This window comes from Leuciscus leuciscus (genome assembly GCF_965113295.1).
Source record: "Leuciscus leuciscus genome assembly, chromosome: 1".
In the NCBI taxonomy this organism is placed as follows: domain Eukaryota; kingdom Metazoa; phylum Chordata; class Actinopteri; order Cypriniformes; family Leuciscidae; genus Leuciscus; species Leuciscus leuciscus.
The window spans coordinates 51,586,172-51,863,880 of record NC_138725.1 but is presented as its reverse complement, the minus strand read 5'-3'; the positions used below and the strand labels follow the sequence as shown (position 1 = coordinate 51,863,880).

Sequence of the window (277,709 nt, the reverse complement as noted above, 5' to 3'; positions counted from 1 at the left end):
ATGAAGCTTCTGCCATGGCCATCCCAGTTCACTGACCTGAACCCTATAGAAAATGAGTGTGAACTGAAGAGGAGAGGCACCAACATGGACCTGGGAATCTGAAGGATCTGGAGAGATTCTGTATGGAGGAATGGTCTCTGATCTCTTGTCAGGTGTTCTCCAAACTCATCAGGCATTATAGGAGAAGACTCAGAGCGGTTATCTTGGCAAAAGGAGGTAGCAAAAAATATTTAAAAAAAGTGTGCCAATAATTATGACCAACATGTTTTGCAGAAAAGCATTCATTTCATAATGTGATTTACCCCCCACTTTCAACTATTTTTCTTCAATGAAAGGTTGGATTTTTGTGAAATTTTTGCATATCCTTTTTCCAAAATATCAAAAGGATAAACAATGCAGATTTATTTTTACAGCAGTCTTTGATTATATTTACCAGGGGTGCAAATAATTCTGACCACAACTGTATAAATGCCCTTATCATACTGCAGCCAGCAAAGATACATGCTGTGAATTGAAAGCTCACAGCGCTGCTCCATAATGAACCTTCCTCAAGTGTCTTCTGAGATTCTCTGTTCGGTTGAATCGCCGTCCACAGAGAGAACAGTTAAACGGCCTTTCTCCTGTATGAATGCGCTCATGCTTTTTCAGATCGGCTAATCGACTGAACCTGAACTTACAGCACTTGCAAACAAAAGGTCTCTCATTTGAATGGCATACAAAGTGAGCTCCGAGGCTGGAGGGCGTCGCGAACGTCTTACCGCACACGTGGCAGCTGTGCAGAATCTCCCTGCTCTCACTCATGCAGGGGGCACTGTGAACATCCCCCGTGTGGACCGTATTCTCTACCCGTGACCTAAGAATGTGTTTAGACGTAGAATTTAGTAATTTACAAGGTTGGTTATAATCGACAATGCTGTCGGAAAAGGTGGAGACAGGCTGCTGGTTGTGTTCATTTGCTAGAGGAGCATCCTGCATGGGAACAACAGGAGCTTGTGTTGTCGCATTGTCTGTCTCCTCCATGACAGAATATTCCGGAAGCTCTGATTTAGATTCCACCTTGATTTTGTTGGAGCCCAATGGGGTCTCAGTGTTGCTGGTTGCTGGAGTCTCTCTGCTGCCAGATGAAGGGTTGGGAATTCTTCTCGGAGGGCTACTCTTAACCCTGGAGAGGGGTCTTTGAGTCGTCAAAGAATAGTCACAGGTCCCTTGCAGAAAATGATGTTGGCTGTCAACAGTAATATCATCTAAAACTAGCTTTATATGAACAGGATTGTCACTCAGAATCTCCTCACTCACTACTGAATCTCCATGATGAACGAGATCTTCCTGCACATGATCCTCCCCTAAATGAGGCTCATATGTGGGAAAAGAGACTTTCAGGACTTTATCTAAAATATAAAAGAGATGGACTGAGAATTTTTATATGACAGTAAATAGACAAGTTAATTCAAGAACTATAAGCTCTTCATAACCTCACCTGAAGCCCCAGCCGTCCTCTCCTGGAGTTCTTTTAACTTCTGCTGGAGGTTCTGGTTCTCCAGGCGTGTTCTGGCAGACTCCCTCTGATACTCTAACATAGCCTGACCCATGAGCTGCAACACCTCCTGTACAGCAGCAGTGAGGAGCTCAGCTACATTTGTGACGAGGAGATCCATCTGTGACATTTTGTTAGGACCTGCTCAGAGAGAAAACAAGCTAAAGGGATAGTTCTCCCAAAAACGAAAATTCTGTCATCGCTTAAGTTACTCACCCTCATGTCATTCCAAACATGTATGAATTTCTTTTGTGGAACATAAAAGAAGATTATGCTGACAAGTGTCTCTGTTTTTTTGTCCATGATTGTCCAAAACTGTTTGGTGACCAACATTGTTCAAAATATAACCTATTTTATGTTCAGCAGAAGGCAGAAAGTCATACATGATTGGAACGACTTGAGGGTGAGGAAATTACGACAGAATTTTCATTTTTGGGTGAACTATCCCTTTAATGAATCACGTTTGTTTACAGGTCTGCCTCTAAACCATAACAATGAATATAATAGAATGACAACTATGTTACATAAAAATTTGGTACTGTATATAATTAATACATCAAAATTAAAATGACACAATATAACACCTACCTTTCTGTTCTCAAGAGCAATGACAGACTAACGTTATACCTGCAGCTTCGAGCTAAACCGTGAACTAACGTCCGAAAACAAGAGGTCTTTCATGATATTTATATCTTCATACTATGTAGTTTTTATTCTACAGCATAACGTCGAGACTGACTGCGATAACAATGAGGTTTCTAGTTTCCGTGTTGTGAAAACGCTGGTTGGTGGCGTACTACTTCCTTTACTACGAGCGCGCACTGTTTCCTGTGTGTGTTGCCAAATATTTGATATCGCGTTAACTTACCCGTTTACTGTTTCTATGGCTACAACCAATGAACTGTTTGAACATGTTTCTCTGGCAAATGAAGAGACCAAACAAATGGGTGAACTGTCATCATTTACTCGTTTCATACCTTTCTTCTGTGGAACATAAATAACAATAATAATAAAAATAATAATAATAAAAAAATATATATATATGTTTCATTTTTTGTTGTTTTTGGTCCAGACAATGGCAGTCAATGGTAACTAAAAATGTTTGGTTAGGCAAGGCAAGACAATTTTATTTATATAGCACATTTCATACACAATGGTAATTCAAAGTGCTTTACATAGAAGTAATTAAAATAATCAAAAGAAATAAGAACAGTTTATAATAAAAAGGAAATGAAATACAGTACAGTACAGTCGGACGAACAGTGGCACAGTGCTCATTCATTAAATGCATAGCTAAACAGATGTATTTTGAGTCTGGGTTTGAAGGTGACCACTGTAGGAGCACATCTGATCTCTTCTGGAAGGCAGCTCCAGCTGTGGCTGGCATAATAGCTAAAAGCAGACTCACCATGCTTAGAGTGAACCCTTGGTATTTCTAGCTGATGTTGTCCTAATGATCTGAGTGATCTGTTAGGTTTATATTCAGTGAGCATATCTGCAATGTATTGAGGTCCTAGGCCATTGAGTGATTTATATAAAATACTTTAAAATCAACCCTAAATGTAACTGGGAGCCAGTGTAAAGACCTGAGGACTGGTGTGATATGTTCATATTTTCTGGCAGCAGCGTTCTGTATGAGCTGCAACTGTCTTCTGGTCTTTTTGGGAAGGCCAGTGAGGAGTCCATTACAATAATCCACCCTGCTGGTGATGAACGCATGCACAAGTTTCTCTAAGTCTTGACTGGAAACAAAGCATCTAATTCTTGCAATATTTTTCAGATGATAGTATGCTGATTTAGTAATTGCTTTGACATGACTACTGAAACTAAGGTCTGACTCTAGTGTCACACCACGATTCCTGACTTGATTTTTAGTTGTTTGACCCCTAGCATCAAGGAAGGGGAACCTTGAGAACTTCAACTTTGTTTCCAAACGCAATGACTTCAGTTTTGTCTTTGTTTAGCTGAAGAAAGTTTTGGCACATCCAACTGTTGACTTCATCAATGCATCGGCACATGGAGTCAATGGGGCTGTAGTTGTTAGGTGATAGGGCTAAGTAGATCTGTGTGTCGTCTGCATAGCTGTGGTAAGCAATTTGGTTCTTTTTCATTATTTGGCTCAGTGGCAGCATATACAGGTTGAACAGGAGTGGCACAAGATTGAGCCTTGAGGGACTCCGCATGTCATGGACGTACTCGGATAATAACCTCTCTCTCCTAAGTATGACCTGAACCATTTTAGGACTATCCCTGAAAGCCAGACCCAGTTTTCCAGCCTGTCCAGAAGTATGTTGTGATCGACAGTGTCAAATGCAGCACTGAGGTCGAGTAGTACCAGCACTGATAATTTGCCTGTATCAGTATTTAAGCGAATATCGTTTATTATCTTTATGAGTGCTGTCTCTGTGCTGTGGTGCGGTCGGAAACCAGATTGAAAATTGTCAAAGTATCCATTCGAGCTTAAGAATTTGTTCAGCTGATTGAAGACAACTTTTTCAAAGATCTTGCCTATGAAAGGAAGATTTGAGATCGGTCTATAGTTGCTTAATATGGTCTTATCCAGATTGTTCTTTTTCAGGAGGGGCTTGACAACTGCAGTTTTCAGGGAGTTTGAAAAACTCCCAAAGAGAAGTGAGGCATTTACCACTTCTAGAAGATCTGCTTCTAAACTGTTTAACACACTTTTGAAAAAAGATGTGGGAAGTGTGTCAAGAGCACAGGTTGATGTTTTAAGGTGCTGTACGGTTTCTTCCAAAATTTTGCCATCAATTTCTTCGAAATCAGACATACTGTAGTAACTACTTTCTGAGGTTGTGGTCTGATCTGTCTGACCCCAGCGCAACTCAAGGATGTGCTGATCACCTTTCTGATATTATTGATTTTCTTAAGTTACCAACATACTTCAAAATATCTTCTTTTGTGATTCGTGTGGGTGAGTAAATGAGAGAATTTTCTCCATTGTTTATTACTGTAATATTTATATCCAATGAACTCACAGAGCTTCATCGATTTAAACAGTGACAAAATTTATTTTGGAGGAGAGACATAGAAAAGCAAGTGCAACACATGCTACTGACATATCATAGTATAGTCTGTGTTAAATCCATGTGGAGTTTACAAGTGCATCACGGTAATTCTATGAGCTAAATTAAGCTATTCTGGCTGCTCACAAATTACACACTTGCTGTAATATATAGCCAAAACATGCTATAAACTAAGCTTCCACTTAATAGTTTTTGTTGTATACTTTTGAAAAAATAATACGACAATGAAGGGTAAATATATCATATTTACTACAATATGTCTGTTCCAAAATACAAGTTAGTCTTACTTGAAATAATAAAATATTATTTTTTACTTGCAGTGACTTTGGCTAATGTCAAACAGGATTGGAAATACATATCTGGTTAAGAGGAATTTAAAAAGAAACAAGAACCCAATTAGAAAAGTCAAGCTCTTCATCTCACAAAACAGTTAGTGGCAGAAACACATAAATATATAACAGTCAAATAGTCAATTCTCTAAAATAAAGAGATGCAATTTTTTTTAACTGTGACTAAAAACAACAGTAAAAACAATTGCCATTTGAGTATCAAACACTGGTACTCAACTCAAAATAAGTTAGATGAAAGGATCTCATATGCAGCAGTTCTACAATGCATGTTGAAATGTGTTAACATGTTTCAAAAACCTAGAATAGGACAGTTAAGGTAACTCTAAATGCTAGCTGCATCATGTGACAAACACGATTCAGTTAAGATTGCAGCTTTACTTGTAACTTACTGTAACAAGAAAATGCTTTCCTATTTGTTAAGCTTTTCCTATAGTGAGCAAGACCTGCTAAACTACAGCAAACAGGGAAGAGCATGCAGATTATTGTCTTATGTTCCTTTGGGTGGGCTCCACTTCAAGGCCGTAGGGTCAATAGTCTTGCTGCTTCCACGTTTTGCCTCTTTGGTTTTCCAGTCATCAATCAGATCCTAAAGATCATTCAATCATTTAGATGCATTAGAAACCACGAAATAAGATTAAAATAATAAATCTATAATTCATGTAAACAGTCTGGTACTAAAATCACCACATACATTACATTACTATTACCTGTCTTTTTAAGATCAGGTGCTTCCCTTTCCAGTACTTCAGCATCTGGAGTGACTGTAAAGTGCTGACAATGTCTACAGGATTGACAGCTGTTTCTTGACTGATTTCTGCTCCCAAGAGTTAATATTTGAGAAAGAAAGAAAAAAATCACTATTCAGTATTAAATCTTTATGATAAGCATAAAAGAAAATACATTACCGTTCAAAAGTCTGGGGTCGCCAAGATTTTTTAAAATGTTTTTGAAAGTCTCTTATGCTCATCAAGGCTTTATTTATTTGATCAAAAATACAGTAAATGTAATTTATTCCTGTGATGTCAAAGCTGAATTTTCAGCATCATTACTCCAGTCTTTAGTGTCACGTGATCCTTCAGAAATCATTCTAATATGATGATTTGATGCTCAATATTTTTTATTATTATCAATGTTGAAAACAGTTGTGCTGCTTAATATTTTTGTGGAAACCAGAAATGCTTTTTTCCCAATCATTATTGTAACATCATTAATGTCTTTACTGTCACTTTTGATCAATTTAATGCATGCTTATAATGTCTTTCTTTCTGACCCCCAATTTTTTAACAGTAGTGCGTGTAACACTAAGTACCTTTAATGGAGATTTCTTTGCCCTGGAAGTTGTGCAGGTAGCGCAGGAGCACTTCTTTCCAGTAGCTCCTGTAACTGATGAGGCCGAGATCAGAGAGAGGCCGCTCAGGAGAGCCAACCTTCTCCTCTACTTTGGACAGCAGGTAACCTGTGCAGATACCAGCCATTCACACACTAACATGCTCATCTCTTCCATTAATTACAGAGTGCACATGACCACACAGTAATAAAGGAGCTATTTTAACACATTCTTTGTCTTTTAAAAAATAACATAACATAAATGATGTAATCTGTGGTTGCAATTGTACGTTTAAAACCACCTATTTGCAAGACCGATCTTTTGTTTAAGCTTAAACACAGGAATAACAAAACGTAGATATAAAAGGTCTAGATCTACTGCACTCACTGAAATCAATCAGCATCTTGCCATAACCCTGCCTCATATACTGTGGCATGGTCAGGATGCAGGAGACATTGTAGTTCAGGAATGAATTCTTTTCCTAAATCCAAATACGTATTTTGATTACCACAAAACCATCACTTGCAAGGTAACTGAAGTTTGTGGTGCACTGGATTCACTAACAGAGTACCTTGGAGAAGTATCCTACAAGATGGCAGCCGGTATTGTCAGCTTCAGTCATCACATAGAAGAGGAACGGCTCCACATCATAGTACAGTGTTTTGTGGTCCAGGAAGAGTTTGGCAAGCAGACACAGGTTTTGGCAATAAATCTAAAAAAAATCAAAATAAAAAAAAAGGCAGTGTCAGTGAGGCAGAATCACAAATTAATATGTGGACTGACTGATATTTGATAATCAAGAGTCCTGGTGGAAGGTCTACCTTGTTCTTCTTGCCATCCACTTCAAAAACAGATATAGCCCCCTTTCTGTAAATCTCATCACCTGGTGGATGTTTCCACACACATTTGGCCTGATCGCAAGTGAAATAAGAGAGAGGTCTACGTGTGAATGCAAAAACACACACTTATCAACGTAATGATTTACAGCTGGGGAAAATTTATGAATCATAAATGAAGTTGTTGTCTCCTCCTTAAGTTGAAATTTAAACCGTTATTAACTCAACATGTGAAAAAGTTACCATGTGACGTCGCAAAATAGTCTGACTCTTCATGTATTTTAGGCAGAACTCGCACATGTAGAGACGGCCAAGGCGTGCGTACTCTTCGGGGTACGGCGAGTGGTACCAAGTGTCCAACTCGTAGCGGCCGAACACGATGGCCTTTATCATGTTGCCGCCCTCTGTGACCTGTCCCTCGAGCCGGAGTTTTTCCTGCAAGGACCAATGAAGGGTGGGAGAAACACAGGTCTGACTAGAGGAAATGACCACACTCAGTTAGAAGGAAAAAAAACCTGAGGCCTACCACAGAAGATTCACATGTGAGTGAGGAGGTTGAGATATACACTACCCGTTCAAAAGCTTTGGGTCAGTATGAATTTTTTTTATATAGAAATTAATGCTTTTATCCAGTAAGGATGCATTAAATCAATCAGAAGTGACAGTAAAGACATTTACATTGTTAAAATATTTATATTTCAACTAAATGGTTTCCACAAAAATATTAAGCAGCACGACTGTTTTCAACATTGATAATAATCATAAATGTTTCTTGAGCATCAAATCATCATATTAGAATGAATATTCTGAATACTCATGATGACACTGACGACTGGAGTAATGATGCTGAACATTCAGCTATGACATCACAGGAATAAATTACATTTCAAAATACATTCAAATAAAAAAACAGTTATTTTAAATTGCAATAATATATGACTGTTTTTTATGGCTGTTTAAAAAAAAAAATCTGATAAATGCAGCCTTGGTGAGCATAACATATTTCTTCAATAACATTTAATTTTTTTTACCAACCCTCAAACTTTTCAGCGGAAGTGTACATTTTCAGAGAATGTCCTAATTAATAAACAGATGGCAATGTATAAATTAAAGTTAAGATAGAAATCAGCTGGAGAAAATAAGAAGGTGCATTGTAATGTCCACTCAAGTAAATATGATTATTTTCTCTTAAAGGAACAGCTCAACTAAAAATAACAATTCTGTCATTACTTACACACCTTCTTGTTGTTCCAAATGATTTTTTCCCCAGTCAAGCTCTAAAAGATAACGAAATACAGGTTTGAAATGTGATGGTGGTTAGTAAATGACAGAATTTCTGTCCCTTTAAGGAAAGGTGGTCTTGGCAGAACAGATAAAGTATTGTGCTTCTATGCTACAGATGAGAGAATGGCAGCAGTGTGGAGGCTACAGTGGAAGAGAGTCCAGCGTGGGCCCATTGCATATCCCAGAAATCAGTGGTACGAAGGCTCATCCCACCTGCGATCTTTACAGATTCATGAAAATGAGAGGGGAAAGGAGAAAACAAGAGGGGCGAAAATGTGATGGGTCTTCTCTCTTACAAGATCATCCGAAGCACGTGCCTGGGCTTTTCTAAACAGCTCCAGGTCATAGTCACTTGTGATGTTCTCCAGCAGAGGCTCACGACTGCTGCCATGGGACGGTCTGTGCTCCTGGAGGGAGTCAAACAAGAGTTAAGCGATTGATACATGAATCTGCTGAGGGATCTTCATATATGGAGCATGAGACACCCACCATGTACTTGTCTTTTTGTGGAACAGAGTTTCTCTTCCTCCTCATCTCTGTCACCTTCTCCTTATATCGCAGCTGTCTCTCTGCCTGGGCCTGGAGGGAAGAGGTAACTCAAAGAATGTGAGTGCTAGACACTATTTAATTGACACGTAAAGTTCACTGCACATAGAACCTGAAAGTAGCTCTTAAAGAATGTCATACAACAGGGATCATTACTAGGGCACATACCGGTTCACGAGTGAGGACGTTAAATACTTGGTGTGCTGCTTTACCTGTTGCCGGGCGGAATGACGGTTCTCATCCTGCCGCTGTGACAGCGTCCTCTCCTCCACATGTTTGTCTCGGGAGCTTGCCTTCACCTGAGTAAAATGTTAGATTTTTAGGCAAACCTTAATGTTTCAGGAAAATATAATCTGGTTAAAGGTTTCATCGGTAACACAACCCTTACCTTACACTCGTCTGCTGAGAGGTTATGGTACAGTGGACATCCAGATATTGAAAAGTGCCTTTCATGTTTCCCTGTCAAATGTCCTAAAAGAGGAATGAAGGTGGAATTTCAATATGTCAGTGTTTTAATACTGCATTTAAAAAGTCTGAAAACATAACAAATCCTAAAAAATAAAACCACTATTAATATATAAATGAATAACAGAAATACACTACCGGTCAAAAGTTTGGAGTCAGTGAAATTTTTTTTTTTATCTTTTATTCAGAAAGGACACATTAAATTGATCAAAATGGACAGTAAATACATTTATGATTAAAGAATCCTGAATTTTTTTTTATTATGGTTTCCACAAAAATATCAAGCAGCTCAACCATTTTCAACTGATAATAATAATAATAAAAGTTTCCTGGGCAGGTTTCCACAAAAATATTAAGTAGTGCAAATGTTTTGATATAATTTGATAATTGATCATATCAACAATGATAATACTAATAAATGTTTCCAAATCAGTATATTATGATTTCTGAAGGATCATGTGACACTGAAGACTGGAGTAATGATGCTTGATAATCAGCTTTGTCATCACAGGAATAAATCGCATTTTAAAATATATTAAAATAGAAAACAGTTATTTCAAATTGTAATAATATTTCACAATACTCCTGTTTTTACTGTATTTTGGATCAAATAAATGCAGCCTTGGTGAGCATTACAGATTTATTTAAAAAACATTTGTAAAAACATTGTTTGGACCCAAACTTTTGAACGGTATTGTAAATATTCTTATAAATTAAAATAGAGGACCTGAAATCCAATTACCAAGTGAATTACAACCAGGTGTGGGGCACTTCATGTTAAAGTTGTAGCTCTCATGAAAGCGCCGTCTTTTGGGCCGGTGAGCAAGGCCGGATTCTTTCAGTGATAGTTCCTTTGCCAGGCTCTCATCATGAGACACATTTGGGCTGGACATGTCAATGTCAGACTCAGAGGAAGGAGCATTGCCTGTGGGCGTTCTGGGTGGGGACTCATCATGGTCTGCGCTTTGCTTAATGTCTGGATGACCAAAACAACAGAAAACCGGACCGTATAAAGTCTAGGAATGTGATAAGGTATATTCTAATCATTACATGAAGACTAAATATAAATGAAAACTGTATTAAATGTGTAACCAACTACAGAGGAAAGGGAGGATGAAACGATATCATAACAAGAGGGGGTAAAAGTGAAAGTATAGCTAACTACATACAGTCCAAACCACATCTCTTGAAAGTTGGGATTATAATATTGAACATATTTATCAGTAATCTACAGTATAAAAATGATTCAATATGTGATGATCAATCTTGTTAAAAAAACTGGTTTTTAAAAATTATAAAATGTTGATTGTCGTTGTCCTATAATTTCATGACAATATTAGCAAAAAGACAAGTCTACAGTTTTTTATTTTCTCCAGACAAATTTAATACATTTTTCAACTTTTAAAATTAAGTCAAATTGAACTAATTTCAAAAGACAGGATGCCTTTGAAATGCAACATATGGTAATTTTATTAAGGCTTGAGACAAAATATATATATTTTTAAACAAAGTGAGTTAACTATTTTAGGGTGTTTGTTTGTTTGAGTGGTGAATATGAATTCAAATGATAGCGAATGACAATGGAAAAAGTAGGCAAAAGCCACAGAATAACATGAAATGAGATATGCATTACTCAAAATAATAATTTCTTTGCAACTTAACAAAGAATTATGAAAATGATATAAACTGCCGTTCAAAAGTCTGGGGTCGCTGAGTTTTTTAATGTTTTTGAAAGAAGTCTCTCATGCTCACCAAGGATTCATTTATTTTATTAAAAATACAGTAAAAACAGAAATATTGTTACAATTTGAAATAACTGTTTTCTATTTTTATATATTTTAAAAATTAATTTATTCCTGTGATGACAAAGCTGATTATCAAGCGTCATTACTCCAGTCTTCAGTGTCACATGATCCTTCAGAAATCATAATATACTGATTTGGAAACATTTATTAGTATTATCATTGTTGATATGATATGATTATATCAAAATATTTGCACTACTTAATATTTTTCTGGAAACCGTGATACATTTTTTTTTTTTCAGGATTCTTTGATGAACAGAAAGTATTTATTTTTAACAGCATTTATTTAAAATATAAATCTTTTGTAACATTATAAATGTAACTTCTGATTAATTTCATGTATCCTTGCCAATACAAGTATTCATTTCTTTCAAAAATGTCATCTAACTGACCCCCAACTTTTGAATCTTAAGAGAAAACCTGTGAGAAAACTCATGTTGTGTGAAGTTAACATGTTGTATGAACTCTGACTTGTCATTAATAAAAAAATAAAAAAAGAGCAAATGAAGAGAAGCACATGTGAGCAGAGCGAAGCATGGAGATACTCAAATGAGGGAAGGCATGAGTGAAGAACCATGCGGTTTTCTCCTCCTACCCCTCTCTGAGATTTCCCCATGCTGCTCCGTGTCTGAGCCAGAAGAGCGACTCTGCCGCAAGGGGTATTTCTTGGGCGAGACTGTCACCCCCTGCTGTTGACTACGAGTCACACGGCGGGTGGAATAGTTCACCACCTCCTCTGAAACCGGGGCAGAAGGGTTCCCCACAGGACTGGAATCTAGAAACAAAGCTCTCAGGTTTGTTCGTTCATTCCTTTTTTTCCCTTTTTTTTTTAACCTCCACCAATCACGCTTTCTACCAATCAAACCATCACCTATTGGTGCAAGATTACAATTATATTTGTATGTTGGGGCAAGTAAAAATCACATGATAATTTCATAATTCCTACAGCCCAATGAAAAAGTAAATCATACTTTTACAGAAGAGCTCTTAGTAAGTCATATAGCAACGGCTGCTCTCTCGTGTCCTACCTTGCGAGTTGCGGCTGAGTCTCAGAGAGGATCGAGTTAGTCGGGTGTTTCTAACCGTGTGGGTGTCACTCTCTGAGCTGTCTGTGTGCTCAGCGGAGAAATCTGAATCTTCAGTACCTTCAGAGCTACTGCCCGCATTTTTCTAAGAGTCAGAAACATCAAAAACCTTTTGGTCACTGAATACAAAATGTATCTTTTTATTGTTATACAGACACTGATTCATATGAAATAAAATGACCTTTAAAAGGATGGAAGGATGAAAAGAAGTTTTTCATGAAAATGATGAATACTTAATTCAGTTAATTAGGGTAACTTCACTGTAACAAAAAAAAAATCTAATAGTTCCACTTGACCTGTGACAATGACCCAGGTGAGTTTCTACCCACAGACCCAGGGGTTTCCACCAGGGGTCCCAGTAGGTGCTCCATGGGGTCAATTCATTCTTACCTATTTTTAACTAATTCATGTAATGTAGTAATATAGGTTCATATTCTTAATAAAACTTTAGAATATTAAATGTATTATATTATCTTCAATAACAGAAAACTATATTAATAAAGTGTTACTGAGCTTTTTTTTACACTTGGGTCCCTGGCTTGAAGGAATCAAAATATTTTAACTAGATTAATATTGGCTAAAAAGTGGTGTACACAATGAACCAAAATCTAATAAATATGCCATGGGCTCTGATGCTTCAAGTCAGGTCAAGTCACCTTTATTTATAAAGCACTTTATACAATACAGAGTGTTTACAGTGATAACAGGAAATGATGCATTTCGGCTGTTGTTCAGTTTCATTGTAAAGATCATCAGTTATTAAAATAGTTCATTTTATCTATAAAGCAGCTCTGTAGAAAACAGTGATGTCATCATCCAGCTCAGTTCAGCCCTCATACAACAGCGTCAGTACAGTCAGATCAATCATATTGCTGAATATGAAGTGTCCCCAACTAAGTAAGCCAGAGGTGACAGTGGCAAGAAACCCAAACTCAGAGGTGACAGAATGGAGAAAAAACCCTTGTGAGAAACCAGGCTCAGTCTCTTCTGGCCAACAAACGAACAGTGTGATTGATTATGATTCAGGCTGCATCACAAGTCAGAATCATTATTTTGGGTGAGCTGCAATGCATCATGAATCCTAATACCACAGCAAGAATATTCACAAGAATATATTATCCTGATAGTAAATATTGGATTATCAGCACGAATATGTTATCCTGATAGTAAATATTGCATTATCAGCACAAATAAAACCATAAGATATTAGGTAATTACAATGACTGTGAGAAAAATTACCATATTTTAGCCATTTTCCTTGTTGTATCACAAAAATACAACTCTGTCTGAACTGATGTGTGTGATATAGGCTAAGTATGTGACTATTTTATATATAAGCTTAAAATATATAAACATTTATTTTGTATTTTAAGTGTTTGTGCTTATTAAAGGCTGGAAATATCGTATTATGTAATTACACAGAAATGTTCAAATAAACTGGTACATTTCGAGCCTAAACGTTATAGTTTTGAATACCAGCTACACATTCCCCGCACAAACAAATTAACTTGAAAAAACATGACACAGTCATTTGCTAAGGATGACTGCGACGGTGCCCATGCAAACAGCTGGATCTCGTGATGAACACACACACACACACACACACACACACACACACACACACACACACACAGAGACAGAGAGAGGTGAGTGATGCGAGCGCTATATGAGCATGTACGCAGCGCAGCTGGCCTTCTTCATACCTTCCGCCGCGGCATCGCGCTTCTCCGCGACTCTCCCTCACTGCAGCCGATACACACGGGTTAATTTTGTGCTTTGTTTCTTCATGCAGTCGAATAAACTTGTCGAGGGCGGCATATGTGATGCATTCCAGTGAAAGTGAGGGAAACATTAATCAGGTGTAAGGAAACTGTTTCATCACAGACAGTCACGGGTCATGACTGCGCGCGTCTGTTGTTTACATTCTCCACTTCCGGTAGAAACATTTTACGTAAAGGTCTCACGAGCACGAGGAAGTAACTATTGTGTTAAATATATATGGGCGACTTGTTTATAGTTATTCTATTTTTTTTATATTTTACAAACGTCTATCAAGTAAAAAAAAAAAAAAAAAATATATATATATATATATATATATATTTTTTTTTTTTACTGTTGTGCAGTTCCTCTTTTAATACTTCTGTCACTAGATGGCAATACTAAGTCGTAATGTCACTGATGAAGACATGTTGTCTATTTATGTTTTTGGAGTTTAATTTTCTAAAGGGTCCTGGAACTAGATATCAATTTTAATACATTTAAAACGTTTGCTTTTCCACAGTCGATGACACTATAAAATTGTTCATTTACTATGCCAAACTTTGTTGTGTAACGTCCCCCAGTTGTTATTATGTGCAACATAAAATGGTAAGTTTATTGTTCAAGCTCAATTTAAAAAAGTGTTTGATTCATAATAGGGGTTAACTTACCAGGACTAGTGTAACCACTGATTGTCATTATTAGATCAGTGGTTGTAACCACTGATCTGTATAATGACTGATAGCTCATGACGTTCTAAATTTTATTTATTAAATAAATAAAATCGATAAAACAGTCAACAGTAGCCTATAAGAAACCTCAGAGCAGCAATAATCACAATGAAGTGTCCAATAGCGACACCATTTGACAGCTTCAAAAGAGCTTCTTGCAGAGTCCTTTTACCGTTACTTAGGCTACATTAACCCATACAATTTGTATAATGCATATCCTGAACATGTACTTGCTAACTAATCAAACAATTTATTTGAACAAACTACTGATCTATAAAACACAATCAGTCTTCCGACCTTTTACTATCGTGTCAATTGATTTTGATATGCGCGAGGCCGGGAGAGAGAGCAATGCAGCGCTCGTGTCGTGTTGTTTGAAGACTCTCTCTCAAATAGCCTAATCATTTAAATGTGAACCAAATTAAATTAAAAACCAAATGGGGTAAGTTGTCACAACTGAACCTGCCATTGAACAGCCTATTTTAAGCTCAAATTAAACAGTAAAACAATTACGAAACACAAACTATGGGAGCAAAATATAAAAAGTAACAAACATATCAAACGAGTATGTTGAGTAATATACTGTATAATAAATGTGCATACATTTTGACTGAAAACTTTATTGTTACTCAGATTTAGCCCTTTGATCTCTTTCTTTCACGGCTCTTTCAGTATATTCATGATATCTCTGCTCTAATTTGTATACATTAAAATCAAAGCATAAAGTAAAAACAATATTTTTCCTAGAATAATGCAAAACAGGCAAAGTGATAAATGGTAACAGACTTAATTGGCAAAAAATAAAAAGTTTAATGTGCTTTCATTCTGTGGTATACATTTGCTAATGTGCTTATGCAGTAAGGTACAAAACGTATTGTGGTTAGAGGCACAGTGGCGCTCTTACAAAAGGAAAGCGCATAGAAGAGAGCATGAGTGCTAGTCGGTGGTCTGAATGAGTCTAAGAGGCTCAGGAGTGGCAGTGTTGCTGCTGTACAGGTCAGTCTGTAAACGGCGCTGTTTCCACAACTCTTGTATTTTTCCAGATCACCACGAATAGGCAAATGGAGGCTCAGCCCTAGGCCGAACAGGGCCCCGGTGTTGCGGAGGAGGCCAGCGAAGGGTGTGGTGTCCAGATGGACCCATTCAGACTGAATGCACCACTTCTGTGCCTTCATTAGGCTCCAGTAGGGGTCTATTGAAGCAGCATCCAACAGAGCATAAAGCCCCAGCGCAACAAACATGAGACAGAGGATGGTGTGCACATAACCCTTCAAGCTTGCTGAATAGATCCAGGACACTCTATTAAAAGCCTTGGCCACTGCAATTCCTGTATAGTGAAAGTAAACAATCACTTAAGAAACTGTATACTGAAACCAAGAGAAGTAAGAGATCTTGTATTAGGCAGACTAATGAAAAATATGAAACATATTTTTTGCAACTGACCCGAAACAACTCCAGCAAAGACCTGATGTGGGAAATGAGCTGCAATGAAAACTCGAGAAAGACTGACACACACCTGCACAGCCCAGTAAAGAGTCCAAAGAAGACCCTGCAAGCACCTAGTATATAGCACAAATGCAAAGGAAGTGTATTATTAATATTAAACAGCAAAACATTGACATGAAGAACCTGTTATTCTTTAAAATGGCCCTGAATATCTTTGTGTAAGTGAACTTGATTTGGTGAAAAAACAAAGCTGCTAAGATAATTGAGTTTACAGGCGAATGTGGAATTTCCATTGGACTGGAAGCCAGGGAAGATACTTTAGATTGTGATATGTTGTGCTATACCCCAGATTTACTTTCCTTCCTCTTTATCTCGATTGATTAAAGAACATGCAGAGTACTGTATCAAAAGGGGGAAGGAAGGTTAACACGACTGACTCTCTTACCATCTTTTTAGGGGGTCACATCCCTGCAAAATCGGCAGCAGTGATGTGATCATGGCGTAGTAAACCCCTGCAGCTCCCATCGCATGACCCGAGGGACTTCCTTGAAGAGGGGACACAATCCGTGAAACATGTGAAATCTGCTTTTGATTAGTGTGTTGGTTTGTCTATAATGAGAACCATCAGGAGACACTCACCAGGGCCAGTCTCGCAGGTCATGGGGAACTGTTTGATTTGTGGTAGAGTCAAGTTGCCATAATAAACAGTTTCTTTAACCCACCAATAAGGACGCTCGCCAAACATGAGCCTATTTAATGATTTAATAAATAGATCAGATTAGAGGACATTTCATGAAGATAAATTATTTACATTACAACGAAAGATGTTCAATGTTGAGAGATTGCTTTATCAGTGATAATTCTATTATTTTGCTTTTTAATTTTTTTTTTCTTCTTTTAGCATCTTCTAAAAGGGTATTCCTGAATATTTACTGAAACAACAACATTTACCACTTACCACTTGAGGACTAAGTTGAGGCAGTCTCCCACAACAGCAACCCAGACCAGCTTCACTCCCACTGCTGATTGCAGGTGGAAGAAGATGGGAAAAAAGAATAAAAAGGTTGTACGCAGGTCTGCCACAGTAGACACAAACATAAACCAGCCTTGGGCATGCCCATAGTGGGTCTGCAGGTATAACGTACTGCTTATCCCATACCCATACAAGACTTCCATTACTACTGTCGGTCTGCTATAAAACAACAGTATTATGGATCTTCATTCTCAGTCTATGGATACTGTTGTCAGTCTCGGCGAACACAATACACTATTTGTAAAATCTCATCATCTTGTTTCCAGTGACTTGAATCCAGACTGTCATCGCAACGACGACCTGCATGAATTCAGTCTGCTCCTTTTATCCATCCTCTCAGTTGCCTGGTCACTGGGCACCGCCTGAGCTTTGGACTCTGGAGTAAATAGAGGGAAAATTGTCTCTAAACATTAAACGCTGGTTGGGGCCTGTTTTGTGCATGTCTGTAAAGTGGCAGGTTTTGTGCGCTAAATTTAGCTCTCGATTACGAGAAAGACACTCGCTAATTGAATGAGGTGATAACATGGACACGTAGGGCTCCTGTCTCTTTGTCCACACACACACACACACACACACACACACACACACACACACACACACACACACACACACACACACACACACACACACACACACACACACACACACACACACACACACACACACACACACACACACACACACACACACACACACACACACACACACACACACACACACACACACACACACACACACACGCATGTTTTTAAAAGAAGTCTCTTCTGCTCACCAATGCTGCATTTATTTGATTAAAAATACAAAAAAACAGTAATATTGTGAAATATTATTACAATTTAAATTAGTTTTCTATGTGAAAGTGTAATTTATTCCTGTGATCAAAGCTTAATTTTCAGCATCATTACTCCAGTCTTCAGTGTCACATGATCCTTCAGAAATCATTCTAATATCATGATTTGATGTTCAAGAAAACATGTTGAAAACAGTTATTAACATTTTTATTTCAGGATTCTTTGATGAATACAAAAGATTCTATTTCAGATAAATGCTGTTCTTTGAACTTTCTATTCATCAAAAAAAATCCTAAGAAAAATTGTACACAACTGTTTTCAACATGAAAACATTTGATCATCAAATCATCATATTAGATGATTTCTGAATTAGGGTCATGTGACACTGAAGACTGGAGTAATTAAGCTGAAAATACTGCTTTGATCACAGGAATAAATTACATTTTAAAATATATTAAAATAGAAAACAGTTAATTTAAATTGTCATAAACAATATTTCGTTTTTTTTTTTTTTTTTGGTAATTTTAATCAAATAAATGCAGCCTTGGTGAGCAGAAGAGACTTCTTTTAAAAACATAAAAAATCTTACCGATCCAAAACTTTTGAACAGCAGTGTATAAAGGCAAGGCAAGGCAAGTTTATTTATATAGCACATTTCATACACAATGGCAATTCAAAGTGCTTTACATAGAAGAAATTAAAATAATAAAAAGAAATAAGAATAATTAAAACAGTTTAGAAAAATAAAAAATAAAATACAGTACAAACAGTCGGACGAACATTGGCACAGTGCTCATTCAGTAAATGCATAGTTAAACAGATTTTGTTTATAAAGGTTGGGATCTGTACGATTGTTGGGTTTTTGAAAAGTATCTTATGCTCACCAAAACAGCATTTACAGATTTGATAAAAAATACAGTAAAATTAGATGCTAGATGCTGAAATCTAGTCTTCAGCATCACATGATCCATCAGAAATAAGCCTAACATGCTGATTTGCTGCTCAATAAACATTTATTATTATTACCAATGTAATACACAGTTGGGTTCGGTCACTGCTGCTTCCAAAGGATTCATTTACTGACTACGTTTCGACCCGAATGTCTGTTTATTCTTTTTTCTTTAACTCTGATTTTTATTTACTCTGAAATGCTTGATTTGATCGCGCTCCTAAAGGTTTCTGGATGTGCGCATACTACTACTTAGAAAATTTGAAAGAACATTTATTTGCAATAGAAATCGTTTTTAACATTATAAACGTCTTCACTGTCTTTCATGAGCAATTTAATGCATCCTTAATAATGAATAATTATTTTTCTTCAAAAAAACATAACAAAACAAACAACAACAGAAAAACGTACTTACCCCAAACTTTGAACGGTGGTCTATGTAATATGTAATGTGTATTGTATTGAAATTTAGGGCAAAATGATGTGCTGTGACAAGAAATTGTGTACTGTAGCTCAGTTCTGGTTCACTAGTGTGGCCATCATGAAGAAGAACCAGGAGTTTGACCGAGACTTTCACGTGACATTGTTTACCTTGACTTGGAATTATGGCTAATTTCCAGCAACCTCTGGAGGCCTGTTCGTGCAAAGACTCACGACTTTGTGAGATGGCAAATTTTCCATTGGCTTCCAGAACTTCTGAGAGCAGTCGCTAGAACTACTCAACCATGTGGAAAAACAAAGATGGAACATGTCCACAGCAGACTGTAAACAAGAACACTACCTGCAGGTTGTTAAGAGCTCCACAATGTTTACAGATGCCATCTCTACGGAGACATGTTAGCCTATAGTCAATGTACAACATGCGGCATTGATAGATTGTACTACCATAATAAAATGTCTCATTTGTGATGCATTCTTGCATTTTAGCATGTTTTGCATTTTGATTTCTGTTGTTAAACATGCATTTTAGGCCTACTGCAGTCAACAGTTTTGTTCAAATGAGCCAAATGTAGCTCGCACTCACAGGAAGACATACAGGAAGTGTTCAGTTCAACAAAGGGCAGTTCAATCTCACGCTATCTGGTAAAGTCAAGACTCTGAAGAATTTTCCCCACGAAACAGCTGATATCCAAAAAAAAACAAACAAAAACAAAAACAAAATACAATGGCCAGTTCCTGTGGGCATTCAGCTTTGAAAATAAATACTGTATACTGTCCACCACATGTTCTCCTGAAATGTGTGAATTTATATTTCGCTATATATATGCTGGTCTGAAAAAGGAGATGTTCCAGTGAGAAAGAAGATCATCATAAATGTAAAATGGAGTAGAGTGTATGTAACATCTGTCTCTGAGCGTGTTGGATAAGGAGACATGTTACAGAACAGCAATTTTCTTAACATTAGTTAGAAGCACTTGCTTTGCTTTCCCTCTTTATGGTAATATTTTGCATGGTAATATACGTGTTTGTTTGCTTATGTGTTAGTTTTGCATGTTATCATCGATCATGAAATGATTAAAATAACTTACTATGCTCACTATGCAGTCAGCCTTAGCCTTTGATTGACCGCTGAATTGAACTGTAACTGTGCAGCCCACAGTTGGACATCGTGATCTGTATTCCCAGTGGGAGTGCTGAGAAAGTTAAAAGCAGCAGATGTAGAGCTTGTGCAACCCTTGGAACCTATGGAATTCTAAGAACGAGCCAGAAGACATTACTCTTTCTGGGATTTCTCAGAATTCTTGCAGTGATACACAACCACTTATCATCCCCCTCCATGTGAAACTATGGGAAACACAGCAGAGCTTGGATAAGTTGAGTCTGTACTCTGTTGAAACAGGTCTTAATGCAATATTATTGCAGTAATATTTATAAGCTACAGTACAAGTAAATTTAGCATATTATGCTGGATCAAATCTTCAAATAAAAGTATTCCCACCCTATCCATTTTCAACCCTTAACTGAATTACAAATCCTACATTGTTTTTCTAAGCACGGAATATAAACCAGTCTCCCAGTCTCAACCAATCTTTTTTTTTTTTTTGGACATTGTTTATAGTTTGAAAACAGATTGATGGGGCTGCAGAGTTCATTGGCTGGGAATGATGTAAAGATATACTTTAAGGAGTGTTCAAGGAATTCAATTACTCAAAGAAAAACATGTAAAAGCACGGAAACAAGTAAAAGCTACGGTGGCCGAGAGAGGTCAACGCGCTGCAACTGAAGAAAACACATGCAAATAGAAAAACACCTGCAAATTAAGAAAACATCTTCATCAGTTTCACAACACATGTGTGCTCCAAATACTCACAACACAACCAAATACAGAAACGCGCTGCAAAAGTTCACAACACAACCAAATACAGAAACGCGCTGCAAATAGAACAGAACACAACGGAAATGTTTCCGGGGAACCCAATAAGTGACGGACCCGGCTGGGACGTGCTGCTGTCTACTTTTATTATTATAATTTTTTTTTGCAAAACATACAGAGATGACACGTTTATGACATACAACTTTGTATACAATAGGCTATACAAAATGTATTTACAATATGTTCAATGTCATAAGAATACTAAAAAGAACAATGAGCTGAAGACTAAAATAAATAAATAAATAAATAAATAAAGATAGAGAAAAAGAGGGAAAGACATTAATCTATACATCAGTTACATTGTACACATTTTGTCATGTTATGTTAAAATAAGTTTCATAAGAAATGTTAGAATGCAGCTAGGTCCAAATATGAGACGGCAAGTTTTAAAGTTGAGACAGATATAACGCATATTTTAAAAACTTTGTTGTATAAAAATTTATATTTATTTGCAACAGTTATGTTAACAGCAATAATACTATATTTCTGGTAAGAACAGCTATTCAGCTGATGGACACGCGCTGCATTGTCATGGGAACATCCCAGGTGAAAAGAATGAGGAAATTACGTTGTCTTTCGTTGCTCCCTTCATCAACATAACATATGTGCCCCGCTCCCTCCAAAGTGCCCAATTCAAGGGCTCTGCCGTCTGCCCTTTTAAGAGAGTAGGGCATAGGTAAAGCTCACGAGCAATAAGCACGTCCCAGCCGCCCGTCCGTCACTTATTGGGTTCCCCGGAAACATTTCCGTTGTGTTCTGTCCTATTTGCAGCGCGTTTCTGTATTTCAGGGATGGGCAACTTCGGTCCTGGAGGGCCACTGTCCTACAGAGTTTAGCTTCAACCCTAATCAAACACACCTGAACAAGCTAATCAAGGTCTTCATGATTACTAGAAAATTACAGGCAGGTGATTTTTTTCAGGGTTGGAGCTAAACTCTGTAGGACAGTGGCCCTCCAGGACCGAAGTTGCCCATATTTGTTTGTGTTGTGAACTTTTGCAGCGCGTTTCTGTATTTGGTTGTGTTGTGAGTATTTGGAGCAAACATGTGTTGTGAAACTGATGAAGATGTTTTCTTAATTTGCGGGTGTTTTTTCTATTTGCATGTGTTTTCTTCAGTTGCAGCGCGTTGAGCTTTCTCGGCCACCGTAATACGCTCATCTGAAGTTAAACTGTTGGGTGCAATACGCTGATTTCACGCAGCCGTTATTTTGAAATCGAAAGCGATTTTTTATATATATTTATATATAATTCAGAATGTAAAAAAAGAAGCAGGAATGAACTATATACATATCCTATATTGAATATTAACATCCAATAGTGTAAATCGCGGCAGCAGCTTCAGGTTGGTAATCCAAGGCATTGTTGTTTATCTTTACTTCCGGGGTTCTTCCCACCGGAGCCTCACTTTCGATTTCAAAATGGCGGCTGCGTGAAATCAGCGTATTGGTCGTCGTCTTAAGAGAAGAAAGTACAAATATATCTAGCAAATTACAAAGAAATGCTGCAAGAGAACTAGTCTTAGAGTGATTAAAAGCTGAAATCCTAATCATACCAAAATGAAAGAAAGAAGTAAAGCTACTATTGTTTCAAAATAAAAAAAAGTTCTACAAAATATCAAAGCTTGAATATGAATCCAGCAGTAGGCTATATTTAATGCTATACTTTTTAAGTATACTTATTCTTATATATGTTTTTAAATAAAAATCACATACAAAATGCGACCATAACAGAAGCATGATATTTGTTTGTTTTTCTTCAGGTCTCTCTGGATATTGACAGAACCCAGCAAACATTGGTCCGACGGCAACGTCGTGTCCCTGGCCAAAAATAGTCGCGGTATGACCGCATAAATCGGTAAAAATATGTAACACAGAACATTTCCTAAAAATGCATTCAGATACATTTGTGCATGTCTAAAGTTATCTGGGGTTGCATGTATAATTGTTATTTTGACTTTTAGCTACGTGTAGTTCAATGTGTTTCGGGTGAGAGAGGACGTCACCATGGCGACGTCTTTTACACGTGCATTTATAGTCCATCAAGACCCTCTATGAAATCAATTGTGATAAAGCTGTGCTTAATCCTTTCATGGTTAATACTGCAATAATTAATTAAATTCGCCAAGTTTTAAGAAGTTGTGTGAATACGTCCACTGACGTCCTTTACACGTCTATAGTCAAGGCTGTGAATAGTCGTCCACTGACGTCCTTTACACGTCTATAGTCAAGGCTGTGAATAGTCGTCCACTGACATCCTTTACACGTCTAGTCAAGGAAAACATAAAAAACATGAATTATCTTTATGAAATACACAATTTTACACACATATATTTACTTTATCTTGTTTAAATAAATTATAAGTACAAAGTGCCCAGTCAGTGTGGTTAATTGATTTCAAAGCCACTGCATTGTCATTATTTCAACCTGTTGTACCTGTATTCGTTGTTGTTTTTTTATGGAATGCATATACATGTAAAACATAAATATATCCGGTCACCATTATGTCTGAGTTGGAACACTTTTTTTATTTATTTTTTATTGAACAACTACAAGAACATAAAAAAAACAGAAAATACATCTATAATGGCATTGGTACAGATAACTGCGCAAGGCACATCAGTTAAATTAATAAATAATGATGAAAGAAAAACATTAGGTATAGGCTATAGAAAAAATATATAATAAATAAGAGATTTATCACTCTTCTAAGAGATAAAAATCTCTTACTATTTGAAACAATTTATGTGCCTTACTTTTCATACATTCCAACAATGGAAATAAATTACAAATAAAATCTCTTTAAAAAAAGGAAAAACAAGGTTTCATCTTCATATATCTACATTTATGAATAAAAAAATGCCCCAAATCAACATTACATAATTACAAATTAATTTCATTTCTCATCTAATAATATTCCAAACATAATGTTTCCTATTAAAAGTGGGCAGTGAATGAATCTTTGACTCCAACCCCCAAGAGCGAATAAGTTTTTTTTGTCTGAGTTTGAAACTGCTGCCAAGATGTAGTAACAAAAGATCTCGCGATAGGATATATTATCTCACGAGATGTTAACGCCTTCTGGTTCTGGCGGAGGACCGGAACCCGGAACTTTATCATTGACCAACCACGAGGAGAGGAGTTTGCGTCGTATTGCGATTCGAGATTATTAAAAATCTACTGTTGGGTAAGCACATTTTGTATTATCAGATTAACGTGCTTGTTTTTTACTTGTTTGTCATGAATGAACCGAAAGAAATTATGCTCACATTGTCAACTGAAAAGTATTGTGTTTGTCTAAAAAAGATTATCTCACGAGAATGTTAACGCGTTCTCCCCATAGACTCTGGAACCCGGAACTTTAGCACTTAGAATAACCACGAGGAGAGGAGGAATTGAGTTGTATCGAGATTATTAAAATCTACTGTTGGGTAAGTACATTTTGTATTAATAGATTAACGTGCTTGGGTTTTACTTGTTTGACATGAATGAACCAAAATAAAATGATGCCCACAGTGTCAACAAATGTACTGAATGTGGCTAAAATTAGCTAACGTTAGTAGGCTAAAAGTTACTTTGAACTTATACAACAGTATAATGTAGTATAAAGTATGTTAAATGATACAGTCAAAGTTATTACTTTAACTTATTAATGTAGTCTTTGAAAAGTTTATTTCAGAAAGTAAATTATCTGAATTTGAATTGTATCTTAAATTGTTTTCCTATGTGCTCTGTAGCACTTTGAGATTGCTAATGTAAAGTGCGTTACAAATAAAATGTATTCATATTTTAATTAAAATCAAATGTTTAGCTGGATTTGGACATGTATGTTGTCAGTAAATGCGTTAAAAATATTTTGTAATTTTAGAATTGCTAAACATGTCCTCCGAATACAAAAAGAAGTGGAGACGACGAAGGGCAAGGGTTGATGCCTTACTGGAAGGTGGTAGCAGCTCGGAATCCGAGGGGGCAGTGGAGCCAGCCTTGGCGGGGGAGGGCAGTACACTGGCTGAGGGATCAACATATGACGTTTTACCTACTATGGAGGGCTGTAGTTCTTCCAAAAGCACAGTAGCAGTGCCCATTAGGGGTGATACTGATGAAGAACATAATTATGAGACAGAATCTACAGAAACAGATTCTGAGCCGTTGGATGAGACTTCACATTCAACTGATGAAACTCCTTCTCTCCACGTAGACTTGGCTAATTGGGCTACTGCTACAAATCAAACCCACAAGGCACTAAATGAGCTTCTTTGTGTGCTCAGGCGCCATGGGCATAGACTTCCCAAAGATGCTAGAAGCCTTCTTGATACTCCACAAGGAGTGCCAGTTCAAAATAAATGTAATGGACAGTATATTTATTATGGTATTGAGCGTTACCTTCTTGAACACATTTCAAAAAAGACACAGCCAGGGCAAGTTGAACTGTCCTTTAACGTGGATGGCGTGCCATTGTTTAAATCTAGCAAAATGTGTTTCTGGCCCATTCTTGGTCAAATTCTGAACTTTCAGCCATTTGTTGTAGCTCTGTATTATGGATCCAGCAAGCCTGACCCTGTTGAGGAGTTTTTACACGATTTCTTGGAGGAGTTGCAACCGCTCATCCAAAATGGAGTTTCATTCCAGAATTCGGTTCACACAGTTACAGTGAAGGCAATCATCTGTGATGCACAAGCCCGGTCATTTCTAAAAAGTATAAAAAGTCACAATAGTCTGCATGGATGTGAGCGATGTGTTGCAGTAGCTCAAATGATTGAAAATAGGGTAGTTTACTTGACAAAGGGTCCTTCTGAAGGAAGAACAGATGAGGTATTCAACCGAGTTGGATACTCTGAGCATCAAAAACAAATGTCACCTCTTGTCAGAGCTGGTATTTTGTGTGTAAAACAGTTCCCACTTGACTACATGCACCTAGTATGTCTTGGAGCCACAAAAAGGCTGCTGACATACTTGTGGCGTGGGCCAGTTATCTGTCGGCTGAGTAAAGCTCAGAGAGGGCAAGTACAAATGAACATTACTCAGTTGAAACGAGCTTTGCCTGCAGAGTTTGCAAGGCAGCCAAGAAGCATGGAAGAATTGGATAGGTGGAAAGCTACTGAGCTACGTCAGTTCATGCTCTACACAGGACCATTAATCTTGAAGGATGTGCTTCCTAATGACCAGTATCACCACTTTCTTTGTCTGAGTGTTGGTATGAGCATTCTTTTGGATGAAGCAGATGAGAAGAGAGAGTCTTATCTAGGATACGCGCACAACATTCTGGAGCACTTTGTGGATAGTTCTGTGGATTTTTATGGACCCACCTTTCCAACATACAACATTCATTCCATCAAACACTTATCAGATGATGCTGCAAACTTCCACAGCTCTTTGAACAATATTTCATGTTTTCCGTTTGAGAACCACTTACAGGTTATCAAAAAAATGGTGAGAAGTGGCAAACAACCGCTAGTGCAAGTCACAAAAAGACTTGCTGAAAGACAAAATACTGAAAGACCTGCCAGACAATCCCGAAGTACAAGCAAGCTAACAGCAAAGATGCCGGACAACTGTGTGTTCCTGATGGATAATACAGTGGGATTTATCCAGGAGAAACGAAGCGATGGAACACTAAGGATGGATGTGTTTAGGGAAACTGACTGTGACAGTGTCTTTGAAAAGCCATGCAATTCAAAGCTCTTCAACATAATGTTTGTCAGCAGTGACTTGTCAATGGCAAAGCGAATACTGACAAACAGAGAAAGCGTCTACAAAAAGGCTGTGTGTCTTCCTTACAAACAAGGTTATGCTATATTCCCTCTGCTGCACCAACAAGAATAACAAGACTTGGTAATAATTCATGTATTTTTATATATTTATATATATATAATATTTACACTGTTACTTCAATAAGGTTTGAAAAAGTACCTAACACACTAACTAGCAATAACATTAAATCCACCTGATGGTTTTAATCTTGTGGTTAACGGTGGTCAGCATGATTTGACTTGGGTGTAGTTTAATCAACATTCTTTTGTATATACAATTACTTGCATGTTATATTCAAAATTCTCCAATTGCTTTCCAACTGTTGGAATAAATGGACAGGTTTTAGTGTCCTGAAAGTTAAACTCTGTCCTGTTGTTTTATCTTTTAGGTAATGGACAATCGGGGGAAAGAAAAAAGAACTAGAAAGAGGAAAGTCTTCCGTGACTTTGTTAATGGTACATTATTATTTGGTGCTTTAAAACGGATTTAAATTACAATTTGTTAATGCAGTCTTGACTGATTTTCATATGTGAACCTGAAACTGTTACAAATTTATTTCTGTTTTATTTATTTTAGATTTTGACCTTGACAATGACAATGACAGTGATGTGACTGACATTGAGACAACACAGCTCAGTCAAAGTCTCCTGGCAGTCAAAAAACGTGAGTTACCAACTTTTATTATGTTATTGTGCGTCTTTAGCCTAATCACAAATATTCTCTTTGTAGAATTTTAATTGTAGCCCTTAAAAATGAAGGCTTTCAGAGGAAGAAGTTTTTTGGCATGTAATTACAATGATTTGATTGACTAATCATTGCATATCTAAAATGTTACATACTGAAATACTGTTCTGTACTAAAAGCTCAATATAAGTGTTGGATTAACTTACTTTGCTTTTGTTTTGTACAAAGGAAAAGTAGAACCTAATCCAAATAAAAATAAGCAAACTGATAAAAGGACTGTGTCCTACCCAGTTCCTCCTCCAAAATATAAAAATCCAAAACCCAAGCCAGGTAAATGCCCATGTTTGTAAATACACTTAAACAATTTGAATTTGTTATTTGTAATTAATTATCATTAATTACAATTTCATTTTATTTACAGTTGAAGGTCAACACAAAACTAATGAAGATAAAGCACATTCTTCAAGCAATAAAAAAAAAGGTATGGTAAACTGTAGATATGAATTGTGTAGATATGGCTTAAACAGTCTACACATTTGTTAATTACCTAATTTGTCAAATGTCCTTGTTTGTGCTAAAGATCAAGTTTTGTGTCCAACACACTTGGATGAGACATGCCCGACCCCTGACTTTGAGTACCCTACATTAAGTTGTAAGTTTTTGGTTTTTTTTACCTTTTTTTGCCTAATACTACGACAAAGAATCATGCTTTCAAAAAGGACTTTTATATATATGACTGTAAACATCGGTATCAAGATAGTGTGATTGATCCATACGATAGATTAAGCAACGACACTGAGACGTATGTGCTATTGATGCTTTGTTATTTTTTTGGTGCATCCCACACTATACAAAGACATTACTTGCCTCGAAAGTGCATACACTTTTGCCTTTGTTGTTCTCATTTAGAGGAAAAAATGTATTCCATGAGTCAAAGGTGTTTTGCCTGAATGTCAACTTCATATCCCATAACTTTGATTTGTTACTATAAAATTCACTCGTAAACATATTTATTGTGCGTGTTTTTATGTTTATTGTACCTAATGAAATTACATGCTAGGTGCAATTTGTCTAAAGAGGTCACATAACAGCCATCTTTCAGAAAGGGAATTGATGAATCGTCCACCAGGCCGTCTGGGAGAGCTGAAAGTTATGGTTTGTTCATTCTTTAATGTGTCCTTTCTTACCTTAAATAACTTATTATTTTTCACATCTTTTGTTTTAATATCTATATAGTATTGTCTCAAGTCCCAAATTCGGGATTGATGCCCCAGCACCCTAGGACGGCCCTGCACCGAAGGACGGCCAAGCACCTTAGCACGCCCCAGCACCCTAGGACGGCCCTGCACCCTAGGACGCCCCAGCACCTTAGCACGCCCCAGCACCCTAGCACGCCCCTGCACCGTAGGACGCCCCAGCACCCTAGCACGCCCCTGCACCGTAGGACGCCCCAGCACCCTAACACGCCCCTGCACCGTAGGACGCCCCAGCACCCTAGCACGCCCCTGCACCATAGGACGCCCCAGCACCCTAGCACGCCCCTGCACCGTAGGACGCCCCAGCACCTTAGCACGCCCCAGCACCCTAGGACGGCCCTGCACCGTAGGACGGCCGAGCACCTTAGCACGCCCCAGCACCTTAGCACGCCCCAGCACCCTAGGACGGCTCTGCACCGTAGGACGGCCGAGCACCTTAGCACGCCCCAGCACCCTAGGGCGCCCCTGCACCGTAGGACGCCCCAGCACCTTAGCACGCCCCAGCACCTTAGCACGCCCCAGCACCCTAGGACGGCTCTGCACCGTAGGACGGCCGAGCACCTTAGCACGCCCCAGCACCCTAGGACGGCCATGCACCGTAGGACGGCCCTGCACCTTAGCACGCCCCAGCACACGAGGACGCCCCGGCACCCCAGCACGCCCGAGCACCCCAGCACGCCCGAGCACCCCAGGACGGCCATGCACCGTCGGACGCCCGAGCACCGTCGGACGCCCGAGCACCGTCGGACGCCCGAGCACCGTCGGACGCCCGAGCACCGTCGGACGCCCGAGCACCGTCGGACGCCCGAGCACCGTCGGACGCCCGAGCACCGTCGGACGCCCGAGCACCGTCGGACGCCCGAGCACCGTCGGACGCCCGAGCACCGTCGGACGCCCGAGCACCGTCGGACGCCCGAGCACCGTCGGACGCCCGAGCACCGTCGGACGGCCCACTGTATGTGAGAACTTTTGTCGCATCTTATTTTAAACACATTCTACCTTAGTGACAACAGCCTAATATACACTATTAGTCTGAAGTTTGGAAAATTTACTAATTTGATTGTTTTTGAAAGAAGTTTCTTCTGATCACAAAGACTACTTTTTTTATTCAAATACAAAGCTGTAATATTTAGAAATATTATTTTACATGTTAATAACTGTTTTCTAATTTAACATATTTCAAAATGTAATTTATTACAGTGAACAAAGTTGAATTTATTAACATTACACCAGTCTTCAGTTTCACAAATCATTCTGATATGATGGTTTGATGCTCAACAAATTATTTATTTTTTTAATAGGATTCTTTGATTAATAAGTTCAAAAGAGAAGTATTTATCTGAAATGTATAGTGTTTGTAACATTAGAAACATTAAGTTTTGGGTTGGTAAGAATCTTTTTGAGGAAAAAGATTAAAAGAAATGTTGACTAATATGTATTAGCAAGGATGCATTAAATTGATCAATTGACAATATAGAGATTTTAAATGTTGCAAAAGCTTTATATTTCAGATAAATGATGTTCTTTTAAACTTTCTATTCATTAAATAATCCTGAAAAATAAATTGTACAAAACTATTTTCAACATTGATAATGATGATGTGTTTCTTGAGTATTAAATCAGCATGTACATTTAGTAACAGGAGTTCATAATGTTGTTTTGCCTCTTGACAGCTGCATCGAGGAGTGGGCACAGAAGTTAGATATGTTAATGGACTGTTTCAGCCATGGGGTTGTCCTATCACAATTGAATTAACTTTTTTTTTTTTTTTAAATAGGTGACACCAGACCCTCAAAGAGTGCCTACCCCATGTCAACCACAAGTAAGAAATATATGTGGTGGTTTTAAAACACTGGCCAGCTACATAAAATGCATTAAGCTCCCATGAATTTTTGTTTTTTGTTTTTTTTACATCATAAAATGTGTCTAGATGTATGTACGTATTAATCTAATACAATTTTCTTTCAGAATTTCAAAGGAAGGTGTTTTCTATGTTGTTTGATTTAAAAGATCAACTTCAGCAAGTAGTCGGCATTCTTGACCCTGGCAGGTCTACAGCAACTATAAAAAAAATGGAATCTGAGAGTGACCTAAAAATCTTTGAAGATAAAATTCAAGATGTTGATAATCGGTTGATCTGCGTAAGTTATGACATAAATATGTATATATGTATTTGTGTGTGTGTGTGTGTGTGTGTGTGTATATCCATCTATCTTTTTCTAGCGTTATTTCAATCATCACATTTAGGTCCAGCAACTGTCCAGAATCGGTGGGTCTACAATAAGAGACTGTGTGAACAAAGTAATGAACAGGTATTTTTCTTGAATTGTTGACTTTTGTATTGCGGCATAACCATAATGATAACCAACCATAATTAACCTGTCCATTTATATTACTTGAATTTAATCTGTCACGCATCCCTTTTTCTGAAGTTTTAATAAGTCCGTACTGGCTCAGACAGTCAGCCAGACTGAAAACAAGAAATCAAAACATGATTTCAGTGTAAACCATGAATGACATTCATTACTTGTCACCAAAGCACTTGTTACACGATCGATGAGTAGTTTTGAAAGTTTGTTTTAACATTGCATGCAACTGCTATGCTGCACTATACTGTTAATTGTGATTTATTGACCTTATTTGGATATTTTTTCTAAGGTTAAGTAATCTTTTTTTTTTTTTTTCACAGAGTAATGTCCAATGCTTTAATGGCCAAGTTCAACATGAGGGGTGGTGGCCAGCTTGAAAAAAAGCCATTTAAAGCCTCACCTTTGTATCATTTAATTCAAGGTAATTTGGGGCATATGCTTTTTTGTTTGTTTGTTTTTTTTTACTAATCTAGCACACTTTTAATTTTTTTTTTTTTTTTTTTTACTTTTCATTCATGAAATGGGTGCAAATTCTTGTTCGTTTTATTTTTTTAATTTAGTTATAGGACCATAAAAACCTCTTTAAAATAATTGAATGTCATTTTTTCCTACTTTTTATTTTGTTTATTACTATTAATGTAATATTCTCTTTCCTTAGATGCTGTGAAGAGGTGGAACCCCAATTCAACGGAATCGGAAATTGATGGCGCCATGGCTGAACATCTAAAACATGCTCCAGGAAGAGCGGGGGGTGGGGGTTTTAAAAAATAAGTTTTCGGGTGAAAAAGATGTGGGAGATATTTGTGACAGCTCAATTCCTTAAATTTAGTTATGAAACTGAATTTGTTTCGTGATGAACATGTTCATTTTTCCTGTTTCCCAGGTGAATTTGTATTAAAACCATAAAATAAATGTGATAAATAAATTGTGACCTTAGTTCATCCCGTTATCTTTGATCATTTGTAATGAACTACTAAAATGTTAATAATATAACACTTTATTTTACAGTGACCTTGTTACATGTAGTTACTGTAATAACTATAAATTATGCATAATTGCATGTATCAAACCTTAACCTTATAGTCAGATTCAGTTAATTATATTAAGTACTTAAATGTATTAAAGTAATGTGGTGTTTGATCTACACGTGATTATAACGTGTTCTATCTAGACGTTTAGGTATGACTGGGCCGATTTTGGCCCTTTTTAGAACCTTTGTCAAGTTTAGATGTGTAAACGTCAAAATCGCCTGTTTACGATTTAACACAATTAGTGTATGATTATTTTATATGCAGGCTTATATGCCTACACTTATGCATAAACACACCATATAAACATCCAGAAGAAGACTAATTCTGACGTCCAGGGACGCGCTGAAGAGACGTGGAATTCACGGCCAGAAGAGACGTGGAATTCACGGCCAGAAGAGACGTGGAATTCACGGCCAGAAGAGACGTGGAATTCACGGCCAGAAGAGACGTGGAATTCACGGCCAGAAGAGACGTGGAATTCACGGCCAGAAAAGACGTCGGTTCAATTTCCATTTTGGAACTATTTTTCAACCATGACGGGACGTGTCGGACGGACGTCTTTTCAACGGTCATTACACGTCCAAATGTTTGCTGGGAACTGTCTGTTCTTTGTCAGCAACAGCTTATTCATCACTCTGACAGTCTACTTTGAGTTCATCCCAGCATGTCACAAACACAGTACATACTCTAATTAATATAGTCTCACTGTGTTTGTTCAGAACACCAGTTTGTCTGTTTGTAGATATGAAATGTTGTTTTATTGTTTGTAACTGTTTGAAATGACACATGAGACACATTGTTTAAATCTGAGAGATTGCAGCACAGTGATAAATTCTTTTACCTTATAGGGGAGAATGGGCCTGTTGTTACACAGGTTGTTACAAGCGCTGCAGGTCTATAATCTCACTATAACTATAAAGAATTGAGTCAAATGACTAATTACACAAATGTATTGGACAGTTTAGAGCAAACTGTACCTTTTTATAGGGCAGTATATCATGTTTTTATAAATGTATGCAATTAATAAATTACAATATTTCATAGCCAAGCCCTGCGATGGACTGTCCCCCGATCCAGAGTGTTCTAGGGTCCTCCCGTGACCTAACAGAGGATAAGAGGTATGGAGAATGGATGGATGGATTTCTTAGCCAGAACAATTTTTGCATGTGACCTACTATATTTTTGCTGTTGCATTTTTTTTCTCCATGGGTTTTGTTTCATAATTGTATTACTGCTTACATTTTGACGTGTTCACTTGTGACAATATGCCCTACTAAGACAACAGTACATTGAAAATGGTTGAAATGTTCAATGCATTTTTGTAGTAAGAACTGTGACAATTAGCCCATGCTTCTCCCCTATATATATATATATATATATATATATAGAGACACATTGTTTAAATCTGAGAGATTGCAGCACAGTGATAAATTCTAATGTAATTCAGTAAATGTAATTCTTTTACCTTATAGGGGAGAATGGAATATATATATATATTCCATTCTATATGTGTGATGGCTTCATAGAGTTCACATACAGCCACTCATAGGACGTAACACATTGCAAATGTTTAAAGGAGGAGAGTGAAGTATGTGTAAACTAAGATTACATGGACGTAACTGTCACGGCTTCTGCTCTCCAAATGTACCATCTGGAATTCATTGACTGCTGAGATCTATATGTGGGGGAAGGGTGTCTGTTTGAGACACAGAAAGAGAGAAAAACAGATTTGGAATTTGTTTAACATACTGTACATTAGTCTTTACTTGCATGTATACCTTGAAATAAGAGGCAGCTGGGAGCAAAATAAGCATTAATCCTGAAAGAAGTTTCTCGTACAATGTCAGTTCCCATAATTTATAGCCCTCTGACAGGTCATGCTCTTAATGTGTTTGGATTCTTTATCTGTTCAACTGTAAAACCAGGCCTGTTTTGTATGCATGATGACTAATAAGGAATCTGAGGCTTTAATTCAACAGTCTCCTACAAGGAAAGAGGACGTGTGTATATGAAACAGGCCAAAAAAAAAAAAAAAAAAAAAAAACCTCAATGGAGACAGAATGTGCTATTAAATGATTGGACCTGAACTGGTAGAGCATGGCAATAGCAATGCTAAGGTCACAGGTTAAATTCCCAGGGTATAAATGAACTGAAAAATGTATCCTGAACACATTGTCATGAACACAAACCTGCGCCATGTGTAATTTGAATTTTTGAGGGTTTTCAGTGACTAACAACAAATATTAGTATGTTCTTCAAAGCTATCATATTCAAAAGATTTTGAATATAGTGCACGAGTCTGTCGAATGGACTAGTTTAATTGAGTTTTTATGTTGCTTTTTTGTTCTTGTTGGAACTATTGAATGGAAAACACCTGCAAGAAGATTTTTCAAAACTCTCTCTTTGTATTCCACAGATTTTTCTTTTTTTCTGAATATGAGTGTGACTATGGTCTCTGCAAGTTGCTTTGGTGCAAACGATTCATTTAAAGTCCCCCGTAATCAAAACCCCTTGTTTTATCCCTTAAAAGTCAAAGGAATGTCACACCAAAATGACATTTTTCCTGTAAAAAAAGAAGAAGCTTAAAATAGCTTTAAAAATAACTCTACACCCTTGCTTCATTTAGAATACATGGATCCATGAATATGGATAATATTAATATTATGGTAATATTACATAAAGGTAATTAATATGATCAGACTTTTGCTTGACTATGTTATCAAACAGCTAATAATGTGTTGCTAATGTAATGTTACACAAACCATGTTCCTGTTCACCATCTCAGAGTCAGACAGTTACCTTAAAAAATCAGCATCCTTACAAACGCTTCGAACAACTCAGAACATCAGTGAAGAAAGGAATATAGTTCATCATAACATCGTAATAAACATCATAGGTAATTCATCCGCTATATTACTAAATGTACCCAATTTTACATATCAACAGAAAAATACACCAGGATAACCTGGCTTCTTTTGAGATCCCTCTGCTTCGCAGCATGGTGATATGCTAAAGCCCTGTACAAGGTAGTTTGTGACATAAGAAACTCCTCTGATTTGGAGAGTCATGTTTTTGAGACTGTCTTTGGTTCACTGGAGTTTTAAGGCGAAAATACTCAGCAATGGTGTTGACTGATGGCTTTGCACATGGTTTGTCTTAAAGCATATTAAAAACACCATATAGACATATAAACAACATTAAATACTTGATTTTAACCACAAGGGGTCTTTAAAAACGAAAGTATGTGAATGTCATTTCTGTGCTTGAAATGTGGACATACTCATATTGTTATAGTTAAAAGGTCTTAACACTTGAAATTACAGCCTTGGTATACTATTATTTTATTTAGAAATGAAAGCATGATGATTGTGAGAAAAAAGTATGACCAAAATAACCAATATTTAGTCACCCTTTACATTTTATTGCATGGATGAACATTTTTATAAAACAAAAGTGAGCTTAGTGAGGTGTTTTATCAGTCGATCTAATATAAATCTCTCTTTTTTATAAATCTCTTTTTCTAATTTTAGAAATAGTTTACACTGTTAGAAAATGACCCTTCACGTGACCTTTAAAATAGTTTTTGCAAAAAATAGATAGGATACAGGAAATAGAAAGGATATGCTAATTTACTAGTCTAATTAAAACAAGAAAACACCAGAAATGCTCATCACAAATGACAACAATAATTTTGCTACAGACAAATGGAGAGAACATCCATAATATTTACAAAAACAGCAACAAAAGCAGGAAACAACTTAACAAAACAACTAGAGAGTGTAAAGTGAATATACTACTGCAAATATTTAAGCAAGACTGTAAAAGCATACATATCTGGATTAAGATCCTTACTCAAACTTCATAACACCTTCAAAGCCGTGGTAAGTGAACGGCTCCAGTGTGGAACTGCATTGATCCTTTTCCAGACACGCCATTTTGTTGTACTCACAGTCACTCTCAGAGCCCTGATCAAAATACACTCCATCAGGTGAGTTGATGGATGGATCTTCATCAAAATAGTTGTGCGGTCTAAGGATGACGCCACCACCATTGCCCACTGTAACTGTGTTAGGGATGTCTTCGGCATGCGGAATGTGCAGGAAACCAGCAGTCACCCAGGCAACCAAATCCTTAAGAAGACATAATAAAGATCATTATTTGAATGAATGAAACATATCTGCTAAATAAAAATATTCTGATGAAGCTGTCCATCAATACCTCATTGTCGATCACCTCGTCATCTTCAATATATTTGCTGAAGTCAACAAATGGGGACCACATGTAATTCTGACTGTAGAGACTGCTACTAGTCTGCTCTTCATCTTTATGCTTGGTTATAGCAACTTTATACCTAGAAGAAAGAAAGTGAATGAGAGAGAAGCTAAAGCTAGAAACAACACTTCTAAAACATGCATGTGTCTCAGTATTGTGTGCATGACTCAAGACACTGAGGCCTTACCGTGCCCAGGACATGGACTTCTCTACAGACTCACTTTCAGGGAGGTGATCGCCAGCAAAGCTCACCACCTGAAGCCTGTAAGAGCGCTGATGGCCCCAGCGATTGGTCTGATTACTGGCTATATGAAGGTAACGGGGGGTTTTGGCGCTATGAAGCATCGCTGCTTTTTTCTCTGTCCTGATTTGCTGCTCCACCAGTTGTGGTATCTTTGCTTTCTCTGAGGGCATCCATGGCAATGGCACCTCCTCATATATCATGTCTTTAGTCTGAAATATATTCTTCACACCTTCAAAAAAGAAAGAAAATGTTTTAAAACTGTTTTGTGACTTTCAACAGTAGATATTCATGTGGTATTCTCTGCAAAAAGATGGTCTTAATTAACATTTCTATATTTCTTTGTGAGATTATTTTTAGTATGACCAATATGCAGGAAGCTACAGCAGCCAGACACCTGTAGAAAAAAAACAAAAAACATTCTAACATTTACTCACCCAAATGTTGTTCCAGCCCTGTATGAAATTCTTTCATAAAATATAAATTGAAAAATAACTATAATTTTTGACCATAAATTGACTCATTATTTTATATATATATTTGGGGCAAACTATACTTTTGAAAATATGATAGTTCTGTTTATTAATATATATATATATATATATATATATATATATATATATATATATATATAATGTATATGAAGACTTCAGATGCAAAAGCCTCTAAGTCCGTCTAAAGTTTTTGTTAAATATTGACATTTTTATCAGGCTTTTATCATCCTATGTGTAGGTTTCTACCCAAGTACCGGCATTTCTGAATGGGCTGAGGGAGGGTTTTAGTGAGTTTGAAGAGAAAGTATTTGATGAACGTATACTATGTGCGGAGAGCATTCACTCAATATTATTATCTCATTTTTGACGAGGTGGCTTTAGGAGGCTTTTGCATCAGAGGTCTTCATATATATATATATATGAAGAGTTCAGATGCAAAAGCCTCTAAATGCCATCTGAAATTTTCTTATAGAATGATCATTTTTATCAAGCTTGTATATTTAAGTTCAGTAATTTCACTTAAATGACAATTAATAGGTAATCTTCATTGCCATTTAAGTGAAATTATTGAATTTAAATATACGAGCTTGATAAAAATGATCATTCTATAAGAAAATTTCAGATGGCATTTAGAGGCTTTTGCATCTGAACTCTTCATATATATATATATATATATATATATAAATGTTTTGAATGTATAAAGGCTATGTCATATATATATATAAACCAGCAAGACGGGCAAGTTGTCACATGTAGTTAACTATTAATGATTTTATATTTTTGTACATTACATTTAGATATTTTTTAATGAACTGTGTTAGTGCCTAAAGCTTCAATTGCTATAATGTGACAATATATCCCGCTATTGGGGCATGTTGTCAAACAATTTCAACATGTATTAAACAATATTTCTTCTTTTTTCCTCTCAATGTTCAATAGCTTTTTGTAGTAGGCCTATCCACTTTTAAACGTAATCAATGTGTGTAATTAAATATGAGGTTACACTTTATTTTAAGGTGTCATTGTTACAGAGTTATTATATATTTAAATACTGAGTAATATTAAGTATTCATGTACTAGGGTTAGGGAAGGATTTGGTTGAGGGTTGGGTTAGTTGTATGTAATAATGAATAATTTACTGTTATTACTATGGTAAGTAGCCTACATGTAACATGAAACAAGGACATTGTAAAATAAAGTGTTACCAAATATGATTCTGACTAAGTTATTTCAAGTCTATTAGGTTAAATGTGCTTTATCATTATGGCACTTACCTAAGATATCCAGGTCGACTTTAAAGCTAATAAAATGTGTATGGATATTTCCAAGGACATTCTCTGCAACCTGGTGCCCGTACTTCAGATTTCCATCAACCTTATAGGAGGATGATATGTAGCCCGTGGCGTGAACTTTCGCCTCCACGGAGCCGCTTTGATAGAAAATGAAGTCCCATATGTAGTCGTAGTTCCCTATAGCAGTAATTGTGCGGATCACCAGAGCGCTGTTTGCCATCCCACCGTAACCAGTATGAAAGAAATCTGAGAAGTGTCGTCGCAGAGGTCGCCCAATGTCATGCTCAAAAACACAGATGGAGTTTCTGAAACGCTGCGTGGCGTTTGTGTCAATATAGCGGTACGTGTCTACATAGGTGGCAGCGTACGGACAGTCGATCCCACGCACGAGCTCGTGAGCGAAGCGACCGATCCCGATACTTGAGTCGAGGAACTTCGTGAGCATCATCCCAGGCGTTACAGAACCGTAGACAGACATCGCCTCCTGCACGCTGAGTTCGTACGCAATCCTGTCTCCTTTAAAACGAATATCAAACACCCTCATCCCAGTCAGAGAGCTCAAACCAAACGCAAAGCTCCAGTCCAGATAAATCACCTGGTTGTTTTTAACGCTGTAACGTTTACCTTGAAGATAATACTGTTGTGGTCCTAAACCAGTAGGTTTTTCCCTTGGCTTCAGCGAGGCGTAGTTTGGGAGATCTTTGTTGACTATCTTTTTTATACTACCCGCTTCGTAATCTACAATAAATGTGTCAATGCTTTCGAAATATTGGCCGTTGTACATCAACCTGTCAATCGTCCAGTGTGATGTGTTCACGCTTTCGTGATTGATCAGCATCTCGAAGCCCACAGGATGAATGTACATGCCATTGAAATCGCGGAAAAAAGAGATCCAGGTCCTGCGGTCACCACTTTTAATGCCCCTCGGCATACACTCAAACGGCAGCAGTTCACGTTTTTTGCGGATATAACCAAAACTTTCACTTAAAGGTTTTTCAAGTTTTTGGAAAACTTTATCAAGCAGTTTGAAGAGCTCCACATACTCCCCAATTGTCACTGTTCGGGCTGTGAAGGGCAACGTCGCCGTATTGTATTTTTTCTGAGTAACATCTCGATGCTGCAGTGGACCAGATAACGGTCCCACCAAATATTCCTTTAGGTAACCTCTTTCGCCATTAAACACCACCACGGTCGCTTCGCGTGCGGGCTTCTGTCCGTTGGCATCCAAGAAGCGCAGCACATCAGCCTTCCTTGGGAGCGAGAGGTCAATTAAAAACAGAAAATTTTCCGAGGGCTTTGCTGTGAACGAACGGGAGATCTTTAAATCTTTTTGAGCCCACATGTAGTCGCGAACAGAGTTGTACTCCTTTGCTGTCAGGTCCGCAAAAACCAGACTTTTATCTGAATGCTTGACTTGAAGGGATTCTTGCGGCCAGGACATAGAACATTTTGGAAGCCTATTCGAATTTAAGCAAATCAACACAATGTTGATGATCACTGAGATAAGTCCCACAAGTATCAATAAATATTTCAACAGAGAATTCATTATTGTAGCGACCAGTGTCTCTCTAGCGTTTGAGGGCAACGCTCGTGTCTCGAAAGTGAGAGTACGGAATGGATCTCATACTATACTGGTAGCCTAGTAAGTGTTATAACCACACCCCCCTGAGTGCTCCCCTAAAGTTCACACACGAGCCTGTGTTAAAATGCTCATAGCCTATGTTCATTCATTCAACAGTTGCCAATCAAATCCTGTAAATTTACTTTACAGCAGTTTTTGTTGTTGTTGTAATTTCACTAAAGTAGCCTACAGTATTTACCTGGCAACTAAAGTTGCCGAATAAAATCCTGTAAATACCCCAAAATCCAAGATTATGTTGTTAAAGTTTAAGAATGCTGCAAAGAATCATTTTAACAGTAAACTGTTATACACTGACTAGGGTGAACACTATCTGAATATATATTTAAAAATGAATAAAACCATAGTCAATGGTGTTGTAAGTAAATATTTATTAAAACTGTCAGCAATATATATATATATATATGTGTGTGTGTGTGTGTGTGTGTGTGTGTGTGTGTATCCAAGTAATACACGTGTCCACTTTGAAACACAATGTTAATCTGAAGTTAAACCTGCCTCCTTGTAGGTTTAATTTAAGCCTCGATTTAGTCCTGGAGTAACTCTAGTCTTCCTCCAGGAAATTATCTTATTAAACTCTGGACTAAACTAAATCTAGGACTATTTAAAGCCTTGACCGAGAAAGCAGATTTCTGTTAATCTGGTTTAAAGGGCAATTTTAGTCTAGGATTAGGCTTAATCTCTGTTCGGGAAACCACCCCTTACTGCTTAAAATATTTGTGGAGCCTGTATAGCATTCCAGATATCAGTAATAAGTGAGAGGAGGGGAGGACAAATTGTTGCACAACAGTTCTGAGGTTTATTTGGACATAGGCGACTGCATTTGTACTTCAGGAAAATAACTACGTGATAAGGTGTGCAAGTAATGATTTTAAGCAGGCTCGGGTAAACCCACTGCTTAAGAAACCCACCCTAAATTCAGCACATCAAGAAAATTACAGACCGCCGGTATCCCTTCTTCCATTCATTGCTAAAACACTTGAATGAGACATCTTCAACCAAATCTCTACCTTTCTTACACAGAACCAGGGGCGTAGCCATCATTTCAAAAGTGAGGGGGACAGAATGCCAAGCGTTACCAGTTTTTTTTTTTTTTTTTTTGCAGACCTTAGTTGACAGGTTTTTGCTTAATATGGCTTAATATGCTATTTTTGTTTAAAGCAATAAAACAGAAAGAAAGAAAGAAAGAAAGAAAGAAAAAGAAAGAAAGAAAAAGAAATGCAGATGTTCTGTACTTTATATTGCACATAGCCTAGTATTGTACTATATTGTTTACATATTTCAAATGGTTTTTTGTTTAGGCTACGTCAAACTTCAAGCTTTTAAAACTAGCCTATACTTCAAACTCTCTGGTTAGGCTTTTTCAAGACAACTTAAAGTTTGTCTACAAACTTTTTTTTATCTAATTGTAAAGTGTTACCGAATTATATATGGTAAACATCATGTAGGCTACACGTTACAACGCTGCATGATTCAAGCAGATATAGTGGCTGTTAATGCATGAAAATCCAAATTCTGCAGTAACAATCACCATCTTTATTCTAATTTGAAGGGCTTTGATTACATATCTGTGAAAATAAAAGACATTACGAATAAAAAAAGACTGAAAATAAGCGCACGTTTGTGCGGATAGTTAATATTTTCAATTTCCAACAATAATTATTCAACTCGAGAAATAAGCAGTGTTATTCATCATTGTGCAACACAATTCGGATACCATATGACAACTTACAGTGCTTGACTTTCTCGGGAAAAAGGAGTGAAGTTTGCCGGAAAAGGAGTTTTTTGCCGTTTTGAACTCATTGCGACCTCTATGAAAATGATGGATACAGCGCGGGTGCGACTCAACCTCCTGGACAACAACCAGTCTGGTTTCAAAAGCGGACAATCAACGGAGACTGCCCTGCTCTCGGTTATTGAAGCTCTGAAACTGGCAAGAGCAGCTTCCAAATCCTCAGTTCTCATTCTGCTGGATCTGTCTGTTGCTTTTGACACAGTTAACCACCAGATCCTCCTGTCAACCCTCAAGACAAAGGGCATCTCAGGACCGCACTCCAATGGTCCAAGTCTTACCTCTCAGGTAGGTCCTTCAGGGTGCCATCACAACTTCTCCATTCAGCAAGGTTCGTCAACCACAACTCCATCCAGGTCAGCCAGGAACCTTGGAGTTGTGATTGTCAGTTGAACTTCACAGACCACATTGCTAGAACTGCCCGGTCATGCAGATTTGCTCTACAACACTAGGAGGATCAGGCCCTTCCTATCGGAGCATGCTACACAACTCCTTGTCCAAGCTCTTGTTCTATACAGACTGGACTATCGTAATGCTCTCTTGGCAGGCCTTCCAGCATATACTGTCAAACCTCTGCAACTGATCCAGAATGCTGCAGCAAGAGTGGTCTTTAACGAGCCGAAAAGAGCGCACGTCACACCTCTCCTCATAAACTTGCACTGGTTGCCAATCGCTGCTGGCATCAAATTAAAGGCACTGATGTTTGCCTACAAAACAACGACTGGCTCTGCAACCTTATACCTAAACTCACTACTTCAGACCTGTGCTCTTCAGAAGCTTGCATTCTGCCATTGAACGGCGCCTTGTGGTGCCATCTCAAAGATGTACAAAAACCCTTTCACAGACCTTCACTTGGACGGTTCCCTGCTGGTGGAACTCAGCTCGAGCTGCTGAATCTTTAGCCATTTTCAAGAAACCGCTGAAGGCGCATCTCTTTTGTCAACACTTGATACATTAATACTAACAGTTCATTTTCTATATATATTTTTTTTAAGACAACCTTGCTACGTGTACTGTGCTATAACTGGGACTGGTCACAGCACTTGTATATTGCTGCCCTATTTTTAGTTTGATTGCTTCTATTGCTCTCCTCATTTAGCTTTGGATAAAAGCATCTGCTATGTAAATGCTGAAGCCAGAAGCCCCCCTCCCCCCTCCCTTTTTTTATACAGTAATTGCTGTGATTTGGCTTAGTTCTTAGAAACACATTTGAACTGATGGAAAACAGGATACAGGAAATGCCTTTGTGTAGATCATTCCATAGTTTGCCTTATTCACTTGAAGGTCATAATATAGTATACATAACATACAGCACAATACAATACAACACTCTCTTTTATGCAGACAATATTCTGAAAAAAGTATAGTCAGTTACTATAGTATTTTGGATTTATGATATCTGAGTTCTTACACCTTCTCAAAATATTTCTAAAACAAGAAATTGAATAAACTTTTAAGATAAAATACTCTGAAAGTCTGAATAAAGTTTATCTTTACCCCAATTAACAATTTTCTGTGAGTAAACCTCATTAAATTATTATGTTTTAGAACAGTGCTAACAACCCCAGCAAGGTCATGAGTTTGATTCCCAGGTATAGGAGATCCTCATAAGACAAAAATGTAGTAGTAATATATGCACACAATGATCAGATGCTCCCCATAAACAGACTTTTGTCAGTTTAAATTTCAAATATTATAGGCTATCACAAATGTGGTAGAAAATAATTATATTTCTTGATAATCTTGATAGATTTCTAATAGATTTATACAAATTTCTTATTTATAAAGATTATAAATAATTATAAATAAATCATTATTAAATGATTAGTGGTCAACACTGACCTTAAAATTCCTTGTTTATTGCCAGCAAGAAAAAGTTCCTCTTCCTGAATCTGCCTTTTGTTTGCATATTAAACTACTCCATGCTCTAATGCCTCAGGACTTTCTACAAAAATGCTTTTTTATGAAGGCCTATTACTGCCCACTTGCAGAGCAGACTTAAGGTTAAAGTTACAAGCCCTCCCAAGTCTGTGCTGCAGTTTTGAACTGCAGATGTCCTGTGTGCCAACCGCAGAGTGACCTGTCCTGAGAAGCACTAGGTCTTGTCTGTCGGATTGCATCACAATCTTTTCATATTTATTTTTAAACTTCTCTCGTGTGAACTCTATTTGTCAATGGGCTGTGTTGTTTCCCCCATCACAGGGTCTTGTTATGTAAAAAAATCATATTCCTTGATGTCCTAAGTGTATAAAAAAAAACAGCTCAAGATAAAAAAGTACAGAAAAATATCAGTGCAAAATGGTGACCCCTGCAGGTCAGATAATTTTCTAGTATGGAATTGACTTTTTCAGATTCAGATAAAAAAAAATTCAGATTTTTTTCTCAGGAAAGTCTAAAATGGGAACAAATGGAAAATAAGCATACAGACACACAGAGATATACTACATTTACTTAAATTGATTAGATGAATGAATCACTGAATTGATGAGTGATCAACAAAGTAAAAAAAAAAAAAAACAGACAGATGTTTTACTAAGGCGTAGAGAAACTGGATGGATCACATATTAACCTCTTGCATAATATTCTTGCTAACAAAGAGCGACGGAAAAACGTTGGTATAGCCTACTACAAAAAAAGAAAAGAAAAAGAGAGCAAGCCATTTTCCATTTGCCACATTTGTACATTTCTTTCAAAAGTAAAAACACCTATCCAAATGAAGAAGGCATAAGAAAAGCCATGCTTCGATAAGAGCAATGTACGTGAATAAAATAAGCTAAAAACAACTAGATCAACTCTTTGAATTTTTTTGTAAGCAAATTTGACAATTATTTGGTACTTCAGTTTAAATAGTGTTGCGCTAATACAGGACAGCAGCACCTATAATATGTTGACAATACGAATAGAATTTTATTATATAGCCTATACAACAATATAAAATAATATGAAGAACATATATTTTAAATCAAAATTGTACTGAGCAAATCTTTTTTTTTGCCTTTTTCATTATATAAAAAAAGCGTATTTCAACGTTTCAACAGGCCTACAAGAAAATATTACTTCAAAAGGAGAAACATTACCATACAAGACAGCATGTCCTACTAAGCAAATCCATTAAAAGGCATTCTATTCCCTGACGTAACAGAACGTACGTTGCTATGCAACAAAAACAAAAAATTTTATATGTTCACGTCACAGCTGTTACTATCACTTTGTATTGGCCAATCAGAAGTCAGAACCGAACTATCCGTTTTAAAATAAATAACTCCGTTCAGACCTTACAGATCAATTGCTGGGTGAATTGACTATATACAATTGAATAGGCTATTTATCATCGTACCACACACTAGCCAATTACCCTCTTTCTTATTATTTACGGATCAAATTATTTACAATAACAATATGCGAAGACATTTTTTTTGTTTAAATATTAACACAAGTTCACCCTTTGAACTGCACATTAAACGTCTTGCCCAGTTTCGCTTTGAATGACGTCAGCTTTGATTTTCCTGTCAGCTGATGCAGTGGGCGTGTCTACGTCGCTGATGTAAACAGAAAGGACCATTTTGATCAGAGAAATCTAGAAGCCAGGGCACAGTAACTCATCAAAGCTTTTCTGATTTCACCTATGCAACGCCTTAAATAGCACTTGCGCCATGGACTTCTATATCAATCTGAAGGTGAATTTCCGAGGGAATGCGAAGAGTTTTTTGCTGTCTGGCTCAGAGACGAAGAGTTGGGAGTCTATGGAGGCCATGGTAAGCAGAGGAGGATGATGTGATGTCAGTCTGATCACTCACCTTGATGCCGCAAAGCCTCTCACCCCGACGTCATCCGATGCCTGGCTCATGCGATTAGAGTTGACATCTGTCGTGACATTCGTTACTCCGTTTACTGCTTCGACTAGCGCTTAATCATCTAGAAAGAATGGGCCAAGCGACCATTTTGCCGAAAGCCCACGAATTACAGCAACCATATTTATATGTAATAAAGTACATTATATCTGACGTGCGCAGATCTTACATCAGTTAGACCATAATTACAAAAGGGGTTTACCACACCGTGAGGAAATGTAACACATGTCACGTCTGTATATCCCATCACTAATCTCTTGGGTAATGTTGTTGACTCACTGACTGTCTCAAAACCTACTAAGCTCCCTTAACGTTACTAGACAGCATGATAGCCGCTTACACACCCAGAATGCTGTCCAGATATTTTGCTCAGTAGGTTTTGAAACAGATATTTACTACTGTCTGTTTCAAGCTAATTTTATTTGCTTGTCTATTTGAAAGCACTGTGTAATCCTGTCAGTCTCGAGTGATGTATCTATGGTCAGCCCTTCGCCTCGACAGGGCATTCGGGGTGTATGCATATCACCCTGAACGGGGTTTCAATACGACTGTGCGTTACCCCTTATTACAAGGCTACTAAGTACATTGGTATGATTAAATACTGATTTGAGTTTAAATTGAATAATTAGCTTACTTGTGTTGAGATCGCGAAGAGACAGGAAAACTAGCTTGCTATGTGGGGAAAAAAAGCCAGGGTTCCCGGATGAGAGTTCGGTTATGTAGCCTTGTCGTGGGTAACGGTCGGTGTTCAAAAATATTTCCCTGCAGAATGTTAGGATTGGCCAGTCAGAATCCTATAGCTTAAATAAATCTAATCAAACACGACCTATACTATATTTGCAATTATTTGACTTGATATCTTTCCCTTTTCAGGTGAAGAGGTCCTTTGGCCTGTGTAATTTACAACTGACTTATTTCGATGAGGAAAATGAAGAGGTGAGAGTGAAGAAGTACATACATATTTGGGATATTGCATGCATGTCAATGTTAATAACTTTACTTTTGTCAAAGAAAATATCTGACACACATCATAATGATTTGATAATAGTGAATATTTCTATCATAATTGTGTATGTGACTGTTTATTTCAGGTATCAATCAACAGCCAATGTAAGTAAATGGTCTTAATCTGTGTATAATTATACATTTAATTTTTATAATTAAATAGAAGAGGTACATACACAGACACTGACTGGAACTATTTTTCTCTTTTCAGTGGAATATGAAGAAGCCCTGAAGGTAAATAAATGATGATTCTTCAAGTTATTTCTTTTTGTGTGTGTGTGTGTGTGTGTGTGTGTGTGTGCATATAACCTATTTAGAGCAGCGGTCTTCGACCAGGAGGGACCTTCCAGCAACCTTCCAGAGGGACCCCAATAAGATTTGAAATTATAAAAATTTTGATGAAAATAAACCTAATTAAAATGCTTAAATACACTAAAATAAATAAGATGTATAGTACAACATTAAACTGACATAACATTTTGAGTTTAGTTTGATTACAATAGAAGTACCAGAGGTACCATAGGGTGTTTAAAGTGTTATTGTAGAGTGTATTAAACTCATTGTTTTGAAGTCAACAAATGTCCAAAGGGAAATGCACCACATTGTTACACTGTGTTGTTGTTGTTTGCAATTGTAGAGTGCAGCACGACAGGGGAACAGATTACAAATGAATGTGTATGAGACGAGGGGCAGTAGAGCCACAGTTCCAGGGCCGGGCCCCCCACCAGGGTCAGGGGTGGGCTTGGGCCAGGTGAAACCTGGTACTGTTGGAGAACCCAAGAAGGGATTCAGGCCTCCTCAGCACTGCCCTACTTTGGCACAAGTGGTGAGTCGCAAAGTTCAGGCAGCAGTCCCAGAGGAAGGATTGGTAAGATTTTATAACCCAATGGTTTTGCACAATCACAGACATAGCCACTGTTGTATAATCAAATTCTACACTGCAGTTTATTAAGAATGGTGCGTAATAATATTATAAATAATCTATATTATAGAAAAATCATGTTCTAATGCTAAAACCAAATAATGTAACTTAATTCTATTGTATTGATTTTTTTTGTGTGGTTTGCATGAAATGTGATATGCATCTGTTAACGGTGTCCAGACTGATGATGGCCACAATTTCCACTATTGTAAGTTAATTACTTGTATGCCACATATTCTATTTTAATATCCTGCTGTTGTTTTAAAGGTAATTGTAAATGAACTCAAAGGTGGGAAAGCAGAGGATAAGACACCTCCAGCTTGGTTCACTTCATACATGGAAAAGGTATGAGAAAAAAGACTTTGAAATAGGCATGAAATGAAAATTCAGCTGTTGTCTATTGGTGTTATTGTTAATGATTCATCAATGCATCTTATAATTTGTTTCAATTTTCAATTGACATAACTCTTCATCTTCTGTTGAAAGTCATACTTCTGTCTAGTGACGTATGCTGGACTTCTCCAGTCATTTTGTCCACATAAATGCAGCCCCTTTTCTTACAATCAACTGTAAACTCATATTTAGATCTGCCTCCCTCCAATCAACAGCCAATAGACAGAACCAAGTCCCCACCATACTTTTTTTTATTTCTCAATAATATGTTTCACTCAGATTTACATCGCAATACAGAAGAAAAGATTGCTACTTTCATTTCATTGTAACTTTCAGAACTGACAAATGTTGTCCTGTGCCATAGTATTTAAGTTTCATTCTGATCGTTTTAGCAGTGGAGGCAAACCCTAATATTGCTAAGGAAACTTTTGTCTCTCTATTTTTCTTTCTACAAAAATACAATAACTGCCACAGTTCAAGGACCAGGTGGTTAGGGAGGCGGTAGAGAAGATTTGTAGGGAGTTCTCTGGACAATGCTGCATCCATAAGCCAGTGGGACCAGAAGCTCAGGTTCCTGAGGTCACCTCATCCACTCTGCCTGGGGCCCCAAGTTCAGCTCCAGCCTGCAGCAGCTGCCGGGGCCAGACCACAGGCGGCGGATACCAATGCAGGTTAGAGAGATCTCTGTGAGGTGGATGTCTGGATAAATATTTGCTCCTGTGGTGCATTTCAAAGGCAAACACACATATTATGATTGTATGAGAGTTATTATTTATAACTGGATGCCTGGTTTAATGGGTGCCTTTCATTTTGTTGTTTCCCCTTGTATGTTTCATTGTGTTTGGTTTCTTTCTGCACAGTGTGTGTACCTCCTGCACTCTGTGTGAGCCTTGTAGCTTCTCACATGATCCAAGCCACAACCTTGTGAGAGCCAGAACTCCCCTGTCTATTCCTGAGCACGGCTCCCCAGCACCAGACCACAGCAGGTGGGCCTTTGTCCATCCCTGTTTGGGATGTCTTGCTGTTAAAGTTCAGAAAAAGGCTAAGTTGAACATATGTTGCTCTGTCTCGGAAGGTTCTACAGAAGGGGTGACCGGAGCTTTCGCAAGGCCGAGAAGCAGCGTCTTAAAGCGGAGAAGCGTCAGCTCAAGGCGGAGGTGAAGGAGATCAGGAAGCAGCTGAGGATGGAGAGGAGAGGGCTGCAGTGGAGCACTGCTGGAGAAGGGAGCTCTTCACCCGTCCTGTTGCAGCCACGTGCCGCACAGGCAAACAGCCCAGAGTAAGAGCTTGCGCCCCATTACCACCTGAGGAAGAGCATATTGAAGAACTAGTTCACCTAGAGATCCTATGCTGTTATTGTTTTCTGTGGAACACAATTTTTAATACTTTTAATATTTTTAATATAAACATTTAAAACTATTTTTATTTTATTTGTTTGGGGTCAGTACTTTGGAAAGAAAATAGTACTTTTATTTAGCAAGAATACATTGAATTGATCAAAAGTGACAGTAAAGGTATTTACAATATAAAAATTTCAAGTAAATGTTCTTTTGAAATGTCTGTTCCACTATGTCAGTCCCACAAAGAAATAACAGCGCACCATATTAATTGGCTGAACTGATCAGATCAGTTTAAAATGCAGTTAGTGATGATAAGATGGCATTTAATTTATACTGTCTTGGTTGCAGTCGTCCTAAACGTCCATGCCCGCTGGCGGTGCCAGCTATGACAGCTCTGCTCCTGGATGAAAACCTGCCTGATGGATCACGTCTGCGTCCTGGGACCAAGTTCATTAAATACTGGAAAATGAAGAACAGTGGCAGAGTGTGCTGGGACTCTGAGACCAAGGTACATTCTGACTCCTAAATTCCTAAACACACACAATAGAAAATATGAACATAAAAAAATAAACATATATTGTGTCCCATTTCGACCTTAGTTGAAGTTCATGTGGGGAAACCTGGCAGTGGGCTCGGGCGAAAGATGGCGGGAGGTCGCAGTACCCACTCTACAGCCAGGTCAGGTGGGTGTGGTCAACGTGGCTCTTTGTGCTCCGACATTGGAGGGCACCTACACGTCCCATTGGCGCCTGGCACACAGAGGAGAGCAGTTTGGGCCGCGTGTTTGGTGCAGCATCGTTGTGGATCCACATGCACCTACAGCCATCTGTGCTGACGGGCTGCTGGTGTCTCCCTGTGTCACCCCTCAGGTAAGACAATGGTTCGAAGACACCCCCAGCCACCCCAGAAATCTTTAAATGTGCAGTAGGGATGTGGCGATGAGGATATTTTACCACCAGTTAATCGACGTGTGACAACACCGGCAATACCGGTATCACCGGTGGGGGGCTTTTAAATCACTAATTTGAAGGCTAAAGTAAAATGCACACGTCTGCTTGGGCATTCATAATGGTGCGGAGCAGAGAGAGCGTTTTTCCATATAGTAATGATCTGAAAACGCTTGCTCTATTATGCTCACTCTGCGCCCGTGGGGACGTGCGGCGGTGAGCATTTTAGTTTATTTTTCAAATTAGCGCCAATTGGGGGGCAGATTGCCTGAATGGGGAGTTCATTAGCCTATTATTCTAAATGAAAAACACAACAACAAAACAGGACAATGACAAATTCGCTTAAATAGGCGCTTCTACATTTCGATTTGACACCAAATATTGCTCCATCCTCTTGTCAGTCAGCACCTCGCTCTCATGATAAATGAAATCTGACTCCTGCTGCTGATCTGTGCTGCGACTCCCGTTCACCTCATGATTTATTAAGCAGAAATGTTCAGTTTTGAACTGTAGTGTCGGTTCTCTAACTGAACTAAATGATTTTAAGAAAAACAAACAAATCGACGGTGGGGGCGGTGCCGCGGTGGGCAAGTGATGTAACCGGTGTTGCTTCTGAACACCGGTAACACCGTCAACACCGACTATTGTAGCAAGCCTAATGTGCAGCTATTCTAATGTACAAAGGAGTATGTAAATTGGTCATATCAGTGTTATTATTGTTTGCAAAAACTAAATGAAAACATTTTTGTTTACTGAAATTAAAAACAAACTAAAAAGAAGAAACACAAAAACTGCACTAAAATGCATTTTCATGACTCCAAAACTAGCTAAAATATAAAATGGGGAAAAATTAATTTTAGGTTTTTTTTTTAAACATGATATGTTATACCACTACATAAAACTTGAAACCTTTGGCAGCCCTGAAATTATTAAATTACTAAAACTAAAATAACAACTAAAAAACTGAACCTAGAACTAGCCATTTTCACCCGCTTTGGTCCTTTCAGGAGAAGTCTTCCCGCACTCTTGAGAGGGAGGAGAAATGCCGGGCCTCAAGGGACCAACTAGTTTTGTCCGTGAACCAGGACTGTGATCAGGAATTCTACATTCCATCTGTGGATTTACTCACAGCTCAGGTATGAGCAATCGGCATGATTCAGTAATTCCATCACATTTGTTGTGCTTCTCATTCTCTCATTATGTTTCATGAAGAAACTTTTGACTCCATTGCCAATTTCACATACTCTCTTTTGCCTTTTACTTAGGACTTACTGTCTTTTGAACTGCTGGACATCAACATCGTGCAGGAGCTGGAGAGCGTGCCCAACAACACTCCTGCAGGTCACTTTAAAACTGGAATAAGTATCTAATATGTTCCTTGAATTGCTTTTAATGGTTATGCTTATTTATGTTGAACAGTAAAGATTAAATAAAAACTTTTCTTATTTTCTCTCTCTCTCTTTTTGTCTGTAAATGTATAAAGACATCACTCCATGCATATCGCCTTTGCCCCATGATGGACCTCTTCAGGAGAAGCCAACATTGGGGCTGATCCAAGAAGAAACAGAAGCCCAAGGAGTCAGCAGCATCCTGGGTAAATTTTACTGCAGAACATTTCTTCACTTTTGTCTGTATATTACTGTCGATGTCGATGATTACGTAGCTGTTTATATTTCTGTACTTTCTCTGATGTCTTATGCACAGATGTGGCTCAGGGGACAGAGTTAGAGGGAGTCCCAGCACAAGAAAAAGGACAGGAGAGCATCATTGGGCCTCAGTTTGTCAGTCCATCTGTTATCCGCTCTCTCACCCTTGAAGTGGCAGAGCATGGGACCCTGTGTGGGAGATTCCCAGCTAAAGGTTTGTGGTGGGAATATTTAAGGTACTTTTCATAAAAGGTGCAAACCAGTCAGTTTCTGCGTGGCTCACTTGAAGTCAGACTGTGATTACATCACATTTACTTGTTACTCTGTACAACCAATAATGTAGAAAATATTAATTGTTACTTTTTTATTTTAGCTTTTATTTTATCTTTGACCTGGCTAAGTACTTTTAATATGTCTAGTAGGCATTTTCTATTACATTTACTATTATACCAAATTAGCATATTACAATTATTTCTTAAAGATCATGCGACACTTAAGACTGGAGTAATGATGCTGAAAATTCAGCTTTGCCATCAAAGGAATAAATAACATTTTAAAATATATTAATATAGAAAACAGTTATTTTTAAATAGTAATAATATTTCACAATATTACTGATTTTACTGTATTTTTGATCAAATATATGAAGCTTTGGTGAGCACAAGACATTTGTTTAATAGGTTTTGTAAGATTATTTACCTTTCCATTTTTTAATGATTTATTTACATTTAATTTTTGCCATTTTAAGTGGTGCGCCCAGCCCCCCAAGGTTCAATGTCACTTTGTGAGAGGAAATCAGAAAAAGTTCCAGAAACAGGAAACCTGTTAATATCTGCTCCAGCCCCACTGAAAGTAGAGACGACACGAATCTCCAGCTCTGCTTCGCCACAGACAGAGACCGCTGAGATGGCTGCTCCCCTGCTGACGCTTCCAACAGAACTCATTAGCACAGGTAACAGGGCATTGAGAATACTTATTTCCCTCCACTTTATAGTCAGATATTGTATTTGTAATCATCAGATGATTCAAGTAGTCAACTTCTTACCAATCACAGTAGTCATTAAAGTGATTTTTCTTATGTTCAGATGAGGGTCACGAGTCTGACATCGAGCAGATCCTGGTGGAACCTGCAGGTGGAGATCTGGTAGAGGAGGGAGAGGAGGAAGTGGATAAGAAAGAGCAAGTTAAGGTGACAGAAGCAGCTAAGGAAACGCGCAGCAGAACATCATCTGCATCTTCAGAAGACTACATCATCATCCTCCCTGATTGCTTTGACACCAGCCGTCCACTAGGAGAGTCCATGTACAGCTCAGCCCTGTCGCAGCCTGGAGAAGAGCCTGCAGAGGGAGACAAACTAGAATCAGTTGAGACCGCAGAGCTTCAGAGGTCCATTGCTGCTGCTGTTAGCGTGGATGCTAATGACATGCTCTGTGCCTCCCAGACTCTGGATGCTGTGCCACTCACCCCTGTGATTGTAGTGGCACCCCGGCCCTCAGTCAAATCCTGGTGAGTTTACACAGTGTGTGCAGTCAGAGGTCATTTAAAGTAAACTAGTGATGCACTGAAATTTGGCAAATATATGGCAAATATTTGACAGAAACAGCAAAAAATTGGTAAATAGGTCTGAAGGGTTGTAAACATTGCCTGCAACACTGATGTTCAATTAGCAGTTCTCCGATTATGCATTTTGACCATGTCAGCTTCTATTTTGTGCTCACAACGTGAATAAGCTACAACGGGTATACACAAGCAAGCAGTGTGGACACACATCACTGTGTCCAAAAAGCATGTTAACGTAGCAATATGTACAATTTGTTCGGCTGAAACATAGAGGGCAGCTCATTGCGAAGAACTTTACTTTGACTTGTTTAATTTAACCTGAGAATGACACTATGAAAACGTGTTTAGTTACTGAAAACTTTATTTTAAGTTCCGTTTTTCGGCAAGATGTAAATTTTAATTTCGGTTTTGGTGTTTCTATAAAACATTAATTTCTGTGCTTCACTAATTAAACCAGGAAATAATTTTTTTGGGATTTTCAACAAAGAAATGTTATGACGTGAAATTAACACTATTAAGATTCTGCACTATTTCTTCTATTACATTTGTGACATTGTATATGTGATCATGTTTTTGTTTCCATTTGAAGCACACAGATGTTGCTCATTCCCTCACAATATCCTGCCCTTGAACTCTATATGCACAAATTCCTTCTCTTATTTATTTCTGTCCAGATTTCTTACACCACATTTGATAGTACATAGCTTAATGTCATTGATGTGTAAAACTTAGCTTTATTATTTTGAAATGACTTCAGCACAGAGACACAGGAGCAGACAGATAATGGAGCAGAGGAGCAGGAGGGGAGTGATCCTACGGAGCCAGGAGAAAAGGAGAAAGGTGAGTGAAACATCTTGGGATATTAAAGTAATAATCCACCACAGGCCATGAATTAGTGCATTTTTCTATGATTATATATGTGCATATTTTTATATATCTATATATATATAGATTCTGAGCCTAATCAACCTGACCATGAGAACTTATTAGCATCTGCCAAGTCTGAAACAGAAGAGCTCAGGTGAGTTACACAGCACACACTCGTTCGGTCTCGCAAGACCACGGAAGTGCACCCAGGTCAATCATTGCTTTGTGTGTCTATCACTCGCATTCTCACTATCTCATTCATGTCTTTCCTCAGGGCCAATAGCATCACAGGTGGATTGGTGAAGGGTGCCCTGTCCGTGGCAGCATCTGCCTATAAAGCTCTTTTCACTGGTCAGACTGGGTCTGAGAAGGTGAGTTTGATGGGCCTTTCAACAAGTTGAACTTCTTTTAAAGGAGAACTTGGTAACTTTTTTAACTTAATAAAACTGTCTAGAAATCATTTGGATGGTTAAACAACCTGTTCTGGTGATATTGGTGACTTTCCCCGCTCCCCCCAGCGTTCCCAGGCAGAAAACCAACCTTGCAACTTGCAACACTACCGTCCCGGCAAGTTAGAAATTGGAAGTCTCGTGAGAAGCGAGAACTAGAACTAGAACTAGAACGAGAACGAGCGCGAAACACAAATTGCTTTACGGCAATTCGACATAAACACACATGCATGTATGATGTATTACCAGATTACCCACCTCGGTAGACATAGCTCCACGCGATACAGTTGGCTTGCTCCAATCAAAACAAACGCACATGAGCAGCGGTAGAGAGGGGGAGGAGGCCGCCGCAAGTGAGTTTTTTACGACTGTGTTGTGAAATATACACCCCCCCACAGCTGTAGGGGGAGCTCGTGGGGAAAACATGCGACAACAAAAGGGAAAATCAGCGAAGAAGTGACTAGAGTTCGCTAGAGTTACCGAGTTCTCCTTTAACATCACAAAGCATTCTTATGATAACAGATGCTGAAAAATCTCTTCTGTCCTCAATTAAAAGGAAATCAAAATATTACGATTGTATATTTCATTACTTTCATATTTAAAATTGTTTTGGTTTTACTTTATCTAAAGATAAAGTTATGAATAAGCATGTTCTGCAGGACTGATTTTGAGCAAACTATGATAAACAAAATAAATGAAGCACAAAGAAAGCAGCACATTTTATTTCACATAAAAGTGAAAATTCAAAAACACCATTTATCAGTGATAATTCAAAGTCAGACTCACATTTGGGACACAAGTCATGTGTCACTCTAGTAAAACGTTATTTATTTTTGTCTGTGCAGCTTCCAGAAGATGCAGCTTCTCATGACGCCATGATGGCTGTGCTGGTAGAGATGGGCTTTGGTGACCGACCACTAAATCAACGTCTGCTGCAGAAACACAACCGAAACCTGCTGGATGTGGTAAACGAACTGGTGCAGATGACCGACAATGACTGGTACACGACACGCTACTAAGATGCTGGTCGACTATTTTATTTCTCTTATATCTGGTTTTTTTTTGGTTTCTCTTTCTCTGTGCAATCAGCAGCTCATTCCATGATACAGACTCTTACGTTCCATTTGGGTTGTAAAGATAGTGTGTGTGTGAATCTGTCTGCTCCTAAGTGTAATGGATAATCATTAGAGAAGCAGTTCATCACCATAATAACTGTGCTTGTTAAACTTTGTTGTTAGTGGGCATTAATGTTTTCACAGAGATGATCATGGGTAGCTAATGAACACTAATAGGTAATTATTATTCCAAAACTATCCAAGAAATATGTCACGCTTTTAATGAAAAGTTGATTTGAAAGAACAGTGTATTTAACCACAAATTATTCTAATAGGTAAAAATGAAAATTTCTGCAGTGTGACTGGATATTTTCCATATTTAAAGAGTTTTGTGTTCCCAGGTTTTGGAAAAAAGTGCAATAGATCTGGCTTTGTGTGGACTGTCTTAATCATCAGCCAAGACCAAATAGAGAAACTCTGAGGCTTCTTTAGAGTTTAAAGTAATTAATCATCTTAGCATAGACACAAGATGACAAATTATTCCTTACTGGAGAAGTCAAGGTTAAGTTTAGTATGTAAATGTGTTTTTGTTTTTTTCTCAGTAATTTTAAGCTGTTATTGCTTGTAATACATGTGAAAATTATTATTATTATTTTGAAGACCATTGATTCATTTCTAAAAGGTCCACAAAATAGGGCACATACTGCACTTTGTGAATGCATTGCCATTTAAATATCTGATAAACGTCATGGCTTGAAGTAGCAATGCATTTGAATAGTTAAATGGATTGAAATGGGCAGTGTAGAGTGTTTTAATTTATGCTTTAAATGGTTAAAGACCGCAAAGGCAATCATGACATATTTAACTCCAGACCCACTATAGTGTGAGACAAAAAAACAGCTTACTGTTCATTCCAAAACAAAATCGAATCATGCAAATGATATATTTTGATAATTAAAAGCTCTTGTATTTAGTGATGAAGAATGTATCTCGGCACTTTTCTTCAATGGGAGATTTTGAAGCTACCTACTGTCGAGAGTGGAAAGCATTCCCTATAAATCATTGAGCATCTCCTGATTTGCTCTCACAAGTAGTACATCCATAATTGAACTGAACAATCACCTACTTGTTTTTCTAGAGCTTGGGTTTATTTATATTTTTTAGCACATTCCTTAGGAAAGCTGTAGTTGGTCTTGGTGCTTGCAGCGATCAGTGGAAGCTCTGGGTGAAATGGTTTGGATCATGTCATTGTTAAGCATAATCAGTGGAGACAGATGCGCTTCACTCTGTGTTTGATGCCTGAATGGAGTAATCATAGTGTCTCTGCATCTAATGTACACATCTGTCTGTAATAAATATCCTAATAAGTCTTACTTTTGCTCACTGTCTTCCATAACAGTGCACCACAAATGCCATGGTATCACTTGTTTTATCTGGGTAAAACTATATAAACACACCACACCTAATGTAAATATAGACACTGACATGTGTCTTTTTCTTACCAGGGTGGAAAGTTAGACATAAAAAAGTGCAGAAAGTAAAATGTCACAGGTTTTGTGTGCTGGAAGTTAAGCACGCCACACTAAAATCAGCTGCATTTTTTTGGATGATTTTCTAGCAATCCAGTGCAGTTTACAAAAAGTGGGGGATCTTTTTTTTCATCCATTGCCACAAATGAAGTAAAAATAAGTATTTAGTTTAATAACAGACAGAAAAACAGTAAAAGTTCGTTTTTAGGTTAATCTGTGCATCTTTTTATTTTGATAGGAATGCATGGAAAAAGATTCAGCAAAAACTGTTTTTTGTCAGTTTAACCCCCATAAGAATATGCAGTACATTATAACACCCCCTTGGTCTTAAATTATTTCTTTAAAATAAAAACATCTAGTAATTACTGGAAAACAGTTCTAAGTCCTTCCCTGTTTGAAACCCTGTTTGAAATAGTGAGGTTTATGCTCAAAACAACAACTAAAACATTACATATTATACATACACACACACACACATATCTCTCTCTCTCTCTCTCTCTCTCTCTCTCTCTATATATATACTTCAAAAGTTTTGGGAAAACCTGCACTATGGATACTTGCTGGCCATATGTGTTCTTGAATGCAGATGTATGTTGTTTCAATATATTGGCAAGCCTATTCATGCAGACATTTGGAGCAAATTAATCATACGCGTTAAGATTGCTCACATACTCAAAATTATTATTCATTTGTGTTATAGAACACTTTAGTTGCTAATAATACATGTGCCAACAGCTCAGAAAAGTCACTTGGAAAATTGATCATACCAAACAAATGTCTTTCTTTACAAAGAGGACATGATTCACAATGAAAAGCTTGTTCAGACATTAAAAGTATAAATTCCATCCCATGTTTACATAACTAAGATGATTTTTTTTTTCAGCTGTCTAACTGGAGTGTCTTGTTTTGTTCCCCCTTTCAGACTAACATAACAGATGGAAGAGATCACGCTTTAGTTATATTAATGACAGATCATGATTGAATGTAGTGAACAGGTTTGAAACATTACATTTTTCATAGGCCTCTTCTAAATGATATTATTTTTGCGAGAGCACAGAGCTTTCTTTACCACAAATAACTGGGAATGGCCTCACTAAAGCCTGCAGGCAATTCAAAAAAAGCTTTGCATTGCTACTGATACATTCTGGTACTAATGAGTAAAAATGAAACTAAATCTAAAACCTAATACTGTATTTGCACTTTGTACGACCAACTGTCAAACCTCAAGGCTAAAATATGCAAACCTGCTTAAATTCACATTTTGAAAATGATGCACACCTGAGGCGTAACAGCCAGAGTCAATTATTATGCTTAAACTTTGCTTACCAAACCTCAAGACATTGTTTTATTTCAAGACATTTGTCAGGTTTTTTACCTTAAAACACTGTTGTTTGTAGTACTACATTCATACGCCTCTCATCCCAAGCCTCTGTTGCTAATTTCAAAATGTCATTTTAATAACAGAGACCCAGGGGCTATTCACACAAACACTTTTTTGATTCCTCTGCACTACTTTTCCATTGTTTTTCTATGTAAACATGCGCTTTGAAAAAACTGAAATCATTTGGCGTAGTGATATGGAAATGTAATGCGGTCAAGACCTGCCTGGAACTACTTTAGAAGTGCTTGAAAATAATTGCACACCTTAGTTAGAAGAACGTTTCTCATCCAATCAGAATCAAGATTTCAACAGTCTCGTAGAATAATTACTTTTATACAAAAGACTGTAACCAAAATATTTGATACATTAAAGAAGTGTAGTGTATCTTTGTGGCAGGATCTCAAAAAGTCAATCTTTTCAACATTTCAGCCAAAGCATGTAAGAATCACAGAGAGAAAAAAAAGAAAAAAATATATAATCCCCATGTAATTCTATATTCCAATTTATTTTAATAGAACTGCATGCAGTCAACGATATGGTAAAAAATTTAAAATAAAATCAATTTACATTCAACAACATAATCAAGACAATGATAATTAGCAAAGGATAAAAATGTACTAAGACTCGAGTTCCTACATTTTTAATCAGTTGAACCCTAGAATATACAGTACATTATTTATTAAATCATTTCTTGAAAAAATAATTCATTTATTACTGGAAAACATTTTAAGTCCCAATCCCCATTTCATGCAAATGCTTAAAGCAATGTTCAATTCAACAGTTGGGGGAAAACCTGCACCTGAACATCCAGCAGAATCATCTGCAGTTAAGATTGCTCACATACTCAAAATTATTATACATTATGTTGCAGAACACCCAACGTCCCACAAATGCATGTGTCATCAGCTCAGAAAACAGTCACATTACTAGGAAATTGAAGACCTCATACCAAACAAATGTCTTTACAAAGAGGACATCATTCACAATAAAAAGCTTGTTCAGACATTAAAAGTATAAATTCAATCCCATGTTTATAGAACTGAGCAAAGAATGAATAAAGACATTCAGTTCATGTCATTATGACGATCCTACTAGAATTGCTCCTCTTATATATTTTGCTTTAATTCTTTACGAAACAAGTGCCATATGTGACACAACTCAACATGTTATAAGACAGACACATAAAATAGTGTAGTGTATCTTTGTGGCCGACCTCTAAAAGTCACTCTTTTCAAAATTTAAGACACAACAGTGTTAACAACAAAACACAATCCCCCATTGAAATGGTTGGTAAGTAGGAATGTGTTCTAAGATGATTTTCAAGTTTTTTTTTAGCTGTGTAACTGGAGTGTCTTGTTCTGTTCCCCCTTTCAGACTTAAATAACAGATGGAAGAGATTATCATGTTGTAGTTGTAGTTGAATGTTCTATTAATGACAGATCATGATTGAATGTAGTGAACAGGTTTGATACAAATATGTGTAAAACATTTCATTTAAATTTAAATTATTATTATTTTATTTTTTTGCGAGAGCACAGAGCTTTCTTTACCACAAATAACTGGGAATGGCCTCACTAAACCCTGCAGGCAATTAAAAAAAAGCTTTGCATTGCTACTGATACATTCTGGTACTAATGAGAAAGCTAATATTTGCACTTTGTATGACCAACTGTCAAACTTCAAGGCTAAAATATGCAAACCTGCTTAAATTCCCATTTTGAAAATGATGTATATAGGAGCACAAATTAAAGCCAATTAAAATAATGTAATCCCTGATTTTGTAACTGCAATAGGCCCAATCACTAATACTCCTTCTTAGGCCTGAAAAACAGCTTCTTAGTGAGCATGGACGCAAAACAAGGCACCTGTTTTTTCCCTATAGCCAAGCGATCTCTGCAGTTTTCAACACTGCGCAAGGAAACTTTCCTGTTGACAAGCGTCAGGATCTCAGTGAACTCCAGTGTGGAACCATAACGCCTCAGGATTTCACACAGATCCTGGATGTACCACGAGCCATTTACAGTCTCACGGTGAGAGTAATATCCTTTAAAAGAAGAAGGAAACAATGTCAATGACTGTTTAAAGTGTCACTACTGTGAAAACAAGGATGTGAATTGCATCAAAGCCAGTACATAAAAGAACACATTTAGCAAATCTTCACACTGACCCTCAGCCACTGAGTAGCACATAAGGAAGTCTGCTCCTGCTGGAAGGGTGTAGAGCACCCCCGCATCTACCACCACTTCATTGACCGCTTGACTGTCCACCACATCCATTGGTGTCACAGGATCATCATGCTTGTCACCACGACATGCCTTGTGTTTAAAGAAGTTTACATGAGGCATTACATCTGGATTAATACTGCATTACTGTAAGTACATTGCAAAATACATTTTGTGTATAAAGGCTAAATTACCTGCAAGATGAAGATCTTGGGTTTCCCTACAAGGCTACGGCACCTATCCCCCTTGAACAAATCAGTGACTTCTTCAATTTCAATCTTCCCATCATTGGCAAAGATGTGGCCATTTTCCCCGTGACTTAAAAAGACGCAAACGAAACAGTCTGCATCCGCATGGTTAGCAGCAGCAGCTGAAATCAAAGGAAAATAAACAGAACCTGAACTCCATTCGGAGCATGCTGTGACACACTGCCGACTTTCCCTCGGCACGGGTTATAAAAACAAATTTGATGAACTTACATGAATGACCAGGCAGAGCGATTATAGCAACTAGTCAGCAATAACTATGGCTAGTGAAAGAGTAGAGCTCGACCAGTATTGATTTTTTCTTTTGACTACTGATATGCAGAACTGATATTTGTTTTATTTTTGCACATTTTTAACTTAAATAGATTATGAATTAGATTATACTACTACAATAATTATAAATATATATTTAAAAAGTGAATTTAAGTAGTAAAGTGTAAATATGATCAACCATCTTTAATCATCGGAATGCCAAAGATGCTGCTGATTAACCTCTGTATCGAACCTGGAATATTTAAGTTTGGCTCGCATTTCTAAAATCATGTTTGAAAGATAAAATAATGTGTTACCTTCTTTGATTTTGTCTAAAACTTCATCCCGTTTATAATCATTATAAGCCTTCACTTCAAAATCCAGCTCTTGAAATCTGGCAGATATGAAAGAAAATGGACTAAGAATCCAAGACAAGAAAATTACTTTCTTCATCAATCAACATAATATCTTGTTTTGCCAAATACCTTCTAACAAGGTTCTGCCTGTCTGCTTCTGTGCCAGAACGGTTACCCAACATGAGCTGCCAGTAGAAACGTTCGTGGTTAAAGATCAGAGCCATTCCTCGCTTCTTGTGATTCATCTTATACGCCTCGTTAGGATCCAGACTATATACACTGACAAATGATATACAAAATGATATACATTTAAAATGAAATATATAAATAAATGAGAGTTGCTTCAACTGTACAATTTCTACATGGTTACAATGTATCTTTATTAAGGTGTTACCTTTGATTAAAGGCATCGGTCTCATCTATGTTCTCTCTGACTGAAATAAAAGACATAATCAAAATCAACACTAAGAACTAATTTGGTTTGCAAAGTAAGCATATGCAAATGTTCAGAGGATGTATTCATGCCACAAAGATTTAAACCACTCAGACAAAGATATTGGACTAACTGTGGTCTAATGGTTGTATTCTAGAATGAAGATCTAAAGTTCAGTGAACATACACTGAGGTCATGCCTCCTGTATTGTGAATTTAGCACCTGGTCAGGCTAGATTTCAATGGCTTTACAAACAGGTTGTCTAGCATAGCAAAGTTAACATAAGCAAATGCGATATTTACTCTATACAGATTCTTCTCTTTTCCCCATTCTACTACTGGTCATATACGAGTTATAAACTAGTTTCAGTTCTACCTGTGAGTCCTGCCGAAGCGCTGTCCTTCTCCACAGCTCCTAACAACAGCAACAAAGAAACTTTTGTAAGCACTGGGGCTTAAACAGTATAAGTATGAATTCAGGGTGGCTATTCAGCGATAGTAGTCCGGTTGAAAATCACATTTTATGTGAATGATCGTGAAACCTTGTGATGCATGTTTAGACAAATACTACCTAGTTCAGGTGTTAGAATAAGGAAATGAAACCTTCTCATAAACAACATTCAAGTAAGTTACAAATATTTAAGTTATTTTTTTATCCAGAGTAACCAGACAGAAACCTTACCGGATTCAACGCTCTTGACTTGACTTGCCATCGTTGATTCTGCGGAGCGAATTTGTGTGAAATTGAGGAGAGTTTTAACTTGAAACTAACGACAGCAAGAGCAGACCTGAGTGACTGACTAGTGAGTCACCAAACACAACAGTTAACCTATCACTGGGGGCACTAAAATGTTAACCAATCACAGGCGATTACAATGTTAACCAATCATATGTCGCTAAAATGTTAACCAATCACAGGCGGTCTGCCGTGGTCGAACCTTTGGTCGGACTGGTTGAACTCGGTTACAACTTCCGCTTTTCTTTCTTTCTTTCTTTCTTTCTTTCTTTCTTTCTTTCTTTCTTTCTTTCTTTCTTTCTTTCTTTCTTTCTTTCTTTCTTTCTTTCTTTCTTTCTTTCTTTCTTTCTTTCTTTCTTTCTTTCTTTCTTTCTTTCTTTGCAATGTAATGTAATAGTTATGTATAGTGAGTTTATCAACACTGACAAGTTCATCAAGAGAGTATTTCAGAGAGCTGTATAATAAAGTATAGGCTAGTAAAAATAATACAAAATTTTTTTATTAATTATTTATTATCATATTATTACTAAAACTCCTACGAGTCCCTCTAGTAATACAACACCCTGTTGAGTTTGTTCCTTTTTTTTTTAACATTCGACTCATTACTCATATGTATCATAAAATAGTGTATCTCTTTATTGTATTATCTGAAAACAATCCTCACTAGTAAAAAGTCAGTGGGACCAAACAAAAAAATAAAGATTTGTTTGTAGTCTCTGTTTATATCATTCACTGTCAACTGGACTTGGCTGCCAAATTTCATCTGTTTGGAGCCTCATTAATTAGCTTTTTAGGTTCACTCAGAAGTTCTATTCATAGATTTCATAAATGTTATCATTAGATTTGTCTAGCACACTTTTATTCTCTATAACATTCATATTGACATAGTCCTCCTCGGAGTCATCCGTGTCCACATTGACATAGTCCTCTTCAGAGTCGTCATGATCCATGTTTTTATCATTAAGTTGAACATTTTCATAATCATTCTCATCATCATCTTCATTTTTTTGGTCATAGGATGTACCTGCATACATATTAACTGGACCTAGAAACATTGCATAGAGATGAAGAGACATCATTATTAAATGAATTGATAATAAAAGCAGTGTCAATGGAAACAGCAAGATATTTTTTATGAAATGCTACCTCTTTTAAAAGAGCACTTAAAATTTGTTTCCTTTTTCCTTTGCATTTGTCTTCTCTTGACCAGGAGGATGATTGCGAGGACAGACAGTAAGAGCAGCACAGCTGACACCGCAGCACCAATGACAGGAAGCAGGGAGGCTGAGACAGACACGGTTTAGTGTTAAACTTTCAGTACCAGCAGTCCAGACTGTTTTTAGGCTCTTACACATTAATACCTTTGATAGTGATGACCAGCAGTTCAGAGGCAGACGAACGGAAGGTGCGTGAGGACAAACTGACTTCATAAACACAGCTGTAGTTTCCTTCATGGGAATAATCTGCCTCAGGAAAGGAGAAGGAGGCAGAGAGATTGACAGCTGACTGACTCCTGGTCATATTTGATTCCCTAAACAGGTCGAAGGAGCCTCTAGGATGCTGAGATTCAGTGGAACAGATGATAGTGAAACTGTGGCCCCAGGTGATCACTGGCCCCTGAGGCCCCACATCAAACTGCCCATCAGGAGCAATGCGGGGCAAGCTGGGCTGCTGCAAGTGCACTAGGAAACAAAAATATTGTATTTATATAGTTACAGAGGGAGGCTGAGACAGACACACAGTTTTGAGTTAAACTTTCAGTACCAGCAGTCCAGATTGTTTTTAGGCTCTTACACATTAATACCTTTGATAGTGATGACCAGCAGTTCAGAGGCAGACGAACGGAAGGTGCGTGAGGACAAACGGACTTCATAAACACAGCTGTAGTTTCCTTCATGGGAATAATCTGCCTCAGGAAATGAGAAGGAGGCAGAGAGATTGACAGCTGACTGACTCCTGGTGATACTTGATTCCCTAAACAGGTAGAAGGAGCCTCCAGGATACAGAGATTCAGTGGAACAGATGATAGTGAAACTGTGGCCCCAGGTGATCACTGGCCCCTGAGGCCCCACATCAAACTGCCCATCAGGAACAATACGGGGCAAGCTGGGCTGCTGCAAGTGCACTAGAAAACAAAAAGAATACAGTTAAATGGTTACAGAGCCTCAAGCATTAAATTCAAATGGATTTAAATAAATAAAAAATGGCTTCAATAATTGAATTCAATCTTGTCGGGATCAAAATGTAATTCACACACATTTTACAAATAAGCAGAATAAAGTAAAAAAAATAAAAGACATCAAAACAGAATTAATTCACTTTCATGCAGCTAATGCATTTATATACAGTAATAGGCAATGAGACAAGATTAAACACTCACCTACAGTGATTTGAACAGTGTTACTCCAAGGCGACTTTATAATGGTGTTTTGGTAGGAGTAATTACAGCTGTAGATGCCCTGATGTGAGACGCCTACATTAACAAGGTTGAAAGTCGCACTAGAGACATGTTTCTCAGAGGACACAGATGATCCATTTCTGAAGAGGCGGAATTCAGCATTAGCATTGCATCTTGATTTAGGTGTTGTGCATCTGAACTGAATGTTTTCTCCAGGAGAAACAACTGCATGTGTGGAGATCAGGGAAAGAGTGGGCTTCTCCAAGTCACCTGCAAAAGAAATATACATCCATTTAAAATTACTTGTAAAGATGTGATGAAATACATTAAGCTTAAGGTGATTTCTATTGCTCATTTCTCCCATAAAAATAAGTCAAGAGGCATGTTTCGTCAAGAAAACAGTTTTCACTTCAAGTTCCTCCATGTAAAGAAATTCCTGAAGAGGGCAGTGCAGTGTGGTGGCTGAGCTGGGACCTGATAAGTTGTGTTTCCAGGGGGGAACAATATAGTGGTGCACCTCTGAGAGCAAACGCAGGTGAAAAAGTTTGGAGAAGATCTCTTAATTGACTAACAAGGACTTTCACACATTCAGCTGAATTCAAACTTGAAGACGCAACTGGTCAACCTACTGAAGCTACTGCTTCTACTATTGCTTCTACCAATACCTCTGCAAATAGAAGTAAATAAAAAAAACAGTAAAGCTGAATGAAAACTTGACACTGACACTGCAAAAGATTTGACTTACCTCCTGAACAAACAACACCAGCATCTTCACCATGATTACAGTCGTTAACTCCTAGTCCTCTGTGTGAACATTGTATGAGGTTTCCTTCACCTCCCGAACATCCAACATTATCCAGCCAGATCGTTCCTTGGCCTTGACCAAAGGCGGCACTTAGAGGTGCGCTGATGGCTGAGCCACACTGTAACTGTCTGCACACCACAGCAGCATCATTCATGTCCCAGCCATCATCACACACGGTTCCCCACTGGCCCTTATTCTGCATCTCCACTCTTCCACAGCATGAATCAGACCCACTGACCAATCTTATGTCTTAAAAATGTAAGAACAATGTGATTAAAAACTATGTTGTAAGTATTTGTATACTGTATGTATTTCACATTGTTTTGAGCCAAGGACCAAACGTGCATAGCCTCTTTGCCTTCTCTCATTTTTATTATTTGGGGCCAAACACTATAAGCTTATGTTGTTTTTAATCTCTTTGAAGCTTTTTTCATCCAAAGCAAAACAGCAAATATACAATGCCATTTTAGATCTGGGGAAAACATATATACTTTTACCTAAGCAGACGACACCTGCATCTTCTTGATGACCGCAGTTATGTTTTCCAAAGCCATTGTGTGAGCACTGTGTGAGGGATGATTCACTTCCTGAACATTTCACTTCATCCAACCAGATCGGATCACTTCCCTGGCCAAAATAAGCGTCGGAGTGTGCACTAACAGCTCCTCCACATCCCAACTGTCTGCACACCACAGCAGCATCTTTAATGTCCCAGGAATCATCGCACACTGTTCCCCACCGGCCATCATGAAGGATCTCAACTCTCCCAGAGCAGTCATTATTACCATTCACAAGCCTGATACTAAGTCCACCTAAAAAAATCCATTATGATACAAACATCTTTTAACATGCTAGACTTGCAGACTAGCCAAAACAGCATGTATCAAGTGATGTAACTGAGATCTGAATTTTAAAAAAGTGACTAACAGTTTGTTACTTACCAGCTACAGAAATTATAGCACTGGCTGTTGAGATGAAAAACAGCAACATTTAAAAACATTGTAGACTTGCAACAAAATTGTATGATTGATAGGCAAATTTAGGTTAATTAGGACACCTTTTCCAAGTCATCTCAATTGCTAAAAGTGTCCCAATTAACCTGAATTCACCCCTATATAATGAAAGATAATAATTTAAATAAAACATTTTAAAAAAAATATATATATTTTTTGCATATCAACTGATAAATTAGAATGCTGTCTATGTAAATATACAGTAAACACTGAATTAGTTTCATGTGTGCCATAGCAGAACTGCTGTGACTGGCAGGAAAGGGCCATTATGACTCTGTGGCCAGATGTAGTTCTTCCTCTTAATGATCCCTTTAAGGGATCCTTAAAAAAAAGCTCTGGTGTGTTAAAATAATAGCTGCATTCACATACAAATGAAAGAAACATATATTTCTGTCTGAGCCCTGTTATATCATTTTAGGTCATTAATCAGGTTATTTTCATGAGCAGGCAGAGAAGGTGAATTTTAAAATCAATCAATCAAATGTCTAATCAAAAAACTAATCACAAAGAAACGGCAAGTTAAATCAAACATGAAAATTTAAAGTACAAAGTCTGAAATAGTTTTTTTTTTTTGTAAGACATACTCCAATAATTTTATTTACAACTTCAAAAAAAAATTTTTTTTGAAGCGCATAAGCCACTAGTTTCAGTTCAGTTTCAGAAAGAACAAGTGGTAAAGGCACTGATAAACATACTTCATTCAAATGTAGGAAAGATACAACATCTTACAAAGTTAATAAACTACAACTAAACTTGAACTAAACTGTTTAATTTGAATAATAATCTTAATTTGAATATTTTTATATTAATATTGTAACATACATGAATGTTCCATCATGAAATTGCAATCTCCTTCTTTAATAAAAAATGGGAAATGCAAAGACTGAAAATTGAATTTACCCAATATCAAAGTGAGAAGAGGTCTTGTCATCCTTGTGCTGTTTCAAAAAGCACTTAAGATGTGTATGTCTCTGTTTCTTTCAGACAAACAAAACCAAAACTGTAGTCACTTCTCCTTTTAACCATAAAGCAAAAAAAAGAAGAAAAAAAGGCATAAGATTCCTTTTTTTAAAACTCAGCCTTTTCTGAAAATGTCTATTCACCAATTTTTCTTTTAAGACAAGAATTGCATTCCAAACAGATATTCACAATGACATGACAAGCTGAGCAGTACCTTTTTTTTAACCTAAAATGACCTTGAACTCATTCATCACTCACAATTATAAAGCTGTTAATCAGATTATTATCTGTTTTTAAAGCCAAGGATGTCAAAGCATTCCTATATGCATTTAAGAGGCAACTTCCTGGCTCATGAGATCTCAAGTTATTATTATTATGAGTTATATAGCTATTATGAGCCTCATCAATCTCTGTTAAGATCTGTCCATCTGTTTTTCACTGAACTGAAGATTGTACCCCTAAAATAAGCAAATTGTTGAGTGTCAATAAAACAGTGTTTATGACTTTTTTTAACTGATAATATTTTTGTGGGCACAATTGTGTTGATATAGCTGTCAATAGAAATTACATGATCATATATATCACATGGGTGCTTTTATACAGACTGTTTAATGGATATTGTTCCACAGTTAATATTATTATTTAACAGTTAATAAGTCTGGAATACTAAACAGTCTGTTTAAAAGCACATTTTGTGATATATATGATCAGAACACAAAATTGTGAGTAATATTTGTTTTTTTTAACGATCGTCTGACTCTCGCTGATTTCATCTGAGGGTCAGGAATTGGTTGGTTGGCATGAAGCCCCTTCTGGTAGATGATGATGGTAGTGAAATGCATGTTTTTTTCATTGACAGCAAATGCAATAAAGCCAAAGTTTTATGCAAAATGTTAGTGTTTATGTTTCTTTAAAATGTATAAGATGAAGAGAAATGGCATGACTGCATTTCAAATGTCAGATATGCAATAGCATTCGGTAGGATATCCAAATCCCTATGATTTTGCAGGATCCAGAGAAGAGCTCTGTTCTCAGAAAAACGATTTAACACTGATAAATCTGTGAAGCGAATTAGAGGAAGTGTCCTTTTGGACACAGAGCACAGTCAGCGAGTGTGAAACATGGTGTCAGTTCAGCATTTCCTTGGAACTAAAAACTGAACTTCAGAGGAAACCTAAACGGTCATTGTGCAGAGTACAAGCATTAGACAATTGAAACTTTTTTTTTTATTCAAATGGATTATTTATTTAACCAGTGGGCATCATGATAGAAGGCAGACAGTAACAGTAACTCATTAGTGGGTGTCTGACACACAAGCAACAGCTGAGGGAGGAAGACACACAGCAGAGCGGAAGTGGGTAAATGTGTTCACGAAATGGATACAGCTATACAGCTCTCTCTCTCTGAGGTTCCTTATCGGTTGCTTCTTAAGAGAACACATCATGAGAAGCTGTCAAAAAGCTTTAAATAATTTATTAACACATTTCTTAGACTTGTTGTTTGCTCCATTCACAATTGCTAAATTGCTAGATGCACCATTTTCAGTAAAGCAGACAAACAGATGCTTTGCTAGGAATAGCTCACTCTGCGGAATCTGCACTACACAATTCCAGAGATTTGTAATTCTCTGTAAATCACAAATAACAAATATGGCTAAAGACAAGTCTGCAGTATTTTAATATTTAGGTTACAATTTAAATCTTAAATATTAGTGGTTAATAATGTCCACTGAGGAGTTGTTCTCTTAATTCATTTACAAAGAATAATTTATACTGGGACACTGTTTGTAAGATATAATAAATTATTTCACTGATAACTGTGTTTGTTTCTTGTGTGGCGACTTCTGGCTCCATTTTTCATCGGGCATGTTGTAAGGTGTTCAGTGCTGTTGTCATTCAGAAGTGTAAATAAGTGTAGGTCCTGTGTCCTTTTTTTGTAGAAAATGTACAATCAGCAATACCTTTCAACAAATAACTTTTATAAGTCTTCATAGTTATTGTCCAGCATACTTCCCTGTTCTGTAATATTGACATAGTCCTGTTCTGAATCGTCTTTTTCTACATTGACATAGTCTTGTTCTGAATCGTCTGTTTCTACATTGACATAGTCCTGTTCAGAGTCATCCTGATCTACATTTACATAGTCTTGATCAGAGTCGGAGTTGACATCTTCATGATCTCCATCATCCATATCTACAATCTCATAGTCGTCAACATCAGCATTCTCTTCATGTTGGTCTCTATGGAGCATATCTTGCATATCAACTGCATCTTGGGATACAAAGAACATTATATTCAGGTATTAGGTATTATATTATAATTTTTGCAGGACATCATGTAAATCGTTCTCACCTTTTGAACAGGAGCATATTTGGATTTTCTTTTGTCTTTTTCTCCTCTTTACCAGGAAGATAATCAGCAGTGCAGACAAAATGAGCAGTACAGCTGTTACCACAGCACCAATGATAACAACCGAAGAAGCTGGAAGAGAGATTTTAGTACTTTAACAGCTTACTATTATACGTTTCTGCTGAACGATCAGTGTTTTTGAACAAATTTGTTGAATGAATGATTCAACTCTCTCATAAATCAAGGTGTGGTCATATTTATCATTGATCGGAAATTGTGACTGTGAAATCAGACATTTCAATAATAATAGGAGTTTAGTGTGATGGCACAAAAATTGCAGTTGATTTCCGATCACACAAGTCGATCACACAAGTTGAAATGTGCAATCACAGACAAGCAGAGTGATACAAACAGTGAAAAATCCCAGTGAAATTCTCATACCTGAACACACGACTCCAGCATCTTTACTATGATCACAATCACGTCCAATCCCATGAGAGCAATTGAAGATGACTGACTCGTTGCCAGAACAATTGACAGATTTCATGCAGAATTGGCCACTTCCTTTCCCCCAAAAAGCCTGCCTGTGTGCACTAATAGCTCTTCCACATCCCAGTTGTCTGCACACCACAACAGCATCAGTAATGTCCCAGGAGTCATCACCCACTGTTCCCCACGTGTCATTAGTATTATTAAAGACCACAACTGTCCCAAAACAGCCGTCTAAACCATTGAGTTTGATGACTTGACCTCCTGAAAATCAAAGGAAAATTTCAACTCGCGTGTAAATACACAAACACAAAACACAAAAATAAAAATCTCCCTGCAATTGTGAAAAATTAAGAAGTAAATGAAGACAGGCTGTCAAGCACCAAAGGTATTATAAAAGCCAATATGTCTTGCGCGCCATATTCCAAGTCTTCTGAAGTCATTAAAAAAGGTTTCATGAGAGTTCATGATGATATGTCTTTTAAGTCTGATCTTTTCAATAAATCGATTGATTCACAAAACCAGTTTGAATGATTCATTCATGAATCTGACTGACTCAGTTCTCAAGTTCTGACAGCAGTTAACAGCGGAGGTCAATGTTATCAGTGGATAATGACTGAAATTTCAGTATGTTCCACACACAAAGGTGTCGTTCAGACTTGGACTACAGCACACAAGTTGTATGGTTTTCTATTAAGATATTTTTGCATTTTTAAGCTTGAAAACTTCAGTCCCCTTCCATTGCAATTGCATGTAAAAAAGCAACCAGCACAGACTTCAAAATTTCTTCTTTTGTACTTCACAGAAGAAATAATTTAGGTTTGGAACATGTTTAATTACTACGAGTGAACTATTCCTTTAACAACAAAAGAGTAGAAATAGTCATGTTTATCAAAGCTTTTGCAATGCCGAGAGGATCACTTACCAGTAACCAGGTAATCGTTTAAAACCACAGCTGTCAAAGAGAAAACATAGGGAGTTGTTTTATTAGAATTTATCACAACGATTTTATGTAAATAATAAAACAAGTGGTTTGGTGTGGATTTTGGAATAAACTTATGCTTCAATGTATATGTAATAAGTTATTATAATCAAGGTATTCATCAATATTTTTTCTCTAAATATCACATGAGTTGAATGACTTCTCTAGGCTTGTGAGATTTTGCTTTGTTATAGAAGTTACAGTGTGATTACTGAAATGTTCTTTTCATGTATTCTCTAATGTCTGTATTTGATATGAATGCAGTAACAGTGCTTGCTCATTTAGCCCAGCTTCCAGAAATGAAATATGGAAAGATGTTTTGTTTGAGAAAGGTCTTCAACATGTGTCAATTCATACATCTGTTTTTCTAGGGTACTCTGACAACTATGGTCACAGGGGTCATTGAAGTTTATAGTTTAAGGGACCATCTCTTTGTTAAAGCCTTACTTTCCAGTTAGACTAAAGTGTAGCTCTCCTTGAGAGAAAGAACGCATTATCTTGATGTTTTGAGAATACTCTCCATTTTATAGTTAGAGCCTGGCCAAATCCAACCTAGGAAAAGCTGTGTGTCGGTGTGTGTGTGTTAGTCTTCTTAGTTACAGGTTAAGGAACCACTGGCATTATTGGAGATTGACTGAGTTGTTCGAGACAGGCTGGCGCCCAGTAACCCAAATCTGCGACCAGGAAGGTCACGACGTGCCTAACTTCAGGGTCCGAGTGTCAGCTGCATAATCGATGCTTCAATCTATCTGTATATGTGTGGAAAATGACTATGTTTATCTATTCTTAGCCAATGAGAATCATTCAACCTGAAGCAAGGACGTATCTTAGACCTCGGTGAAGGGTATAACTGCTGTGATCTGTGTAACTGTAAGCGGGGCGGCCTACGAACTCCTGTGTGAGTCTTGAAGCTGACTTCTGCTAATGAAACTGGAACTATCTTCAGTAAAACTTTTCTTCAATTTATTATAATTTTGACTCCGGGTCTTCATTCATCATATTATCTGGTTCTGGGTCTTTGACTGTAAAACCCCTAACAGTGGCATCTTACATTTTCCTTGGTAACCTAATTAAAAATTGCTTTTCATGTCTGACCACACTCCTACCAATGTCCAAGATATAGAGTTCACGTATTGTGAAAAGTCAAAACTGGAACACATCTAACTATTATTAATGATAAATTAATCATTTTCAACATCACAAATATTTTATATCATAATGGTAACACCTTACTATAAGGTTTCATTAGTTAACTACATTGGTTAACATGAACTAATAATGAACTGCACTTTTACAGCATTTATTAAGCTTTGTTAAAGTTAATTTCAGCATTTACCGTACTAATACATTATTAAAATCAAAAGTTGTATTTGTTAACATTAGTTAATGCACTGTGAACTAACATGAACAAATAATGAACAGTTGCATTTTTATTCACTAACATTAACAAAGATGAACAAATACTGTAACAAATGTATTGCTCATGGTTAGTTCCCGTTAGGTAATACATTTACTCATGCTAACAAATGAAACCTTATTGTAAAGTGAGGCCATTACAATGAATAAATTGATGGTATAAATTTGAAAAGTGTTTACCTAGTGTGAAATCAAGAAGTGGTCTCAGCATTTCGGTTCTTTCATCGATTGAAGTGTGTGATGTGTATGTCTGCTGCTCTTCACGTCTAAATAAAACCCTATGAGTCACACAGACACTAGTTCCGTTTTTACAGTTACAACACTTCAGCTTCTGAGAAAGTAAATCAGAAGAGATAGCTTAGTATAATTGTTTATTCAGAAATGACCCTCAGTAACCACTGAGAGCTGAAATACATGATACTCTCCTGCACTAAATGTGCAACACTTGTTTTCACTTCAACTTTTCAGCATTCTGCCCGTGCCCACTGACGTGAACATTAACATGCTAGTCAGTGTGCACTTGCATTTTTTTTTTTGTGCAAATAATTGTTATTTATAACGAGAACAACTTTTCTTCAAATATGCGAATGTCTCTTTTAGGGCTTGAGCTCTTAATGTGCTGCAGCACTTTGACATCAGCACATTTTTCACACATTTAGGGTTCCTAATACTTGTGGTTAAATGTGTGTCGTCCTATTTAAAGACAGACCACAATGGCCACTGAATACAGCCTATTCTACCCTTTATGTTCAGCAGAACTGTATTATCAGTTCAATTCAGCCTACTTGTAAGAAACCATTAAGCCACACCAACATGGAGGAGCTATCAAAAAAACTGTTGTATTGAAAGCCTTTCATATGAAAACCTGATATGAGAGAGAGGCAGGGCAAATGCCCTGATGTTACCACTATTTGCCACTATGGTATCCACTTGCATCGCCGTGAACTTCTTCCAGCAGAGCAGATGTTGAAGGGTAGGAGAGTGACCCAATAGAGTGTTAAACAGCCCTAAACCTATTTCGTCAACCTTAACCATTATCTGAGGTCACTGATAAGAATGCTGTATGGGCACATGCTGTTTTTAGGATATAGGCCTCATTACTGTTGTACCACCACTGGATGTCTTACAGCAGAACACATAACATTATTTGCATAGAAAAATGTACTTGTATTAAATTTAAAATGTATGGGGAAATTATATACAGTATTGTTGAATATATATTAATGTATGTGTATTCGAAATTTAGGATTTTTCTTTAAACAAGCTGACAGGAATCAAAGCTTTTCAGCGGAACCAAATGAAATGGACAGCACTGTGCAACTGGAGGAGGCTTGTGAATAGACTCGAGCTCTGTGCATGTCGTGTGCGTAGTTGCAGTGAAACAGTTCACACCCCACTCTCAGAGGAACATGTTAAGGAGGAAATCGTTTCAGACCACTACACTGGCCAAAGGTTCATGTGACAGGTTTAATAGACGTGATGCAAAGCTGTTGCAAACTAGTGTGATAAATCGAATGATTTTTGTCTCAAACACACCTTTAAAGAACTACACAACACTATTTTGTACAATATAAGTTTATTCATTGATGTTTTTCCATGGATCGGGGTCACATGGAAGGTGCACATTCCAGTCTGACTAATGTTTGTTATTGTCTGTAGCCTATCTGTGTTTTTGTAAACAAGAAATCAGGAAATGGAAGATGCTTTGTTTAATAATAATGATTTTCTTCGTCTTACCTTCTCATTTGAGCTTTCTAGGGGCCTGCAAACAGGAAGCCAGATATATACCGTCCTTTGGGGGAGGAGTTGAATTGAGAATGTGTTTGCATTGAATGCATGTGTTTTTAAATGCTTGTGGGTTTTTTTTTTTGTAGTTGAAATAGAGCATGTTAAAGAAGATGCTATGACTGATGTTTGTATAATAAAGTGGAAATGTTAGAATATCCCATTTGTAATTGACTGATGGTTGTCATTGGACTGTTTGAATGTGGGGGAGGAGCCTCATCCATAAAGAGAGTCCAGGGCTGCGTCCGAAATCGCATAGCCTACTCTCTTGAGTAGATACTGTAAGAAATTTTAGTCTGCCTCGACCCAGATTCCACTCCAAAATATATTTTAGAATGAGCTCATCCCCAAAATGGCTTAATTATCATAGAGATGAAAGAAAGTCAAGTTATATTGTTTCTTCACCATTTGGGTTGATCACATCCTGAACAAATGGAAGTCATTTGTAGAATGGGAATGGGTGTGGGACACGTAGGCTACTTTCTCAGACAATGGGGTGTCTCAACCTCATTAACATACAGACTACAGCTGTTGCAACAAGAGAAACTTCATTTACATTAAGAACAGGATAGAAGGTTTAAGATTTGGATGTTCTGGGTTCATTCTGACGCCGGTGAACCCAAGCTACTTCGTGTACCTTGCCACTGCTATGCTGTAATAAACTTCATTTTTGAGATCTTCAACGTCCACAACATTTTTTTCTTACAATACGTAGCCTATATTAAATAATTACTTTGGTCCTTAAATAAAAAGGTATGTTTTACGTAATATTTATGTTTGTAGTATGAAAGTAATCTGGACATACTACATCCACCATATCGTCATATGACCTGTACCAGCGTCAGTTTATCGCTTCACCTCCATTCATTAATCCTTTCCTGTGGCCTCATGGGATAGTAAAGTGTTCATCTAGATTCTAATGCACACTTCAGAATCTCGCCTGAAGTATTAGGTCATCCGGGTACTTTTTTCCTACTGTTTTATGAGTAGGCCTACTGTGAATTCGGACATAATTCTTTTGTCACATACTGTTTTTCGTCTACTAGGACAGTATGCGATTTCTGATGCAACCCAGATGTTTAGTAAAAGAAGGAGGGTGTTGGGCCTGTGGCTAACGGTTTGCTTTTCTTTAAGTCTTTAAGCTTTTCTTTAAGTGTCATCTTTACTGTTTTTTCCCCCATTTGTTATATTTTTTTCCCTCATTTTTTTATCCTATGTTGGATGACCAATGGTCTCTGTGACTAGGGATAGAGAAATTAAGCCTCTTAAATCTTTGAACCTCCACTGGTTTTCTCTGATTGTTTCGGGAAAAGATTCAAAGCATCAAGAGTGGAAAACAGTGCCATCTTGTGGCAGGTAAAATTTATAGCAGCCATAAGCTGAGCAGCCGAGAGCACGGCTCCATTGTTTTATTCTATAAGCACACATAAAAGCCTGAGAACGCTAAATGTTCAGTTTTCTGATAATATAATTCACTTATTGAAGTGTGGCAATAAATTAAATGTAACAATACAATTATAATAATACCAACAGAGTTGTTTGATGCAAGTAAATGGTGCTCTATTTTCTGTTTTTTATTGCCTGCTGTTTATATATGATATATGATATAGTATATATGATACAGAATATATGATAATATAATGTAATATAGGCTATAGGCTTATACATGTATATATTTTCTACATGGTTAGGGTTTTTCTTGTAGATCATATTCTTCTATGATGGAAAAAAGATTGATTGCGTTTTTCTTTTTTATAACTTTGAGGGCTTTTGTATATGAAACAAATTCACCATGAAATGCACAGAACATTGGCTTCACCTTCAGGTACTTAGATTTGTCATCACAAAATAAACATTTATTGGAGTCAAATCCAAAGTGGTAAATATTCACTCGATGGATATATCCCATTTAAACTTTGGGAGGTAGAGGGAATTTCAAATATTTTGTTCTAAGTATGTGAATGGTATCTTTTGATAAATTATGTGAAATTGAATTTCTATAAGATACTAGGATAAGAAATGTTGTTGAATCTGTTTCTAACAGTTTTATTAGAAAGTTGGCTTCCTTTAAAATCACCCATATAACACCTAATGCCTATATAAAATCTTCCAGTATAACAAGACCTGTTGATGAAATTGGGATAATTTAATTGGCAGACGTTGAACGGTTGAACTTAGAAAAAATTCTATTCCTCCTAATTTCTTAAACAATTCTCTGGGAATATGAAACCAAAAAAAAGGATTTCATCCAATACATTTTCAGGGTTCCATTTATAGAATCAAAATCAATGGCTTGTAGGCCTACCCTCCGTCTTTAAAATATTTTGTCATCTCTACTCTTCTAATGTAATGTGTCACAGAAAGCCACAAAATCACTTTCCAGAACATTCTCATTCACAGTTCCATGCTGGTGGAACGCTCTCCCCACCCTCATCCGGAATGCAGAATCCCTGACAACATTCAAAAGACAGCTGAAAACCCATCTCTTCCGTGAGCACTTAACCTTAAAAAAATAAAAATAAAAATAAATTCCTTTCCCTTTGAAACATCACTTATCAGGCTTATGCTACTCTGAATAATACCTGAACTTCGTATTTTGAGCACTTCTTGCGTTGTTGTTGTTTTTGCCTCTTCACGATGACTCGCTTAATTTAGTCCTAATTTGTAAGTCGCTTTGGATAAACTAACAGCTAAGACAGGATCAAACTTTTCACAAGACTTTCAACAGGTAGGGATGGCTGACGCGAAACAGTCGTTCCGAAGCTTTGCGAGATCCCGAAACGCAGATGTTTCGAAACACTGATCCGAAGCGTGATTCAAAACACCCATGTCACGTGACTATGGCCAAACGAAGCCTCGAAGTGTTTCACTAAGTGTTTCATCCATAGACAGTATAAGAAATGGACAGAGTCATCTCATTGGAACTCAATTGAGGCAAGTGAAGCCCATTTTCAGCGATTTTTTAGGACTTCCGTTCCTGATGCGCAGACTCAAACTGAGCTTGACGACGTAGATGTGACGTGAGCAACCCGTCTGTCTTCTAGTGGCTGTGGCATGAGAAATCTGAATCATTCCCTTCCGAATCTTGCAGAGACGGAGAGTGTGAGTAGGAGGTGTTCATGAGCTAGGAGCAGGAGAAACTTTTGCTAGGTATTCTGATTAATTATTTTGTCATTTTGCCTCCACGTCCCCCCGATTGCCCGCGAGCTTCTCCTCCCGTCAATACGGTAATCTCTCTACTGTGCGACAGAGAGTCGTGTGGTTATGACGCAATCGTTAGCCTACTTTTACAAAAACTGTTTTTACGGGGCCATAACGTAAGCTACAAGGTAATGGAGCATTTTGTACATTGTCGTGTTTCTTTAGAAATAAATAATGGACAAATGGAGTCTTCAAACGCCTCAGATGTAAAGTTATTCGCTGTCAAAGTGACGCCAAAATGAATGGGAGTCAATGGGATGCTAACAGCAGGTGAAGTTCTGCTACAAGATGGTGGCACGCGGCCGGCTTCAACTTCCGGTCGACTTCCTTCCCGCTTGGTTTCATCAGGTGTGGTCCGCCGAATCAGCGTTTGATTGACAGGGTCGGGAACAGACCACACAATCGCACATCTGTTAAAAGTGAAATCAACGCATATTGACCTCGTGGGTTTTTGTGAGAGAAGTTTGATTTTGAGATAGCGGATTTTTGATGATATAGTGACATAGTGCGATTTGATTAGTTATAGGCTATTTAGGCTTACATTTAAATTTACACAACACATTGACTGATAGGCTAGAGCAGACAGAGTATACATATAGTGACACATTAATAGATACATAGATATAAATATAGCAAGCTAGATTAATAGATAGATACATATATATATATATAGATTATAGATACATATACTGTATAAATACATAGATAGATTATAGATAGATACATAGATAGATTATATCTAGATACATAGATAGATTATATATATATATATATATATATATATATATATATATATATATATATATATATATATATATATATATATATATACATAGATAGATTCATATAGATAGATACATAGATAGATAGATTTGGATAGATAGATAAAATGGAGGCTCCCCAGAAGAGATGCCGTACATCTGTGGTGTGGGAGCATTTCCTATTAGAAACCCCAAATAAAGTGAGATGTTTGTATTGTGATCGGCTGCTAGCCTACTGCAACAATACATCATCCATGATGCGCCATTTGAGGAGAATTTGAAATTTGCGTATTTGCCCAGAACTCATGATCCACTAACTTACTGGTTCACGAGTTCACATATTAATGAAATCTGATGTAATATTATAATGCGTATTTGGCTTGCTGTCCGGGGGGAGGGCTCCGAGCTCGGAATTCGGCCCGACCCCAGAGTAGCCTACTCCCCCCATGAATGTATAGCTCGTAGGTATCTATGAGTAGACCCAGCCGAAAGTGAGGTGATGGGGAGGCGGCGGGATGCTGAGAAATGAGATCACGAGACGGGAGGTAAGGGAAGGCTTTATTTATACTGGCTTCTTCTTGTGCTGATTGGATGATTACCTGAACATGCTCCTCCCGAACTTTGTTACATAAAACTTCATAAAGAGAGAGCAGTAATCTTTCCTCATTTGTATGTCCTAGCTAAAAAATATCTTTGCATGCCAGCAACAAGTGTCCCTTGTGAGAGGATTTTTTTCAAAGGCTGGAGAAATTATCTGTAAAAAAAGAAGTAGGCTAAGTCCTTCCACAGCAGAGAAATTAATATGTTTTAATAGAAATCTCTAAAAAAGTGAGACATTGTGGCTTGATTTCTTTTATTAATATTCATTTTGCAGGACCAAAATAACATTATGCACAGTGAGGAGCCTATAGGTTACAAGCTTCACATATTAGAAAAATACAATAATAAAAAAACAACACATTTTTTTAATGGCTCGTCAAGGTTGTTTCAGATCAACACCTGCAAGTGACCACTAGGTGTCACCGTTGAGAGGGGTGTCGGATTGATTCGAAGCCTCGAAACAATATGGACCATTTGGTTCAACTGTTTCATTGCTTCACGAAGCCTCGATCTGCCCACCACTATCAACAGGTTACTCACAGTTGGTTTCACATAATGAATGACAATGAACTGGCACAGGACAGCAAACACAAGGGGATTAAGTAGGGAACAAATGATGAGGGCAACAGGTGATAATGAGGAAACAATAATAGGTGTGTTCGACATCGGCTGCGGCTGGATGTAACCGATCGGCGAGAGTAGCCGCGTGCAGGCGGGGAGGAGCTGCAAACGGAGACGTGAAGTCGGACACTTTCTGGTTCCCGTAGTGACCGCTCACGTGGTGTTTGCATACTTTACCACAGCTGCAGTGAAATAAATGCAATATTTGCCAAATAATACACAGATGTTTCATTTCATGAGACATGTTCATTCAATACTTTATGTACTGCTTCATACAGCGTCTGTTTGAACAAGAATAAAGTTCAACATAAGCAACTATCAATGAAGTGGAGTCTACGTTTTTTAAGCAGTTTTAATTTGATAAACATGACACAATATAACATGACAACGACATGAAAAGAGTGTTCACTGTTATAATAAACTGATTTGAGAGCATTAGAGGAACTAAAGGTGTTCGAATAAACACGAAACACACGTGATCGTTGTCATGCGGTGAATCCGGCCAATCGTGGAACAGCTGTGTCGTCATCAGCCCTCCTGCAGCCCAGTGCAGCCGCTCTTGAGAAGCTGCGCTGGCTGAGTTCTCCGGCTACTCTCGAAACGCTCTCGCGGTACTTTGATGCCATACGTCACAGTCACGTGGCGTCGGCGCTGTATCAAGTCGGACAAAATTTCTAACCGGCATGCACTGCTTCAAGTCAGCCGCCGATCGTTCTGCGCAGAGCTGCATGAAGTCGAACAAGCCCATTGACTAAACAAGGATAACAAGGAGGGCGGGGCTAGATGACGAGACAACACAAGCACATGGCCCAACAAAATGCCATGTGTTTGCACATAAAACATGGGTCTGTCATGATCCTGCCTCAAGACCAGAGAAAATCAAAGACTAGATGGCAGAATCATGACAGAGAGTAGCCTATTTCTTTTGGTTTTGAATATTTTTGTTCAAAAGGAGACATTTCAAGCTTTCTATAATAGATAGCCTATATTTCTCAAATCTGTGAGGTACGAGCTGAGTTTCGGCGCCCTTCAGTTCATGTGCAATGCAAGTGATCATGCTGGCGCCTTATTACATTGTCTGCTATATGTTTGCTTCTTATTTATTAAATACAGGCAATTGGTTGATTGCCAATCATGAATGTGGTTCATTGATCAAAATTAAGATACAATTTATACAAGCCTGTGTACGGATCTAATTCCATCGTCAAGTTTGCGGACGACACTACGGTGATTGGTCTCATCAGCAACAACGATGAGACTGCCTATAGGGAGGAGATCAAGCACCTGGCCACATGGTGCACTGAAAATAACCAGCTCCTCAACACCACCAAAACGAAGGAGCTCATCGTGGACTTCAGGAAAGTGTCAAGAGGCACACACGACACCATCCACATCAATGGAATGGCTGTTGAGCGTGTCTCCAGTTTCAAGTTCCTGGGGACCCACATCTCGGCGGACATGACCTGGACAACCAACACCTCCAGCCTGGTCAAGAAGGCTCACCAGCGCCTTTTCTTCCTGAGGACACTGGGGAAGAATCAGCTTTCCTCCACTATCCTGGTGAACTTCTATCGCTGTGCAATAGAAAGCATCCTGACCAACTGTGCTACAGTGTGGTATGGGAGCTGTTCTGTTGCAGAGCGCAAGGCACTGCAGCGGGTGGTGAAAACCGCCCAGCGCATCACTGGGACTCCACTACCTGCCATCGAGCACATCCAGAGGAAACGCTGTCTGCATCGAGCTCGCAGCATCCTTAAGGACTCCTCTCACCCAGCCCACAGACTGTTTTCTCTCCTGCCCTCCGGCAGACGTTTCAGGTGCCTACGGACCAGGACCAGCAGACTAAAGAACAGTTTTTTCCCCAGAGCTGTCTCTTTATTAAACTCTAACCCTCATTGATCCCACTCCCCTCATATACTGATTGACTCTCCTCTCCCTCCTCACACCTGCCTCCATTTTGTTATTTGCAATACTATAATGTTCATTTGCACTGCTGACTGTTATTATAGTAACAACTGTTTACATATGCATCTTGCACTACTACCTTGACTGGAATATGCTCAATTTGCACTGCCGACTGTTTATTTACAGTACCGACTGTTTACATATACATTTGCAATACCGTACTTTAACTGTAATATGCAATTACTTTCCACTGCACTTTCACTCGGATAGCTTCTGTCCAAACTTTATTTGCACTACTTTAAATCCATTGTTATACTGCTCATTTTAGCCTAACTTATACATATATCTATTTGTAAAATTCTGTTTATAGTAATAGCCATCTGTATATTATGCTCACATTCTGTTTATAGTAACAGCCATCTGTATATATATTCATAGTACATATCTATCTGTAAAATTCTGTTTATAGTAACAGTCATCTGTATATTATATTCAGTACATATCTATCTGTAAAAATTCTGTTTATAGTAATAGCCATCTGTATATTATATTCAGTACATATCTAGCTGTAAATTCTGTTCACAGTAATAGTTATCTGTATATTATATTCATAGGACAAATCTATCTGTAAATTTTTGTTTATAATAGTATTCAACTCTATATTTATTCAGTACATATCCATGTTCTGCACTTATGGAACCACTGTATATCCTGCACTTGCTGCTATTGCACTTCTGGTTAGACCTAAACTGCATTTCGTTGCCTTGTACCCGTACTTGTGTAATGACAATAAAGTTGAATCTAATCTAATCTAATCTAATACAAAACGAAAATCTTTTAAAAAGAGACTTTCTACAAAAGAAAACTCAATGAAGTGGTCAAAATCATGTTTTACCCACTCCATGTCTCCAGACATATTGCGCTTCTCAAAATGTATCATATCTTTCTCATGCTGCATGCTCACTTTCGTAATCAACATTGATTAAATAAAAAAACAATGACGTCACATATTTTCCAACCCAGCCCTCAGCCCTGTTGCAACAGTCGTTGTTTAGGTACCTTAAACGCGAACGTACAGTCCTGGAGTCATCGCTGCAACCAGGAGATGAAGAGAGCTGAGATCCACATCACCTAGCACATCTTTGTCTCTAGGTGATGTGCAGCTAGGAGGGCGCCAGTGCCTCTGCCTCTCAGCGCCTCTGCCTCGCAAGTGGATGATAGCCCTGAAGACGCCTAGCAATGGTATACCTTTAATGGTAGTATACCTTTAGTTAAGTTATACCTTAAGAGTCTTCGTAGCGCGCTAAGAGACAACGTTATCGGGAAACGCAGCCCAGGTATGATGCATAATGGAGATTTTCCAAAGCTCTCTTCTTTGGTAAGAACCATGGAGAGCGATCGCGGAGAGGTCCGTCCTATGCACCGAAACTTTTTACAATGCAACAAAATATTTAAAGAGCATCAAGCTATTAAAATCTGTATTATGTATAGGCACAGATAATATAACAGTATATTAGTCAGTCATTTTTATTGGGTTAAACAGTGATTGGATAACGTTTTTAATTTAGCGTTTTTAATTTAAGGCCCACCCACAATTGGTCTGGCCCATCCAAAACTGGAAACCTGGCGCCGTGCCTGGTTCGCGCTTAAGTAAATAAAAAATAATAAAAAATAATGTCTGGCCAATCCGAGGCTCCTGCACACGTGGGGCCCCTAGGCTGCAACCTACGCAAGCGGAGCTGATCCGCAGCCGTTCTGCAGTTGGTGGAAATTAGGGGTCAGAAGCTGCGCTGGCTGAGTTCTCCGGCTAGTCTCGAATCGCTCTTGCGGTACTTTGATGGCATACATACATCACAGTCATTTGCCGTTGGCGCTGTATCAAGTCAGGCAACATTTCTAACTGGCATGCACTGGATCAAGACAGCCGCCGATCGGTCTGCGCAGAGCTGCATGAAGTCGAACAAGGCTTTGTTTTTCATTTAACAAGACAGGAATCATGACAATTGAAATGCTTTGATTGATTAAAAATGACTAATAAACACACGACTACGACAAAATATGCTTTATCTGAGTTCCTCAAGCCTTCTCGGGTTCAACACATAGAACAGCGGTGATCAGATTTGGGAATCACCCTTGTGCATGTTCGCAGCCATTCACTCTCTCGGCTGGCACCAATTTAAATGAACTCTCGTTTACATAAACAGTTATAAATCAACACATTTCAAACACATGGTCTGTACCTGTTGAAAACACAGAACAGCGGTGATCAGATTTGGGAATCATCCTCGTGCATGGTTCTATAATGGAGGTGAACATCAAACCTGATATTACAATACAGTGGCATGAACACAAATCATATAATATACTTCTAAACACGCATATAAGTCAGTACTAACCCATAAAATGGTTATACAATTAATACAATATATATTTCTCATGAAGCACTGATTCACCGCAGCCATTTACTCTCTTGGCCGGTGCGAATCTACCCTACCGGAACCAGTTCATTATACGACCACGACCAGATCTGGGCAGAGGGTGCAGGTAGAGTGTGATTAAAGGGGCCATACATGTCAATAAATGTAGCAAGTGGAAGCACATATTTGACCCATTACAGTAGCATCATGGACTGCTCTGGGACCAGCCCATGCCTCTGCTAACCCTCGCTGACCCAGGAAGGAGTGTGCAAAAACTGGCAATCCTTTAATTCCGTTACACACAGATCTTACAGGCAACACTTTGGCTATCCTCTTAGCAGCCCTATGGGAAACAGTAAGTGCTAAGAACCCTGTTGATTCTGCTTTGGCAGCCCACTGACAATTGACACACGATGTGGGGGAGGCTATGTCTCCTGCTGTTTTATGTCATTGTTACGGAAGCAGACTCAGACAAGGTGGATGAAAGTGAACAGGCTGTTTATTGATAACAGATGAACTAGCAGTTAAGTGAATAGTGCAATGGATAATCTGGAGAGCGGGATACTGGCGGTGAATGGAATACCTCTTCTTACAGGAGTGATGAATGGTGGATGGAGAGATGGATGATGGGCTGAATGCACACACCTCAATGGAAATACAGGTGGGAATGGAGAATCGCTGGAGTAAACAAGGAAGGTGTCCACTCCATGCAGGAATGAGATCAGACAATGAACTGGGGTGAAGTGTGTGCTTATATAGCTGAGGTGATGAGGGTCCAGATGAGGTGCAGGTGAGTGTGATTGGTATTCAGGAGAGGGAGTGCGCTGTGATTGGCTGGTGCAGAAACCCGGCAGATCTGACAGTCATAGAGAAAGGCCACATTTACACATAGGCGGGTAGTTAAAGAATCAAATCAATTTCGTTTATAATTTTCATTATTTTAATTCTTTCTACACTGACCTCAGTATACTGTTATGTGAAGGGGCTATGTCCAAGAGTGTGTGGTCTTACCTTCATATATGTCTTTATCCATGAATGTCTTACTGTTTTTAGTTAACTGTGAAGCATTGCTATTAAATGTGCTATATGAATAAATAAAAGTTGAAGTTGAAGAAGTTGAAGTTATGGTTACACTGAAAATAGTTACAAAATAGACGAATGAGATGATAAAAACTTTTACCATTAATTGTACCCAGCATATATGTAAAATGTTACCTGAGAGATAAAAAGAGAGGGAGAGAGAGAGTGTAGAGAATAAGAGAGAAAGTAAAAAGTCAAAGAAAGAGCCAGCGCAAAGAAGAGCCAGAGAATAAAAAGAGAGCAACCGTCACAATCTTCTTTTATCCCTTCCTTGACCATGTGACCGAAACCTATATGTGAGACTTTCAAACTGACCAATCAGATAATTACAACTTCCCCCACCGTACTAAAGGTGTGACAATTAGAAGACACCCGACGTCCACATATCTTGGCCTACAGGCCTTGAGCACTATCAGCACCTCTTTGTCTTTAGGAATTCCAAAGGGTCCTTGAGGTAAGAAAGAGGGGGTTGAAACCAGTAAAGCAAATGTCTTTGTTCATTTTCAAATATCTTGGATTATTTTCAATCCTACTGTACTGTTCACATTTTAACTGGTACCGATACCCAACGATACCTTTTTTGGTTCTTTAGGCATGTTTACCTCAATAACTATAAAGAAACTGTAAGTCATTCATAGTAGTGTTATTGACATTATGCCTCACACCTCACAAAACAGATTTCAGACAGGCTTCTGAGGCAGCATAATAGTTTAATGATCTACAACAAAATAGAGAGAGCTTTGGTGATAACTAATCAAATATTTAAAACTTTCTCGCTAGAAATTACATCAAAAGTGGAAAACATTGGTCATGCTGCATTCACGTGCTATTGGAAATTTCCTACTTCCCACTTCTGAAGTTGTGATTATGAGTGTCGATGGAGCTCGTCTCAATCAAGTGCTTATTGTCGGAAGGAACAGGAATGATGGAGGATACCAGGTTTATTCTTGCCCATTTATTGGGAAAATCTTATTAAAGCCAAAATTATATTTCACGTCCAATTAATTGACAACCATATAAACATTCACAGCAGTAGATAGTCAGTATGTTGACAATTCTGGAATCGCAGTCAAATACTTGCGTGTTTCTTACAATACTACATTCCTGCAATACCAGAGGATGCAGTTTCAGGACCGCAGTTCTAGTAGTAAGACCTCATTTCTATGAGCCTATTTTTTGTGACAGCATCACTTAGCCAATTCTTCTCCAACAGAGGAGTCCTGATTAAACCTAAAACAAACAGATGCAAAGACTAGACCCAATGATATTATTCGATTTTTCTTCTCTTTCCACTCACTTTTGAACGTAAGAACGGGCGTGGCCATTTTAAATTTAAATAATCAGCAGGAGTAGCCTTCTTCATTTTGTAAACCATATTCAAGTGTATAATCATGAATACAGTGTTTTTCATGTTTAGAAAAATACCACCAACTTAATGTGCTGAAATAAGGAAATTAAACCTGTGGTCTCTCATGAACATCATTCACTTTTTCTTATAATCAAATAAATTCTTACCAGTTTTGTCGATTATGACGCGCTTGCCATCGCTGATTCTGAAAAAATATATTTTTACAACATCACACACTGAACAGTTGTTAACAGGTGTAAATTCAGTTCCCTATCAGTCAGTCATGTTCGACATTACGTCAGTTACTGATTAATTGGGATCGCGCCTGAGAGCTCAATCACTTTGTGTGAGATTTGCATCACAAACCACTCCCGGTGCCACGGGTATATAATGAATCATGCAGGATTCACTAATCAAGCTTTCGCTTCGGAGTCAAGCGTTTCTGGAGAATATTCTGCTCTGCTTTCATCTTTCGTGGTGGTATAGATAACCAGGAAGAAGTTCTGCACATATTAGTGTGGCGGTGCGTCAGCGGTGGTCTCCTTCCTGGAGAACTCTGCATGCTGTAGATTTCTCTGAGAGAGCATTTTGCACACCGAGCAGGAGACCTTTTCCCCTGTGCACTTCAGCACAAAAGAGCTTTTTTCCCTGAAAAAGTAAACATGGGTGTGACGTTTAATATTTTTCAAGATGTCATTCCACCCTTGTGTTTCTGGATGGGGTCGTTACCTGGCTCCGGCTGATAGTCACGATCACTGTCTCACGTGTCCGGGCTGTAAGCACGCTGAGACAGCATTCGTGGATGAGTTATGTAACCACTGCAGGAAGATGACCATCGTGATGCAAGACTCCAGTACCTTAAAAGAGGTGGGGTCCCCTCTGCTATCCCCCAGTCTAGTTCCTCTGCTCAGCGGAGGGCAACTTTGGTTGATACACAGGTGATCTGAGGGTTACAGTGGGGGCTCTACTGCTGGGTCAGTTGTGGAGGGCACCTGAAGCCGCTCTTGCACCTCCTCCACCCTCACTACCCTCGATGGTGGGCCTGCCAAGGGGTACATGGAAATTCCCCAGGTGGAACGTGCAGTTGTGATTAGAGTCCTGTACGGGTTTGGGTACCCGACGGGTGACCCGCAAATTTTGCTCAAACGGGTGAAAAATATCCAACTGTGTCGGATACGGATACGGGTACGGGTCGGGTCGGACACGGGGGAAACACGGGTTTAAAACAATCACATGCAAACGTAAAAATATATGCATATTTTTAGGAACATATTTACAAAAATATTCCTGTATTTCAAGTTGATAAAATAATTTAAAATCCACATCAGTTTATTTGTGCCCACGCGCCACGCCCTCCCAGGATCTATAACGTTACCTAGGCTACTTTCACTTTTAAAAATTCATCATAACCACGCGCGCGCGATCTGCTTGCAGTCGTCGAAGAAAAGAATAGCTAGTGGAGATTGTAAAGTTGTCAACAACACGTCATCAAAAATCAAGTCCAGTGTGTGGGAGAAATTTGGAGTTATCTGAAGAAAATATTGTGAAAGGCTTTGCTGCATGCATTTTCGTGTTGGATAGCCGCACATGTGGAACTTCATCGCTGAGGAAGCACGCAGATAACTGTGGTAACAAACCAAGCAGTTCTATAGAACAGTATTTTTCAAATGTAACACTGTTCAGTATGTGGTGTGCAGGGCGTGTTTGAACCCAAAATTGTTAGATGTAGGCTAGACGAAATTGCGTGGCAGATATAGTGTTGTAGCCGCGTCTGTTAGGCTACTCAGTTTTGTGGTAACGTTAGCCATCATGTGCCGGCCTTTTGACAGCTTCGGCTGAAGTTGTCCTTGTGTTAATTGTCGTTATAACTTCTGTATGACCTGGCAATAAACATTTTTGTAATTGTGTCTATAATGTGATTGGCTAAACTGATTTTATTTCGGGTGCGGGTCGGGTGTCGGTTCTATTTTAAGCGGGTCGGGTCGGGTGCGGATTTTAATTAGTGCTGTTGACGGATAACGGGTCGGATGCGGTTTGAAGCACTGCGGGTACGGGCGGGTGCGGGTTTACAAAATGGTTGCGATGCAGCTTTGCCTGCAAAGTGCTGCCAGCTGGCGGGGTCGCCTACGTCTCCCATTCAGGGCCTGTAAGTTGTTGGCCGCTCTCGCTGCCAAGCCTTACAGCACCACTGGACAGGCCGCCTCTGCCCTGCATGGCCCTCCTGGAAGTCTACCAGGTCAAGTCACTCAAAGATCTGCACGAGGGTAATTCTGACCCAGGGTTGATGCATGGCTGCGGGCCAGCGACGGACCTCACCCTCTGGGCAACGAAAATCACTGTGCTGTCCCTTGGGCAAACAATGTCCACACTTCCATCTCTGGCTGAACCTGGCACTGGAAGGCGCAGCCATTGTGGTGTTGTTCTTAGGGATCCCAATTCATCAGTCACTGACGTAACGTTGAATGTGACTTACTGATAGGGAACATCTAGGTTACTAATGTAACCCCCATTTCCTGAAGGAGGGAACGGAGCTTCGCCACAATCCCTGTGTGCACCACTAAGCGACCAAGCACTGGCTTGAGTGAGTCCTGCACGCCTCCTTATATAGCCGTGGCAAGGGGAGTGGTTCAAGATGCAAATCTCACTCACCAATGTCCATTGGCTTGTTCTGTACCACTCGAAGGTGATTGGGCTCTCAGGCACGATCATAATTCGTCAGTCACTGACGAAACATCCCCATTCCCTCCTTCAGGGAACGGGGTTTACATTAGTAACCAAGACGTTTTCTGAGAGATATCTTTACTGGTTGGTGCATGCATGAATTTCATTATTCCTGTGTTTGGGCGTGTCCATGAGACGAATGGAACTGGATTTTATTATTATTATTTTTAAAATATGTATTATGCTATTATTATTATTATAAGTTTTCCACAAATTAGTTATCCAAATTTACTTTCTATCAGTTTAAAAAATGTGTCCATAATCTAAATTGTTTCTTTAGTTTGAAACAATCTGTATTGTAAAAAGCGCTAAATAAATAAATGTGACTTGACTTGACTAGTGTAGGTTTACAACCTAAACTAGGCCTTACTTTCACGACACACAACAAGATTTTAAAAAGGCAGTTTTATTCACTTTTTTTAACAGTAGCCATATCATGATCTTTATATTTCAACATTAAACTTTTAGCCTGTACAATCATTTTAAATCATTATTTACACTCCTCCTGCAGTACCTCCTAGACCCACTGGGGGGTTTTGAGTACAGGTTGAAAACTGAAGACTTGAAGAGCACTTAATATTCCTAGTACTAGTAGTATTAAACGACACCCTGTTGAGTTTGACTCATATATGAATATTTGACTCATATATGCCATACAATTATTTGCCTATACCCACAATACAGTACTCCTTACATATTCTAATTGTAAATGTTAAACTTATTTTAAGCTTACAATTAAAAGGGTTGTAAGTTTTTGCTAATATTTTAATTTCAAAACAATCCTTATTCATTAAGCTCCCTTTCACCTGTTACTAGATGTGATCAAGAGACAGTTTGATATTACTTGGGTATCACTTGCATCACTGGATACAATAAACAAAAGCAGGCTGTGATGAACACTGAAGCCCCAAAATAAATGCACTCTATTAGCATCACTCATATTTAGCACAAAAGCTTTGCAAGATTGTAGTCATCTGTTGTTACTCGGTTCATCGCATTCTAAAGCTCTTTTTTAAAATTAAAATCATCTGTTTGGAGCCTCAATAATAATAGTATTTTGGGTTTACTCAATATTCATCACAACAGCTTTCATAAATGTTATCATCAGATTTGTCTACTACACTTTTATTCTCTGTTATATTCATGTTGACATAGTCTTCTTCAGAGTCATCCGTGTCCACATTGACATGGTCCTCTTCAGAATGATAAGAGTCTATATTAATATAGTCCTGATCAGAATCATCATGATCCATGTTTTCATCAAGTTGAACATTTTCATAATCAGCCTCATCATCATCTTCATTTTTGTTGCCATGGGATCCACCTGCATACATATTAGCTGGACCTAGAGACATTGCAGAGATGAAGGGACATAATTATTAAATGAATTGATAAAAAAGACATCTAATAGTTTTTATGAAATTGTACGCTACCTTTTTTAAAAGAGCACTTAAAATGAGTTTCCTTTTTCCTTTGCTTTTTTCTTCTCTTGACCAGGAGGATGATTGCGAGGACAGACAGTAAGAGCAGCACAGCTGACACCGCAGCACCAATGACAGGAAGCAGGGAGGCTGAGACAGACACGGTTTAGTGTTAAACTTTAGTACCAGCAGTCCAGACTGTTTTTAGGCTCTTACACATTAATACCTTTGATAGTGATGACCAGCAGTTCAGAGGCAGACGAACGGAAGGTGCGTGAGGACAAACTGACTTCATAAACACAGCTGTAGTTTCCTTCATGGGAATAATCTGCCTCAGGAAATGAGAAGGAGGCAGAGAGACTGACAGCTGACTGACTCCTGGTCATATTTGATTCCCTAAACAGGTAGAAGGAGCCTCCAGGATGCTGAGATTCAGTGGAACAGATGATAGTGAAACTGTGGCCCCAGGTGATCACTGGCCCCTGAGGCCCCACATCAAACTGCCCATCAGGAGCAATGCGGGGCAAGCTGGGCTGCTGCAAGTGCACTAGGAAACAAAAATATTGTATTTATATAGTTACAGAGGGAGGCTGAGACAGACACACAGTTTTGAGTTAAACTTTCAGTACCAGCAGTCCAGATTGTTTTTAGGCTCTTACACATTAATACCTTTGATAGTGATAACCAGCAGTTCAGAGGCAGACGAACGGAAGGTGCGTGAGGACAAACTGACTTCATGAACACAGCTGTAGTTTCCTTCATGAGAATAATCTGCCTCAGGAAATGAGAAGGAGGCAGAGAGACTGACAGCTGACTGGCTCCTGGTTATATTTGATTCCCTAAACAGGTAGAAGGAGCCTCCAGGATGCTGAGATTCAGTGGAACAGATGATAGTGAAACTGTGGCCCCAGGTGATCACTGGCCCCTGAGGCCCCACGTCAAACTGCCCATCAGGAGCAATGCGGGGCAAGCTGGGCTGCTGCAAGTGCACTAGAAAACAAAAAGAATACAGTTAAATGGTTACAGAGCCTCAAGCATTAAATTCAAATGGATTTAATTTTTTTTTTAAATGGCTTCAATAATTGAATTCAATCTTGTCGGGATCAAAATGTAATTCACACACATTTTACAAATAAGCAGAATAAAGTAAAAAAATAAAAATAAATAGACATCAAAACAGAATTAATTCACTTTCATGCAGCTAATGCATTTATACAGTATACAGTAATAGGCAATGAGACAAGATTAAACACTCACCTACAGTGATTTGAACAGTGTTACTCCAAGGCGACTTTATAATGGTGTTTTGGTAGGAGTAATTACAGCTGTAGATACCATGATGTGAGACGCTTACATTAACAAGGTTGAAAGTTGCACTAGAGACATGTTTCTCAGAGGACACAGATGATCCATTTCTGAAGAGGCGGAATTCAGCATTAGCATTGCATCTTGATTTAGGTGTTGTGCATCTGAACTGAATGTTTTCTCCAGGAGAAACAACTGCATGTGTGGAGATCAGGGAAAGAGTGGGCTTCTCCAGGTCACCTGCAAAAGAAATATACATCCATTTAAAATTACTTGTTAAGATGTGATAAAAATCGTGAAATACATGAAGCTTAATGTAATTTCTATTGCTCATTTCTCTCATAACAATAAGTTAAGATGCAAAAGATTTGACTTACCTCTTAAACAAACAACACCAGCATCTTCACCATGATTACAGTTGTTAACTCCTAGTCCTCTGTGTGAACATTGTATGAGGTTTCCTTCACCTCCCGAACATCCAACATCATCCAGCCAGATCGATCCTTGGCCTTGACCAAAGGTGGCACTTTGAGGTGCGCTGATGGCTGAGCCACACTGTAACTGTCTGCACACCACAGCAGCATCATTCATGTCCCAGTCATCATCACACACGGTTCCCCACTGGCCCTTATTCTGCATCTCCACTCTTCCACAGCATGAATCAGACCCACTGACCAATCTTATGTCTGGTAGCTTGTCTTAAAAATATACGAACAATGTGATTAAAAACTATGTTGTAAGTATTTGTATACTGTATGCGTTTCACATTGTTTTGAGTCAAGCACCAAACGTGCATAGCCTTTCTCTCATTTTTTTTATACAATTATCATTTGGGGCCAAACACTATAAGCTTATGTTGTTTTTAATCTCTTTAGTACTTTTTTTCATCTGAAGCAAAACAGCAAATATACAATGCCATTTTAGATCTGGGTAAAACATATATACTTTTACCCAGTAAGCAGACGACACCTGCATCTTCTTGATGACCGCAGTCATGTTTTCCAAAGCCATTGTGTGAGCACTGTGTGAGGGATGATTCACTTCCTGAACATTTCACTTCATCCAACCAGATCGGATCACTTCCCTGGCCAAAATAAGCGTCGGAGTGTGCACTAACAGCTCCTCCACATCCCAACTGTCTGCACACCACAGCAGCATCTTTAATGCCCCAGGAATCATCGCACACTGTTCCCCACCGGCCATCATGAAGGATCTCAACTCTCCCAGAGCAGTCATTATTACCATTCACAAGCCTGATACTAAATCCACCTAAAAAATAAAACAACTATATTATGAATCAATTCACATCTTACAACATGCTAAACTTGCAAACTAGCAAAAACCGTCAGTCATCCAATGTAACTAGAATAAGATCTGAGTTTTAAAAGAGTGACTAACAGTTTGTTACTTACCAGTTCTAGAAGTTAGAGCACTGGCTGTTGAGATGAAAAACAGTGATATTTAAAAACACTGTACTTACAATTAGATATTATAATTTACTTTACTGTCACCATCACTAAGTTTCCGACAATACTTTCAGTCTTTGAATGACTTCGAAATTTCAAATTAAAATAGTTTACAAGAGCATGATTATAAACACAACAAGACTGTGAAAGTAAACTAATGACATGAAGTTTTTCTGATTGTCTGATGACACTTAGTGTACCAAACAACCTATGTAGTCCCATTTAGCCACTTCTTAGCAACTGATTTTTCCCCAAAAAAAAACAAAAAAAAACAAACAAAAAAACCCAAGAGGGTATTACTGATGTATTTATGTCATACAGTACAACGTGAAAATATTTTTTTATTGTTTTAACCACAGGCCTTATTTCAGGCATATTCAAAAAATCTATTGATTTCAGAACGATCGATGGAACCGAAAGAGCTAAAACTCAATTTCCGAAATTTGGCCTACAAAAATACATCATCCTTTCAATAGATACTGTATGTATATGTAGATTCTATATTCGACTACTCCAGATATGTCGATGCATCCACCATCTTGGAACTGTCAAGATTTAATTTAATTTGCTGTAGTCATCTCACAGTAAAAACCAATGAGTTTTCTCTAAGTATTGCGCAGCCTCTGGTTGTAAAACCACAGATATTTAAATTCCCGAAGAAATGGGATAACCTTTCACAGGTGAGAATGTGTTGCTTTGTTTACAGTAGGAGTAGGCTATATGTGTATTAACTCAATATTACAGGTTTTTAAACTTCTATAGCGGTGAATGGGAGATGACAGCAAATTGTTACTGCATAATTTTTGAATTTGCATTTGCTCTAAAAGCAAAAGCAAAAAAAAAAATCTGCGATAACATTCCCACGACTCTCAAAAAGAGTGAAAAATATAGAGATTGATTACAGCAGTCATAAGAGAGAGAGAGAGAGATGTCTCATTTCCCGTCACTCCCTCAGCTGTTGTATTAGAAACAGCCTCTCTGCAGCATTAATTGATTTTTCGTCATTAAGGATACGTTTAGGCTACACGACAATTGATGTACTTAAAAATAGAAATGTTTTTCCTTTCCATTTTTTAAGTTTAGCATACAGATGACATTTCGTGGTAACGAATGAACGACGACAAAAACGATTCATGGATCCAGGAAAATGACCAAAAACAAAACAGCAGCAACAACAACAAAGCAAACACTGAATGCCAGGCCAGTGGTTGGCAAGGTCAGAATTATTAGTTGGCAATGTTAGAATTAGGCGTATGTAAATAATTATGTCTCCGCTGGTCATAGTCGTGCAGTAGGCTAAATCTACACTTTGCTGGAAAAGCATTAATAAACTGGCATAATAAACCGCATAATAAAAATGCGCAACGCATATGCACTGCAAACGAAGCATAGGCTATGTGTGAAACGGGCGTAACTCCACAATTCAGTACTTCACAGTCTTTGTTATGTGTTTTAGCAATAGGGTAGACTGAGTACAGTTGAGACACTTTTTGCGTTTAGATTTTTCACACAAAAATAGATACTGAAAAGAAGTGAATTTCCACATGACATTTCATTAGCTTGTAGACTAAGATATTATCAATCAATAATACCCACAAGTAATTAGTTAATAAAAATAAGGTGCTTTTTGTCTCAACTGTACCCATATGTGGTATAGTTTTTAATTTTTAATGATGTAAAGGTAACTAACCATTCATTGAAAATAAGAAAAATAAAGAAAATAACAGTTGGGCAACATTTTTGTTTATTCATCCATTTATATTCATTAATTTTATTAAAATTTGCACTGGTTAAAATGTATAAAGCAGGAACAAGATATGAAACAATATTAATTAATAATACACAATTTAAATATCACAAATATCATTTGCGTCCTAGGCTGGCTAATTACGACGTTTAACCTGTTATCATAACACTGAACAACTAAACAGTGTGTTTACTAATAGAACTCTATTGGGGCTAGGCTACAGTTGATACACGTGTGTCTCAAATATCCTCCGCTGGCCACCTCGCACATTTCTCTAGATTTTGCAATTACCTTGCATGACACAATACCATGAACTATGTGAGTTTTTATATAACGTTTGTGGTGATACCAGTTACGTTTAAGAGTCACGTAAGGATAATAAGCTATTCATTGTGGAGAGTACATGGTGAAGTGAACGTCATACCTTAGAATAAAAACTTTTCCCGATTTCTTCGGATCGGAGATGCGTCGATTGTTCAAATTTCCCACGATCAAAGAGGACACTAATACGCATATGCACAGCAAAAAACACAACTTGTGCTTGCTGCGAACGCAAGTTATTTAAGGTGTCTCAACTGTACACAGTCTACCCTACATTTCTAACATTTCTAATGAGTTTAGATTTTTTTTTGATATTTTTTTTTAATTGCCTTTACAGGGACTTTAAGGGCTGTCTCTATCGCAAAATCCTACCAGTGCACTGAAACATTTGCTCCCTCAAAGGTCCCATAATGCACTGTGAAAACCAGGAAGTATATGCTCAGTGCTCATGTTCTCTTAACAGAAGTTCTGAAGCACGAAATGTGAGTCAACTCACACGTGATAGATGTTTTTTTTTTGTTTTGTTTTTTTTACAATACAAACATTTAAATACAATTATATTTCAGCATAATACATGGCTAGACGTGTAATAAACAATTTAGCAATATAGCCGAATTTATTTACGGCTGAAACGTTGCACGGATGTAACAGGAAAAATATTTAGGCCTATCATATTTAAACATTAAAAATTATGTCAGAAAGATATCAGCTCTGCTGTTGTCCATAAATACCAGTATAGTGATGTTGCACAATGAGGACGGAGGCTGCTGAAACTCCTTTCTGACTCTGCTGATGACAGAGGCACAACTAGGAGAATAGAATAGAATGAGGCATTTATATAGCGCTTTCATATGTACTACTGTACACCCAAAGCGCTTTACAATCATATCAGGGGATCTCTCCTCAACCACCACCAGTGTGCAGCATCCACTTGGATGATGCGACGGCAGCCACAGTACAACGGCGCCAGTGCGCTCACCACACACCAGCTATAGGTGGAGAGAGGAGAGAGAGTGATGGAGCCAATTCAATGTAAGGGGATTGGTAAGGGCCAATGGGTGGAATGTGGCCAGGACACCGGGGTTACACCCCTACTCTTTACGAGAAATGCCATGGGATTTTTAATGACCACAGAGTCAGGACCTCGGTTTTACGTCTCATCCGAAGGACGGAGGAGTCGGGCAACGGGCAACTGTTTCGACTTGGTCAAAGAGACCACGAACATCTGGGGTCATCCCTTGAACAACAGCCACAACAATTTCAGTACTAGACTGGAAGCTGTATGCCTAACTTACTTCATTCTGAACAATGCAAGCTGAACTAATAAGCATTAGTCTAAAAGATGAAATATAATACCGAAATTCTTGATGTCAACAAAACATTAACAGAATATCTTCCCAAACACATATCAAGCTTATTTAAAAACCTCGAAAGCATAAACACTAATTCAAAGTACCTGGAAAAGGGAGATGTAAATAACCATAACCATAAGTTCCCGCCTCCTCAGCACGAGCTGACCGATAAATCTAACACACCAAGAGAGGCGGGACTTAAGGCAGAACAGCCAATCATCAGCCGGTCACACTCAAAGCCGGTGTCATGTTTGAGAGGGATGGGGAAAACTGCGGAAAAACTGCAGAAAAAATGCGGGTGTTGAACCCTCTCACCGGGAAAAGTGTGGGTGTTAAAACACCCACGTCCCCCATGGGTGCGACGCCCCTGTAAGTGAGCCCAGAGTCCTTACTACTGTCCTTCGCTTAGCAGTGCCCGAATTCAAGAACACGATACACTGATTCACAACGTAGAAAGCTTGGGAGCTGACTGAAACACACCTAGATGAATTTGTTAGAATGCCGTCTATGTCTATTGACATACCTTTGTAAACCTGGCAGGGCTGTGTCCCAAAAGCTTCTTAAGCCCAAGTAGAAGAAAAAAAAAGAGAGAAAGAAATAAAAAAATTAAGCTTAAGCCTATGCTTTTGGGAAACGCAGCCATGGGAAGCAATGTTGTAAAATATGGAAGCTTATGGGTAGCAATATTCAATTTGACCGTGGCCACCCTTGGTCTAAGCTTGGCCACCCCTTTGGCCACCCCTCTCACAACTGCTGTTTCTGTCTCTTTTTTTTTTTTTTTTTTGACAAAAATTACGTTTTTTCAAACGCTGAACCGTCTCTTTAAGACCACAAAAAACATGAGACTTTTCAGACGCACATTCCAACTTCACCTCAGCGCCAGGCGAAAAGTCAAACGAGTGCGGAAATGTGCAAGTGCCGAATGAGCTTCAGCAGAACATCAGACAGTGATATGCACATAGTAAATATAGAGTCAACCCTAACCCTTTCTCAACTGGTGGGTTGCAAGACCGTTTTGAGTAGGCCTAAGTCGAATAGTGTGCAGTCAACAACAAACGTAATTCTCCTTTTTTCTGATGCTACTTTTATTTTAGAAGATGTGTGTGAAAGCTTGTGACACTTATGTCAGATGCTGAGAAAAGGGCGTTGTCCTTATTCAGTTGGCTATCTTCGGTAAGATGAGATGTTGTCAGGCCAAATGTCAGTAAAACTAACTAACTTTCCTGTCATACCTGTGCTTGCGTTACGCACATCACGCGCAAATGCGGCGTGCTGTAGCCGTAGTTGTCGTCAATTAACTCATGTAAGAATCAAAAAGGCGATTAAAGCTGTCAAAACTGCATGCATGTATTTGTTATATAGCCTATGCATCACATGTGTCTGGATTAAAATATTCTGCTATGTGAGATCACAATATAAGGCACAAACTGATATGTACTGTTTTAATGTCCAAATAAATGTGAGCACTGTGCATTTGTACTAGACGATAGGCATTCATTTTGCGTTAATTTGTAAAGGACAAACAAAAATGGATAATTTTTAAATCCATAAAATAACTAATTTTACATTCTGGCAACATTACATTATGAAAAACATAACATTTTACATTATGTGCTGTTGACTTCCGCCTTGTTCACATTCTTGCACATGGGGATTCAAAAGAGAACTTTTGTTTTCCTTTTTAATTTAGGTATGATAGAACTGTTGCAATTATTTATTTTGACAACTAATATAGAAAGTTAAACTTTTTTTGACAAACTCAGAATTGGTTGAAGAGTTGATTGATTATATAAAACGCATTGAAGGTTGAATAATCTTTGGACTACAGTAGTTATCTGCATGTTATCTCATCCATGAAGATGCAACAATGTAGAACAAGCTATTGGAGATTTTGAGAACCAGAACCAAGCTTACTGAGCAAGTTGACCTTTAGCTATATTGTGTGCCCTTTTATTACTATTTAATAAATTTTAATATGAGGTGGTGGGTAATAATAAAAAAATATACAATTCACTCAGTATTCCATGATTCCTAATTCACTACTATCTCAATTACAATTAAGTACAAATTAACTTTATTCAGTTGTGTAGGCACTAAAACAGTCCAATACATTATCAAATAATTTTTTATGATAAAATAATTAAGATTTCTGTGCCACCCCAGACTGGTTGCTGGCCCTTGCCTGGCCACCCCTATGAAAAAATTCTGGCTCCGCCACTGCATTTCTCTCTGCCGTTCCTGGCGAGTCCGCATCGTCAACTTCATCTTTGCAGCGACAGAGAAAACACCAGTTTATTAATAAACAATTAAATGTCTCCTTGCTAATTTAGACACATTCATAATCATTACTTTTACCGGTTCTTTGTGGCAAGCTTTATGCGTGCGGTCATAACGCTCATTATCCTGTAGGCTATATAGCCTATTTAAGTAATTAAGTTAATATAAATGGGCGATTTGTCAACGAATGGCTTAAATGAACAACTATTCGACTAGAAAATAAAATAAAAATTCTAACAAACGAGACTATTTTGGGTGAATGTGGAGCAGTTAGGGGGTCTGAGTGACCTCAGAATGACAAATAAATGTTATTTTAATATTTAAGAAACCGAAGCAGCACAAAATAAACGTTTATCGCCGCAAATTAGAACAAACATATGAGTCTATTTTGGGTTAATGTGGACTATTTTGCCGACGTTTTGCATCGGATTGGGGGCGGGGCCAACTTCACGCAGTGACTGGGGGCGGGCATGTGATCGGCTCAGAATGCATTTTCAAATTGCACATTGAATTTTGCTACATTCATTGCGGGACACTTAATGGAAATGCAATCACAAGTGTCTTAACTGTGAGTGTAAATGCAATTAAGAAAAAATAACATTTAAATTACAATTTTGCCACAGTTTTTGCTTGATCATGTTAAACATATCTAATGATTTCTGTAATACATTTTAATTTTAATTTTGCAACTTATAAAGCGTTAAATTATGTATTCAATTTACATATTAAAACTAGTGTATGAAATGGCAAATGTAAATTTTATAATGGAATTTTCATTTTCGATTTGCACCAAACGTTGCACAAATGTAGGCTATGGGAAAATAAAAATTGAAATACAGAAATGCATTGCCATTTTACATATTGCATTGTCATTTTGCATATTACATTTCAAATTGAAATTTGCTACCCATAAGCTTCCATAGTAAAAGGCCAGCGCTGTGACAGGAATGAGCGCTGGTTTTGCGGTCAGGCGTATAGATCTGTGTCACAGTTCTGTCTTCAAACTCTTCATGATCCCTTTTAGTGTAAATCCTGGTGTCTAGATGAGTATGGCTATGTAGGCTAAGTGTTGCTACAGGCACTGAGCCGTGTCGAAACATTATGACTGTAAATATCTGCATTCATGTGCGAGAGAAATATATTTCTATTAGTGCCCCTTTAGTTTATTGAACAGGTAATTTTCATGAAGCATTTAAAAGTTATTTAGAGCAGTTAAGTTGTTGGTGAATGTCTTTTCAAAATCAATCATGTCAACGCAAACATAATGATAATCAATGTTTTCAGTTTAAGGTAACTTTCTGGTATTAGCCACGAGTTTCAGATCAGTTAAAAAATAAGTGAAAAGCACAGAGAGGATGATGGAACAACTATAAAAAGATGTAATCTATTGCTAGACTTTTAAAGTTCACAATCTTTCAGTAGACTGTTTTATTAAGGATGAAATATTACATTGTGACATATACAGTAGCCTACTATACAATTATCATTTTGATCTGTAATAAAAAAAGTGCGAGAATTAAAAATTGTATTACCCAATATCAAAATGAGAAGACAAGGTCTTGGCATTGCAGTCCTTGCGTTGTTTCAAAGTGCCTATGAATAAAATAGGGTTCTTCCTGCTCACGAGAAGAGCTGATGGTGCTTTGAGAACTGAAACTAGAACCTAACATACACTGAGTTAAGTGTAACTGTGTATAACATCACTGTGTTTGTGTATGTTGGGAACTGATCTGTCCATCAGGAACTCATCTGTCGATTGTGCCCCTAAATGAGCCCCTAAAAAAAAAAAGAAAAAAAAAGAGAGAATGTTTATTTAAAGGTGCTCTAAGCGATGTCACACGTTTTTAGGCCAACACATTTTTTGTCACATATAGCAAACATCTCCTCACTATCCGTTAGTTGCCTGTCACACTGTAAAAAACGCGGTCTCTGTAGACAGCCCAGGCTCCACAAACGGCAAGAAAAACAACTGGGCTAACCCGCACCACGAAACATAACAAACTGTTCCAGCCAATAACCGACAAGCAGGATTTGGGGGGTTAGTGCGCGGCTGAGGAGGAGGGAGGGTCGAGCTAACCTCTGTTTTGTTTGACAATACTTTAAACGTCAACAAGAAGTGACGTCACCCAATATCACTTAGAGCACCTTTAAAGAAAAATGCTAACTATACAATTATGGTTTGCAAAAAGTATTTAATAAAAGGGGGCAAACAATTGTTCCCAACGTGTTTTGGAGAAAAACATTTATTTCATAATGTGATTTTCCCCCACTTTCAATTATTTTACTTCAATGAAAAGTTAGATTTTTGAAATAAAATAAAATATCAAAAGGATTAAAAATGCAGATTTATTTTTTACAGCCATATTTGATCATATTTACCAAGGGGGCAAACACTTTTTCACACCACTGTATAAATGGAATGAAGCTTATCTCCCACACAATGTGTTCCTGTTTATGTTTCTTTAAAATCTGTAACTTAAAGGGAAATGGCACTACATATGAAAACCCTTGAATGATCTCTGCAACAGAAGTGAAACGTTTAACTTAAAGCCATAAATATACTCCAATATACAGAACTTGGAAATGGAGTTGAAGTTTAGCATTGTGTGTGAACAAATTAGACTGACTTCTCAGTGTGGATTCTGAGAATATAGCTCTGTTCTCAGATAAGCAAGTTAACACACTGGTAAAGCTGTGAAGCAGAGTTGAGAAGATATGCTTTTGGACAAGGACAGAATAAACCTAAATCATCATTATGGAGAGTACAAGAAAATGTTAAGCTTTTTGTTTATATTTTATTTGAAAAAAAGTCAAGAGTCAGAGTTGACATCTTCATGCTCTCCATCATCCATATCTACAATCTCATAGTCATTATCAGGATTTTTTTACTTTGGTCTCTATATGGAGCGCATCTGCATAATTAACTGCAGGATACAAAGTACATAAAAAAAAGGAGTTTTACTATGGTGGTACAATGTTTTAGAACTGTAAAAATGAATACGCTATATCTAATCAATAAAATTGTGGCAACAGATTACAAGCAATATTATTAATTAAATTTAACAAATTAGAATTGAGTAATAATTAATCAAATTAATTCCTTAAAAGGTAACCATTTAAAATGAGTAAAATTTACAACAAATTTTTTTTTAAACAATTTTTTTTTATTTCCAACATTGAAGACACCTGATGTTAACAAGCAGAATCACTGAAGGAGAAAAAACGTAATTTTAAATCACCATTATGGTGATCGGTATTTGTTTTAGTTGGGCTATTGACCCTTAAATCATTGACTTTAGATTTTGTTTGGCTGTTGTACCTGAGTTATAACAGCCAGATGAACAATGAGAAAAGGTGATCTGATGGTGTTGGTTGTGTTTTAACATAATCATTATTTCACAATCATTTGACCTGAATCACTGAACTCATATAGAGTTAGGTTTACTTTATTAATTATAGCAGCTCTGTCCTTGTACAGCATAATATTTTTAGCCTTTTCAATGAAATCCATATGATAAAGTCAATTGAAAAAAAAAGAAAGTTTTTATGTAGGCACACACAGACATCAAGAATTCGCGTATGAATCTCAGCAATGGTGACAAACAGATCACCTCTGATCATAAGCTCATTATTTATTCATGCAGCAATGTATGATGGGAGCCATGAATGAGTTTTGATTGGTGGCACCCAGAATACACTGCAACATGCTTTATAATTGTCACCATTGTTGAGATTCACAGGCTGATTATTAATTCTGTGTGTCTAAAAACTAAATAAAAAAATAATAAAAAATATACATATACATACATTTTTGTATATAAGACACGTTTAAGAAATCTTTGGATTACATTGTAAAAGTTCAAAATATTATGCTGTGCAAGAAAAGGGCTGCTATAATTAATAAAGTAAACCTAAATTGGTAAATTAGGTTCCCAAGTAAATTGGGATCTATATGAGTTCAGAGATTCAGGTCAAATGATTTTGAAATAATGATTATGTTAAAACATAACCAACACCATCAGATCACCTTTTCTCTTTGTTCATCTGGCTGTTATAACTCAGGTACAACAGCCAAACAAAATCTGAAGTCAATGATTTAAGGTCAAGAGCCCAACTAAAACAAACAATGACCACCATAATGATGACTTACAATTACGGTTTTCTCCTTCATTGATTCTGCTTGTTAACACCAGGTGTCTTTGATGTTGGCAATAAAAAAAAATTGTTGTAAATTTTACTCATTTTAAATGGTTAACTTTTAAGGAATTAATTTAATTAATTATTACTCAATTCTAATTTGTTCAATTTAATTAATAATATTGCTTGTAATCTGTTGCCACAATTTTATTGATTAGATATAGCGTATTCATTTTTACAGTGTAGGAAGACATGATGTAAATACTTACCTTTTGAACAGAAACGTAATTATATATAAATATATAATTAGCAGTGCAGAAATATGAGCAGTATAGCTGTTACCACAGAACCAATGATAACGAAGAAGCTTCCAAAGGGGTAGTTCATCCAAAAATGAAAGTTCTGTCACCCTTTTCTCACCCTCAAGTTGTTCCTGTATGAATAAAAAGACCCGCTTCCTTCCCGTGCTAAACAAGCAGCATTTTTGTTCAGTTTAACTTTTCAACATTCTGCCCATTGATGTGAACTGTAACATGCAAGTCAGTTTGCACTAGACTTGCATTTTTTTGTGCAAAAATCATTCATTTCCAGCTTTAGTTCTTCTCTATAAAGAACACACATCTTGTTTCTTCAAATGAGTGTTAGGAATCTCCTCAAAAGCTTGTGCTCTAAATGTGTCGCTGCAGATTTGTGTTCATCTGATTGCAATTTGCAGTTTATTTTTCTCAAATTCATCGAGACACACACTTCAAGCAGTTACCTGCTGTGCTGTAGTCACATTTACCAAAGAAGTGGTGGTCTACCAATGACATCAGTGCTAAACAACATATGGACTACTATAGCAACCTTGGATGTCAGAAAAGGAGGGGTTGTTGAACAGAAATATGCAGTTTTTTGGTGAGCCAAGATAATATATGGCCAGTTTTTCCCAATTTTTTTTAATCTGCCTGCTAAGCCATCTGAACATATCCCTCTTACTTTCCTATGGCTATTGAAGGGGTGGATTGGAATAAACTGCTGCTTCAATATTTACATTTGGCAGACGCTTTTATCCAAAGCGACTTACAGTGCACTTATTACAGGGACAATCCCCTGGAGCAACGTGGAGTAAAGTGTCTTGCTCAAGGACACACTGGTGGTGACTGCTGGGATCGAACCAGCAACCTTCGATTTACCAGTTCAGTGGTTTAACCCACTAGACCACCATCTCCAATATATGTAATGAGTGATTATAATCAAGGTATTAATCAATATTTTTCAAAAATATCAAATGAGTTGAATGACGATTTTGCTTTGTTATAGAAGTAACCAGTGTGATTACTGAAATGTTCTTTTCATGTATTCTCTAATGTCTGTATTTGATATGAATGCAGTAACAGTGCTTGCTCATTTAGCCCAGCTTCCAGAAATGAAATAGGGACTTGTTTTGTGTTTGAGAAAGGCCTTCAACATGTTAAAACATATAGGGGTCATTGAAGCCAATAGTTTAAGGGACCATCTCTTTGTTAAAGCCTTACTTTCCAGTTAGACTAAAGTGTAGCTCTCCTTGAGAGAAAGAACGCATTATCTTGATGTTTTGAGAATACTCTCCTTTTTATAGCTAGAGCCTGGCCAAATCCAACCTTGAGGAAGCTGTGTGTCGGTGTGTGTGTGTTAGTCTTCTTGGTTACAGGTTAAGGAACCACTGGCGTTATTGGAGATTGACTGAGTTGTTCGAGACCGGCTGGCGCCCAGTAACCCAAATCTGCGACCAGGAAGGTCACGATGTGCCTAACTTCGGGCAGAGTGCGAATTAGCCCACCATAATTGGGGGGTACTGCTCCTTCACTTCTTCTATGACCATCATGGTCCACTACCATATCAATCCCCACCGTGATTGCCAAGTGCAACATGTGTTGTGCAACACACATACAAGGTCTAAACATGCGACAAACTGATAATCAGTAGACTACAGAATATCTCATTGTTATCATATATCCAAAATAGAACAGTTTTGATCAACTCCCAAAAGTTAGATGTTAAGTGCACTGAAACACCATTCTAATTACTAGTAAAAGTAATACCTTTACAAGAAGCCTATTGCCTATTTCAGGGTTCTTCCTGGCTCAAAATGAGGCGGAGGTGGTAAATCATAATAATGTATTTTAATAATAAGATAATTAAATGTGTATTTTTTTGTAGATCATCATATAGCCTAATGTGTTACCCACATTTTTTCGTTGGTGGAGCTTAGTATCTCTAGGGGGGTCCGGGGGCATGCCCCTCCGTAAGAAAATTTTGTACATTTTAAAGATAAATTCATTAATCTGGTGCACTTTGAGTCACCCGAATCCACTATTAAAAATAAATAATCCACCCGCAAACTGCCTATATTTAGATATCTGCATCTGATCATCACATTACAATTATTCAAATTCTTAGTGTTAAGCATGATAATATGGTAACATATCACACTGAAGTAGGGTGATTTAAAATGAACATTTATTTAAAATAAAAGTTCTTCTTTTGGCAAAATTACATTTCCTTAATAGCCTAAACAGAGGCTTTACTCCCTTCAAGCTTAAATTGTCAATGTTTCATTACATCACTGTTTGAAAACACTCAGAATAATTTTTTGTACCTTTATAAAGGGCATTTTCCCCTTATTTTATTAAATGTATGCTCCATCTTTCATTTCAAATTCTTAAATTTGATAAATATATTCAATTAAAATAATTAGACACTAGGCTGTTACCAATACAATTAAATAATTTACATTGACATATTATAACTGTATTAAATTAGATCATTTTAAATATTTTTGAATATACAAATAAGGAATGTTGAAAAGAATGATACTTTATGAAACTAGCGTTTTGTCATTCAACGTTGACACTTGCTTGAGAAGTTGAAGTCATTCTCTATCTTCGTTGCTTAGACACGGTGGTTAAAAATGGAACGGTCCACAATAGGGGTGTCTGAAATCGCATTACATTAAAATGTTCCTACAGTGAAAATAGGAGTTGACTTGTATTGTAACTGTGATTATATTTTTTCACAATATCAGAAAAATTATCTGACCCCCCCAAAACTGATTTTTTGTCCCTTTGGGGGGTACTGGGTCTTCATTGGGGGGTATAGTACCCCCCACTACCCCCTGTAATTCGAACTATGACTTCAGGGTCCAAGTGTCAGCTGCATAATCGATGGATATATGCTTCAGTCTATCTGTAAATGTGTGGAAAATTACTATGTTGATCTATTCTTAGCCAATGAGAATCATTCAACCTGAAGCATGGACGCAGCTTAGACCTCGGTGAAGGGTATAACTGCTGTGATCTGTGTAACTGTAAGCGGGGCGGCCTACGAACTCCTGTGTAAGTCTTGAAGCTGACTTCTGCTAATGAAACTGCAAACTATCTCCAGTAAAACTTTCATCATATCTGGTTCTGGGTCCTTAAGCTGTTACCCCCTAACACTATTAAGTTGTCTGCAACAATCATGCCTCAAATTTGTTTGAAAAATTGCATTCATTTTGAGTATTTATTTAAATAAAATATTAGTTTGTGTATCAATATTAGTCATAAATGTACCAAATTTAGCTATAATTTTTTAGGAAGATGCAGCACAATACACTCTTAAAAGTAAAGGGTACAAAAATGGTTTTGGCAGCGATGCCATAGAACCACCTTTCAGTGAATATTTGTAAAAAGAACTGTTTTTAAGAGTGAAGAACATTTTTCCACTATAAAGAACCTTTCCTGCATTGAAAAGGTTCCACAGATGTTAAAGGTTTTTCATGGAACCGTTAATGCCAATAAAGAACCTTTATTTTTAAGTGTAATAGTGTAATAATAATGTAATAAGAAAAAAAACTCCCGTTTTAGAGTGAGACATCTGAACACACAAACGATGTTGATGTGGTCACACCCTGAGATTGTTATTAATATTTCAAGTAACAAAAAAAATGGCCACTTTGTAATTCAGCACTAAAAAATGAAATCACAAATAAAAACCCACCATGGTCAGAAACACACACAAAACAGAAGTCTTTATTAAACATTACTCTTATCATCCAGGGACCTGACACAACAGAAACATTTTTGTGCGTTTGACTGTATAACAACTGTTAAAGCAGAACAGGGTTTGTGCTGTACGTCATGTAGATCTCTGTTTGTCATCCTTTGAGTGAGAAAAGAGGCCCGTCGCGCTCTGTAACGCAGTATGGCTCGATAGTGATGAACTTTGGGCAGCGACTAAATGCAGAATCAAATGAAACGGACAGTACCGAGCAACTGGAAGAGGCTTGTGATTTTCACAACAGGTAGATAGAAGTGAATAGACTCGAGCTCTGTGCATGTCGTGTGCATAGTTGCAGTGAAACGGTTCACACCCCACTCTCAAATGAACATGTTAAGGAGGAAATCATTTCAGCCCACAGCACTGGCCAAAAGTACACGCGACGGGTTTAGCAGAAGTGATGCAGAGGCAGAGCTGTTGTAAACTGGTACAATAATGATATGCTGACACTGATCCGCCATAACTGGATCACATGGAGAGACGCCGTTTCATTTTATTGGTCCATTTCATCGATTGTTTTTATTCAGAGACTGTTCATCCAAAATTGAGTCATTGACTCGCTCTCATGTTGTCCCAAACCTGTGAATTTCTTTGTGTAGAACTCAAAGATATTTTGAAGAATGAATCGTCTTTATTTATATGATAGTCAAATGGGGATCAAAACCACATTGGACCCCATTGACTTTCATAGTATGGAAAAACAAAACAAGTAGTAGTTTCAAACATATAAGTTTGGAACAAAATGAGGTTGAGTAAAATAAATGTTATTTTAATTTGGACGGTGTCTAAAAACCAAATAGTTTTCACTTTTGGAAATAAAAACAACTAAAACATCTTTTAGAAATGACTATGCCAATACAAGAATGTCTTATTTTAATATAGAATTTCTAAACAACTAAACTCATAATTGATACGGGGACAGATGTGAACACGCATCAGTGAATGCTAGCGGTCTCATGAATCCAGATGTCTGGCAGGGATCAGTGCGTTACAGAGGCAGAGTTGTTTGTGAGCTTTAATTAAAGTGATTGTCACACAGAGGCAGTGTTGTTGTTGACAAGTGTTCAATGATTGTTGCAGGAGAGCAGAGGCAGTGATGTTGTAAGGTACAGAGGAGGAGGATGCGGAGGTGCAAGCATCTCAGCACATGTGACGGATGATTAGAAACACAAACCTACCACTAACAGGGCTTCAAAATTGAGATGCAGAAAAAAAAGGCGTGAACTTCCGCGTGAAATGCTCAGTTACAACATTCTCAGTACTTGTGAAATGATGTGGTGGTTTTCACATGAGCTTATAGCTAAAATACATCTCGTGTTCTTTGTGAGTCTTCGTGTTTGGAAATCTCCTTTTTTATTTTATAATCTGCTAATACTGTGTAGAAGGGAGTATCTGTGTCTTTCCACAGTTGACAATTACAAAATTAAAAGTAAATTAAGAAACAATATTAAAAAGCTACAGGAAGGCATTTACCGCTCCTTTAAAACAGATCTCATACACATCTTTCAATCACAAGCTGCTTGTTTACATACTTCATTTAATTGCCAAAAACTGCCAAGTTGATCATTCTGATGAAGTCTAATATAGCTCCAAATCATCTGGACAAAATTGCATTTTAACCCCATCGTACTTCACGTCTTGAAGTACACGCATCATTTTCAGTGCTAGTGCGACGTGCCCTTGAGCATGATGTGAATCTTGGAGTGAGCGCAACAGTGGGTCGACCATAATCGTGTTCAACTCTTGAGAAAAGTGAGAGAAAAGATAATTGTTCTGCATTCCACCTAAGACAAAAAAAATTCAAATCTCATATTTCTGTCAATATAGATTTCATATATTCATATATCTTTTGTAAGAAAACAAAGAAACAGAATCAAAACAGCTGGAAAGTTCAAAATGTCCCTGACTTGTGGACATTTGACGTCCTAATGTCCTTTAGCTTGCTTTAAGGGATTGAAGTTTATAAAATAACGTCACAGGCCGAGAGAGCGCATCCCTCAGACGAGTCCTTCACAGTCTGTGTGATGGGAGCAGAGCCGGGAAGACACAGTAAAGAGCTGCTTCTGCACACACAGGGCATTTGTTCTGCTGTCTTCTTGAACCACCGCCACATAAAAAAGCTCGTCACTGAATCACGGGTGGGTTTAAATGACGGTGTGAGTTTTGATCAGGCTCGGCCTGTGTGTAACTCGATTGGTCTTCAGCTAATAAAAGCCAGCCAGATTTACTGTTCAATTCGGGTCCGGTCACCCCGGATCAAAGTCTACCGGAATTCTGGTCTCTGGCGCTGGTCTGCTGCGGCTTATTTCTGGTTCCGTACGGAGCCCTGTCTGGAGGTGAGAGTCAGGGGGAGTGAGCCGAGGGGCTGCTGTGTGCCGAGCTGGGAGACAGACTGGGGCTGCAGCTTCCTGGAGGTGCTCCTCCTCCTCCTCCTCTCGCCCCACTGCCTCCTTCCAGGCCCTCCGAATTCTCCAGCATCTCCTGAATGAGTGGAGGCATGGAGCCGGGGATCTCCATTTTCAGCGTTATTACCCGTTCCGCTCCTGATTGAGAAAGAAGACGTAAGATTGGATTCTTGTTGATCACGCTTGATCTTCAAAGAGTGACAGTGAATCTAACCTTTAGCGCTGATGCTCCTGAGGTCTGTGATCTTCTTCAGCATCTTGGGGAACATGTGTGGTTTGTGAGGTCTCCTCTTTCTCACGTAGATCTTTAGGGCCTCCAGCAGTGGCTCCTGCAGCACATCTACCTTATCCGACTGTTCCAGATCCTGCCGATCTGAGCGCAAGTGCACGTCAGTTTTAAACAGCTAACCAAGAATCACACAAGCAGGAAATATAAAAATGTTTTTGTAGACACCAATATTAAAAAATCTAAATAAACTAATTTGAGGAGATGGCACAGAAAAAACTATTTCATGAGTTTTAGAGACTCAATGTTGAAATTATATTATTCAAACAGTCATGTCTAAATGAAAAAAAAAATATTTGTATTAGATAATTACAGCTGCTAACTAATAAAATGGCAGATAAATCTATAAAACAAACTTAAAATAAAAAAAGGTTAATACACAGTCCAATATTAAATAAAAACAACAACGAAAAAAGCCAATATTGGCCGACAACAGTTATGGGGGTAATTAATATTTTTTATTATATATATATATTATATATAATAAATAGAAATTGCAGATAAATCTAGAATAACCAAAATGTAATTTTTTGTAAATAAAGAGTCCAATATTAGATCAAAACAGTTATGAGGCAAATATACTGTGCATCCATAGCTGTAAGTTCCTCTTATTTACTGTAGTTTCATTTTTTAGGCTTTACGCTTTGTATACAAGTAAAGCAGAAACACCAGAGAATGGCTAAATACAACCACAATACACAATAAAAATACAGCTAATAAGCAAAAGTACATTTTATGTGATTACTGACTGCATGGAAAACTCAAGACAACATTCACAAACCAAAATATGTTAAAAAGTGTATCTAATCTGGTTGAAAAATATCTGCAGTACCTCCACACAGCAGACAGATGGCACTGAGAAGCCCAGTCTCTGCATCATCCATCTCCAGAGGCAGGAGCTGGTTGGCGAAAGCGAATACCAGATCTGTCAGTGGACCGAAGCCGGCGTTGTGCATCTGCGTGCGATTCAGTGTCAGACCATCTGAAAACGGCATGGTGTCCTGATCCGGTGTGTAGCGTGTACATATTCGCAGAATCTGAGGAAGCAATTCAAGACACACAGATGAGCGCTCAACCTACACACCACTGCAAATGTGCAGAACTATTCAAGCACTTTACATAAGGTGTGTGAGATCTGGACACAAAAACACATGTGAAAGTTTGCCGTGCACTCACCAGGATGTCAAGACAGGCGGCCTTTAAGAGAGTGATCTGATCTGCGATAGTGAGCGTGGTGAAGCCGGGAAGCTGCTTGGCGAACTCGACGGTTTTAATGATGCATTTGGTAGACAGTTCGCTGAACTTGTCCCACAGGTCAACGTCCAGAGCGACCCTCTGGTCTGAACTGTTGTTCTGTTCAAGAACAAGACAGAGACCATGTTTGGTTGGTTTAATAACTGAGATCGTGATTTGGTTGGGGACGTCACCATTAAGAGCTGCTCTGCCTCAGACTTACCGTGGTGTATTTGCCAAGCTGACAGAGGGAGGGGAAGGTTTCCTGATGGGCCTTCCTCACCCGCTCGATCATCTGCTCTGTATCAGGACTTAACACGTAACTCTCTGAACACTCCTACTATGGCAAGCCGTTTTAACTTTTATTTATTTCCAGGATATGAATCCTTGATATCAACAATTCAATTTTCACTAGTTAAAATGATAATTCTTGATATCAACAATTGAATTTCTACTAGTAAAAACTATAATTCTTGATATTAACAATTTATATCCTGGGAATGGCAATAGGCAAGCCGTTTTGACTTTTAATCATTCGCAGGATATGAATCCTTGATATCAACAACAAAATTTTCACTAGTTAAAATGATAGTTATTGATATCATGAATTAGATTTCTACTAGTAACAATGGCAATTTTTGATATCAGAAATTACATTTCCACTAGTAACAATGCTAATTCTTGATATCAGCATTTACATTGTCACTAGTTAAAATGATAATTCTTGATATCAACAATTGAATTTCTACTAGTAAAAACTATCATTGTTGATATCTGTAATTGTATTTTCACTAGTGAAATGTCACCATAGGCTGCCATTCAAAATCAATTGTTGATATCAAGAATTGATTTCTTACTTGTTGAAATTCCAGTTTCACATATCAGAAATACAATTCTTACTAGTAAAAACCTTTATTTTTGATATCAAGAATTCAGTTGTCACTAGTTGAAATGTCTATTATTGATATCAACATATGAATTGCTACTAGTAACAATGTTCATTTTTGATATCAAGAATTCCATTTTTACTAGTGACAATGTTCATTTCTGATATCATGAATGTGATTGTTACTAGTAAGAAAGCCATTTTAGATATCTGAAATTTTATTGATATCAGAAATACATTTTCAGATATCAAAAATTAAAATTTTTACTAGTAGCAATTCAATTGTTGATATCAAGAATAGACATTTCAACTAGTGACAATTGAATTCTTGATATCAGGAATTTGCATTTTTACTAGTAACAATGTAATTCTTGATATCAACAATTCAATTCTTGATATCAACAATTAAATTCTTGATATCAACAATTGATTTTGAATATGGCAAGCCGTTTTAACTTTTATTTATTTCCAGGATATGAATCCTTGATATCAACAATTCAATTTTCACTAGTTAAAATGATAATTCTTGATATCAGGAATTAGATTTCTACTAGTAAAAAAAAAAAAATTTGATATCAGGAATTACATTTCAACTAGTAAAAATGTTCATTCTTGATATCAACAATTGAATTTTAACTAGTAAAAACTATAATTCTTGATATTAACAAATGAATTTCAACTAGTAAAAACTATAATTCTTGATATTAACAATTTATATCCTGGGAATGGCAATAGGCAAGCCGTTTTGACTTTTAATCATTCGCAGGATATGAATCCTTGATATCAACAACAAAATTTTCACTAGTTAAAATGATAGTTATTGATATCATGAATTAGATTTCTACTAGTAACAATGGCAATTTTTGATATCAGAAATTACATTTCCACTAGTAACAATGCTAATTCTTGATATCAGCATTTACATTGTCACTAGTTAAAATGATAATTCTTGATATCAACAATTGAATTTCTACTAGTAAAAACTATCATTGTTGATATCTGTAATTGTATTTTCACTAGTGAAATGTCACCATAGGCTGCCATTCAAAATCAATTGTTGATATCAAGAATTGATTTCTTACTTGTTGAAATTCCAGTTTCACATATCAGAAATACAATTCTTACTAGTAAAAACCTTTATTTTTGATATCAAGAATTCAGTTGTCACTAGTTGAAATGTCTATTATTGATATCAACATATGAATTGCTACTAGTAACAATGTTCATTTTTGATATCAAGAATTCCATTTTTACTAGTGACAATGTTAATTTCTGATATCATGAATGTGATTGTTACTAGTAAGAAAGCCATTTTAGATATCTGAAATTTGATTGATATCAGAAATACATTTTCAGATATCAAAAATTAAAATTTTTACTAGTAGCAATTCAATTGTTGATATCAACAATAGACATTTCAACTAGTGACAATTGAATTCTTGATATCAGGAATTTGCATTTTTACTAGTAACAATGTAATTCTTGATATCAACAATTCAATTCTTGATATCAACAATTCAATTCTTGATATCAACAATTGATTTTGAATGGCAGCCTATGGTGACATTTCACTAGTGAAAATATAATTGTTGATATCAACAATTAAATTGTTGATATCAACAATTACATTTTTGATATCAACAATTACATTTTTGATATCAAGAATTACATTTTTGATATCAAGAATTAAATTGTTGATATCAAGAATTAAATTGTTGATATCAAGAATTTAATTGTTGATATCAACAATTCATATCCTACATGTGTTTTAAATGTTAAAAGGGCGACAAAACTATTACAGATATCAAAAATGGATTTCTTACTAGTTAAAATTCTGAATACACATATCAGAAATACAATTCTTACTAGTAAAAACCTTTATTTTTGATATCAAGAATTAAACTGTCACTAGTTGAAATATCTATTCTTGATATCAACAATTGAATTCCTACTAGTAACAATGTTCATTTTTGATATCAATAATTCCATTTTCACTAGTGACAATGTTAATTTCTGATATCATGAATGTGATCGTTACTAGTAAAGAAAGCCATTTTAGATATCTGAAATAATATTGATATCAGAAATACATTTTCAGATATCAAAAATGAAAATTTTTACTAGTAGCAATTCAATTGTTGATATCAAGAATAGACATTTCAACTAGTGACAATTTAATTATTGATATCAGTAATTGCCATTTTTACTAGTAACAATGTAATTCTTGATATCAACAATTATATTTCTACTAGTAAGAAATCAATTCTTGATATCAACAATTGATTTTGAATGGCAGCCTATGGTGAGATTTCACTAGTGAAAATATAATTACAGATATCAGGAATTCAATTGTTGATATCAAGAATTACATTTTTGATATCAAGAATTACATTTTTGATATCAAGAATTCAATTGTTGATATCAAGAATTACATTTTTGATATCAAGAATTACATTTTTGATATCAAAAAATGCAATTGTTGATATCAAAAATGTAATTCTTGATATCAACAATTCATATCCTGGAAATGAATAAAAGTTAAAACGGCTTGCCATATTTCACTAGTGAAAATATAATTGTTGATATCAACAATTAAATTGTTGATATCAACAATTACATTTTTGATATCAACAATTACATTTTTGATATCAAGAATTACATTTTTGATATCAAGAATTAAATTGTTGATATCAAGAATTAAATTGTTGATATCAAGAATTTAATTGTTGATATCAACAATTCATATCCTACATGTGTTTTAAATGTTAAAAGGGCGACAAAACTATTACAGATATCAAAAATGGATTTCTTACTAGTTAAAATTCTGAATACACATATCAGAAATACAATTCTTACTAGTAAAAACCTTTATTTTTGATATCAAGAATTAAACTGTCACTAGTTGAAATATCTATTCTTGATATCAACAATTGAATTCCTACTAGTAACAATGTTCATTTTTGATATCAATAATTCCATTTTCACTAGTGACAATGTTAATTTCTGATATCATGAATGTGATCGTTACTAGTAAAGAAAGCCATTTTAGATATCTGAAATAATATTGATATCAGAAATACATTTTCAGATATCAAAAATGAAAATTTTTACTAGTAGCAATTCAATTGTTGATATCAAGAATAGACATTTCAACTAGTGACAATTTAATTATTGATATCAGTAATTGCCATTTTTACTAGTAACAATGTAATTCTTGATATCAACAATTATATTTCTACTAGTAAGAAATCAATTCTTGATATCAACAATTGATTTTGAATGGCAGCCTATGGTGAGATTTCACTAGTGAAAATATAATTACAGATATCAGGAATTCAATTGTTGATATCAAGAATTACATTTTTGATATCAAGAATTACATTTTTGATATCAAGAATTCAATTGTTGATATCAAAAATGAAATTGTTGATATCAAGAATTACATTTTTGATATCAAAAAATGCAATTGTTGATATCAAAAATGTAATTCTTGATATCAACAATTCATATCCTGGAAATGAATAAAAGTTAAAACGGCTTGCCATACTCCTGCTTCTTCTCGTCCTTCTTCCTCTTGTTCCGGTCGTTTCGAACCGCTGCATAGACAAATGAAAACAGTATTCAAACCACCTGGTATACCACTCCAATATCATACATAAACATATGTGGATGTGGATTAATATGCTTTAAAGTGGCAATTGATGATAATAAAAAATACAATAATAAACATATGACAACATCTGTGCAATCACATCTTATTGTGTTTGAACATCACAATAAGATTGTGAACTTAACTGAACATCTTATGTTCATCTAATGCACACTTCAGAATCTCACCTTAAGTATTAGTCATCCGGGTACTTTTTTCCTACTGTTTTATGATTAGGCCTACTGTGAATTCGGACATAATTCTTTTGTCACATACTGTTTTTCGTCTACTAGGACAGTATGCGATTTCTGATGCAACCCAGATGTTTAGAAAAAGAATGAGGGTGTTGGGCCTGTGGCCAACGGTTTGCTTTTCTTTAAGTCTTTAAGCTTTTCTTTAAGTGTTATCTTTACTGTTTTTTCCCCCATTTGTTATCATTTTTCCCCTCATTTTTTTATCCTATGTTGGATGACCAATGGTCCCTGTGACTAGGGATAGAGAAATTAAGCCTCTTAAATCTTTGAACCTCCACTGGTTTTCTCTGATTGTTTCGGGAAAAGATTCAAAGCATCAAGAGTGGAAAACAGTGCCATCTTGTGGCAGGTAAAATTTATAGCAGCCATAAGCTGAGCAGCCGAGAGCACAGCTCCATTGTTTTATTCTATAAGCACACATAAAAGCCTGACAACGCTAAATGTTCAGTTTTCTGATAATATAATTCACTTATTGAAGTGTGGCAATAAATTAAATGTAACAATAAAATTATAATAATACCAACAGAGTTGTTTGATGCAAGTAAATGGTGCTCTATTTTCTGTTTTTTATTGCCTGCTGTTTATATATGATAGATGATATAGTATATACACTGTTAGACTTTTCAAGGGTTTTTTACAGTAACTTACTGGCAACACTGTTGCCAGTAAGTTACTGTAATTAAGAGTTACAGTACCAAACCGTATTTCAGTTTTGTGTAATACAGTGCATTACTGTAAAAACTAAGCTAATCAGTACAGTGCATTACTGTAAAAACTAAGCTAATCAGTACAGTGCATTACTGTAAAAACTAAGCTAATCAGTACAGTGCATTACTGTAAAAACTAAGCTAATCAGTACACTACTGTAATTATTTTTATTTGTACTAAATATAAATTAGATTTGATAATTTTGATATATGATTAATTTTATTTTTATCCTACATAAGTACTACTTTCATACAAACCAATTAGACAAAGTTATCACAAAATACCATTTTTTTTATTTAAAACATTTCATATATATCACAAAATAAACATGCCAATGCTGGAAATGATGTGTGAAATTTTTACACATTAATGGGTAAGTTTAGAGACAACATTTTTTGTGTTAATTTTAACTCATTCATTGTGTTAATGATTTTAACAAAGTAAATATGTCAGAGAGGTTAGCACAAAGATGTGTAAACGTGTTAAATTAACACATTATGTGCTGTCCTTCACTGCAAACATTTTTGAAAACATACATAAAATCATAAACAAAACATTAGCATTTGACTAAATGAATGTAGAGTCATTGGTTGTTTAGCTTATACAAGTATTATAATGAAATATCAACCATTACATTCATAAAACTGCAGAATATAAATACATTTTTAAGCATTCAAAAAGGAAATGTCCAAAACAGGACAAAACACAGTTCTTTTCACAATACAAGACACATAACCCCACCTTAAAAATAATTTCACTTATTTCCAAAAATGTGTTGGATTCATGTACACTGGTGGCCAAAAGAAGTATTTAAGTGGCGTAATGTTTTTGAAAGAAGTCTCTTTGACGCTCAAGAAACATTTATTATTATTATCAATGTCTGACTGTCTACTCCATCTTTTCTACAGCATAGGAGTAAAAGTCATCATCAAAATAATCTTTAAAAAGCCAACACAATGTTTTTGTCCACCTTTGTGAATAAATGAACTTTTCCAAAGATTGGTTCCTGTTCAGAACTTGATTGACAACATCAGAGTGTTCCCTGGTCTGCATGCGTGTCCACAAACACAAATGTACTCAGTCCTTCAGAGGAGATCCCGGTTCCAAAACTATATGAGAGAGAGAGAGAGAGAGAGAGAGAGAGAGAATATTAGTGTCACATTATTTTTAACCTCCTTTTTTGTTCATTTTTATTATTATTTTCACAAAAACTTAAGAATATATATTTGTAAACAGCTTTTGTCAATAAATAGCATACAAAAGAACTAAATTAAATTATGCCAGATTAAATTTTAATACTTACAAATCCTAAATTCTGTCCAAAAATGCTGAGATGCATAGAAAGAAGTTGAACGACTGAAATAGATGATTTTAGCCCATTTCAGCTTGTCTGCAGTGAAGGAGTACCTGTTTGAGACAAATACACAGTAAGACACATGCAAGAAATCACTGTGTGATGATCGTTCTCCTTCCTACAGTAGTTAACCCACCTGTGCGCTGATATTAGGACCTTCCTAGTCAGGTGGAACTGCAATGGTAGAGTCGCTGGCTAATAAAATATAAAAATAATGCAAAAATATAAACTTAAGTTGTTTAGAATGCTAGATTTGGTCTTAGTGAGAGTTTTACTGCAGTGCTTACCTGGATACATTTAATCTGGTGAGACTGAACAAAGACAATGGTCCATCTTCTGATTGGTTCATTTGCTGTGTAATAAAGTTAGACATAATGCAAAGGTCACTTATTTGATATAAAGTTAGCCAATTTTATAGAGATTTTATAAGATATTGTTAGCTACCTAGTCTGCACCAGTGGCTCAAAAGCAATTTTCACATAGTGTATGCTAATCATTTCAGCAAACTTCTCAAAATATATCACAAATGGGCTGGCCTACCTCTGGAATCTTGCTAAGTCACTGGCGCGAATTGGCGCTTTGTTGCAGTTGCCTTTAAACACAAAAATGGAAGTAAATATTAAATTCCATAAAAAAAAAAAAACTATAATATGGTATAGTTTGCAAACTAATGCTAAAACTATAAAGGTTCTCATCAGTAGGCCAACATTAAGATATAAACAGAATTTCACATTAGTTTATTCACATTTATTGTTAATGTAAACGCGTTGCTCGTTGGCATATTTTAACTCTACAATTCAATAATCTAACAAAGTGTGTAAAATGAAACGTTAGCTCAGTTTACCATGGTAAAGTTCGTTACCGCCATGTTGACGACGAGTAACGTTAGGCTAACGTTAACGTTATAACATACGTTAAACTGGGCACAATCCTGTCAACATACACAGAATGTTTTTTTGTTTTTGTTTTTTTTACCTTGCTTGCTGATCTCTCTCTCTCGGTGAAGTGAATTCCGTCTCTTCCCCGGGCCAGACACGAACGTCGCGATCCAACAAAAGACAGACCCCATTACCTACACTGGATGTCTGTCTGACGCGACACGACAAATCCCAGACAGTGTAGTGATGCGCCGCGGCCGTTATATTTCAGACGTAGTCCGATACGAGTCCAAGCGCTCGCACTAGTTCTTACAAGGGATAAACAGGTTTGCATTTAAAGGTCCGGTCGCTTCAATGTGTCCAATATAGACAGCCTCTGGCTATTATAGCGTTGTAGACACGCGGTGTAAGGCAAAAATTAGGAAATAAAAAGCACGGTGGAATGGTGCCAGCCAGAGAGGCAGTTACGTCAAATACAGTAGTATACAGCAAATTTAAAAAATACAGTAAGTCTCTGTATGTGGTGTTAGACGTCACAGAAAATTCCCATGATGCAATTGGAATCACAGTTATTTACTGTAAAGAGAAATAGCAGTATAATACTGGGGGATTTAAAGTAAATAACTGTAGAAATTACAGAAAAGTCTAACAGTGTATGATACAGGATATGATAATATAATGTAATATAGGCTTAGTAAAATATACTAAAATATTATGGGGCGCTGTTTGTAAAGCGGCTCACGCTGAAAATAACAGCAACATTTTGTCACATTTAGCTTCAAACAATGTTTAAAAAACTGGTATGAATTTTTGATGGTCACTTTTTACCACATTTACAACAATATTTGTCAACTTAGAGATATTTTAAATAGTTAAATCTAAATATTAAATGTTAAATCTAAATGTTAAATATAAATGTTAAATCTAAATATAAATCTAAATGTTAAATCTAAATGTTAAATCTAAACGTTAAATCTAAATGTTAAATCTAAATGTTAAATCTAAATCTAAATGTTAAATCTAAATGTTAAATCTAAATCTAAATGTTAAATCTAAATCTAAATGTTGAATCTAAATGTTTCGGGTGAAACCAGAGCCATAGAGAGAGAGAGTTGCGACACTCCCATAGACCTCCGTTGTAAATAATGGCGGCGCTTTTAACCGCCTACTTCCGGGATATGAAGGTCGGAATAGTTCCAAACATTGTCATTTGGGCGTTGGACACCATTCACTTACATTGCTGCGCGTCGAGTTGTTCCAGAGTTAAGTTGCCGAAATATCGACCTCTTTTGAATTGTCAACTGTCTATATTGTATCAGAGGCCCTTTGCGATGCTTATACTGGTCTTCATTTGTACATGCACAGCGTAATTATTTATATTTTATGTTGGTTGTTTGCAGTGGTGTAGTCTAGTTTTTTGTAGTGAGTATACTCTAATATAACACCCCCAGCCCCCCCCCCACCCCACCCCACCCCACCCCACCGCATACTCACCCAGCCCACCGCATACTCACCCAGCCCAGAGCGTCACCCCATAAGCACCACCACACTCACTAATGCATACAGTATGGATCGACATGTAATTGAGAGCATTATGAAATACTAAGTGTTATCAACTTATTTATTTGTTATATGAATATGGTCCCTGAAGCACAGGTTTTATCAGTTGACAATTATCAACAATTTAAAAAAACAAAACATTATAGGCACAAATACAAATTTACTTTTAGAAATGGTGTTTTTGAAAAAAATGTTATTTTAAAATACATTTTACTGTGCAATTCCTTTCTAATTAATTTGAGTTAGACCGAACTTTTATTTTGGTGGGTTGTAGACATTTGAGTTTCTGTGTGTTTTAATAAACTATTATTATTATTATTATTATTAGGCCTGAAGTATACTCTGTGCAATAGTAATATATTTCTGTTATAATTTCTTCAAGTTATACAGAACTTTTATTTTGACAGGTTGTCGTAAAGACATTACAGTTTCTGTGTGTATATGAAACGAATGAATGACGATAGTTTTATCAAATGAAATGGTGAAATTCTCATCAAGTGACTTTCATAGCAGCTCTGCGATGAAATGCACATGTGTAGCCTACATCATGTCTCAATACAGTGAAACGCTGAAAACACCACGAGCGTGAGTCACGCGTGCTTCTGTGTGTGTGTGTGTGTGTGTGTGTGTGTGTGTGTGTGTGTGTGTGTGTGTGTGTGTGTAGTGGAGCATACACTGAGCGCTCCATCCCAGAGACGCGTAGAACAATTGCAGTCTCTTTTAGCTTTAATATTCATAGACACTAGTCCATATCGAGATTTGATTCATTGTACAGCAGCTACTTTTGATTTATTCATTCAAAAATAGCCTAATTCCGTGACGTTCTGCTTTATATAGCAAGTTCCATTTGTGACTGGATTCCGCGATTCGATCCGTCGCTTCGCAAACACAGACGGGGTGAATTTATGAATGAAAGTGTGAAAGTTCTGACACAAAACGAAGTTGATACGTATCCTCACGCTTTTTTTAAGTGGGTATACGCAAATCCTTGGCCTTTTCTAGTGGGTATACGGCGTATACCTGCGTATCACGTAGACTACACCACTGGTTGTTTCAACCAATTTTCAAGCACTGCCTGCTAGCTAACGTTAGTTAGCTAGCGCGACTTCGTCAGCTAAGAGTTCGGTAATGAATCGCTACCACCTTTATAGCAACTTTTATTTAATTTAATTTTTTGGGATATACTAACTTTTCATTATGTTATTATTGTCTTGAGTGAAGCGGCTTGTGAGAACAATGCTGGACCTTTAGGATTGTTATGGCCATCACCAGTCCTGTCTGTTTCATGGATCACCTGCCCCTGGTTTTTGTTTTTCTTGTTCACACACACAAGCACACATTTTTGTTGTCTGTCATTGTTTAATAAAAAATATTTTATTTGAAAACCTTCATTTGTATCAGCCATGCTTAAATTCGTTTTTAATCTGTTATAGTTTTGATAATGTGTATGGCCTTAATCTTAAAATAATATTCTTAGTCTTAACATGATCATGTTTCACGTTGTGGTCCTGGGGGTGGCCACTTTCATCAGAAGAAGTGAGCTAGCTTCTAAGCGAATTCTGAACGGACCGCCACGGCAGACCTCTTTGCGTGATCACGAAGGTAGGCTAATGGCTGAATCAAAATTTATAAGCAAAATCACGGGAATCAATAGCCTAATACAGCCCAGTTGTGCTAAAATAAATATCATGAGACGTCCATCATCAGATGAATGATATGGAAAAGTTAAGTTAGAGCAGCTAAAGCCAGTGCTACTACCCATGCGAACATGAACACTAAGCTTTTCCCTCCAAAAATATAGCCTAAAACTTATCTCCAAATGCAAAACTGACATTAACAAAATGCAATAATGCAATAACAGCTGAAAAAGTACTTGGGTGTGTGTTTTATTTTATATTTACCGTTCAATAATGCAATCGCTGCTGTCTGTCCCATAGAAGAACATGACAGCCAGCGTACGTTTTGGAACTATTGGGGCTTACATGAACCACGTGACAGCCATAGCGGCGACATCAAAGAGTGTCGCAACTCTCTCTCTCTATGGCTCTGGGTGAAACTAAATATTTAACTAATATGCAAATTCAAAATGCCGGTAACCGGAAGTGCCAAAATAAAAGCTCGAGTGTGTGTTTATAGCATGGTTTATAGTGTCAAATAACGAATAAAAACCATCTCATAATAATAACTATAATATAACGATAATAACTACCTAAAATAATAAACAAGTTTGGAGAAACTGTAGAGTTTCGTGATGAGAGTGATGACATGACATTCAGTCAAAGTGAGCCCCCTCGTGGCTGGCTATTATGGCTGCAGGTCATAAGTCCCGCACTTTTCATAAAAGTGACGCTAGCCTACTCTTCAAATACAGTTTCTCCAAATGTGTTTATTATTTTAGGTAGTTATTATCACGATAATCCATGTCCAAGAGTCCATTTCCTCGGATGAGATGGTTTTTATTCGTTATTTGACACTATAAACCATGCTATAAACACACACTGACCTCCTCGAGCTTTTATTTTGGCACTTCCGGTTACCGGCATTTTGCATATTAGTTAAATATTTAGTTTCACCCTAAACATTTAGATTCAATATTTAGATTTAGATTTAACATTTAGATTTAGATTCAACATTTAGATTTAGATTTAACATTTAGATTTAACATCTAGATTTAGATTTAACATTTAGATTTAACATTTAGATTTAGATTTAATATTTAGATTTAACATTTAGATTTAGATTTAACATTTAGATTTAACATTTAGATTTAGATTTAGATTTAACATTTAGATTTAGATTTAGCATTTAGATTTAACATTTAACATTTAGGTGTAACATTTAATATTTAGATTTAACTATTTAAAATATCTCTAAGTTGACAAATATTGTTGTAAATGTGGTAAAAAGTGACCGTCAAAAATTCATACCAGTTAAATACAACATTGTTTGAAGCTAAATGTGACAAAATGTTGCTGTTATTTTAGTAAATGGACTTGAACCATAAATCCTTTTAGAGTAGGCTAGTCTGTTAAAAAAAAAAAAAAATCTGACACTCAGAGTGAAGCATTCAGGTGACTGGAAAGAAAGTGAAGGTGTGTTCGACATCGGCTGCGGCTGGATAGGCTATAGCCGATCGGCGAGAGTTGCGCGAGCAGGCGGGGATGAGCTGAAAACGGAGACGTGAAGTCGGACACTGTAGTGACGCTCGCGCTGTGTTTGCATACTTTACCACAGCTGAAGTGAAATAAATGCAATATTTGCCAAATGCACATGTAGCTGGTTCAAAAAAGTATAAAATGTAATGAACTCCATCAAAACGTATTATTTTTTATTTGTGTTCTGAGTTATAAGGTACAATGTACATAATTCTATTGGGAGATATTCTACATAACATCATGCAGAATGTTTTATAAGGGGCACATATTGGTGACGCACATGATAACTCCAATGTTTTATTTTCATTTTCATTTTTTATTGAAGAATTATTCATGTACAAATAATATGGCAATTTAGTAAATCTTTAGGCTAAATTAGAACATACAGAACAGGTGCATGAAAGAAATACAACAGGAAATCATAAAAGTTTTTTTATAATCAAAGGTTTTTTTTAAAGGGGCTAGGGTTTTTCTTGTAGATCATATTCTTCTATGATGGAAAAAAGATTGATTGCGTTTTTCTTTTTTATAACTTTGAGGGCTTTTGTATATGAAACAAATTCACCATGAAATGCACAGAACATTGGCTTCACCTTCAGGTACTTAGATTTGTCATCACAAAATAAACATTTATTGGAGTCAAATCCAAAGTGGTAAATATTCACTCGATGGATATATCCCATTTAAACTTTGGGAGGTAGAGGGAATTTCAAATATTTTGTTCTAAGTATGTGAATGGTATCTTTTGATAAATTATGTGAAAATGAATTTCTATAAGATACTAGGATAAGAAATGTTGTTGAATCTGTTTCTAACAGTTTTATTAGAAAGTTGGCTTCCTTTAAAATCACCCATATAACACCTAATGCCTATATAAAATCTTCCAGTATAACAAGACCTGTTGATGAAATTGGGATAATTTAATTGGCAGACGTTGAACGGTTGAACTTAGAAAAATTTCTATTCCTCCTAATTTCTTAAACAATTCTCTGGGAATATGAAACCAAAAAAAGGATTTCATCCAATTAATTTTCAGGGTTCCATTTATAGAATCAAAATCAATGGCTTGTAGGCCTACCCTCCGTCTTTAAAATATTTTGTCATCTCTACTCTTCTAATGTAATGTGTCACAGAAAGCCACAAAATCACTTTCCAGAACATTCTCATTCACAGTTCCTATACCAACTAAACTACTGAAAGAAGTGTTATCTGTAGTGGAAGAGCCTCTCCTCAATATTATTAACTCGTCTTTATCTTTAGGTCATGTTCCAAGAACATTTAAACTGGCAGTTATAAAACCTCTCATTAAGAAACCACAATTAGATCATAATAATCTAGCAAATTATAGACCCATTTCAAATCTTCCATTTATGTCTAAAATATTAGAAAAAGTGGTGTCCACTCAACTGGGCTCTTTCTTGCAACAAAATGATATCTATGAAAAGTTTCAGTCTGGATTCAGACCGCATCATAGCACTGAAACTGCGCTCGTTAAAATCACAAATGATTTACTTTTAGCTTCTGACCAAGGCTGTATCTCAATACTAGTTTTACTTGATCTTAGTGCTGCGTTCGATACTATAGATCACACAATACTCTTAGATCGACTACAAAATTATACTGGTGTTCAAGGACAAGCACTAAGCTGGTTCAAATCATACCTATCTGACCGCTACCATTTTGTCTATTTAAATGGAGAAAAATCGATCATAACTCCAGTAAACTATGGAGTGCCGCAGGGATCTGTATTAGGCCCCCTGTTATTTTCAATATATATGATGCCACTTGGAAATATTATAAGGAAACATGGAATTAGTTTCCATTGTTATGCTGATGACACTCAAATATATATTTCATCACGGCCGGATGAAAACGCTACATTTTCCAAATTGACAGAGTGTGTTAAAGATATAAAAGATTGGATGACGCGTAATTTTCTTTTATTAAATCCAGACAAGACAGAGGTAATACTTATCGGTTCAAAAAACCGCCCACAAAACCTCGCACAATACAACTTTAACATCATAGGATGTCCTGTTACTTTATCCTCTACAGTAAAAGACCTGGGTGTTATACTCGATTGCAACCTGTCTTTTGAAAATCATATTTCTTATGTTACAAAAACAGCCTTTTTTCACCTTAGAAACATTGCTAAGCTACGTAATATGCTATCAGTTTCTGATGCAGAAAAGTTAGTTCATGCATTCATGACCTCGAGACTGGATTACTGTAATGCTTTATTAGCTGGTTGTCCTGCATCCTCAATAAACAAGCTACAGTTAGTCCAAAATGCCGCCGCTAGAGTTCTTACGAGATCAAGAAAATATGATCATATAACACCGATTTTATCATCACTGCATTGGTTACCTATAAAGTTCCGTATTAATTACAAGGTATTGCTACTGACTTATAAAGCCCTAAACGGCTTAGCTCCAGTCTATTTAACGGATCTTCTATCGCCCTATAATCCATCGCGCTCTTTGAGATCACTAAATTCAAGGCTTTTGGTCATACCTAGGATATCCAGAACCACCAAAGGAGGGAGAGCATTTTCACATTTGGCTCCAAAACTCTGGAATAGTCTTCCTGATACTGTTCGTTGCTCAGACTCGCTCTCCCAGTTTAAAACTAGATTAAAGTCGCATCTCTTCAGCCAGGCATTCATATAATCCTACAGTTCAAACTACAATCCGGCCTCTATCCAATGCCAGAGGAGAACTGGCCCCCGACTGAGCCTGGGTTCTCCCAAGGTTTTTTTTTTCTCCATTAAGGCACCTGATGGAGTTTTAGGACACCATTAGGTCACTTGATGGAGTTTTTCGGTTCCTTGCCACTGTTGCCTTTGGCTTGCTCAGTTGGGGATATTTTGGGGATATTTAATTTAATTTTATCAATCAATAAATTCCTCTTGAAACAAACTTTGTTGTATTATTTTAATTTAATACTGTGAAGCTGCTTTGATGCAATCTGTATTGTGAAAAGCGCTATACAAATAAACTTGACTTGACTTGACTTGACAGTTCCATGCTGGTGGAACGCTCTCCCCACCCTCATCCGGAATGCAGAATCCCTGACAACATTCAAAAGACAGCTGAAAACCCATCTCTTCCGTGAGCACTTAACCTTAAAAAAATAAAAATAAAAATAAATTCCTTTCCCTTTGAAACATCACTTATCAGGCTTATGCTACTCTGAATAATACCTGAACTTCGTATTTTGAGCACTTCTTGCGTTGTTGTTGTTTTTGCCTCTTCACGATGACTCGCTTAATTTAGTCCTAATTTGTAAGTCGCTTTGGATAAACTAACAGCTAAGACAGGATCAAACTTTTCACAAGACTTTAAACAGGTAGGGATGGCTGACGCGAAACAGTCGTTCCGAAGCTTTGCGAGATCCCGAAACGCAGATGTTTCGAAACACTTATCCGAAGCGTGATTCAAAACACCCATGTCACGTGACTATGGCCAAACGAAGCCTCGAAGTGTTTCACTAAGTGTTTCATCAGGTGTGGTCCGCCGAATCAGCGTTTGATTGACAGGGTCGGGAACAGACCACACAATCGCACATCTGTTAAAAGTGAAATCAACGCATATTGACCTCGTGGGTTTTTGTGAGAGAAGTTTGATTTTGAGATAGCGGATTTTTGATGATATAGTGACATAGTGCGATTTGATTAGTTATAGGCTATTTAGGCTTACATTTAAATTTACACAACACATTGACTGATAGGCTAGAGCAGACAGAGTATACATATAGTGACACATTAATAGATACATAGATATAAATATAGCAAGCTAGATTAATAGATAGATACATATATATATATATATATATATATATATATATAGAGAGAGAGAGAGAGAGAGAGAGATTATAGATACATATACTGTATAAATACATAGATAGATTATAGATAGATACATATATAGATACATAGATAGATTATATATAGATACATAGATAGATTATATATATATATATATATATATATATATATATAGATACATAGATAGATTCATATAGATAGATACATAGATAGATAGATTTGGATAGATAGATAGATAAAATGGAGGCTCCCCAGAAGAGATGCCGTACATCTGTGGTGTGGGCGCATTTCCTATTAGAAACCCCAAATAAAGTGAGATGTTTGTATTGTGATCGGCTGCTAGCCTACTGCAACAATACATCATCCATGATGCGCCATTTGAGGAGAATTTGAAATTTGCGTATTTGCCCAGAACTCATTATCCACTAACTTACTGGTTCACGAGTTCACATATTAATGAAATCTGATGTAATATTATAATGCGTATTTGGCTTGCTGTCCGGGGGGAGGGCTCCGAGCTCGGAATTCGGCCCGACCCCAGAGTACTCCCCCCATGAATGTATAGCTCGTAGGTATCTATGAGTAGACCCAGCCCAAAGTGAGGTGATGGGGAGGCGGCGGGATGCTGAGAAATGAGATCACGAGACGGGAGGTAAGGGAAGGCTTTATTTATACTGGCTTCTTCTTGTGCTGATTGGATGATTACCTGAACATGCTCCTCCCGAACTTTGTTACATAAAACTTCATAAAGAGAGAGCAGTAATCTTTCCTCATTTGTATGTCCTAGCTAAAAAATATCTTTGCATGCCAGCAACAAGTGTCCCTTGTGAGAGGATTTTTTTCAAAGGCTGGAGAAATTATCTGTAAAAAAAGAAGTAGGCTAAGTCCTTCCACAGCAGAGAAATTAATATTTTTTAATAGAAATCTCTAAAAAAGTGAGACATTGTGGCTTGATTTCTTTTATTAATATTCATTTTGCAGGACCAAAATAACATTATGCACAGTGAGGAGCCTATAGGTTACAAGCTTCACATATTAGAAAAATACAATAATAAAAAAACAACACATTTTTTTAATGGCTCGTCAAGGTTGTTTCAGATCAACACCTGCAAGTGACCACTAGGTGTCACCGTTGAGACGGGTGTCGGATTGATTCGAAGCCTCGAAACAATATGGACCATTTGGTTCAACTGTTTCATTGCTTCACGAAGCCTCGATCTGCCCACCACTATCAACAGGTTACTCACAGTTGGTTTCACATAATGAATGACAATGAACTGGCACAGGACAGCAAACACAAGGGGATTAAGTAGGGAACAAATGATGAGGGCAACAGGTGATAATGAGGAAACAATAATGACTAAACAAGGATAACAAGGAGGGCGGGGCTAGATGACGAGACAACACAAGCACATGGCCCAACAAAATGCCATGTGTTTGCACATAAAACATGGGTCTGTCATGATCCTGCCTCAAGACCAGAGAAAATCAAAGACTAGATGGCAGAATCATGACAGAGAGTATAGCCTATTTCTTTTGGTTTTGAATATTTTTGTTTAAAAGGAGACATTTCAAGCTTTCTATAATAGATAGCCTATATTTCTCAAATCTGTGAGGTACGAGCTGAGTTTCGGCGCCCTTCAGTTCATGTGCAATGCAAGTGATCATGCTGGCGCCTTATTACATTGTCTGCTATATGTTTGCTTCTTATTTATTAAATACAGGCAATTGGTTGATTGCCAATCATGAATGTGGTTCATTGATCAAAATTAAGATACAATTTATACAAGCCTGTGTACGGATCTAATTCCATCATCAAGTTTGCGGACGACACTACGGTGATTGGTCTCATCAGCAACAACGATGAGACTGCCTATAGGGAGGAGATCAAGCACCTGGCCACATGATGCACTGAAAATAACCAGCTCCTCAACACCACCAAAACGAAGGAGCTCATCGTGGACTTCAGGAAAGTGTCAAGAGGCACACACGACACCATCCACATCAATGGAATGGCTGTTGAGCGTGTCTCCAGTTTCAAGTTCCTGGGGACCCACATCTCGGCGGACATGACCTGGACAACCAACACCTCCAGCCTGGTCCAGAAGGCTCACCAGCGCCTTTTCTTCCTGAGGACACTGGGGAAGAATCAGCTTTCCTCCACTATCCTGGTGAACTTCTATCGCTGTGCAATAGAAAGCATCCTGACCAACTGTGCTACAGTGTGGTATGGGAGCTGTTCTGTTGCAGAGCGCAAGGCACTGCAGCGGGTGGTGAAAACCGCCCAGCGCATCACTGGGACTCCACTACCTGCCATCGAGCACATCCAGAGGAAACGCTGTCTGCATCGAGCTCGCAGCATCCTTAAGGACTCCTCTCACCCAGCCCACAGACTGTTTTCTCTCCTGCCCTCCGGCCGACGTTTCAGGTGCCTCCGGACCAGGACCAGCAGACTAAAGAACAGTTTTTTCCCCAGAGCTGTCTCTTTATTAAACTCTAACCCTCATTGATCCCACTCCCCTCATATACTGATTGACTCTCCTCTCCCTCCTCACACCTGCCTCCATTTTGTTATTTGCAATACTATAATGTTCATTTGCACTGCTGACTGTTATTATAGTAACAACTGTTTACATATGCATCTTGCACTACTACCTTGACTGGAATATGCTCAATTTGCACTGCCGACTGTTTATTTACAGTACCGACTGTTTACATATACATTTGCAATACCGTACTTTAACTGTAATATGCAATTACTTTCCACTGCACTTTCACTCGGATAGCTTCTGTCCAAACTTTATTTGCACTACTTTAAATCCATTGTTATACTGCTCATTTTAGCCTAACTTATACATATATCTATTTGTAAAATTCTGTTTATAGTAATAGCCATCGTATATTATGCTCACATTCTGTTTATAGTAACAGCCATCTGTATATATATTCATAGTACATATCTATCTGTAAAATTCTGTTTATAGTAACAGTCATCTGTATATTATATTCAGTACATATCTATCTGTAAAAATTCTGTTTATAGTAATAGCCATCTGTATATTATATTCAGTACATATCTAGCTGTAAATTCTGTTCACAGTAATAGTTATCTGTATATTATATTCATAGGACAAATCTATCTGTAAATTTTTGTTTATAATAGTATTCAACTCTATATTTATTCAGTACATATCCATGTTCTGCACTTATGGAACCACTGTATATCCTGCACTTGCTGCTATTGCACTTCTGGTTAGACCTAAACTGCATTTCGTTGCCTTGTACCCGTACTTGTGTAATGACAATAAAGTTGAATCTAATCTAATCTAATCTAATACAAAACGAAAATCTTTTAAAAAGAGACTTTCTACAAAAGAAAACTCAATGAAGTGGTCAAAATCATGTTTTACCCACTCCATGTCTCCAGACATATTGCGCTTCTCAAAATGTATCATATCTTTCTCATGCTGCATGCTCACTTTCGTAATCAACATTGATTAAATAAAAAAACAATGACGTCACATATTTTCCAACCCAGCCCTCAGCCCTGTTGCAACAGTCGTTGTTTAGGTACCTTAAACGCGAACGTACAGTCCTGGAGTCATCGCTGCAACCAGGAGATGAAGAGAGCTGAGATCCACATCACCTAGCACATCTTTGTCTCTAGGTGATGTGCAGCTAGGAGGGCGCCAGTGCCTCTGCCTCTCAGCGCCTCTGCCTCGCAAGTGGATGATAGCCCTGAAGACGCCTAGCAATGGTATACCTTTAATGGTAGTATACCTTTAGTTAAGTTATACCTTAAGAGTCTTCGTAGCGCGCTAAGAGACAACGTTATCGGGAAACGCAGCCCAGGTATGATGCGTAATGGAGATTTTCCAAAGCTCTCTTCTTTGGTAAGAACCATGGAGAGCGATCGCGGAGAGGTCCGTCCTATGCACCGAAACTTTTTACAATGCAACAAAATATTTAAAGAGCATCAAGCTATTAAAATCTGTATTATGTATAGGCACAGATAATATAACAGTATATTAGTCAGTCATTTTTATTGGGTTAAACAGTGATTGGATAACGTTTTTAATTTAGCGTTTTTAATTTAAGGCCCACCCACAATTGGTCTGGCCCATCCAAAACTGGAAACCTGGCGCCGTGCCTGGTTCGCGCTTAAGTAAATAAAAAATAATAAAAAATAATGTCTGGCCAATCCGAGGCTCCTGCACACGTGGGGCCCCTAAGCTGCAACCTACGCAAGCGGAGCTGATCCGCAGCCGTTCTGCAGTTGGTGGAAATTAGGGGTCAGAAGCTGCGCTGGCTGAGTTCTCCGGCTAGTCTCGAATCGCTCTTGCGGTACTTTGATGGCATACATACATCACAGTCATTTGCCGTTGGCGCTGTATCAAGTCAGGCAACATTTCTAACTGGCATGCACTGGATCAAGACAGCCGCCGATCGGTCTGCGCAGAGCTGCATGAAGTTGAACAAGGCTTTGTTTTTCATTTAACAAGACAGGAATCATGACAATTGAAATGCTTTGATTGATTAAAAATGACTAATAAACACACGACTACGACAAAATATGCTTTATCTGAGTTCCTCAAGCCTTCTCGGGTTCAACACATAGAACAGCGGTGCTCAGATTTGGGAATCACCCTTGTGCTTGTTCGCAGCCATTCACTCTCTCGGCTGGCACCAATTTAAATGAACTCTCGTTTACATAAACAGTTATAAATCAACACATTTCAAACACATGGTCTGTACCTGTTGAAAACACAGAACAGCGGTGATCAGATTTGGGAATCATCCTCGTGCATGGTTCTATAATGGAGGTGAACATCAAACCTGATATTACAATACAGTGGCATGAACACAAATCATATAATATACTTCTAAACACGCATATAAGTCAGTACTAACCCATAAAATGGTTATACAATTAATACAATATATATTTCTCATGAAGCACTGATTCACCGCAGCCATTTACTCTCTTGGCCGGTGCGAATCTACCCTACCGGAACCAGTTCATTATACGACCACGACCAGATCTGGGCAGAGGGTGCAGGTAGAGTGTGATTAAAGGGGCCATACATGTCAATAAATGTAGCAAGTGGAAGCACATATTTGACCCATTACAGTAGCATCATGGACTGCTCTGGGACCAGCCCATGCCTCTGCTAACCCTCGCTGACCCAGGAAGGAGTGTGCAAAAACTGGCAATCCTTTAATTCCGTTACACACAGATCTTACAGGCAACACTTTGGCTATCCTCTTAGCAGCCCTATGGGAAACAGTAAGTGCTAAGAACCCTGTTGATTCTGCTTTGGCAGCCCACTGACAATTGACACACGATGTGGGGGAGGCTATGTCTCCTGCTGTTTTATGTCATTGTTACGGAAGCAGACTCAGACAAGGTGGATGAAAGTGAACAGGCTGTTTATTGATAACAGATGAACTAGCAGTTAAGTGAATAGTGCAATGGATAATCTGGAGAGCGGGATACTGGCGGTGAATGGAATACCTCTTCTTACAGGAGTGATGAATGGTGGATGGAGAGATGGATGATGGGCTGAATGCACACACCTCAATGGAAATACAGGTGGGAATGGAGAATCGCTGGAGTAAACAAGGAAGGTGTCCACTCCATGCAGGAATGAGATCAGACAATGAACTGGGGTGAAGTGTGTGCTTATATAGCTGAGGTGATGAGGGTCCAGATGAGGTGCAGGTGAGTGTGATTGGTATTCAGGAGAGGGAGTGCGCTGTGATTGGCTGGTGCAGAAACCCGGCAGATCTGACAGTCATAGACAAAGGCCACATTTACACATAGCCGGGTAGTTAAAGAAACGAATAAATTTCGTTTATAATTTTCATTATTTTAATTCTTTCTATACTGACCTCAGTATACTGTTATGTGAAGGGGCTATGTCCAAGAGTGTGTGGTCTTACCTTCATATATGTCTTTATCCATGAATGTCTTACTGTTTTTAGTTAACTGTGAAGCATTGCTATAAATGTGCTATATGAATAAATAAAAGTTGAAGTTGAAGAAGTTGAAGTTATGGTTACACTGAAAATAGTTACAAAATAGACGAATGAGATGATAAAAACTTATACCATTAATTGTACCCAGCATATATGTAAGATGTTACCTGAGAGAAACAAAGAGAGGGAGAGAGAGAGTGTAGAGAATAAGAGAGAAAGTAAAAAGTCAAAGAAAGAGCCAGCGCAAAGAAGAGCCACAGAATAAAAAGAGAGCAACCGTTACAATCTTCTTTTATCCCTTCCTTGACCATGTGACCGAAACCCATATGTGAGACTTTCAAACTGACCAATCAGATAATTACAACTTCCCCCATCGTAATAAAGGTGTGACAATTAGAAGACACCCGACGTTCACATATCTTGGCCTACAGGCCTTGAGCATTATCCAAGGACTACCCAAAGGGTCCTTGAGGTAAGAAAGAGGGGGTTGAAAACAGTAAAGCAAATGTCTTTGTTCATTTTCAAATATCTTGGATTATTTTCAATCCTACTGTACTGTTCACATTTTAACTGGTACCGATACCCAACGATACCTTTTTTGGTACTTTAGGCATGTTTACCTCAATAACTATAAAGAAACTGTAAGTCATTTATAGTAGTGTTATTGACATTATGCCTCACACCTCACAAAACAGATTTCAGACAGGCTTCTGAGGCAGCATAATAGTTTAATGATCTACAACAAAATAGAGAGAGCTTTGGTGATAACTAATCAAATATTTAAAACTTTCTCGCTAGAAATTACATCAAAAGTGGAAAACATTGGTCATGCTGCATTCACGTGCTATTGGAAATTTCCTACTTCCCACTTCTGAAGTTGTGATTATGAGTGTCGATGGAGCTCGTCTCAATCAAGTGCTTGTTGTCGGAAGGAACAGGAATGATGGAGGATACCAGGTTTATTCTTGCCCATTTATTGGGAAAATCTTATTAAAGCCAAAATTATATTTCACGTCCAATTAATTGACAACCATATAAACATTCACAGCACTAGATAGTCAGTATGTTGACAATTCTGGAATCGCAGTCAAATACTTGCGTGTTTCTTACAATACTACATTCCTGCAATACCAGAGGATGCAGTTTCAGGACCGCAGTTCTAGTAGTAAGACCTCATTTCTATGAGCCTATTTTTTGTGACAGCATCACTTAGCCAATTCTTCTCCAACAGAGGAGTCCTGATTAAACCTGAAACAAACAGATGCAAAGACTAGACCCAATGATATTATTCGATTTTTCTTCTCTTTCCACTCACTTTTGAACGTAAGAACGGGCGTGGCCATTTTAAATTTAAATAATCAGCAGGAGTAGCCTTCTTCATTTTGTAAACCATATTCACGTGTATAATCATGAATACAGTGTTTTTCATGTTTAGAAAAATACCACCTACTTAATGTGCTGAAATAAGGAAATTAAACCTGTGGTCTCTCATGAACATCATTCACTTTTTCTTATAATCAAATAAATTCTTACCAGTTTTGTCGATTATGACGCGACTTGCCATCGCTGATTCTGGAAAACGAATTTCTGAGATTTTTTTTACAACATCACACACTGAACAGTTGTTAACAGGTGTAAATTCAGTTCCCTATCAGTCAGTCATGTTCGACATTACGTCAGTTACTGATTAATTGGGATCGTGCCTGAGAGCTCAATCACTTTGTGTGAGATTTGCATCACGAACCACTCCCGGTGCCACGGGTATATAATGAATCATGCAGGATTCACTAATCAAGCTTTCGCTTCGGCGTCAAGCGTTTCTGGAGAATATTCTGCTCTGCTTTCATCTTTCGTGGTGGTATAGATAACCAGGAAGAAGTTCTGCACATATTAGTGTGGCGGTGCGTCAGCGGTGGTCTCCTTCCTGGAGAACCCCACCCTCACCCTCACAATTCTCATCTCTGGATGTGAATACCGCAACGGACACCTTATGCTCCACTCTAATCTCTTCTCTAGACATTATCTGCCCTCTCTCCTCCAGGCCAGCACGCACTACTCCCTCTAACCCCTGGTTATCTGAGGTTCTTCGGGAACACCGGACCAAACTCAGGGCAGCGGAGAGGAAATGGCACAAATCAAAAGACGCATCTGACCTGAGTATGTATCAATCCCTCCTCTCCTCCTTTTCTGTTGATGTTCATGCTGCAAAATCTTCATACTTCCACAACAAGATCAACAGCTCCTCCAACACACGATTACTCTTCAAGACATTCAACTCTCTCCTCTGTCCACCTCCACCACCTCCCGCCTCCTCCTTAACTGCTGACGATTTTGCGACCTTCTTCACCAACAAAACAACAGCTATCAGCAGTCAGTTCTCAGCTCCACACACACAGGAACCCAGACCGACCCCTTCCACAGCCAATATCCCTCTGTCCTCCTTTTCTTCGCTAACCGAGGAAGAAGTATCTACACTTCTCCTCTCCAGTCACCCTACCACCTGCCCGCTTGACCCCATCCCCTCACACCTTCTACAAGCCATCTCTCCCACACTTCTACCATCACTCACACACATCATCAACTCATCCCTCCATACTGGCACCTTCCCTACAGCATTCAAGCAGGCTCGGGTTACTCCACTGCTCAAAAAACCAACGCTAAACACATCATTTGTAGACAATTACAGACCTATCTCTCTCCTACCATTCATTGCGAAGACACTTGAAAGAGCTGTCTTCAACCAACTAACATCCTTCTTGTCTCTAAACAACCAGCTGGATGTCAACCAATCTGGCTTCAAGAAAGGACACTCAACTGAGACTGCATTACTGTCAGTCACAGAAGCCCTACGGATCGCAAAAGCTGCTTCCAAATCTTCAGTCCTCATTCTCCTGGATCTGTCTGCTGCCTTCGACACGGTGAATCATCAGATCCTTATGTCCACCCTCTCATCACTGGGCATCACAGGAACTTCACTCCACTGGTTTGAGTCCTATCTCACAGGTAGGTCCTTCAAGGTCGCATGGAGAGGTGAGGTATCCAGAGCACATCAGCTGACCACAGGGGTTCCCCAGGGTTCAGTTCTTGGTCCCCTCCTCTTCTCCATCTACACCACATCACTGGGACACATCATACAGGCACACGGTTTTTCCTACCACTGCTATGCTGATGACACGCAGCTCTTCCTCTCCTTTCAACCAGATGATCCCACAGTAGCTGCACGGGTCTCAAGCTGTCTGGCGGACATCTCCACATGGATGAAGGAACATCACCTGCAGCTCAACCTGGCAAAGACTGAGCTTCTCGTCCTCCCTGCCAATCCGTCTCTACAGCACGACTTCACCATCCAGCTAGAGTCATCATTAATCACCCCATCAAGATCGGTCAGAAATCTTGGAGTAACGTTTGATGACCAGCTGACCTTCACAGATCACATTTCAAAGACAGCTCGATCATGCAGGTTTGCACTGCACAACATCAGGAAAATCAGGCCTTTCCTAACTGAGCATGCAACACAACTCATCGTCCAGGCCCTGGTCATCTCTAGGCTTGACTACTGCAATGCTCTTCTGGCTGGACTTCCAGCATGTGCAACCAAAACCCTACAGATGATTCAGAATGCTGCAGCTCGTCTTATCTTCAACGAGCCCAAGAGGGCCCACGTCACTCCTCTGTTCATCTCTCTGCACTGGCTACCTCTCGCTGCTCGCATCAAGTTCAAGGCACTGACGCTTGCTTACAGAACTATCACAGGCTCAGCTCCCTCCTACTTTCACTCACTCCTACGAGTCTACATCCCTACCAGACACCTACGATCGGTCAACGAGCGACGTCTCGTGGTTCCATCACAGAAAGCCACAAAATCACTTTCCAGAACATTCTCATTCACAGTTCCATGCTGGTGGAACGCTCTCCCCACCCTCATCCGGAATGCAGAATCCCTGACAACATTCAAAAGACAGCTGAAAACCAATCTCTTCCGTGAGCACTTAACCTTATAGAAAAAAAAAAAAAAAAAGTTTTCCTTTCCCTTTGTAACATCACTTATCAGGCTTATGCTACTCTGAATAATACCTGAACTTCGTACTTTGAGCACTTCTTGCGTTGTTGTTGCTTTTGCCTCTTTATGATGACTCGCTGAATTTTGTCCTAATCTGTAAGTCGCTTTGGAGAAAGGCGTCTGCTAAATGACTAAATGTAAATGTAAATGTAAACTCTGCATGCTGTAGATTTCTCTGAGAGAGCATTTTGCACACCGAGCAGGAGACCTTTTCCCCTGTGCACTTCAGCACAAAAGAGCTTTTTTCCCTGGAAAAGTAAACATGGGTGTGACGTTGCATCTTTTTCAAGATGTTATTCCACCCTTGTGTTTCTGGATGGGGTCGTTACCTGGCTCCGGCTGATAGTCACAATCTCTGTCTCACGTGTCCGGGCTGTAAGCACGCTGAGACAGCATTCGTGGATGAGTTATGTAACCACTGCAGGAAGATGACCATCGTGATGCAAGACTCCAGTACCTTAAAAGAGGTGGGGTCCCCTCTGCTATCCCCCAGTCTAGTTCCTCTGCTCAGCGGGGGGCAACTTTGGTTGATACACAGGTGATCTGAGGGTTACAGTGGGGGCTCTACTGCTGGGTCAGTTGTGGAGGGCACCCGAAGCCGCTCTTGCACCTCCTCCACCCTCACTACCCTTGATGGTGGGGCTGCCAAGGGGTACATGGAAATTCCCCAGGTGGAACGTGCAGTTGCGATGCAGCTTTGCCTGCAAAGTGCTGCCAGCTGGCGGGGTCGCCTACGTCTCCCATTCAGGGCCTGTAAGTTGTTGGCCGCTCTCGCTGCCAAGGCTTACAGCACCACTGGACAGGCCGCCATCCGCCCTGCATGGCCCTCCTGCAAGTCTACCAGGTCAAGTCACTGAAGGATCTGCACGAGGGTAATTCTGACCCAGGGTTGATGCATGGCTGCGGGCCAGCGACGGACCTCACCCTCTGGGCAACGAAAATCACTGTGCTGTCCCTTGGGCAAACAATGTCCACACTTCCATCTCTGGCTGAACCTGGCTGTACACGAGGCACTGGAAGGCGCAGCCATTGTGGTGTTGTTCTTAGGGATCCCAATTCATCAGTCACTGACGTAACGTTGAATGTGACTTACTGATAGGGAACATCTAGGTTACTAATGTAACCCCCATTTCCTGAAGGAGGGAACGGAGCTTCGCCACAATCCCTGTGTGCACCACTAATGGCGCTTTTCCATTACCAGTACCAGCTCAACTCGACTCGACTCGGCTCGGCTCGGCTCGGCTCGCTTTTCGTTCCGTTTTCCATTGCAGATAGTACCTCCACAATAGTACCTGGTCGTCATAGCGACGCCGCAGGAAACTGCCGTGACTTAATCTTATGCGCGAGACACACCCGCTACCCACACACACAGGACTATGGAGGAAATCGAGTGTATGCTGTTTTTGGATGTTTTTGTTTTTGTTTTTGCTGTTTTTTATTCAGGATACTCTGTCTGGCGTGTGCAATGATGACGCAGTGAATAGTGACAATTCTCTCTGACCAATCAGCAGTCTGTCGTGTTTTCACGTCACATTTTAGTATCGCCTCAGCTCGCTTAGAACCTCGCCGGAGGTGGTACGAAAAAAAGTGCCTGGAAGCGGGTACAGGTACAACTTTTACACAGTGGAAAACCAAACAAAGCTGAGCCGAGCCGAGCTGGTACTGTGTAGTGGAAAAGCGCCATAAGCGACCAAGCACTGGCTTGAGTGAGTCCTGCATGCCTCGTTATATAGCCGTGGCAAGGGGAGTGGTTCAAGATGCAAATCTCCCTCACCAATGTCCATTGGCTTGTTCTGTACCACTCGAAGGTGATTGGGCTCTCAGGCACGATCCCAATTCATCAGTCACTGACGAAACATCCCCATTTCCTCCTTCAGGGAACGGGGTTTACATTAGTAACCAAGACGTTTCTGAGAGATATCTTTACTGGTTGGTGCATGCATGAATTTCATTATTCCTGTGTTTGGGCGTGTCCATGAGACGAATGGAACTGGATTTTATTATTATTATTTTTAAAATATGTATTATGCTATTATTATTATTATAAGTTTTCCACAAATTAGTTATCCAAATTTACTTTCTATCAGTTTCAAAAATGTGTCCATAATCTAAATTGTTTCTTTAGTTTGAAACAATCTGTATTGTAAAAAGCGCTAAATAAATAAATGTGACTTGACTTGACTAGTGTAGGTTTACAACCTAAACTAGGCCTTACTTTCACGACACACAACAAGATTTTAAAAAGGCAGTTTTATTCACTTTTTTTAACAGTAGCCATATCATGATCTTTATATTTCAACATTAAACTTTTAGCCTGTACAATCATTTTAAATCATTATTTACACTCCTCCTGCAGTACCTCCTAGACCCACTGGAGGGTTTTGAGTACAGGTTGAAAACTGAAAACTTGAAGAGCACTTAATATTCCTACTACTAGTAGTATTAAACGACACCCTGTCTGTTGAGTTTGACTCATATATGAATATTTGACTCATATATGCCATACAATTGTTTGCCTATACCCACAATACAGTACTCCTTACATATTCTAATTGTAAATGTTAAACTTATTTTAAGCTTACAATTAAAAGGGTTGTAAGTTTTTGCTAATATTTTAATTTCAAAACAATCCTTATTCATTAAGCTCCCTTTCACCTGTTACTAGATGTGATCAAGAGACAGTTTGATATTACTTGGGTATCACTTGCATCACTGGATACAATAAACAAAAGCAGGCTGTGATGAACACTGAAGCCCCAAAATAAATGCACTCTATTAGCATCACTCATATTTAGCACAAAAGCTTTGCAAGATTGTAGTCATCTGTTGTTACTCGGTTCATCGCATTCTAAAGCTCTTTTTTAAAATTAAAATCATCTGTTTGGAGCCTCAATAATAATAGTATTTTGGGTTTACTCAATATTCATCACAACAGCTTTCATAAATGTTATCATCAGATTTGTCTACCACACTTTTATTCTCTGTTATATTCATGTTGACATAGTCTTCTTCAGAGTCATCCGTGTCCACATTGACATGGTCCTCTTCAGAATGATAAGAGTCTATATTAATATAGTCCTGATCAGAATCATCATGATCCATGTTTTCATCAAGTTGTACATTTTCATAATCAGCCTCATCATCATCTTCATTTTTGTTGCCATGGGATCCACCTGCATACATATTAGCTGGACCTAGAGACATTGCAGAGATGAAGGGACATAATTATTAAATGAATTGATAAAAAAAACATCTAATAGTTTTTATGAAATGCTACGCTACCTTTTTTAAAAGAGCACTTAAAATGAGTTTCCTTTTTCCTTTGCTTTTTTCTTCTCTTGACCAGGAGGATGATTGCGAGGACAGACAGTAAGAGCAGAACAGCTGACACCGCAGCACCAATGACAGGAAGCAGGGAGGCTGACACAGACACAGTTTAGAGTTAAACTTTCAGTACCAGCAGTCCAGACTGTTTTTAGGCTCTTACACATTAATACCTTTGATAGTGATGACCAGCAGTTCAGAGGCAGACGAACGGAAGGTGCGTGAGGACAAACTGACTTCATAAACACAGCTGTAGTTTCCTTCATGAGAATAATCTGCCTCAGGAAAGGAGAAGGAGGCAGAGAGATTGACAGCTGACTGACTCCTGGTCATATTTGATTCCCTAAACAGGTCGAAGGAGCCTCCAGGATACAGAGATTCAGTGGAACAGATGATAGTGAAACTGTGGCCCCAGGTGATCACTGGCCCCTGAGGCCCCACATCAAACTGCCCATCAGGAGCAATGCGGGGCAAGCTGGGCTTCTGCAAGTGCACTAGGAAACAAAAAGAATATATTTATATAGTTACAGAGGGAGGCTGAGACAGACACACAGTTTAGAGTTAAACTTTCAGTACCAGCAGTCCAGATTGTTTTTAGGCTCTTACACATTAATACCTTTAATAGTGATGACTAGCAGTTCAGAGGCAGACAAACGGAAGGTGCGTGAGGACAAACTGACTTCATAAACACAGCTGTAGTTTCCTTCATGAGAATAATCTGCCTCAGGAAAGGAGAAGGAGGCAGAGAGATTGACAGCTGACTGACTCCTGGTCATATTTGATTCCCTAAACAGGTAGAAGGAGCCTCTAGGATACAGAGATTCAGTGGAACAGATGATAGTGAAACTGTGGCCCCAGGTGATCACTGGCCCCTGAGGCCCCACATCAAACCGCCCATCAGGAGCAATACGGGGCAAGCTGGGCTGCTGCAAGTGCACTAGGAAACAAAAATAATACAGTTATATGGTTACAGAGCCTCAAGCATTAAATTCAAATGGATTTAAACATTTTTTTAAATGGCTTCAATAATTGAATTCAATCTTGTCGGGATCAAAATGTAATTCACACACATTTTACAAATCAGCAGAATAAAGTTAAAAAAAATAGACATCAAAACAGAATTAATTCACTTTCATGCAGCTAATGCATTTATATACAGTAATAGGCAATGAGACAAGATTAAACACTCACCTACAGTGATTTGAACAGTGTTACTCCAAGGCGACTTTATAATGGTGTTTTGGTAGGAGTAATTACAGCTGTAGATACCCTGATGTGAGACGCTTACATTAACAAGGCTGAAAGTTGCACTAGAGACATGTTTCTCAGAGGACACAGATGATCCATTTCTGAAGAGGCGGAATTCAGCATTAGCATTGCATCTTGATTTAGGTGTTGTGCAACTGAACTGAATGTTTTCTCCAGGAGAAACAACTGCATGTGTGGAGATCAGGGAAAGAGTGGGCTTCTCCAGGTCACCTGCAAAAGAAATATACATCCATTTAAAATTACTTTTTAAGATGTGATGAAATACATGAAGTTTAATGTGATTTCTATTGCTCATTTCTTCCATAAAAATAAGTAAAGATGCAAAAGATTTGACTTACCCCCTGAACAAACAACACCAGCATCTTCACCATGATTACAGTCGTGAACTCCTAGTCCTCTGTGTGAACACTGTATGAGGTTTCCTTCACCTCCCGAACATCCAACATTATCCAGCCAGATCGTTCCTTGGCCTTGACCAAAGGCGGCTCTTGAAGATGCGCTGATGGCTGAGCCACACTGTAACTGTCTGCACACCACAGCAGCATCATTCATGTCCCAGCCATCATCGCACACTGTTCCCCACCGGCCATCATGAAGAATCTCAACTCTCCCAGAGCGTTCATTATTACCATTCACAAGCCTGATACTAAATCCACCTAAAAAATAAAACAACTATATTATGAATCAATTCACATCTTACAACATGCTAAACTTGCAAACTAGCAAAAACCGTCAGTCATCCAATGTAACTAGAATAAGATCTGAGTTTTAAAAGAGTGACTAACAGTTTGTTACTTACCAGTTCTAGAAGTTAGAGCACTGGCTGTTGAGATGAAAAACAGTGATATTTAAAAACACAGTACTTACAATTATATATTATAATTTACTTTACTGTCACCATCACTAAGTTTCCGACAATACTCGAAATTTCAAATTAAAATAGTTTACAAGAGCATGATTATAAACACAACAAGACTGTGAAAGTAAACTAATAACATGAAGTTTTTCTGATTGTCTGATGACACTTAGTGTACCAAACAACCTATAGTCCCATTTAGCCACTTGTTAGCAACTGATTTTTCCAAGGAAAAAAAAAAAAGGAAAAAAAAAAATCACAAGAGGGTATTATGATGAATTTATGTCATACAGTACAACGTGAAAATATTTTTTTATTGTTTTAACCACAGGCCTTATTTCAGGCATATTCAAAAAATCTATTGATTTCAGAACGATCGATGGAACCGAAAGAGCTAAAACTCCATTTCCGAAATTTGGCCTACAAAAATACATCATCCTTGCAATAGATATGTATATGTAGATTCTATATTCGACTACTCCAGATATGTCGATGCATCCACCATCTTGGAACTGTCAAGATTTAATTTCATTTGCTGTAGTCATCTCACAGTAAAAACCAATGAGTTTTCTCCAAGTATTGCGCAGCCTCTGGTTGTAAAACCACAGATATTTAAATTCCCGAAGAAATGGGATAACCTTTCACAGGTGAGAATGTGTTGCTTTGTTTACAGTAGGAGTAGGCTATATGTGTATTAACTCAATATTACAGGTTTTTAAACTTCTATAGCGGTGAATGGGAGATGACAGCAAATTGTTACTGCATAATTTTTGAATTTGCATTTGCTCTAAAAGCAAAAGCAAAAAAAAATCTGCGATAACATTCCCACGACTCTCAAAAAGAGTGAAAAATATAGAGATTGATTACAGCAGTCAGAAGAGAGAGAGAGAGAGAGAGAGAGAGAGAGAGAGAGATGTCTCATTTCCCGTCACTCCCTCAGCTGTTGTATTAGAAACAGCCTCTCTGCAGCATTAATTGATTTTTCGTCATTAAGGATACGTTTAGGCTACACGACAATTGATGTACTTAAAAATAGAAATGTTTTTCCTTTCCATTTTTTAAGTTTAGCATACAGATGACATTTCGTGGTAACGAATGAACGACAACAAAAACGATTCATGGATCCAGGAAAATGACCAAAAACAAAACAGCAACAACAACAAAGCAAACTAACACTGAATGCAAGGCCAGTGGTTGGCAAGGTCAGAATTATAATTAGTTGGCAATGTTAGAATTAGGCGTATGTAAATAATTATGTCTCTGCTGGTCATAGTCGTGCAGTATAGGCTAAATCTAGACTTTGATGGAAAAGCATTAATAAACTCCAACTGAGCAGCACAAACATTCCTGTAGTCCGATTGTCCGAATGTTTAGTTTTGTCTATTGAGTGCATGCCTATAAACTGAACATGTAATACACATGCGCATGATGTCACCGTTTTCACAAATTCACATTTTTATTTACAATGATTCAATTTGGTAGCCTATTGTTTTCAAAAACTTCTAGCCTACTTTAAAAAGTACTTTTTCAAAAGTTTGCATTTTCAGGCCCCAAAACTCAATGTTCACGTGTAAATGAACGGCCAAAATACATTAAAAGTTTTCGGTTTTTATTTGTTAATGGTGTTGTGTAAACGGCCCCTAAGTTCAATTAGTGGGTGTGTCTCAGTCAGCTCCCTAGTTCCAAAAATAGACTCGGTGCGGACACGATCTCTGCACTGCTGTATAGCCTATACGCACCAACTGGAACGGATCGACGGACTGCAACCGCGTGCAGTGTGAAAGCTCTAACCTGTTAACATGGGTACGGAAAAAAAATGCGCAACGCATATGCACTGCAAACGAAGCATAGGCTATGTGTGAAACGGGCGTAACTCCACAATTCAGTACTTCACAGTCTTTGTTATGTGTTTTAGCAATAGGGTAGACTGAGTACAGTTGAGACACTCTTTGCGTTTAGATTTTTCACACAAAAATAGATACTGAAAAGAAGTGAATTTCCACATGACATTTCATTAGCTTGTAGACTAAGATATTATCAATCAATAATACCCACAAGTAGTTTATATTTTCCACAATTAGTTCATAAAAATAAGGTGCTTTTTGTCTCAACTGTACCCATATGTGGTACAGTTGAGACACCCATTTTTAATGATGTAGGCCTAAAGGTAACTAACCATTCATTGAAAATAAGAAAAATAAAGAAAATAACAATTGGGCAACATTTTTGTTTATTAATCCATTTATATTCATTAATTTTATTTAAATTTGCACTGGTTAAAATGTATAAAGCAGGAACAAGATATGAAACAATATTAATTAATAATACACAATTTAAATATCACAAATATCATTTGCGTCCTAGGCTGGCTAATTACGACGTTTAACCTGTTATCATAACACTGAACAACTAAACAGTGTGTTTACTAATAGAACTCTATTGGGGCTAGGCTACAGTTGATACACGTGTGTCTCAACTATCCTCCGCTGGCCACCTCGCACATTTCTCTAGATTTTGCAATTACCTTGCATGACACAATACCATGAACTATGTGAGTTTTTATATAACGTTTGTGGTGATACCAGTTACGTTTAAGAGTCACGTAAGGATAATAAGCTATTCATTGTGGAGAGTACATGGTGAAGTGAACGTCATACCTTAGAATAAAAACTTTTCCCGATTTCTTCGGATCGGAGATGCGTCGATTGTTCAAATTTCCCACGATCAAAGAGGACACTAATACGCATATGCACAGCAAAAAACACAACTTGTGCTTGCTGCGAACGCAAGTTATTTAAGGTGTCTCAACTGTACACATGTGACATGTCTCAACTGTACACAGTCTACCCTACATTTCTAACATTTATAATGAGTTTAGATTTTTTTTAGATTTTTTTTTTTTAATTGCCTTTACAGGGACTTTAAGGCTGTCTCTATCGCAAAATCCTACCAGTGCACTGAAACATTTGCTCCCTCAAAGGTCCCATAATGCACTGTGAAAACCAGGAAGTATATGCTCAGTGCTCATGTTCTCTTAACAGAAGTTCTGAAGCACGAAATGTGAGTCAACTCACACGTGATTTTTTTATTTTTATTTTATTTTATTTTTTACAATACAAACATTTAAATACAATTATATTTCAGCATAATACATGGCTAGACGTGTAATAAACAATTTAGCAAACATATATAGCCGAATTTATTTACGGCTGAAACGTTGCACGGATGTAACAGGAAAAATATTTAGGCCTATCATATTTAAACATTAAAAATTATGTCAGAAAGATATCAGCTCTGCTGTTGTCCATAAATACCAGTATAGTGATGTTGCACAATGAGGACGGAGGCTGCTGAAACTCCTTTCTGACTCTGCTGATGACACAGGCACAACTAGGAGAATAGAATAGAATGAGGCATTTATATAGCGCTTTCATATGTAGGCCTACTGTACACCCAAAGCGCTTTACAATCATATCAGGGGATCTCTGCTCAACCACCACCAGTGTGCAGCATCCACTTGGATGATGGCATGTGGCATGTGGCATGTGGCAACATCCACATGGCAGCCACAGTACAACTGCCCACCACACACCAGCTATAGGTGGAGAGAGGAGAGAGAGTGATGGAGCCAATTCAATGTAAGGGGATTATTAGGAGGCCATGATTGGTAAGGGCCAATGGGTGGAATGTGGCCAGGACACCGGGGTTACACCCCTACTCTTTACGAGAAATGCCATGGGATTTTTAATGACCACAGAGTCAGGACCTCGGTTTTACGTCTCATCCGAAGGACGGAGGAGTCGGGCAATGGGCAACTGTTTCGACTTGGTCAAAGAGACCACGAACATCTGGGGTCATCCCTTGAACAACAGCCACAACAATTTCAGTTCTAGACTGGAAGCTGTATGCCTACTTCATTCTGAACAATGCAAGCTGAACTAATTAGCATTAGTCTAAAAGATGAAATATAATACCGTAATTCTTGATGTCAACAAAACATTAACAGAATATCTTCCCAAACACATATCAAGCTTATTTAAAAACCTCGAAAGCAGGGGCGTTTCTAGGTTTTAAAAACACCAGGGGCTGAGCCCAAAACATCAGGGGCTGGGTAACAAGATAACATGATTCGATACAGAGAATAATGTATATTTTAGGCCTAAAAAAAATAGTCTGCAGGGGGGCAGACTGGTTAAAAAATGCAGTCCTGCCACTGTAGCCACACCATGCCATACTACCACACAGACACACACATTAAAATGTGAGGTAGTTAGGGGGGTTCGGGGGCATGCTCCCCCGAGAAAATTTGGATTTCTCAGACTATGTGCATTTTAAGGTGTTTGAAGGCCAACATTTTTTGATAACAATAGCTTTAAAAGCATGTCATTGGGCAGTAGCATAAATTATTTGTCAAGCAGATAACAGATTCTTAAACATGAGAATGAGGATAAATGTTGAAATTAATGATCCACACTATAAAATGGAAATGCAAAATGTTTCTGCTTATTGTTGACAATACACAACCACATATTCCAAACAGGAATGGCCTTAAATGAGAAATCTTTCAAGGATTATTTTGCATAGATGTAAACTTTTTAGCATTAAAGATTGGTTTCAGCAACTTGTTTCTTTCTTGAGTTAATCAATGTTTTTGGCACTATTAAATCAGTTCAATTAAATTTCAATTGTTCACTCATAAAGACAGTCACTTGTCACCATTACTGGCCTAATGATGTAAGTTGTGCAAACACAGACAAGCGGAGTGATAGAAACTGTGAAAAGGCTGATGCTGGTGAAATATTCGAACACATTCGAGGACCTTATATAGGCTGTCAGAGTTAAATAGGAATACATTGTAATAATGTTAATCAAGCAGACTAAATCACACGACTGCGCAGCAATATTTAAGCACATTATACAAAGGAAATAATACAGATCTAGACAAATTGGGTTGCTTATAGTTAAAAGAATGTCATGAACGATCATTTAGGCGGTAACGCTTTAGATTACAGCCCGGAAAGTACTACGTAATTAAATTGAAAGTACAGTGTAACTTTCGGTAATTACAGTGTACCTATAAAGTACTTACGTGTAAGTATAGGGGAACAATACGTAAAGTCTTGGGAATAAAGGTGTAACAACCAGGAAAATACTGCGTAATTAAAACGAAATTACAGTGTAACTTTTGGTAATTACAGTGTACCTATAAAGTACATAAGTGTAAGTATAGGGGAATAATATGTAAAGTTTTGGGAATAAAGGGGTAACAACCAGGAAAATAACAAATTATTTAGGCAAATTATTTAGACTGTAAGTATTCCATGTAGTTACAGGGTAAGTATGACATTGCGGGCTGTAAATTAAAGTGGTGCTTCTTACCCTCTTGTTTCATGTAGTTACAGGGTAAGTATGACATTGCGGGCTGTAAATTAAAGTGGTGCTTCTTACCCTCTTGTTTCATGTAGTTACAGGGTAAGTATGACATTGCGGGCTGTAAATTAAAGTGGTGCTTCTTACCCTCTTGTTCCATGTAGTTACAGGGTAAGTATGACATTGCGGGCTGTAAATTAAAGTGGTGCTTCTTACCCTCTTGTTTCATGTAGTTACAGGGTAAGTACAATAAAAACACATGTAGGCCTACACACACAATCTGACATCACTTGGAAAACCTTTATTTGAAAAACAACTTATTTCAAAACAGATTTACAACATATTACACTTCTTATTCTTTTTTCTTTTTTTTAAATCAACTTTTCATTTCAAATACTAAAGTCCTGATAGAAAGTAGCATGTTTTGTCCTGTTTTGTTTCTCTTGCATGGCTTCCTCCTCCTCTTGGTCCTCCTCTTCTTTTTCTATCGTTCCACTGATTTGCCTAATCATAAGAAGGAGTATTTTTCTATTCTGTATTATGTATTAAAAGAAAATACAGTACACCCAGAAATTTTCTCATAATTTACTCATCTTTTCGCTACCGACCAACTGTCACCAGCGAGTGCATGAGAGTCGGCTTGAATGGCTTCGCGTTTGCTGAAGCTTTAAGCGTCCATTGCATCCTCGCGGGAGTTTGATGTGAAACTCACGCGAGATCTGGTGTCTCTGTTCTTCTGCATGGTTTGTTTTTCATTAGTATTATCTGTTATTGTTTGTATTTTGTTGTGAGCAATAATAAAAACATTAAAAAAATTATAATAATTCGACATTCGGTTTTTCGGTGCGCTTACGTCAAGCTTTAAATTTTCAAGCGTAAACTTACTCAACCCTCTCATGAACGCGCAGGTGACAGTTGGTCGGAAGCGATAGTCTACAGTTTAAAATTTTTTTATATTTGGTATTTTTCTTAAAAACGTTTATCGTTTCACTTCAGAAGACATTGATTCATCCATTGGGGTCGTATGGATTACTGTAGTTATTGTTGTATGTGCTGTTGTCAACTTTTAGGAACACATGAGCTTGCATTATATGCATTTACAGAGATTATTTATTTGTCTAAAAACTTTTGTTTGTGTTAATCTGAAGAAGGAAATTTGTATACATCTCGGATGACATCAGGGTAAAAGATGAGTAAATGGTGAGGACATTTCTGTAGCCTACTGTAGGCTATTTTCTTTTAACACATAATACAGAATAGCAAGAGACATGTCATGGGATTCCTTCTTAAGATTCATCAGTGGAAAGAAAGAAAAAGAAGAGGAACAAGAGGAGGAGGAAACCAAGCAAGCGAAAGTGCTGTAAATCCGTTTTTAAATAAGTTGTTGTTTTTTTAAATAAAGTTTTCCGAGTGATATCAGATTGTGTGTGTGTACATGTGTTTTTATTGTACTTACCCTGTAACTACATGAAACAAGAGGGTAAGAAGCACCACTTTAATTTACAGCCCGCAATGTCATACTTACCCTGTAACTACATGGAACAAGAGGGTAAGAAACACCACTTTAATTTACAGCCCGCAATGTCATACTTACCCTGTAACTACATGAAACAAGAGGGTAAGAAACACCACTTTAATTTACAGCCCGCAATGTCATACTTACCCTGTAACTACATGAAACAAGAGGGTAAGAAACACCACTTTAATTTACAGCCCGCAATGTCATACTTACCCTGTAACTACATGAAACAAGAGGGTAAGAAGCACCACTTTAATTTACAGCCCGCAATGTCATACTTACCCTGTAACTACATGGAATACTTACAGTCTAAATCATTTGCCTAAATAATTTGTTATTTTCCTGGTTGTTACCCCTTTATTCCCAAAACTTTACATATTATTCCCCTATACTTACACTTATGTACTTTATAGGTACACTGTAATTACCGAAAGTTACACTGTAATTTCGTTTTAATTACGCAGTACTTTCCGGGCTGTAATCTAAAGCGTTACCATTTAGGCTAGATGTAGGCCTATTTTTCACATTTTTGGTCACAAAATATTTAGTCAGTTTTGATGACTTTGCAATAGCCTATTGATAAAATATTAGAATATTAATAATGAAAATTGAGTAGGGCTACGCCAAAATGTGTATGTAGCCTACAAAGGAATACAAAAGCCCCGACATAGAGTTTTGACGCAGCTTTAATCTCCCTTTTGGTTATTTCAATACTTAATTGACGACAGAACACGACGTTACATGCTAGTTTATTTTGCATGATACAGGGCACGCCGCATTTGCGCGTGATTGAAGAGTGCGCGCCGCGAGCAAACGGCTGGCACGACGTAAGTAAGTTTTCTGAGTTTTACTGACATATAGCCTGACAACATCTGGTGTGACTGAAGACTGTGCGGCGGTGCTGACTGCGTTATTTTTTTTTAAACCGGTGCGGCGCGCGCGCCCCCGAAGTTCATCCGTGAGAAACTTGAAACCGGTGCTTGAACTTGAATTCAGGTGACTCATTAACCCTCGTGCTACTGTCCACGCCCTGCTCTCACGGCTCGTGGACTCGTGCTGCTTGCCACTTTGCCTAATAATAATTATCAATAAATTAATTTTTTGGAGATCCGGCGCTCGAAAGCATAAACACTAATTCAAAGTACCTGGAAAAGGGAGATGTAAATAACCATAACCATAAGTTCCCGCCTCCTCAGCACGAGCTGACCGATAAATCTAACACACCAAGAGAGGCGGAACCTAAGGCAGAACAGCCAATCATCAGCCGGTCACACTCAAAGCCGGTGTCATGTTTGAGAGGGATGTAGCCTGGTTAAAACCAGACCCTTCTCTGTTGAAACTGAGTATTCAATAGATGCCACCTACGTCACTACAAATAGAACGCCGCCATATTTGCGACCGACTCGCCCGGTATGGCCGCCCAAACTGCCCATTTGAATGAGAGAGAGAGACAGAGATACCTGGAGAAAAATTATATTTTAGGCTCCGATCCTTATTTGTTACCCCCAGTTTTCTTTAGTCCATTATTATCTGCCCCAATTGACCTTTCGCCGAGCCCCGCCCCCCTTAGTTACTGTTGCTACGTCCGACAAACAAATGGTCAAACACGACCAGCGCGCGACAGATTGCCATGACGGGAAGAGGTATACCCGTGCGTGTCAGTGACCTTTTTTGGAGCAATACCTCCGCGATATCCTCCAGATCGAGGCAAAAGGGGTTACAGAGTGCAGTGGAGGGATATATTCAAAATATAAAAATACGCAATGAAGGAGACACGACTACTATCTACAGCCGCGTTTCCACCGCAATTACCAGGAACTATTTGTCCCAGGAACTTTTTTCATAGGAACTTTTTTTGCCCCAGACCGGTTGCTTACTGCGTTTACACCGCGGTCTAAAGTACAGGGAAGATTATGTAAATTAGTCTGGTGACGTTGAACTGCGTGCGACTGCTCCTCCCAGTCTGCGACGGACAGGAAGCGCGTTTGTTTTGAGTGCGTTTTGAGTTTTAAGTATGGAGGAGATTCAAGCTGTGCTGCTTTTGTGTGTGATCTATTGGTTTACTAACGAGGTAATTAACAAAACGGCAGAAAAGAGACGAGCACTAATACTAAAGCGTATTCAGAAAGCTCGTAATGCTAGATATAAAAGTAGACAACGTTTGTTATCAGCTATAGCGGACATTGACCGTGAGATGGATGGGACGAACGCGCGCCATCGGGCAGAAAGAACAAGATTGGTAAGAAATTAATCCATCAAAATGAACAAGAGTTGTGAATAATGTTATTATCGATTACATCAACTTATTTTTTGCAACTTTTGTGTGTTTTAGATATGGGAGTATTATCGAATGCGTCGTGTTTCGCGATCGGTTTGGATACACACTAGAACAACAGAATGGTGGGACAGCGTGGTTCCAACTTTCACCGAAGCACAGTGGATAAAGAATTTCCGGATGTCTAAGGATACTTTTCTGTACCTCTGTCGTCGATTGCAACCCCAACTGGAGAGACATGACACAAACTACCGACATTGTGTACCCATTCAAAAAAGAATCGCCATTGCACTGTGGAAACTTGCGACCAACTCAGAGTATAGAAGCATCTCTCATTTATTTGGAGTCGGAGTTGCTACTGTGTGTCACTGTGTTCACGATTTCTGCTCATCTGTTGAGAAGGTACTCATGCAAGAAGTTATCCAGTTACCAAACAGTGAAAAGTTAAAAGAAATGGCGACGTATTTTGAGTGCAGATGGGGTTTGCCTCAGTGTGTACGTGCAATTGATGGATCACACATCCCCATTCTTGGACCAGAGGAGTACCACACAGAGTACTTCAACCGAAAGGGCTGGCATTCGATCATCCTACAGGCTGTTGTGGACGGAAGAGGTCTCTTTTGGAATGTTTTTTTAGGAGCGCCAGGTAGCCTGCATGATGCCAGAGTGCTGCGTTTGTCAGGATTGTGGGACCTAGTGGATCGGGGTTTGTTACTACCTGATGTAACCAAGAACATTTGTGGACATGATGTGGGGTACTATGTCCTTGGTGATGCAGCCTATCCTTTGAAGAGCTGGCTGATGAAACCTTTCACAGACAACGGACGACTGACACCCCAACAACTTGTGTACAACCATAAAACAAGCAGAGCCAGGGTGGTGGTTGAGAATGCTTTTGGCAGACTAAAGGGCAGATGGAGGTGTTTGCTAAAACGAAATGACTGCAATACACACAAGGTCAAATCCCTGGTGATAGCATGTTGTGTTCTTCATAACCTCTGTGAAATGAATGGTGATGAGTTCAGAGAAGAATGGGTTACGGGTACATTCAACCAGCCTGATGGGGCACTGTCATCCACTGTAGAGGCTTAATGCTTAACGTTACCGGTGTTCACACATCATTTGTGATATGACAAAGAACGAGGAATCAAGTGTTTAAAAGCATTGAAAGACACTTACTGTTGTGTTTTTGTGTGAAAGAAAAAACTCTCTGAAAATAAAAGTGCTGTCAGCAATAATTTCGTATGTGTGTTTTTTCGCATAACACAATGACTGAAATTTTAAATGCTGCAAAACACATGGGAGTTATATTCCCGATGCTGTAGTTTATTTGATCAGTCACTATATCATTAATCAAGCTTAATTTGACTTTTCAACTACAATTAGGCAGGGAGAACTGAAAGCTTTTAAAATCTTTTAGCTATAACTAATATCATTGACAAAAGTATGTATGTGGTGCATTTTCTTCCAAAAATGATTTTCTTTCTCAAATTCATGCTTCAAGTTGACAAAGCACAATAAACGAAATCACACAATAACTGTTTAACCAGACATAGCCTTAATTTGCATCTAAATAACTTTCCTTGATTGTCTTTCATAATGCACTTACCATAATATTTATTAGGGGGGCAAAGGATCACAAAAATCGCGGTTGAGACCATAATATTTATTAGTGGGGCAACGGATCATAAAAATCGCGGTTCAGACAATATTATGTTTTTTTGAGTTACAGATAGGATAGTTTTTCAGATCAGAAAAAAAACAAAAAAAACATTAAGTAACGTTAGCCATCGATACCACAGCCAGCAGACGTATTTATGCTTCGTAATGTTAAACACATTTAACTGGGAGTGGGGCCGTCCACACTGTTTGTGTTTTCGGCTTTGGGAATGGAAAGAACACAACTCCTCCAGACAATCTCTCGGGGTATCTAGTGTCCGATTTACAAACGCCATGGGCGCACGCTTCACCATCTTGATAATGTTTGTCGGACCTGCTCACATAGTAACGGTTGCTATGATGTGTGATTGGACAATGGCCGTTTTGGGGGAGGGGCCGGCGAAAGGTCAATTGGCCTTTCATGATATATAAATACTTAAGTCATAGAGCTTCATGGCGCGCGTTCATGAGAGTCGAGGCGATGTCATGAATGAATCTATGAATCTGCAGCTGTTCGGCTGGCATGAATAAATCTATCTAATCCGTCCATCAGCACAGCCAGAGACATCAGCCGAATATCATAAAAGACTGCCATATCTGTCCGAAAGAACAGATGTTCAATTACAGAGAGAAGGTTTAATACACACAAATATCGAAATGAAAGAATCTTTCGAGTCAAATCTTTTTGAATGATTCACTCACGATTCGGCTGCGATTAAAAGCTATCAAGAGGTAAGCTCATCAGTGATTATAATATAACGACTTAAATTGCAGTTTGTTCGTCACATAAAGCTATCATATGAATAAATAACGATATTAATATAACGGACGAGTCGTATTAGATCACTTTTATGATACTTTTGTGATTTTTTTTTGTCTTTTATTATTATGATTTTTTGCGTGACAGCCCCCAGTAGGCTAAAGCCCTCATTATGCTTCTGTGTCAACTCCACGGCGTAGCTACGCCGTCACTCCAACGGCGTCGTGACCGTTTTATGGTTCTGCGTCGGGTTGCGTTGCATCGCGGTGCATTTCACCGCCAGAACGCTAGGGGGGTGGTGTGGTTCGCGAATCTCTTTCCTAGTTTGTTTTGGTTCCATGCGCCGGTTCCGCTTTTTCATTTCCGACAATGGCGAGCGAAAGAGAGAGAGTGTTGTTGCAGCTGGAGCTAATCAACGTTGAACAACAAATGATTTTATTGCAAATGTTTAATCGTAGAAGAAAAAGACGTCAGCGAAGGTGGTCTGTACGACCAGTGCACGAAGACAGGGGAAGGATTGGCGAATTTGTTACGGTTGTTCGACCGCTGAGGGACTTGGACGAAGAAATGCACTTTAAGTATTTTCGGATGTCGAAAGGTCGATTTGACGATCTTGTTCATCGTTTAAAGCCGTTAATACAGCATCAGACTACACACAGTATGCCTATTGACCTCGCTCAGAGACTGGCAGTGACTTTAAAGATTTTATCTTCGGGTGCAAACCAACAGATCACCGGGTTGGGCTACAAAATGGGTTCGACCACGGTGCCATGGCAGGATAATGTAGTGTCCCGTGGCAGACTTGGTTAATTACTTGATATCCATGATGTACCCGTGAACATTGTATTGTAAATAAACAACAAACTTTTTTTCAAAACAAACATTGATTTGATTGATTGAAGTTTATTTCTAGCAACAACAAAAAAAGAAAAGAATATATATAAATATATACATATACACTACCGGTCAAAAGTTTTAGATCGGTAAGATTTTTAATGTTTTTAAAAGAAGTCTCTTCTGCTCACCAAGGCTGTGTTTAGTATATAAAAAACAATAAAACAAAACATATTTTATGACAATTTAAAATGACTGTTTTCTATTTTAATATATTTTACTCCGGAAATGATGTATAATCTGACCAATCACAGCCCCTGCGGTCTGCGTCACCGCGACGCGTAGTTACAATTTTTTGGAGGTGCACGTCAAGCTACGGCGGAGGGGTCGCGTCGAGGTTCGCGTCGACGCAGAGGGGTCCGCGGGGGTACGCCGTCGATTCGACGCAGAAGCATAAAACAGGCTTTAACGTTACTCATTCACTTTCATTACATCGACAAGAAGAGTCTCCATTAGGCTACATATTAAAAAATGTCCCTTTGTCTTCCACGGAAAGTAAACTTAAGGATTTGCACATGAAGGTGAGTAAATGACGGCAGAATTGTCATTTTTGGAAGAACTAGTCCTTTAATATGCATTTCAAGGCTGAGATTATGCATCGTCTGCAGAGCTAACGTTAACGTTACTTACACAAAATAACATCTAAAGCGCATGTGATGAAAACAATATCTTTATGAACTTCAGAAAACTATTTATTAGATTTAGGTAGGTATTAACTAACAGACAGACAAACAGTTATATTCAAAACAACCCCAAATCATGGTCAACTTACCATGATAAAGTGCATTTAAACAGATCCAACAATAAAATGAAGACAAAACATTATCTGTCGATATCTGTCTGTATAATGTTGGCCACTGAGAGTATAATGGAAATATAATTAACCACAAACCAACATGAGACTTCAAGTCTTTTAAATAAATGATTCTCTCTTCTTTTGGTATAGAATAAAATACCAGTTCAGGGTTCCTCTTTCGGCTGTTGTTGCAGCCAACTGCACAACATATAGGAGGATCTTTGTTGACATCTTTGTACATCTTTGTGACATCTTGGCATTACTGACTCTGAGACCGGCGGTCGCAAAGATGGCGGCGCAAAGCTACAGTGACGTCATGTGAATCGAATGAATAGGGTCTGGGGAAGCTATGTAGACAAATCATTTCCAAAGGGGCGTCACCAACCGACGTAGCTCAAATTCCTCTGGGCGCAATTGGATAGTCATAAAACCAATCAGATCGATGAAGGAGATGACGAATGCTTCGAGTGTTGTTCTTTGCTCCGGTTTTAACGAAAACGGTAAGTTTAAATCGCTCAAAACAGACGCGATAACTGATTCGTTTATATACTGTCTATGATTCGAACGAGTGATGTTCCACGGTGGCATCCATCTTTGTAATGAAATCTCCTTCAGCGTCGCTGCGCTGTCGTCATCATGTAAATCCCTCCCCAAACGTTTCTGATTGGTGCCGCGATTTCGGCGGCACAGAAATGAGTTTGAATGGGCTCTTCTCCAGACTATCCTGGAGAGAGAATTAAAATTCGCCGGAAGTAGTCTGGGTTTTCCCAGGCTAAGAGGGATGGGGAAAACTGCGGAAAAACTGCAGAAAAAATGCGGGTGTTGAACCCTCTCACCGGGAAAAGTGTGGGTGTTAAAACACCCACGTCCCCCATGGGTGCGACGCCCCTGTAAGTGAGCCAGAGTCCTTACTACTGTCCTTCGCTTAGCAGTGCCCGAATTCAAGAACACGATCACACTGATTCACAACGTAGAAAGCTTGGGAGCTGACTGAAACACACCTAGATGAATTTGTTAGAATGCCGTCTATGTCTATTGACATACCTTTGTAAACCTGGCAGGGCTGTGTCCCAAAAGCTTCTTAAGCCCAAGTAGAAGAAAAAAAAAAGAGATAAAGAAATAAAAAAATTAAGCTTAAGCCTATGCTTTTGGGAAACGCAGCCATGGGAAGCAATGTTGTAAAATATGGAAGCTTATGGGTAGCAATATTCAATTTGACCGTGGCCACCCTTGGTCTAAGCTTGGCCACCCCTTTGGCCACCCCTCTCACAACTGCTGTTTCTGTCTCTTTTTTTTTTTTTTTTTTGACAAAAATTACGTTTTTTCAAACGCTGAACCGTCTCTTTAAGACCACAAAAAACATGAGACTTTTCAGACGCACACTCCAACTTCACCTCAGCGCCAGGCGAAAAGTCAAACGAGTGCGGAAATGTGCAAGTGCCGAATGAGCTTCAGCAGAACATCAAACAGTTATATGCACATAGTAAATATAGAGTCAACCCTAACCCTTTCTCAACTGGTGGGTTGCAAGACCGTTTTGAGTAGGCCTAAGTCGAATAGTGTGCAGTCAACAACAAACGTAATTCTCTTTTTTTCTGATGCTACTTTTATTTTAGAAGATGTGTGTGAAAGCTTGTGACACTTATGTCCATACCTGTCAAGTTTTGGATTTGAAAATAAGGGAAATCCCCCCCCCCCCCCCCCCCCCCCCAATATATTATAGCCTAAATGAAAACACAAAATGGTGTATATGAAGAGCATTTATTTAAAGGCTTATTTGCATATTTTCTGTTCATTGCTTGTCTTTACATTTACAATTTATTTTCAATCCACACAATTTTTTCATTTTTCATACTGCTTTTCTTTTACAGTTTTTCATTTCACATAGCCTAACTTTTCTTTACTCTTTTAGTGAGTTATTGTACAAATTTGTTGCAGACTTTGCATTCACGGTATTTACTTGAGGGTTTTGTTTTTTGGCAGGAGTGCCTTCCGTCTTTTTTTTTTCTTTTTTTTTTTAACGAACTTTATTATGAACAATGCACAGGATAATAGGTACAGAGAACACTACAAATACTGTGCGTGCCATTCCGTCTCTGTAGCGTCCATCATCCGTCTCTGTTTTTTTTCTTCTGTTTTTTTCCCCGCGTTGTCTCACCATAGACTGTAAGGGTTGTCACTCATCATCTGACCTCAGACACTAACCTCGCGACAACTGCCACCTACAGTACCTGTAGTAGGCTACTGCAGGTGGCAGTTATAGCGAGGCTACTGACAGACTCAGATTAGGAATGTTTTTTGTTTTTTTTTTACTCCGTCCGGGCCCGTAGCTATTATTATTTTTAATAAGGTTAAAAACCGGGAGATTTACGGGAAAATACTAATACGGGAGGACGGCGGGAAAGAAGGGTAAAATACGGGACTTTCCCGGCCAAAACGGGATACTTGACAGGTATGCTTAGATGCTGAGAAAAGGGCGTTGTCCTTATTCAGTTGGCTATCTTCGGTAAGATGAGATGTTGTCAGGCCAAATGTCAGTAAAACTAACTAACTTTCCTGTCATACCTGTGCTTGCGTTACGCACATCACGCGCAAATGCGGCGTGCTGTAGCCGTAGTTGTCGTCAATTAACTCATGTAAGAATCAAAAAGGCGATTAAAGCTGTCAAAACTGCATGCATGTATTTGTTATATAGCCTATGCATCACATGTGTCTGGATTAAAATATTCTGCTATGTGAGATCACAATATAAGGCACAAACTGATATGTAATGTTTTAATGTCCAAATAAATGTGAGCACTGTGCATTTGTACTAGACGATAGGCATTCATTTTGCGTTAATTTGTAAAGGACAAACAAAAATGGATAATTTTTAAATCCATAAAATAACTAATTTTACATTCTGGCAACATTACATTATGAAAAACATAACATTTTACATTAGCCTATGTGCTGTTGACTTCCGCCTTGTTCACATTCTTGCACATGGGGATTCAAAAGAGAACTTTTGTTTTCCTTTTTAATTTAGGTATGATAGAACTGTTGCAATTATTTATTTTGACAACTAATATAGAAAGTTAAACTTTTTTTTGACAAACTCAGAATTGGTTGAAGAGTTCATTGATTATATAAAACGCATTGAAGGTTGAATAATCTTTGGACTACAGTATTTATCTGCATGTTATCTCATCCATGAAGATGCAACAATGTAGAACAAGCTATTGGAGATTTTGAGAACCAGAACCAAGCTTACTGAGCTAGTTGACCTTTAGCTATATTGTGTGCCCTTTTATTACTATTTAATAAATTTTAATATGAGGTGGTGGGTAATAATAAAAAAATATACAATTCACTCAGTATTCCATGATTCCTAATTCACTACTATCTCAATTACAATTAAGTACAAATTAACTTTATTCAGTCGTGTAGGCACTAAAACAGTCCAATACATTATCAAATAATTTTTTATGATAAAATAATTAAGATTTCTGTGCCACCCCAGACTGGTTGCTGGCCCTTGCCTGGCCACCCCTATGAAAAAATTCTGGCTCCGCCACTGCATTTCTCTCTGCCGTTCCTGGCGAGTCCGCATCGTCAACTTCATATTTGCAGCGACAGAGAAAACACCAGTTTATTAATAAACAATTAAATGTCTCCTTGCTAATTTAGACACATTCATAATCATTACTTTTACCGGTTCTTTGTGGCAAGCTTTATGCGTGCGGTCATAACGCTCATTATCCTGTAGGCTATATAGCCTATTTAAGTAATTAAGTTAATATAAATGGGCGATTTGTCAACGAATGGCTTAAATGAACAACTATTCGACTAGAAAATAAAATAAAAATTCTAACAAACGAGACTATTTTGGGTGAATGTGGAGCAGTTAGGGGGTCTGAGTGACCTCAGAATGACAAATAAATGTTATTTTAATATTTAAGAAACCGAAGCAGCACAAAATAAACGTTTATCGGCGCAAATTAGAACAAACATATGAGTCTATTTTGGGTGAATGTGGACTATTTTGCCGACGTTTTGCACCGGATTGGGGGCGGGGCCAACTTCACGCAGTGACTGGGGGCGGGCATGTGATCGGCTCAGAATGCATTTTCAAATTGCACATTGAATTTTGCTACATTCATTGCGGGACACTTAATGGAAATGCAATCACAAGTGTCTTAACTGTGAGTGTAAATGCAATTAAGAAAAAATAACATTTAAATTACAATTTTGCCACAGTTTTTGCTTGATCATGTTAAACATATCTAATGATTTCTGTAATACATTTTAATTTTAATTTTGCAACTTATAAAGCGTTAAATTATGTATTCAATTTACATATTAAAACTAGTGTATGAAATGGCAAATGTAAATTTTATAATGGAATTTTAATTTTCGATTTGCACCAAACGTTGCACAAATGTATGGGAAAATAAAAATTGAAATACAGAAATGCATTGCCATTTTACATATTGCATTGTCATTTTGCATATTACATTTCAAATTGAAATTTGCTACCCATAAGCTTCCATAGTAAAAGGCCAGCGCTGTGACAGGAATGAGCGCTGGTTTTGCGGTCAGGCGTATAGATCTGTGTCACAGTTCTGTCTTCAAACTCTTCATGATCCCTTTTAGTGTAAATCCTGGTGTCTAGATGAGTATGGCTATGTAGGCTAAGTGTTGCTACAGGCACTGAGCCGTGTCGAAACATTATGACTATCAATATCTGCATTCATGTGCGAGAGAAATATATTTCTATTAGTGCCCCTTTAGTTTATTGAACAGGTAATTTTCATGAAGCATTTATTTAGAGCAGTTAAGTTGTTGGTGAATGTCTTTTCAAAATCAATCATGTCAACGCAAACATAATGATAATCAATGTTTTCAGTTTAAGGTAACTTTCTGGTATTAGCCACGAGTTTCAGATCAGTTAAAAAATAAGTGAAAAGCACAGAGAGGATGATGGAACAACTATAAAAAGATGTAATCTATTGCTAGACTTTTAAAGTTCACAATCTTTCAGTAGACTGTTTTATTAAGGATGAAATATTACATTGTGACATATACAGTAGCCTACTAGCCTATATAATTATCATTTTGATCTGTAATAAAAGAAGTGCGAGAATTAAAAATTGTATTACCCAATATCAAAATGAGAAGACAAGGTCTTGGCATTGCAGTCCTTGCGTTGTTTCAAAGTGCCTATGAATAAAATAGGGTTCTTCCTGCTCACGAGAAGAGCTGATGGTGCTTTGAGAACTGAAACTAGAACCTAACATACACTGAGTTAAGTGTAACTGTGTATAACATCAGGCGTGTTTGTGTATGTTGGGAACTGATCTGTCCATCAGGAACTCATCTGTCGATTGTGCCCCTAAATGAGCCCCTAAAAAAAAAAAGAAAAAAAAAGAGAGAATGTTTATTTAAAGGTGCTCTAAGCGATGTCACACGTTTTTAGGCCAACACATTTTTTGTCACATACAGCAAACATCTCCTCACTATCCGTTAGTTGTCTGTCACACTGTAAAAACCGCGGTCTCTGTAGACAGCCCAGGCTCCACAAACGGCAAGAAAAACAACCGGGCTAACCCGCACCACGAAACATAACAAACTGTTCCAGCCAATAACCGAAAAGAAGGATTTGGGGGGTTAGTGCGCGGATGAGGAGGAGGGAGGGTCGAGCTAACCTCTGTTTTGTTTGACAATACTTTAAACGTCAACAAGAAGTGACGTCACCCAACATCACTTAGAGCACCTTTAAAGAAAAATGCTAACTATACAATTATGGTTTGCAAAAAGTATTTAATAAAAGGGGGCAAACAATTGTTCCCAACGTGTTTTGGAGAAAAACATTTATTTCATAATGTGATTTTCCCCCACTTTCAATTATTTTACTTCAATGAAAAGTTAGATTTTTGAAATAAAATAAAATATCAAAAGGATTAAAAATGCAGATTTATTTTTTACAGCCATATTTGATCATATTTACCAAGGGGGCAAACACTTTTTCACACCACTGTATAAATGGAATGAAGCTTATCTCCCACACAATGTGTTCCTGTTTATGTTTCTTTAAAATCTGTAACTTAAAGGGAAATGGCACTACATATGAAAACCCTTGAATGATCTCTGCAACAGAAGTGAAACGTTTAACTTAAAGCCATAAATATACTCCAATATACAGAACTTGGAAATGGAGTTGAAGTTTAGCATTGTGTGTGAACAAATTAGACTGACTTCTCAGTGTGGATTCTGAGAATATAGCTCTGTTCTCAGATAAGCAAGTTAACACACTGGTAAAGCTGTGAAGCAGAGTTGAGAAGATATGCTTTTGGACAAGGACAGAATAAACCTAAATCATCATTATGGAGAGTACAAGAAAATGTTAAGCTTTTTGTTTATATTTTATTTGAAAAAAAGTCAAGAGTCAGAGTTGACATCTTCATGCTCTCCATCATCCATATCTACAATCTCATAGTCATTATCAGGATTTTTTTACTTTGGTCTCTATATGGAGCGCATCTGCATAATTAACTGCAGGATACAAAGTACATAAAAAAAAGGAGTTTTACTATGGTGGTACAATGTTTTAGAACTGTAAAAATGAATACGCTATATCTAATCAATAAAATTGTGGCAACAGATTACAAGCAATATTATTAATTAAATTTAACAAATTAGAATTGAGTAATAATTAATCAAATTAATTCCTTAAAAGGTAACCATTTAAAATGAGTAAAATTTACAACAAATTTTTTTTTAAACAAATTTTTTTTATTTCCAACATTGAAGACACCTGATGTTAACAAGCAGAATCACTGAAGGAGAAAAAACGTAATTTTAAATCACCATTATGGTGATCGGTATTTGTTTTAGTTGGGCTATTGACCCTTAAATCATTGACTTTAGATTTTGTTTGGCTGTTGTACCTGAGTTATAACAGCCAGATGAACAATGAGAAAAGGTGATCTGATGGTGTTGGTTGTGTTTTAACATAATCATTATTTCACAATCATTTGACCTGAATCACTGAACTCATATAGAGTTAGGTTTACTTTATTAATTATAGCAGCTCTGTCCTTGTACAGCATAATATTTTTAGCCTTTTCAATGAAATCCATATGATAAAGTAAATTGAAAAAAAAAGAACGTTTTTATGTAGGCACACACAGACATCAAGAATTAGCGTATGAATCTCAGCAATGGTGACAAACAGATCACCTCTGATCATAAGCTCATTATTTATTCATGCAGCAATGTATGATGGGAGCCATGAATGAGTTTTGATTGGTGGCACCCAGAATACACTGCAACATGCTTTATAATTGTCACCATTGTTGAGATTCACAGGCTGATTATTAATGTCTGTGTGTCTAAAAACTAAATAAAAAAATTATAAAAAATATACATATACATACATTTTTGTATATAAGACACGTTTAAGAAATCTTTGGATTACATTGTAAAAGTTCAAAATATTATGCTGTGCAAGAAAAGTGCTGCTATAATTAATAAAGTAAACCTAAATTGGTAAATTAGGTTCCCAAGTAAATTGGGATCTATATGAGTTCAGAGATTCAGGTCAAATGATTTTGAAATAATGATTATGTTAAAACATAACCAACACCATCAGATCACCTTTTCTCTTTGTTCATCTGGCTGTTATAACTCAGGTACAACAGCCAAACAAAATCTGAAGTCAATGATTTAAGGTCAAGAGCCCAACTAAAACAAACAATGACCACCATAATGATGACTTACAATTACGGTTTTCTCCTTCATTGATTCTGCTTGTTAACACCAGGTGTCTTTGATGTTGGCAATAAAAAAAAATTGTTGTAAATTTTACTCATTTTAAATGGTTAACTTTTAAGGAATTAATTTAATTAATTATTACTCAATTCTAATTTGTTCAATTTAATTAATAATATTGCTTGTAATCTGTTGCCACAATTTTATTGATTAGATATAGCGTATTCATTTTTACAGTGTAGGAAGACATGATGTAAATACTTACCTTTTGAACAGAAACGTAATTATATATAAATATATAATTAGCAGTGCAGAAATATGAGCAGTATAGCTGTTACCACAGAACCAATGATAACGAAGAAGCTTCCTCTACTTAAAGGGGTAGTTCATCCAAAAATGAAAGTTCTGTCACCCTTTTCTCACCCTCAAGTTGTTCCTGTATGAATAAAAAGACCCGCTTCCTTCCCGTGCTAAACAAGCAGCATTTTTGTTCAGTTTAACTTTTCAACATTCTGCCCATTGATGTGAACTGTAACATGCAAGTCAGTTTGCACTAGACTTGCATTTTTTTGTGCAAAAATCATTCATTTCCAGCTTTAGTTCTTCTCTATAAAGAACACACATCTTGTTTCTTCAAATGAGTGTTAGGAATCTCCTCAAAAGCTTGTGCTCTAAATGTGTCGCTGCAGATTTGTGTTCATCTGATTGCAATTTGCAGTTTATTTTTCTCAAATTCATCGAGACACACACTTCAAGCAGTTACCTGCTGTGCTGTAGTCACATTTACCAAAGAAGTGGTGGTCTACCAATGACATCAGTGCTAAACAACATATGGACTACTATAGCAACCTTGGATGTCAGAAAAGGAGGGGTTGTTGAACAGAAATATGCAGTTTTTTGGTGAGCCAAGATAATATATGGCCAGTTTTTCCCAATTTTTTTTAATCTGCCTGCAAAGCCATCTGAACATCTTACTTTCCTGTATGGCTATTGAAGGGGTGGATTGGAATAAACTGCTGCTTCAATATTTACATTTGGCAGACGCTTTTATCCAAAGCGACTTACAGTGCACTTATTACAGGGACAATCCCCTGGAGCAACGTGGAGTAAAGTGTCTTGCTCAAGGACACACTGGTGGTGACTGCTGGGATCGAACCAGCAACCTTCGATTTACCAGTTCAGTGGTTTAACCCACTAGACCACCATCTCCAATATATGTAATGAGTGATTATAATCAAGGTATTAATCAATATTTTTCAAAAATATCAAATGAGTTGAATGACGATTTTGCTTTGTTATAGAAGTAACCAGTGTGATTACTGAAATGTTCTTTTCATGTATTCTCTAATGTCTGTATTTGATATGAATGCAGTAACAGTGTTTTGTAGGACTTGTTTTGTGTTTGAGAAAGGTCTTCAACATGTTAAAACATATAGGGGTCATTGAAGCCAATAGTTTAAGGGACCATCTCTTTGTTAAAGCCTTACTTTCCAGTTAGACTAAAGTGTAGCTCTCCTTGAGAGAAAGAACGCATTATCTTGATGTTTTGAGAATACTCTCCTTTTTATAGTTAGAGCCTGGCCAAATCCAACCTTGAGGAAGCTGTGTGTCGGTGTGTGTGTGTTAGTCTTCTTGGTTACAGGTTAAGGAACCACTGGCGTTATTGGAGATTGACTGAGTTGTTCGAGACCGGCTGGCGCCCAGTGACCCAAATCTGCGACCAGGAAGGTCACGATGTGCCTAACTTCGGGCAGAGTGCGAATTAGCCCACCATAACTGGGGGGTACTGCTCCTTCACTTCTTCTATGACCATCATGGTCCACCATATCAATCCCCACCGTGATCGCCAAGTGCAACATGTGTTGTGCAACACACATACAAGGTCTAAACATGCGACAAACTGATAATCAGTAGACTACAGAATATCTCATTGTTATCATATATCCAAAATAGAACAGTTTTGATCAACTCCCAAAAGTTAGATGTTAAGTGCACTGAAACACCATTCTAATTACTAGTAAAAGTAATACCTTTACAAGAAGCCTATTGCCTATTTCAGGGTTCTTCCTGGCTCAAAATGAGGCGGAGGTGGTAAATCATAATAATGTATTTTAATAATAAGATAATTAAATGTGTATTTTTTTGTAGATCATCATATAGCCTAATGTGTTTCCCACATTTTTTTGTTGGTGGAGCTTAGTATCTCTAGGGGGGTCCGGGGGCATGCCCCTCCGGAAGAAAATGTTGTACATTTTAAAGATAAATTCATTAATCTGGTGCACTTTGAGTCACCCGAATCCACTATTAAAAATAAATAATCCACCCGCAAACTGCCTATATTTAGATATCTGCATCTGATCATCACATTACAATTATTCAAATTCTTAGTGTTAAGCATGATAATATGGTAACATATCACACTGAAGTAGGGTGATTTAAAATGAACATTTATTTAAAATAAAAGTTCTTCTTTTGGCAAAATTACATTTCCTTAATAGCCTAAACAGAGGCTTTACTCCCTTCAAGCTTAAATTGTCAATGTTTCATTACATCACTGTTTGAAAACACTCAGAATAATTTTTTTGTACCTTTATAAAGGGCATTTTCCCCTTATTTTATTAAATGTATGCTCCATCTTTCATTTCAAATTCTTAAATTTGATAAATATATTCAATTAAAATAATTAGACACTAGGCTGTTACCAATACAATTAAATAATTTACATTGAAATATTATAACTGTATTAAATTAGATCATTTTAAATATTTTTGAATATACAAATAAGGAATGTTGAAAAGAATGATACTTTATGAAACTAGCGTTTTGTCATTCAACGTTGACACTTGCTTGAGAAGTTGAAGTCGTTCTCTATCTTCGTTGCTTCTAGACACGGTGGTTAAAAATGGTACGGTCCACAATAGGGGTGTCTGAAATCGCATTACATTAAAATGTTCCTACAGTGAAAATAGGAGTTGACTTGTATTGTAACTGTGATTATATTTTTTCACAATATCAGAAAAATTATCTGACCCCCCCAAAACTGATTTTTTGTCCCTTTGGGGGGTACTGGGTCTTCATTGGGGGGTATAGTACCCCCCACTACCCCCTGTAATTCGAACTATGACTTCAGGGTCCAAGTGTCAGCTGCATAATCGATGGAGATATGCTTCAGTCTATCTGTAAATGTGTGGAAAATTACTATGTTTATCTATTCTTAGCCAATGAGAATCATTCAACCTGAAGCATGGACGCAGCTTAGACCTTGGTGGACAACTGCTGTGATCTATAACTGTAAGCGGGGCGGCCTACGAACTCCTGTGTGAGTTTTGAAGCTGACTTCTGCTAATGAAACTGCAAACTATCTCCAGTAAAACTTTCATCATATCTGGTTCTGGGTCCTTAAGCTGTTACCCCCTAACACTATTAAGTTGTCTGCAACAATCATGCCTCAAATTTGTTTGAAAAATTGCATTCATTTTGAGTATTTATTTAAATAAAATATTAGTTTGTGTATCAATATTAGTCATAAATGTACCAAATTTAGCTATAATTTTGTAGGAAGATGCAGCACAATACACTCTTAAAAGTAAAGGGTACAAAAATGGTTTTGGCAGCGATGCCATAGAACCACCTTTCAGTGAATATTTGTTCAAAGAACTGTGTTTTTAAGAGTGAAGAACATTTTTCCACTATAAAGAACCTTTCCTGCATTGAAAAGGTTCCATAGATGTTAAAGGTTTTTCATGGAACCGTTAATGCCAATAAAGAACCTTTATTTTTAAGTGTAATAGTGTAATAATAATGTAATAAGAAAAAAAACTCCCGTTTTAGAGTGAGACATCTGAACACACAAACGATGTTGATGTGGTCACACCCTGAGATTGTTATTAATATTTCAAGTAACAAAAAAAATGGCAACTTTGTAATTCAGCACTAAAAAATGAAATCACAAATAAAAACCCACCATGGTCAGAAACACACACAAAACAGAAGTCTTTATTAAACATTACTCTTATCATCCAGGGACCTGACACAACAGAAACATTTTTGTGCGTTTGACTGTATAACAACTGTTAAAGCAGAACAGGGTTTGTGCTGTACGTCATGTAGATCTCTGTTTGTCATCCTTTGAGTGAGAAAAGAGGCCCGTCGCGCTCTGTAACGCAGTATGGCTCGATAGTGATGAACTTTGGGCAGCGACTAAATGCAGAATCAAATGAAACGGACAGTACTGAGCAACTGGAAGAGGCTTGTGATTTTCACAACAGGTAGATAGAAGTGAATAGACTCGAGCTCTGTGCATGTCGTGTGCATAGTTGCAGTGAAACGGTTCACACCCCACTCTCAAATGAACATGTTAAGGAGGAAATCATTTCAGCCCACAGCACTGGCCAAAAGTACACGCGACGGGTTTAGCAGAAGTGATGCAGAGGCAGAGCTGTTGTAAACTGGTACAATAATGATATGCTGACACTGATCCGCCATAACTGGATCACATGGAGAGACGCCGTTTCATTTTATTGGTCCATTTCATTGATTGTTTTTATTCAAAGAGACTGTTCATCTAAAATTGAGTCATTGACTCACTCTCATGTTGTCCCAAACCTGTGAATTTCTTTGTGTAGAACTCAAAGATATTTTGAAGAATGAATCGTCTTTATTTATATGATAGTCAAATGGGGATCAAAACCACATTGGACCCCATTGACTTTCATAGTATAAAAAAAAAAAGAAAAAAAAAGTAGTAGTTTCAAACATATAAGTTTGGAACAAAATGAGGTTGAGTAAAATAAATGTTATTTTAATTTGGACGGTGTCTAAAAAACAAATAGTTTTCACTTTTGGAAATAAAAACAACTAAAACAAAATTAACTTTTAGAAATGACTATGCCAATACAAGAATGTCTTATTTTAATATAGAATTTCTAGACAACTAAACTCATAATTGATACGGGGACAGATGTGAACACGCATCAGTCTCATGAATCCAGATGTCTGGCAGGGATCAGTGCGTTACAGAGGCAGAGTTGTTTGTGAGCTTTAATTAAAGTGATTGTCACACAGAGGCAGTGTTGTTGTTGACAAGTGTTCAATGATTGTTGCAGGAGAGCAGAGGCAGTGATGTTGTAAGGTACAGAGGAGGAGGATGCGGAGGTGCAAGCATCTCAGCACATGTGACGGATGATTAGAAACACAAACCTACCACTAACAGGGCTTCAAAATTGAGATGCAGAAAAAAAAAGGCGTGAACTTCCGCGTGAAATGCTCAGTTACAACATTCTCAGTACTTGTGAAATGATGTGGTGGTTTTCACATGAGCTTATAGCTAAAATACATCTCGTGTTCTTTGTGAGTCTTCGTGTTTGGAAATCTCCTTTTTTATTTTATAATCTGCTAATACTGTGTAGAAGGGGGTATCTGTGTCTTTCCACAGTTGACAATTACAAAATTAAAAGTAAATTAAGAAACAATATTAAAAAGCTACAGGAAGGCATTTACCGCTCCTTTAAAACAGATCTCATACACATCTTTCAATCACAAGCTGCTTGTTTACATACTTCATTTAATTGCCAAAAACTGCCAAGTTGATCATTCTGATGAAGTCTAATATAGCTCCAAATCATCTGGACAAAATTGCATTTTAACCCCATCGTACTTCACGTCTTGAAGTACACGCATCATTTTCAGTGCTAGTGCGACGTGCCCTTGAGCATGATGTGAATCTTGGAGTGAGCGCAACAGTGGGTCGACCATAATCGTGTTCAACTCTTGAGAAAAGTGAGAGAAAAGATAATTGTTCTGCATTCCACCTAAGACAAAAAAAATTCAAATCTCATATTTCTGTCAATATAGATTTCATATATTCATATATCTTTTGTAAGAAAACAAAGAAACAGAATCAAAACAGCTGGAAAGTTCAAAATGTCCCTGACTTGTGGACATTTGACGTCCTAATGTCCTTTAGCTTGCTTTAAGGGATTGAAGTTTATAAAATAACGTCACAGGCCGAGAGAGCGCATCCCTCAGACGAGTCCTTCACAGTCTGTGTGATGGGAGCAGAGCCGGGAAGACACAGTAAAGAGCTGCTTCTGCACACACAGGGCATTTGTTCTGCTGTCTTCTTGAACCACCGCCACATAAAAAAGCTCGTCACTGAATCACGGGTGGGTTTAAATGACGGTGTGAGTTTTGATCAGGCTCGGCCTGTGTGTAACTCGATTGGTCTTCAGCTAATAAAAGCCAGCCAGATTTACTGTTCAATTCGGGTCCGGTCACCCCGGATCAAAGTCTACCGGAATTCTGGTCTCTGGCGCTGGTCTGCTGCGGCTTATTTCTGGTTCCGTACGGAGCCCTGTCTGGAGGTGAGAGTCAGGGGGAGTGAGCCGAGGGGCTGCTGTGTGCCGAGCTGGGAGACAGACTGGGGCTGCAGCTTCCTGGAGGTGCTCCTCCTCCTCCTCCTCTCGCCCCACTGCCTCCTTCCAGGCCCTCCGAATTCTCCAGCATCTCCTGAATGAGTGGAGGCATGGAGCCGGGGATCTCCATTTTCAGCGTTATTACCCGTTCCGCTCCTGATTGAGAAAGAAGACGTAAGATTGGATTCTTGTTGATCACGCTTGATCTTCAAAGAGTGACAGTGAATCTAACCTTTAGCGCTGATGCTCCTGAGGTCTGTGATCTTCATCAGCATCTTGGGGAACATGTGTGGTTTGTGAGGTCTCCTCTTTCTCACGTAGATCTTTAGGGCCTCCAGCAGTGGCTCCTGCAGCACATCTACCTTATCCGACTGTTCCAGATCCTGCCGATCTGAGCGCAAGTGCACGTCAGTTTTAAACAGCTAACCAAGAATCACACAAGCAGGAAATATGATGTTTTTGTAGACACCAATATTAAAAAATCTAAATAAACAAATTTGAGGAGATGGCACAGAAAAACTATTTCATGAGTTTTAGAGACTCAATGTTGAAATTATATTATTCAAACAGTCATGTCTAAATGAAAAAAAAAATATTTGTATTAGATAATTACAGCTGCTAACTAATAAAATGGCAGATAAATCTATAAAACAAACTTAAAATAAAAAAAGGTTAATACACAGTCCAATATTAAATAAAAACAACAACGAAAAAAGCCAATATTGGCCGACAACAGTTATGGGGGTAATATATATATATATATATATAATAAATAGAAATTGCAGATAAATCTAGAATAACCAAAATGTAATTTTTTGTAAATAAAGAGTCCAATATTAGATCAAAACAGTTATGAGGCAAATATACTGTGCATCCATAGCTGTAAGTTCCTCTTATTTACTGTAGTTTCATTTTTTAGGCTTTACGCTTTGTATACAAGTAAAGCAGAAACACCAGAGAATGGCTAAATACAACCACAATACACAATAAAAATACAGCTAATAAGCAAAAGTACATTTTATGTGATTACTGACTGCATGGAAAACTCAAGACAACATTCACAAACCAAAATATGTTAAAAAGTGTATCTAATCTGGTTGAAAAATATCTGCAGTACCTCCACACAGCAGACAGATGGCACTGAGAAGCCCAGTCTCTGCATCATCCATCTCCAGAGGCAGGAGCTGGTTGGCGAAAGCGAATACCAGATCTGTCAGTGGACCGAAGCCGGCGTTGTGCATCTGCGTGCGATTCAGTGTCAGACCATCTGAAAACGTCATGGTGTCCTGATCCGGTGTGTAGCGTGTACATATTCGCAGAATCTGAGGAAGCAATTCAAGACAAACAGATGAGTGCTCAACCTACACACCACTGCAAATGTGCAGAACTATTCAAGCACTTTACATAAGGTGTGTGAGATCTGGACACAAAAACACATGTGAAAGTTTGCCGTGCACTCACCAGGATGTCAAGACAGGCGGCCTTTAAGAGAGTGATCTGATCTGCGATAGTGAGCGTGGTGAAGCCGGGAAGCTGCTTGGCGAACTCGACGGTTTTAATGATGCATTTGGTAGACAGTTCGCTGAACTTGTCCCACAGGTCAACGTCCAGAGCGACCCTCTGGTCTGAACTGTTGTTCTGTTCAAGAACAAGACAGAGACCATGTTTGGTTGGTTTAATAACTGAGATCGTGATTTGGTTGGGGACGTCACCATTAAGAGCTGCTCTGCCTCAGACTTACCGTGGTGTATTTGCCAAGCTGACAGAGGGAGGGGAAGGTTTCCTGATGGGCCTTCCTCACCCGCTCGATCATCTGCTCTGTATCAGGACTTAACACGTAACTCTCTGAACACTCCTGCTTCTTCTCGTCCTTCTTCCTCTTGTTCCGGTCGTTTCGAACCGCTGCATAGACAAATGAAAACAGTATTCAAACCACCTGGTATACCACTCCAATATCATACATAAACATATGTGGATGTGGATTAATATGCTTTATATCTAAAGTGGCAAATGATGATAATAAAAAATACAATAATAAACATATGACAACATCTGTGCAATCACATCTTATTGTGTTTGAACATCACAATAAGATTGTGAACTTAACTGAACATCTTATGTTCATCTAATGCACACTTCAGAATCTCGCCTTAAGTATTAGTCATCCGGGTACTTTTTGCCTACTGTTTTATGAATAGGCCTACTGTGAATTCGGACATAATTCTTTTGTCACATACTGTTTTTCGTCTACTAGGACAGTATGCGATTTCTGATGCAACCCAGATGTTTAGAAAAAGAAGGAGGGTGTTGGGCCTGTGGCCAACGGTTTGCAAGTCTTTAAGCTTTTCTTTAAGTGTTATCTTTACTGTTTTTTCCCCCATTTGTTATCATTTTTTCCCTCATTTTTTTATCCTATGTTGGATGACCAATGGTCCCTGTGACTAGGGATAGAGAAATTAAGCCTCTTAAATATTTGAACCTCTACTGGTTTTCTCTGATTGTTTCGGGAAAAGATTCAAAGCAACAAGAGTGGAAAACAGTGCCATCTTGTGGCAGGTAAAATTTATAGCAGCCATAAGCTGAGCAGCCGAGAGCACAGCTCCATTGTTTTATTCTATAAGCACACATAAAAGCCTGACAACGCTAAATGTTCAGTTTTCTGATAATATAATTCACTTATTGAAGTGTGGCAATAAATTAAATGTAACAATAAAATTATAATAATACCAACAGAGTTGTTTGATGCAAGTACTCTATTAAGTGCTCTATTTTCTGTTTTTTATTGCCTGCTGTTTATATATGATATATGATATAGTATATATGATACAGGATATATGATAATATAATGTAATATAGGCTTAGTAAAATATACTAAAATATATTTTAGTAAATGGACTTGAACCATAAATCCTTTTAGAGTAGGCTAGTCTGTTAAAAAAAAAAAATCTGACACTCAGAGTGAAGCATTCACGTGACTGGAAAGAAAGTGAAGGTGTGTTCGACATCGGCTGCGGCTGGATAGGCTAACCGATCGGCGAGAGTTGCGCGTGCAGGCGGGGATGAGCTGAAAGTCGGACACTGTAGTGACGCTCGCGCTGTGTTTGCATACTTTACCACAGCTGAAGTGAAATAAATGCAATATTTGCCAAATGCACATGTAGCTGGTTCAAAAAAGTATAAAATGTAATGAACTCCATCAAAACGTATTATTTTTTATTTGTGTTCTGAGTTATAAGGTACAATGTACATAATTCTATTGGGAGATATTCTACATAACATCATGCAGAATGTTTTATAAGGGGCACATATTGGTGACGCACATGATAACTCCAATGTTTTATTTTCATTTTCATTTTTTATTGAACAATTATTCATGTACAAATAATATGGCAATTTAGTAAATCTTTAGGCTAAATTAGAGCATACAGAACAGGTGCATGAAAGAAATACAAATACAACAGGAAATCATAAAAGTTTTTTTATAATCAAAGGTTTTTTTTAAAGGGGCTAGGGTTTTTCTTGTAGATCATATTCTTCTATGATGGAAAAAAGATTGATTGCGTTTTTCTTTTTTATAACTTTGAGGGCTTTTGTATATGAAACAAATTCACCATGAAATGCACAGAACATTGGCTTCACCTTCAGGTACTTAGATTTGTCATCACAAAATAAACATTTATTGGAGTCAAATCCAAAGTGGTAAATATTCACTCGATGGATATATCCCATTTAAACTTTGGGAGGTAGAGGGAATTTCAAATATTTTGTTCTAAGTATGTGAATGGTATCTTTTGATAAATTATGTGAAATTGAGTTTCTATAAGATACTAGGATAAGAAATGTTGTTGAATCTGTTTCTAACAGTTTTATTAGAAAGTTGGCTTCCTTTAAAATCACCCATATAACACCTAATGCCTATATAAAATCTTCCAGTATAACAAGACCTGTTGATGAAATTGGGAAAATTTAATTGGCAGACGTTGAACGGTTGAACTTAGAAAAATTTCTATTCCTCCTAATTTCTTAAACAATTCTCTGGGAATATGAAACCAAAAATTATTGTGGTTTAAAAAGGAATTAATTTTCAGGGTTCCATTTATAGAATCAAAATCAATGGCTTGTACCCTCCGTCTTTAAAATATTTTGTCATCTCTACTCTTCTAATGTAATGTGTCACAGAAAGCCACAAAATCACTTTCCAGAACATTCTCATGCAGAGTTCCATGCTGGTGGAACGCTCTCCCCACCCTCATCCGGAATGCAGAATCCCTGACAACATTCAAAAGACAGCTGAAAACCCATCTCTTCCGTGAGCACTTAACCTTAAAAAAAAAAAAATACAAATAAATTCCTTTCCCTTTGAAACATCACTTATCAGGCTTATGCTACTCTGAATAATACCTGAACTTCGTATTTTGAGCACATCTTGCGTTGTTGTTGTTTTTGCCTCTTCACGATGACTCGCTTAATTTAGTCCTAATTTGTAAGTCGCTTTGGATAAACTAAGACAGGATCAAACTTTTCACAAGACTTTCAACAGGTTACTCACAGTTGGTTTCACATAATGAATGACAATGAACTGGCACAGGACAGCAAACACAAGGGGATTAAGTAGGGAACAAATGATGAGGGCAACAGGTGATAATGGGGAAACAATAATGACTAAACAAGGATAACAAGGAGGGCGGGGCTAGATGACGAGACAACACAAGCACATGGCCCAACAAAATGCCATGTGTTTGCACATAAAACATGGGTCTGTCATGATCCTGCCTCAAGACCAGAGAAAATCAAAGACTAGATGGCAGAATCATGACAGAGAGTAGCCTATTTCTTTTGGTTTTGAATATTTTTGTTTAAAAGGAGACATTTCAAGCTTTCTATAATAGATAGCCTATATTTCTCAAATCTGTGAGGTACGAGCTGAGTTTCGGCGCCCTTCAGTTCATGTGCAATGCAAGTGATCATGCTGGCGCCTTATTACATTGTCTGCTATATGTTTGCTTCTTATTTATTAAATACAGGCAATTGGTTGATTGCCAATCATGAATGTGGTTCATTGATCAAAATTAAGATACAATTTATACAAAACGAAAATCTTTTAAAAAGAGACTTTCTACAAAAGAAAACTCAATGAAGTGGTCAAAATCATGTTTTACCCACTCCATGTCTCCAGACATATTGCGCTTCTCAAAATGTATCATATCTTTCTCATGCTGCATGCTCACTTTCGTAATCAACATTGATTAAATTAAAAAACAATGACGTCACATATTTTCCAACCCAGCCCTCAGCCCTGTTGCAACAGTCGTTGTTTAGGTACCTTAAACGCGAACGTACAGTCCTGGAGTCATCGCTGCAACCAGGAGATGAAGAGAGCTGAGATCCACATCACCTAACACATCTTTGTCTCTAGGTGATGTGCAGCAAGGAGGGCGCCAGTGCCTCTGCCTCTCAGCGCCTCTGCCTCGCAAGTGGATGATAGCCCTGAAGACGCCTAGCAATGGTATACCTTTAATGGTAGTATACCTTTAGTTAAGTTATACCTTAAGAGTCTTCGTAGCGCGCTAAGAGACAACGTTATCGGGAAACGCAGCCCAGGTATGATGCGTAATGGAGATTTTCCAAAGCTCTCTTCTTTGGTAAGAACCATGGAGAGCGATCGCGGATAGGTCCGTCCTATGCACCGAAACTTTTTACAATGCAACAAAATATTTAAAGAGCATCAAGCTATTAAAATCTGTATTATGTATATGCACAGATAATATAACAGTATATTAGTCAGTCATTTTTATTGGGTTAAACAGTGATTGGATAACGTTTTTAATTTAGCGTTTTTAATTTAAGGCCCACCCACAATTGGTCTGGCCCATCCAAAACTGGAAACCTGGCGCCGTGCCTGGTTCGCGCTTAAGTAAATTAAAAATAATGTCTGGCCAATCCGAGGCCCCTGCACACGTGGGGCCCCTAGGCTGCAACCTACGCAAGCCTGTATCCCAAATAATTCACTGTGCTCGGTGTATTTCTTCAGCGAATGAAGCATCCTGAGACCTCTTCCATGGACATTATCTTTATTGACGAGAACAACAAACACAACCAGAGTAAAACTGTTACACAGATGTTTCAGAGACATTTCATACAGCGTCTGTTTGAACAAGAATAAAATAAACATAAGCCTATAGCTACTATCAATGAAGTGGAGTCTACGTTTTTGAATTAGATTTATTTTGATAAACATGACACAGTATAACATCGCGACTACATGAAAAGACTGTTTACTGTTATGCAAAAACTGATTTGTGAGCTTTAGTGGAACTAAAGGTGTGAGAATAAACAAAACACACGTGATCATTGTCATGTGGTAAACCCGGCCAACCGTTAGGGTTAGGGTTAGGGTTATACCAACTGCGGAACGGCTGCGGATCCGCTCCGGAACGGCGGCGGAGTCAATAGGTTTCCATTAAAGTCAATGTGTGTATTTTCACTGACTGCGGAACGGCTGGTGGGTATTTGCGCAACAAATCTGGACCCGGTGGGTATTGAAGGACAGCGAAGCACAGAGCCGACACGCAGCGGAGCCGATCTGCAGCCGTTCTGCAGTTGGTGGAAATTAGGGGTCAGAAGCTGCGCTGGCTGAGTTCTCCGGCTAGTCTCGAATCGCTCTTGCGGTACTTTGATGGCATACATACATCACAGTCATTTGCCGTTGGCGCTGTATCAAGTCAGGCAACATTTCTAACTGGCATGCACTGGATCAAGACAGCCGCCGATCGGTCTGCGCAGAGCTGCATGAAGTCGAACAAGGCTTTGTTTTTCATTGATCCTACATCTCATTTAGCTTCATAACTTACAGGCATTTAATGACTTTATGGAAAGTGAAGCTGGAACAACAGGCAGTGCATGAGTAAATAAAGAAATTGAAGAACAAAACTTATTTTTACATGTTCACTGGAAGCCTAGCCTGTAAAAATAACAAGGTTTGCAATTATGTACATATAATGTATATGTACATAATTGCAAACCTTGTTATTTTTACAGGGTCAGTCCCTCCAGCCCCTTAGGTCCGCACTTCCTGATGTCACCAAGTGTGAACTCGAAGGAGGTCCACAAGGCTGGAGTGTGCCATTTGGGATCCAGCCTTGGTCGACGCAGCAACAAACTTTCCTTGTGCGGCGCAAGCCATTGAAATAAATGGTTTTCATAGCGCAGCGCATTCAGCGTCCTGTCTGAAAGGGCCTGCTCGCTTTCTTAAAGGGGAAGTATTCTCTTTTCTGCTTAATTGTACATTCAAATACCACCGGTTACATATACTGAACAATTAAATTTTTTTAAATTTGAAAATTTTTCCAACCAACTTGTTTATTCAACCAACTGGCCCAGCCTGGACCACGAAACATTACAAACAGTGTTCCAGCCAATAACCGACAAAAATGATTTGGGGATGGGGGTTGGGGGGTTAGTGCGCATGCACATGAAGGGGGGTGTGGGGAGGGGAGGAGAGAGAAGCATGAAGAGGGAAGTTACACAGTCCTAGACAACGACAAGGACTAACGTTACAAATTTATATTCTTGAGAATTTTGATATGGCCGACACACGACCAAAGAGACGACGCTCCGATGAACAAATAACAAAGAATAGGGAAAAGGAGAAGGAACGCGCGAAGTCCCGAATTTACATCGGAAAAGCGTTCAAAAGGTGGCGAGAACTCTGCCGGCAGAAGGGCTTCCAATCCGACATTCAGGTGACTCTGTTTTTGCTGGACAGGTGGGTAAATCCAGTTAGTTTTTTTCTAAATGGTTCATGACTGTTTCAGGAAGCACGGAAGGGAGGGGGGTGGGGGGATGAGGAGGAGGGAGGGTCGAGCTAACCTCCGTTTTGTTTGACAATACTTTGAACGTCAACAAGAAGTGATGTCACTCAACATCGCTTAGACTAGAGCACCTTTAACAAGTTAACAAGACACACCTGGGGAAGACTAATCAAGAGGGAAAACTACAAACATGGCCACAGGAACAATGAGAACACTTCAACTTAAAAGCCCTTAAGACAGGGTAACAAGACAGGAATCATGACAATTGAAATGCTTTGATTGATTAAAAATGACTAATAAACACACGACTACGACAAAATATGCTTTATCTGAGTTCCTCAAGCCTTCTCGGGTTCAACACATAGAACAGCGGTGATCAGATTTGGGAATCACCCTTGTGCATGTTCGCAGCCATTCACTCTCTCGGCTGGCACCAATTTAAATGAACTCTCGTTTACATAAACAATTATAAATCAACACATTTCAAACACATGGTCTGTACCTGTTGAAAACACAGAACAGCAGTGATCAGATTTGGGAATCATCCTCGTGCATGGTTCTATAATGGAGGTGAACATCAAACCTGATATTACAATACAGTGGCATGAACACAAATCATATAATATACTTCTAAACACGCATATAAGTCAGTACTAACCCATAAAATGGTTATACAATTAATACAATATATATTTCTCATGAAGCACTGATTCACCGCAGCCATTTACTCTCTTGGCTGGTGCGAATCTCCCCTACCGGAACCAGTTCATTATACGACCACGACCAGATCTGGACGGAGAGTGCAGGTAGAGTGTGATTAAAGGGGCCATACATGTCAATAAATGTAGCAAGTGGAAGCACATATTTGACCCATTACAGTAGCATCATGGACTGCTCTGGGACCAGCCCATGCCTCTGCTAACCCTCACTGACCCAGGAAGGAGTGTGCAAAAACTGGCAATCCTTTAATTCCGTTACACACAGATCGTACAGGCAACACTTTGGCTATCCTCTTAGCAGCCCTATGGGAAACAGTAAGTGCTAAGAACCCTGTTGATTCTGCTTTGGCAGCCCACTGACAATTGACACACGATGTGGGGGAGGCTATGTCTCCTGCTGTTTTATGTCATTGTTACGGAAGCAGACTCAGACAAGGTGGATGAAAGTGAACAGGCTGTTTATTGATAACAGATGAACTAGCAGTTAAGTGAATAGTGCAATGGATAATCTGGAGAGCGGGATACTGTCGGTGAATGGAATACCTCTTCTTACAGGAGTGATGAATGGTGGATGGAGAGATGGATGATGGGCTGAATGCACACACCTCAATGGAAATACAGGTGGGAATGGAGAATTGCTGGAGTAAACCAGGAATGTGTCCACTCCATGCAGGAATGAGATCAGACAATGAACTGGGGTGAAGTGTGTGCTTATATAGCTGAGGTGATGAGGGTCCAGATGAGGTGCAGGTGAGTGTGATTGGTATTCAGGAGAGGGAGTGCGCTGTGATTGGCTGGTGCAGAAACCCGGCAGATCTGACAGTCATAGACAAAGGCCACATTTACACATAGCCGGGTAGTTAAAGAAACGAATAAATTTCGTTTATAATTTTCATTATTTTAATTCTTTCTACACTGACCTCAGTATACTGTTATGTGAAGGGGCTATGTCCAAGAGTGTGTGGTCTTACCTTCATATATGTCTTTATCCATGAATGTCTTACTGTTTTTAGTTAACTGTGAAGCATTGCTATAAATGTGCTATATGAATAAATAAAAGTTGAAGTTGAAGAAGTTGAAGTTATGGTTACACTGAAAATAGTTACAAAATAGACGAATGAGATGATAAAAACTTATACCATTAATTGTACCCAGCATATATGTAAAATGTTACCTGAGAGATACAAAGAGAGGGAGAGAGAGAGTGTAGAGAATAAGAGAGAAAGTAAAAAGTCAAAGAAAGAGCCAGCGCAAAGAAGAGCCACAGAATAAAAAGAGAGCAACCGTTACAATCTTCTTTTATCCCTTCCTTGACCATGTGACCGAAACCCATATGTGAGACTTTCAAACTGACCAATCAGATAATTACAACTTCCCCCATCGTACTAAAGGTGTGACAATTAGAAGACACCCGACGTCCACATATCTTGGCCTACAGGCCTTGAGCATTATCCAAGGACTACCCAAAGGGTCCTTGAGGTAAGAAAGAGGGGGTTGAAAACAGTAAAGCAAATGTCTTTGTTCATTTTCAAATATCTTGGATTATTTTCAATCCTTCTGTACTGTTTACATTTTAACTGGTACCGATACCCAACGATACCTTTTTTGGTACTTTAGGCATGTTTACCTCAATAACTATAAAGAAACTGTAAGTCATTTATAGTAGTGTTATTGACATTATGCCTCACACCTCACAAAACAGATTTCAGACAGGCTTCTGAGGCAGCATAATAGTTTAATGATCTACAACAAAATAGAGAGAGCTTTGGTGATAACTAATCAAATATTTAAAACTTTCTCGCTAGAAATTACACCAAAAGTGGAAAACATTGGTCATGCTGCATTCACGTGCTATTGGAAATTTCCTACTTCCCACTTCTGAAGTTGTGATTATGAGTGTCGATGGAGCTCGTCTCAATCAAGTGCTTGTTGTCGGAAGGAACAGGAATGATGGAGGATACCAGGTTTATTCTTGCCCATTTATTGGGAAAATCTTATTAAAGCCAAAATTATATTTCACGTCCAATTAATTGACAACCATATAAACATTCACAGCACTAGATAGTCAGTATGTTGACAATTCTGGAATTGCAGTCAAATACTTGCGTGTTTCTTACAATACATTCCTGCAATACCAGAGGATGCAGTTTCAGGACCGCAGTTCTAGTAGTAAGACCTCATTTCTATGAGCCTATTTTTTGTGACAGCATCACTTAGCCAATTCTTCTCCAACAGAGGAGTCCTGATTAAACCTAAAACAAACAGATGCAAAGACAAGACTCAATGATATTATTCGATTTTTCTTCTCTTTCCACTCACTTTTGAACGTAAGAACGGGCGTGGCCATTTTAAATTTAAATAATCAGCAGGAGTAGCCTTCTTCATTTTGTAAACCATATTCAAGTGTATAATCATGAATACAGTGTTTTTCATGTTTAGAAAAATACCACCTACTTAATGTGCTGAAATGTGACCCTGGACCACAAAACCAGTCTTATGGGTAATTTTTTTTAAATTGAGATTTACACATCATCTGAAAGCTGAATACATAATCTTTCCATTGATGTATGGTTTGTTAGGATAGGACAATATTTGGCCGAGATACAACTATTTGAAAATCTGGAATCTGAGGGTACAGAAAAATCAAAATATTGAGAAAATCACCTTTAAAGTTGTCCATTTCTATTGGCGATTGTGCTGCATCCATTCACAAAAATAAATGTTTTATATATTTAAGGTGGGAAATTTACAAAATATCTTCATGGAACATGATCTTTACTTAATATCCTAATGATTTTTGGCATAAAAGGAAAATCTATAATTTTGACCCATACAATGTTGTGTTGGCTATTGCCACAAATATACCCGTGCAACATAAGACTGGTTTTGTGATCCAGGGTCACAAATAAGGAAATTCTCTCATGAACATCATTCACTTTTTCTTATAATCAAATAAATTCTTACCAGTTTTGTCGATTATGACGCGACTTGCCATTGCTGGTTCTGGAAAACGAATTTCTGATATATTTTTACAACATCACACACTGAACAGTTGTTAACAGGTGTAAATTCAGTCCCCTATCAGTCAGTCATGTTCGACATTACGTCAGTTACTGATTAATTGGGATTGCGCCTGAGAGCTCAATCACTTTGTGTGAGATTTGCATCACAAACCACTCCCGGTGCCACGGGTATATAATGAATCATGCAGGATTCACTAATCAAGCTTTCGCTTCGGAGTCAAGCGTTTCTGGAGAATATTCTGCTCTGCTTTCATCTTTCGTGGTGGTATAGATAACCAGGAAGAAGTTCTGCACATGTTAGTGTGGCGTGTGCGTCAGCGGTGGTCTCCTTCCTGGAGAACTCTGCATGCTGTAGATTTCTCTGAGAGAGCATTTTGCACACCGAGCAGGAGACCTTTTCCCCTGTGCACTTCAGCACAAAAGAGCTTTTTTCCCTGAAAAAGTAAACATGGGTGTGACGTTGCATCTTTTTCAAGATGTCATTCCACCCTTGTGTTTCTGGATGGGGTCGTTACCTGGCTCCAGCTGATAGTCACAATCACTGTCTCACGTGTCCGGGCTGTAAGCACGCTGAGACAGCATTCGTGGATGAGTCATGTAACCACTGCAGGAAGATGACTTGGTAGTCATGGTAGATGGTAGTCATCTACCATCGTGATGCAAGACTCCAGTACCTTAAAAGAGGTGGGGTCCCCTCTGTTATCCCCCAGTCTAGTTCCTCTGCTCAGCGGAGGGCAACTTTGGTTGATACACAGGTGATCTGAGGGTTACAGTGGGGGCTCTACTGCTGGGTCAGTTGTGGAGGGCACCCGAAGCCGCTCTTGCACCTCCTCCACCCTCACTACCCTCGATGGTGGGGCTGCCAAGGGGTACATGGAAATTCCCCAGGTGGAACGTGCAGTTGCGATGCAGCTTTGCCTGCAAAGTGCTGCCAGCTGGCGGGGTCGTCTACGTCTCCCATTCAGGGCCTGTAAGTTGTTGGCCACTCTCGCTGCCAAGCCTTACAGCACCACTGGACAGGCCGCCTCTGCCCTGCATGGCCCTCCTGGAAGTCTACCAGGTCAAGTCACTGAAGGATCTGCACGAGGTTAATTCTGACCCGGGGTTGATGCATGGCTGCGGGCCAGCGACGGACCTCACCCTCTGGGCAACGAAAATCACTGTGCTGTCCCTTGGGCAAACAATGTCCACACTTGTGGTCCAGGAGCACCATCTCTGGCTGAACCTGGCTGTACACGAGGCACTGGAAGGCGCAGCCATTGTGGTGTTGTTCTTAGGGATCCCAATTCATCAGTCACTGATGTAACGTTGAATGTGACTTACTGATAGGGAACATCTAGGTTACTAATGTAACCCCCATTTCCTGATGGAGGGAACGGAGCTTCGCCACAATCCCTGTGTGCACCACTAATGGCGCTTTTCCATTACCAGTACCAGCTCAACTCGACTCGACTCGGCTCGGCTCGGCTCGGCTCGCTTTTCGTTCCGTTTTCCATTGCAGATAGTACCTCCACAATAGTACCTGGTCGTCATAGTGACGCCGCAGGAAACTGCAGAGACTTAATCTTATGCGCGAGACACACCCGCTACCCACACACACAGGACTATGGAGGAAATCGAGTGTATGCTGTTTTTGGATGTTTTTGTTTTTGTTGTTTTTTATTCAGGATACTCTGTCTGGCGCGTGCAATGATGACGCAGTGAATAGTGACAATTCTCTCTGACCAATCAGCAGTCTGTCGTGTTTTCACGTCACATTTTAGTATCGCCTCAGCTCGCTTAGAACCTCGCCGGAGGTGGTACGAAAAAAAGTTCCATGGAAGCGGGTACAGGTACAACTTTTACACAGAGGAAAACCAAACAAAGCTCAGTCGAGTCGAGCCGAGCCGAGCCGAGTCGAGCTGGTACTATGTAGTGGAAAAGCGCCATAAGCGACCAAGCACTGGCTTGAGTGAGTCCTGCACGCCTCCTTATATAGCCGTGGCAAGGGGAGTGGTTCAAGATGCAAATCTCACTCACCAATGTCCATTGGCTTGTTCTGTACCACTCGAAGGTGATTGGGCTCTCAGGCACGATCCCAATTCGTCAGTCACTGACGAAACATCCCCATTCCCTCCTTCAGGGAACGGGGTTTACATTAGTAACCAAGACGTTTTCTGAGAGATATCTTTACTGGTTGGTGCATGCATGAATTTCATTATTCCTGTGTTTGGGCGTGTCCATGAGACGAATGGAACTGGATTTTGTTATTATTATTTTTAAAATATGTATTATGCTATTATTATTATTCTAAGTTTTCCACAAATTAGTTATCCAAATTTACTTTCTATCAGTTTAAAAAATGTGTCCATAATCTAAATTGTTTCTTTAGTTTGAAACAATCTGTATTGTAAAAAGCGCTAAATAAATAAATGTGACTTGACTTGACTAGTGTAGGTTTACAACCTAAACTAGGCCTTACTTTCACGACACACAACAAGATTTTAAAAAGGCAGTTTTATTCACTTTTTTTAACAGTAGCCATATCATGATCTTTATATTTCAACATTAAACTTTTAGCCTGTACAATCATTTTAAATCATTATTTACACTCCTCCTGCAGTACCTCCTTAGACCCACTGGGGGGTTTTGAGTACAGGTTGAAAACTGAAGACTTGAAGAGCACTTAATATTCCTACTACTAGTAGTATTAAACGACACCCTGTCTGTTGAGTTTGACTCATATATGCCATACAATTGTTTGCCTATACCCACAATACAGTACTCCTTACATATTCTAATTGTAAATGTTAAACTTATTTTAAGCTTACAATTAAAAGGGTTGTAAGTTTTTGCTAATATTTTAATTTCAAAACAATCCTTATTCATTAAGCTCCCTTTCACCTGTTACTAGATGTGATCAAGAGACAGTTTGATATTACTTGGGTATCACTTGCATCACTGGATACAATAAACAAAAGCAGGCTGTGATGAACACTGAAGCCCCAAAATAAATGCACTCTATTAGCATCACTCATATTTAGCACAAAAGCTTTGCAAGATTGTAGTCATCTGTTGTTACTCGGTTCATCGCATTCTAAAGCTCTTTTTTAAAATTAAAATCATCTGTTTGGAGCCTCAATAATAATAGTATTTTGGGTTTACTCAATATTCATCACAACAGCTTTCATAAATGTTATCATCAGATTTGTCTACCACACTTTTATTCTCTGTTATATTCATGTTGACATAGTCTTCTTCAGAGTCATCCGTGTCCACATTGACATGGTCCTCTTCAGAATGATAAGAGTCTATATTAATATAGTCCTGATCAGAATCATCATGATCCATGTTTTCATCAAGTTGAACATTTTCATAATCAGCCTCATCATCATCTTCATTTTTGTTGCCATGGGATCCACCTGCATACATATTAGCTGGACCTAGAGACATTGCAGAGATGAAGGGACATAATTATTAAATTAATTGATAAAAAAAAGACATCTAATAGTTTTTATGAAATGCTACGCTACCTTTTTTAAAAGAGCACTTAAAATGAGTTTCCTTTTTCCTTTGCTTTTGTCTTCTCTTGACCAGGAGGATGATTGCGAGGACAGACAGTAAGAGCAGCACAGCTGACACCGCAGCACCAATGACAGGAAGCAGGGAGGCTGAGACAGACACGGTTTAGTGTTAAACTTTCAGTACCAGCAGTCCAGATTGTTTTTAGGCTCTTTCACATTAATACCTTTGATAGTGATGACCAGCAGTTCAGAGGCAGACGAACGGAAGGTGCGTGAGGACAAACTGACTTCATAAACACAGCTGTAGTTTCCTTCATGGGAATAATCTGCCTCAGGAAAGGAGAAGGAGGCAGAGAGACTGACAGCTGACTGACTCCTGGTCATATTTGATTCCCTAAACAGGTAGAAGGAGCCTCTAGGATACAGAGATTCAGTGGAACAGATGATAGTGAAACTGTGGCCCCAGGTGATCACTGGCCCCTGAGGCCCCACGTCAAACTGCCCATCAGGAACAATATGGGGCAAGCTGGGCTGCTGCAAGTGCACTAGAAAACAAAAAGAATACAGTTAAATGGTTACAGAGCCTCAAGCATTAAATTCAAATGGATTTAATTTTTTTTTTAAATGGCTTCAATAATTGAATTCAATCTTGTCGGGATCAAAATGTAATTCACACACATTTTACAAATAAGCAGAATAAAGTAAAAAAATAAAAAAAAAGACATCAAAACAGAATTAATTCACTTTCATGCAGCTAATGCATTTATATACAGTAATAGGCAATGAGACAAGATTAAACACTCACCTACAGTGATTTGAACAGTGTTACTCCAAGGCGACTTTATAATGGTGTTTTGGTAGGAGTAATTACAGCTGTAGATACCCTGATGTGAGACGCCTACATTAACAAGGTTGAAAGTCGCACTAGATACATGTTTCTCAGAGGACACAGATGATCCATTTCTGAAGAGGCGGAATTCAGCATTAGCATTGCATCTTGATTTAGGTGTTGTGCATCTGAACTGAATGTTTTCTCCAGGAGAAACAACTGCATGTGTGGAGATCAGGGAAAGAGTGGGCTTCTCCAAGTCACCTGCAAAAGAAATATACATCCATTTAAAATTACTTGTTAAGGTGTGATAAAAATCGTGAAATACATGAAGCTTAATGTAATTTCTATTGCTCATTTCTCTCATAACAATAAGTTAAGATGCAAAAGATTTGACTTACCTCTTAAACAAACAACACCAGCATCTTCACCATGTTTACAGCTGTGAACTCCTAGTCCTCTGTGTGAACATTGTATGAGGTTTCCTTCACCTCCCGAACATCCAACATTATCCAGCCAGATCGATCCTTGGCCTTGACCAAAGGCGGCACTTAGAGGTGCGCTGATGGCTGAGCCACACTGTAACTGTCTGCACACCACAGCAGCATCATTCATGTCCCAGTCATCATCACACACGGTTCCCCACTGGCCAGTATACTGGATCTCCACTCTTCCACAGCATGAATCAGACCCATTGACCAATTTTATGTCTTAAAAATATACGAACAATGTGATTAAAAACTATGTTGTAAGTATTTGTATACTGTATGTGTTTCACATTTTTTTGAGCCAAGCACCAAACGTGCATAGCCTCTTTGCCTTCTCTCATTTTTATTATTTGGCGCCAAACACTATAAGCTTATGTTGTTTTTAATCTCTTTGAAGCTTTTTTCATCCAAAGCAAAACAGCAAATATACAATGCCATTTTAGATCTGGGGAAAACATATATACTTTTACCTAAGCAGACGACACCTGCATCTTCTTGATGACCGCAGTTATGTTTTCCAAAGCCATTGTGTGAGCACTGTGTGAGGGATGATTCACTTCCTGAACATTTCACTTCATCCAACCAGATCTGATCACTTCCCTGGCCAAAATAAGCCTGGGATTGTGCACTAACAGCTCCTCCACATCCCAACTGTCTGCACACCACAGCAGCATCTTTAATGTCCCAGGAATCATCGCACACTGTTCCCCACGTGTCATTATAAAGGATCTCAACTCTCCCAGAGCAGTCATTAGTACCATTCACAAGCCTGATACTAAGTCCACCTAAAAAATAAAACAACTATATTATGAATCAATTCACATCTTACAACATGCTAAGAAAAAACTCTGACATTATGGATTCGGACGGCACTAAAATAACCGACCCTGTAAATGTTTAAAATACCGTACGAGCCCATGATAAACAATATTAGCGTCCGAATAGGACTTAACTAGCCTATGCTTTCACTGGCCTTTAAAAGCGCTCTTTAATTAAAATAAATTTATAAAATTTTATTATATATAATAATATAATTAAAATTCTAACAACAATCAGTGTAATGACAAATTTATTCTTTGCATGAAAACACTTGAATTAGCCTAACTGAACACTGTCTGGGTGTATTAAAACTTCAGAATTATATTCATATAGACCTGCAACAGTGATAAGGTAAAGCTAAGCGTTAACGCTACGTCGTTCTTAAGTTACACCTTAAGCTGTACCTTATCATTAATACGTGTTTCCCGAAACGTTCTTAGTTAAGTATACCTTCTGTAAGTCATACTTTCGGAAGGTTGGTCTTCTTAACGCCGTTAAGAAGGTTTCGGGAAACGCAGCCCAGACCAATTGTGGGTGGGCTTTAAATTAAAAACGTTATCCAATCACTGTTTAACCTAATCAAAAATTATTGACTAATATACTGTTATATTATCTGTGCGTATACATAATATAGATTTTAATAGCTTGATGCTCTTTAAATATTTTGTTGCATAGTAAAACATTTCGGTGCATAGGACGGACCTATCCGCGATCGCTCTCCGTGGTTCTGACCAAAGAAGAGCGCTTTGGAATCTCCATTACGCATCATCATAGCCTCTTTGCCTTCTCTCATTTTTATTATTTGGGGCCAAACACTATAAGCTTATGTTGTTTTTAATCTCTTTGGTACTTTTTTCATCACATGGCACTGTGTGAGGGATGATTCACTTCCTGAACATTTCACTTCATCCAACCAGATCTGATCACTTCCCTGGCCAAAATAAGCCTGGGATTGTGCATCATGAAGGATCTCAACTCTCCCAGAGCAGTCATTAGTACCATTCACAAGCCTGATACTAAGTCCACCTAAAAAATAAAACAACTAGCCTATATTATGAATCAATTCACATCTTACAACATCCTAAACTTGCAAACTAGCAAAAACCGTCAGTCATCCAATGTAACTAGAATAAGATCTGAGTTTTAAAAGAGTGACTAACAGTTTGTTACTTACCAGTTCTAGAAGTTAGAGCACTGGCTGTTGAGATGAAAAACAGTGATATTTAAAAACACTGTACTTACAATTAGATATTATAATTTACTTTACTGTCACCATCACTAAGTTTCCGACAATACTTTCAGTCTTTGAATGACTTCGAAATTTCAAATTAAAATAGTTTACAAGAGCATGATTATAAACACAACAAGACTGTTAAAGTAAACTAATGACATGAAGTTTTTCTGATTGTCTGATGACACTTAGTGTACCAAACAACCTATAGTCCCATTTAGCCACTTGTTAGCAACTGATTTTTCCAAAAAAAAAAAAAAAAAAAACCCACAAGAGGGTATTACTGATGTATTTATGTCATACAGTACAACGTGAAAATATTTTTTTTTATTGTTTTAACCACAGGCCTTATTTCAGGCATATTAAAAAAATCTATTGATTTCAGAACGATCGATGGAACCGAAAGAGCTAAAACTCAATTTCCGAAATTTGGCCTACAAAAATACATCATCCTTGCAATAGATACTGTATGTATATGTAGATTCTATATTCGACTACTCCAGATATGTCGATGCATCCACCATCTTGGAACTGTCAAGATTTAATTTAATTTGCTGTAGTCATCTCACAGTAAAAACCAATGAGTGTTCTCCAAGTATTGCGCAGCCTCTGATTGTAAAACCACAGATATTTAAATTCCCGAAGAAATGGGATAACCTTTCACAAGTGAGAATGTGTTGCTTTGTTTACAGGCTATATGTGTATTAACTCAATATTACAGGTTTTTAAACTTCTATAGGTGAATGGGAATGACAGCAAATTGTTACTGCATAATTTTTGAATTTGCATTTGCTCTAAAAGCAAAAGCAAAAAAAAAAAATCTGCGATAACATTCCCACGACTCTCAAAAAGAGTGAAAAATATAGAGATTGATTACAGCAATCAGAAGAGAGAGAGAGAGAGAGAGAGAGAGAGAGAGAGAGAGAGAGATGTCTCATTTCCCGTCACTCCCTCAGCTGTTGTATTAGAAACAGCCTCTCTGCAGCATTAATTGATTTTTCGTCATTAAGGATACGTTTAGGCTACACGACAATTGATGTACTTAAAAATATAAATGTTTTTCCTTTCCATTTTTTAAGTTTAGCATACAGATGACATTTCGTGGTAACGAATGAACGACGACAAAAACGATTCATGGATCCAGGAAAATGACCAAAAACAAAACAGCAACAACAACAACAAAGCAAACTAACACTGAATGCAAGGCCAGTGGTTGGCAAGATCAGAATTATAATTAGTTGGCAATGTTAGAATTAGGCGTATGTAAATAATTATGTCTCCGCTGGTCATAGTCGTGCAGTAGGCTAAATCTACACTTTGCTGGAAAAGCATTAATAAACTCCAATTGAGCAGCACAAACATTCCTGTAGTCTGCATGCCTATAAACTGAACATGTAATACACATGCGCATGATGTCACCGTTTTCACAAATTCACATTTTTATGTAGCCTACACTGATTCAATTTGGTAGCCTATTGTTTTCAAAAACTTCTAGCCTACTTTAAAAAGTACTTTTTCCAAAGTTTGCATTTCCAGGCCCCAAAACTCAATGTTCATGTGTAAATGAACGGCCAAAATACATTAAAAGTTTTCGGTTTTTATTTGTTAATGGTGTTGTGTAAACGGCCCCTAAGTTCAATTAATGGGTGTGTCTCAGTCAGCTCCCTAGTTCCAAAAATAGACGGAAACGATCTCTGCACTGCTGTATAGCCTACGCACCGCAACTGGAACGGATCGACGGACTGCAACCGCGTGCAGTGTGAAAGCTCTAACTTGTTAACATGGGTACGGAAAAATAAATGTGCAACGCATATGCACTGCAAACGAAGCATAGGCTATGTGTGAAACGGGCGTAACTCCACAATTCAGTACTTCACAGTCTTTGTTATGTGTTTTAGCAATAGGGTAGACTGAGTACAGTTGAGACACTTTTTGCGTTTAGATTTTTCACACAAAAATAGATACTGAAAAGAAGTGAATTTCCACATGACATTTCATTAGCTTGTAGACTAAGATATTATCAATCAATAATACCCACAAGTAGTTTATATTTTCCACAATTAGTTCATAAAAATAAGGTGCTTTTTGTCTCAACTGTACCCATATGTGGTACAGTTGAGACAGTGCATGGTACAGTTGAGACACCCATTTTTAATGATGTAAAGGTAACTAACCATTCATTGAAAATAAGAAAAATAAAGAAAATAACAATTGGGCAACATTTTTGTTTATTCATCCATTTATATTCATTAATTTTATTTAAATTTGCACTGGTTAAAATGTATAAAGCAGGAACAAGATATGAAACAATATTAATTAATAATACACAATTTAAATATCACAAATATCATTTGCGTCCTAGGCTGGCTAATTATGACGTTTAACCTGTTATCATAACACTGAACAACTAAACAGTGTGTTTACTAATAGAACTCTATCGGGGCTAGGCTACAGTTGATACACGTGTGTCTCAAATATCCTCCGCTGGCCACCTCGCACATTTCTCTAGATTTTGCAATTACCTTGCATGACACAATACCATGAAATATGCCAGTTTTTAGGACAAAGAATAACAATAGGTTACTGTCGTAACCCCGGTTCTCTGAAACATCGAGTGGAGAGATCCACCTATGGGAAGGGCATCCGTACCTGACCTCTGCAGAAGCATCCAATTGCACCAAGTCTGGCTAGACAGACAGAAGCGCGCAGCCAATGCCAGGTAAGGCCACACCCCCTTACCTAAGGCATATAGCTGTCAGGCGCGCTGCTATTCCTCAGTAAGTATATTCGCTTCTCGTGCGGCAAGTGGGGCGAAGCTAGTGGATCTCTCCACTCGATGTTTCAGAGAACCGGGGTTACGACAGTAACCTATTGTTCTCTTTCATCATCTCGTTTCGAGATCCACCTATGGGAGAGACATGGACAGCTCCCCGATTGCCCAATACACTCACAGTGAGGTTCTGAAGGCCAGAGAAGGACGGTCACCTCAGAGAGGCGGTGCCTGACACGTCCCACTAACATGACCCTGCAAGGGTGACGCCACGCTAAACTGCTGTGGACAAGCAGGGCATGAAACATGCATGAGACCCATACATGATAATGGCCCCGCACCACCAATGCACATAGCTAAACCCAAGAAGGAATGCGAATGCTTGGTGACAGGAATGAACATGGCCAGCCGGCCCATTCACTCTTCGTTGGTTAACCCAACGGGGCTGTGGGAAAGGGCTAAGAGGACCCTACCCCTAGGACCGAGTGTGCCACCGAGGTTCTGGTGACATCCAACTGGTAGTAACGCTCAAAGGTATGAGGAGAGGCCCAGCTGGCCGCGGAGCAGATGTCTTGCAGTGGCACTCCCCTGAACAAAGCCCAAGAGGCGGCTAAGCCCCTTGTAGAATGAGCTCTGATGCCCCCTGGGGGCTGCACTCCCTTTGCTTCATAAGCCATAGTATAGCGTCCACAAGCCAATGTGAGAGGCATTGCTTTGAAATGGGACTCCCCTTGTGCGGGGGAGCCCTTGAAACAAAGAGCTGGTCGCTCTTGCGGAAAGCACTGGTCCTGGTCATACATGCTTGCAGAGCGCGACCGGGACACAGAGCATTCAGCCCCTGATCCTCCGAGGAGGCAAAGGGTGGAGGGTGAAAAGCGGATAGCTCCAAAACCTCCGAAGTGAACACAGGGAAGCATTTCGGCATGAAGGCCAGGTTAGGCTAAGGGAAACCTTATCTCCACTTAGGGAGAATTTGGCGCACGAGGGTTGAACCGAGAGTGCATGTAGCTCACTGACCCGTTTAGCAGATGCCAAGGCCGAGAGCAAAGCTGTCTTGAGGGACAGCAGCTTAAGGGAAATACTTCCCAGAGGCTCAAAAGGATAATGAGACCGCGCTTCCAGCACCATGGAGAGGTCCTACCCTGGAACAGATCTCCTGATGACCGGCAAAGAGCGGCGTGCACCCTTCATAAAACTGCGGGTTAGAGGGTGCTGCCTGACGGTGGAGCCCTCAAAACCCACATGACAGGCTGAAAACGCAGCCAGGTAGACCTTAATGGTGGAAAAGGACCTGCCTCTTTCCATGAGGTCTTCCAGGAAACACAAAATATCAGGCACCGAGCACTGATAAGATGTGAGACCACGCCCATCACACCACCCTTCGAACACTTGCCACTTCCAGCCATATAGGGATCGTGTGGAAACGGCCCTGGCTTTCTGAGTAGTGGCGATTACACGCGGCGGGAGCCCCAGTGCATTTAGGTTCGTCCTCTCACAGGCCAGGCCCAGAGAGTCACCCTGTCCGGGTGGGGGTGGTAAATCTCCCCGTTGGCTTGGGACAGTATGTCCGTGCGAGGGGGGAGGCGCCATGGCTCGGCGTACAACAGAGGGATTATCTCTGCCAGCCACGGGGCTTTAAAGGGGACATATCATGCTAAATGCACTTTTTTTAGCCCTTAAATGCATTTTGTTGTATATTTGGAGTGTTTAGAAGTACAGAAAAGATGAAATTATTCTCTTCAGGTGCTTTGTTGATATCTTTATATTCTGTTTTGGTCATATTTTTCAACCGGTTCAGATTTTTCTGTTATCTATGACGTTTTTTGAACTATCACGTCACAGTATTTGCAGCGGAACTGCCAAATAAGGACATTGACTTCCGGCCCAACACTTCGAGCAATCCGCCATTATTATTTCTCGCTGCAATTTTGTAGTCCAAGCTAAAGGATGCAGAAGTTACGAGAGGGTAAGTTAAAATGTTAGGTTGTTGGATGTAGTAACCCACACGCTTCATTACACCGTCTAATTTAGATGAACTGCCGCGCTTGTGACAGGAGCATGTTTAACTGAAAGAACGAGCAGAGAGAGAGACCCGGTCGCGCGCGCGCTCACTCTCTCTTCAGAGCCAGGCGAAAGTGTAAACAAGACATCACCGTCTCCAAACTAGACGCTGTCTGGCTCTCTCTCCCTCGGACATATTAATCAAAATAAATCGACACGGTGGTAAAAGGTCGGAAGACCAAAGTTTCATGTGTAAATACAGTACACACCATTGCGATACATCCATATGAAGACGTTGTTCTGCAGGTTCGTCGTCTTCATTTTCATCTCGCTCCGGCTCTGGCTTGAACATGTAAGGCTGGCTGGACAAGTCTTCCGTTGTTGACATTTTGTTAATAACGTGTGTATAAAAGTTTCTGTGCGCTAGATAATCCTATCTCTGCTACCAGACTACAAAAATGGCCGAACGGGGTGGAGTTGAACCGAGTGTCACCGCTACAACCTGGAGAGGGGGCGGGGTATGAAGTGTCTCAATATTATTTAAAGAGACCGCACCAAAACGAGTTGCTTTCAGAAGCACATTAGAAAAGGGGTAAAAAAGGGGCCTGTGGAGCTATAATAATGAGGAATTCAGACCCAAGCATTGCAGTTCCGCTTTATATAGACTACAAATGTATGATTTATATGTAAAAAGGAACAATTTAAAAGCATGATATGTCTCCTTTAAGCCACCTGGGTGCTATCAGAATGAGAGACAGGCCGTGCTCTCTCACCCTGGCCAGTGTGAAAATATCAGGCACAGGGGAGGAAAAGCATACAGCAGCACTTTGGGGCATGGGTGGGCCAGTGCGTCTGCCCTGAGGGGTGCGTCCACGTCCTTTAGTCGAGAAGAACATAGGACAATGGTGATTTTCGCGCGAGGCGAAAAGATCTACGGCTGCCTGTCTAAATCTCATCCATAACATCTCCACTATCTGCGGGTGAAGACGCCAATCCCCTTAGATTGGGTTTCCCCTCGATAGCAGATCCTCGCCTCTGTTCAGAATGCCCGAACATGAGTCACGCGTAATGACAGAAAAACCCGTCTGCTCCACACCAACAGCCTGTAAGCTAGAGCGTGGAGTTTCGACGAGCGCATGCCGCCCTGACGGTTGATATAAGCCACTGCCGTGATATTATCGCACCGTACTAGAACGGGATGTCTCTGCAGGCGAGGCAGAAAATGATTCAGAGCTTTCCAAATGGTAAAAGCTCTAAATAGTTAATGTGCGCTGAACGTAGTCTGCTCAGCCACAGACCGTTCACCATTCTGCCTTCCTGGGTGGTTCCCCAGCCTGTTAAGGACGCATCTGTCGTCACAACTTTCCGCATCATAACCGTCCCAAGGGGGTTCCCCGAGCATAAAGTTCTCGCTCTCCCAATGGCGCAGGGCCGCCGAGCAGGCGCGCGTCACTGTTACCGAGTGGCAGAGATCGCGAATCGGGCTGAAATGTAGTGACAAAACCCATTTCGTGAACGCTCTCATTCTCAGGAGACCCAACGGCACAACTTGGATAGATGAAGCCATGAGACCCTGCAGCCTGAGGCATGTGCGATATTGTACTCTCGCCCCTTCTCTGAACTGAGACAGATAGTTCATCAGAGAGCGAACGCGCTCTTGAGAGAGACGCGCTCGCAAGGAGACTGAGTTCAATTCCAAGCCCAGGAAAAAGACATTCTGACTGGGAGTCAGATTGTTTTTGCTCGCATTCACCTTGAACCCGAGGGATGTGATGTGCGCGAGCACCCGGCCGATGTCCAGCGACACCTTCTCCTTCGATTTGGCTATGATGAACCAATCGTATATGTAATTCAGAATTCTCAGCCCTGATAGTCTCAGGGGCGCCACACCCGCCTCCGCACACAGACAGAAAGTTCGGGGACTAAAATTTCGCCCGAACGGAAGAACTGTGAATTCGTAACAAATGCCTTGGTAGGCGAGACGAAGATATTTCCTGTGTGGAGGGTAGATACTTATGTGAAAGAAAGCATCTTTCAGATCGACTGATGTGAACCAGTCGTTCTGCTTTATGGCACGGGCGAGAGAGCCTTGTGTCACATTCTGAAATTGTATTTCCTCAAATGTTTGTTCAACATTCGAAGGTCCATATAGGGCGGGGGCACCACGCCTTTTGGAAACATAAAAATACCAGGAATAAAAACAATGGTTTATAAGATTGGGTGGCACCATCTGAATCGCTTCCTTGTTTAGGAGGGAGGAAATTTCCTCTTTCAGAATGTGTGAGGCATTCGGTACGGCCTAGGTTACGGTACGCAAAACCCACTCGGGCGCTGAAATGGCTTGCCAAGCCGCTTCGTGACTCGAGAGCGCCCCCGCTCGGGCCGGAGCGGGGGTGTATGGGCCCAGCTGGTTCATTCATGATGCAAAGGCGCCATCTAGTGGGCACACTAGAGGCGACATGCAGGGGTTCGGAGGGAATTCCTCCCTCTGCAGTGAGAAGTTTTCTCTGGGGAGAGAGGTCTTCTCTCCAAAACGAATTCATTTGATTCGTAACTTTGTGTGTTTTGTGTTGGGCAAACACTGGGGCCGGAGCCTTTATTGACAGAGTGAGGGGAACATAGTGTGGTGTCCACTGTGCTAAACTTTCCCTCACAAGGCCTGAAAGTGGGCGGAAAACACACATATCTCCTGAACACATGAACTGGGCAGTCTTAAGTGCAGGCAGAAAAATAATATCCACGGAGAGAGATATTCTCTCTGTAACAGATTTATTTAATTTGTATGTTTTAAAGTGTTATTTAGTTATGTGTGTGTGTTGTGTTGGGGAACACAGGGGCCGAAGCCTTCCATACACAACGTCCACTAAAAACACACTGCAGGCAGAAAAATAATATCCACGGAGAGAGATACTCTCTCTGTAACGGATTTATTTAATTCGTTTGTTTTAAAGTGTTATTTAGTTATGTGTGTGTTTTGTGTTGGGGAACACAGGGGCCGAAGCCTTCCACACACAACGTCCACTAAAAACACATGGCTGGGCAGCCGCAACTGAGCTGTGTGAGCCCAGCTAGTTGATTTGTGAGGCAATGGAGCCCTCTTGTGGACGGACTCAGGGCGACATGCATGGGATCAGAGAGATTGCTCTCTATGTTGGCAGATATATAAATCTGCACGAATTAATTTGATTCGTTTGTTAAATGTGTTGTTTAGTAATGTGTGTGTTTTGTGTTGGGAAACACACACACACACACACACACACACACACACACACACACACACAACGTCCACTAAACGTCCTCGTGGCCCGTGAACGCGGGCTCGATACTCCCAACGGTCGAACAACAGGCAGGCCGCTTGCGTTCGGGGCCGCCTTCCTAGGAAGGCATAAATTGAAAGCCTCAACACGTAATCGTAACACATCAAGGCCCGTGAGACCGTGTTAACAGTCTAGCGGGACGCTCCAGTTTTAAGAGTTGTTTCCTCAGACTGGGCGGTGGTCTCAGCGCTTACCCGTCGTAAATATTCCTATCCTGGTCGGTGGCGCTCTGTGGAGCTGGCCACACAATGTTGAGACGAACGGCCGCTCGCTCACAAACTTCCAGGAGGATGGACTGAGGCAAAGCCGCGTGAGCGCTAGCCTAGGGAACGCTAAAAGGACCGCGTCATCCCCGTCGCCGGAACCGGCCGGTTCGTCAACGAGACTGGATTACGCTTTACAGATTACCCCAAATAAATATATCTATCTGCACTTGGATCTGCTGTCTCTCCATTGTGTGTGTCGTGACAACATGGTGAAAGGGGAACGTCATACCTTAGAATAAAAACTTCGGATCGGAGATGCGTCGATATTTCAAATTTCCCACGATCAAAGAGGACACTAATACGCATAGGCCTATATGCACAGCAAAAAAACACAACTTGTACTTGCTGCTAACGCAAGTTATTTAAGGTGTCTCAACTGTATATACCTATGTCTCAACTGTACACAGTCTACCCTACATTTCTAACATTTATAATGAGTTTAGATTTTTTTTTTTTTTTTTTTTTTTTTATTGCCTTTACAGGGACTTTAAGGGCTGTCTCTGTCACGGGGTGACAAATAAGCCCGGGACTATCCCTGTTAGAGAAATGTCCCCGCTGAGATTTGGGAAGCGAAACACCGTCCCAAAGCCTGGGTGAGCGCCTGTCGCTATGGTAACCTAGTGGCGGATTGACAGCAGGTGTGGGTAATCTGCGCTGAGCGTTTGAATGGGGCCACACTAGCTCATGAGAGTATAAAAAGTCAGAGGAAGAGCAAGTGAGGGTGGGCAATGCGCCAAAAAACGAAAGAAGAAGAAGAAGAAGAAGAAGAAGAAGAAGAAGAAGAAGAAGAAGAAGAAGAAGAAGAAGAAGAAGAAGAAGAAGAAGAAGAAGAAGAAGAAGAAGAAGAAGAAGAAGAAGTAGAAGTAGAAGTGAGGGTGGTTCTTCCCCTGCTTGTGGTGCTTTTCCCCCGCTTGGATGTGACTTATTTCTGTTGGGAAGTGTTCTCTGAAGTGTGTCGTTGAGGGCTTGTTGTGAGGAAAAAGGAATATCGTGTGTATGAGGAATTGGAAACGGAGAGCGAGAGGGAAAGAGGAAAGTACATCGTCTGGATGGAAGAGTGAAGATAAGTAATTGATTATTGAATCTCCTATTGCACGCTTGATACTGAGATAGATGTGGGTTGAAGTGCTTGGAGTGCGCCGTATGAATAACACTGAGTGAATTAAACTGATTCTCTGCCGTTCTTATCTTCTCCTTCCGTTCGGATGGTGAAGCGAATCCAGTTCATGCCTATGAAGAAGTGTTTAGAACTTCCTTCCTCACACCGCCGATCCTTCGCTCTTTAGATCGAGACCCAGGGTGAGTGCTGGTCTTAATTACACTTTAACGAGTGGACTTGAAGTGTTTGAATTGACGTTCCTTCTCCTTCCTCGCGCTGTATATTGGAGTGAAATTGCTGTGGGTGTGTGAAAGATTGCTTTTAACTGCCGTGCACTCGCCCAAGAGTCAGATTGGTATATTGTATATCATCAGAGCCTGGAGGGATCGAGTATGTCCAACTGGGGAAGGGGTTTGAAAGGACAGTTGGTGTGAAGTCTCTGTTGTCCCCACGACACCTGTGAGAACATTATATTGCTGTGTGAAGTTATGATTCTGTCTGTCCTAGAGAAAGCCCAGTTCAGTTTGTGACTGAGTTCGCTACAGCCTTGAAGCCCACCTGTACGGTGTGAAGTTCCTGTCTTTCCCACGACACACGTGAGAACATTATACTGCGGTGTGAAGTTATGATTCTGTCTGCCCTAGAGAAAGCCCAGCTCAGTCTGTGACTGAGTTCGCTACAGCCCTGAAGCCACCTGTATGGTGTGAAGTCCCTGTCTTTCCTACGACACACGTGAGCTGTTCTACCTGTGACCGTGAGTCCGCTATAGCCCTGAAGTCCACCTGTAGGGTGCGAAGCACTCGCCCTCCCAAGACACCCGTGGGAGTTGTACACCGCTCCTGAGCTTGCCCCCTTCTGCCCTAGGGGAAGTCTCGTACGGTGTTTACGGAGGACCTGCTGTAGTTTTACCTGTCCATTTCTTACCGTGGTAACTGCCCTTGGTGTACAAGAGGAGAAGAAGCTTTGACCATCCGCTCATCGGAGAACTCACCTTTTCACCACCTCCCATTGTGAACCTGATACCAGCGTGGAAGAAGGAGCTCGGACAGCCTACTTACCGCAAGATACCTACCTGCACATTATCAACTGCTGTGAACTGTCCTCCACGTGAAAGAGGAGAGGAAGCTTTGACCGTCCGTTCATCGGAGAACTCACCTGTTCACCACCTCCCATTGTGAACCCGATACCAGCTTGGAAGAAGGAGCTCGGTCAACCTACTTACCGTAAGATACCTACCTGCACATTATCGACTGCTGTGAACTGTCCCCCCACGTGAAAGAGAGGAGAGGAAGCTTTGACCATCCGCTCATCGGAGAACTCACCTGTTCACCACCTCCCATTGTGAACCTGATACCAGCGTGGACGAAGGAACTCTGACAACCTACTTACCGTAAGAAACTTACCTGCCCATTATCGAGTCTCGATATAGTTATATCGATATAGTTTATGGTCTAATGCGCATTATTAACTAGTTTAATTCATTCATCCAGTAACATGCATATGGCGGAGTTTTATAATCACTGAGGTAGCCTACCAAATGCGAGGTATTTAGGGGGGTTCGGGGGCATGCTCCCCCGAGAAAATTTTGATTTCTCTGATCTACATATGTGCATTTTAAGATGTTTTGAAGGCCAAAAAAATTGGATAACAACAGCTTTAAAACCATGTGCGGGTAGCTGTTTATTTTCCACACTTCATCAGCATCACACTCTTTTTCTCTTTGTTTTTCTCTTGCTCTGTCTTTTCCCCTCCTAAAGCTGAGCTTTGACTGATATAGGCAGGGGCGCCGCTATAAGGGGGGAAAAGTTAGGACGATTCTAATGGCCCAGGCACTTTTGGGGGCCCCAGAGATCGATTTTATTAACGGAATGGGTGCGGTAGGGGGCCCAACCTCATATTCTTTCATAGGGCCCAAAATTGATGGTGGCGCCCCTGGATATAGGCTTTTCATTTTTGTCTGTCAGTGAAGAAAGTAAACATAGGGTCAACTGATAGGTTGATTTATGAATCATTTTCTCAGACAAAGCTACCAGGAAAGCTAGGTAACTAAGTTTATTAAATTCATTCACAATATGTACACATTCATTATTGATCTAGGCCTAATACATGGCCGTAGACAGGGCTTTATAATTAAAGAGGTCATAAATTTGAGGTTGTTATGGGGTTAAACATTTTTATTTCTCTGATATGTGCATTTCAAGACGTTTGAAGGCCAAAAAAGGATAAGAAATCGATTTAAGACCTGCTCTCTCCTCATCTCCATCACACTTTTTCTCTCTGTCTCCTCATCTTGCCCTGTCTCTTCCCCTCCTAAAGCTGAACTTTTTTAATTTACTGAAGGCTACAAATTGTATTATATTAATTCTCAACATGTACACATGCATTATTAATCTTGTGCCTATGAAAACGGCTTTGTTAATGTTTCTTGTCCCCTCACAATGACATAATTACACGTTATATAGGCCTATTTTCAGCTCAAAATGGCGAAATTAGACAAAAGTTTATTAGTTTTCGAATTATTTTTGTCATTCGTTTAACATTTATGACCTAAAAAACCGTCAAATATAAAATGTTTAGTTTAGCTACTTACATCTTCTTAACTCGCACTTGACCGTAGGGGTGCTGAGCTCCTTTTTAGGGGTGCTGAAGCCCCCCTAAAAAGGGGCTAGCCTCGCCCATGCAACGTAGAAAGCTTGGGAGCTGACTGAAACACACCTAGATGAATTTGTTAGAATGCCGTCTATGTCTATTGACATACCTTTGTAAACCTGGCAGGGCTGTGTTTCCCAAAAGCTTCTTAAGCCCAAGTAGAAGAAAAAAAAAAGAGAGAAAGAAATAAAAAAATTAAGCTTAGCCTATGCTTTTGGGAAACGCAGCCATGGGAAGCAATGTTGTAAAATATGGAAGCTTATGGGTAGCAATATTCAATTTGAAATGTAATATGCAAAATGACAATGCAATATGTAAAATGGCAATGCATTTCTTTATTTAAATTAAAATTTTCCCACACATTTGTGCAACGTTTGGTGAAAATGAAAATTCAATTATAAAATTTACATTTGCCATTTCATACACTAGTTTTAATATGTAAATTGAATACATATTTTAACGCTTTATAAGTTGCAAAATTAAAATTAAAATGTATTACAGAAATGGTTAGATATGTTTAACATGTTCAAGCAAAAACTGTGGCAAAATTGTAATTTAAATGTAATTTTTTCTTAATTGCATTTACACTCACAGTTAAGACACTTGCGATTGCATTTCCATTAAGTGTCCCGCAATGAATGTAACATTCAATGTGCAATTTGAAAATGCATTCTGAGCCGATCAATCACTGCGTGAAGGTGGGGCTCGGCAACAGGTAAACATAGGCTTTGGTGAGTATTTTGAGGTGTTGGAAGCAGGCACGGCGCCAGGATTCCAGTTTTGGATGGGCCAGACCAACTGTGGGTGGGCCTTAAATTAAAAACGTTATTCAATCACTGTTTAACCTAATTAAAAAAATTATTGACTAATATACTGTTATATTATCTGTGCGTATACATAATATAGATTTTAATAGCTTGATGCTCTTTAAATATTTTGTTGCATTGTAAAACGTTTCGGTGCATAGGACGGACCTATCCGCGATCGCTCTCCGTGGTTCTGACCAAAGAAGAGCGCTTAGGAATCTCCATTACGCATCATCATACACATCATACCTGGGCTGCATTTTCCGATAACGTTGTCTCTTAGCGCGCTACGAAGACTCTAAAGGTATAACTTAACTAAAAGTATACTAAAGGTATACCATTGCTAGGCGTCTTCAGGGCTATCATCCACTTGCGAGGCAGAGGCGCTGAGAGGCAGAGGCGCTGGTGCCCTCCTAGCAACGGCGCTGTTTTTGGTAAAACATGATTTTGACCACTTCATTAAGTTTTGTTTTGTAGAAAGACTCTTTTTAAAAGATTTTCGTGTTGTATAAATTGTACCTTAATTTTGATCAATGTTTTATCAACCAATTGCCTGTATTTAATAAATAAGAAGAAAATATATAGCAGACAATGTAATAAGGCGCCGAGACGATCACTTGCATTGCACGTGAACTGGAGGGCGCCGAAACTCAGCTACCTCACAGATTTGAGAGATAGGCTGTCTATTATAGAAAGCTTGAAATGTCTACTTTTAAACGAAAATATTCAAAACCAAAAGAAATAGGCTATACTCTCTGATTATGTAATCCATATGAAATGTGCATTTTCTCTCTGGCGTTCCTGGCGAGTCCGCATCGTCAACTTCATCTTTGCAGCGACAGAGAAAACACCAGTTTATTAATAAACAATTAAATGTCTCCTTGCTAATTTAGACTCATTACTTTTACCGGTTCTTTGTGGCAAGCTTTATGCGTGCGGTCATAACGCTCATTATCCTGTAGGCTATATACACTCTCAGAAAAAAAGGTACAAAAGCTGTCACTGTGGCGGTACCTTTTCAAAAGGTACACTTTTGTACCTAAAGAGTACATATTAGTCCCTCAAAGGTACCTTTTAGGGATTAATATGTACTCTTATTGTTTTCTATTATGTACTCTTACGTTCATATATGTACCTTTTAGGGACTAATATGTACTCTTTAGGTACAAAAGTGTACCTTTTGAAAAGGTACCGCCACAGTGACAGCTTTTGTACCTTTTTTTCTGAGAGTGTAGCCTAAGTAATTAAGTTAATATAAAGGGGCGATTTGTCAACGAATGGCTTAAATGAACAACTAGTCGACTAGAAAATAAAATAAAAATTCAAACAAACGAGACTATTTTGGGTGAATGTGGAGCAGGTAGGGGGTCTGAGTGACCTCAGAATGACCAATAAATGTTATTTTAATATTTAAGAAACCGAAGCAGCACAAAATAAACGTTTATCGGCGCAAATTAGAACAAACATATGAGTCTATTTTGGGTGAATGTGGACTATTTTGCACCGGATTGGGGGCGGGGCCAACTTCACGCAGTGACTGGGGGCGGGCATGTGATCGGCTCAGAATGCATTTTCAAATTGCACATTGAATTTTGCTACATTCATTGCGGGACACTTAATGGAAATGCAATCGCAAGTGTCTTAACTGTGAGTGTAAATGCAATTAAGAAAAAGTAACATTTAAATTACAATTTTGCCACAGTTTTTGCTTGAACATGTTAAACATATCTAATGATTTCTGTAATACATTTTAATTTTAATTTTGCAACTTATAAAGCGTTAAATTATGTATTCAATTTACATATTAAAACTAGTGTATGAAATGGCAAATACATTTTATAATTGAATTTTCATTTTCGATTTGCACCAAACGTTGCACAAATGTATGGGAAAATTAAAATTGAAATACAGAAATGCATTGCCATTTTACATATTGCATTGTCATTTTGCATATTACATTTCAAATTGAAATTTGCTACCCATAAGCTTCCATAGTAAAAGGCCAGCGCTGTGACAGGAATGAGCGCTGGTTTTGCGGTCAGGCGTATAGATCTGTGTCACAGTTCTGTCTTCAAACTCTTCATGATCCCTTTTAGTGTAAATCCTGGTGTCTAGATGAGTATGGCTATGTAGGCTAAGTGTTGCTACAGGCACTGAGCCGTGTCGAAACATTATGACTGTAAATATCTGCATTCAGGTGCGAGAGAAATATATTTCTATTAGTGCCCCTTTAGTTTATTGAACAGGTCATTTTCATGAAGCATTTAAAAGTTATTTAGAGCAGTTAAGTTGTTGGTGAATGTCTTTTCAAAATCAATCATGTCAACGCAAACATAATGATAATTAATGTTTTCAGTTTAAGGTAACTTTCTGGTATTAGCCACGAGTTTCAGATCAGTTAAAAAATAAGTGAAAAGCTCAGAGAGATGATGGAACAACTATAAAAAGATGTAATCTATTGCTAGACTTTTAAAGTTCACAATCTTTCAGTAGACTGTTTTATTAAGGATGAAATATTACATTGTGACATATACAGTAGCCTACTAGCCTATACAATTATCATTTTGATCTGTAATAAAAGAAGTGCGAGAATTAAAAATTGTATTACCCAATATCAAAATGAGAAGACAAGGTCTTGGCATTGCAGTCCTTGCGTTGTTTCAAAGTGCCTATGAATAAAATAGGGTACTTCCTGCCACTGGCGGAGCTAGGGGTGGCCAGGGGTGGCCGTGGCCACCCTTGGTCTAAGCTTGGCCACCCCTTTGGCCACCCCCCTCACAACTGCTGTTTCTGTCTCTTTTTTATTGACAAAAATTGCGTTTTTTAAAACGCTGAACCGTCTCTTTAAGACCACAAAAAACATGAGACTTTTCAGACACACATGATTTCATATGAAGCTTTTAGTTGAAGTCACTGGTATGACCTACTTTACTGTTACTGTAGGTAATTGTAAAAAACTAGAATACAAATGGATTAAACTACTTAATTTAGTTAGTATACCATGATTGACAACATGTGGTTTGTTACCTTGCAGCAGCCATTTTGTAAAATGAATTTTTCATGAAAATTGTCACTGGTGTTACTGTCACTGGTGTCACCTTTCTTATGGGTAACACCAGTAACACCAGTGACTCCCATTTATAGATAAACTTTATTCAAAGCTATTCATTTAGATTATATGCCAAATGTAACAATTTAGTCTCATCTACTTAATTATAGTTGAAGAATAATGATCTTTGGTCTTATGCATGCCATTGGTGATTCATTGTGTCACTGGTGTTACTGTCTTTTTTTTCTGTCACATTAAATACAATGTCACATGTGACAGTAATAATGTTACATCCATTTAATTCTGCTACACTCAAAAGTTAAGATTTAAAGGATTGCATCATTACTTGATTTTAACTGGTTTTCAAATATTTTCATTGTTATAGCAAATAGATGGTAGAACAGATGAACTAACATCATTCAAGCACACTTTTAGCAAACCTGATTAAAATAAATAAAACATAATCTCCTTATTTTTTGAATTATTATTATTTTTAGGTAACTCTGTCTACATGTGCTGAAAAAAATTATAAATAATATTTCATAAAAACCTTTAATATTGCCAAAGAAGTAAGGTAACACCAGTGACAAAACAATGGTACATGTGGTCTTTAAATAAATGTACAAAAAATTTAAAAAATCATTAAGCTGTCATTTAAGTATTCATAAAGTCAAAGGGTAGTCTAATAATGTGGTGTAAGTTTAAATGTTAGAAAAAGAAATCAATTTTAAGACATCTTGCCATATACCAAAAGTGGACGTTTCTGTAGAATGACCCAAATATAGAGTCAACCCTAACCCTTTCTCAACTGGTGGGTTGCAAGACCGTTTTGAGTAGGCCTAAGTCGAATAGTGTGCAGTCAACAACAAACGTAATTCTCTTTTTTTCTGATGCTACTTTTATTTTAGAAGATGTGTGTGAAAGCTTGTGACACTTATGTCAGATGCTGAGAAAAGGGCGTTGTCCTTATTCAGTTGGCTATCTTCGGTAAGATGAGATGTTGTCAGGCCAAATGTCAGTAAAACTAACTAACTTTCCTGTCATACCTGTGCTTGCGTTACGCACATCACGCGCAAATGCGGCGTGCTGTAGCCGTAGTTGTCGTCAATTAACTCATGTAAGAATCAAAAAGGCGATTAAAGCTGTCAAAACTGCATGCATGTAGGCTATTTGTTATATATGCATCACATGTCTCTGGATTAAAATATTCTGCTATGTGAGATCACAATATAAGGCACAAACTGATATGTAATGTTTTAATGTCCAAATAAATGTGAGCACTGTGCATTTGTACTAGACGATAGGCATTCATTTTCCGTTCATTTGTAAAGGACAAACAAAAATGGATAATTTTTAAATCCACAAAATAACTAATTTTACATTCTGGCAACATTACATTATGAAAAACATTACATTTTACATTATGTGCTGTTGACTTCCGCCTTGTTCACATTCTTGCACATGGGGATTCAAAAGAGAACTTTTGTTTTCCTTTTTAATTTAGGTATGATAGAACTGTTGCAATTATTTATTTTGACAACTAATATAGAAAGTTAAACTTTTTTTTTGGACAAACTCAGAATTGGTTGAAGAGTTGATTGATTATATAAAACGCATTGAAGGTTGAATAATCTTTGGACTACAGTATTTATCTGCATGTTATCTCATCCATGAAGATGCAACAATGTAGAACAAGCTATTGGAGATTTTGAGAACCAGAACCAAGCTTACTGAGCAAGTTGAACTTTAGCTATAGTGTGTGCCCTTTTATTACTATTTAATTAATTTTAATATGAGGTGGTGGGTAATAATAAAAAATATATAAAATTCACTCAGTATTCCATGATTCCTAATTCACTACTATATCAATTACAATTAAGTACAAATGAACTTTATTCAGTTGTGTAGGCACTAAAACAGTCCAATACATTATCAAATAATTTTTTATGATAAAAAAATTAAGATTTCTGTGCCACCCCAGACTGGTTGCTGGCCCTTGCCTGGCCACCCCTATGAAAAAATCCTGGCTCCGCCACTGTTCAACGTTGACACTTGCTTGAGAAGTTGAAGTCGTTCTCTATCTCCGGTGGTTAAAAATGGTACGGTCCACAATAGGGGTGTCTGAAATCGCTTTACATTAAAATGTTCCTACAGTGAAAATAGGAGTTGACTTGTATTGTAACTGTGATTATATTTTTTCACAATATCAGAAAAAATTATCTGACCCCCCCAAAACTGATTTTTTGTCTTCATTGGGGGGGTATAGTACCCCCCACTACCCCCTGTAATTCGAACTATGACTTCAGGGTCCAAGTGTCAGCTGCATAATCGATGGATATATGCTTCAGTCTATCTGTAAATGTGTGGAAAATTACTATGTTTATCTATTTTTAGCCAATGAGAATCATTCAACCTGAAGCATGGACGCAGCTTAGACCTCGGTGAAGGGTATAACTGCTGTGATCTGTGTAACTGTAAGCGGGGCGGCCTACGAACTCCTGTGTGAGTCTTGAAGCTGACTTCTGCTAATGAAACTGCAAACTATCTCCAGTAAAACTTTCATCATATCTGGTTCTGGGTCCTTAAGCTGTTACCCCCTAACACTATTAAGTTGTCTGCAAAAATCATGCCTCAAATTTGTTTGAAAAATTGCATTCATTTTGAGTATTTATTTAAATAAAATATTAGTTTGTGTATCAATATTAGTCATAAATGTACCAAATTTAGCTATAATTTTTTAGGAAGATGCAGCACAATACACTCTTAAAAATAAAGGGTACAAAAATGGTTTTGGCAGCGATGCCATAGAACCACCTTTCAGTGAATATTTGTTAAAAGAACTGTTTTTAAGAGTGAAGAACATTTTTCCACTATAAAGAACCTTTCCTGCATTGAAAAGGTTCCATAGATGTTAAAGGTTTTTCATGGAACCGTTAATGCCAATAAAGAACCTTTGTTTTTAAGTGTAATAGTGTAATAATAATGAAATGTAATAAGAAAAAAACTCCCGTTTTAGAGTGAGACATCTGAACACACAAACGATGTTGATGTGGTCACACCCTGAGATTGCTATTAATATTTCAAGTAACAAAAAAAATGGCAACTTTGTAATTCAGCACTAAAAAATGAAATCACAAATAAAAACCCACCATGGTCAGAAACACACACAAAACAGAAGTCTTTATTAAACATTACTCTTATCATCCAGGGACCTGACACAACAGAAACATTTTTGTGCGTTTGACTGTATAACAACTGTTAAAGCAGAACAGGGTTTGTGCTGTACGTCATGTAGATCTCTGTTTGTCATCCTTTGAGTGAGAAAAGAGGCCCGTCGCGCTCTGTAACGCAGTATGGCTCGATAGTGATGAACTTTGGGCAGCGACTAAATGCAGAATCAAATGAAACGGACAGTACTGAGCAACTGGAAGAGGCTTGTGATTTTCACAACAGGTAGATAGAAGTGAATAGACTCGAGCTCTGTGCATGTCGTGTGCATAGTTGCAGTGAAACGGTTCACACCCCACTCTCAAATGAACATGTTAAGGAGGAAATCATTTCAGCCCACAGCACTGGCCAAAAGTACACGCGACGGGTTTAGCAGAAGTGATGCAGAGGCAGAGCTGTTGTAAACTGGTACAATAATGATATGCTGACACTGATCCGCCATAACTGGATCACATGGAGAGACGCCGTTTCATTTTATTGGTCCATTTCATCTATTGTTTTTATTCAAAGAGACTGTTCATCCAAAATTGTGTCATTGACTCACTCTCATGTTGTCCCAAACCTGTGAATTTCTTTGTGTAGAACTCAAAGATATTTTGAAGAATGAATCGTCTTTATTTATATGATAGTCAAATGGGGATCAAAACCACATTGGACCCCATTGACTTTCATAGTATGGAAAAACAAAACAAGTAGTAGTTTCAAACATATAAGTTTGGAACAAAATGAGGTTGAGTAAAATAAATGTTATTTTAATTTGGACGGTGTCTAAAAACCAAATAGTTTTCACTTTTGGAAATAAAAACAACTAAAACATCTTTTAGAAATGACTATGCCAATACAAGAATGTCTTATTTTAATATAGAATTTCTAGACAACTAAACTCATAATTGATACGGGGACAGATGTGAACACGCATCAGTCTCATGAATCCAGATGTCTGGCAGGGATCAGTGCGTTACAGAGGCAGAGTTGTTTGTGAGCTTTAATTAAAGTGATTGTCACACAGAGGCAGTGTTGTTGTTGACAAGTGTTCAATGATTGTTGCAGGAGAGCAGAGGCAGTGATGTTGTAAGGTACAGAGGAGGAGGATGCGGAGGTGCAAGCATCTCAGCACATGTGACGGATGATTAGAAACACAAACCTACCACTAACAGGGCTTTAAAATTGAGATGCAGAAAAAAAAGGCGTGAACTTCCGCGTGAAATGCTCAGTTACAACATTCTCAGTACTTGTGAAATGATGTGGTGGTTTTCACATGAGCTTATAGCTAAAATACATCTCGTGTTCTTTGTGAGTCTTCGTGTTTGGAAATCTCCTTTTTTATTTTATAATCTGCTAATACTGTGTAGAAGGGGGTATCTGTGTCTTTCCACAGTTGACAATTACAAAATTAAAAGTAAATTAAGAAACAATATTAAAAAGCTACAGGAAGGCATTTACCGCTCCTTTAAAACAGATCTCATACACATCTTTCAATCACAAGCTGCTTGTTTACATACTTCATTTAATTGCCAAAAACTGCCAAGTTGATCATTCTGATGAAGTCTAATATAGCTCCAAATCATCTGGACAAAATTGCATTTTAACCCCATCGTACTTCACGTCTTGAAGTACACGCATCATTTTCAGTGCTAGTGCGACGTGCCCTTGAGCATGATGTGAATCTTGGAGTGAGCGCAACAGTGGGTCGACCATAATCGTGTTCAACTCTTGAGAAAAGTGAGAGAAAAGATAATTGTTCTGCATTCCACCTAAGACAAAAAAAATTCAAATCTCATATTTCTGTCAATATAGATTTCATATATTCATATATCTTTTGTAAGAAAACAAAGAAACAGAATCAAAACAGCTGGAAAGTTCAAAATGTCCCTGACTTGTGGACATTTGACGTCCTAATGTCCTTTAGCTTGCTTTAAGGGATTGAAGTTTATAAAATAACGTCACAGGCCGAGAGAGCGCATCCCTCAGACGAGTCCTTCACAGTCTGTGTGATGGGAGCAGAGCCGGGAAGACACAGTAAAGAGCTGCTTCTGCACACACAGGGCATTTGTTCTGCTGTCTTCTTGAACCACCGCCACATAAAAAAGCTCGTCACTGAATCACGGGTGGGTTTAAATGACGGTGTGAGTTTTGATCAGGCTCGGCCTGTGTGTAACTCGATTGGTCTTCAGCTAATAAAAGCCAGCCAGATTTACTGTTCAATTCGGGTCCGGTCACCCCGGATCAAAGTCTACCGGAATTCTGGTCTCTGGCGCTGGTCTGCTGCGGCTTATTTCTGGTTCCGTACGGAGCCCTGTCTGGAGGTGAGAGTCAGGGGGAGTGAGCCGAGGGGCTGCTGTGTGCCGAGCTGGGAGACAGACTGGGGCTGCAGCTTCCTGGAGGTGCTCCTCCTCCTCCTCCTCTCGCCCCACTGCCTCCTTCCAGGCCCTCCGAATTCTCCAGCATCTCCTGAATGAGTGGAGGCATGGAGCCGGGGATCTCCATTTTCAGCGTTATTACCCGTTCCGCTCCTGATTGAGAAAGAAGACGTTAGATTGGATTCTTGTTGATCACGCTTGATCTTCAAAGAGTGACAGTGAATCTAACCTTTAGCGCTGATGCTCCTGAGGTCTGTGATCTTCATCAGCATCTTGGGGAACATGTGTGGTTTGTGAGGTCTCCTCTTTCTCACGTAGATCTTTAGGGCCTCCAGCAGTGGCTCCTGCAGCACATCTACCTTATCCGACTGTTCCAGATCCTGCCGATCTGAGCGCAAGTGCACGTCAGTTTTAAACAGCTAACCAAGAATCACACAAGCAGGAAATATAAAAATGTTTTTGTAGACACCAATATTAAAAAATCTAAATAAACAAATTTGAGGAGATGGCACAGAAAAACTATTTCATGAGTTTTAGAGACTCAATGTTGAAATTATATTATTCAAACAGTCATGTCTAAATGAAAAAAAAAATATTTGTATTAGATAATTACAGCTGCTAACTAATAAAATGGCAGATAAATCTATAAAACAAACTTAAAATAAAAAAAGGTTAATACACAGTCCAATATTAAATAAAAACAACAACGAAAAAAGCCAATATTGGCCGACAACAGTTATGGGGGTAATTTATATTTTTATTATATATATATAAATAGCCTATAATAAATAGAAATTGCAGATAAATCTAGAATAACCAAAATGTAATTTTTTGTAAATAAAGAGTCCAATATTAGATCAAAACAGTTATGAGGCAAATATACTGTGCATCCATAGCTGTAAGTTCCTCTTATTTACTGTAGTTTCATTTTTTAGGCTTTACGCTTTGTATACAAGTAAAAGCAGAAACACCAGAGAATGGCTAAATACAACCACAATACACAACAAAAATACAGCTAATAAGCAAAAGTACATTTTATGTGATTACTGACTGCATGGAAAACTCAAGACAACATTCACAAACCAAAATATGTTAAAAAGTGTATCTAATCTGGTTGAAAAATATCTGCAGTACCTCCACACAGCAGACAGATGGCACTGAGAAGCCCAGTCTCTGCATCATCCATCTCCAGAGGCAGGAGCTGGTTGGCGAAAGCGAATACCAGATCTGTCAGTGGACCGAAGCCGGCGTTGTGCATCTGCGTGCGATTCAGTGTCAGACCATCTGAAAACGTCATGGTGTCCTGATCCGGTGTGTAGCGTGTACATATTCGCAGAATCTGAGGAAGCAATTCAAGACAAACAGATGAGTGCTCAACCTACACACCACTGCAAATGTGCAGAACTATTCAAGCACTTTACATAAGGTGTGTGAGATCTGGACACAAAAACACATGTGAAAGTTTGTCGTGCACTCACCAGGATGTCAAGACAGGCGGCCTTTAAGAGAGTGATCTGATCTGCGATAGTGAGCGTGGTGAAGCCGGGAAGCTGCTTGGCGAACTCGACGGTTTTAATGATGCATTTGGTAGACAGTTCGCTGAACTTGTCCCACAGGTCAACGTCCAGAGCGACCCTCTGGTCTGAACTGTTGTTCTGTTCAAGAACAAGACAGAGACCATGTTTGGTTGGTTTAATAACTGAGATCGTGATTTGGTTGGGGACGTCACCATTAAGAGCTGCTCTGCCTCAGACTTACCGTGGTGTATTTGCCAAGCTGACAGAGGGAGGGGAAGGTTTCCTGATGGGCCTTCCTCACCCGCTCGATCATCTGCTCTGTATCAGGACTTAACACGTAACTCTCTGAACACTCCTGCTTCTTCTCGTCCTTCTTCCTCTTGTTCCGGTCGTTTCGAACCGCTGCATAGACAAATGAAAACAGTATTCAAACCACCTGGTATACCACTCCAATATCATACATAAACATATGTGGATGTGGATTAATATGCTTTATATCTAAAGTGGCAAATGATGATAATAAAAAAGACAATAATAAACATATGACAGCGTCTGCCACAAGATGGCAGTAAAACCCAGTGTTTGTTTTCTCTGCCTGATGAAAACAGCTCATCATGCATAGTTAAACCTCTTTCAGAACCACATTCTTCTTGTGATTCAATCATTTTGGCAGCTAATTTACTTCAAAACAACAATGAATAAAAGAGGAGGAGATGGATTAAGTGGGAGACCAAGAGGACATATATGGGGATATAAATATGTAGGAAAGGAACAGGGATATAGAAATACATTCCTTGCAGTATTTCCAGAGAGAAAGAGAGCTGAATGAGAACTGAGTGCTTTGATGTGACAGTTCAAAAAGAGCTTTAGGTAAGAGAGTCTCAATTGCTAAACAAGTAGAAAAAGAGGACAAATTCATAGGATATTACTCTCAGAGCTCTTCCCATCTCTTTGTGACACTGGAAACAGTGAATACAGTGGTATACAGTGGTATACCTGCCTTAAAATACAGAGTAAATAGCACAATAATAGAGAAGAGATGCACACTGTGAACACAGAGGCTTTATACATGCATCCAATATACATCTGCATTAACACACAACTGTTTAGCAAAAAAACACTGGTTGAAAGACACCGTTTAAGGAATCTACACTACCATTCAAAGGTTAAAGGTTCAGTAAGGTAAAAAAAAAAAAAAAAAGAATACTTTTATTCAGCTAGGACGCATTAAATTGATCAATAGTGACTGTAAAGACATTATAATGTTACAAAATAGTAGTAATAAAGGCTCTATTCATCAAAAATGAATAAATAAATAAATTCCACAAAAATATTAACTTAAATAAATATTATAAAATTGCTTCTTGATCACCAAATCATTATATTAGAATGATTTCCGAAGGATCATTTGACACTGAAAATTCAGCTTTACCATCACAGAAATAAATTACATTTTAAAATATGTTACAATAGAAAACACTTATTTGAAATTGTAATAATATTCAACAATATTACCATTTTACTGTATTTCTGATCGAATAAAGTTATCAAAGATAAAGTGTCATATCTGCGCCGCTATAGTGTCCCACTGGTGCCACTGATTGGTCAAACCTAGTCTCACCTCAATCTCATGCTATTGGTTAAACCAACATCGCTGTGTCGAGCTGGTCTGGATGGATAGTATCTCAGGTTTTACAATTTTCAAGGAAATGAACCTCTTGTTTACCAAGTTGTTTCTGCACATTAAAAAATAATCAATGTAAGATTGTGCACGTAAACGCACTCATTTTGTTTCATCCCACACACACACACACAGACAGATGTGTGCTGATGGTGTGCAGTGATGAGAAATAAATGTTGGTGGTTGTTAATAACTGTGACAAACGACCTCTGCTTTCACTAAAATCCAACCTAATCTAATCATGTCACATGACAAATATCAGGCTGCTTTAAATGGGCTCTCCCTCTGCGCCTGCATTCCTCCCTCCTTCCCTCTCTCCGTTTTCCTGGAACCTCACAGTCTTTCTCTTTTCTTGTACTCAGAGCCTCAATCACTCCTTTATCTCATGTTTTTTGCTGTTTTTGGTTAGGACTCCTTCCTTTGTCTAAAGATAACTCAATGGCTCTTCTTCTCCCTCCTCCACACGCACACTGGGGGAGCGAGAGAGCGAGCAAGAGGGGTGGTAAAGGACGATTCTCACTCACTTCTCCCCACAGCCACATATTCATTTCTCCAGAGGGAGCTGGGTGCCAGCGTGGGCTCAGAAAACACAATCTAATGGAGCCATTAAAGAACTATTAACGCAGGGAGGTAATCTTTCACGACACGACATGTGCGAAAAGACGAAACCTGCTTGCAAACAACTTTATGATGACAAGCGCGCACCATCATATCTGGGCGGAAAAAATGAAATATGTAAAATAACAAATCTAGGGCAGAGATTTCATTTTGCTCTGACTGAAACGGCAAACTACATTTCAGTACCGCAAAGAAAGAGTGTACATTTTGTCACGCTAATAACAGAACAAAAGTACATATAAACCCACATTTTTTTCTTAATGGCGAAAGCGAAAGCAACTAAATCCAACTAAAGGGTAAATTAAAAGTCCCATTGTGACAAATATATCGGAAAAACAATAATAATGTGCTACTGTACGACTGACTATATTTTTAAACCTCACTTTATATTAACTTTAGTTGATATTAGCATTGAAATATTAGCTTTAGTTAATATTCATCATGATATTTATTTATTGTCCTAGCACAAATGCACAAGGACATGACTAACAAGACAGCAAACCTCTTTATATGCTTGTACACAAGCCTGTCATACAAACATACTTTTAACATCATTATGAAATATGACAAAAGACAAAATCACAAATGTTTCATTAATGCTAGAAAATAATTTCAGCGTCATTACTATTCCAGTTTTCAGTGTCACATGATCCTTCAGAAATCATTCTAATATGCTGATTTGCTACTCAAATGTTGAAAACCAAAACCCCAAACTTCTGAATGGCAATGTACATCTTGGACAGTAGATTATTTATAAATTTACCATATATTAGATACCACAGTCCCTTGAGAGTATCAGGCACTAGGATAATGCATTACACACATATAATAAACTACAATAAAAGGGGCCTGAGGAAGGGGGTTCATGGAAATATTCATCTAACAGTACTGTAATGGTGGGAACGTAAACATTTCCCAGATAATATTTTATACACACTTTTTACAGTTTAAATGGGTCTTTACACATGATGTATATAGGAGCCTTTATATTTAGGAAGGGTCTCTCACAAAGGGACAATCATGGAATCATGGTTTCCATGTTTATTGGATTTTTAGTAAATGTATTATAGTACCAAAGACACTTACATTCTTTAGACATGCCCACTTCCAGGCACTTCTGCAGTCGGCAGTACTGGCAGCGGTTTCGCGTGACCTTGTTGATGATACAGCTCTTCTCTCTGTGGCAGGTGTACACCATGTTCTTCTGAATGCTCCTTCGGAAAAAGCCCTGAGGAGATAAGCACGCACGGCGGTTTACTATAGCTGGAAGATTTATAAATGACACACACGCAAGAAAATTAACACCAACCCCCAGAACCTCAGAAAGACCGAGGCGGAACAGTTATATAAATCACTAATGATTCACCAGATATTCATATATTCACATTATGCGCATCATCGCTATACACAAACATAAACAACCGCGGCATAGATCCAGCTCTCTCTCTCACACACACATTTTTTGACAATGGCAGACTGAGCTTGGTTTAGATTTGGTAGTATTATGGCTGCTGGGTATTATCTTCCAGTTCAAGTGCCCAGAGGTTCCCATTGGCTAATACCCAGCAGAGCTTAACACACATAGACTCAAGTGGAGGGATGCAAATCAGAGCTTGTTCACATTATTCTTCTGATCTTAATTACTGCTTGGTCAGACTCTCAAGGACAGAAAGTCAGACTGAGGTCATGAACGTACACAGCAAAAGCACGAGAGATGCAGCTGAAGCCACATATGAGAGAGCACATGTCAAACAGTAACTGTGTAGGCTTGTGCAAGGGCTTTCAGCTGCTGTGCTGCAACCACGGCTCTCTGGCAGAGGATTAAACGGTGAAAGCTTCACTCGTGACCGCCACTGGGCACGTGGGTATTAGTGGCGCTCTGTGCAAGATTCAATGACTGAGCCGAGCATGAACAGTATGTGGGTTCAATGCTTCAGCGGGACTCCATAAGAGAAATAAGAGTCACTCTTTCATACTGCAGATGTATACCGGACAAACAGGGTGAACATTTTATAACACAGATTGTTTCTGATCTTAAATACAATTGGATAAGCCACATTCAAACGTTAATAGGGGTACATAATACTAAAATTATAGCTGATACCAATGAGCGGATTATTTCAATCTTCAAACTATGGCTGATAAATGGACAGGACTATTTTAAGAAAAATGCCATTTAGAAAAATATTATACATTTATAGATTGCTAAAATTATTTTCTAAAGATAAACTTTAAATAGCCATTAAATGACAGGTAATCTAAATGTAAAAACAGGGAAATGAGTATGCAGAATCATATATCCAAAACTTTACAATTAATAAAATGGGCCGATAAGCTATACATTGTGATGTTTATTAAGAATAAGAGTTGATATTATCTATGCATGAACTGTATTCATCAGAGTATGGATTCTATATGCTACAGTTGTCAAAGCAAGCCTACAGCAAAAACATCATACTCCCTCTCTGGTTTAAAAACAATAATCCCCAAGGCTTTTAGTGGAAAAGCCTTAAACATATCAGTCAGGGCACCCAGGGAAGCTTTTAGTGTGTGTGTGCTTTTGACAGGTCTGTCCAGTGGCTGCCATCTAAACACTCATGTCATTTCGGCAGAAGCGTGTGTCCAAGGACATGTCCCGCATGCTGAAAGGACGTGTCCCTCTCACACTCGGTCTCGGCTATGAAAAAGTAATAAAGGAAAAGGTGAGCATGGCAGATGTGTGACAGAACGTGTGCTCGAGTGAACGAACCGAAATGGTTTTCTAATGCGCTGCCCAAAGGCCTGAACTCCCTACATTGGAGCTCTCCTTCATTGGCCATGTTTTATTCATGCCAGCTCTAATCTTCTGGAGGTCATTGTTGGAGGTTATTGTGGTAGATGCAGATGAAACGCTTCAATCTGAACCAGTATCGGCAAGTCAGATGCTCTTGTAGACGCACACTGTATGAAGTTGTATGCTGCTTCTTGCACCTTTTCTTTCACAGTGAAACCATTTAAATTGATCTGTACATAAAAAAATATATATATTTGAATTTCAAAACTAGACCACTCACATAATAAAATACTGCAGAAACTTCTCACAGCTGTAGCAATAGTATTTGACTTTGCATGGGCTATATTAAAAGAATCAGCTAAGTTAAAGCGTAAGACCTCTACACTTTCTCACAAAACAGGTTTAGATCAATAGCAGCCAAATGTTCCATTAATCCTGGCCGACGGTACCCTTTGTACAAGCGACTGCTGTCTCACCTGGAGAGCTGATTCATTGATAACAAACTCATGACAAAAGTCACACCGGTCCACAATCAAAAGGCCTCTTTTCCTCATCCTGCTTCTCTCGCTCTACTCTGTGCCGCTGTTGGTCGGGCCTGAAAGCCACAGGAATGAAGCTCAATATCATCACAAGGTGTGAAGAATGCTCTGGCAAGAGAGGGGCAGCTGGGTAATTCCACTGGATTAGGGGCTGCAGCAGTGGACCGTTGAAAGGAAGGCAAGCAAACAGAGATCCAGACTGAAGCAATGGCTTCTGGAAACTTAGCTTTGCCATAACACAAATAAACTACATTTTAAAAATATATTCAAATAGAAATGTTATATAAATTGTAATGTTTCACAATATTGCTTTTTTTCTGTAGTTTAGAGACCATAAGCATGCATTAGACTACTTTCAAAAATATGCTTTAAAAAAAAAACCTACAGACCTCAAACTTGTGAACGGTAATGTATTAAATATTTAAGTATTAAATATTTCAATTCAGTAAACACTGCTTCACTTCTCCAATGTAGCTTTTCAAGAAAATACTAAATAAAAATAAATAAGGGGAGTGTTTTTTTATTATTATTGACAAAATGATTGAAACTGGCTGATAATTGATACAAGCAAGCATTGTTACTATGACAGAGTAAAAGCAGACATGGATGAGTTAGAGGACATAAAAGATGCAGGGCTGATCTGTGATCCTAATCTCTCGCTGGGCATCACCTGACCTCTGCGAACCCTGGATTGACCCAGTGTTGACCTGCCGGGGAGATCCTGCGAGCGGAATGTGGCAGGAAGGAAACGGTTTGAGGTCTGCTGTGGCTCCTCTTGGCAGGAGCGCTAAGCCTCTTTAGTGTCTCCACTAATCCTGGACATGAGTATAAACCCCCAGGCGCACTGAGACAACGGAGGAGCAGCCATGTATTTGTATCAAGTGTGTACTCTATTTCCAGTGGATTTAGACTGAAGAGACCATGAGATCAAAATATGGTCGTCTGTCTGTTTGGTGTGACTAAGCAGTCGTGTGTATGATAGCTATTTGTGCTTCGTAGCTGTGAAGTTTTATAGCAGCTGCTTTTCCATCTCCGTGAGCTGCCTACCTAGGGAACATTTTTAGATGTGCTCCCGAAGTGAAGTTCACCTCAAATGATAAACGGCAAAATTACCTCAGTTTTTCCCAAACATTTAAGGCAAAAATGCAAGCATCCTTTACACGCTGGCATCCCAGAATGCATTGCGACAAGCTCAGTGAAAAATAAGACGGGGGACGAAAAGGAGAATTCAACAAAATGTGTGTTGTATGAGTTCAGCCAGATTTTTCAAACCCTGCAAACTCCTTACACTCAGTGCGAGACTCGTTTAAATGAGTACAAAGAGTTGTATCGCTCGTAACTTCTGGAGAGAAATTGTGCAAACACTAGCCAAAGATTAAACTTTCTAGAGTGCCTGTGTTGGCACACACTATTGAATGGAGTATACATTGAAAGGCTGTGCATCAGGCTGTACGCATAAGCTAATATGCATAAGCATAATTGCTTCAAAATTGAAGTGTACTCTGGGCTTAACTAGCATGCTAACCAGCAGGCAGCTCACTAGGGTTTGGAGCACAGCTAATGTACCAAAAACTCAAAGGTTGATCATTCTTGCACACACTGATTGACAAACACTTCAGGTGGACCGTTGCAGGATTTCTTTTACGGAATAGTGTGACAGTCACAGCTCATACTGGTTGTAAATATTAGTCTGTCCGTCTCATCCACAGACGCCTATCGCCAGCTTCGTCTCCATACCAGTGTGATGAATCCGATTTTCAAACAGAAGGAACTGGATGAAATATTTTGAATGTTCTGATCCACAATCTGACTTGTGATGCAGCCTGAATCATAATCACACTGTGTTCGTTCATTGGCCAGAAGAGACTGAGCCTGGTTTCTCCCAAGGTTTTTTTCTCCATTCTGTCACCTCTGAGTTTGGGTTTCTTGCCACGGTCACCTCTGGCTTACTTAGTTGGGGACACTCCATACTCAGCAATATGATTGATCTGACTGTACTGACGCTGTTGTATGGGAACTGAACTGAGCTGGATGATGACACCCCTTTTTTTATGCAGAACTACTTTATAGCTGAACTGAAATAATTTCATAATTGATAGCTAAATATCTAATATTATTTAGCATGTGTATATATCCAATATGATGTACTTTACACAGTTATTGAACCTAAATGAATCAACACTGAACTAATTTTAACTGAATAATGACTGCTGTCAAGTTATTTTCCTGTTTCTCAATGTAAAGCTGCTTTGAAACAAACTGTATTGTATAAAGCGCTAAATAAATAAAGGTGACTTGACTAGTTAATTTAACCAGGTTAATCCTTCTACTGATGATCAGGTCAGACTGGTCAAGTGTGGCCTATATGTAGCATCCTATCTTCACACAGAATTTGGTGTTGCTGAAACATTGAAATGCATCAATAATCAAAACCAAATCAAGTAGCGCATGAAGAGTGTGTTTCAAATAAGTTCATTTAAAACAGGATGCCACCTTTGAAGGTAACTTAGTCTTAACAGAAATGCAAAAAAATATCTCAAACATATTTCTGACTTAAAGGGATTGTTGATTATGATTTCACTTTTCTAACTTTAGTTAGTATGTATTGTTGCTGTTCGAGCATAAACAACATCTGCAAAGTTACAATGCTCAAAGTTCAAAGCAAAGGAAGATATTTGCTTTTAAAGAAATTGTTTAAGGACTACAACAAACGGCTGGTAGGGACCAGTGATGCGCGGGTCAATGTATAAACAACCCGCACCCGACCGACGTTTTCAACTAACCCGCCCGCAACTCGGACCGCAAAAAAAAAAGAAGAACATTTTTGTACCCGACCTGCTTCCTGACCCGCATTTTTTAAAAGTAGTAAATGCATAGCAAGAAGTACACATGACAAAGCCAGCACTTTGGTCATCATCTTTCATTATTTCGGCAAATGTCTCCCACACTTTGCTCTTTCTGTTTGTGTAGGCTATTTGCGGAGCTTCCACTCCCCAGTCTTCACCTTTTCTCTTGCCGCCTCCATCTCTACCTGCAGACTGAGCTTGTGCGTCATCTTCGCGCCAGTTATTCAGCCAATAAAGTGTAGGCCTATGTATTTCATAGAAAATTGTGGAGCATGTGAGCGGAGTGGAGCGGGAGCGAGCGGATCTTGGACAGAGCGGCATTTTTAAAAGGACGGAGCGTCGCCCTATTTCCCCCTCCAATTTCGCTCAGCGCACAGCACGATTCTGAAGCATGCTCAGTCAAGCCTGACTCAGTCTATGTTGATGACTGCAAGATGGATTCTATTTTCAGTCAAAACTCGGCTCAATAATGGAGTTCAAAAAGTAGGCTACTTCAAAAAGGAAAATAAGAAGTCATACAGGTGTACTATAATATAAAACTAACTATAATGCGGTAGAAGAAAACGAATGTGGAGACATCGTTTCAGTCAGTAAAGATTCATTTTGGAATCTAAAAAGACACATCTTTCGAAAACATGCAGTGTGCTATGTGAACACGCTGGGAAGAAAGCAAAAGGTTAGCAAATTGAATACGGTAACTTGTAACAAAGTGTAAATTAAATATAGCGTAATATTCAAACAATTGATATAAGCCCATTTAAATTTTAATCCTGCGCGCTGCGCAAAAGTTCAGTTATAAGAATGTTGGCCTAATAGTTAATTTAGCCTACTTTTAAAACGTTTACGTATATTTTTTTATATTTTTGTTTATATAAATTTTATTTATATTATTAGGCCCATTTATTCGTTTTATTTCACAGCAGTTTGTGTGTACAATGGATATAGGCTAATTTAATTATTTATTTTAATCACTTATCAAAATTCTGGCCTAATAGTAAATTTACTTTTAAAAATTATGTAGGCTATATTTTTGTTTATATAATTGTTATTTATATTATTAGGCCCATTTATTCGTTTAATTTTACAGGACTTTGTGTAGACTAAATCCTTCTTACATAGGCCTAATTTGTAATTTGAAATAAAACATTTCTATTTGAAAAATGTTGTTGTTGCTCATTAGTTCTTTAGGAGGTAAGGCTGTGGTCTAAGCTAAAAGTGATATACATGTAGATTTTTTTTCCTTTTTTGGAGCGAGCGGGGGGCGATTTGAGTGGAGAGTGGAGCGCGGAGCAAACTGCGTTGAGCGATAATGAGCGGAGCGGCCTGATGTAGCTTTGAGCGGGGGAGCGGAGGGGTGAACAGTTCCTTGAGTGATGAGCGGAGATTCTCACCGCTCCACTCCGCTCATATGCTCTCTTGTACTATATAAATTACAAAGGTTCAATTGGCATCTTTATTTCAAACGACCCGACCGACCGCGACCCGAATATCATTAAAAATATTTTTGGATGACTCGTAACCGCGGGTGACCGCAGGCACCCGCTCATTTCGGATCAACCCGCGCATCACTGGTAGGGACTACATGACATTTCTCCCGAGTTAGTGACATTACGAACCCCAAAAATTTACATAAACCCCACCCCCAGGACACAATTTATAGATCATCATGACAGAATATGCTAAATCAATGACTAGAAGATACTTAACTCCAAATCAGCTGCAAAAATTCAACTAACCATTCAGAAATGTCCAGTTGCAATCTACATGTCTCCATCTTTGTCTGACTGCGGTTTAACACAAAAGGCTAAAAGTTTTAGAAATTTTCAGTGCATGTCTGTGTGAGGTAAAAGGACACAATCTGTTTAAGCTCCGCCCTCTGTGACAGAAGCAGCAGCTCATTTGCATTTCAAGGGACAGACACAAAAACGGACTCTCAAAAAGTGACCATTTTAACATGCTATATAAAAATATCTGTGGGGTATTTTGAGCTAAAACTTCACATACACACTCTGGGGACATCAAAGACTTATTTTACATCTTGTGAAAATGGCATTATACCACCCCTTTAAGGACATAGAACTCAAGCGCTCTTTGTTCATCTCAAAACAGACAAGGCTGTAGGGGCAAGAGGAGAGTGATGGGTGCTTTAAGGAAAAGACAAGTGCTGATATGTCCTCCTAACATTCAATAGCAGTGAGAAAGGGAGAAGATAGCACATGCAAATTTAATGAAGTTATGTTTATTTTCCCGCTGTGTGTGCGTGCGCACATGCAGCTCTCCACCCACGCTTCCCTGCGGCTGCGCTCAGATAGGGGGGCTTTGTAACCATCATAGTTCAACTCTAAACCCCTGTGTTTCTCTTTCTCAGGGAGACACTGTGCAGATCATAGAAATCTATCCACGACTAGTTTTCAATTATTAAGTAGTAAAGAAATAAAAGGCTGGAATTCACCGCTGAGCCAATGGGGTCCCCTCCCCCCAATTTTTTTTTACGTCAGAATAGGAGGTTGTCACCGGTGGCAGCACTAACAACATGGGATGACAGAACCCCAAATATGGCAAAGATATTTTGTAAAAGAATACGAAAAGTATCCATTTTCAATCATAAAAATCAAAACCAGTTATTTAGTTTAGTTATAAAACCAACTATTTAAGCATCATGATATTATGTTCAGTATGGAAAATGAATATTCAATTAGAGATTTGCTAAAGATCACATTTAACTGTTAAATTATTAGCGTTTTCTATGAGTAACTTCAAGTGAGTGTTAAGCCAGGCGCACACTGTACGATTTTGGCCACGATTTGGCCGTCTGAGACAAAGTCTTTGATCGTTAGCTTGACATGTTCACCGACAGCCAATTAATGATCATTGCGATCACATTTTACCTCTGACAAAATTCTGGCAGTGTCAGAAGATTTGAATCACAGTCCTGACATTTGTCCGTCAAATTGTCTTCGTTTTTCAAGACAAGCCATGAGCAAAATTAACATTATAGATTTCTTTGTAGCCACCATTTCAATCGCGCGTGTAATGCAGCTCACTGTCACCGAACGCGTCATAGATGGATGTAAAACTCCGGACAAGTTCTTAAGTAAAAATATCAGAAGCAAGTGTGACTCATATTTTTTTTTTTATTATTTTTTTTTATTTTTTATTTTTTATATATATATATATATATATATATAAACTTTTAGCAGAACATCTCTCAAAAAAAATAAACCGACATACTTGACTTCATATACCTGGCTGGCCATTAGTTTGTGGTATTTGTTTGCAGATGGCACTTAGCTGATATTGGATGTCTTTAGACAAATGTGACTAAGTTTCCAAAAACATTTTAGGGCCACAGCTCAATCATGCAAACCAAGATGGAATGGATTCTTACCTTGCACCCTTCACATGCGCTGACTCCATAGTGGTAGCCCGAGGACTTGTCCTGGCAGACGAAACAAGGCTTGTAGATCCGTGGGGGAGGCGGCGGAGAGGGTGGGCTGGGTACGATCTCCTCCGAGCTTGTGCTCTGGGTCTCCACAGCTACAAGGGAACAGAGACAGGCCTTTAGTTTGACTCAATGTGCCATAATTTTCTCACAAGGGTTATTAGGTTCATTTAAAAAAAAATTTTTTTTAAACTGTTTTGTCTTTTAGCAACAGTCCGCAGAGACCCTCAACCTTCAAAAGATTCCTCCGCTCCCCAGGAAGGCTCAGTGAGGGAACATGCACACAAGATGAGCAGCTAAGGTCATGCTTGTCAGGAGGACGCCACCATTCCTGGGGCGAGCAGACAGATAGGCTGGTGCCACGCTCTCCTTAAACACTCACTCTGCTTTCTTCCTGGTTTCAGTTGCTACCAACTGGGACAAGTGCCAGCCTTAATTAATAAAGTCATGACAGCCAGCCGGGGTGTGGAGGGGGCGCCCGAGCCACATGGCACTGTCATAGGGCTGCCATGACCAAGAACTCACAAAACAACAATGCAATTTAAATAGCAGAACATGAAGGGAACCCATGACAGTATGTCCTGCCCTCTCCACATGTCAAGGGCACAAAACGACAAGGACGCTGTATTTTGAATAGCTGAAATTCTACACGTCACTGATGTTACCCCTGTATGAATATGCCCACATGTAAATGATCGACTCTGCATGGTGGTGATAATGGCACAGGCATATTTTCAAACCATAAACTTAGAAACATTTACGCAGCGACACTCTTTTGTCTCTACCCTGCCGTCCTCCTCTCCCGCTGCCTCACAAATGCCATGCCGTGGAGGAAAATAAGAGAAAGAGAGATACTGCTAGTGAAGGGAAGCACGCTACTATGCGGGTGCAGTTCAGGTCTGTCAATAATCTGAGTTACACAAAGATTCAGGTGTTGTTTCAAAAACCCCCAATATATGTTGAAAAGGGCCAAATTTTAACATTAAGAGCACAAAAAAAAAAAAAAAAAAAAAGTTCAAAACTTTCATTTACTTTTACATGAACATTTTCCACTCTCTGTCCCTTTGAATGTTTTTGCTACTGTACTTTTAAGATTTCTATATGATTTCTGTTGTGACTGACCTAACCTTCAGGTACAGGTGACTTAACTTTTTATTTAAAAGGTTTAAGTGGTTAATGTTGTAATGTCATCATCATAAATGATTTCTGATAAAAACAGGATTTTTTATTAAGTAGCCAATAGGCTTCACAATTTAAATAAAAGTATCTGTATTAAAGCTAATTCTGTCAACATTTAGGAGTCCACTAGCATATACACCAATGTGCAAATGTCTGGGGTTGGTAAGTTAAAAAAAAACAATTCTATTAAAAAGTCTATTATACTCACCAAAGGTAAAACTACGGTTAAAAAACAACAACAACAGTAATGAGAACTATTACAACTTTATAATGATGTCTTATCTCTTGAGAAAGCAATCTGTAACAGCTATGTGGTAGAGACAGACAGCAAGGTCTGCTTTACACTAATCCAGTGAGTCAGAAATCTAATCAAACCTTAAACAGAAACAGTGTCTGCGCTGGGTGAGACTGTCTACCTACAGCCCCAACCTCACAAATGCCTGAATGATGAGACAAAATTTCCTCTTTAACTATAAGAAAACTGGTGACACTAGCTCAACAGCGAGTTAAATAGATTAAATAGAATAAATAGCACATCTTTGTCTATTTCGAGTGATACAGGAGAAAATGAGGCCTCACTTCCATCACACTACACATGCAGTTGCTGAGCCAGTGGGCAATCGTCTGCGTCTACTTCCTGTCGTCAGAAAAAGCAGTCAAAGCTAAAAATACACAATCTGGCACCATCACTGAGTTAGATGAGGATGTCGAGTTCTTATCTCTTTCCACGCACATACAGCAAACGTGCCCACAAACGCAAACATGATTCACAACACACGATCAAACGCTAACACAACCGACTTCAATGCAGTGTGTTCAGAGAGCTGCTAAAGGGTTTTATTTAGCCTAACATATGTGGAAGAACAAAAAAGAATGCCATGAAGGGAAAGTTACGTTTATGGAGAATTACAAATGTATTACCCAAATATACAGACTACACCTCACCAATGCATTTACATGACATTTCCAGTTGATTACAGGATACTAATATATATATATTTTTTTTTTTACAGGAATGACACGCACAAAGATCCATCTCTTGCCTATAAGAAATAAGCAAGATAATAATAATAATTGGGAAAAATGGGAAACATAGAAACGAAGTCTTTTGGGAGAAAACAGCAGCAATGTTACAAAGCTTAGATTTTTTTTTTAATGCAACTATTTTGCCTTACAAAGGCAAATCATTTCTATATAAATTGTGTCTATATTTCTCTGAATCTGCGCAAAGTTTAACCAAATCTGAAATCTTGAGCTGCAGGTCTCAGTCAATGAGCATTACTTTTCATCCTTTTTTTCTTACAGCACAAAGTGGCATCTCAGTGCAAAACATCCACAGATGGTACTTCAGTTTGTATTTTCACACAAAGAGAGAACAGGAAGTGAGAAAAAAAAAAAATACCGGCTGGCATCACACATCCTGCTCTCATGAACGCCAGAGCTTCGAGGTGAGACTGTTATTAGATGTCAAAGAATACATTTCTCTCCCACAATTATTCTCACTGTTGCACTTGTTCCCCTTCACCAAATCTCACTCGCTTTTTGTATGCCATTCACTCGTTCCCTAGAGCGCCGTCTGACCTCTTTCTGCTGCACAGCTCTGATATGAGTGGCACATTTTCCATAACAGGGACAGAGCTCAGCACAGATCCAGGACAATGTCATGAGAACTGCTCTTCTGACAGCAGACACTCCAGCGGTGGGTCAAATTATGCCTTCATCTTCTCTTGCCCACACCACAGCTTCTCAAACTTCCTTTAAACTTGATCTGATTAATAATAAATAGCGCAAATTAAAAATTGAACTGCTGAACTGAACAGAGAAATCCCCGCTCTAATATAAGTGAAAGTTGGAGTGTTGGAAGCCGCTTTCCTGAACCCGAATAACCCTGAATAAGTGCAGAACTGGTAGCACGAGCGGCTTCCTGTGAAGCTGTGATCAGGTGGCACGCTCTAATTACGCACTCTGTTGCATCTCTGAGACGACGCCTCTTAGTCATGGGTGTTGAGTTGGCCTGTAGCTCTAGAGAACAACCTTGCGCTGAAATCAGGTTTAATTATGCCCAGAGGTTCGACCCAGGGTAACCTTACATTAAACGCTGTGAGGCTTTAGAAACGGGCTGGCTTCATCACCTGTCTGAGACGCCCCTCGTGTACACGGAAAACATCAGTTATCAAGGTGTTCTTTAGCTGTTTGACAACCCCACGTACTTCCATGGTTAAATCCCACATTAAAACTGCCAACACATAGGCTCTGTTCCAAAACCTTGCAAGCTGGCAAGCTAGATAGCATATTAAATCATCAAGTATGCAGTCTTTCAAAACACTTTGTTTTTAGTTACAATTTAAGGTAGCAACGTATGCATTCTTCATAAAAGAGGCAATCCCAGAATGCATGTAGAAGGCAGCTCTCTAGGTTTTGGAGCACAAGTATCGTTCTCAATGATCTTAATCATTCTTATTTTGTGAGGGTAAAAATGTCATCTTAAAATCACAAGGACTTGATTATTATTTATTTTTTTAACAAAAGAGAATAAGACAAGAGTAATAATGGCATTAATGGCAGCCTGCACAAGCAGCTGGCACTGACGTCCTGTCAATGGCAGAGACGCAACAGTTGAGAGGGGTGAAGGAGAGAAAGATGGTTCTTGTATCTCAGTTTTGCTGCACTGACCCCTGTCTATTAATAAAATAAGACAAATCAAAGAGCAAATACACGGAGCAAAACAAACTTTGAAAACTTGTACATTATAGAAAATATTACAAAATAAATAAATATTATATAGTATAGGGTACCACATACATTTTATATTGCATCCTTTATTACATTTTATATCTTAAGAGGAAAAACATTAATGATAACCATCATTAATGCTCTATTTTAAAATAAACTATAAAAATGCATGCTTTGTATATACATCTGTATAGATCATTGTATAATTTGTATATCACTAGCCTATATCTTAGGGCAGAGGTGCCCAAACTTTACTATGAAGGGCCGTTGGCTGAAAGTAAAGGATGCATTATATACATCTTTAAAATCTGATTCACTTATATTTTCTATAATCATAAAACAAATGTTAAAGAAGTAAGAAATGAAGATATGCTTCAAGGGCATGTTTCCCCCTCCCCAATTCCAGCCCTTTTGTGATAAGACATGCCTGGCCAAATTAAAGGTCATCATGGGCCAACTCCAGTTTGGGCATCTGTGTTAGGGGTTTTCTTTCTAACTGTTACCTTTGATTTATCAGATTTTTTTTGTTTTTTTGTTTGGGTGTGTGTGTGTGTGTGTAAAATTCAAAAGTGCAAACTTAGGTATTTAAAAACTGCTATACAAAAAAAAAAGTGAGACAACAATGCACATACTATATTACACTACCATATTCCCACATGGATAATATGTACATTATTTCACTTAGATGTACAGTACTAGCATATACTGACATTTCACAGGACATGTCAAAACAGGCTACAGTCAGCAACTGGAGCGCTCTGCAGTAGACCACGTTTAAGCAGACAATAATGTTACTGCACACAGAGTGCGAGCAAATATTGTAGCGTGAAAGTCTTTTGAGCTTGTGGGTGTGTGTCTAAGTGTGAAAAATAGAGGAAAGATTTTGAGTTATGTGTGAGAGAGCAAGAAAGATAGAGAGCGTGTGTGAGAAAGAGGGAAAAATAGGGCAGAGCATGAAAGGAAAACGCAGCATACTTCTCAGCGTTGGCGGTAGCTCTCTGGGGGAAAGCGGATCCTGGTACAACTATTAAGCCTCCCTATACTTACCCGACACACACTCAATAAAAAATGAGCCCCATTTCTTTGTGTTATTCAAAGTTAACCCAGTAAAAGGGGGATGGATACAAATGAATCAAGGCCTCATCATTACCAACACCATTATGGTAATGGGACAGTGCTGCTGGGCACAGAGAGATAGAGACACAGGAGAAAAACGAGGGAACGTGCAGGATGAAAAGCACACACTCATGTGAGACTACGATGTAGGTCACTTTGCTCCAGAGTGCCGTTGAGTCACAGGCCTGGATCAGTAGCTCAGTCGCGTGACTCATCCCTTTAAGCTCTGCCTCTTCTCTGCTATTGGTCAATGAGGACATGACAGGCTGCCTTTTTTGCCCAATAGTCACATGTTTTAGTTGGGGAAGTGGTGAAATAGTTTACTCCTACCCCTTGTGCTGGTATCCAGTCTCACAGGTTTTTATATATGTAACAGAAGATAGAAATGTGCTTTACATACACTACTGGTCAAAAGTTTTAGATCAGTAAGATGGATTAAAAAAAAAAAAAAACTGCTCACCAAGGCTGCATTTCTTATTGTCTTCAGTGTCACATGATCCTTCAGAAATCATTCTAAAATGCTGATTTTATGCTCAAAACATTTATTATTTTCACAATTTTTTCATAATTCTTTGATGAATAGAAAGTTCAAAATAACAGGATTTATTTAATCTAACATTATAAATGTCTTTACTGTAACTTTATCAATTTAACAAAAGATCGATTTAAAAGTATTGATTTATTTCCCCCCCAAAAATAAGTAAAAATTCTTACTGACTCCAAACCTTTGAAGGGTAGTGTTTAATGTTACAAAAGATGTCCATTTCAGATAAATGCTGTTCTTTTGAACTTTCTATTCATCAAAGAATCCTCAAATTAAATGTAAAACACTGTTGTCAACATTGATAATAATCTTGATTCTTGATCATCAAATCATCATATTAGAAGGGTCATGTGACACTGAAGACTGGAGTAATGGTGCTGAAAATTCAGCTTTGATCACAGGAATAAATTACACTTTACTATCTTCACATAGAAAACAGCTGTTTTAAATTGTAATAATATTAAACAATATGACTGTTTTTGTTTGTATTTTTAATCAAATAAATGCAGCCTTGGTGAGCAGAAGATACTTTCAAAAACATATGTGATATATACACACACACATACATATATATATATACATATATATATATATATATATATATATATATATATATATAAAATATAAATATAGAGACATTGCTGGATGGTCAATTTCCATTTTGCAACACAGTCATGACTTAAGCTGCAAACGTCTTAAGAGAAACATAGATGGATAATTTTTTTTTAAAGCAAGGTACTGAGAAGCTCCCAGGCGCTAGACTATAAGCAAAGATCTCATGGTCTGATTCATGACTCATTGTTTACACAGCACACAATAGGTCATGGGAACAGCATTTGCCCACAAACCAGTACTGTTGTTCAAGTAATAAAGTCTTCTCTAATCTTCACTGTATAAAATGTCTTTCATTGAGCGTCCTGAATGCTCAGGGTAACTTAAACTTCTCTCATCTCAAACACATGCTCTTTGTGTGGATTTCAGTCAGCTGGTGAATGGACTGAAATCACAGGGACTTTTACAGTCCATTTATGTTTGAAGTCAAAATAAAGTCATATGCGTTTGCTCTGTCAAAAAAGGTGCTGACTTGACAATAACAGGCAGAATGTGATCACTTTAAAATGACATGCCTTTTTTTTTTTTTTTTTACACAAATTTAATACTTCATGTCTTAACAATTCGACCAAACTAATTTGTTTTAATGAATGTTAATGGAGGAGAGGCTTCACTACATTGAACAAACTGCTTTTATGGGAAAACGGTTTTAATGAATCAACAGCCCATCAGCTAATCGAGTCACCCAAGATCAATTATTAAATTAATTTAATTTAATCTATAAAAGCAGTTCTGCAAAAAACAAACAAAAAAAAACATCCAGCTCAGTTTAGTTCTCTTACAACAGCGTCAGTCCCATATTTTGAAGCATGTTGGTAACAGTTTTAGTGTCCATTGACTATCATTGACTGTCCATTGACTGTTGCCTTTGGCTTGCTCAGTTGGGGATATTTTGGGGATATTAATCTAATTTTATCAATCAATAAATTCCTCTTGAAACAAACTTTGTTGTATTATTTTAATTTAATACTGTGAAGCTGCTTTGATACAATCTGTATTGTGAAAAGCGCTATACAAATAAACTTGACTTGACTATCATAAAAACAAAAACATCCCAAACAACATCAACACATCTTCTTTCATGTTTCACAGAAGAAAGTAAAACTTGGACGATAGTTTTGAACGATATCAGGCTGAGTAAATAATTTTTCGCTCGTGGGTGAACTATACCTTTAACATTAGATTAATAAATGCTGTAAAAAAATGTTTTAAAAAGTTTGTTTGACACCTAATGCATTAACTAATGTTCACTTCTACATATATTGACAGTTCATGTACTAGTAATGTCCATGCATTAATATATAAACACATAAATAAACTATAAAAATTTCTAAAATGCAAGCAAGTATCAGTAAGAACTAGGGCTGCACGATTAATTGCGCTTAAACCAATTTGGATTATTGCGATTATGAAATCGGAGAGGCTGCGATTCTTTTGTATGCACAGCTTGTCAGTGATGTACGGCGCTGCTCCATCTGAAAGCACTGTGCTTATGACGTGCATTTGAAAAAGCAACACGCATCAAACATCTTTCCAAACATAAGCATTTATGAACCTCTTGTCCAACAAAAGACAACATTTATTAAATCAAATCATCAAAGCATCTCAATCTTCTGTTTATTCAGCTACAGCGAAAGTATGACGCCCATAAGGATTTCCTGGGAGGACGTGTTGTCAACTTCTGCGGCGGGGCATATTTGGCACATCTTAAATACACATTGTGTAGGCAACTATAAAATGTACTATTCTTCTCACACTTCACTGATTGACATGTTGTAAATCTCATAGATACAATTCTCTGAACTGCGGAGCGTATATGGCGCCCATTGTGCGCTATAGATCAACTAACATGAATCATGATTCTTATAAAGGTTTCTTAAATGACAAAAAAAAAAAAATTCACTTACATGCATTTAAGAATAAAAATATCAGCCAAGGACTGAATGACATGTAGCTAACGCAACCAATCACAGTTCGTGTTGTTCCGCGTCATGTTTAGTGTGAAAATGTATAAAGTCGATGTCCCTAAAATAACAGACCGGCGTGCATCTAATAAATTATTCATTCAAGAACGTTATGCAAGTTTACTGCAACAATAGAGCCGTGAACTTCACATACTTTCGAAAATCCAGCATTCAGTTGATCCTGGTGAACGATCATTGTCACAGTTGTAAACGTTCTTCCACGAGGGGTTTCGCATCACGGCATTTAAGGTGATGCGTTCTAAAATAACGCTCAACTTGTGCAGGACATGCAATGAATCAGGAGAGAGAAGGCAAGAGAAGAAGAGAATTTGACAAGAGAATTTGGCCAGAGAAGGCAAAAAATGTGAAAAGAATTGCTGAAATTTAAAGCTGGTTTGTAGCATACCAAGAATATAGACTACTTTGCTGTTATTAGTACTGTCACTTATTTAGTGTAAAATTTTTGTAGTTGGGTTAGGTGGCTTAGGTTTTATTGTGAATTTGTTGCGTTTCGTATTTAGACTACTTCTTTTATACATTCAATTTTAAGAAGCCGTTCGTTAATGTAATTTACTGTTGTTTTGAGGCTTTTTTTATTTAATTACATTTTTTTAAGTATCAGTTTAAGGCACTGGTACCGTTTTAAAAGTATCGATTTGGCACCGCTATCAAAAAAAAACAAAAAAAAAAAACACGATACCCGACCCTAATCGCAGCCTTTGCCAAATCGCGAGCGGTTTCATTTCGATGAATCGTACAGCCCTAGTTAGAACAGGTTGAAATAAATCAAATCAAATCACAGTCCGCAGTCACATTCCAGTTAAAGTGTGTATAGCTGTCATTACTGTAGCTATCATTTTCATTGCAGCCGTATAAGCGATTATGGAATCCTATCAATTATTTGTTGCATAGAAAAATTCTGCTAAAAATAACATGTAGACCTGACTTATTTTTTGTGGTAGGGACAGTATAAATATTGGCAGGGAAAATACAAATTTGTACTATCCCAATTGGGCCAACAGGTAAAAAACAAACAAAAAAACATCACTACTGCAACCCTGGATTGGTATTTATTTCCAAAATAGAGACATCATCATAAAACGTATAAAAGTAGCATTCACAAATTGCATGTTTTTCCATGTCCCGTTTAAGATGGATTTGACAAAAATAGCAAAGATGGGTATTTAACATCCATTGCCCCATATAATCATTCATTTTGACAGTATAGATGTAACACATAATCAGTGACGGCCTCACTCCTATAAATACAGCAGAGAATGGCTGATTTGAGGTCCAGCGTTGCTAGCGAGCCCACGGTGGAGTGTAACAGCACAGAGAAGCAGTGACTTTTCATCACGGCAGCTGAAGTCAGCAGGCTGAAGCGTGAAAGCTTGTCAGGGCTCTTTGTGGTCAAAACCAAGAGGTAGCAATTTTCCAATTAAGCCACATTTTTATGGGTTCCTTGGACAGCAGAGGGAAAAGGAAAGCCCTGAAAACAAACAAATAAGTGTGGTGCAGCACGTGGAGACAAGATTAGCATTTCCCAAAGAGCCTTATTACAGTTACGTCTCAAGACACTGGACTGCCTTCCTAAACCAGGCAAATAAAAATACAAAGGCAGGCAAAGAGGGAAGGGATTTAATTAGATCAAGGTCAGTAATGAGATTAGCTCTTCGCTAAAATCTTCATGGGCGGAGTTACGTTGAAACTGTTGAAAACTGTACAGGAATCATGATCTTGAAGGCTTACAGTTTGTCTCCAAATAGCTTGCTTAGAGTTGGCCCTCCAGATACCGATCCAGTTATGTCCCACTGCACCCTGCACATCTCAACCAACCCCGAACTGGGCTGTCACGCGAGCCCCAATCCCAGAGAATGGTTTATACGATGACAGGCGTGCTTAGCATATTGTGGACTTACAAAAGGGGGCCGGCTCAGTCATAGCTGAGGGAACCCCTGATCTGCCACTAATAGCTGCTGACCTACATTCATCTGCAACAGCCCATGCCTCAGTGAATGCGTAGAGAGGGACTCCAAATAAAAGAGGGGCTGTGAGACTGTTAGCACTAGTTAAGTACTTTTCTTACACTGCCTATAAAGCCAACAGCCTCTTAAACCTCAGCAAGGCCTGAGCATGTCTACGTCAGAGAGAAAGAGAATAAACTATGGATGGAGAAAAACTGAAAAATGGATAAAAGCAACAAGCTTTATTAAAAGTATTTTAATAGCTCCAGTAACCAAAGAAAGCTGCTCATCTTGGTGGTTTGCTGCTTCTAGGGATGCACGCTTTTGGTAAAAAAAATTAAATTGACATTTAAGAATGTTATTTAAGAAAAATTGTTTTGTTTTTTCCCCCCAAACCATCAAGCTTTTACACGGCTCGGAATTGTGCCTCATTTTGGTCGCATATGCTCCAAGAATGTATTGCCCTCTTATTTTGGTAAAATTCACATTTTCACAGATTCTGCAAGGGTTTCACAAACTTTCAAGCAGAACTGTATACATATTCAACAGTTTATTGAGCCTTTTCTTTTAACAGATTTATATTTCAATTACTGCACGTGTGAAAATGGCATTTTCTACTCCAGTGTTGTGATTTAAAAGACACCCGGTAGCAAGTAACATGACTTGTTGACAATGGTTAATGACAGCCGCAGTGGAGGGAAGACTTTACGTGAACTTTAATTAAATGACTTCACATTAAGCTATCGAATGGCTTCAGAAGGCTTAGAATATAGGCTAGTGCACAATTTTTACAGTGCTTTGTGTGTTTATGCCTTTTGTGGGGCTTAACAATAACACAGAATAGTGTGCACAATTTCGGATTTGGAATGGTTCCGTCTGACCGATACCCGTTCTGGCAAAGAATGGCAGTATTGGAGCCAACACCGATACTAGTATCGGATAAGCGCATCCCTAGAGGAGACCAGATGAAAAGAACACGGTTACAAATAGGGATGCACCGATCCAAGATGATTCAATGTTACTATTATTATACTTGATCTGTAGATAAAGGTCAATGGTTTCACAAAACAACTTTATCTTGCTGGACTGTATTGCTGTACCTTAATCATGTTACTTTTTATATATATATAGTTGTTTTTCATGAATGTTTTTAACAACAATACAAAGAGCGATGTGTAACGTTTTACCAGATTTAGTGCTACACTTATTGTCTCTTATTTGTTCCCCACTAAATAATGTATTTTTTCACTAAATGTTCAGATTTCATACAATTATTGTGCACTCGTGATTTTTCTAGAGTAACTTTTACTGCTGAATTACACTAATCTAGTTTATAATAGCATTTTTTGTCAGATGATGATCATATATTTCTTTGATTTGTCGTTTTTCTTTATAAATGAAGTTGTCTGTATTTAGTAGATTGCGTTTAACACACAAAAGAGTGATTATCAGTTCAACACACAGAGTTATATAAATTCTACTTGATTATAAAAAAAAAAAAAAATAAAAAAAAAAAAAAAAATAATAATAATAAAAAAACTGCGCTGGTATCGGAGCAGAATTTTTTTTATCGTACATCCCTAGTTACATATCAAATACCCAGCACTTGATTCATCCTGGTTAACTACTTCACAAAAACACTCCCACATGGCATTTTTCATTCTTTCCTTCTGTTTTGGTTTAATTCTCTTTTTTTTTTTTCTCTCTCTGATCTGTTTTGCCTCCATTGTTGCTTAAACAAGAGGATGCCGCAACTGCGTAGCTTAACGGGAGTCTTCAAATTAGTGCCTGATGAAAAAACGTTCATATTTCCAACAATGTTGGAAAACTTTTATCAGAACAATTTCGATATTCTTTAGTTAAAGGATGTTAAGTGAAGCGATTTCTCGTAGGTTTTTTCTTTTGTTTTATATAATGAGGAGGTGCACTAGGAGGTGCTCTAGGCATATGTTTTCCTTGATTGGTTTTCCCTGAAGAGTTAGGCTATACGTTGTTGTTGAAACGTAAAGTAAAAAAAAGTGACGTACGTTCGTTATTAAAATCAACGTATTAATGATTTATCTCTCATCCACCCACGACCCACTCGCTATTAATTAGATATTTATTTTTTATTACTTGGCCCGCCCAAGCCGCGTATTATCCGCGGATATAACCGCATCACTAATTCACACAATGGATTTTGTGAGCTCAAAATCAGGGCTCTAAGTTCATTTCGGAGCCCTTAAAGCTCATCACAAGTTGTTCACTTGTAAAAGAACAGTGCCACACTTCACGCTGAAACATTATTAAAATCGCAGACTTTGCAATTTGATATTGCACTAAGACGTTGTAATTTTGGTTTTATTTTGATTAATAGTGCAACCCTAGCTGCTTCGTCCATGAAGAATGGCTACAGTTCGCCGTGACATTGCAAACTAAAGCTCTTACCGGGAGATAATGAAAGAGCAATATAAAGCCAAGAGGGCAGGGAAGCAAAGCAGCAGGTAAAGGAAATCAAACTAGGTCAGATGTCAGACGCTGTGGAAGTAGGATTAGAGAGTTTAGTTGTCAAGGATCCATTTACAGTGTCTTTATTGCCATACGACCCTACAAACGGCCCATCTTGTCAAAAACAACTCTAAGAAGAGTATAAAACGCTAGATGTGCATCGGTAAGTACCGCACCCAACTCTCTGGTCATTTTCTGGTGACGGCCGTTTTAATTAGTGTTAAAGAATGAATACTAAGAGGTGGCTTAATCACTTCTTGACATTTTTGTCTTTTATTTTATTAAAGCTACGAGCCAAAGGCCATCAGACACCAGGAGTTATTTCTCCCATCAGTAAGATGTAGATAATCACAGGACGAGTAGAGCAGTCGTTCCCACAACTCTATTAACTGTACGCGCCTCATTAAGCCACTATATTCATTTGCGGCACCCTACAGAATTCATTCTGATAATTAACAATCTAGCAAGTGAAGAAAAAGCAAGCTCCGCAGGACAAAGTGGTCCATTTCGCATCCTCGCTTGAGGAATATTTCAGCCACGACTGTGTTTAATACTCTTCTGACTCTTTGAGATCTCACCAGGGGGGAAAAAATGAGATGAAAGAATGAAGCTACTAAATAAAGCCATTATTTCATGTCGCCGTCATGTAAGGAAAGTTGAGAAGTGATCCATAAAACAAAATTCCGAGGCATTAATCATGCTGTTATGTGAAACTAAGCAAAAAGTGAAAGGCCATCTGGGACATTCAGGACTAGACAAAAAATAAATAATCTGTTGGACATTACAGACATGCTAATTTCGTTCCCTTTAACCTTCCCCAGCCCAATGGTCCCTGTGAGGCACTGCCCAACCCCTTTCTCAACGGGCCCCTTGCCAGAGCAGGTTTTAGCCCCCAGGCCTCCCTTATTTTTATTGCCTGTGTTTATAGCTCGTCTTGGTTTCTCTTTCTGCCCTCTTTTGCTTGACATTTTACAGCGTGCAATATAAAAGACGCCCTCTACCCCCCCCTCTGTCTGAGTTTTTAAGTCCCTCGTCGACAAATTCTTTTTTTCTGCGCCGAAATCCAGCCCTCAGGAATTCACTTGATGTCACTGGCCATCAGGAAACACCACAATGGGTCAAGCGCAGTCTTTTGAAACAGATCATGCACAGCTGGACAACATTCATCTCCTACAACTTAAAAAAAAAGAAGAAAAAAAAAGACTTTATCTCACTTATTTCCACACATATTATCAAATGCTGCTGTGAGATACGCAATACTGCTAAAATAGAGTTTCTAAACTCATTTTGGACTGTTGCTGGTGTTTTTGGAAGTAAAACAGATGTGGTCATCCATCTGAAATGAATATAATCGCTCAAGTCAAAGAGCATCTGAAGCACGGGCAGCATGGCTTATGCAGCTTTAGCCTCAGCCCAAAATCTGTCAATATGTTTGGGCACGGCGCCCTTCAATTCCGCCTTAGCGCTACATAAATAGAGCGGCCCACTCTAGCACTGCTTCCTTAAACTGCGCAGAGTCTACAAAAAGAGAGCAAGAAAGAAACCAGAAAAAGAGTGGACTTCCAAACATTCAGAGTACTGATTTAAACCAAAAACATGGGAATCAAAAAACTTGTTAACCTTGCCCTCGGTAACCTTCTCATGTGCAGGTTTGCTCTCAGATTCTACCGCCATAAAGAAATGTAGCATAACCTGATAGCACATGACTAAGAAGAGATCTAATGTATGAAAAGCGCTTGTGGTTTACAGCACATGGCGGCACTTTAAAGCAAGCAACAGCCATTACAGCTGGAGGGCTGCACATCTGATTTGGAAGGGCGCCATGTGTTGCAAAATCCTGCCCTATGGCCTTGTGCAGGTACAAACCTCACTGTTCTCTCCTCCATGATTAAAGAGCAGCTCTGCTAATGTTCAGCCTTTGGGTAAAAATCGTCTCTGTGATCTGAAACTTCAAGACACCAGATGGGTGATGTTTAGAGTGCAGTATACCCAACATACACATTTGACTATTAACCTGTCATGGGTCATTCTTTGGCACCAAACTAATACAGATAACATCAGTCATTAATGATACATTTACCACTTCATCACTGAGAATACATCTTGAAATGGAGTGAAACTAAGAGATGAAGAATCCAGAATATGTCAAGTTTCATTGTATATCAAATCTTATTCCAATATATTGGGCATCTCTAAACTATAACATGCACAAATCAATGTTACATGACTATTGGGCTTTGAAGCACTATGCTTTCATTTTGGTCCTCTTTTCTAGTCATTGTTTTAGGCACTTGAAAAAATAAATACATGCATTTTAACTGTGCTATCCAGAGTCCAGGCCACAACCATTCATGGTACACCACCAGCTGGTCACATTTGCGTATGCCTTAGCCTCCCCCAGTCCACATGGCACAGATGTGGGGTGTGCGAGTTGCTTCTCTGCCTGGATGTGTGCTGCCAGAGTGCCAGCAGGCCTAGTATCTATTGCAAGTCCTACTCTGTATTTAAGGCTAAAAGAAATAAACACTCGGCCAGCCAGCCAAAACCACAGCAACACAAGCACCGCTCTTGCCAACAAGGGCCACTGGCAAAATGCAAACTAGCAGCTCTCCCGGTCTGTGCTCAGCAGCAGGCCTGCCACGCTGTCTGGAGCTCAGGCAAACCCCAGTCCTTAGTAAGCCTCGGTTAACCGACGGACCAAGGCAGTTACTCTTTCCCTCTCAAACTCCTCTAATTCTCCCCTCATTCTGCAGGAATCCCTTTTTTCCACTCTCCATCCCCTCCCAGCTGCAACTGGGCCGGGCAATTGCTCCCACCGGCACAGCACTGTTCATGGGAAACAATAAAACGCCACATGCGTTTCCTTAGTTAGGGCTTCCACACCGCAGCTCCATGTGAGGCTCATCAAGCCACTGATAAAAAAAACATGAATGCTTTACTGGCTGGCATTGACATTTTTATGCAAATTATGGATGCACTTTAGTTAAAACAAACTAAAAAGTAACAGACTAATATCACAGACTTGACTAAAAAAATCTAACGTTTTAAGTGCTACAGGTGAATTTAGCCGTCACAACATTATAAAGTACAGTATGCAAGTACAGTATAAAAATGGATATTAAATTCAATTTGGATCTTGCAGAGGTAATCTGAATGTAAAAAAAAACAACAAAAAAAACAAACAAAAAAAACATCATCAACCGATACCAATGAAAACAACAACCACAACTGATTTAAATGATATAGTTAATGATTACAAAATATCATGCATCCCTAATGCGAATTTTGGGATATAGGGGGAAAAAGTGCTGGATGGACACAAAGATAAATATATAATTCATTTCCAAATTTTGCAATTAAAAATGTATACAATAGCTTGATGTGTATCTGATTGTTCTGAAATGCCAGAGCCATGAAAGTCTGTCATGAAAATGATTGGCTACCATTACATCTCAGATCGGTATAACAATGTGCCTTTCCTTGAATGAAGTAATTTGTCTCCAATTATTCACAAGCAATGTTTATCAGAGTGTTTTTGGTAAATGTATCACTTTTAGTAAAAGAGCCACAGTGGTCTGCCCAGTGGCATAGAACTTCCATGATATTTTGTATCAATATCCTCAGAAGTGATATTTTGTTCTTTTAACCATGTGATGAAAACGCTAGTTGTTTGTGCAATATTTTGATTGTCAAATTTACAATTTAGACAGAAACATGGCTAATGTGATGTTGTAAATAATACTAAATAATAAAACTGATGATATACAGCAACGAGATGCACATGCTCTTCAACAACGTGTTCACGAGAGATCAAGCTCTCCACTAAAACAAAAGAGATACATTGGAATGTCACGAGGACGCTTGTGAATAGGAAGTTAACAGTCTTTTAGTGGGGGAGGAACAGCAGAGAGATCCGACCGCCTGCTTTCATTCTGCTGGGTCCCAGGCAGCCTTCAGAATGATGGAAAGCTTTTCAAACACACCGTGATGGATGCCTCCCTGAGACACGGAGCGCCAGAGCCTCTCACTGCGCCGAGGTACCAAGGCCTGGAAGGTCAGGGAGGTGGAGGGCTTAATCCGCTCCTGATGGCCGTGAAGGTGCTCATGTTTGATGGCCACTAAGAACCAAATCACACGGCACGCTTCAGAAGAAAGCAAGATAATACAAGTACCAAAAAAATGCAACTACAGCACACTTCACTTGAAGTGTCACTTAAAAGGAACACTCTGAAAACATCTATTACTCAAAGTCTCATGATCTGATGCAAGACTAAGAATGTGGTCATCAAAAAATGCAACTGTCTGACTTTAATTATTCTGAGGATTATCCGAAAGAGCAATGCAAATCATTGCACTTCAGTCAATCGCTCTCAAGAGTCTTTCTAGCTCTTTATGATTTACTCTGCAAAGTGGAAACTATGATGGGTTAAACAAGAAAGCACATTGTTAATCATATGTGCCACCTCTGAAAGTCACTGCTGCAGAAATCTGGAGTAACATAAAACATCATCTTGGATTTAAAACAAAGCACAACCCACAATGAGGTCTGCAGGGGGTAAAAGGAGAACATTTGACAGTATGCTCCATCCTAACATGCCCCTTATATACAAAAAATAATAATAATAGCTTGAGTTGTTTACACAGGATCTTAGGACGCCACTTATTCATTTGACTTCATTTAGATCTTGTCACCTCTGAGGTTGAGAGTCTTGCTCTATGTGCCCTTTTCAAGAACCATAAATACTTTGGCTGCTAGGACTGTTCTCCATAAGAAAAGGATGCTGAGCTGCAGAACAAATCATCCCTCAAACAGGCTTACACAAGATTAGCACTGTTGACATGCCCCAACAATCACTGGAGACCATGTTTCCAGACAGACTCTGGTCCCCTGAAATGTCACGCTTCTGTTGCAAACACATACCATACGCTGTGAGAAGAAGACATCACATATTTCTTGTGGCTACAAGCTGTGATATTACATGCGTTCCCTATTCCTTCTAGGACTTTTTTATTATGCTCTCAACATTTTACAGAAATATTATATAGAACAGCTAACATTCAATACGACTTTAAACTAAAAATATAACATCTCAAATTAGATTAAATACCAAGTATTTGGGATTTAAGAACCAACATACGAAACAGAATAAGATCATCAGGTCCTTAATCCTTTTAAATAGGCCTACAGTGGATACTGGGAAAACACACCTAATCTTTTCGTACCTTTCATTTCGCAAACACATATTATTCTTTCCATTTTAAGAACGTCAAGTTTATTATTTATATAAATAAATAAAAATAGTAAGAAAATACGCAGACAGTAACTGATGGTACTCATGTAGCTTTGATTCAAATTTGGCTTCATACAGCTGCTGATGATGCTTCTGAGATCTTGCTCCCAGCTAAATAACCTTGTTAACTGCCACAATGTAGTGAGCAGTGGTCACTGGAAGAAACTGCCTCAAAAATGACCTTTGACCCTCCCACGTCTAAGGAATTTGAACCCACGTTTAACTTGATTAGTTTGTAACTCATTCATTACAACATCAATTGAAATCTGATGGAAATTCGGTGCCTGAAAGGATAGATGTTCTAAAAACTATTTGGCCTGAGATAGTGGTCATGCTTGTGCACACGATGACAACCCATAAATGTAACATTCAATAGCCACAGTGTTCTTATACTATAGATCATTTCATGGCAATACTTGCTGGAAATAAATTGATCCTGGTTATTTCATAACAGGCACTAAAATAGGTTATATTTAAGCGTATTAGCAGCTGTCTAGGTAGTCAGCTCACTAGATTTGCCACACGGCCTACATGTATGCTGGAAAATACCCCCACTCATCAGCTGACGTGTAGTCGCTGCCCCTGTAAGAGCCCCAGTGACCCCCCCAAACATTCAGCAGTCGAGTGAGGAACTCCGAATGAAATTGTCCGCATAATGTTAGATCAGAGACTGTTAAGGATAAAGAAAACAAAAGGCCACCTACAGTGATTCGAGCCGCTCCAGTGCGGGGTCCTGTATCCACGGGACACTCCCGACACGAGGCCTTTATCCGGGATCAAACAGCCTCGGTTCTGGTGGTAGTAATCCATGCTTAAAAACGGGTTCGGACTAGGGGTCAGTCCAACAACGTCCACGCTCTCGTACATCGTGAAATGCAAGCAAAATATTCTCCAAAAGTGAACGTTTCCTTCTTAAACTCGTAGCAAAAGACTCGAAACGGTATATACAACTGAAAAATGTTGGGTTGATATACACACAAACAATAATCCTCTTATCAAAACAATAAAATGGGAGCGTCTCTACGAAAAAATGCAATTGCGCACCATAGCGTGCATAAAACTTGAAGAGAAACGGTGCTCTTTTCAATGTTTATGTAAGTCAGTTCAGCAGAAGCTCGCGCTGTCCACGGGGAATGAACTACATTCTTCAGATTTTAAAATCCTGCTCCAGTTGTTACAACACAGCGTGCTGTTGAAACTGTGGCTCTGTATGAGACCCAATGATCGATGTGAAACTGCTACATGAGTAGAAGCAGGATCCCGCGCGCAGCCCGTGGAAACGCTCGAAAACTGTTCGGAGCGATTGTTTTTAAAAGCTCACAAACCCCTCTCCATCACAAACGTTTCGTTTTCTAAATGATATACGTTAACAGACCGACGTATTGACGCATATTTACTGTAAACAAGCAGCCGTCCGCATCGATGAGAGAGCGGCTCCGTCTCGTGAATAATCCCGTTGGAGGGGAGGGCTGCTGGTCAGACACGGGAGGAACTTGCTCCAGTGTTTCCAGACCCTGCAAAGACGCGAACTCAAAGTAATGTCTTTAGCATCTTGTGTCGAAGCCCTCGCATACTTCTGGGAAATTTCTCCCTGAAAAACAAAAGCGATCTTCGACAGGGTAACTCTAGTCTTCACGCACTTTCCAGGCTATCCCACACAGCAATTCTTGACGAGTGTCAGCAGCTGCGCATAAGCTCCGCCTCAATAAACCCCCACTCTGTCGGTACCGCTCTCTCATTGGCTGCCTATAAACCTAATCTCAGTCTTATCAATGTGCCATCAATAAACGAGGACCTGTCGATAACAAGCTGAACTATAAAGTTTTTACGTGCACAGGTTTACATTTATTCGACTGCCTTTTTCTTAAAAAATAAAAAACAAACCTATACAGTATAAGAAAGAGGACAGGAGTAATTGGGACATAACTGGATTTTAATACTTTTCAATAAAACATTAGTATCTTTGTTTCATCATAAAATCATTTTTAGAGACGTTTTCATACCGACACAAAATGTTCAACTTATAGACAAACAGATAGGCCTACATCTTCTAATAACTTTTATGACTTTTGCATGAATTGAAATAGTATGCATCCCTTAATCTTATTTTAGTAAATAGGTTTATGTTGACAATTTGTGCCATTTAAAGAAAGTAGACAGACTCTCAAAATTTAGAGATGAGGAAAAATCTGCTTATCATGGTGACATCTTGCTCATGGTTTAAAGATTTATGGTTAAAAACCAATAATGGCCATTGTGAATGTATAATAAATAAACATGCTGATCTTAATATTTATTTACCAGTCTATTCAAATTATAATCGGTTTACAAGTTCTGCTAATTATATTTAATACTAGTAATAGGCATATGCACTGATCACCTACTACTCTTCCAGTTAACCAAGTTGACTCTTACAGTGTCTCTGTAAAATCAGACACTCGCTGACCCCATGACTGCTTTATCAATACAAACTGAGGTAAACAACACATTGCAACACTATCTAGTTTCCCACCACAAAATCCATAGACACTGTCTGGAGAGCAGTCCTCATAACAAGGCAATGAACACTCGGGCTCCAGCCCTACAGCATCCGTCAGCTCAACGCACCAAGGTTGCTGCCATCCGCTGATGGCTCCATCCATCAGTGAAACGACGTATTAGCCTCCCCTTATTTTCCGGCTTCAGCCCTCGCATTTTTGTCCTTGACATGTAAGAGGTACTGTATTGATTTTTCACCATCTAAAATATTAGCCTGCACACAAAAGGCCGCTCATTCAATAAACACACGTTTATTAATGGGCAGTCCTTTTAATCCAACCAGACCCATATAAATCTGTCTATGAAACGGCCAAGGGGGGAAGTGACTGGCTCTAAGTAAAACTGCTTTACATTTGTGGCAGTTTAAATGTTTCACGCAAGACATAACACATCCACATACAGTAAATACTGTTAAGGCAAAGTCACATTTACTATTGTTCAGTGAGTTTTCGCTGGCAGAATGGTCATTTCAATAGGAATCCACACAACTGGGAATTTCGCATGAGGGCGAAAGATTTACCCATGCAGATGTTGCATCGGGTTCAGTTAGTCGTGTGAATTCACCACATCGACCAACTGCCAATTGCCTCTGTGTGATCGTTGCTTCATACATCGCTATATTGTCAATAGACCATGAAAAGTTTTTACCTGCAAATTTTCACTAATATGACCGTACCTTTACACAAAAGTGACGAGCTGAAATTTAACTCTACATCTCTAATTTTACAGGGATTTTACTAAATATTCCATTATCAAGATTGCACAGCATTGAATACTACTATATGATGTGTGTTTAATTTATTTCAATTGTACACCAATATAAGACATCTGATTGTGTAAACAGAATTGTGTGACATTTCAAAAGAAAAGAAGTCATAACTTTGATTCTTCTAAACAACAAGAGAGTGTAATAAGCTGCATATGTCATCAATGGAGGCAAATGACCTGAGATTCGCAATACCTTGAGACTGCAGGAGTCGAGAAGGGCAGTATATCAGGGGAGGAGGGGGTTGTATGGCGGCTGTTAGGAATTCAAAGACTTTATGGGGCTTTAGGAGGAAATGCATGAGCAAACCTGCTGGCAACTTGAAAGTGTGAGGATATTTATTACCCTCAATCCACCTCCCCCACTTCACTTCCTCTAAATACGCATAAAAAAAAAGCTTCTTTAAATTCTATTAAGCTTGACTTCTTATCAATGGTGCATGATATGTTGTTAGGAGTGGATGCCTGCCTTAAGAGAACATATAGCACAATGTCAATGCAAACTGAATTTGGGAGGAACTGAACTATATACTTATAGCATATAGTTTTAAATTCGTATTATTATTCTGTCAGTCACATGACCCAGTTTGTCCCAGAATGCCTTGCCCTGATGAACAGATGGGTGTTTGCATTGACTCACAATGCCTTTAATCTGTTTGATAAGGAGGGGCCATCATTCAATACTGTTACAATGAGTGCCTGTGCTAACTCATTATATAGTAAGCACAGTATGGATGTGTCACATGCTATTAACACTAACAAAGGTCAAAAGATGATACCATTCAATATTCTCAACAGTGACAGCTTCTGAACTCCAGCTATATAAAAATGCATATGACAAAGTGAACCATTTTCCTATAAAATGCAATCACATAGGCAGTACGCTTAATCTGAGTGATATAACCTTGATCGCAATCTCCGGACATGCACACTATTAACTCTTCTGTGAACCTCGCTGAAGCAATTTCCTGCAAGCGAGTTGGAGAGGGTTATTCCTTATATAGTCATTAATAATCAAACAGCATAGCTCTTTGTAAATTATGGTCCAATATAAATGCATTGAGAGGTTTTTGCTGTTACTATTTGCCAGCTGATGCTTACATCTGTGGTAAAACATATGGTGGAGATTAGCTACCGTGAACCGCTCTGCCAGATGTGTAATGTTAGCGGGTGAAGGCTACTGACTGGTCCGCAGGGCCGCTGATGATCCTGATTGCTTGAGCAGTCCCGTCTCATTGCTCCTGGCTCAAGGTCAAGGATTAAGTGATGAGAATAGATCCAGCCTATTACTATCCTTATGGTGAGTTGTTTGTTTGAATGTGGGTTTGTGTACTTGAGGGTGAGTATGTGAGACATTTACATTATCATTATAGATTTACAGTCATACAGACATTATACATTTTAAACAAACTCCAATCCTTTCATCATTTTTTGGGAAGATTTAAAAGTGATAATTCACCCAAAAATAAAATTCACATTATTTCAACTGTATGCCTGGAACACAAAAGAAGACATTTTGAAAAATGTCTCAGTGATGTTTTATCCATACAGTGAGAGTCAAGGTATAAAAGCCCATTTCCACCACATAAGAAAAGAAAATAATGCTTGGGAATTAGGGATCTAACGATACCCTCATGTCACGATTTCGTACATATCACGATACTGATCCCACGATACGATATTACTGCGATATCCAAAGACATATGGTAAAAGGTTAACACAAAATTTACTGTTGATTAAATTTTAATCTAGCTAAATTTGCTAAATTTGGTACTACATTGGGGGTGTAAATGAATAGGCTTGTTGCTGGTAACCCAATACACCGGACAATGGTGACACCAGAATAAACATATTCATGATTCTGAAGCTGAAAATACAGAATTATTTTAGATGAATATGCTTGCACTCTGTCACTGACTAGATATATTTAAAATAATGTAGGCCACTTTTTACTGGTAACATAAGACATTTGGCGTTATCAGGACCCACAAATATTCCCCCATTGAATTATTATACATTATATTCAACATTATATATAGTAGTTTAATGTGGTACTGACACTAAAACTCTGTAAACTTGAATTTATTCATTTTGGGTGAACTATACAATACAGATTGTCACTATCCACGATACATATTGTTGGATTTTTGTATTGCAGTATATATTGTTACACCCCAATTGAGTATATCATAACAAACTTAATTGAAATTATGAGATACTATGACAACTATGACATAGTTACAATTATGATACTGTCATAATAATGATTTAAATACAATGTCTAATTTTTAGGTAATAATTATGACTTTTCATGTCAATTTTGACCTTTCGTCTAATTTTGTTTTACTTATCTCATAATTATGACTCAGTATCTCAGTTTAATATTGTCATAATTATGATTTATCAAATATATAAAAAAATAAGCTTCCATACAAAATGTGTTTATTGATGTTTTGGACCCTTTGGCTTCGATTATATGAACAAAAACAGTTGAAATGAATTTTTGGGTGAACTATCCCTTTAATGCATCTATTTGCTTCTAAACAAATTTGATATATTATTCTGACATCTGCTTAGATTAAGGTGCGGCATGAGTGATCAAGTCCACTTCACCTGTCCCCTGGATATGCATCATAACACCCCATTGACCTACTGACCCCTTCTGACTCAAACAACAGATGAACAGCTCACTGACACATATGGCTATTTGTATTGGGTCATTTGAGTATGTTCAGGGAAGATATGAGTATGATTTGTCTAAAAATGATTTGTGTGTGTACATTAAAATTGTTTCCTTTAGTACAGTATGATTATTATAATCATCATCAACAGGTCATTCTACAGTATATAGTCTCCTTAACAACCTCACATTTAACAGCTCCTATCGTGATATTGTTGGTTTTTTGCAATGTTTAGTGACCTATATGTAGAATTCTCAGTCTTTTCACCAGTAATGGCCCGAGCGCAGATCGAGTGCAATAGGGAAATGTGCCGAGCTGGTTCAAATGTTAATGGTCCATCTAAAATCCCCTGCTTAGCCAGCAGGTTGGGGAACAAAAGCCCCATAGAGGTGCAGCTTGCAGGGTCTGGACATGACAAATGTGGCCGAGACCGGGGCAGCGGTTGCTGTGGAGCTCTGGGGAGGGAAAAGTGGGGGCAGTGGAATGATCTACCAAACCCAAGCCTCATTGAGGGTATCGCATCGGGGGCAGCGGGGGTCACCCCATCATCATCACCATTTCAAAGAGGCTAAGAGCGAGGTGGAGCCGAGTACAGGGTGGGGGAGGTCCGCTGACCCCGACCAGTGTCCCAGCACTACTCCATCTTCTGCGGATGGTAACGGCATGAAAGAAAGCCCCATCATCTCTACTCCAATCATGACAGGGAGATATTGAGAGGCCAAGAGACAGATAGGGGGCTTCTCTCTAAACAGACCCATTACCTTGACACCCCCTAGAGGAAAGACCTTCACCCCCGACACTCTCGCTCTTGATTTTTCATTCCGGCTCCCTTTCACATGGAGAAAAAACACACAAAGGACCCAGTGGGATTGCGCTGTGATGATGGGCCCCGGGCAGGAAGAATCTGGTACATTACATAGATGGGCGGCCAAAACAAAAGCCAGTGATTTTTCCGTTTAAAGGAGTTCTGAGTCATCACACGCACAACAGCAGAACAGAGCCACAACCAGCCTTCCAGGCCACCAGCTCTCTATCTTATCAAAGCAGACCCACTCCCCACGGAGGACCCCATATCACCACACATAAGAACATCAAGCGGCCTCTGTGATAATGCTCAGTCTTTACTGCCAGTGGCTTAAGCCTAAGCCCCATGCATATCAAAAAGCCCTGAATGTGCTGGCCAAACCCCTGCTTTGCATATAGATACTGAGCCTATTGACATATCGATTCTCCTAGCCAAGGACCCATGAAAGCAACCGACGCAAATCCCCCCTTTAATCAGCGAAAGCCCCCTAAAGCGGTCTGAAGCAGGAACAAGAGCTAGTCGCTCTGCTACAGTAGCCTCACAATGGCCTGGCAAATGCGCCATTATGACTTGTTTGACCCTCTTCTCCAAGTGCACTGGCCACTTTGAGAGGGTAATTAACCCATCTTTCCCCCACCCCTTGATACAATTACAATAGAGACACAGCATTCCTCAAGCGCTCTCATGCACTTGCACTGGAAGACAGGGGCAGACGGGGGCCGCGGACGGGTGGGTTGACCGCAACTCACGGAGCATTCAGAGGCTGAGCGCTTCAGAACAACCACAAAGAGATTACAGGTTCAGAGAAGAAAATGTTAATGAGCTGTTTGGACATCAAATTAAGGCATGGAATTGATGTACTTGCAAGAAATGCTACTTATGTCATAGTGATATAAAGCAAAAAAGACTTTCAACTGGACTGTGAAAAAAGGCTGTTACATACCAGAATGAAGCTAGACTGAATAAGAGTTTGCTAAAACAATGCATAAGTACCTATTTGGCTATTGGTTAACTTTTAGGTTTTCAAACTGGGTTCTGCAAGGGAGTGATAGGTGCTCTATGGAAAATAGTAAAAATGGAAAATGAGAAAAAGAGACAATTATAATAATAATATTAAATATTAAATGGTCTGTGTAAAACAGAGAAAAAATAATGTAAAAATGTGCAAGGATGAAAAAAAAAATTTATTAGGTGATCCATGGGGAAAAAAAATTGTAAAAATATGTAAACATAAATAAAAAAAATACATACATACTGTATTATTATAATAAATATTATTGGGTGGTCCAGAAAAATAGTGTAAAATAAAATATATAAACAAGCACAACAACAACTAAACTAATACTTATTTATTTATTTATTAATTAAATAATTAATTATTGTTATTACTATTAGACAAGGTCCAATAAAAAAAATAAAAAAATAAGTTGATGTATTGGATAGAATTTGACATTATTATGGTTTCATTCTGCTTTCTAAAGAATGGTTTATTTATCACAATTATTTCATTCTTCAAGTTTATATATCTAACAGTGCTCTAATGGTCAGGAAAAAAAAATATTGTATCAACTTACATGAAAACATTTTTATATATTATGAAGGTGGACATCTCATTTTTAGGTTTAGATGTTAATAAATAGGTACATTTCAATATTTTGGTAGTCAATGCATAAAATATGTTTCTCAGTTTGTCAAATGTTACATTGGAACTAACATGACATTGTATTTCTACATCTGCAGTACATGCAGCGGGTGAAAGTTCACAAAATTCACATATTTGACAGCTTGATATAAAGAGATCTCCCGCTCTATCCATTTCGAGTGTGCTTCTTGCATGCAGAATGAGCACCTCCTATAATCCACTCCTCTGAGGGAAATGCAAAAGGGGGAAAAAGAAAAGAGATGAAAGAGGGCTGGGTAGTTACGATGGATTACAGGCTCAGCGAGGCAGTGGGGGAGGCCAGTGGACTGATAATATTTAACCAGACCCGGGTGGACCATCTGGAACCACCCCCCTTCATCAACAGCCCAGCTCTCACATCTGGGTCCTCCTCTGAAGGAATAACTCACATTTGCCTTCAAATGAATAATGCTGTTTTTACATTATGTGGAAAGAATTTCAACACACAATTCGCTGACCTCATTCAAAACAATTCGAACATGATAACAGACACTGTAGATCACTTAATTAAGTCTAAAGTGCTCAAACAATGCTTACACACAACGCTCACATGTTTTAAGCAGATGCCACATTCTTAGACATTTCTAAAACAATCTTCAATCATTTTCAGGACACGCTCTATTTTGAGCCCTTTTTTTCTTCCTTCATGTGAGTCCAGCAGTTTATACAATTAGTTAGGTTGGGATTCCCCCTAATTCTCCAGAGCAGCTGCAAACAACCCATGTGGGGGTTGGGGGGGATATGAACAGGAACAAACACACTGACCCCCAGCCCAATTGGCCAGCCATTCTGATCCCCATTCCGAAAGCCACTGCACTTCCCGTCTCCAAACTCCAGTCTAAGAAAACAAGCATGCTGTCACTCTAGAAGCCCTTCCACACATTTCAGCAGACCAGATTTCTTTTGGATGCGACGGAAGTTGGACTGGAGAATATGTGCACTGGTCTACACAGTATAATTACAGCTAAGTTTTTATTTAGACACTGCATGTGATTCTATAGTCCACTTATAAACAAGAGTTATGGCTTATTGTCAGTGTCTTTTAATGCCAAGCCCGTCTCTAATAATGTCAACAAATGTAGTGGACATGATCAATAAAAACATATTTGCCCTTTAATCCACATGCAAATGCATACACATGCAATGCATTTCTATGCAATATTTATGGTTAAAGAACACGTAGTGACAGCTTGAGGAAAACAAACAATTAGGCAAAATCAGTCAATGTCAGTTAATCCAACATTAACATAATGACAGTTTTAACAACGGAAATTGTGGTAGGAATACTAAAGGTTGGAAAATAAAAAGGTTTTAAACCTTAAAGGAATAACAGATACATTTTCAGTCATAATTTACTCATGTACCCTCATGTCATTCCAAACCCATATGATTTTTTAAAGAATATCCATTGAAGTCTGTCAAGCTTCCAAATGACAAAAAAGCACCATTAGAGCACAATAAAGTAAGTCTATATGACTACATTACATTTGAAATTTTCTGAAGTCATACAAAAGCTTCTGCAAATCTGAAATGGACAGCAAATGATGCGTCAACACCATTTGGCACTGGTTCTTACGCGTGTTGTGACCATTGACATTAAACCTAACACAGAGACATTAAAAGGTACCACATTTGATTAGAAATTTAACTTTCAGTGCTTTTTTGTAATTATCTTGAATCTTGACAGTCCCCGTCAAAACATTACCTTTTCTGTTTCACAAAAAAGAAAAAGTCACACATGTTTGGAACAACATGAGGGGGAGTAATGATGAATTTTCCTTTTTGGGTGAACTATCCCTTCAATACACTTTAAAAACTAAAAGTGAAACACCACAGCATTCTTCCAATTAACTTTACCCTTGTTCTGTTTAGGTTCAAGCAACAGTTTGAATCTCTACATTACCTTCCTGAACACGGATCAGCACAAAGAAGAGAGGTCAATTGTGTTCAATTTTTAGCCTCTTATGATAATATGGTTGTACAATAGCATCTCTGTTTAGGATCTGTGAATGAGTACAAGACTTCCTAATCAAATTCATTAAAAGTTCAGGAAATATTTAGCATGATGATAAGAGCTCTGGGAAAAAAAAAGTGTTCTACTCACTGCACACATGAATTCTCAACTAATTATAAATGGAAGAAAGCACATGAACAAAAACAAAACATCAACGTTCACAATTCCCCCCGATCCACGCCAGAAGAAAAACACTCCTGTAAATGTCAATACACCATTTTTACTTTGTCTTCAAGCCAAGACACTGAGACTAAAAAGGGCTGAGCTTAGCAAATTCATGCAGATACTTTTTTTTCCCACTTCCTGCGACTTTTTAAGGTTCAGATATCTCTGAACTTACAGTAAACTTAACTCTTCAGACTATGGTATCTGCTCAGCAAAAAAGTACCTCAAAGTTTTCTAAAGCTCAAGCAATCATTACATATTGGTATGCTTTTGAAAATAAAAAAGTCTTTAGAGAAACTTGATAACGAAATTACAAGTCGAAACTATTAGCCGGCACAATTATGACAAAATCAGTTGGCCATGAATCAGTATGTTGTCAAGGCTGGGATTGATGCGATACATTGTAATACAAGACTTCCAAAGATCAGTTTGATTTTTCCTGTGATTATGTGATTTAATCAAGGTTTTCAGTACATTCTATGATTGAGCAACAATAACTAATTTGAACAGCTAAATATTTGCTTGTGCTTTGCAAAACTCAAAAGATGAATAGGCTTCTACTGAGAACATTTCTCTGTTCACACATCTGTGCTTCACTACAGTTTAAAGGTTTGTAGTTGTTCAGATTTTTTAAATGTTTTTGGAAAAAGTCTCTTCTGCTCATCAAGACTGCATTTATGTAATAAAAAAAAAACCCCAAAAAAACCACAACAACAATAAAACCAATAATTTAGTTAAATATAATTTTAATCAATTTAATGTCCGTATGATAGAATAAAAAAAATAAAATAAAATAAACTATTAACCGAACTATTAACCACTATTAAAATGTATGTATGTTCAGTCTGTGTTGGATGTTGAAATGTAAGGTTTGGTTGTCCTTACAAGTAAAAAAAAATTGCTAGATTCACACAAGCTTCACGCATTTAATATATAATCTCAGACTTCGGCCCCAAAGTACATGTAAATTAGTAATTGTGTACACAGCCACAATGGCTCTGTTTTTTTTTTTGTTTTTTTAATGAAGACTGACAATTAGAAACTGCTAAAATAAAATTGTACAAAATTGGAGCTGCCTCAGGGCAGAGCACAAAATCAAAGCAGATATGCTAATAGCAACTCTTGGACACAATTAGCGAAAAGGAACTCGCTCCATGTGCCACGAATGATTAGCAAATGAACTTTTCTTTTTGATGTAGACGAAAGAGGCAGCTTATTCCTCCCTCCTTCCTGCCAGCCTCCTCATTCGGCTCTTTCCAGTACATTCCAGTGAGCTGGTGGACTGGCAGGATTGATACAGACATGGTGGCAAATGGGTTTGGCAATAGGTTTACCAGCCGCTTATTATATGAAATTGTTCCTAAATCAAGGCGTCACATTGCCATTCTTTACCAATTGAATATGGAATGGGCATTCGTTCCATATTCAAAATGGAAATTTTCTGAATACATGAGAAATACAAGCAGAAATCAATGATGGATTTGATGTCACAATCAGCTGTTAGAGGAATTCACAGCTTATTGCTGTCAACCGCTGACAAATCTGTCTCTGCTGTCGCACCAGTGACTTCAAGTTCAAGCAGAGACACAAGTCGTATTTGCTCTAGCAGAAATGTCACCATTAACTCCTCAATATCCAGCTTCAGAACACCCCTGGCTTAAAACTGTCAGTAATATTCATAAAGAAAATCGTTATCGTAAAAATCGTACGGTTTTTTTGTGTTTTTTGTCACCACAAGTTCTCCTGAAGCTAATATTGTACATATTTCTTGCTTCATAAAAAAACTTTTCAACAAAAAAAAGTGATTTATTGGTACCAGGCTGTTGGACCCAGTATAACTTCCTTTATTTTCACTCGATGATACAAACAGTTTGAGGCTAGTTAGCTTGCTAGCTTTAGCCTGCATGTGTACAAAGGTGTTAGTAAATATTTCAATGAGTTTAATTACTTTCACATGGAAAGTTTAATGTGTGTATTCAATATGGACACCATCATAAGAATCCCTTGCAGCTAATGACTTTTATATCTGTGCGTGTGTGTGTGTGTATGTGTAAAATTGTAATCCCTTTACAGTAACACACACAGTCAGGAGTAATCTGTCATTAAGAGTACACTGCTTGTTCCTGTCATTGAGTCATGCCTTCACTAAATGAGGTCAGACTGATGTGTTGTTTTAATCAACCCAGCCTACCTCTATTAATTATTCAGCACCTTAGTGGATAGGGAGCCCTCCGGCCAGAGAAGTTGGAGGAGGAGAGAAAGAGAGTGAAGGGAGAGTTTGCATTACAACTAGACAAGGTTACGATATATAAGGAAATACAAACAGATATTGAACTGGTAAAGTAGGCAATGAAACTGCCTGTTAAAAATGCAGTATGCATATTTGGCATAAACAAAAATATTAATACTAATATCATTTACATGAATGCATTTGGCAGATGCTTTTATCAGAAGCAACTTACACTGAAATCAAGGTACACATTTGATCAGTTCTTGCTTTCCCTGGGAATCGAACCAATGACCTTGGTGTTGTTAGCCTCATGGTCTACTGTTTGAGCGACAGGAGGGCTAATATCAGAGAAAAAAGCACAGATTAAGCTTGAAATTACAAAGAAAAGGAAAAATGAATGATACATATTCATACAAAACCTCAGTGAAATTAAGAGCTACTCCTCCAAAAACACCCACGATCCACCTCACACTCGGTCTGGCCATCACACCGTCTGCGCCGCAGTAAAATGTCAGCAGCCGTGGAGTGTGAAAGTGTGAATGTGAGGTGTGAGGGAGGACGGCATTTGGGTCACAGGGCTTCACACCAGCCATCAGGCACAACAAAGAAACTCAAAGAACTTAATATGGCAATACACAACAAGATGTCACAGAATTGGTAAAAGGTTAACTAGGGATGCACCCTAGTAATAAATAAATAAATACATACATCATGACTATCGGACAATATTAGCATATTTTGTTAATTATCAGTAACAGTCTTAATTTGCATTGATTGGAAGCAGATTGTCTTTTTTAATTTTAACTAATACTAATTTTAACTTGTACTTTTTTTCTTCCCTACTTCAAAAACAATGTCTTGATGGCTGGATTTACCTGAAACATTCTGCAATGAATATAATATAATATAATATAATATAATATAATATAATATAATATAATATAATATAATATAATATAATATAATATAATATAATCATTTAAAAAGTTATAGGTATCATTAAGATTTTATTCAGCAAGGACTGAAGCAAAAGTTGATCAAAAGCGACAGTAAAGACATTTATAATGTTACAAAAGATAAAAAAAAAAAAATAAAAAAAAGATGGTTTCCACAAATATTAAACAGCACAACTGTTTTCAACAATGATAATAATAAGAAATGTTTCTTGAGCATCAAACCATCACATTATAATGATTTCTATAGGATCATGTGACACTGAAGACTGGAATGATGCTGAAAATGTATAATACATTAAGTATTTTAAAATACATTAAGATAGAAAACAATTTTAAAACATTTTAATTGTAATAATATTTTACATGACAGTTTGTACTGTATTTTTGATCAAATAAATGCAGCCTTAGTGAGCATAAGAGACTTAAAATATCTTTAAAAATCTTACTGACTTTTGAACAGTTTCTAATTTATTCTATTCTAAATAGTGCATTAAGTATCAGCAATAAGCAGTATCAGCAGTTGGCCATAACATAAAATGATCATCAGTCAAATTTTTTTTGACAGACATGATAATGCTACACATTTCTACGTTTAAGGGAAGCAGGTTTAGTAACGGCATCTTTCGTGCGATTGATGCCTCTATTAAGGCTAAGCGGTGTTTAAAATTGTATTAAATATTCTCCTGCAAGCTCACTAAAAGAAAAAAAATAAGTCCCACTCGCACACACATACACACCACACAAACACCGCAGCGATAGAGAGATACAAAAATATTCCATGCTTCAGCAAAAAATAAAGCACAGCATAGAAAGGTGTCATGCTGCTTTCCACCGCCCCTTTCTCTTCCCTTCTTTCCTCTCTTCACTTTCTCTGTAAGTACACATATCTCAGGATGGGGTCTGGAGATTTATGAGCTATAGTGAGAAGTGGGCCAGAAAGCCCTCCCCGGCTCTGGATCTGCTTTGCCGCCTCCCTCACGTCTTTTATTTCCATCCCTCCCTCTCTGGTTGCAGCGCTTTCTGCTCGCATTACCCTCTGTTGAGTGATAAACATTGTCTGTGGGCAGTAAATTCAGTCTGAGCCTGACAGGCCTCCAATAAACCAGTCTATTCTCTCACTGTGAGGAGGCTTTGGTCTGGAGGCCCACAGGAAGGGAATGCAGACACACACACACACACACACACACACACACTCACAAACCCACATACACATAAATATAAAGATAAACAAGTTAAGAGGGACAAGATACATGTGGTGTACATCATGCACATCAAAGGCACAAACAAGGAACAAACACAGGAGACACATTCATATACACTCGCACAAAGAAACAATGATCAACGAGCGTCTAACTAAAACTAGCTTGAAAGAAACTAGCCGGATATAATGCATGTATGACCGATGATCGAAGCTTAAAAAGCCTCACTATACAATAAATGTTTATTAATCACGCACGCAATGATTTCAACTGTAAAAACTAGGTGATCAAAAGGTGCAAATTAAAAGCTAAATTCTTAAATTGGTCTTTATTTCTTTTTCATTGACCAGAATGGCATTACTGCTCTGCTTCAACTCATTTTTATATCACCTAAAACCACAGTACAGCCACTTATGGTGGTTTACTCAAGGCAACGGGCTAACTCTGTAATGAGCGGTTAGATTACAATTTGGCAAGCAAATTTACACAGTAAAGGCAATACCACCTGCTGCACAGTGAGCAAGTAAAACGCAAAGTACCAGGCAGAAAGAAACCACACGTGTGAGCAAGAAATAGCAAACTTTCACTGCTTATAGCCTATGCAAGGTCATTACAAAATGCTTGTTATATTTCCAGATTTTGGTTGTACAAAGGACTTCTTTCCACATCTTTGAAATCAAACAAGTTTTCATTAGCTTTTGTTCCTTGGACTTGTAATAGACAGATATATCAGCCTGATATTTAGCATTTTCGCAGCATATTGGACCAATTAACAGAAATGGCAGTTCATTGCTGTCAGCTTTCTGAACAGATAATTTATATGTCCACTTTTTTTGTGAATACTGAATAAATATTGTGTAAAATATGTTCTTCAATTTCAAATTCTCATTTGCTATCATGAAACTGTCTTATTTGCATTATATCAGCTACCTTGTTCTCTAGATATCAGTATTGGTATCGGCCACTGAAAAACTCACATGGGTTGACCACTAGAATGAGCCATGATGAGGCATCCAACAAAAGTTCTTATCTTACAATGTTCTAAAAGTTCTTCTAATACTGCCGCCAGAAATCAATCACTTCAATAGCTAGCAGAGGTCCAACAGCACCAAATGCTCAGAGACGATTTACAGATGCACACATAAACTTCCAGCCGATAAAAGAGCAGCTTCTTCTCATCTACTGATGGCAGCTGACAATTACGAACATAGGCAATAAATTTGGGTGGTCGCAGGTGTGCTCCCAACATACACACTGGCTCCTCCTGTCCACTTTGCGTCTCAATAATTGCATGCTTTAAGCAGAGCTGTCTGCTGTATCCATTTCCTTGATTGAAAGGGTGTTTATTGGCCACTCTCCACTGAAGTGCACTCTCCAGCACAGTCCTTGTGTAATATATAATAAGACACATCACACAGAGGCATCGTAAATGCTTTTACATAGAAATCATGCAATTCATAATAATAATAATAACCAAAACAATAAATATGAATAAATATAAAAACAACAAAATATTATTATTATTTGTAAAAAATTTTTTACACTTTCACTTTGTTTCAGGGACTACTAGAGTCAGACCTGCTGTATCAGCTCATCTGTTACAACAGAAATCCTGCCTGCAACATACCAGCATTTCCTTTAAGTGTGTGTGTGCGTGTGTGTGTGTGTGTGTGATATGGAATGCAGAGCGGGTGGAGGCTGTCACAGCTGGATTGGGAACATCTGTCAATGAAGATTCAAAAATAACCTCTCACACACATCACACACACATACAAGCGTACGCTTCTGTGACTATACAGTACACTATTGCCAGCTCTGTAACGTGAGAAAATAAGAAGTGAAAGAGGGACTACTAGAAGCATGACAATTACACCTGGTTGTAATTTCTTCAGTTTGACAAATCAGGTCAAGAGCAAATATAATGTGCGTAACAGTTTACAGTTTCATTTTTGAGTCAAATAAATCATTACAGCCGAGAAAACCTGAAAATGTGAAAAAGAAAACATTTGTATTTGTATGAATGAGTGTTTCTATAATAACTTCCAGTAATGTTGTGGCCCACACAGGCCAGAAATACATGTGGAGGCTTCATGCAGCTTAACGCAAATGTTGGGGCATTTAATTATAGTGATCCTCTTCAATATGTGGGTTTATGTACATAAAGAGCAATTAAAAAGCGATCAAACACATACTAAAGAGTTGGTGGTTTTGGCCACACTTATGAGGACAAACGCTGATTATGTCACGGTCCCACAAACTCTCTTTTGTGGCACATGCAGTTCATACAAGTTTGAATTCACTTCCTTGCCTGTCAACGACTGCTACCGAAAACTTTTAAAGTCCATAAAGGTTTTCTGTGAAGAAGACAGAGTAAACAAGCGCAGGAAATCAACACGTGCTAAATCATTCTATAAATACACGCCCAAATAGGCCTATTAAATTGCTTAAGGAGTTAACAGCAGCAGGCTTCCCCCCGGGGCCCTGATTTACGGGACATTGTGTGCGTCTGTACGTGTGTGTGTGGCTGTCTGTATGAGTAAATACTATGTGTATGTCCTCCTAGCGCCCCTCTTTCTGCACTAAAAACTTTGACATGCATAAATTGAGTAATTTAAAGCTCAGGAATTGCCTTTGTGAAGTCATTTATGGCTGAAAATGGGGAAATCATATAAAAATGTCAACCTTTAAACAATTTATGAATAAAACAAACACTGAATTTACACTATAAACAAAATTTGTAATCCCTCAATTTGTTAGTGACAAGGGAAACTGATAAGATTTCTAATGCATTCTAAGGCTATGTCCACACTAGTGCGTTTTCATTTTAACACAGCGTTTTAAAGGGGTCCTAATATGCTATTTCACTTTTTCAACTTTAGTTAGTGCAAGATTACAAAGCTCAAAGTCAACTCCAAAGGGATATATGTTTAACAGAATCCCCTTTTCAAGAACTACAACGAACGGCACATTTTAACTACAATGCAATTTTTCTGGATCTTATGAAGTCACAGTGTTACTCATTTAAATAATCCCCGCCCACAGAATACGCAAAAAAGGGGACGAGGCCTGGTTGATCTGCATTAGAGAAGACCGTTTTGTCGCAATGTAAAAGAGACGTTGTTTTTTCCACCCATTTAAAAAAAAAATCAATTGTTTGACCTTCCTAAGGCTGTCGAACTTAGAGTGGTTGAAATTTATTTTAAACACTGTTCCTGAACAATGTAACCCCAACATTTAGAACAGCTTGTTTTCTGTTGTTTTTGTAAGCTCTCACTTTTATAAGACGGTTCACTGCTCCTTAGGAAAATTAACCATGGTTTTGTGATTGATTACAGTTTGTATTACCTTAGTGTTCTGACAAATATTAAAGGGGTGGTTGATTATGATTTCACTTTTCTAACTTTAGTTAGTATGTAATGTTGCTGTTTGAGCATAAACAACATCTGCAGAGTCACGACGATCAAAGTTCAAAGCAAAGGGAGATATTTGCTTTTAAAGAAACTGCTTTTTAAGGACTATAACAAACGGCTGGTTGGGACTACACGACATTCCTCCCGGGTAAGTGACATCACCAACCCTAAAATTTACATAAACCCCGCCCCCGGGAATGCGATTTATAGATTATCATGACAGAATATGCTAATCAATGACTAGAAGATAACTTCACATAAGCTACATAAATTCATCAACTAACCATTCAGAAATGTTGTCTCATCTTCTTGAGTCTCTCCATCTTTGTCTGACTCCAGTTTGAACATAAAAGGCTAAAAGTTGTAGAAATTTTCAGGACACAAACTGTTGTAGCTCCGCCCCCTGTGCTGGGAGCAGCAGCTCATTTACATTTAAAGGGACAGACACAAAAACAGTGTGTTTTTGCTCACCCTCAAAAAGTGACAATTTTAACATGCTATATAAAAATATCTGTGGGGTATTTTGAGCTAAAACTTCACATACACACTCTGGGGACATCAGAGACTTATTTTACATCTTGTGAAAAGGGCATTATACCACCCCTTTAAGATTAAATGGTGGATATTGAATAACATTGTATCTATAATAAGAAAATTACAAAAAAAAACATACCACTCTGAAACGTCCGTTCTGCACGATCCTACTGTTCGTTAACATTGTCAGGGTCTGAATCGGGCTTGAATTGGTTTTAAATTTACGCCATCCTTATTCATATTTACACTACAGAAGAACTCGCAGATATGGAGGGGCGTGACATTTACCGAACACACGCTAAGCGCTGCCAATCACAACACATTGGGCCAGGAAACCAATCACAGCACATTTTGTATTTTGGAAAGAGGGGCTTCATCGAAACCGGCGTGTTCGAGCCAGACTGGGCAGAAAGGAGCTGTAATAATGTAAAATATATGAAAAATAATGTGTTTTTGAACAATCAAGCATGAAAGCATATTCAAGTACACCCCAAAAACAAAATCAAGACTTCGTAAAAGAGCATAATAAGACCCGTTTAAAATGAAAATGTTCCACGTCCATATTGGCATTTCCACTGTGTTTGAGATCTCCAAAAAGATTTCCATCCACTACACAACTGAAAAGGCATATCACATGACCTGCAGTATTATAAAATGCAGAAATTAACAGCATTTTAACGGCTGCTAAAAAGGGCAACAAAGTCAGCAAAGCTTGCTGTTTCATCTCCATGTTATTGTTTACACGGTCATCAAGGCTGGTCTGTTAATGTTGTGTTCCGGCAGCGTAATGGTCATTATAGGGGCTTGACAAATCAGGGAAGGATGCGTAATGATCCAGAAGACCCCTGCGAATGTGGGCAGCCACAAAAATCTCCATTTTCGAGGGTCAAAAATTCTGGAGTAGTGTGGACATCAGGGATTGCAAAAGTTATACATTTTAAAATAAAAATGCACTAGTGTAAACATAGCCTAACATACATGCATTCTCATTAGGGACCATTTTGAAACACACAACATAAACAGCAAGTCTGTTTGCCACACAAATAGCACTTCACAACAGACTCAACTCAACTGATTCCAATGGACTGTTGCTTAAGCTCACAAAGTGGTGCACCTTTCTGGAATCAGTGCAATCCCCTAATTAGCATAAATCAAAACTTTTTTTTACAGATTTGATTCAGAGTTGTTATTCTTAACTAAAACTATTAAAAACCTTCAATCAATTGAAATAAAGCTGAAATAAAATATATATTATGCTAGAAATAAAATAAAATAAGTTGAAGCACTCAAATTACTAAAACTTAAATGAAAATAAAGCAAAATACAAATATAAAAAAAAAACTAATAAAAAAGCACATAAAATCACTCAAACTAAACTAAAATCAAAAACTGAAAATATAAAAAATAAAAGCTAATTTAAAATATGAATACATACTATAATATTATATAAATAATTTGGATTAATTACTTACTGAACGTATGTTTCTATGCAATGCATTCTGGGACTGTCTTCTCCATAAGGGACGCAATGCCACCTTAGATTTAGACCAAAACGAGGCATCTTAACAGGCAGAATATTTAAGATTATGTTTACAAGTATGACGTCACAAAACAGTTTGGGAACAGAGCTACAAAGAAAAACCTAACCTACAAAGTGAACGTTTATTTTTGCTCTTACTGCACAGAATTAAATTGCGTATGTTAACCTAGAAAAAAAAAGCTTTATTAACTTCCTCTCTAAAACAACTTTCCTTTTCCAGTGACATCACCTAAGTCATGTGGGCCGGTCTGTCTCCGTTATGGTACAGTACCTACACAAATTTTTCACGAGCCAATCAATCCTGATGTATAAAATCAAGTCAAGCCCTAGTCCATTTTTTTGTCACTGAATATCCTGTTGCACTTACATCCATCATCACATTGCGGAAGTAATATGGGTCAGGAGCAAACTGCAGGACTGAATCAATGAATCTTTGTTTTATGATCAGCAGACATGAACTTTTTTCAGTTCATGACAGGAGCTTAATGAAGATCTGGATCATATACAAGCACACAAAAGCCTTTTTATGAGTCAGAAGCCAAACCACCTCAGCTGATACTCTAATTATGATCACTTTAAAGGGTTAGTTCACCCAAAAATGAAGATTCTGTCAGTAATTACTCACCCCCATGTTGTTCCAACCCCGAAAGACTTTCGTTCATCTTCGGAACACAAATTAAGATATTTTTGATGAGTGAGTTCACGTAGTGTAACAGCGCAGCGCTTCTTGGTTGTACGTCAGAACGTAGGCTCACTATTGGCCAGATTCACATGCATCACACACATGACCAGCGTCGGCCAATAGTGAGCCTAAGGCCCCATCCACACTACTGCGTTTTCGTTTAGAAACGGAGACCTTTTGCTACGTTTGCACCTCCCGTCCAGACTAAAACGGCAAAAACGAAGACCTAAAACGGAGAAGTTTAGAAACGCTGCCGACGCCGTTTTGCATTTTGAATCTCCGGAGGGCGTTTTAGTGAAGACAGGTCAAACGCTCACGCTCGGCTCTATGATTGGGTGTCATCAGTCATGGAGAGTATACACAGGTAATATTCAGTACCAGTAAACTCCACCTGCTGAAACAGTTTCTTACAGTAAGAAACTGACGCGTCTCAGGCGCGTCTCAGGCGCGTCTCAGGCGCGTCTCAGGTGCGTCTCGCGCGGAAAACGCGTGCATGCTAGAAATAGAACCGACGCCTATTTTTCATGCGACACGCAAACGTGTTGGAAGCGTTTCCAGTCGAAATAGAATAGGAAAATATGTTTATATGTCATTTTGACACAAATACATATTAATAAATGACATTTTGATGTTTGAAAGCATTTTTTTACAGTCTATGTTTGAAAGTCTCTAGGTTTACACCAGGTTTACACCGGCACGCGCATGCCCAGTGTTGGTGAATGGTCACGTGATCCTCGTTTTCAGTCATTTTAATGTGGACGGAGATCAATTCTAATACGCAGCTAATATAATTCTCGTCGCTTGATAAACTTATGGTTGAGCCACTGTAGGCACTTGGACTATTTTAGACATTGTCTTTTCTAACTTTTCTAACTTTCTTATGTTTCAATAACATAGCAGCCTGTGGAGGAGTGAGCCAGCTCTCAGATTTAATAAAAAATATCTTAATTTGTGTTCCGAAGATGAACGAAGGTCTTACGGGGTTGGAACAACATGAGGGTGAGTAATTACTGACAGAATTTTCATTTTTGGGTGAACTAACCCTTCAAGTTATATAAAAGCAGCAGGCTATACGGAGTGTGAAGACTTTTTCTGAGCGTACCAGTGAGAGAATGCTTTTCACACCCCTACAGTATGCTAGACTAATCAGATTTGACCCACACACACACACACACACACACACACACACACACACACACACACACACACACACACACACACACACACACACACACCTCCCTTTCAGTGCCAAGTGTTCGTGCTTGCCCTCATTTCCAATGCAAGGACTAGTGAAGGTCGAGTCTATGAGCGAGAGATCAGAATAGGAGCAATAACAGCAGTTACTTTAACAGGCTTTTAGCGACTTGGGAGTGCAGTTCTTTTAACAGTGTCACCCTGAGGCCTGTCCCAAAGGCATGATAAGAGCCTCCTGCTCTCAAGGGAATCCCAGTGTCTCTCCCCATGTACACTAAAATTGCCCTATATCCAGCTCCATCATGATGGAGGGGTCCAGGGGTCCTCAACATTAAATGTATTTAAGAGTGAATGTGACGGCTTTAGGTTGTCGGAAAGATCCTTTGCTGTGCACTTGAACGCATCTCACCGATTGAATAATGGCTGCTATTATGATTTCAGTTATTAAGAGTTTATCTTCTTCTGGGTTTCTTCAACTATGGCCACTTTTGGACATACATACATAAAAGAATAATACATTTTTGTAATTTTTTTCTGATCCGCCATAAACATAATTTCTATGACATAATCTACAACCTTTAATTATGCAATAATTTAATGTGATGTAAATAACATTTTACATGTTTCTTCTCCCTTGCCCTGCTGAAGCTAATTTCATAGATAGCATTTTACATATCCTAAATACACACACTTAAATATGTTCATAATATGTTAATGTAATGTTTTACAAAATTTAAATAAATGTATAATACATACCCAAAAGTTTGGGACTGTGAAATGTTTTTACAATTTCAAATAACTGTTAATTAAATATATTTTGAAATGTAATTTATTCCTGTGATGTCAAAGCTGAATTATCAACATCATTATTTAATCATTCTGAATGATTACAGAAATCACTCTTATATGACGATTTGCTGCTCAAGAAACATTTCTGATTATTATCAATGTTGAAAACAGTTGAGTTGCTTGTTATTTTTAAGGAATACTTTTTCAGGATTCTCTGATGAATAGAAAAGCTTAAGAGAACAGCATTTATTTGAAATAGAACTAATGTAACATACGTATTAATTTCTTTAAAAATATCTTTTGAACAGTATATAGTAAAGATTCTCTTATGTAAATAAAATAAATATTTTTCAAAAATCATAAAAAATCATAAAAAAAAAAAGAAAAAAGATGGGCTTTCAAATTTTAAGATTGAGAATGATAACAATTATAAAATCAAACAAATCTATTAAAAAGAAAAAAGGCAAGAAAAAAAGTTCTAATGTGATCATCATATAACAAAAATATAATGCTTAAGTTTTAATAAAAATCAACACCTGGGACAAGGTCCCTATATTTGAAGAAACACCCAATTGCCAACGCCAACACACGCACGCACGCACACACGCACACAAAAAACAGAAAATAAACCCCTTCCAATACAAATAAACTCTTGAGTTTCTGATAGTCAGAAAGGGTGCTGTCATTTAGCCATGAAGATGCAGCACATGAGCGAGAGACAGAGAGAAAAGCAAGAAATTCAAGACCCAAAGGAGAGATTCTTCTCCGAGAGGCCGCCTGACCCAGGGTGATTTAAGATGCCTGCAGGCTGTACGGTCGCCACCCTGTCTGGTTGCCCCCCGCTGCACATTGTGGGGACACTGGGATCAGTTGATGCCGCCTGAGCCAACATGAGATGCGCTGCACGCGAGCAGAATATGCCTGTTGGTCTGGGTCAGTGACTCATTAGATGGAAATGCTGACCAGCCAGAGGATGCACTGCGATACAGACCCACTGTCTGATGATTACCAGTGCTGAAAAAAATGCCAAGACACATTCTCATCAGCTTGTAACACCTTTTCACGATGAGTAGAAAAGGGAGTGTGTGGTTGACACCATGACACAGACCCGACTTAAAGGAAACTACGTTCTTGTCAGCGCTCAGAACTTATGCCGTGGACTGACGTGTAAAGACAAACATTTGCGGTTGATGGGTTCAAGATAAATTGGCATGTTGACAAGGAGGAGGAGCGCAGTCAGGGCTGTGGCCCAACGGTTCACATGCATGCTAAGACACGATGCAGGGTCAAGGCCCAAGTCATTTCCCAATATTGTTCCCACTTTTCTTTTTCCCCCAACACATATACAGTCTTTTCTATAATAGCTCATTGTCAATAAAAAATTACCAAAACAAAACGGAGAAATAAAATCAAGCCCTAATAATATTAGCCTCGTAGCCAAGTAATACTTTACCAAACATAAAACTTTCTTATTATTTGCTTAACTTACACACTATGCACTGCTGTTCAAAAGTTTGAAAGATGTTCAAATAAATCAATAAATAATTTAAGGAAATTACTAATACTTTTATTAGCAAGGATGCATTTCATTTATCAAAAGTGACAGCAAAGACACTTATAATGTTAAAAATGATTTCTGCTTCAAATAAATGCTGAACTTTCTATTCATCAAAGAATCCTGAAACAAAAATACTAAGCAGCACAACTGTTTTCAATATTAATAATAAGAAAAGTTTCTTGAGCAGCAAATCATCATATTATAATGATTTCTGAAGGATCATGTGACTCTGAAGACAATGATGCTGAAAATTCAGCTTTGACGTGACAGGATACACTACATTTTTAATTGTAATATTTCATAATTTTACTGTTTTTACTATATTTTTGTGGTGAGATTTCTTAAAAAAAAAACATTTAAAAACACCTGTTTTGGTCTGTCATAAGGACTTTTTTGGTGCTTTTCTGGTGTTTTTATCCTTTATGGGGCTTGACAAACATGGTCACAATGAACTGTAGTTTTGAAAGGTGTTTTTAAATAGTCTGTATTTGTTTTCCACTGAAAATAATAGTCATACAGGTTTGCAACGATAAAGAATTTTCATTTTTGGGTGAACCATCCCTTTAAGAGTTATGACAACCCTTGCCGTATGTAACAAACAGAATAGTTAACCACTAACACATGATGAAATAGCACAAGAAATAAACTTCAGCTAAATGTCTACTGGGATAAATATGATGACGCTCATTTAAATACTTTAAGAATTTTAGAAGTTATATAACAATCTGTGTTTATAAAACTACTGACTGGGTCAAACTGATGACTGCAGATCAGAGATGGGCTGTGAAATGAATACGATGAGCGTTAAAGTGAGGTAGAAGTAAACAACATCAGCATGTATCAAATCAGACTGCTCAAAACAACAACAACAACATGCTCGTCTCAGACATGAGCGAAGTGTGACAGTGAGATTGTCATGAGCTCGCTCCATTGCTCCGGGCATCCAGAGAAGGGCAACCATGTTAGACACACGGAAATGAGCAGTGACAATTCTCCCGGCATCAAAGATACTCGCTCTGCCAATTCCTCATCCAGGCATCTGAAAAATAGATGCATTTGACAACAATTTTTCCACCAAAAACAGATTGTAGATTAACTCTTTGCCATTTTATTGATGTTATAAGTTTGAACCGGCATTTTTGACATGAGCACCACAGCTTGATGTGTCTGGACATGCGCTAACCACTACACCCCAGCACTGATCACTGTAGACCAACTTAAAATGTTTGGTCTGGTTCGTACTTCCATTTTGCATTTGGGCAATTTATCAAAATTAATGCAAATTACTACTTGAGACTCATTATTTCAATAGTTTCAACATTATCTCACAGTTCAATCGCAACTGAAATGTGATTAAACATCCTAACCTACATATGAATGAACTAGTGACATGGTGGCCCTGGTTGGAAGGTTAGGAAACATAAATATCACCCTGACAGGCCCGCAGGCTGAACGCCCAGCCCAGGCGCGTCCCAGGCTGAGGCTGCCAGATGCAGATCCATCATCCACACGGCCAGCACAGAGAAATTATCCACTGTGAAGAGGAGTAGAAACAGCAGGTCTGACAAACAATGGTGGTCTGCTCCTCATTCAGAGGAGACGGGAATCCTGATGACATCCGAAAGCTAAACGACATGGGCAGCCCCTGCCAGAGCAGACAGGCAGCATTTTCACACTTCTAGGAGCCAGAGCGGAACCAGGGACCCTCTGACAGGCCCATCTCCCCACACAAGCAACTGTGAGTCAACGACTGTAGCATGACATCTATCAAAATGTCTTCCAGGCAGCTAGTGTAGGACAGGCGGCTCTTGTATCGGCCACGGACTGCAAACCACCAGTCTGACGAGCACCAGAGAGATGTGTCAACCGCAGTGCCAGAAGTGTACTTCAGGTTTTGGATATGTTTGGTAACAAGGTCAAAGTTCATGTGGGAATATTCTGTATAATGGATATACTACTCTTGCAAAAAAGAAAGTTAAAACTCTAAAATGAATAGTTAGTAAGTGAATTTAGGCATCAAAACATAATATATAAAAAGATGGATAAATATTCAGTTTGAATTACAAAAATAAGTGCTCGTTATAATAGAGGAGGGACCTCTGGGATGCTAGTTAGATAGTCATTGAAAAAAATTGAGCGTAGCAAATTATAACCAATTGATTAGAATTATTAGTTTAGTTAATATAAAAGAGTTGGTGTAAGTAGTCTGAAACAGTTTACTGTGCACCTCAAATTAACATTAATGGAGGGTGTTGTACTTTTCTTCAGGATACAAACCCAATGAGCTCAACGGAACTAAGAAATAAACTTGCTCTTAAAGGGACAGCGCTCTTTAGGAGACCTTTGACAATTTATTGCTATTCCTATAATATTGCTATAAGTTAAAATCTAAAGTAACACTTTATAAGTATACAGAAATAAAGTACTTACAAATCATTTGCAAACTATTAGTGTATAGTTATCATTTATAGTTAGATCTTATGCTTTCAAAGCTAGCTTGCTATTGCTAGCCTTTCTGAAATTGCCTACCCTACCTTTAATTACATTTTCCAATGCTCTGTGACCTAATCTAAAGTGAGTATTATTTACTCCTAATAACCCATTAACAACCCATACTTGTGGTTTAAAAATACTGTACATTACTTATATGGTTAATAAGTTGTTAACAAATCATAAAAAAACATTATCCAACTATTTTTATGAGGTAATTAAACAATAATAATTTTGTTAATTAAAGTGACAATGAATGAAGTACTCTCTATTTGTACACAACACAACACCCGATGTATTTGTTACATCATAAGAAGAATGGCATTTATGCTAATATTAGTCTGTCGGTTTCATCCTTATCCCGAAGTTACTGTAGTCAGCCGGATCCGGACCTGAACCTATAGACACACCCACAACGCAGCCCTGAATGTCAGCAGAGACCGTGTCAGCAAGAACAATCGACAGCCATCGGTACAGATCCTCAGCAAATACCACAAGAACCAGAAAAGTCCTCTATGGGCAGCTTCGGCTCCGTACCGGCGTGACAAATCCGATCTTCAAGCAGGATGAATTATTTTAAATGCTATCAATCCAAAATAATGATTCTGACTTGTGATGCAGCCTGAATCATAATCACACTGTGTTCATTCGTTCGCCAGAAGAGACTGAGTCTGGTTTCTCCCAAGTTTTTTCTCCATTCTGTCACCTCTGAGTTTGGGTTCCTTGCCACTGTCACCTCTGGCTTACTTAGTTGGGGACACTTAATATTCAGCAATATGATTGATCTGACCGTACTGACGCTGTTGTATGAGGGCTGAACTGAGCTGGACAATGACATCACTGTTTTCTCTAGAGCTGCTTTATAGATAAAATGAACTATTTTAATAATTGATGATCATTACAACGGAACTGTATCAACTGACTTCAGCTGAACAATGACGCCGTTTTTATTTTTAGAGCTGCTTTCCAGACGAAATGACCTCTGTTCGCATAATTAAATCCTTTTCCTGTTTTCACTGTAAAGCTGCTTTGAAATTATTTCTATTGTACAAAGCGCTACATAAATAAAGGTGACTTAACAGTGCTGTAAGTGACAATAAACTGAGATGTAAGTATAGACATGGGGTGCATTCAGCACTGAGAGGGATTCAACATTTTGTTGGCTTTGTCATGCATCTCAATCATGCAAATGATTCAACACAGCACAGCTACACGTCAAGGCTAAAGGTCCCCTAAACATCGAGGCAAATGTAGTAGTATAAAAAAACACTCCTGTCGCATTAGCCAACTCATTCTGCTATTGTTGCTCTGCTGTTGCTTACGAAAAGCCAATGAGACACAGCAGCAACAACATATCAAAAATTAATAAACCGAACCAAGGAGAGTCATCTTCATTTCCCAACAGAACTGAGCACAGTTGCCGTGCTTTGAATATTTCTATGCTTTTCTTTCTGCAGGGACCCTGGAGGGAAGCAGGCAGGGGTTGTTGGTAGCTGATGCTAACCACTTTGTGGCATTAAACAGCGTTCTATATTTAACTCAAGTGGTGCTTGGGGGAGCTTGTGACAGAACAGAAGTTTGAATCTGAGGAAATGGAGCTATCAACGATTAAGGCTATACAAAAAAATACAGCAGCCTAGATTTGTTGAAAATTGTCTTGAAGACTCAAAAGAACACAACACCTGACAGGCCTGATCAGGGTAACACACTTCATTAGCCTGCGCTAACACTGGTGGAGACTGAGAACCTGAGCACAAACTATAAAAATAAACAAATAACAATTGTTATTAATAAATAGATAAATAATGTTATTTGTAAATCAATTAAATCAATAAATAAATAAATGAATAAATTGCATGCTGTCTCTTATTTAATGTGGTAATTATTACCCATAAATAATTTAGAACATTTTGTTATAGTATAGTATAGTATAGCAATCTGACACTGCAGGGCACTTCTGAAAATGTCATGTCAAACCCCATGTGCATTTTGGAAGCACACTTTTTTCAGTGCAGTTTGTCGAATTGCAAAATACACTACATTTGCTAGCGACACTAATGAAATCCGAATGAGTCTTCGCAGACCTCAGAGGTGTTCAAAAAGAGCTGAGTCATTCATGTCATACTTCACTGACACTTTGTGAAATCTGGTCACTTGCTTTTTTTTTAGTATAGCCTCTATGATGATAGCTGAATAATTCATGAATGAAGTGCCGAGACTTATAAAACCTTGTACATGCATGAGCATCAGAGTTAGAATCACTTTCAATCTTCATCAGGAAGACAGGGGTCCAACTTCCTTTCTAGAAACCACACTGAAACACTCACATATCATGCTAACTAAGATGCCCAAATCGGAAGTAGAAGTCTGCTAGTTCTGCATAACTCCATTGAGCCCAAATCTAATCACCATACCTTCCAGCTGCTTGAATTCTGTGCCTGGCAGTTGACACATCATTACAGCACAGCAAGTGACAAGAAGCACTCTGGGGATTCCTTCAAGCGGCTGTTTAAGTCAAGTTAGGAGAGCTCGACAATAACAGGCACCTCCATATCCATCAATATTCCATAGCCCAACTCCTGCGGAAGATGATAAATAAATGCTCCGCACCCCATCGATCCATGTTCTCTCATTTGGGCCTCATGCAAACACAGCTCCCAAAGCCAAACCAACAAACTTATTTGGGATTCGCGGTGATACAGTCTCCTTGACTAATAGGCTTACCAGAGGAAATTCCATGCAAACTTTTGCATCATCCTCTGTAAGCAAAATAACAACGTTCCCACAACACCCCCAACTCCCTTTTCTCACATGGGGCGCCAAATTTTTGATGTGCACCTTTTCTCGCCTGACAGTGTGCGGAGCCTTTCCGCAAGTCAGCATGGGGTGTGTAATAATTAGCCCCCAAGAGCGTCAGAGGGTTGTTCGTCACATAGCACTATGCAGAGAGGCACATTAGTAGCTCCAGGCCCAGGAGGGAGCAGCCGCTGACTGACTGCCAAATCCTCCCTGCCGACGGTGGTTGGCGGCAGCCACTGCATCAGTAGCTGACTCAAGATGTGCTCCCACCCACCGAGTCAAAACATTATGTACTGTCATTACAAGTATGCAAAGTGGATGTCTCCACAGATCACTGAACCACATGACAAATCTTTCTCTCGGCAGGGATGATTGAAAGGCTACGATTGAAGACAAGGGAAACTAGAAATCATCCTGCTGTATAATTTACTCATTATGGCCTTGTAACTGTAATATATTATATAATATAATATTAATACATATTGTGATTTAAATTTACTTTTTATTTGGCCAGTAAATTTTCCTACGGACTATTTTTTGTGATACAAACTTGTCTTACAACATGTTTTAATAGCATCTCTGATTTACACATCAGTAGAAAGAACGGCATAAGAGTTTGAATCATTTCCATGAATCAGTTCAAACAGTCAATTTTAATGAATCAAATAAAAACTCTCATACAGTGATTGCCGTCATTACTTAAAATGACCGTTTTCTTTGACAGTAGCAGCAAAAATTGGTGTAAGAGTTCGGTTCATTTCCACGAATCAGTTCAAACTGTCATTTTCAAAATGAATCAATTAAAAACACTGACTCAGTGATTTGCGTCATTAAAAATAAAATTGCTATTTTATTTAGTAGAGTTAGGTTCATTTCCGTGAATCAGTTCAATCGGTCATTTTTTACGAATCAATTCAAATGAAATTAAAATTGTGATTTGCATCATTAACCAAATCTATTCTCAAAAAAGTTTAGGTGTGTCCCATCAGTTCAAATAGATAGTCCCGCCCCAAATTCACACCATTGGTTGAGCCAGTATTACTTTGGGCTGGTTGGGATACTCAAATGTTTTGAAAGCGCCACAAAGCAACAATGTTTACATTTACGTACTTATACTTGATGATGGTTCTTCCTTTTAACCTATAGAGCAAATTAATAAATATCAAAGAAATATATTAAATATTGTCAAAAACAATGAAAGATATTAAGTATAAGGATGTACTGAACAGCCCTACTATTGTTTATATTAAAGAAGCTAAGGATAGTAGACTTTTTCATGGTTCATTCAGTAAAAAATCAAGTACTCGCAAGCTCCAAGCAAACACACACAGTTATAGTTCACATAAGGACGCTCAGAACCCCAGGCACTGTGGGCAGCATGGCTTCTCGGTTTTGCCCAAAAACATTCCGGTGGTTTTTGCACCTCAAAGTGCAGAACAGGCCAAACAACCAATGAGATCTGACACATTAAGACCTTATGATACATCAGGATCATGTACGGCTGTAATCAAATTCAATGCATGTTAGTGGAACAGAGAAAAAAGCGGAGCATAAAAACATCTGTCAGATCACAATCAAAAATGAACCAAAACTTCAGAGAGATTTTAAATAGTCAGTCACTCTAACATATTGATCTAAAGTGTATTTCATAAATGTATGCATACGCAAGCTATGCTGAAGTAGATTTTCAAAAGATATAAAGAGCCAAATTTCAAAGCAATAAAAGCTAGACTCTCTTCAAAGATTTTAAAATGGTCCCATAGTGGTTGTTGGAAAATTCAAGTTGGGCTTCAACAGTATTTAATCCAAGGTTCTCCTGAGGCTTAATATGGTCAGTGGGTGATTTTTAAAGTACACACAGAAATAGCATCCACCATATCTACAAGAATAGACTGTAGTGAGCACATCTGTAAAAGACCAATCATAGCGACTGTGCGATGTGGACTCATGCATTTTCTGTAAAGCTGCTTTGAAATGATGTGTATTGTGAAAAGTGCTATACAAATAAATGTGAATTGAATTGAATCATACAGAATATTTCATTGGAGAGCAGCATAGTCATATGATTTCACTGACTAACTATTGTCTCAAAAAGCTATCGTATGCTTTCAGAAGTCTTGGAATAAACAGTAGCACACAAGTCATATGAACGACTTATCTGTTACACTATCGTTAAAACGTTTGGAGCCTGTAAGATTTAAAGATTTAAAAATAAAATATAATAATAATAATAATAATAATAATAAATATATATATATATATGACATAATTTTCATTTTTGGGTGAACTGTTCCTTTAAGGTTTAGCTATGCTGCAACTGTAAGTCCTGATTGATTAGCCTCAGGTACCGGGTATTTATTTATTGTGTATTTCTTGTACATTTCACAATAGCATACAGAAAACACTTTCTCAGACCATCATGCACTGTTGTTTAAGTGTGACACACCTAAATGCATTTTTCTAATAGCAAGCAAGTCGCAGATGTTTCACACCGGAAACGAGGGATACTTACTTGCAGGAGATGGAGTGCTATATCCACTGACAGGAAGTCCTGGAAGTGATGGAGGGGAGAGTCCTCCTAGCATATGAGGAAAGAAGTAAGGGTAGTGCGGCATAGGGAAGCCCCCTAAAGGGCTGGGGCAAGGGTTGCCGTTTCCAGACATGGCACGCTCAGATACAACACCGAGTCCCAGACCTCTGTGCAGGCTATCCGTGATGCCGGATATCTACTTTCCCATCATGATCTACTTTTGGTAATCCAACTAGGAGAGCTTTGTCTGCGATTGTCCGTCTGGGCGCTCACTATTGTGGCAGTAAGACAGAGACAGGTTAATGATTGGTGATCCAGGGTGCGTGTGAGTGGTTATGACGCCATTCGATCACAGTGTGCGGCTCACAGGTGTGCCGCTATATGTTTTGGTGTTATGTAACTCTCTGGATACAATCCCAATGTTTTCTTGGAATAAAAGTGTGTAAGGCAGTATATTCCAGCACTGTTTGACAGGGATGTTATGTAGCAGCAGCGGAGTGGTTTGACACTTCACGGGGACCTGAGCTCACTCCAAACCACCAGCTTTCAGGAGGAATGACAGGGACGATGTGACGCAAGAGGAATCGAGACGCGGTGCACCAGAGGTCACAAAATGTTCTTGGGTCTAACCTATCAGAGTGAGTCAGTCCAACCCGGTGACCTAAGAAAGACAGAAAAAGAATGGAAAGGAACAGAGAAGAGGACATTTTTAGTTGTCAGATGTGTTTGCGGGCATGCATTTCAAATTGATACTTGATTACAAAGCTAAAACGAAAAAGGTGTACATGGCTGATTTACAGATAATGTGATGTAGCTCTACCTTGTGCCAATTAAAATAATACTTGTCAATGGATAACATACTTTTTCTGTATATATTATTAATATTTTAAGTAACTATCATTGTCAATTTTAATTCAATTTCATTTCATTTTGCTGTCATTATATCATAAATGCTTTTCCAGATTTTTAAACAATTCCTGAGAAGTACATGCTGTGGATTATTAAATTATGTCTCAGTCTTCATTCCTAAATTAACATGTATAAAATCAGAAAGAACAACTACACTAAAAGGTTTCTAAAGTCTGCAGTCTGCAAGTTACAAAAAAATGTTTTTCTTGAGAAGTCTCTATGCTCACCAAGACTGCATTAATTTGATCAAAAATACAATAAAACAGTAATATTGTGAAATATTGTTACAATTTTCAGTATTATTACTCCAGTTTTCACTGTCACGTGATCCTTCAGAAATCATTCTAACATGCTGATGTGATGCTCAAGAAACATCAACGTTTAAAACAGTTGTGCTGGTTAATATTTTTGTGGAAACCGTGAAAAAATACTTTTTTCAAGATTTTTTGATAATTATAAAGTTCAAAAGATCAGCATTTATTTGAAATATAAATATTTTGTAACATTATAAATGTTATTACTTTCGCTTTTAGTTAATGTAATGCATCCTTGCTGAAAAAAACATCACTTAAAAAAAAAAAAGTAAATGTATTTAATGTTACTAAATGAATACATATCTAATTCAGTCATGAAACTCTAGATGGTGCAGACTGATAGGTCCTTCATTCAATCTGTAATCACATCACAAACTGATTGGTCTCTGTTGCTTGCCTGCTTAGCATTTAAAGGGGTGGTATAATGCCCTTTTCACAAGATGTAAAATAAGTATTTGTGTGTGCATGCGAGAGTGTGCATGCGAAGTTTTAGCTCAAAATACCCCACAGATATTTTTATATAGCATCTTAAGGTTGTCAATTTTTGAGGGTGAGCAAAAACACACTGTTTTGTGTCTGTTCCTTTAAATGCAAATGAGCTGCTGCTCCCAGCACAGAGGGCGGAGCTTCAACAGCTTGCATTCACACAGACATGCACTGAAAATTTCAAAAACCTTTAGCCTTTTATGTTCGAACCGGATTCAGACAATGATGGAGAGACTCAAGAAGAGGTGACAACATGTAGAATGCAACAGGACATTTCTGAATGGTTAGTTGATGAATTTATGTAGCTTATGTGTAGTTATCTTCCAGTCATTGATTAGCATTATTCTGTCTTGATAATCTATAAATCGTGTTCAGGGGGCGGGGTTTATATACATTTTAGGGTTGGTGATGTCACTAATGTTTGTGTAGTCCCACCAGCCGTTTGTTGTAGTCCTTAAAAAGTGATTTCTTTAAAAGCAAATATCTCCCTTTGCTTTAAACTTTGAGCGTTGTAACTTTGCAGATGTTGTTTATGCTCAAACAGCAACATTAAACACTAACTAAAGTTAAAAAAGTGAAATCATAATCATCCACCCCTTTAAATAGTTTGGTTTTGTGTTTGCTGTAAGTCTTGCTAAATGACATCTCTCCCAGCTCCACCTGCATAGATCTGCTAAGGTTAATTTCATGTACATAATTTGTGTGGTAGCAGTATGTATTACATGC

General features: G+C 38.3%; 13 protein-coding genes and 2 long non-coding RNA genes across 29 annotated transcripts in view; 2 read left to right on the top strand and 13 right to left on the bottom strand.

Moving 5' to 3' along the window:
- Positions 1–265: 265 nt before the first annotated feature.
- On the bottom strand, positions 266–2,454 carry LOC309476033 (uncharacterized protein). The gene is made up of 3 exons (XM_082139152.1): positions 2,123–2,454; positions 1,478–1,675; positions 266–1,388 (listed from the first exon to the last, which is right to left on the bottom strand). Exons 2-3 carry the CDS (start codon positions 1,662–1,664, stop codon positions 520–522), a joined length of 1,056 nt encoding a protein of 351 aa, XP_081995278.1. The 5' UTR covers positions 1,665–1,675; positions 2,123–2,454; the 3' UTR covers positions 266–519.
- A 2,085-nt stretch (positions 2,455–4,539) lies between these two features.
- Positions 4,540–14,160, bottom strand: kat7a (K(lysine) acetyltransferase 7a). 9 transcript variants are annotated; one of them, XM_082138708.1, is made up of 16 exons: positions 13,980–14,160; positions 12,220–12,361; positions 11,787–11,966; positions 10,114–10,362; positions 9,310–9,392; positions 9,134–9,220; positions 8,865–8,954; positions 8,672–8,782; positions 8,330–8,368; positions 7,335–7,526; positions 7,077–7,166; positions 6,827–6,967; positions 6,643–6,736; positions 6,238–6,384; positions 5,636–5,742; positions 4,540–5,514 (listed from the first exon to the last, which is right to left on the bottom strand). In XM_082138708.1, exons 1-16 carry the CDS (start codon positions 13,992–13,994, stop codon positions 5,416–5,418), a joined length of 1,866 nt encoding a protein of 621 aa, XP_081994834.1. In that variant the 5' UTR covers positions 13,995–14,160; the 3' UTR covers positions 4,540–5,415. The 9 variants fall into 9 exon arrangements, with proteins under 9 accessions (XP_081994834.1, XP_081994836.1, XP_081994835.1 ...); XM_082138710.1 differs by having other exon boundaries at positions 8,693–8,782; XM_082138709.1 differs by having other exon boundaries at positions 10,129–10,362; positions 13,980–14,159.
- A 1,243-nt stretch (positions 14,161–15,403) lies between these two features.
- Positions 15,404–21,085, bottom strand: g6pc1b (glucose-6-phosphatase catalytic subunit 1b). Its single transcript, XM_082139134.1, has 7 exons — positions 20,747–21,085; positions 19,576–20,707; positions 17,170–17,620; positions 16,851–16,960; positions 16,657–16,756; positions 16,209–16,324; positions 15,404–16,092 (listed from the first exon to the last, which is right to left on the bottom strand). Exons 3-7 carry the CDS (start codon positions 17,385–17,387, stop codon positions 15,575–15,577), a joined length of 1,062 nt encoding a protein of 353 aa, XP_081995260.1. The 5' UTR covers positions 17,388–17,620; positions 19,576–20,707; positions 20,747–21,085; the 3' UTR covers positions 15,404–15,574.
- A 3,119-nt stretch (positions 21,086–24,204) lies between these two features.
- Positions 24,205–32,356, top strand: LOC309475848 (uncharacterized protein). 2 transcript variants are annotated; one of them, XM_082138791.1, is made up of 15 exons: positions 24,205–24,542; positions 24,699–24,786; positions 25,224–27,187; positions 27,495–27,561; positions 27,683–27,769; positions 28,019–28,120; positions 28,212–28,271; positions 28,371–28,442; positions 29,027–29,076; positions 29,167–30,001; positions 30,824–30,868; positions 31,015–31,187; positions 31,294–31,358; positions 31,736–31,836; positions 32,074–32,356. In XM_082138791.1, exons 4-15 carry the CDS (start codon positions 27,498–27,500, stop codon positions 32,184–32,186), a joined length of 1,767 nt encoding a protein of 588 aa, XP_081994917.1. In that variant the 5' UTR covers positions 24,205–24,542; positions 24,699–24,786; positions 25,224–27,187; positions 27,495–27,497; the 3' UTR covers positions 32,187–32,356. The 2 variants fall into 2 exon arrangements, with proteins under 2 accessions (XP_081994917.1, XP_081994916.1); XM_082138790.1 differs by having other exon boundaries at positions 24,206–24,542; positions 29,027–30,001.
- Positions 32,357–35,846: 3,490 nt separating this feature from the next.
- On the bottom strand, positions 35,847–40,368 carry aoc2 (amine oxidase copper containing 2). The gene is made up of 4 exons (XM_082138649.1): positions 38,728–40,368; positions 36,906–37,191; positions 36,665–36,797; positions 35,847–36,576 (listed from the first exon to the last, which is right to left on the bottom strand). Exons 1-4 carry the CDS (start codon positions 40,289–40,291, stop codon positions 36,295–36,297), a joined length of 2,265 nt encoding a protein of 754 aa, XP_081994775.1. The 5' UTR covers positions 40,292–40,368; the 3' UTR covers positions 35,847–36,294.
- Positions 40,369–45,692: 5,324 nt separating this feature from the next.
- On the top strand, positions 45,693–57,584 carry nbr1b (NBR1 autophagy cargo receptor b). Of its 2 annotated transcripts, none has more exons than XM_082138600.1 (21): positions 45,693–45,931; positions 46,901–46,963; positions 47,119–47,137; positions 47,244–47,266; positions 47,670–47,858; positions 48,222–48,299; positions 48,822–49,018; positions 49,208–49,333; positions 49,423–49,626; positions 50,036–50,195; positions 50,287–50,556; positions 51,642–51,770; positions 51,900–51,975; positions 52,118–52,228; positions 52,339–52,494; positions 53,029–53,232; positions 53,366–53,786; positions 54,598–54,680; positions 54,792–54,861; positions 54,982–55,078; positions 56,002–57,584. In XM_082138600.1, the coding sequence occupies exons 1-21, from the start codon at positions 45,830–45,832 to the stop codon at positions 56,173–56,175; spliced, it is 2,952 nt and encodes a 983-aa protein (XP_081994726.1). In that variant the 5' UTR covers positions 45,693–45,829; the 3' UTR covers positions 56,176–57,584. The 2 variants fall into 2 exon arrangements, with proteins under 2 accessions (XP_081994726.1, XP_081994725.1); XM_082138599.1 differs by having other exon boundaries at positions 47,670–47,900.
- Positions 57,585–59,607: 2,023 nt separating this feature from the next.
- On the bottom strand, positions 59,608–63,485 carry LOC309476043 (caspase-6-like). The gene is made up of 8 exons (XM_082139172.1): positions 63,332–63,485; positions 63,026–63,064; positions 62,612–62,651; positions 62,347–62,496; positions 62,179–62,255; positions 61,538–61,713; positions 61,289–61,436; positions 59,608–61,165 (listed from the first exon to the last, which is right to left on the bottom strand). Exons 1-8 carry the CDS (start codon positions 63,360–63,362, stop codon positions 60,924–60,926), a joined length of 903 nt encoding a protein of 300 aa, XP_081995298.1. The 5' UTR covers positions 63,363–63,485; the 3' UTR covers positions 59,608–60,923.
- Positions 63,486–63,998: 513 nt separating this feature from the next.
- LOC309475617 (uncharacterized protein) lies at positions 63,999–195,386 on the bottom strand. Its single transcript, XM_082138470.1, has 14 exons — positions 194,904–195,386; positions 189,807–189,830; positions 188,284–188,598; positions 187,727–188,035; positions 187,302–187,589; positions 186,721–187,041; positions 142,494–142,814; positions 142,051–142,371; positions 92,326–92,646; positions 91,883–92,203; positions 65,190–65,510; positions 64,747–65,067; positions 64,532–64,669; positions 63,999–64,430 (listed from the first exon to the last, which is right to left on the bottom strand). Exons 1-14 carry the CDS (start codon positions 194,959–194,961, stop codon positions 64,195–64,197), a joined length of 3,615 nt encoding a protein of 1,204 aa, XP_081994596.1. The 5' UTR covers positions 194,962–195,386; the 3' UTR covers positions 63,999–64,194.
- Positions 70,020–74,237, bottom strand: LOC309476095 (uncharacterized protein). Of its 2 annotated transcripts, none has more exons than XM_082139276.1 (5): positions 73,977–74,237; positions 72,324–72,353; positions 71,351–71,662; positions 70,913–71,041; positions 70,020–70,825 (listed from the first exon to the last, which is right to left on the bottom strand). In XM_082139276.1, exons 1-5 carry the CDS (start codon positions 74,005–74,007, stop codon positions 70,539–70,541), a joined length of 789 nt encoding a protein of 262 aa, XP_081995402.1. In that variant the 5' UTR covers positions 74,008–74,237; the 3' UTR covers positions 70,020–70,538. The 2 variants fall into 2 exon arrangements, with proteins under 2 accessions (XP_081995402.1, XP_081995401.1); XM_082139275.1 differs by having other exon boundaries at positions 70,020–70,831; positions 73,977–74,225.
- Positions 108,273–112,577, bottom strand: LOC309476084 (retinoic acid receptor alpha-B-like). The gene is made up of 5 exons (XM_082139245.1): positions 112,468–112,577; positions 112,188–112,364; positions 111,844–112,048; positions 110,940–111,098; positions 108,273–110,863 (listed from the first exon to the last, which is right to left on the bottom strand). Exons 1-5 carry the CDS (start codon positions 112,537–112,539, stop codon positions 110,664–110,666), a joined length of 813 nt encoding a protein of 270 aa, XP_081995371.1. The 5' UTR covers positions 112,540–112,577; the 3' UTR covers positions 108,273–110,663.
- Positions 118,141–120,522, bottom strand: LOC309476252. Of its 2 annotated transcripts, XR_014197984.1 has the most exons (6): positions 120,071–120,522; positions 119,636–119,687; positions 119,383–119,447; positions 119,232–119,290; positions 119,045–119,148; positions 118,141–118,850 (listed from the first exon to the last, which is right to left on the bottom strand). It is a non-coding gene; the product is annotated as an uncharacterized lncRNA (long non-coding RNA). The 2 variants fall into 2 exon arrangements; XR_014197985.1 differs by lacking the exon at positions 120,071–120,522 and having other exon boundaries at positions 119,383–119,804.
- On the bottom strand, positions 140,785–163,073 carry LOC309476104 (uncharacterized protein). The gene is made up of 5 exons (XM_082139294.1): positions 162,417–163,073; positions 143,946–143,969; positions 143,485–143,802; positions 141,836–141,973; positions 140,785–141,747 (listed from the first exon to the last, which is right to left on the bottom strand). The coding sequence occupies exons 1-5, from the start codon at positions 162,448–162,450 to the stop codon at positions 141,470–141,472; spliced, it is 792 nt and encodes a 263-aa protein (XP_081995420.1). The 5' UTR covers positions 162,451–163,073; the 3' UTR covers positions 140,785–141,469.
- Positions 169,004–173,409, bottom strand: LOC309476076 (retinoic acid receptor alpha-B-like). The gene is made up of 5 exons (XM_082139235.1): positions 173,182–173,409; positions 172,902–173,078; positions 172,558–172,762; positions 171,673–171,831; positions 169,004–171,596 (listed from the first exon to the last, which is right to left on the bottom strand). Exons 1-5 carry the CDS (start codon positions 173,251–173,253, stop codon positions 171,397–171,399), a joined length of 813 nt encoding a protein of 270 aa, XP_081995361.1. The 5' UTR covers positions 173,254–173,409; the 3' UTR covers positions 169,004–171,396.
- A 13,595-nt stretch (positions 195,387–208,981) lies between the features above and the next one.
- On the bottom strand, positions 208,982–275,852 carry rarab (retinoic acid receptor, alpha b). 2 transcript variants are annotated; one of them, XM_082138983.1, is made up of 8 exons: positions 275,257–275,852; positions 224,771–224,919; positions 216,311–216,452; positions 213,167–213,327; positions 212,887–213,063; positions 212,543–212,747; positions 211,638–211,796; positions 208,982–211,561 (listed from the first exon to the last, which is right to left on the bottom strand). In XM_082138983.1, the coding sequence occupies exons 1-8, from the start codon at positions 275,405–275,407 to the stop codon at positions 211,362–211,364; spliced, it is 1,344 nt and encodes a 447-aa protein (XP_081995109.1). In that variant the 5' UTR covers positions 275,408–275,852; the 3' UTR covers positions 208,982–211,361. The 2 variants fall into 2 exon arrangements, with proteins under 2 accessions (XP_081995109.1, XP_081995108.1); XM_082138982.1 differs by lacking the exon at positions 275,257–275,852 and adding an exon at positions 243,419–244,634.
- A 39-nt stretch (positions 275,853–275,891) lies between these two features.
- Positions 275,892–277,709, bottom strand: part of LOC309476221 — a 56,756-nt gene continuing 54,938 nt past the window's right edge. For both annotated transcript variants that reach the window (XR_014197968.1, XR_014197969.1), the window contains exon 3: positions 275,892–275,935. This is a non-coding gene — a long non-coding RNA (uncharacterized lncRNA). The remainder of the gene's footprint in view (positions 275,936–277,709) is intronic.

Coding starts and splice junctions, on each gene's coding strand:
- LOC309476033 (XM_082139152.1), bottom strand. CDS start 1,664: ATGTCACAGATGGATCTCCTCGTCACAAATGTAGCTGAGCTCCTCACT. Junction 1,389..1,477: donor GAGGACGGCTGGGGCTTCAG/GTGAGGTTATGA, acceptor TTTATATTTTAG/ATAAAGTCCTGAAAGTCTCT.
- kat7a (XM_082138708.1), bottom strand. Junction 9,393..10,113: donor ACTTGGTAATTGGATTTCAG/GTCCTCTATTTT, acceptor TTCCTCTTTTAG/GACATTTGACAGGGAAACAT. Junction 6,737..6,826: donor TTGTAGGATACTTCTCCAAG/GTACTCTGTTAG, acceptor ATTTGGATTTAG/GAAAAGAATTCATTCCTGAA.
- g6pc1b (XM_082139134.1), bottom strand. CDS start 17,387: ATGGAAGTCTTGTATGGGTATGGGATAAGCAGTACGTTATACCTGCAG. Junction 16,757..16,850: donor GACCTGCGAGACTGGCCCTG/GTGAGTGTCTCC, acceptor CCCCTCTTCAAG/GAAGTCCCTCGGGTCATGCG. Junction 16,093..16,208: donor CTTTGCTGGAGTTGTTTCGG/GTCAGTTGCAAA, acceptor TTCACTATACAG/GAATTGCAGTGGCCAAGGCT.
- LOC309475848 (XM_082138790.1), top strand. CDS start 27,498: ATGGACAATCGGGGGAAAGAAAAAAGAACTAGAAAGAGGAAAGTCTTC. Junction 27,770..28,018: donor TCTCCTGGCAGTCAAAAAAC/GTGAGTTACCAA, acceptor TTTTGTACAAAG/GAAAAGTAGAACCTAATCCA. Junction 30,002..30,823: donor GCACCGTCGGACGGCCCACT/GTATGTGAGAAC, acceptor TTTTTTAAATAG/GTGACACCAGACCCTCAAAG.
- aoc2 (XM_082138649.1), bottom strand. CDS start 40,291: ATGAATTCTCTGTTGAAATATTTATTGATACTTGTGGGACTTATCTCA. Junction 37,192..38,727: donor AGTCGACCTGGATATCTTAG/GTAAGTGCCATA, acceptor TCTTTTTTGAAG/GTGTGAAGAATATATTTCAG. Junction 36,798..36,905: donor AAGTCCATGTCCTGGGCACG/GTAAGGCCTCAG, acceptor TCTTTCTTCTAG/GTATAAAGTTGCTATAACCA.
- nbr1b (XM_082138599.1), top strand. CDS start 45,830: ATGGACTTCTATATCAATCTGAAGGTGAATTTCCGAGGGAATGCGAAG. Junction 47,267..47,669: donor AATATGAAGAAGCCCTGAAG/GTAAATAAATGA, acceptor TTGCAATTGTAG/AGTGCAGCACGACAGGGGAA. Junction 49,627..50,035: donor GCACAGGCAAACAGCCCAGA/GTAAGAGCTTGC, acceptor TCTTGGTTGCAG/TCGTCCTAAACGTCCATGCC.
- LOC309476043 (XM_082139172.1), bottom strand. CDS start 63,362: ATGGCAAGTCAAGTCAAGAGCGTTGAATCCG. Junction 61,714..62,178: donor TTTAGACAAAATCAAAGAAG/GTAACACATTAT, acceptor CTTTGATTTCAG/CTGCTGCTGCTAACCATGCG. Junction 61,437..61,537: donor CCAAGATCTTCATCTTGCAG/GTAATTTAGCCT, acceptor TTTAAACACAAG/GCATGTCGTGGTGACAAGCA.
- LOC309476095 (XM_082139275.1), bottom strand. CDS start 74,007: ATGCTGAGACCACTTCTTGATTTCACACTAG. Junction 72,354..73,976: donor ACTTCTTGATTTCACACTAG/GTAAACACTTTT, acceptor TCTCTTTGACAG/CTGTGGTTTTAAACGATTAC. Junction 70,832..70,912: donor AATATGCTCCTGTTCAAAAG/GTGAGAACGATT, acceptor TTGTATCCCAAG/ATGCAGTTGATATGCAAGAT.
- LOC309476084 (XM_082139245.1), bottom strand. CDS start 112,539: ATGATCGAGCGGGTGAGGAAGGCCCATCAGGAAACCTTCCCCTCCCTC. Junction 112,365..112,467: donor AGCTTGGCAAATACACCACG/GTAAGTCTGAGG, acceptor GTTCTTGAACAG/AACAACAGTTCAGACCAGAG. Junction 110,864..110,939: donor CAGGAGCATCAGCGCTAAAG/GTTAGATTCACT, acceptor TTTCTCAATCAG/GAGCGGAACGGGTAATAACG.
- LOC309476104 (XM_082139294.1), bottom strand. CDS start 162,450: ATGCCAAGACCTTGTCTTCTCATTTTGATATTGG. Junction 141,974..143,484: donor TGGTGTTGTTTGTTCAGGGG/GTAAGTCAAATC, acceptor TGTCTGTGTCAG/CCTCCCTGCTTCCTGTCATT. Junction 141,748..141,835: donor TAAGTGCTCTTTTAAAAAAG/GTAGCGTAGCAT, acceptor CAATGTCTCTAG/GTCCAGCTAATATGTATGCA.
- LOC309476076 (XM_082139235.1), bottom strand. CDS start 173,253: ATGATCGAGCGGGTGAGGAAGGCCCATCAGGAAACCTTCCCCTCCCTC. Junction 172,763..172,901: donor CCGCCTGTCTTGACATCCTG/GTGAGTGCACGG, acceptor TTGCTTCCTCAG/ATTCTGCGAATATGTACACG. Junction 171,832..172,557: donor CATCTGTCTGCTGTGTGGAG/GTACTGCAGATA, acceptor ACTTGCGCTCAG/ATCGGCAGGATCTGGAACAG.
- LOC309475617 (XM_082138470.1), bottom strand. CDS start 194,961: ATGAAAATGAAGACGACGAACCTGCAGAACAACGTCTTCATATGGATG. Junction 92,204..92,325: donor GCTGGTTATCACTATCAAAG/GTATTAATGTGT, acceptor TTTGTTTCCTAG/TGCACTTGCAGCAGCCCAGC. Junction 64,431..64,531: donor TAAGTGCTCTTTTAAAAGAG/GTAGCATTTCAT, acceptor CAATGTTTCTAG/GTCCAGTTAATATGTATGCA.
- rarab (XM_082138982.1), bottom strand. CDS start 243,581: ATGTACGAGAGCGTGGACGTTGTTGGACTGACCCCTAGTCCGAACCCG. Junction 216,453..224,770: donor GCGCATGTGAAGGGTGCAAG/GTAAGAATCCAT, acceptor TTATCTCCTCAG/GGCTTTTTCCGAAGGAGCAT. Junction 211,797..212,542: donor CATCTGTCTGCTGTGTGGAG/GTACTGCAGATA, acceptor ACTTGCGCTCAG/ATCGGCAGGATCTGGAACAG.